At 31.1% G+C, this 271028-nt stretch overlaps 21 protein-coding genes, 2 long non-coding RNA genes and 1 pseudogene across 34 annotated transcripts; 13 read left to right on the top strand and 11 right to left on the bottom strand.

Moving 5' to 3' along the window:
- Positions 1-1183: 1183 nt before the first annotated feature.
- On the bottom strand, positions 1184-5589 carry LOC114414944 (nucleobase-ascorbate transporter 2). The gene is made up of 13 exons (XM_028379401.1): positions 5234-5589; positions 5037-5134; positions 4426-4602; positions 4057-4157; positions 3879-3954; positions 3730-3789; positions 3288-3472; positions 3076-3172; positions 2727-2872; positions 2558-2649; positions 2347-2424; positions 2100-2260; positions 1184-1706 (listed from the first exon to the last, which is right to left on the bottom strand). Exons 1-13 carry the CDS (start codon positions 5322-5324, stop codon positions 1494-1496), a joined length of 1575 nt encoding a protein of 524 aa, XP_028235202.1. The 5' UTR covers positions 5325-5589; the 3' UTR covers positions 1184-1493.
- A 5453-nt stretch (positions 5590-11042) lies between these two features.
- On the bottom strand, positions 11043-16523 carry LOC114414943. 3 transcript variants are annotated; one of them, XR_003667293.1, is made up of 8 exons: positions 15934-16523; positions 15787-15847; positions 13547-13782; positions 13022-13223; positions 12237-12368; positions 12034-12134; positions 11839-11961; positions 11043-11465 (listed from the first exon to the last, which is right to left on the bottom strand). XR_003667293.1 is itself a non-coding variant. In XM_028379399.1 (8 exons), exons 1-8 carry the CDS (start codon positions 16321-16323, stop codon positions 11399-11401), a joined length of 1308 nt encoding a protein of 435 aa, XP_028235200.1. In that variant the 5' UTR covers positions 16324-16523; the 3' UTR covers positions 11043-11398. The 3 variants fall into 3 exon arrangements, 2 of the variants coding, with proteins under 2 accessions (XP_028235200.1, XP_028235201.1); XM_028379399.1 differs by having other exon boundaries at positions 11839-11957; XM_028379400.1 differs by lacking the exon at positions 11839-11961.
- A 1204-nt stretch (positions 16524-17727) lies between these two features.
- Positions 17728-18742, bottom strand: LOC114414942. The gene has a single exon (XM_028379398.1). It carries the CDS (start codon positions 18608-18610, stop codon positions 18128-18130), a length of 483 nt encoding a protein of 160 aa, XP_028235199.1. The 5' UTR covers positions 18611-18742; the 3' UTR covers positions 17728-18127.
- Positions 18743-28271: 9529 nt separating this feature from the next.
- LOC114414939 (probable receptor-like protein kinase At1g80640) lies at positions 28272-43250 on the top strand. 3 transcript variants are annotated; one of them, XM_028379395.1, is made up of 11 exons: positions 28272-28611; positions 28743-28898; positions 29078-29328; positions 29453-29585; positions 29929-29992; positions 30072-30168; positions 30308-30410; positions 31144-31262; positions 31364-31453; positions 31791-31872; positions 43149-43231. In XM_028379395.1, exons 1-11 carry the CDS (start codon positions 28521-28523, stop codon positions 43199-43201), a joined length of 1239 nt encoding a protein of 412 aa, XP_028235196.1. In that variant the 5' UTR covers positions 28272-28520; the 3' UTR covers positions 43202-43231. The 3 variants fall into 3 exon arrangements, with proteins under 3 accessions (XP_028235196.1, XP_028235194.1, XP_028235193.1); XM_028379393.1 differs by having other exon boundaries at positions 28273-28611; positions 31791-31896; positions 43173-43250; XM_028379392.1 differs by lacking the exon at positions 43149-43231 and having other exon boundaries at positions 28274-28611; positions 31791-32299.
- LOC114414940 (60S ribosomal protein L39) lies at positions 41413-42093 on the bottom strand. The gene is made up of 3 exons (XM_028379396.1): positions 41949-42093; positions 41741-41844; positions 41413-41662 (listed from the first exon to the last, which is right to left on the bottom strand). The coding sequence occupies exons 1-3, from the start codon at positions 41949-41951 to the stop codon at positions 41614-41616; spliced, it is 156 nt and encodes a 51-aa protein (XP_028235197.1). The 5' UTR covers positions 41952-42093; the 3' UTR covers positions 41413-41613.
- Positions 43214-43915, bottom strand: LOC114414941 (60S ribosomal protein L39). Its single transcript, XM_028379397.1, has 3 exons — positions 43782-43915; positions 43574-43677; positions 43214-43495 (listed from the first exon to the last, which is right to left on the bottom strand). The coding sequence occupies exons 1-3, from the start codon at positions 43782-43784 to the stop codon at positions 43447-43449; spliced, it is 156 nt and encodes a 51-aa protein (XP_028235198.1). The 5' UTR covers positions 43785-43915; the 3' UTR covers positions 43214-43446.
- An 11653-nt stretch (positions 43916-55568) lies between these two features.
- LOC114414938 (protein PPLZ02-like) lies at positions 55569-56803 on the top strand. The gene is made up of 2 exons (XM_028379391.1): positions 55569-55783; positions 56072-56803. Exons 1-2 carry the CDS (start codon positions 55701-55703, stop codon positions 56571-56573), a joined length of 585 nt encoding a protein of 194 aa, XP_028235192.1. The 5' UTR covers positions 55569-55700; the 3' UTR covers positions 56574-56803.
- Positions 56804-71371: 14568 nt separating this feature from the next.
- Positions 71372-72976, top strand: LOC114414936. The gene has a single exon (XM_028379390.1). The coding sequence runs from the start codon at positions 71561-71563 to the stop codon at positions 72560-72562; it is 1002 nt and encodes a 333-aa protein (XP_028235191.1). The 5' UTR covers positions 71372-71560; the 3' UTR covers positions 72563-72976.
- Positions 72977-79888: 6912 nt separating this feature from the next.
- On the bottom strand, positions 79889-81935 carry LOC114414935 (deSI-like protein At4g17486). Its single transcript, XM_028379389.1, has 3 exons — positions 81643-81935; positions 81149-81436; positions 79889-80360 (listed from the first exon to the last, which is right to left on the bottom strand). Exons 1-3 carry the CDS (start codon positions 81779-81781, stop codon positions 80113-80115), a joined length of 675 nt encoding a protein of 224 aa, XP_028235190.1. The 5' UTR covers positions 81782-81935; the 3' UTR covers positions 79889-80112.
- A 12609-nt stretch (positions 81936-94544) lies between these two features.
- Positions 94545-95733, bottom strand: LOC114414934 (zinc finger protein 1-like). Its single transcript, XM_028379388.1, has one exon. The coding sequence runs from the start codon at positions 95694-95696 to the stop codon at positions 94764-94766; it is 933 nt and encodes a 310-aa protein (XP_028235189.1). The 5' UTR covers positions 95697-95733; the 3' UTR covers positions 94545-94763.
- A 17356-nt stretch (positions 95734-113089) lies between these two features.
- Positions 113090-118109, top strand: LOC114414933 (two-component response regulator ARR12-like). Its single transcript, XM_028379387.1, has 6 exons — positions 113090-113462; positions 113858-114010; positions 114666-115064; positions 115385-115461; positions 115549-116760; positions 117480-118109. Exons 1-6 carry the CDS (start codon positions 113333-113335, stop codon positions 117597-117599), a joined length of 2091 nt encoding a protein of 696 aa, XP_028235188.1. The 5' UTR covers positions 113090-113332; the 3' UTR covers positions 117600-118109.
- Positions 118110-120523: 2414 nt separating this feature from the next.
- On the bottom strand, positions 120524-138357 carry LOC114414932 (CHD3-type chromatin-remodeling factor PICKLE-like). 2 transcript variants are annotated; one of them, XM_028379385.1, is made up of 32 exons: positions 138252-138357; positions 138080-138153; positions 136793-136962; positions 134556-134693; positions 134278-134432; positions 133881-134042; positions 133005-133252; positions 132793-132888; positions 132092-132228; positions 131805-132017; positions 131561-131668; positions 130986-131036; positions 130775-130874; positions 129872-130014; positions 129637-129740; positions 129242-129380; positions 128961-129130; positions 128521-128587; positions 128315-128437; positions 127731-127840; positions 127570-127651; positions 126328-126516; positions 125746-125896; positions 125545-125653; positions 125378-125452; positions 124689-124750; positions 124500-124576; positions 123603-123733; positions 122943-123315; positions 121925-122057; positions 121422-121492; positions 120524-121290 (listed from the first exon to the last, which is right to left on the bottom strand). In XM_028379385.1, the coding sequence occupies exons 3-32, from the start codon at positions 136937-136939 to the stop codon at positions 120829-120831; spliced, it is 4326 nt and encodes a 1441-aa protein (XP_028235186.1). In that variant the 5' UTR covers positions 136940-136962; positions 138080-138153; positions 138252-138357; the 3' UTR covers positions 120524-120828. The 2 variants fall into 2 exon arrangements, with proteins under 2 accessions (XP_028235186.1, XP_028235187.1); XM_028379386.1 differs by having other exon boundaries at positions 125545-125650.
- A 2657-nt stretch (positions 138358-141014) lies between these two features.
- Positions 141015-142703, bottom strand: LOC114414931 (probable CCR4-associated factor 1 homolog 7). Its single transcript, XM_028379384.1, has 3 exons — positions 142463-142703; positions 142275-142337; positions 141015-142175 (listed from the first exon to the last, which is right to left on the bottom strand). The coding sequence occupies exon 3, from the start codon at positions 142118-142120 to the stop codon at positions 141299-141301; it is 822 nt and encodes a 273-aa protein (XP_028235185.1). The 5' UTR covers positions 142121-142175; positions 142275-142337; positions 142463-142703; the 3' UTR covers positions 141015-141298.
- Positions 142704-150387: 7684 nt separating this feature from the next.
- LOC114414930 lies at positions 150388-153776 on the top strand (annotated as a pseudogene).
- A 3894-nt stretch (positions 153777-157670) lies between these two features.
- LOC114414929 (U-box domain-containing protein 4-like) lies at positions 157671-159646 on the top strand. Its single transcript, XM_028379382.1, has 2 exons — positions 157671-158499; positions 158593-159646. The coding sequence occupies exons 1-2, from the start codon at positions 157982-157984 to the stop codon at positions 159512-159514; spliced, it is 1440 nt and encodes a 479-aa protein (XP_028235183.1). The 5' UTR covers positions 157671-157981; the 3' UTR covers positions 159515-159646.
- A 4857-nt stretch (positions 159647-164503) lies between these two features.
- LOC114414928 (stromal cell-derived factor 2-like protein) lies at positions 164504-168621 on the bottom strand. The gene is made up of 6 exons (XM_028379381.1): positions 168237-168621; positions 167988-168134; positions 167158-167298; positions 165429-165478; positions 165212-165341; positions 164504-164829 (listed from the first exon to the last, which is right to left on the bottom strand). Exons 1-6 carry the CDS (start codon positions 168339-168341, stop codon positions 164746-164748), a joined length of 657 nt encoding a protein of 218 aa, XP_028235182.1. The 5' UTR covers positions 168342-168621; the 3' UTR covers positions 164504-164745.
- A 2985-nt stretch (positions 168622-171606) lies between these two features.
- Positions 171607-180003, top strand: LOC114414927 (muscle M-line assembly protein unc-89-like). Of its 3 annotated transcripts, none has more exons than XM_028379379.1 (14): positions 171607-171956; positions 173510-173713; positions 173826-174007; positions 174780-174906; positions 175016-175213; positions 175311-175358; positions 175445-176356; positions 176438-176545; positions 176716-176789; positions 177317-177368; positions 177817-177903; positions 177984-178027; positions 178887-178961; positions 179039-180003. In XM_028379379.1, the coding sequence occupies exons 1-14, from the start codon at positions 171855-171857 to the stop codon at positions 179574-179576; spliced, it is 2751 nt and encodes a 916-aa protein (XP_028235180.1). In that variant the 5' UTR covers positions 171607-171854; the 3' UTR covers positions 179577-180003. The 3 variants fall into 3 exon arrangements, with proteins under 3 accessions (XP_028235180.1, XP_028235179.1, XP_028235181.1); XM_028379378.1 differs by having other exon boundaries at positions 179036-180003; XM_028379380.1 differs by lacking the exon at positions 171607-171956 and adding an exon at positions 172194-172893 and having other exon boundaries at positions 179036-180003.
- Positions 180004-181944: 1941 nt separating this feature from the next.
- Positions 181945-189509, top strand: LOC114414926 (nucleolar and coiled-body phosphoprotein 1-like). Of its 2 annotated transcripts, none has more exons than XM_028379376.1 (14): positions 181945-182329; positions 183010-183213; positions 183326-183591; positions 183922-184048; positions 184168-184365; positions 184464-184511; positions 184615-185523; positions 185660-185767; positions 185940-186013; positions 186563-186614; positions 187491-187577; positions 187652-187695; positions 188450-188524; positions 188599-189509. In XM_028379376.1, exons 1-14 carry the CDS (start codon positions 182219-182221, stop codon positions 189041-189043), a joined length of 2748 nt encoding a protein of 915 aa, XP_028235177.1. In that variant the 5' UTR covers positions 181945-182218; the 3' UTR covers positions 189044-189509. The 2 variants fall into 2 exon arrangements, with proteins under 2 accessions (XP_028235177.1, XP_028235178.1); XM_028379377.1 differs by having other exon boundaries at positions 181948-182329; positions 183410-183591.
- Positions 189510-192856: 3347 nt separating this feature from the next.
- On the top strand, positions 192857-200417 carry LOC114414925 (nucleolar protein dao-5-like). Of its 2 annotated transcripts, none has more exons than XM_028379373.1 (15): positions 192857-193197; positions 194067-194270; positions 194382-194563; positions 194886-195012; positions 195132-195329; positions 195429-195476; positions 195583-196467; positions 196597-196704; positions 196833-196906; positions 197463-197514; positions 198383-198472; positions 198546-198589; positions 199002-199076; positions 199249-199323; positions 199398-200417. In XM_028379373.1, exons 1-15 carry the CDS (start codon positions 193087-193089, stop codon positions 199894-199896), a joined length of 2772 nt encoding a protein of 923 aa, XP_028235174.1. In that variant the 5' UTR covers positions 192857-193086; the 3' UTR covers positions 199897-200417. The 2 variants fall into 2 exon arrangements, with proteins under 2 accessions (XP_028235174.1, XP_028235175.1); XM_028379374.1 differs by having other exon boundaries at positions 192858-193197; positions 194867-195012.
- A 2642-nt stretch (positions 200418-203059) lies between these two features.
- On the top strand, positions 203060-204079 carry LOC114414924. Its single transcript, XR_003667292.1, has 2 exons — positions 203060-203295; positions 203379-204079. It is a non-coding gene; the product is annotated as an uncharacterized LOC114414924 (long non-coding RNA).
- A 14568-nt stretch (positions 204080-218647) lies between these two features.
- Positions 218648-225188, top strand: LOC114414923. 3 transcript variants are annotated; one of them, XR_003667291.1, is made up of 2 exons: positions 218648-219362; positions 222690-225188. It is a non-coding gene; the product is annotated as an uncharacterized LOC114414923 (long non-coding RNA). The 3 variants fall into 3 exon arrangements; XR_003667289.1 differs by lacking the exon at positions 218648-219362 and adding an exon at positions 219544-220177 and having other exon boundaries at positions 222641-225188; XR_003667290.1 differs by lacking the exon at positions 218648-219362 and adding an exon at positions 219545-220177.
- Positions 225189-226182: 994 nt separating this feature from the next.
- LOC114414921 (transcription initiation factor TFIID subunit 5-like) lies at positions 226183-233507 on the bottom strand. Its single transcript, XM_028379372.1, has 19 exons — positions 233251-233507; positions 233095-233176; positions 232838-232916; positions 232635-232732; positions 232501-232557; positions 231095-231182; positions 230900-231009; positions 230667-230774; positions 230303-230454; positions 229920-230030; positions 229767-229836; positions 229608-229647; positions 228980-229129; positions 228823-228899; positions 227957-228073; positions 227259-227524; positions 227070-227165; positions 226659-226731; positions 226183-226544 (listed from the first exon to the last, which is right to left on the bottom strand). The coding sequence occupies exons 1-19, from the start codon at positions 233412-233414 to the stop codon at positions 226491-226493; spliced, it is 1992 nt and encodes a 663-aa protein (XP_028235173.1). The 5' UTR covers positions 233415-233507; the 3' UTR covers positions 226183-226490.
- Positions 233508-245006: 11499 nt separating this feature from the next.
- On the top strand, positions 245007-246945 carry LOC114414920 (CBL-interacting serine/threonine-protein kinase 25-like). The gene has a single exon (XM_028379371.1). The coding sequence runs from the start codon at positions 245351-245353 to the stop codon at positions 246710-246712; it is 1362 nt and encodes a 453-aa protein (XP_028235172.1). The 5' UTR covers positions 245007-245350; the 3' UTR covers positions 246713-246945.
- A 16136-nt stretch (positions 246946-263081) lies between these two features.
- On the top strand, positions 263082-264890 carry LOC114414919 (probable WRKY transcription factor 40). The gene is made up of 4 exons (XM_028379370.1): positions 263082-263281; positions 263438-263764; positions 264097-264213; positions 264407-264890. Exons 1-4 carry the CDS (start codon positions 263204-263206, stop codon positions 264767-264769), a joined length of 885 nt encoding a protein of 294 aa, XP_028235171.1. The 5' UTR covers positions 263082-263203; the 3' UTR covers positions 264770-264890.
- The last annotated feature ends 6138 nt before the right edge of the window (positions 264891-271028 follow it).

The raw sequence follows: 271028 nt of genomic DNA, 5'->3' as shown, positions 1-271028 counted from the left end.
CAATAAGAAAAACTAAGAATCAAAGAAATGGGAAAAAATATTCATATTCATTTGAATGAAAAATAAATTATATAAAAATATTTATGTGTTTTATTTGAAAAATTAAACTTAACCTCTAAAATAAAACTTTACTTTATATTATTAAGAATTTTATTATTATTTATTTTGTTATAAAAATATTTGTTTAATTTTTGAAACAAATAAATACGGGGAAGGATTTATTGGTTTCCATTAATTTAAGCATGGTGTGTGTCCATTTCCACCTTGTTTACAGTGACTAACAAAAGTCTTTTCAAAAGAATTTAATTTGTGCCTATTGTTATTATAAAACTTTCAGGGTATGAAAATTAAACAATTGATATATTCAGTGATATGATGTAATAAGGAAAATTTTAAACAAAATTTGAGATGTGTTAAATAAGGGGGCCTATCCAGAATAGTTTTTTTGTTGTAAGTTTCAAAAAATTGTCAAAATTCTTCCACTTTAGAAGAGAGAGCCCTTGTGTTAATGGTTGCATTAGAGGAATTTGAACCAAGGAATAGTGATAGTAATGTAGTTATCAACCTATCTTAGAATGTGAATAGTTCATCAAAACATTAGAGGACTCAGTAATGCCTAAAATATTTTACTGTTTCGGAAGAAATTTCTAGTAATTTAATACTACCAAAAAAAATTGTAGTGGTCTTAATAGTATTACACATCAAACCTCTAAAAACTTGTATATTTGATCTTCTCACTCACTTTTTTTTTAATTTATCATTTTTTATGTTTGTCTCTGTATTGAATTTTAATAATTTTTAAAGAGATATTGTGAGGAGTTGTTATGCCTTGTTTGGCAGCATAGAAATAAGATGAAGAGAGTAAAAATGAAAAGAATGAAAATAATGTTAATTGGTTGGTTGAATGAAAATAGGATAAAAGTTAGAATACACTAGCACTTTTTTATTTTATTTCTTACTTATTTTCATTCTTTTTATTTCTTTAATTATTTCATTTATATTTCTCTTTTACCAAGCACATTTATAATATTTACTTTATTTCTAACATTTTTGTTCACTTTTTTTAAAATTTTCATTCACTCTATTTCTTTCTTTACCCAGCATACTCTAATGAATTTTTTTTATTAGAACGATACCCTTCCCCCCTAACACGCTTTAAATCAGCACAACGCTGGAATTTACATTTTATGTAACATAAAGTTATATCATAAACTGTATATAATCTCGAGAGTTTTGGAATGTTTGAGAAGTACATAATTTTTCCTTTGAATTTTTAATTTTCTTGACTTTGAATACTTACTAATAATTTTGGGGAGTAAGAGAGAGAGAGAGACGAAGAGGTCGTGTGAAGCATATGATCAATTTCTTCATTAAAAAATCACCAATATGATATCACTGCTTCACTCTCACAGCAACTAAATATATAACCTCTTTATCAGGAAAATGATGTTTTTCCTCTAACATCTTTTCTTGATGGTATAACTAACTGTTATTTATCGTGGAGGGAAAAACCGGTTGAGGTTGAAAGGAAGTGTATAGAACTCTTCATTTCGGCTATCTCCATTGAATGTTCTAAACTTGGCCCACCATGGCATTCCCCTATCTTTGGCGCTATCCTTGTAATCAAGAGTATTGTCCAAGAATACAGCAACAATCAATGCAACAGTTGGAGATGAGAAGAATATAGTATTAAGGAAATCATCGAACTGAAAAAGAAAAAAAAAGAGAAAATTAGTATTAACATTTTCTTTATTAAAACATCAAGAAACCATCGCAATTAGAAGCAGAAGATGCATGATTGTTCTGCCACTTAATAAGGATTTTTTTATGACACAAGCCATTTCGTTAGTGACATGATGGAGAATTCACAAAGATAAATAACAGTTCTTATAATAACTATCTGCCTTACTAGTACAAACCAAGTATATGGAATTTTGACATAGTGCATGTTTGGATAACCATTATATCCCTTCTAAAAGTAGGTTCAGAACAAAAGATACAAAGATTATCATTTTCTAAAAGTACTTTCAGAGTGATTACCTAAACATGCACGTAGTAAGATTTTCACAAGTTTTGTATTGATGAAACAATAAACTCACCCATCCAGCCCTTGTATGAGTAGGACCATGAAGGGCCTTTGAAGTGTACTCTCTGAAATACTCAGGAACAGAAAAACCTAAGAAAAGGGCTACACCAAGAATAAAGAGGTTCCTCATTGAGTTCATGTTAGTGAACTGCAAGAATGATAGCCCCACAGAAGCTGCAAATAGAGAAAATTGTCATAAAAAAGATAGAGGAAGCAAAGACATGCTTAAACTAAACCATAGGTGAAATGGTGATACTCACCCACAAGGCCAAACAGAACACAGTATACAGCTGCAAAAATGGGGAATGGTATTGATGCAAATAAAGCTCCAAATTTTCCTGAACAAGAAATATCAAATATGTGAATATCATAAAACCAGCAAAAATGGGGAATGTGCATTGTAAGTGAAAGCTACTAAAAAAAGGACGATAATATAGTTAGGACTAATATACTCCAAAGTTTGGCACTCACCTAACATTGAGAAGAATATCATAAAACCAGCTGAAATTTGAATTACCCTTCGACTCCCAACACGAGTGCTTCCTAGGAGCCCCACATTCTCTCTGTAATGGATAATCCTATGAGAATCAATTTGTGTCCACAAAAGTGAAAACCATGAACAATGAAGAGTAGCACTTACACAGAAACTGTTGAACCAGTCAGTGTTCCAAAAAGGCCATTCAGCAAGATTCCAACTCCTTGCCAACCAATACCACGGCTCAGAACATGAGCTGGAGGTGGTGTTGCACTTGCAAGTCGTGATGCAGCTTTGTATGCCCCAGTTGACTGCCACAATTTTTTTAATATAACTAGTCAACACTACATTTGAATTTCTATTAGGACCGTACGACAAATATTGGAATCATAAAATTTTATGTCTCACTTCTTATTTAATAAGTTTCACTCACGTGTAGTTTTCAATAAATTTTAACCAATAGTAAAGAAGTGAAGTGAGTTACTAAGACTCCTTTAGTAAATATGTAAAATACCTCAATTAAGGAGACTAAAACAGCAGCCATCATTCCAAAAGCATGACCAGCATCAAATGTAGGAGCACCCCACTCAAGAGGGTATGGAATCTTTATCCTGTAGGCAACATGTAGAAGAGTCATTGGCAACAGCTCAAAAGTGCTTGCTTCCTGGCACCTGAATTATGATTATAACATTTAACTATTTTAACAGATGCTTTTTCTGTACCAACCATGGAGCAGAAGAAATGAGGTTGGCCCTGTCTGTTCTGCAATTATGTTGGGTTAAATCAGGACGGTGTTTGTATGCTCCACTTGCTGTTAAGAGATGTGCATATGCCCATATCACTGTGGTTGATATTAGTAGAGCAAATCTCTCTAGTATTGGTAGTTGTCTTGTATGAAAATTTTTCAAGTACTGCAAACAGCAATAATCGTAGCATAGTTACTATATTTTCAATAGATAATAAATAGTAAATATTGGACATTCACAATGGATACCCTTCTTTGGCCCTCACCAAATAATTATCATATACATTTCAAAGTCATATCCCTCAAGAATGTTTATGTAAAAGCACTGCATTGGATTAAAAGTGAAGCATAAAAATTTCACTTTAGATAGTTGAAATATTCACTCCCTTTTGCTTGTCACATAAATGTGAATTTGATTAGTACCTGAGAGAAGACTACAAACAGAATTAACATGGGAATTCCAATTTCAACGCAATGCCCAACCTGAAAAAAAAAAGAAGAAAAGTAATGTTAGTCAGTATGAGCCAAAAAGAGATGAATTTGTATTATTGACCCGTGGGTTATTGTTATACCACAGGGAATCCTCGGTCAAATAATCCAAATCCAACTAATGCAATTACTGGGACCATTCCAAGTGGACTGAAAAACCTGATAAAAAAAAGTAAGAATACAGTAAGTATTTGATGTATAGATTAAGCTTAATTCTTTAATTGGAAGAATAACTATGCACTTCAGTTAGAAAGAGCTCACCTAGAACAAATGGCCCATAACTGACTAAAGCCCAAAATGATTTGTATGCTTGATGCTACTATCATTGCCCCTTGTACTGCTCTCATGGTGTTAAGAAATCTCTGGAGATAAATACAAGCCATTAGTTTAATCTATTGAAAATAAATTTAAATGCTTAAACCCACACATTCTATTAAATAGATTAAATTATTTTCCGCTTAATAAATGTCACGTTGCCTTAGATTTTGTCTAGAAGGATTAGACGTAATCTTACATTAGAATTAAAAATTTCATAGCGGTTGTATTGTCCACAACTAATAGAATCATCAACTTATTATAATTGAAATGTGGCAACCAAATAATATAGTAGTATTAGAGAAATGTACTAACCAAATGTGGGTCCTCTATCCTTGTCAATGAGGAATCATGAATTATCGATATAATGGGGACCATAAATGCATAAGACCCTCCTATCACTGTTGGTAACCGGGTTCCAAAGAGTGTCTGCAGAAGTGTATTAATTCCTTCAACAAAAAGCAGCGTCTGCACCACCCTCACTTTATCATCCTGAATCATCGTATCAATATTTGAAATATCAATATCAATTTTCTACATAATAGGACAATGCAAAGTAAAACTAAAGACCATGAGGAAATTTCACTTTCAGAATCAACAATTTTTCTTCTCTGTGGGACCCACACGGCTCATTTCAGCATATGATATGTCAAAACAAAAAACAATGTAAAGGCAAAACAAAAAGTTCCTCCAATCCACCTCAGTAGAGAGATTTGGCAATATCAAAGAATTTCATTTCATGTTACATAATAATATAAAAAAACTAACAAAGAAGAAGCAAGGCAAAAGGAGTTGAAGGAAGAAGTATTGGATTCGAATCCCCAACTAACATTTTTAATCCAAACTAACATTTACCAATAAAAGAAATAATAATATAAAAAAATGAAGCAAAGCAAAAGGAGTTGAAGTTGGAGGGAATGACTTACATCACTTCCACCCATCAAAGGCACAAGAAATGAAGGAATCATGACTGCAGTTCCTAAGGCCAAAATGTAATGCTGGAAACCAAGAACTATTGTCTCCACTGTTAAACGGTTCAAAAACACTCATTAAAACCAAAATGTGCACAAAAAAGTTCAATCTTTTAATGAAGCTGAAAATGCAGTTGAGGAAGTGAGCATACCCCAGGAAGGGTTTGAGTCGATACAGTACTCTAAGCCTTGAAGTTGGTCCATTGGTGGGTGGCTTATCTCCTCTGGCTTTGGAGCTGCCATGATTCCTTTGCAACTCTACTTTTACCTCGAAATCTTAATATCCTTATGAAGGACGAACTTGAGAGAGTGAGAGAAAAAAAGGTAGATAGAAAGCTAGAATCTTTGGTCTAGTAGAGTGTGAGAAAACTGAGAGAGGGAAAGTTAGTCAATGTATGAAGTTGAAAAGGAGAAAGGAAAAGACCAATAGAATGATGGAAGCAAGAGAGAGAGAGAGTATTATTTTTTGTAGAGAAAGTATGTGAGAATGCACAGTTGAAGAGAAATGGTGTGAGAACAGAACAGTGCAACAAAACAACTGAGGAAGAGAAATTGCACTGTATAATGTGGGATTTGGCTTTTCTTCTATCTCTTTTGTCTCTTTTGATGTTGTGCTTGTGTTGTTTCATTTTTAAAATTAAATATCATAATTAAATATTAACATATATTATTATTTTAATGGAACAATAAAAAGACAGCCTAAACAATGACAGCAGAAAAACTAATTTCGTGTGTAGTTGAACACACAACCTCAATCTTTCTCTCTCTTTTTTTTTTTTTCTCTCTTTGCTTTTTATTTATTTAAACATTATAAATATTAAAGGTGCCGTTAAGTTTTCCATATCCCCAAAATGGTCCTTGAGGAACTTCAAAAGTTCTGAATTAACATGTTACCGTTGCCTTTCAGTTCTTAGTAAACTTTTACAATTCAGTTTTTGCCGAACTAAGTTTGCAAGTGCATCATGATCCTGAGATTATTAATTAAAAATTAAGAAGGGTAAAAAGGGTAGGGCTAAAATTAATGTGAGGGATGAGAGGCAGTTATCTGACTGCTGCTTAAATATTATTCCAAGATGTTACTAAGATATTCACACATATCTTAATGCACACAGGAAAAAAAATGTCTTAAGAAAATGTACACAAAATTTAATATTGTGAACTGAAAATTCAATTTGAGAGGATTCATTTTCACTAAAACACAGCTCTCTAATATTCTTTTAAATAATGTATATTTTTTATTATGAGTTGAAATTATTCAACATTATAAAATTACGAGTCTCACTCATTATTTAATGAATTTCACTTGTAATTTTTATTTTTCAATAAATTTTAACTAATATTCTCTCTAAACTTAAGTTGTTTTAAAAAAAATCAAAACTTTGGTTGTTTTATAATTTCAAGATATAATTGTGCAAGAAATTATTTTTGTATAAGTAATATAGTAATTTTTTTAGAGATTTAAAGGAAACATAATTTAATAATGAAATAATGAAGGGAAAAAAAGCTTTTAATAAACTTTTGTTAGAGTAGAGAATATTCAAAGCACTTTTTTTTCCTAACGAAATTGAGTCTAAGTTTATGTCACTTTAACGGGATATAGAGCAAGTTTTGATTAAAAAATTCAGCAAGAGATACTACCTCTCTACAATTATAATGCATTTCCATCCCACATGATGAAAGGGGTCTGAAAAAGGTATGGTAAGCTATCTTTATGAACTAAAAGAAATGAAGAAAAGAAGCAAAATAATGCTCCTAAGTTATCTCTTAAGGCACAATTCCTATGTATATCCTATTAACAACCAAAATCATTAGTTGGTCATAAAAAGAGGAGCCTTAATGCTAGCCTTTTGACGAAAAACAAAACTATAGTATATAATAGGATTTATGATTACTTGAAGAGGCTTTTTTCTTTTCCTTTTATGTGACTTTCTTTTTTTTTTTTTCATTCAATGGGCCTGCTTGCATGGGAAAAAAGAGGAAGGGAATGATGATTTTGAGGAGTTGATGTGGATACTGACCAAAGGTGGTTGAGCCTTGATAGGCAAATGGAAAGGAAGCACAAGCTTGTCAGATAATGTCATAAGAGATTGAAGATGAAGAATAGAAGATGTTGTTGATACGTAGGAACAAATGGGAGAGGATCTTGCATTGAAGATATTGATGGGGTCTTCGGTTCGGTTTTTAATTATTTTGTTGGTCGTGCAATGGCCAATATACGGTAAAAGTAAAAAATGATTTTTGACTTTGAGTTCCCCACAAAAGCTGGAAAAAGGGACAACGCAGAACTTGTTCCATGTAGTGTCTCACTGACTCTCACATTCGGATTGAACTTCTTTCGAGTACTGGAATTTTTTTAGGTGAGTCTCACACATTTATTGTGTATTTTTCTCTCCTACTAGAAAAATTCAGTAACTGAAGACAATCTGAACCCCCCACATTCTCTCCACCCTGAATCGGGAAGCTAATAACAGATGAGATGAGGTAATTCTAATGGCCCTTCACCAAAACAAAGAACAAAAGGTTTTTTCTGGTAACCGATTAACCAATCTCGTGGTTATATACGAGCAGGACGGCACAAGGATGATTGGTGAGTGATGCTCAAATCAAATTTTAATTTTTTTTTATTTTAAATAAAATAGTTATATGTTGAGTTTATTTTATTAATATATTTTATTTTTTTTTATAAAAACTAATAACAAATATATTAAAAGTTGTTAGTACAAGTGCGAGTCTCTTACATCTTAACTAAGGTCACGGATTTGATCTCTAGCTTATTTATTGAGTTGCAGCTGAAATTATACTACTTCATAATATAACATATAGGGATGAGTAAACGGGCTTAGGTCGGTCCATGGATTGACCCGTGGAGCCTGCAGTTCGCGCGGGTTACTAATCAATTTTTTTAAACAGTCTATGGTTATGTCATACTTTTGGGCCCGTCCCGTTTAACCCACGAACTATGCGGGTTTAGCCCGCGGGTTGCCCGCAGCTCGCATTAGGTTTACTTGGTGTGATCCTGATCCAATTATATTAGGTTTGATTTTTTCTTTTTCACTTTAAACTTTTCTTTTAAAATAACAGATAAATAAATATATTAGATAAGAGAAAGATATAAAGATAAAAATAAAATATTCAAATTAAAAGACGATAAAGATAAAAAAGCACAAGATAAGAAAAATAAAAGATTAAGATAAAAAAAAAGATAAGTGATAACTTGTTAAAAATCTTGTTTTTTGATATTTTCTCGATCTTTTTTTCTTTTAATCTAACATTTTTATATCTGAAAGTCATAAATAATAAAAATATCAATTCTTATCATTTAAGTCAAAAATAATTGTTAAATAAATATTTTTAAAGATATTTTAATATATTTTTATTATAAAACATAACTCATATCAGATTTAACAGTTATAACAAGCTAAGAACATTTTTTCTCCTCACGCGTGCTTAACAAATATCGAACTAGGCTTATTGTTGACAACGTACAAGCCTTGATATATACTAAAAATTGGTTACTAGTATTTGATATGCAGGGTAAATAATATGTAATAATTATTGTCTTTTAATCACTTAACTTGACTTTATTCTAATATTTATTATTATTTCGAGTTTTAGGAAAAGAAGATGAAGATATGGAGATGGAGAAGACTCAAGCTACTTCAAATATGAAATCATTTGTTGTTGGAGATGTTTAAATTTCATATTTTAGATTTATTGTTTGGATTTTCTTTTGTTAAGACATTATTTATTTTATTGATATAATTGACTAATTATTGAGATTTTATTTATCTTTGTATTGAACTTAATTTGATTGTATTATATTTTTATTAAAATTAAAATTCTTTTAAAACTAGGCCCGCGGATCGGCCCGTTTGACCCGCGGGGTCTGTGGGGTGGGGACGGATCAATTTATTTGGTCCGTGTAAGAAGCGGGACAGATTGGCCCGATCCGCTACCAATGTAGGCTTATGCGGGCGGGCCTTACATGGAACGAACCGGCCCACTTACCCACCCCTAATAACATACGAAACCAATGAGAGAAAATTAGTTGATTGTTAAATAAGAAGTTCAAACAACTTTTTAGTTAGATAAAAAAAAACTAGTAAATATTTTTTTGTTGGTAGACCTAAAATTTAAGTTTTAATTGTTTTATTCTTACATCTGTTTTGAAGAATTTGTTAAAGATTTGTAAAATATTGTGGATAATATTATGTGGATAATACATGAAAGTAAAATGTTTTTATTTTTAATTTTAAAGTATATTTTTGTGATGTGTGTATATAAATTATTACCACTGAAGTAGTAATTTTTTTATGTTTGAATGATAAAATGAAAAGATAAGAAAAATACAGTAATCTACATCTTACTAAAGCAAAAAATTTATATAGATCAACATAATAGGATTAACATGCATATTAATCCAAATTAGAATTTTAAGTAATATTGATCAAAGTAACTTATAAGTTAACCAAATGAGTTTATAAGCTCTTAAATGTTTTTACCGAACATACATAGGAGGATGATTGTGGGGAAAATATTACCATGTAAAAGTAAACCATTCTAAAAGAGCTCATTTCAATGATGAGCAAGTTGTATTTTTTAATTGTTTTTTGTTACATTTTTTAATTGGTTTGAGATTTAAAAAAAAACAAATTTATTTGTAATTAAGTCAAATATCTGAATTCTCTAGGGATAAAAAAAGATAACAAATAAGGGATTTTTCCGTAAAATAATAAATACTCAATTTTATGGGTTCACTGCCTTTAGTGAAAGATGCTGCATTTGCATATTTCCGACTCTTTTACAAGCTAAGAGAGTTTTACTAGAACCTAGGTGGAAAGTCGAAATGAACTCTCCACCTTGCACATCAAAATTCTGAGTGACAATGGAAAAATGAACTAGACCATACAATGCCATTAAGAGCATTACATATTATGTTTATTAAAACGATAAGATAAAGGAGCAAAGACAAATATGTGCACGGTTTCCTCTTCAGCTTTATCAAAGGAATATATATATGGGAAATGTTAGCAAAATATGTTTTATATTCTTTATAATTGATTAAAATTTGTTAAAAACTAAAAATTTTGATGGATCATATTTTTTATTTAATGAATATATTTTTTAATTTTAAATAAAATTTAACTAATGATAAAATACTAGTATATGTTAGAAAAAAAAATGTATTAAAAGATAGTGGTACTATATGGCTGGACCGCAGAAACCCAGTGCCACTTTTTCAACTGGATGGTGTCCTGCTAACACTCCAAGTCTTTTTGTCTTGCTAATCCTCGTTTTTTGTAAAATGTTTTTTTTTTCTTTTCCAAATTTTGCCATAATTTCGTGCTGAACTACGGCAACCACTGATTCTCTCGGAGAACTACTGTCGTAATTTTTATTGAAATTGAACGGGGCCCAATGCCATTAATTTGTTTTTTCTATGCGTTCGATTCTTGTTTTTGAAAAGCACAACTAGCATTGATAATTTCTTTTCCTGAAGTAGCACTATCTATATATATGGGAAGATAACAATCAGAATCTCTTAAAAATGGTGAGACTTGAAAAGAGTATCACTGCTCCAAGCTTCAGCTATAATTATTTCTTAAAACTATTTAAGTGTAGTGGGTAATCAGAGGCCTAGACGCATGCGCTATTGTTGCACATTCTCATTCACATCCTTTAAGGGACGCCAACTACTTCAAATTATTTTCTCAAAGTTTACTTTTAGTGTAATTTTTTTATTTTTATAAACGGTTGAAGAACCAACTGTGAAGGATATTGGATATTTGCAATATTTTTTAAGAAAATAAACTATATATAGAAGAGCCCCCATCTTTCCAGAGAGAAATACTCATCAGAGGAAGTACGTCTGGGTAGTAACTTTACTCGGGCATAAGATACGCGGGTCCAATACTGAAAATCTTCACACAAGGATGAAGGATCCATACTGCTACCGCAAGGTTGGAAATAATGACAATAATGAAGGTAATAGACTAATAAAATATGCAAGCACTAAAGCAGTAAAGCTTATCCCACAGGATGAGGTCGCTGCATAATAAAATATGCAAGCAATAATCAAATAAAAATTAGGCATTAGCAACGAACCGATCAATCAACCATATCATGGGACACAAGTACTGGAATTGGAAGAATTATTCCAGCTAAGGGCACGGTTGGAGCAGGAAATTTCTTTTCAAGTTCGAGATATACAGTGTCTGCGATCATTGCCAAAGTTATTTAACAGACAAAATGTTTCAGAGAAATCTCTGCCACAGCTTATCCGCAATGTTCGATACTACAGCCCCACACTGAATGGCTCACGACCTTCTCTCTAACCTCCTTTCAGTGGATCTTTTCTCCTCAGCCTCCCGTCGTTTTTGTTGCCTGTTCAACAAAATGAGATTATTGTATCAAACATAACTATATCAGCTAATTGCCAATTGTCAGAACTGGATATTCCATCCATTTGACTGTCAATTTCATGAAATAACATCAAACACGTTTCTTAAGTATAGATGACTGACTATTCAAAATCAATATTTAAATTTGGAAATCTCTGCAAGTAATATGTTAATTTAGATTCTAGTTTTTTCAGTAGATTTGATAAGTTCAAATTGGAAAAATGCAAACACCTAAAAAATGTCTACACAATAAAACGTGTCAACCCAAAATCAAATCTTAGAAATTGAAAGCATAACCAGAATCAAAAGATAGAAGTAGAATGCATATGAAAGTTCATGGTTGTTTATCAACTTACGCAAATTGCATATATCCACCGCCGGCATTAGCAGCAGATAAAATGGCTGCATGAACCCCAATAGTAGATACAGAATCCTGCCCCGCAGAGGGCAGAGGATTTTTTTTATCACCATCCACCTATCTTTCACAAAAATTTCTTAAGCACAATGAAGAATGTCCCTAAAGTTGCTATTGCATTTGTTTAGATGAATACCTTATCCCATTTTGATTTTTTATTCTGTCTACCATCCCGATTAATAGAATCGGCTGTAGGAGGCACCAAAGGCAAACCACTTGCAGTCACAGCAGAAGCACCTACAGCAAAAAATCAATACAAAACACCACAAGAATAAAGACTTAGGTGGTTTCTGAGAAACAGCTTCACAACTGCATAAATAAATTAGGAGGTTTCTGAACCTGCAATGGGCATGCTAATCCTAGAAGCGCTAGCTACAATTCCCGGTTGTGCACCCCCCGAAATAAATTCAACCTTCTGTGCTTTCTTCTTTTCTTGCTCTTTCCTCTCACTTTCGCGCCTCATATCAGCTTCTGTTTTGTTTTAGTTAAGACACGTGGGCAAAAAGGAGTATATAAAGGAAAAAACAATAATAGCTGCAACATCACTAACATTGAGTAATCTGTAAATAGTTTTGAGACAGGGAAAGTACTACAAACAACTAAAATTATAAATGGATGCCATGAATGATGCTAAATCTTGACATACCAAAAATAGTTGCTTAAACTTAGGAAGTATTTAGTTTACTTGGTAAAGACCAACAAAATTTGACTATAAAAGGGGGCAGGAAAAAAAACCAAAATCAGAGGCATATTTAAAGTAGTGCGACAAAAGAAATCGTGATTTCTCTGATTTATCTAATAAGTTAGCCATGAATGTCAGCCAAAATGATAAGTTACCTTTGAAACAGGGAAAACACATTCTACAAATAAAAATTAAAAATAATTATAACATTGAAATCCAAAAAATATAGGAGGTCCGCAATATACTTGAAATTAACAGTTGGTTTACAGGAACAAACAGCCAACAATCACCTAATTCTCAGAAGAAGAAAATGTAGATAAATATGTATTATGTACAGAAACCACAGTAGATTCGATGATATATTTAACAAAACAAATGTCAAAAAGGAGCAAAGTACACAAATACAGCAACCAACAACAAAAAAGACAGAGAAGTTATCTACCTATTTCATCATAGAAATCACTTGGATCATATCCATGAGGGTCAAATACATCTTTACTGAAGCAAGACCCTATTTGATCAATATCCTGGTACCTCACTGCATGCAGTAAGAAGTCAGGGTTTCGATAGTCCTTCCTGTTGCGAACTTCTGCATTAAAACTTTTTCCAGCCTTCTTATACTCCAGGAATTTGTTTATTTTTCTCTGCCATGACATAAAATTAAGGTAAAGACAATGATGTCAAGGGAATGTAATGTCTAAATACTAAACCATCAAATAGAAAGCTAACAATTGGAAACATCCTACATCCTACCCATTACCAAGAACATAAAGACGAATCAATGGCTCTAGGAACCATATTGAATTGGATATGAATCTTATGATTCTTGTGATTCTAATATGATGGCCGCACAAAAAACAGAGGAAAGGACCAAAGCAAACCAGCCTAAGCAATGCAAGCTACTTTATAATATATTAAAATGGTATTCAACAATTGATAGTAATTGAACCATTTTAACGGAACTTACTTGTAACTCCTCAGAGCATTTAGTTTTTGATGGGGGAGGGAGAAATTTATCCAATGGATCTACATATTTTTGCTCATCTTGATCTGCTTCTCCAAATTCAGCATCATCTGATCTGATCATAGCATCTTTGTTCATGGTATCAGATTTCAATGGCTCAGAGAACTGGGGAGTGTTAGCTTGATTGCTAGGTGTCAAAACTTGGACTGTTCCCAATGGTGATCTGTCTTGCAAATCACCTGCAATAACATATTCCATAAGGTACTAAGACAGAAAAGAAATGCCTCTACAGCGATAGTAATGTAACCGAATAAATTGAATAAGGCAATAGCATATTCTGAAAATTGAATACAAGCATGCTATTATTCCCTTTAGTATTTACATACCCATTCATAAGCATAACAAGTAGTGAAACAGAACCATCAATGCACTCTTTCTGCTCAACCTCATTCACAAAAACCCAAGTAAGGACACAGTATATGGAGTACTTCAAAAGAAGAAAAAATTAAAATAACCCAAACCTTAATATGATCATAAGTGGCAAGGCAGAAAAAAAATTGCAAATATACACAAGTGTGCGTTATAAATCCCGGATAGTAGTGCATAGCAGCCAGCCCCAAAGATGCTATAGAAGGATAGCAGATAGTGGAATAGCCACTATTCAGAAATTTTAAATGTAGTTTATATCAATTTTATCAAATCAAGATTCAAATCATGAATGGCTGAGCTAATTTTTGAATCGCAAATAATAATTTGTATTGAATCATATGATTCACAGACAATGAAAAATTATTCAAATATATTATATAGATGGTATATAGTGTTCAATGTAAAAAATTTAAAGTAGAAATAGATAAAATAACTTAACTAGAAGTCTTATAAAACATAATTATTAGTTGTATATAAGTTTGTGAAGCCTTTATTTTAGAAGAATGGAAACAAAACATTTAAATAGCTAAATAGAATACATTCATTGAATGAGTGAGTGACAAATAAAGTAGTGGAATAATCAAATAGGATAAAAAATATTTCTTTGATTCCTTTTCATTTAACAACTTAAGATTATATGAATTTTCAATTTTTTTCACGAGAATTGATGAAAGAAAAGTTTATAAAAAATGTTAAATCGTGTGATCCGTATTGATGATACAAAATTGCACAAATTCATTCATGTATCGTAAAACAGTCATTAAGATTCATCTTATGATACAATTGGTAGGTAACTGAATTGTATCGAATTGTAAATTGCAAGATTCTGATAAATATGACTTATATAATTTATACTATATTCATATAATTAATAAAAATTATCCAAAAATGAGACAGAGAATGACAATATACAGAGAAAAAGAGGCCAGAGAAACCAGTCACCCGAGAAGAAAAAACACGGGCAGAGAAAGTGAGAAACCTGTTGTTAGAGAGACGGATCATGAGACATTGTACAGAAGTTAGGGTTCGGATGAGAGAAAGTAAGAAATCACAGCTTTTTGATTGATTTTATATATTGTTTTGGAATTTGAAATCCTAAAAATATTCCCCACCAAACAAGCCCTAACATTATTTTTTTGGAACACTTTTATGGAATCAAGAGATAGTGCTGTCATCCCGTTCATATTTCGCCGGCATGCTACGCCACTATAGTGACACTATAGCCCACTATTTGAAACCCTGACATGAATCAATTATATATATCATACAGAATTTCATAGAATTTATTTATAATAAATCAATTATAGAGCTATAACCATGATTACCCAGAAGCTTACGATTTAAGGTCACATTCAATATTATAACTTTATCAGCTAGACCAAGCCATCTATGACTAATAAGAACAATATAAAACTAATGTACTACCCTAGTGCCAGAAGGCTCCTTGCTTCACGAAGGTACAGGGAGGGTCATTATACGCATCCTTCCCCTTGTATATGCAAAGATGCTGTTTCCAGATTCGAAACCATGACCAACAGGTTGTGCCAGGACTCGCCCTTTTGATAAGAACAATATACTAGTGAATTTTTAAAGTCCCACAATTCCATTTGGAATAAGCAGCATGACAAAACCATGAAGCAAGGCAACATTGCTGAACACCAAAAAGACTAGCCAAGTGATCTCCCTATTATACCTTAATTATTAACACAAACAGGTGTGGGAAGCTTAAAAAAGGATGAAATCTAAGCAAATTGAACACTTCTTGGCAGTTTGCATATACAATAATCTCAACGCCAAACAAAAATTAAACTCACTATTGCTCACATGAAGCTGGTCCCCAATCATGACTCTACCGCTACCATATATCTCTCCCTCCTGCAATCAGAACCAGCAAACACCCATTATTTTACAATTCAAAATATCGATGAGTAGAAACCCTTCAATTTAAGGAGAAGGAGTACCTCAGGCTCAGGTGACATTGCCACTTCGTCATGCCCATAATCCACTATCGTAAGAGCCCCTTTCCGACCAATCCTCGGTTGCTCCAGCGGTGGAGAGATCAAATTGTTCGTCTGCGGTGTCGAAGTCCCAACCCTACTCTTCTCCGCCGGAATGAACCCCACATCCGCGCCGCCTTCGTTGCCGGAATCAACGGCGGCTGTTCTATTGGCGGAATCTTCCCCCGCCGAAAATTTCGCATCTCCGGCGACATCTTCTTCCATTCGCATCCCTGCATCAACTTCTTCTTCTTCGCCGTCGTCGTCTTCTGCGTCCTCCATTTCGTCGTCTTCCTCGTCGTTGTACATGGACAACAAGGCGATGCCCTCTGAGTGCTTCTTCTTGGACGCCATGGAAGCTAGCTAGGGTTTTTTTGGAGGGAAACACGAATAAATTATTTCGAAAAGGGGTGAATTCCGAAGAAGGAGAAGTGTCAATAAGCAACGAGTGGGGAAAAACTGTTGAAGGGTGTTTGCAGGATTGAAAACGGTGGAGAAGAAAGGTTGTGAACCGGAAATTTATAATCTCACTCACAGTGAAACGAACTGAAATATGAAACACCATTTTATTCAGGAAAAAAAAAAACACGTTCTTAAAAGAGATAAGAAGAGATTATTAAAAAAAAAAACTAATAAGAGAGAAAATTACTCCAAAATAAGTATTTCTAAGAAATATATATATTATATATAATAAAATTGTTAACTTGTATAATAATTATTTTTAAAATTGTATTTAAAATTATTTTTAATTGATTTGAGGTGAAATGTTTTTAGTAGTATGTAAAAACTAAAGTCTAATACATAATAAAATCATTTTTGCATAGAATGGCCGATTCTCTGAAAGAAAAAACAATTTTTAAATGTTTGGTTTAGAAGAGAGAAATGAAATAAATAAAAATTAAACAAAGATAATTTAAAAAAGAAAAAATAGTGATATGTATTGTTGTTTGATATAAAATAAATAGGTGAGAAATCAAATGAAAATAATATCGTAAAGTTATTTAGTACGAACAAAATAGGAATTATAATATTTTGATCCTACCAGCTGGTAACTTATTTGATTTATTTCCACTTAAAATCATATGCACACCAAATCTCGAGATAATATTTTTATTTTTGTCTATTAAATCGAACATAGCATTAGCATATCCCTTCCACTAGAACTACACGATGGATTGGCAAGAATACGATCAAAAGGTTTTGTGTGTGTTTGAACCCAAATGGACGTTCAAGGAAAAGTAGCAATATGTTGTTTCTCACAAAACAGTGCTTTAGAACGTATGCTAAACGGTAAAACAAACATAGTAATTTGTGGGATAAGGTGTTAGGACAAGAGAGTGACAAGATTTGATATAAAAAATATGGTTAAGATTGATTTTAAAGATGGAGATTGTTTGAAGTCAAAATGTCATATAAAGGAGAGCTTAGAGCATTCAACAGGAGTTATGGCTACCATGGAACATAATCATTACCTTAGCAAAATTCTTCTGGGATAAGCAACAACAAGCAAATAACCATATAAAAAAAAAAAAAAATGTCAAAGCTTACAAAACCTCCCCTCTAACTTCATAACAAGGCTTAGCAACATCCGAAACTTAAATGAAATTCGCTTTCCATTGTTCAACACCTGCTTAAAGAATGAACAAACTTATTGGAATCGAGTAGCGGCCAATCAATATCCACAATTTCATCTTCCTTTTTTCTACATTTGTTTGATACATTCCCATTAAAAAGACAGAATAACAAATAACAAATGAATAAAATCATAAACTACTTTCTTCCTTGTATTCCATATTCCATTAATTAAAAGATAAAGTCGTAAATACAAATGCTAATAAAAGACATAAAAATACATAGTTGAGAGAGGAGGAAAGTGCTTCTATATCCTAAATACTTACAAAGCATTAGACAGATATACAGAAGCCCATTCCATTAAAGTAATAATTAGCATCACAAAGTAAGGAATCTAAAAGTATGAACCCTAATTCCAACAGTAGCATGTATGTACGGCAATCTGAAGAAAGTGCTAAGCAATAAGAGATTTGCACTCCTGACTCGACCTTCCCGCTGAAAAAATAAGAGAAGATCAAGCACTACAGCACCCCAATCACCAACAACCTCCGTTCAAATCCTCGTTCATTCACAAACCGACACAGGTTTAGGGAAAATCAAGTCGCAGCATTTCCCGTAAGTCACTTGTGGCCTCACTCAGGGCCGCGAACTTCTTAGTGATGAAAGCCGGTAACGGAACGGAGCTAGGAGGTGGAGACATCACCAACATCGAATAGCCTGCATACAAACCCTCTACAGTTGAAGTTAAGCCCTTTTTTACAACGGTTTCCGTCTTCTTCTCGACGGATTCCGTCTGCGGCTGTGGATCCGGCGTCGTTTGGGACAGCAGTTCGCCGCGTTTGAGTATTTTGACCTGACCCATGACAAGCTGCTGCGGCGGCTTGTTGTTGACTTGGGATTTCGAGGATGTTGTGGGCCGAGCTGGGCCGGGAACGGGCCGCTTCTTACGGTTTCGGGAAGTCCGATGAGACTTGGGGTTCATGCTGGGAAAGTGAGGGATTATGGTCTGGTAATGAGTAGATGGTTTGTGTGGGAGAGAATCTTGAGGGTAAAGAACGGCAACGCCCATCTGTGGAAGAGAGAATTGAAGCACAGAAAGATAGAAGGAGGGTGAAGAGACAAGTTGAAGAAGAAGGTAGGGTAAGGGTATTTATTTATTTATGAGGAAAAAGTTGAACACAGATCTGTTCTTGTTTTTTGGGCAGAGTGAATTATTGGTGCTTCTCCTTCGATTGGGTCCCAAGTACACGTTACCTTCTTCCTTCACCCTAGTCAAGTCAAATAATAATTCAAACTAAATAGAATCACAAAATATTTTAATCTTTAGATAAAAATAAATGATTTTCTATTCAAACTGTTGTCTTGCTTGTGGAACTTGCTTTGATTATCTTAGGGGCATACTTATTTCATAATATGTAATGATAAATCCTTTTTTTATTATTTTTTATGTGACGGCCATTTTTATTAGACATTTTAATTAATTTTTCAAAACAATCGTTCCTTCTTCTTTTTTATCTTAAAGCACGGGTATGTGCATTCAAGCGATATTGAACGACTATTTTATTCATCTTATTAAAGATTATAATAGGAATTAAGTATTAAATACTTAGTTTTATTTAATAAACTTTCTTCCTATTACCTAGTTTGTTTTAAAGATGTCGTTGAATAAAAAAATGTATTTTAACGTGTTACTGTCTTTGTTGTGGATATTCTGAACCTTGGAGGATAAACTTTAATTTTTCTGGGAAAAAGAAAATAATTATATTTGAATATTATACATTGTTTACTTCATTATAAAATATTTATTTCTTAAATTTAATTAGTATTTTTTAATATGTAATAATTAGTTATATATTCTCATCTTCTCACCTAATCAAATAGTTTTTTATTTATATTTTTTTCTTTTTTCTTTTTTGAGTGGGAATTTTCCTTACAATTATTGAGAACATAAAGGTTTGTTATTATCTGGTGTCCATTTTTATCCCCAATAATTATAATTTTTTAAATTTTCAGTTTTTTTTTATAAAAAAAACTTTGTAGAGTATACTAACAATTCTGAGATTTTGTGGAATTAAATAAACACTATGTTTTTTTACTCCTACAGTCAGCCCTCTTAAATTTTTGAAAAATATAATTTGACAACTCAGTAGACATTACACCAATCCTCTTGATTGTTTTAAAAGTATTATACCGAAATATCGATTGTAAATGTTTAAAAATAATATGGGATAGTATGTAATTTCACAAAACTTTAAGAGAGATTAGTTTAATATATATTCATGAATGTAACTTTCTAAGATATAAAAGATATCCGAGAAACATTTTAACTTTCTAACAAACATTAAAAAAATATTCTTACTTTTATATTCTCAATAATCTAAAAACATTTCATAAAACAAATATCTCCTTATATTTAAATTTCAAACTATTATTTTGCCTATTGATCTACTGTGAAAAAGAATAATGATGTACTATATGGCCCAATCCTGTTAGTAGGTTGCTTATAAGCCCGATAACAATTTAACTTTGACAAACAAATATGAGATTTGAACTTAATTTTAAAATAGTTCACATATTATTTACACTTATATTTATTTAAACAACTAAAAATTTGTTTTTCCTTTTGTCTATTGACATTGAAAAAAAATGATGTAGCGGGGAAGTGTCCGTGTAAAATTGTACTTAAACAAAACTTAACGTGTAGCATTAATGCCACGATGATCTTTAAACTTGTAATTATGTGTAAGATTTTTTATTAATAAGAATGAAAGATGTGACAAAAAAAAATTATAACAGTTACACCCCTCCTTTAATAATGAGGTGATTTGTGAAAAATATTTTTTGAAATTTTTATTAACCACAAATCTTTAAAAATAATGGCTGATGGTGGCCATTTGACTATGGGCCCAAGGCCGAAATGCCATGAAGATTTTCGTTTTTTCCTCAAAGCCAGGCCTTATGGTACGGGCCCATCTATGAAAAGCCGTACATTGGTGTTTGGTCCGAATGAGGCCTTAAAATATTATGATCCTGTTGGGCTGTTACCCCTTTCATATACATTTATAATCAACATAAATCCAAATATATAAATATTTATCTAAAATTATGATATTTTACCCGGGTTCTAAACGATCTAACGTGAATTCAAACACATCAATAATATCTCTTTAGAGTTACTTAAATACTCACATCAAACTTTTGTTTATTGTGTGTTTGGAAACACGTTAGGAATCAATAGACTGTATATTTCTAAAACAACTAATAATTTTTTTTTGTTAAATTTAACGTGATTTTGCACTGAACATGAATGAAAATTAATACTGAAACAACAAATAGTCATTTTTCATACTCACGTGTTGTTGTTGATGCAATGATGGAAACCTAAGTTGGTCTAGCTCCTGTGATTTTTGAATCTGTTTCACTGGGTCTGATCAAAGTATGTCGAATGGAGCAGATTGTTATTATTTTTGGGATTAGCAACATCATTCGAGACATCAAGCTGCTATATATCTTCATATTTCAGATTTATCCAATTACTGAAAACTCGAATTAAAGGAGAAACTTCGATTGTGATTAAGAGCTTCCATATTGAAAATTTGTCCAATTGTAGAATTGTCTATTTTCTTTATGCATTTATTTAGATATACTCAACTAAAGTAGTTGAATGAATGATATATATATATGTAAAAGCTTTAAGTACTAGGTCATATTTTTTTTTCAACATTAATAAAAATTGGCATGTCTTTTATCCCTCACAAAACACTCATATGGATTTTTCTTTTCAGCACGTTGTTGAAATTACTCAAGTTTATGACGTTAATCAGATGATATCACCTATAATCTAGTGTAATTTTTCTATAAAAAAATGTTGAAAAACACACAAAAAAAAAATACTAATGCACAAAACTGTGTCAGCGATTGATGTTGACTGTTGCAGATACAAAATAATTTGTTTGGTTTGTTAATACTGCATCTATCATTGCGTGTTTTGTTTGGACGAATAAGAAAGAGATTGAATTCAATGGCTTGTTCTAGTTGAGTGTAGCTAGCAACGGGTCGAACTTTAAATGAATGGGGTTAGGATCATTTAAAGCATGACAATCTGGGTATGTGTTGCATTGCATGATTGAATCCGCAACAATACATGTATAATTAACTGTAATACATCGTTTCTTGTCACTTGAATAAAACTCGATTGATTGCTTTAATGCTTAATCTCTTTGATTTTAATTCCTGTGAAAAAGACAAGCAAGGCGTCTTAATCTCCCGAAAATTAAGCAACTGATGAAGCAAACATCGATCAAGTCCTCTTAGACTCATCACACACACACACTACGGGTTCCTCATATATATTTAATGCCTCAGGACAATAGCTCTTGTATAAGTGTATAGTATTACATAAGAAATAGATATGTAACTTATTTAAGAATTATATTTTCATTCAATTTTGATGTTATTATTTATTATTGACAAAATATCGTCATCACAGATTAAATATTATATGTATTGCTGTTTTTTTTTTTATTAATATACTAACTTTTAATTTTAACTAATATTTTAGCTTGTGCATTTGACACACTAGATATTTTTCTCATATAATTATAATTATATATAGTTCATAAGAAAAGATATTTCTAGAACTTTATATTATAGTATTGTTAAATTTTATAATAAATAAATATGTTTGAACATGTAAATTATATTTTTAAATCTGTGAAAAATAATTTAAATTGTAATATAACGTTTTTAAATTATTGTACGGAAACAAATCCTTTTATAATTTCAATTCTAGTTAGTGTTTCTTATCTTGTTGAAAAATAAAATCTGAGTATTATCATATGCTTAGTACATATTAGTATGAAAGTAACACGAAATAATATATATTTTACCATACAACTATATAATTATTTTTTGAAATTTTTTTGGTCCCTCTCAGTTATGGATCCTGAACCGTGCGTCCTAGACTAAGACAAGGCTGGCCCCAACTAAAAAATAAAAAATAAAAAACATTTGCTTTCTACCGTGTTGAATTTATATAATATTAAACACCAAAAAATGAAGAAAGCATTAAAATGAGAGGAAGCTAACAACAACTATTGCGTATGTTCGTAAATAAGTGTCAGGAACTTGTAAGCTACCAACAACTATTACTTATTCAATAAAATTATTTTTGCTGGGAAAAAATGTTCATAAATAGGTTACGTTATTAAGAGGAAGAAAAATTATATTCCGTGTGAAAATAATTATCGGTGGGGTTTTATAGTCGGTGCTGTACTTAAAAGTATTTCTCTCCAATATGTCATTGTTAATGAGAAAATATTGCAAGAATAGAACAAATGAGATAGATATAACAATTTGTTTAAAGTACAAAATTTATTCATCTACGTGTACTCACCTACCACCATTGCATTAATATATTTGTAACTTACCCACCAAGCCACCAACCATTACATTAAAATGGTACAAATACTATTTGATATAAATACTAATTTTGTCTCTTATTCATTCTATTGTATAAAAGGAAGAAATAATATTTATTACTTTTTTCTCACCTTTTAACAATTTAACCAAACTCAATTAAAACAATTAAGTTCAAAACGTGACTTTTACATACCAAACATTCAAGAAAAAGAAAAAATACAAGTAGGAAAAGTGCATTTGAGAGGAAGTGAATATTTAAGATTTAGAATTAGTTTTTTCACTTTTTATTTTTAGTAATATTAAAAATTAAACAATTTAATTTAAATGTACTGACGTAATAAAGATTTTTAAAAACTGTTTTGCGGTTAGAATTGTCATATATTATAAGAATGATACTTTTTATAATTTTTGTAACATAAGATAATTTCTAATTATTTACCTGATGCAACTGTGTGAGTGGTCAAGAATGAGTAACATTTGATCTAATTTAAGATAGATATTTTAATTAATTTTTAATTTTTTATACTAGATGAAAAATCATTTGATTATTTTGTAAATAATTTTTTAATAATTTCTAACGTCTTTTAAAAACGTTACTTAAAAGTAGTTTTTTTTAAATACTAACTTTTAATTTTTAGGTTTTTATATTTTTTTCTTTTTATCCTTGATATATTTATCAAATTTTTTATTTATATTTTTAAATAAATCATGATTTTATTATCTTTTAATTATTTTATACTTTTCTGTTATTTTAAAAGTTAATTTTATCAAATAATAATTATTTAATAAGTTAATTTTTCTATTAATTTTCTGCACCATAACTTTAATCTAATAAAACATGATTGGGTTGAGTTTGTTGTTTCCATTCCAACCTTAATATTAGGTTAGGTTGGTAGAATAAATAATAATATATTTAGAAAATTATAAAACAACAAATCACTTGTCCCCAAAATCAGAAAACAACGAATTAATTAAAATGTAAATTCATCTATCCAATCCAATACTATTACAAGAGAAATATATGTCTGAAAGGCATAATATACATCTCAAACAATACTAACAATTATTTTATTATTAACATAACATGTAGGTCATATTAGGTTGGATTAAGCCAGTTGGGAACTCATTAACTCGATACCCAACGTAAATTTAGTCGAGTTAATCAGAATAAACAAACCGTTACAATTGTTACAAGTTTTTTATTTTTGATACATACAATTGTTACAAGTTTGCTACAGCGTTTCAATTGTTTTCATTTCTAACAGTTCTTACAAAAAATCTTTAACACATACTTAATTTTGATTTGAATTTTGAGGCATTTTTTGAAATATTTTATTTGAAAAATAATTTTTTAAAGATTTAAGTTTTATATTTTGTTTGTGTGAAGATTTTTATGATATGAAGTTATTAAAATTCACTAAGATTATAATTTTAAAGTAATTATTATAAAATTTAATAATTTTATCATAGCAGTTTTTTTACCAGATAAAACCTTTTACACTACTGGTAAATTCTAATTAAATTATTTTTTAATCTAATAAAATGCGTTTTTCTATTTTTTATTGAAAACGTAAGTTAAAATGTAGATGAACCAAACAAGACCCTAGATTGTGATTTTTTGTCAACATTCGATATGTATGATTTATTCGATTATGACATAGTTAGCTACGGGGCACTTTCTATCACTATGCCAAGTTGAAAATCACGTTCATTGCAGAATAATTCACTTTATTTTGAATTGGGGGCTTGCATAATTTTTTTTTAGGGACGGGAAATTAATTTCTACACTTTTTAATAATAATACAATTTCTAATATAAATTTAATAAATAAGATTTATTTAAGCACAACTTTTAATTTTATTTAGCTAATAAAACAAAAAATTCTAAAACAAATGAGTCCCAAAGTAAATTGATTAACGTGCTTCGTTAACAAAGTTCAAACCCATCCTCTACCTTTTGCAGTTCGTTTTTTTTTCAACGAATAAGAATAGGGCACTGGAAATACCCAAGTAAAGATACAAAGAAAGAATGTATATACAATACTTTTTTTCGTAATTAACTTTACATTGAGATCAAATCTAATAATTTCAGTCAAAAAAATAAAATAAAATAATTCTCTTACCTGAACACGAATGCATTTGTTATAAGAAAATCATTTCATTTTTATTTTCGTTCAATTCATATTAAAAGTGAGATTCCGACTAAACAAAATATAGAATTTAATAATTAAGGATATATAACTCGATTGATTGAACAAAATATTTTGAGTTGTTGAGTAAATTTTCTTATATATTTTTTCAATTTTTAAGAATAAAAAATATTAAAAAAAGGAGAGGAAACTTGAAGTAAAGTTTTCGGATGATTAGATGGTAAAATCAAATTGATTTTTTTAATAATTTGTTTTTGGTGAATATCAGATTCCAATTGAACCCCTCATAATGAATTTATTATTTGAGTTTAATTAGTAACAAATCTGTATAAACATTAACAACCTAACATTCAACCAGTACTCCAGTAGGTGTATATATCCTTGATATGAGCGACTTGAAGATGTTAGGTGTAGCACCATTTTAAAATTAATTATAGCATTTTCTAAAAAAAGCAAAAGAGATATAAATGTTCAGCATAAAATGAATGCATGTATAAGAATTAAGAAACACGACCTCCTTGAAAAAAAAAAGAAGAAAACATATAATTTATTTACTCTGTGACTCTCTGTATATGTATATGTAAACAAGGGAGTAAGATTAGCTTCATAGCTTCTTTTTTAAAAATAAAATAAAAATAGATTCATCGTACACTCCCTTTGCTACTTTGATTTATCGATGTCTTTTATGATTTTTGGGATATATTTATTTTTTCCATTAACTTAACCATTTAAGTATAATTTAATGTCATGTATATATAATTATATATATAATTATAAATACAGGTTATTAGATTATATTTAAATGGCTAAAATTAGTTCAAATACATATAATTTTAAATAATCATATAATTACTAATTAAGTTTTAATTTTAACCATTAATATATAACTATATTTTTTTTAACAGAGAAAAATAGGAAAGATATGCTTTCGGGTATACGACTATGCGTTCAAAATAAGCGTTAAGGTTAATTATATTTTTTTCCCTAAACTATTTGCAAAATTTCCCTTTAGTCTCTAAACAAAATTTTAAACTATTTTGATACTTATATTTTTCACTCATTAAAATTTTTTGGTGCGACTAACAACATTGATGATTAGCTTGTGACTCGTCACATAAAAATTAGATAAGAGTAATCATACATTGTTTTTTATAAACTGTGTTTTTAAACTTTCATATATTTAAATTAATTAATGATATCATACTAGTTGATGAGAACTTAAAAACATAATTTAAAAAAAATACATATAATTATTTTATCAATTTTTTTATGATGTAATAAATGACTTGATTGTTAATGTGATTATTAAGTCATTGATTAACATTGTCACTCAATAATAAGACTAAAATTTTTAATAGAGGAAAAATATAGAAAAAAAATTAAAATTTCTGTTTAAAGACTAAACTTAAAATTTGACAAAAAAATCTAAGAATTAAAAATATAATTAACCATAAGCGTTATGTCACGTCCAAAAAGAAATTTCGCCGAGTCTTTATATGTGAAAACAAATATATAGGTTGAATTTTATAATAAATTACAATTTTAAATTATTTTGAATATCTTAAAAAAAACATACACATTATCATAGTATATACAAAATGGGGGTCGATAATAGCCATATATCATTTTACTATTTTTCTAATTAGCAATGACCTAATGTGGCATTTTGCTTAAGACTTGTGGTTCCTTTAAATTAGAAAAAATGGTGGACGCATGTGATTTCTTGCTCGTCAATGGTAAACGATTAAAATTTGGTTAAATTACATAATATATGATGTTAAATAAACATGTATAGTTGTATGCACAATTGACCAATACAAAAGTTGAACAGAAAAGCACAATGTGAACTCTGGAGTATGGATTATTTACGAGAATGGGTGGTATAAACAGTTCGTCGGGGTTTCTCTCCACCACCACCCACTCTTTCTATTTCTTTAATACAGAGAACAAGAATTCCTCGCAATTGACTTTCATATATAAGTGAATGCTATTTCTGGCAACATTATTTGAAACTTTTTTACTAAGCAAATTTCGTATACAAGTCACATTATATAAAACATGAATCCAGTTTATCTAGTCAACAAATTAAAAAGGCACCAATGAAAAATAAAGAAAAAGTTATGCTATAGCAGTAACTTAGCGTTTCCCTACACTAGCTACTACAAAGTAAAACAATTATCTTGTGTGACATGTTAATTCACTAAACATTGAGATCCAGATAAGTTTGAAATAGCTTTCATGTTTTTTTCTTAAAAAAATTATTTGATCGTACAAACCCTTAAACTAAAAGTTAAAATAATTTTAGTTGTTAATGAAAAAATCAATAGTTAATATATGTAGTACATTACTACATTAGTTACTTTTTTCACTTTTTCTTCGTAAAAAGGAAAATAAAAATAAAAAGACATGCATGCAATGATGATTATTAGAAGGCCACGAAGACAATGTCCAAACGGTGACATGTTCAAAATAATCATTTACTCTGTCATTTTATTTAAGAAGGTGCAGCTGTTTGCAGTTTCTTGATCAGCATTTTGGAACCGCCAAACACTTCCAGTCTCTGACTCTTTTCCTTCTACCTTCGCTGATCGACCACTGGCGGTGCATCAACCTTATAATAAGAAACCAAAAACACAATTGACAAAAAAATAAAATAGAAAACGAAGAAGAAGAAGATGTTGGTTCATGTTTGCAGTTGACAAGAACAAGTGCACATGTTTGTCGTGTGATTGCCGCTTCACCTCAACATTCAATTTCCTCTCCCCATTCTTCCTTCTTTTTTCCTCTGCACAGACAGCGATATAATAATGTCACATTATCAAATATTACCGAACACATACATTAATTTGATAGAGTTAACATATCTTAAACAATGGTATAAGGCTGTGATACGTTTAGATACAAAGGAACAATCTATTTAGTATAATTTGTGTTTGATTATTTTTTTTGTATAAAATCTATTTAGTTTAAGATTCATAATATATGATCCAACATTTTTTTAATAAGAGTTATTTTAATTTAATCAAAGACTGTTAGAATTTATATTCTCATAAAAAGAGTATTATTACTCATAATAATTTTATTTGGCTGACGCAGAATTATCTTTGGTAGATTTGGTCTGTTTATAAAGATAAGTCTCAAATTAAAAAAAAAATCAAGAAAGAAAAGAGAGAGACACTGAGACAAAGAGAGGTCTCAAAAGAAGATTCAAAAGGTAACAAAAAAAGAGCATGCTTTTTGAAAAACCAAAAAGCAGTTGAAACCTTGGAGATCCAGAACAAAACAGAACACCCAATTAACATTAACTTCCAAAGCCTTAACAATTCACAACACACACACACTCTCGAGTCTCTCCCTGTCTGCTTTTGGCTCCACATATCTCCATCTCCATGTTTTCTTACAGCAAACAATGAAAATGAAGCTTCTCCTCATGCTTCTTCTTGTTTTTCTTCTTCTTCACCAACCCATTTGGGCTGCAGACCCTCCTGCTTTCTCTCCAGGTACTCATTTCATTCAACTCTCTCTCTTTCTCTCATCATTTGGATCCTTAATCTTTGTTAAATTATTGGTTTTTAGCTATGAATATGATTCTTTTCCTTTCTGGATTCTCACAACTAAACTACTGAAGCAGGGGAGGAACAGCATCACATGAATAAGAAAGTGGTAATAGCCATCGTCGTAGCCACCACTGCACTTGCTGCACTCATTTTCACTTTCTTATGCTTCTGGATTTATCATCATACCAAGTATCCAACAAAATCCAAATCCAAAAATGTTCAAAGTCCAGGTATGTATTTATTTATTTATTTATTTATATTTTCCAATGTTCCATTTATCATATTCCTGTTTTTTTTTTTTTTTTTTTTTTCTTTTTCAAGAAGCAGCTGGCTTCGATATCAAATTCATTCTAGATTCTTGAATTTGATTATTATTTTTTTCCTTGTTTCGCTTTTTTTGAATGCGAAGATGCAGAGAAGGGGATCACCTTAGCACCGTTTTTGAATAAATTCAGTTCCATCAAGATTGTTGGCATGAACGGGTCTGTTCCAATAATTGACTATAAGCAAATAGAAAAAACGACAAACAATTTTCAAGAAAGTAACATCTTGGGTGAGGGAGGCTTTGGACGTGTTTACAGGGCTCGTTTGGATCATAACTTTGATGTTGCAGTCAAGAAACTACACTGTGAGACTCAACATGCTGAGAGAGAATTCGAGGTAATAATGATCACATATTACTTATTCATTTGTCGGTTCTCTGTTTTCACTCTCTCTCTCTCTCTCGCTATCTCTGTGTCTCTCCCCTTTCTATCTTGTATTGAATGGTGTGATGAATTTGCAGAACGAGGTGAATTTGTTAAGCAAAATTCAGCATCCGAATATAATTTCTTTACTGGGTTGTAGCATTGATGGTTACTCGAGGTTCATTGTCTATGAGCTGATGCAAAATGGATCACTGGAAACCCAGTTACATGGTAAAATATTGCATTTCATGCTTTATCTTTATTTGCGTAGTAGAGACACTTTAGGACCTGATTTTGTAACCAAAATCTATTAAATTTTGAAAATCGTTTCTAAAATATTTAAAAAAAAAAACAAAAATCAGAAAAGGCTATGAGATGTTTTCTTTTTTTCTTCTGAGGATTCAAAGGATAGTATTTAGAAAACACAAACGTGTTCCTGAAGCAAACACTTCCAAATGTGTTCAAAAGACAAACAAAATTTAGAAAACAGAAATGTAACAGTAAACAAACAAAGCCTTATTTTCAATTACCAAATTCTTATAGTGTCATTCCTTTCCAAAATCTTATGCTGAAGGACCTTCTCATGGCTCGGCATTGACTTGGCACATGAGGATGAAGATTGCTCTTGACACAGCAAGGTGAGTTTCCTTAACAATTTTTTTAAAATCTTTCTGATGTGTTTTATTGCAATTATATTAACATACTTCTGATGACCAGAGGATTAGAATATCTGCATGAGCACTGTCACCCTGCAGTGATCCATAGAGACATGAAATCTTCTAATATTCTCTTAGATGCAAACTTCAATGCCAAAGTAAGAAAATCGTGCTAGATTTTTTGCTATAAAAATTTATCTCCCTTTTCCATCACCAATTATTTTCATCTTTTTAATGTATTCACCTAAGTTTCTTATGTATTGGCATGCACGTACTTATTGGTGGTGGTGGATTCAGCTGTCTGATTTTGGTCTTGCCTTAACTGATGGGTCTCAAAGCAAGAAGAACATTAAACTATCGGGTACCTTAGGATACGTAGCACCGGAGTATCTTCTAGATGGTAAGGCCAACTAAACTTGTTATCATTATACGGCATATGCCAGATTGTTTAATCTATTGTTATATATTTAATGTATTGTTAAGCCTTTAGCAAACCAGATTCAAGAAATTGATTCTTTTAGTCCTCCTTGATTTCAATGACGTCACTAGTTTAGGGTGGGTTTGAAACATATAACCTGTATATCTTGTTTTCATATTGGACATATAATCATATACCTGCCCTGTTGACATGCCACTTTTATACATTATTAAAATTGACTATGTGATAAAAATTGAATACATCTAATAACAATTTTTGTAGTTACAATGTCAAGCTTTTATTTTCCAACCAATGTACTACACTTTATCTTGTCAAGCGTATGTCTCTCACTTTAGGGGTGGAATTTGATTCTTGTCTGAAAAATGTGAAACATTAGAAGGTTTTAGTTTTACTCAAGGGGGAACACCTATAAGCTTTCTATTATTCATTTTAAAATTTGAGATGATTTCCTAATGGCTCTAATATGTTTTTAACTGTTGAGAGGGATTTCATTTCAATTGAAGTGGATATTACTATTTCTTTAGATATAAATGATATGGGGTCACTTTTCCAATGATTTCTTAATATTATCATGGAGAAATTATGGCTTGGATTCATACGAAAGCAAGGTTCATGTACCTACGTGAAACTCATCCATACCAAAAACTTCTAGAATTAATTATTGAGGAAGTTGCAATTCAATTATTTTTTACAGGTAAATTAAGTGATAAAAGTGATGTGTATGCTTTTGGGGTTGTGCTATTGGAGCTCCTACTAGGAAGGAAGCCAGTGGAAAAACTGGCACCAGCTCAATGCCAATCTATTGTCACATGGGTATGGACTACTTTTAATTTCATGAAGTCAAAAATTCAATTGGGTTGCACCCATATAAGTATGGAAAATAACATAAGGTACATAACTATTTATGATTGCAGGCCATGCCACAGCTCACGGACAGATCCAAGCTTCCAAACATTGTGGATCCAGTGATTAAGAATACAATGGATCCCAAACACTTGTACCAGGTTTGTGAGCTGGAAGTCAAAACTCAAGACACATTCTCCACTTTTATTATTTTATATTATATTATCAATGATGTTGCTAGTATTAAGTACTCTCCCTAAACTAAACAAATTCACCTTAACATCGTAAATCAATTGACGTGGAGTTATTCTAATTTAATTAGAAGTCTCAGATTCAAATAATAAATATGTAGTTGTGTTAAATATTTGAATGATAAATTTTGTAGTTCATAATATTCTTACTTAATTCGAACATGATTATTTTTAATAAAAAAAAATACATGTTTTTTAGACCAAAAAAATGCAGGATCTCTTAAATGGGTTTTTTTGTACTTTTTAGGTTGCTGCTGTGGCTGTGCTGTGCGTGCAACCAGAACCTAGTTACCGTCCACTGATAACAGATGTTCTTCATTCACTCATCCCTCTTGTTCCGATTGAGCTTGGAGGAACACTAAGAGTTTCACAAGTAAAGTGATACACGCTAAACTGTGTTAAACAAGGATATGATTTGAGATTATGATGCTCTGCCAAAACAGATTGGTTTTGCCAAATACTCGAAATTGCAAATAGACCCACGTCAAACGTACTACAAGGAGATTCATTCGGGAAGGATGTTTAGCTTAAATAGAGGAGAAGAGCATTAGATTGTTAATAACAAATGTAAAGAAGAAATTAGTTTCGCTTTGGTGGGGGGGGGGAAATTGCCTAGAGTATTGAATTTGTATAAAATTGGATCTGATTGTCTTCCATTCCATACTTTGGGTGTATGAAATTCAGTACATAAAGCAAAATATTACTACTAAACTCTTAATCATTAATCATAATATCATATAGGTTAAATTGTAATTTTATTCCTTCAATAATGTTAAAACTGTAATTCTGATCTTTTTATTCTTAAATTAAGATATTTAATTTTCTTATTTTTTATACTAAGTAATTTTGATCTTTCAATATATTAATTATCTAAAATCACCGTTTATTTTGATATAAGATATTGGTATTGATGTACAGTTTATATAGGCTATTGAGTGTTAATGTGAGAAAGATTAAATAAAGTAAAAAATAAAATTTTTTATTGTCTTTCATTCCACACTTCGAATATATGAAATTGAGTACATAGAATAAAAATAATATTACTAAACTCTCAATTATTAATCATAATATATAAAGGTTAAATTGTAATTTTGATCTTTTTATAATTGTAAAATGATAAATTTGGTCTTTTCATTTTTAAATTAAGATAATTAGTCCTCTTATTTTTCATAATAAGCAATTTTGATATGATATATTGGTATTGATGTAAAACTTATGTAAGCTATTGAGTGCTAATGTGAGAGATTAAATAAAGTAAAAAATAAAAAAGTATATTAATAATAACAATTGAACTCATAACTTTTACATTAAAATTATTTTCTATGTATCATTAATCAAGTGTTATTATTTTTTTCTTCAAATTATTAAAATTTATAAATTAAAAAATATTTAACATATACATTTTTTTAATATCACTTTATATGTTTTTATTTTGAATAATGTACATATTCTAATTTTTTATTTTACTAATTTATAATGAAATTTCATAAATTAATATATAAATTATTTACATACTTTTATAAAATTAATTTTAATGCACAAATTATTTACATAAAATTAAAAATATTTATATATATTAAATATTTTTTAATTAAATTTTAATCATTTCAAAAAAAATAATAACTTTCAACTAATAATACAAAAAATAATGTTAACATAATTAATTAAACAAAACAAATATCTCAGTGTTTTATTGTTTTCTCTACGAATTAAAGCTTACAAGTTCAATTTTTATTAAGACACATTTTATTTTTCATTTTTTTTATTTTTTTCACATGAGCATCATGTTAATCCTTTATATAAGTTTGTTTGATTTTAAATAATCAACTAATAGAATGATCGAAATTGCTTATTATATAAAATAGAAAGGCTAAATATTTTGATTTTAAATAAAACACAAAAATCATAAATTTAAAATTATAAAAAATTAAAATTACAATTAAACCTATCGTATAATACAGTTACACATACAAAATATTGTGATGAGAAAGAAATCAGAAGTCGAAAAATTATGGTTCGGCTCATTCTGTGCTTTTTTCCGAAGCCCAAGTTTATGCTCACGATAGACAAATTAGGAAACTTGATTTGAGTTCTAACTTGATAAATAGTTCAAAGATCTGGTCTAGAGACCCATTCTGTTAGAACACATTAATTATAATCCATGTGATTTTAAGTGGGGTTAACAAATATTGGTTTATGTACTCATGGATAGGTCCAGATTTTGCCACACCTTGTGATAAAACTTGATTTCTTGTTTTAACATGTTATATTTATCCTTTATTATAAGATTTTTTATAAAATTTGTTTGTCTCTTGTTATAAGATCTTTTACTAATTTTTATATGTATTTATTTATTTTTTTATATTTTAATTTAATTATTCTCTCTTCAAACATCAATAAAAAAACAAATAAATAAATAGAGAAAAAAAGTAATTTTAAAATCACAGCATTAATAATTAACAAATTTAATACAATATATATATTATGATCTTATAATTAAAGAGAGAGAAAGTAATATTTTATTTTGCCTCTCAAAAAATATTGGGGTTGACAAATAGTGTTATGAAACCTGGTTTGGTTCGGTCAGTCGGATCAGTCCAACCGAAACCTGATGATCTAACCGGGCTGGATTCACGATTGGATCGGCCCCACAATTGATTCACGATGACCTGATCAACTCGATTGGTTAGGTCACCGGATTTCAGTTGGATCGATCCGACCCAATCGATTTTATAAAAAAAAATTTGACTACCTCTACAACACCGTTTTGATATCTCATTATTATCAACAATTGTTATTTTAAATTTTAGAATATGAATAAACTTTTTTAATCAAATAATGTTAATTATATATTTATATATAATAAATACATATATATAAATTTTAATTTTTAATATATACCAAATTAAATTGACCCAATTACTGTTCCACTAATTGAACTAGTAACCCACTAACTTATTACCTCAACTAAATTAATGACCAAACCAAAATTTATTACATTATTAACAAATAAGACATCTGGTACACAGTATGAAACTAGTTTCGCTTTGGTGGGGGGAAATTGCCTAGAGTATTGAATTTGTATAAAATTGGATCTGATTGTCTCCCATTCCATACTTTGGGTGTATGAAATTCAGTAGATAAAGCAAAATATTACTACTAAACTCTTAATCATTAATCATAATATCATGTAGGTTAAATTGTAATTTTATTCCTTCAATAATGTTAAAATTATAATTCTAATCTTTTTATTCTTAAATCAAGATATTTAATTTTCTTATTTTTTATACTAAATAATTTTGGTCTTTTAATATATTAATCATCTAAAATCAACGTTGATTTTGATATGAGATATTGATATTGATGTGGAATTTATATAGGCTATTGAGTGTTAATGTGAGAAAGATTAAATAAAGTAAAAAATAAAAAAATTTATTGTCTTTCATTCTACACTTCGAGTATATGAAATTGAGTACATAGAATAAAAATAATATTACTAAACTCTTAATTATTAATCATAATATCATAAAGGTTAAATTGTAATTTTGATCTTTTTATAATTTTAAAATGGTAAATTTGGTCTTTTCATTTTTAAATCAAGATAATTAGCCCTCTTATTTTTCATAATAAACAATTTTGATATGATATATTAATATTGATGTGAAACTTATATAAGCTATTGAGTGCTAATGTGAGAGATTAAATAAAGTAAAAAATAAAAAAGTATATTAATAATAACAATTGAACTCGTAACTTTTACATTAAAATTATTTTCTATGTATCATTAATTAAGTGTTATTATTTTTTTCTTCAAATTATTAAAATTTATAAATTAAAAAATATTTAACATATACATTTTTTTAATATCACTTTATATGTTTTTATTTTGAATAATGTACATATTCTAATTTTTTATTTTACTAATTTATAATTAAATTTCATAAATTAATATATAAATTATTTACATAATTTTATAAAATTAATTTTAATGCACAAATTATTTACAAAATTAAAAATATTTATATATATTAAATATTTTTTAATTAAATTTTAATCATTTGAAAAAAAATAATAACTTTCAACTAATAATACAAAAAATAATGTTAACATAATTAATTAAACAAAACAAATATCTTAGTATTTTATTGTTTTGTCTACAAATTAAAGCTTACAAGTTCAATTTTTATTAAGACATATTTTATTTTTCATTTTTTTTCACATGAGCATCATGTTAATCCTTTATATAAGTCTGTTTGACTTTAAATAATCAATTAATAGAATGATCGAAATTGCTTATTATATAAAATAGAAAGGCTAAATATTTTGATTTTAAATAAAACACAAAAATTATAAAAAATTAAAATTACAATTAAACCTATCGTATAATACAGTTACACATACAAAATATTGTGATGAGAAAGAAATCAGAAGTCGAAAAATTATGGTTCGGCTCATTCTGTGCTTTTTTCCGAAGCCCAAGTTTATGCTCACGATAGACAAATTAGGAAACTTGATTGGAGTTCTAACATGATAAATAGTCCAAAGATCTGGTTGAGAGACCCATTCTGTTAGAACACATTAATTATAATCCATGTGATTTTAAGTGGGGTTAACAAATATTGGTTTATGTACTCATGGATAGGTCCAGATTTTGCCACACCTTGTGATAAAACTTGATTTCTTGTTTTAACATGTTATATTTATCCTTTATTATAAGATTTTTTATAAAATTTGTTTGTCTCTTGTTATAAGATCTTTTACTAATTTTTATATGTATTTATTTATTTTTTTATATTTTAATTTAATTATTCTCTCTTCAAACATCAATGAAAAACAAATAAATAAATAGAGAAAAAAAGTAATTTTAAAATCACAGCATTAATAATTAACAAATTTAATACAATATATATATTATGATCTTATAATTAAAGAGAGAGAAAGTAATATTTTATTTTGCTACTCAAAAAATATTGGGATTGACAAATAGTGTTATGAAATATGGTTTGGTTCGATTAGTCGGATTAGTCCAACCGGGATTTGATGACCTAACCGGGGTGGATTCACGATTAGATCGACCCCACAATTGATTCACGATAACCTGATCAATTCGATTGGTTAGGTCATCGGATTTCAGTTGGATCGATCCGACCCAGCCGATTTTATAAAAAAAAAATTGATTACCTCTACAACACCGTTTTGATATCTTATTATTATCAACAATTGTTATTTTGAATTTTAGAGTATGAATAAACTTTTTAAATCAAATTAAATCCAAATTAAACTGACCCAATTACTGATCCACTAGTTGAACTAGGGACCCACTAACTTATTACCTCAACTAAATTAATGACCAAACCAAAATTTATTACATTATTAACAAATAAGACATCTGGTACACATTATGAAACTCTAACTACAAAATACAGAATGATGCCACCTCTACGCACCATTCATTTACCTGAGTTTTTTTAGTTTTAGTTTTTAATTTTTTTTTCTGGTAGATGTATGTACAATTTTTTTTTCATTTTTTTTATCCTGGTATATATTGCCCAAATCAAAATGAATAATCCTAGATAACGTGATTCTTTAATCCACGAGTAAAATTTCTGCATCTTAACATCTTAATGGTTAAACATGATACATGAGTAAGTTATTATAATTTTTTTGTTATTTGTCTTTAATTTTTACATATAGTTTTTGTCTTTACAAAAATCTATGAAATATTTGAAAATTGATTACTTAAAAAAACATTTTAAAATAATTCCAAATACATTTAATATCCTGTATTTGAATTTTCTAATCATCTTATGGAAGGTATTAACTAAAATTCCAATATTTCATAGAAAAATTTATCAAAATAAATTTATTGAATTAAGTGATTAATTGAAAAATAATTAAATCAAATTATTCATCTAAACATTCCTAAACTGTCAAAACTTTATTTTTGTTTATATAGAATAGTATTATTTATACTTAATAAATATTGTTTTTTAATGCAATCAATGTTATTATTAAAAATTCACTGATGCATTTAATGTTATTGTTAATTATTTGTAATGACAAATTATTATTATTATTATTTAATAAATGTTGAATATTTTTTTTGAAAATTGTTATTTATACAATAATTTATACTATAAATCATACAATAAAAAGAGAAAGAGTGAGAGGAGAGACAAGTCTAAGATGAATCAATGATGTGAAAGAGAGAAAAGGAAAAAAAAATATTATATTAATTGTTATATAAACAACAAAACTCTTCTTCTTTCCTTTTTATTTATTGCATAGCACAATCTAAATGAGGTCATTAGTTAACATATATTTGTAGGCGTGTAATTTTTTTTTATATTACACGTTTATAATTATAGTATTGATGAAAATATACTTGAAACAAAATTATGAATTAGAATTTGACATATATAAAGTCTCATTATTATGTTCACATAAACGATTTATTTAATAGGAGAATTTATATTAAATTTTTATGATATGTAAAATTCTCTTGAATGGTCAATAACCACACATCACAAGCAATATTAATCTTTAACCTAGTGAATTAGAAGACAACCATAATTTTTTACCAAACATAAAAAAGATATACATTTAATTGAACTTTTGGCTGCATGTATGATTTTGATATTTTATGTTTCATTTGTAATAATTAGATCATTTGTAACATAATTGTGTAAGTTTAACTCCATTAGTCATTGGATAAATATTTAACAAATTTCCCGTCATTATTTTATAAGGAAAAATGTTTTATTTATTTAAGATTCCAAAGTCTAAAATAATATTTATTACAATTTTCTCTATTAAACCCATCAAGAGTCTGAAATAATATTTCAAATTCAAATAATGATTTCATTTTTAATTATTTGACAAAATGTATTCCAATTAAATTACACTTGAATTAGTATAGGATGCACCTTAATTATATTTTGTGTGCTTTACGCGCTTACCAAGTATAACACAGTGGTTTGCTACTAATTCATGGTCGTGAATTCATATCTTTCTCACCCTCAATATTCTAGCATTTCATTTTCTCCCCTTCTCTGCTAACAAATGATGCCCTTCATTACTAAGGAAGAATTCTACCAATTTTACAAAAAAGACCGTGAAGTTTTCTCATGCTTGGTCATCAAATTGGCTCGTAACCCAGCCCAATCTCTTCTAGTCATGGCCTTGTGGCTTAGGCTAGAAAACACAGGATTCCCTAATGTTATTTCCAAATTGGCCAGTCTTTTAGACACACTATTCAACGCTCAAGCCAACGAAGCTGAGACTTGCTTGAAGTGGTTGGAGTTAGAAAATGCTCCTGTTCCAAATAGTGGTAGTTTGTCGCTAACCTCAACCTTAATTCATGGAGAAACCTCTCTTCAACTCTTCAGTCAGAAAAGGTTCACTGCCATAACTGGTATTAAGAGTATTCTTAACAAAATATGTGCTCGAATTTTCACTGATATTTTACAAAATATTTTGTGTAGCACTGGCACAGTACTACCTAATACTTATAGACCTTCGATTGTCCCTGGTTTTCCTCATCCACTATTTGGTCCCTTCACTATACCACCAATAAATTTTGTGGAACTAGATTTGTCTGACCCAAAAATATGGGAAAATAAAGGACCATGTGATGATGTCACAGATGACGACAAAACTATGTTTGTAACATTTTCTAGAGGAATTCCTGTTACAGAAGAGGAGGTGAGACATTTATTTACAAACTATTTTGGAGATTGTATCAAGGTTTTAAACATGGGGAATGCAGACACAAGTGACCAAGTTTTGTTTGCCACAATGGTTCTGAAAAATGTGGAAACAGTTGATAGAATTCTGAATGCAAAACATATTGCAAAGTTTCAGATCAATGGAAAACACATCTGGACTCGCAAGTATGAGCAATGAGACTAAAATTAAAGTTACCCACAACTAGAGGCAAAGCACATATTTTCCTTGTTAATTTTTTGCTCGGTTTAGTAAAACACTACAAGGGGAAAGACATTGTGTAAAAGGTGTGGCTCAATACACAAAGTTTTGTACTAAATAAATTCCTCTATGCTATTATATAATGTTTTAATTTTTGTTACACCTTATCTTTAAGTGATGGAGCCACACATGCAAACATACTGAGCTTTTATATGTTGCTTCAATGAATTTTTTAATTTATTTCTAGGTTGATATTAGAAGTTGAACTAAATCATATTGTCCATAATTAGCATTTGACTATATTCGGGATATATAATTATAATTTAAAAATCTTTCACAAATTAATATTTTAATGTATTATCTTGTACAAAATTTACTGCATAATTATTAGACATATAATGTTCCACAAGATAATTACAAGACATACAATGTTTCATAGGATAAATAAGACTTACGATCATAGGAAATTATGATCTCTATTCTGAAAGCCCCTACCACTGATGCAATCTTTATATCCAGACTTGGTTGAGAGAAGCTGCATAGAACAGCCAATCCAGACAAGCAATTGGGAATGAAGATGCAAGCCTATTTCCGTATTACTGATTTTGTGTAATGATCGTATGCAATGCTATGACACTGAACAAATTCTCAAGCAAGTTCAACAACTACAATCTGAGCATAGCGCCCCATTCAACCACAAATGGAAGTTCCAAATGATACCCCCAAGCGGTATTTGTCAACAGTCATGGAGGAGAAAGAAAATATAGGGATAAACAAATTGCAATTTACAAGAACAGGATTTGGATTGGTGTCAAGGAAGAGACCGTTATCTTAATTTCAAAAGAGTAGCACCCTAACAATACCACGGAAAAGGAAAACATGGGGTTAAACGAACTAATATTACAAAGACCCTAACATACAATAGATTTGAATTGGGGTCAGGAAGAGCATCCCGTACTGATTTCAACAGAGGGTAATAAATTGGCAGAGGAAAATACCACGTGAAACATTTAACCAACTAGTCATGAATGAACATGTAATTTGAGCACCTACTTGAGACAAATTAATCAAAATCTGATCCATAATATATTTTAATTAAATTTCTGACATGCATGATACATAGCAAAAACAGAAAGTAGAATTTGGAAATTCCAGTTCTAGTAACTTTGTATACCACATAATACTAACACATGCCAATCAAAACAGCAATAATCTAGTGGAAGATAAAATATGCACAAAATATCACCAAATCAAGTCTAAACCACAATCCATGATAAAACAAGTTGAGAGGAAGAAGAAGACACAAACTAGTTGTGCTCAAGATTTATGAATTTGGAATTGAGACAAAACCCCAAACACATTTGTTAGTTGACATTTTACAATGTCTACATTACCGATAAACCAACTTCGCCTCCAACCCATAAACCATTCACATAAAGTCTATATCAATTCATCAAATTCTAATACGTAAAAAAAGAAGAATAAAACCTAAAACAAAAAAAGAGTGACAGATCCTAGAAAAAGGGTACAAGAACAGAAGACCACATTTTCAGTAAAGACAGAACACAAACTATATTGAAATATGAAAGCATAACAATTCACAAACCAAACTATCTCATCTCATAGAGAAACAAATATTACTTGCATCATGCAAGTTGTAATTGAGATCTTACAAATCACGATGTCAAAAATGATGAAGAATCAATACATCGTAGCCTACCCATTGAAGTCAGTTTTGTGAGATGTTTAGATTTTGTCAAAAGCATGTTTCTGCGTAAAAATTTGCCAGAAAACTCAATTTTGTAGAAGCGCAGAACTTAACAAGTTTAACCCAATCTTAAGTTTGAAAACTTAAATCCAAACAGGCACTAAGTCTCGTATCTATCATATGATAAGCGCAAAAAACATAGGAATAGCTAAAGAATATTCAACGCGACAAAAACTAAACCAAACGCAAAGAATTCCAAAATACTTTTAAAAAAAGGTGACCAACACCACCATTAGTCTGAACTACAATAAGTTCCTTACACAATATAGTCTTGGAACAAAATGCAAAATATTAAAAACTCCAAAGCATTGTTTTTGGCTCAAGAAAATAAAACACTAATTAATTGGATAAACAGAACCGAGGCAAAGCAAGCACCTCAGAATCCAAGCTTGGTGCGACGCCAGTGACGGCGCTTCGCGTTGTACCTGAAAGGAAAACGGAACCGTCAGCGAGAAAAGCGAAACGTAACGGAACCATTAAAAGGCAAGAGGTAGGTTAAGTACCTGATGGTGTTGTCGGTCCTCATGCGGATCCAGTAGGGGATAGGCCTGTTCTGCCTCATCTTCTTCGCCAACTTCTTCTTGATTCTGAATGTCTTGTGCGACGGCTGCAAAAAAAATGTCACAAATCGAATGCCAAAAGCGTAACAGGACCGTTATCGCTGCAATTACAAATTGAAAGTTAGGGATTGAGATTTGGATCGACGAGTACCATTTTCGCTTTTTCTTCGGGGGCTCGACTGCACACCGGTGAGCGAAAACCCTAATAACCAAACCCTACGGAGGTGCACTAACTCTCCTTCTTTTATACCTAAATAGTGGGTTTTATTGTTATTATGTTTTTTTTTTATTGTAAATTAAAAATAAAGTAACAGAAAATGAATTTTGCTTGGCAATTGGGTCGGGCTCACAAGATTCACTTAATGGGCTATGGGTTTGATCTTACGAATATTCATCTATAAAATAAAATTAAAAAATTGTTTTTTTGTAAAAAAAAATGCAATCAACTTTTATATACTATGAAAACGTGTTTTAAAAAAAATTAAATTACTTAAAGAGTTGTAAAATACTAAAATCTAATAAATTGACCTTTAATAATAGTATTTTTATCATTGTTTTATCATTATTATTGTAATATATCAAAAAAATTATTTATTACTTTATCTAAATGCTTAAGTTAAATAACATCCATTCAATTTAATTATCTGAATTATATCTAAACAAAAGAAGTTGTGAATGCGGAAAAAATACCATACAAGTAACTAAAAAACTTAGAGTGATAAATCAGATTAATTTTGAGATAAAAATTGTATCAATGTGTCATAAAAAAGAAGTTAATATCGATGTAAGTCTATAAAAATCTTTCTCTCTTAACTCATCGAGACACTTTTAAGTAAGGATAAAATTATGACAAGTCATCTACCAATAAAGTGGAGAATACCTTGATGAGGTGACTTAATAATGTCTTGGGATTTGAGATCAAAATATTAACACTAGAAGAGAGCTTTGGCCACTCCCACCGTTAGCTTATAAACATCATTCTTCCTTGATTCACCAAGGTACAAAATCCTTACGGGCCATCAAGCATATAATACCTTAGACGAGATGACCTTAATGACAAAAAAAAATAAAAGAGAAAAAGGGAATGGAATTGCAATTCTTTTTCATTTTGGTAAAGGAACGAGATTGGCTGAGTCGTACGGGTATCCCCGTCCCCATCCCGTATTTGAAGGGCGAATTTTGTAGTTCATAATATTCTTGCTTGATTCGAACATGATTATTTTCAATAAAAAAAATACATGTAGTTTAGACCCAAAAAAATAAAGGATCTCTTAAATGGGTTTTTTTTTGTACTTTTCAGGTTGCTGCTGTGGCTCTGCTGTGCGTGCAACCAGAACCTAGTTACTCATCCCTCTTGTTCCGATTGAGCTTGGAGGAACACTAAGAGTTTCACAAGTAAAGTGATACACGCTAAACTGTGTTAAACAAGGATATAATTTGAGATTATGATGCTCTGCCAAAACAGATTGGTTTTGCCAAATACTCGAAATTGCAAATAGACCCACGTCAAACGTACTACAATAAATTCCTTACACAATATAGTCTTGGAATAAAATGCAAAATATTAAAAACTCCAAAGCATTGTTTTTGGCTCAAGAAAATAAAACACTAATTAATTGGATAAACTGAATCGAGGCAAAGCAAGCACCTCAGAATCCAAGCTTGGTGCGACGCCAGTGACGGCGCTTCGCGTTGTACCTGAAAGGAAAACAGAAACGTCAGCGAGAAAAGCGAAACGTAACGGAACCATTAAAAGGCAAGAAGTAAGTTAAGTACCTGATGGTGTTGTCGGTCCTCATGCGGATCCAGTAGGGGATGGGCCTGTTCTGCCTCATCTTCTTCGCCAACTTCTTCTTGATTCTGAATGTCTTGTGCGACGGCTGCAAAAAAAATGTCACAAATCGAATGCCAAAAGCTTAACAGGTTCGTTATCGCTGCAATTACAAATTGAAAGTTAGGGATTGAGATTTGGATCGACGAGTACCATTTTCGCTTTTTCTTCGGGAGGCTCGACTGCACACGGGTGAGCGAAAACCCTAATAACCAAACCCTACGGAGGTGCACTAACTCTCCTTCTTTTAGTGGGTTTTATTGTTGTTATGTTTTTTTATTGTAAATTAAAAGTAAAGTAACAGAAAATGAATTTTGCTTGGCAATTGGGTCGGGCTCAAGAGATTCACTTAATGGGCTACGGGTTTGATCTTACGAATATCCATCTATAAAATAAAATTAAAAATCTTGTACACATGCTTAATTTTGATTTGAATTTTGAGACATTTTTTGAAATACTTTATCTGAAAAATAATTTTTTAAAGATTTTAGTTTTATATTATGTTTGTGTGAAGATTTTTATGATATGAAGTTATTAAAATTCACTTTGATTAGAATTTGAAAGTAATTATTATAAAATTTAATACTTTTATCATATATAGCAGTTTTTTATTAGATAAAATCTTTTACACTACTGGTAAATTCTAATTAAATTATTTTTCAATCTAATAAAATGCGTTTTTCTATTTTTTTTATTGAAAACGTAAGTTAAAATGTAGATGAACCAAACAAGACCCTAGATTGTGATTTTTTGTCAACATTCGATATGTATGATTTATTTGATTATGATATATTTAGAGTGTCTTTGGTTTACATTTTCATATTCTGTTTTCATTTTCAAAAGATTAGAATTCTGAAAATATATTTGGTTTTATTTTTTGTTTTCTGTTTTTAGGAAATAAAAACACTGAAAATTTATGATATATTGACCCCTTATCTTTTTAATATTTTTAAATTTGCTTAAGATTACATTTCATTTCATTGCTTGTCATTACATTTTCATTGTTTCATTCCATTCTATTCCTTTTGAAAAATAAAACAGAAAATAGTCAAACCAAACGCCTCTTTAACCACCGGACATGTTCTATCACTATGCCAAGTTAAAAATCAAGTTCATTGCAGAATAATGATATTTCACTTTATTTTGAATTGGGGGCATGCATAATTTTTTTAGGGACGAGAAATTAATTTCTACACTTTTTAATAACAATACAATTTCTAATATAAATTTAATAAATAAGATTTATTTAAGCACAACTTTTAATTATATTTAGCTAATCAAACAAAAAATTATAAAACAAATGAGTCCCAAAGTAATTTGATTAACAAGCTTCGTTAACCAAGTTCAAACCCATCCTCTACCTAACATGTGAAGAGTTTTATTTTTTTAGTCAATACTCCATCCCAGAGTCCCCGTGTTTTTTTATTGTAAATTAAAAATAAAGTAACAGAAAAAATAAAGTAACATATATAAATTATAAATAAAAAATGATAGGTTTAATAAGTATTTACATATGTAAAAAAATATCAAATTTATTTAATTATCAATTGTTATAAAAAAATATCTAAATACATCATTCAATTAAATATTATATTTATTTAATTTTTAATTATTATAATAAATATTTAAATACATCATTCAATTAAATATTAAATTTTTAATCATCAAATTTTGTAAATAAATTAAATGAATAAAAAATTTCTAAAAAAAAATTTTAAAAAAAATTAAAACATATGGATTCATAAATAAATTTTAAATCTTAAATTTTGATTTCAATATTTTTTATAAATACCAAATTTAATATATTTTTAAATTGATTTCAATCATTATCTTAAACTAGCAATTTTATCATATTTTCAATTTTGGTTTCAATATTTTTTATAACTACAAAATCAAATATATTTTTAAACTTGATTTCAATTATTATCTTAAACTAACACTCCTATCATGTTTTAAATTTTAAATTTTGTTTCAATATTTTTTATAACTACAAAATCAAATATATTTTTAAATTTAATTTCAATCATTACCTTACGCTAATAATCTTATCATATTTTAAATTTCGGTTTCCATATTTCTTATAACTAACAAATTTAATATATTTTTAAATTTGATTTCAATCATTATCTTAAACTAACAATCTTATCATATTTTTAATTTTTAATTTTGGTTTCTATATTTTTTATAACTACAAATTCAAATATATATTTAAATTTAATTTCAATCATTACCTTAAACTAACAATCTTATCATATTTTAAAGTTTGATTTCCATATTTCTTATAACTAAAAAATTTATTTAGTATATTTTTAAATTTGATTTCAATCATTATCTTAAGCTAACAATCGCATCATATTCTAAATTTTGGTTTCAATATCTTTTATAACTACTAAATTAAATATATTTTTTAATTTGATTTCAATCACTATCTTAAACTAAAAATCTTATCCTATTTTAAATCTTAAATTTTAGTTTCATAACTTTTATAATTAACAGATTTCTTGTACAATTAAAAATCATGTTTCAATATTTTTAAAACAAATTTTAATTATTAAAAAAATTTGTTTGAATATTTGTTGTGACTAAAAAATTTAAATTATTTTTAACTGAGATTTCTATATTTTCATAAGTAACAAATTCAATATCTTTTAAATATATTTTCATAATATAATAATATTGAAAATTAATTGTTTCACCAATCTAATCTTAATTTTAGGAATGTAATCTAATCTTAGTGATAACTAATATGTTTTTTGTAAATAAAATCAATACTTAACATATAAATCAGAAAAAATTATAAAATTTCACTATCATTACAAAACAACATTACACTACAAAACAATTTAAATCATAATTGACAAAACAAAAATTTCGAAAAACCAAATTTGGAAGAAAAAAATTATTCAACAAAAAAAAAAAAACAAAAAACATACGGATCAACAATCCGTCTGGGTCATACGGACTGTCGATCCATATGATCCGTGTGGGATTTTTCTAGAAAAGTATCATTTTTTTTGTTGGAGACGAAGAATAAAAATCACAGTAGCACGAGAAGCAGAGAAAGAAGAAGAACCACAAGGAACAACAATGAACACGAACGGTGACAGGAAGAAGAAGCGCCGTAGGAAGAGGAGGACGAACAACAAGCGGAAGAAGAAGGCCGTAGGAAGAGGAAGAAGAAGATGAATGGACCAGCGGTGACCCTAGGAATAGGAATATAAAGAAAAAGGTCGTATGAATAGGAAGAAGAAGGATGTGCGCGCGGTGGCCGTAGGTACATGAATAGGAGGAAGAAAAAGGCCAGACAACACTGTAGCTTTATTTATGTTATTAGGGTGAAGGGCATTTTTGCCATTTCACCCTACATGCTGGGTGCCCCAGCAAAAATGTTGGGTGTACCAAGTAACTCCCTTCACTTAATGGGCCATGGGTTTGATCTTACAAATATTCATCTATAAAATAAAATTTAAAAAGTGTTTTATGTAAAAAAATGCAAACAACTTTTATATACTTTAAAAACGTGTTTTAGAAATAAATTTTAAATTACTTAAAGAGTTGTAAAATATTAAAATCTAATGAATTGACCTTTAATAATAGTATTTTTTATCATTGTTTTATTATTATTATTGTAATATATCAAAAAAATCATTTATTACTTTATCTAAATGCTTAAGTTAAATAACATCCATTCAATTTAATTATCTGAATTATATCTAAACGAAAGAAGTTGTGAATGCGTAAAAAATAACATATAAGTAACTAAAAAAATTAGAGTGACGAATCAAATTAATTTTGAGATAAAAATTGTATCAATGTGTCATAAAATAAGAGTTAATGTCAATGTGAGCCTATAAAAAAAAAAAATTCTCTTAACTCACCGAGACACTTTTAACTAAAGATAAAATTGAGACAAGTCATCTACCAATAAAGTGGATAATACCTAGATGAGGTGACTCTAATAATGTATTGGGATTTGAGATCAAAATATTAACACTAGAAGGAAGCTTAGGCCACTCCCAGGGTTAGCTTATAAACATCATTTTTCCTTTCTTTTTTCATTTTGGTAAAGGAACAAAAAAAATGGATTGGCCGTGAGTAGGCATGAGAATGGGACGGAGCAAGGACACGTATTGTCTCCCCAATCCCTGATCGTGATTTCCCATCATATTTTCACGTTTCTGATATTCCACGAGTTAAAAATTATTATCTCATCCCGTATCCGATTTAAATTAGAAAAAAATTATAAAAATATGATTTTAGAAAAAATAATTTGATTGCTAAACATTTAATTTTAACTACTTATGTATCAATAAATTTATTATAGCGCATGTGTTTACTAAAATCGTTAAGAAAAAAATATTAAATTATGTAAAAATTCTAAAATAAAATTAACTAGTAATAAATAAAATTAAGACTAATACATTTGTATAGCATCATTCCATTATTTTTTAAGGTAAATAAAATACACCAAATATGAAAATAACATAATTCAAATTCATAAACATTAATCCAATGTTTATTAGTTCAAATTACACCAAATTAGAAATAACTAAAAAATGAAAACAATGTCCATCATCACAATAATCACCAATTTAATCAAGGATGTCATCAACATTTCTTTCTCAATTTAATATTTATAAAATCAAACATCATATTTTATATTTTAGATGTACAGATACAAATCACGAGTGTGCACAATCCATCTGTTTTTCATTTTGGTAAAGGAACAAAAAAAAATTGGATTGGCTGAGTCGTGGGAAGGATTTAGAGGTAACAAAAACCATCTTGTTCCAACTCCAAATAATAAATTTGTACAAGACGGCCTCCTAAAGAAACCCAACCTGCTTTGTCAAAGATCCATTCAGCATGAATTAAAAAAAAAAAATGGATTCATTTGGTACCAAGTTCGAGTTGCCTTGGGCATCAAAGTGAAAACATGCTTCCAGACCCAAAACAAACCATATTTGGATTGGATTTGCACCAGGTATAACAATTCTTATTCCCCATTATATAAATAATTGGATTTTTCTTCATGTGCACTAAAAAAATCAAAAACACCATTAGCTATAGCCTATACTTAAGGCCATAACGGATTATTAAATGGTTTTGAACGTGTAATTTTCATATTATTAATACGATACTCTAACCAACTAAACTAATACGTAAATTATATTATAAAATAATTAATATCGTTATATATAACACTAAAATTTCTAATATATATTTAATATACATAAATTTACATGATAAATTTTATAACAATTAATTTTGATCTAATGATGTATTTTTTTACATATATAAATTTTAAATAAATATATACAACATTAATTATTTTATAATATAATTGACCTATCATTTTAGTTGGTTAGAATATCGTGTTAATAACACAAAAGTCATAAATTTGAGACCTATATGGATCATTAATTTTAATTTATTTCATAAATATTTTTAACAATACCTATGGCTGCAGGGAAAAAACACCTAAATAATTTAGCGGTGGCCTTTTTTGTGTTTGTGAAAAATTAAAAGCTTCACAGGAATCAAGGCCTTAGGGGTTTTGAAAATAATCATTGTTACGTATGTCTCTTTAAGGTGATTTTGTATACTAATTATGTAGTTAAGTTAAATATGTAGTTAAGTTAAGTTAAATATTTGAGAAAAAAATTTGGTCACCCATAATTGGTTTGGTTCAAACAGTGTCATCTCCAGTAAAAACTACTTGTGTGGTATACAATTTTTTATTTCTATTAGGTGGATGTTACCCTATTAAGAAAAAAAGTATATATTACCGAGAGTGCCAAAAACATTTTTAGTTATTAAAAAGTAGTTTATGGATCGGATTCAAAACAAGGCAACAGTGATTGCCCCACGGCTCACCTTTTTGCCCAATAGGCTCTACCCAATGAAATGCAGCCCATTGCTCCCATTGCTTTTTAATTAAGCATTGGACTTTAAAATTCAACGGTCATCGATTTGAACAAACATTTTGGTTATACGGGTTGGTCTGCTCATTTTCAGCCAGCTAAATTTGGGATCTAGTGCACAAAGTTAAATCAAATTCAAATAAAAAAAATTAGAAACCTATCCATTTATCTGATATTTAATAGTTTTTGTAAATTAATATAAAATTATGAAAACAATAAGATTTAATAAATTATCTAAATTAATAAAAAAATTAAAAATATCATAACATTAATGTAGAGTTATACTAATTTTATAGATAATTAAATCTTTCTTCTCAATCATTTTTTTAATCTATAAAACTGAAATTTAAAACCTTGTTTAAGGCACCCAAATTTAATCGCTTAGACTATATTTTTTATATTTCTCTTCATCTATTATTTTTAATATCTTTAATTCTAACTTGAATTTCCATACTTTTTAAAAATAAAGTATTAACAATTAAAAATAACACTGACTTTCCCATGGATTAGTCTTTGGAGTAAAGTCTCATCTCCCACATAAAAACTAACCCATTTAAGAATTGACCTCCATGGAGATTTTTACTGTATTAACTTTGACCGGATGATAATTTTTTATTTATTTTTATCTTTGATAGCTTAACTTACTTATTAATATTTAGTTTTATACCTTAAGTTGGCTTATAGATGATCTTTTATGAAAACACCAACTGTGAAAACTTAAGTTCAAGAAGAGAGTCTAACAAAAAAAACTAGAGAATTAGGTAGGAGAATATCATTTCTTAAGTATCACATGGAACTTCTTATTCTATTGTGAGACTTTTAATAAAAATTAGTTTGTTAAATATATCCTATTATTTTTAGTGATTACTTTTTTGCTTTCGATTAAAAAATACTCCAAACTCTCTCTATATATATTCAGCACAATTACTCTAGCATCCAACTAGAAACCTTGCCAATTTCTCTTCTTGGTTGTCATTCAATTCCAAGAATCATTAACCACACCCAATTGACTAGCAATTAAGCCTGGCATGGCGGGAAAGACTAGTCCTCACACGCACATCAAGTCACATGGCAATAGGAAAATTCATACAGAACTTCCTACTTAGTCTTAGGATTTCCTCAATTATCGCTACTACTCCTAATTTCGAAAATTGCCGGTTTTATATAAAGCCATTTTATTAGAAGCTGTCTAATGATAGGTAAGTTGAACCTGTCTCTCATGGTTTCTGTTACCTAAATCTACTTAGGATATCTGAATAGACCATATCCAAGAGCAATTCAAAGCCTTGTTGATTAATTTCCTTTTTACGTGCCAAAAAAGTAGCTGCTTAACCTTGTAATTATCTGTTAACTAAAGCCCTTTTGATGCGTAGAAGGTGTTAGAAACAGAATAGTAAATACGCATTATTTAATGCACAACTCAACACAATGGCTTGGTTGTGGTTTGTTTGCCCCAATGTTTTGGCTTTACCAGTTTTGTACAGTACCCCAAGCATGTGCTTCATTTTGACTAACTTCTGTGGGGACAAAAACTACATCTCTGGCGCATTTAAGTGTCTTGCCATAGGGTGGATAAAGAACTACATGCCACACGATAAAACAAGTTAATACCATAGAAACAAAATGTCAAAAACGGGTTTATCAAATCTATTTGCAATGGATCATAAATTCTCTCATGTTAGTTTTTATTATGTCACGAGAATAGAAGACAGAAAAAAAATGTGATTATAGTAAGACACTAAACTTTTTTTTACGTAAGTTCCATTAATTTTTTGATGTATTTGGTTTTTCACAAGACATTGTCACGATACTTGCTAATATTTGAAAGAATTCCAAATCCAGAGACAAAAATAAAAGAGAATTCAGGCTTGTCGTTTTCTAAACTCGAAGTTGTTTCATCTAAGACCATAATAGAGAAAGAGATTCGGAACAAATTTTGTATGATACATGCATATTGGAGCTGTTGAAATTTTAATAAGATTAGCTAGGATTCATTGATAAAATGTTTGGTAGAATAAGCACTCTATTATATGAGCAAATACACATTAGTGGTGGAGGAAAAATAGGAGCATGCACATGGAAATTGCATATGCCTTTTTCGTGTATAGTTCAGAAATTGAAAAGAAGTAAAAGAAGGGAAGGTTAAGGCAAAGTAGCGCGCATAGAATGCGGGAGGGTGGGGAATGGGTCACATCATATCTCTTAATTCACACACCCTCACGGCTCATACAATTTTGTTAATTTGTTTGTTTGCTTCCTTAGCAATGAAACCGCGTCAAGACTCAATGTTGAGAAACATTTATGCTTATCCACGGCAACTTGAACTCATGGAAAATGCACTTTGCAAACTTCATCTCCAGTTGTTTATTTCAATAAATGGAAATCTGTTTTAGTGGATAAAATAGTTGTCAATCTCGTCTACATTATATGTGTAACTAAAAGGAATGGAAACTTGATATTGCTTTGGGTACAAGAAAATAATTTCGTCTACCAGAAGGTAGGTTCACTGGTCAGCAAATTGCACTCACAGTTAATGATAAAAAGACGTATTTCAATAAATATCTTATTCAATAAGTTCTAATTAATTGATTAAGAATATGAAACAAAATAATAATAATAATAATAATAGCTTGTTCATAAACTTGGTTGTAAATAAAGTTTATCAAAAAGGTTAAAAGAGACAATTTAGTTTATTCATTAATCTTCAGTTCGAAAATAGTTTAAAAAATATTATAATAAATATGTAATTTAGTCCCTAAAAGTATTCACTCGACCTACTTTAATTTTTGAAAAAATTAATAAAAAATTCCAAAAATTACAAAGGTGAGTCCGTGAGTCATTTTAGTTCTTCTATTCATTGAATGTAAGAATTAAAATATTCAAGATTTATAATATAACGATTAAATGATTATTTTTTGTTAGGGTTCACAATGTGTCCTATATTTCCATAAAAGTTAATAAAATTGAAAAGGATGGGATTCATATTTTATGGGAATGCAGATTTGAATTCTATTGTTAACGTGAAAACTTGATGAATAATTAACATGATGAATAATTTGTAAGTACTATCATAAATTTTTTGATGTGCAAACTTTGTTAGTGAATAATAAATTTTTTAGAATTCAACTCATTTAATAATTTTTATTTCAACCACAAAACAAAACAAAAAATAAAAATAAAAAATGCCGCTTGTCAACCCGTTTTTTGTAAGAAAACTTAACAGTGTTGCACCATGCCCAAAAGGGATTTACTGAATTGCTGTGTGCTCCCAATAAAAGACAAAAGCTTCATCTGTAGAGATGACAAAAACTTCAATTTATTACTAGTTTGATGAGGAAATTCCCATGTTCTGAACTTATCCTCAAGCCACAGCTGACCCTGGGTTTTTTATAGTTAAAATTCAATGGATTGTGTATATGTTGGCATGTGAAGCATTGTGGGTTTGTGAGGAGAAAAAGAGTTCATAGATGACACGGGCATGATGGGTGTCAGAAACTTATTAAGTTGAAGGCAACAAACCATGGGAGGTTTAGATTATTTGCTCAAACAACCACCGAGAAAAATACTTGGAATACAAATTAATTAATTAGACAAATATTGCTTTTGCTCTCATCACCCATGTTATGTTTTGGGACCCATTTCACGCGCATGTATGGGGTCGGTCAAAGCCAGTTTATATATATATATATATTTCACTTTCTTGACCTTTTGTGCAAATCAATTCGACCATAGCTGTAAACCAAAAAATAATGCTCTCCTTCAAGAACAACAAAAATAAAAATAAGGAAAAGATAGAGACATGGATATATAGGGATATATTTATAAAGCTCCTAATCTTTCAATCTTGACATACGTGCCATTTGTTCTTTTGTCTCCCTTCTATTCTTTTTTTTTCCTTGTCACTGACTGCTATTGTTTTTCTTTTCCTTTGGTTTAGAAAGAAACAAAAAGCAAAATTGTACCCAACAAAAATCTAGAAAGTAGAAACAGTTTTTATTACCTTTCATTCCTTAGCTTTGTAAGGCAACATAAAACTGAGCTAAAAAGATTCCTCAACACAAGTTATTCTTCATGAAGAAAATAACAGAACAACATTGATCGTCATCTTAATTGTTGTTACACGTGGCACAAAGACTGGAGAACATCATCCTCTGCATTATAGACCCCACTATTGTTTTTTTATTTAAATAATATAAGAATATGTTTTGCCGTTAGTAGTTTAGCACATGGAACTGATCACAGACGCGATAGGAATGACCAAAATTACCACTTTAAAGTACATTGAACCACATGTAAAAAACAAAAAAGGGGATGTTCCCTTTATCTCATGAGACATAAATAAGCAAGCATAGTCACCAATCACTAGTGACTGTTTTTTTTTTCAGCCGAAAGGACAGAGAAGTGCTTGCTTAATTTGCCATGCAATTTTATTTTCTCTTTGAATGACTTTTGATATTTGATGCTTGATTATTGTTCATAAGCCCAATATTTATGGATTTAGTTTAAATACACTATTGTTGACTTTTGTACTTATTTTAAAAGTTATACCATGTAAATTTCTAGTTGATTGATTGTTACACAAATTTATGGAAGTTAAACTCACTCTATATCGTATGGTTTTTAAATTTATTTAGCTTACCATGTAGTATGGTCATGGTGAATGAAACTCTGGCACGTGGGTAAACAGTGGTTACGAGAAAAACATAGGTCGTTACTAACCAAAATCGTGAAATACTACTTCTCATGTCCTAACTCATACCAGGCTCCATATGCTTTGTTTCCCTTTCAAGCACCCTAAACACTAAATGAATAAAACTCTCAACTTCAATTGTTGATCAACCATATATTGTACTTCTACAATATGCATGAAGGCGAAGAAAAGTTCCATGACATAACATAACACCACTAGTTACATGTTTGAGAATCCATTATAAGATTAAGTTTGAGGCAAAAATAATTTTATTAACAAATTCTTAATTTGCGTTCATTTTATTTTATCCGTCGGATTTACATAGAACCACACGTCATAATATTTCTAACTACAAATCAAACACATAATAGTAAACTTTAATTGTTTTGTTGAGTGAAAAGCTAAATTGTCCCAATTACGGATACTTTGTTTCTGTGACTAGTGCATTTCATTTAATGCCTCCATCCCTCAACAGAAATTAAAGAAGAGGATGGTTTTATTTTGCTGATCTCATATGTTAGCGGCTTGATCATACTAATAGTGAATGAGATTTGATCAAATGATTTGATATGTTAGGGTAATTATGATTGTCCAAGAATTTACCGTAAACCGATGTACCCAACTTGGAATTGACCCGATTATAAAATATACAAAGACACTATCATATCATATTGAACAAGGAACGGAAAATGCAGTGGTAAACAGTGTTTATCCATGTTTGTTCTGTAGCACTACCGATCGCAACAGCAAATAATTGCAACACATGATCAATTGATCATTATCTTGGTCGGCAAATGATGAAGACCAAAGTCTAAAATTTGATATTATCTGATAAAAAAAAAGAGGCTCCAATTAACTTTGAAAAAAAATTACATGAAGGCAATTGGTGCTTTTATATATATTTTAGAATGATATGTTCAAAGATCTAGTGGTTCAGATTTCACACAAGAGGGAACTACAAAACTAGTCATTATCAACAAATTTCTCCCTACGGATCAGTTTTCACATGAGCAGAATCTGCTAACCGTTATCTTGAATATTAGATTTTTCTGGCATCAAATAGGATTGCAAAGCATAACATTAACAAATATATAATTCTGCACCCAATGGACATATATTTTGAGACAATAGTACACATCATAGACTGAACGACATGTGAATCGTTTTATGAAACACTAATTCAATAATCATTACCTGCAAACTGCAATACAGCCAAGTTATAGCTAATAGGTAAAGAAAAAGAAAGCAAAACCTCAAAATCCCCCTTGTGGGACCCACACTTTGCTTAAATTGTTGCAAATTGTTTAGAAAAAGTGCCACACATAGAACTAGTCCAACTACAAAAACCCACCCCCTCCTCCCTCCTCTCCTCCCCCATTTGGTACCACAACAACTCTCTATCACTCACAACACTTTCACAAACACTTTCTGAAAAACAATTCGTTTCTTTTCCCTACCATGGCCAGATCACAACAGCGATACCGAGGCGTCCGACAAAGGCATTGGGGCTCTTGGGTCTCCGAAATTCGACACCCCATATTGTAAGTGCCCCTTTTGGTTTCACTTCCATGCACATTTCACTTATCTTTAGACTAAAATAAACATCAGCAACAAATGTTGGTCAAGCAAAAAAAATAAGTCTCATACAATATGGCAAACCAATGTATCAAGTATCAACATCTGTTAAATAAAAAATGTTCACATTTAATGTCTTGACAGTATCTCAAACCAATATTTGAATCTCTGTTAAAAGAGGTGTCTGCATTTAGTAGTATCTGACAGTGTCTTGAAATATTATTAATTCAAACTTAATTTCTTCTCATGTGCAGGAAAACTAGGATATGGCTAGGGACTTTTGAAACTGCTGAGGATGCAGCTAGAGCCTATGATGAAGCAGCAAGGCTAATGTGTGGCACAAGGGCAAGAACAAACTTCCCTTACAACCCCAATGCGTCTCAGTCTTCATCTTCCAAGCTTCTCTCAGCAACTTTAACTGCAAAACTGCATAGGTGCTACATGGCTTCTTTGCAAATGACAAGGCCATCATCACAGCCAGAGACTCAGAGAGTGGTGGCTTCACCAAATGTCATCACCTCCTCGGCAAGCAACTTCTCCATGAAGAGTAACGAAACTGAGACAATGTTGTTGCCACAGAAGAGACAAGAGGAGGAGCAAGAAGGAGAGGGGAATTGGGTTTTCAAGAAGGTTAAGGTGGAAAATGCTCAACAGTTCAAGCCTCTTGAAGAGGACCACATCGAGCAAATGATAGAGGAGTTGCTGCATTACGGGTCCATTGAACTATGCTCTGTGATTCCACCACAGGCTCTTTGATTCACAATAATAAACTTGAGCATTGAGCAAGCATTTTTATTGTTAGTTCACATTCTTATTCAGCTAATTTAACTAATTCCCTTCGACAATTTCAGTCTCTATTATTATTAAGTGCTTTAGGTGCTAGATTAGACTAGAATAGTATCTTCTAAGTGACTCATTGGTGATTGGACAATGTTTTATGTACAGCCAGCCAGTGATGTTGAAATTGTGCATTTGTTTTGTTCTCATTTCTCGATTTGCATTTCTAGTTGCGGAATCAGTCTCTTGTCTGAAGTGTAAGAGGGTTTGTCAAAAGGGCACTGCTTTTTAGACAACTGGCTAGAATAACAAGTAAGAACAACCCTTTTATTTCAAACATTGTAGAGTTTTATGCACTGACATAGCTCTTAATTCTGACGCAACTTTTTGAAAAAATTAAATGGCTCTTTGAATTTAATTAAATAAAACTAACTAACTTGTCCTTCATTGCTTTAGCAATAAAAATAGCAGATATTGCCTTCTGGATTCCCTTTCATCATATCTTTCGTGTTTCCGAAGTCCATGCTTGGAAACCAATCACCCAGCAATTTTTATTTTTTACCCTATGCAGAATGTACAGAAAAAGAAATAAAAATTACTCTTTGACTATTGAAGTAACTGCCGGCCGTGGAGATTTTTTTTTTTTTTTTTTTTATCAGAAAACCACAAATGTATTTCAATCTATTAGATTATAGATTAATTTTAGTGACAATCGAATGTGTCTGTCATCAACCCTTTGAATTTAGTGCATATGCTCTTATTAGGGGAAATTCTAACCTATTCTACATGCTAATCAGCCCAGTGATATGACATGAAAAACAAATTAAATTTAGTTTAATTTTTATTTTATATCGTCAAAATTATAATTGATATAATTTTAAAGATAATTAGTGTAAAGGGTAACAAATTGATTATATTTTTTTATGATTAGATAATAGTATAAAAATATTTACATCATTGCATAGCCTATATTACCAGTTAAATTAGTTAAAGAAATTTTTCAACAACAAATAAAGCTAAGTTAAACAAATAGTTAAGAATATTAGTTTCTTTTATAACATAATAGGTAGGATAAATTTATGTGCAAAACTTCATGTGATTGAACGTGTTTAAATGAATAATTTAATTAAGTATTTATTAAATAAAAATAATTTATAAATTTAACTGTAAATTTTATTAGAATAACTTTATTTTATAGTTTTTCAATCAAAATTATTAAAATAAATTAAAGAAAAACGTATAAAAAGTCATAAACTACATTTGTAAATTCTAATGATTTTTTTTCACAAACATTTTGACTTATTTCTTTTAGTTTTTAATGGTTCATTGCTAAGTCGTTTCGCTGTTTACGTTGACGTTATGGAATTAAAAATTGACTAAATCAGCTTAATAATTTATTAAAAATGTATGCACTTCTACCCTCAAGGGTAGGATAGTTCCACTCCTTTGTTAGCTTTAGTTGACCATTTTGAAAGGTAACATCACATAAGTTTTTTTATTAAAGAGTAAAAGCTATTTTTAATTATTTTTGAATTTATGAAGTACTTAGTGAATTTACATATAGTTTAAATTTATTATTTCATTTACCTTTTTTCACGGTTTAAATATTTTAAATCTCTTTTTCCTTCTCTCCAAATTTCTCCAATAATATTGGAGAGAGAAAAAATAGAATGAAGAAAATTTTTACTCTCTATTCTCCTATTTTCCCATTCTAAGAATTGAATCAAACAATAAAATTTATAAAAATTCCTTTCTTTCTTTTCTTTTTATTTCCCTCCATCAAAACATTATGTAACACTATTAAAAAACATGTTTTCTACATCGGTTATTTATGATTTTCAATATCGATTTTTGAACCGATGTTAAAAGTATCGACGTTGATAGTATTATCGTTAATATCGATTTTTTAAAAATCGATGTTAACGTAAAATTACCAACATCAGTTATATAAATAACTGATGTTGCTAATATGAATTACACCCAAAAAATATATATTAATGTTGAAAGTTAACATCGGTTTTTTTTAACGAATGTGTTAATGTTAACAATTAACATCAATTTTTTTAAAAAATCGATGTTAACAAATGTGTTACTGTTCACAGTTAACATCAATTTTTTCATTAAAATCGATGTTAACTACGTTAACATCGATTTTCTTTAATTATAATTATGTGTGTGCAAAGGTAAGAGAGGAAGTAGGTATCAAGGTCTTAGTTCTGCTTACATTTGTCCATTTCCTTCGAATTTTACAAGTTATTATCTACATCATACCTATATTCATTAAACGGCTAATTATCATTTTATGTTATGGAAAATTATCATTCCTACCCTTGTATGTTATGCAATATTATGTACTAAATATAATCAATCTTCTATCACTAGAGGAATATATTTTTTTTATCCATCTTTGTGTACAAACTCCATTTGTTTATTCATATTCCGACAAATTACTGATAAATGCGGTCAAATACCGTCTCAATTACGATCATAAACAGTTAAAAAAATATTGATAATACAACCCAGATCACGGTTGCGGACAAACAACATAGTTTTGACTTGCTGCGGGAAATATACGATCACTGTTGCAGTGCAGGATGGAATTTGGAAGAAAAAGAAAGTAGAACATCTTTTTATTACTTTGTTGCTTTTAGTGAGCATGGACACTGAATAAGATTTAGTGGATGTTCTAATGATTTATAAAGGGCCCATTTGTATCTCAAAGTAGCTTTCAAGATTATTTTTGCAGCTCCTCTAATCTTACCTCCCCGGCTCATCCATCTTTTCTTATTTACCCTCCCCACTATCAAACCTCAATATTTTCAGAAATTTATAGCATCTGCATGAAAATTTTGGTGGTCACTTCAGAATCCAAAATATCAATAATTATTTATTTCAATTTATCACTGCCACACATCAATTGATATTTAGATACTGAATATGCCGAGTTTAATATTGAAATTTAAATGTAAAAGCAGAGTTTTTTTTTTTTTTTTTCCTGAGAAAAAGTGTTTGCATCAAGAAGTAGAAGAATAAAAAGTTATTTTTCTCTTTTTCCTTTTGGATACAGACTTAAAAGTATTAAGAGAATTAAATAAGAAACCAGAGTTCCAGTAGCTGTTGCTGTTACTGTGTTTCTTCAGTTAAAGGAATTCAGTAATCAGTATCTTAACAAGAATCTTGGAAATTGATTAAACACAGACATGAAAACGATAGTGGTATCAAAGTCACTGAATCAATTTAGTAATCCTGAAAGGGAGACATTGTCAATAGTTTGTACAATTGGTGGGGATTTTACATTTACGTATTTCAATTGGGAATACGTCGTTTTCATGCCACACCTCCTGAAAAATTAATCAGCTTTTAGCTGTGAGAAATTTGTTAGATACCCTGATCATCTTTGATAACCTCATGTTATCTAAAGCTTCCATTAGCTTTGGATCTTATTTCGTTCAGTTGAACACAATTATTAGACAATTCTAGAGCTGTCACAACTGCAATTGTAATCTCTGCAATAATTATGCTTTAGTGTCACTGCTCACAAAGCTGCTTTGTGATGCAGAGCAACCAACAAACAACAGCAAAATTATAAGGGGATTATGATTATACTTCTATCCAAAATTGACTAATCGTTGGCCACTTGGATGATTATCATTATCTCTAAATTTTCTTTTTTTCTCACCACGTTTTATTTTTTAATTGGTAACGGTAGGATTTTTTCCCAACATATAAAAATGGATAAAATTACACAATCAGGTTGGTAGACAGAGATAGAGATTACAAAACTATGATGGACAGTTTATATGCTTTTTTATTTTCACGCTTTCAATATTTTAATTAAGAGCATTGCTATGTAGTGTTTTCCTTTAATTAAAGGGTTTTTTCATTTTATGGGTATACACAGAAGTATCTGATTTTTTAACAAAGGAATGAAAAATAAAAGAAAATTATTAAATTTATGGTTGTGCTATGCATCATTATTCATTACAATATTGGGGGGAGGGGGGTAAATGAAAATGTCCATGGCTATGGATATGTATTCAAATATAACAGTTAGAAATATATTCTGTTTCTTGCTATTAATTTAAATTTAAGATTTATTTCATAGTATTCCTAGATTCAGGCCTCACAGGGTTGAAGATCAATACGCGATTAATATGTGGGGGGTTTGTGAGTTTTGGTGTCCCATATCTATCATTGAAATTTCATGATTGTTCACCTGTTTTGGTATTGATTTTGTTCCCCACAACCTTCAAATAATAAAGTTGTTTAGTCTCATTATTTTGTTTTACTTTTGAATCAGTAAAGTTGGTTAAATCATGCGGTATCTTAGTGAGTTTTCCATCATTAACAGTTTGAATCTTGTGACATGGAGAAGCACTTTAAGGTTTCATGTGAGCCTCCACTCCACATCCAACCCCAACAACTACTAAACTGAGGTCAAATTTATTCTCCGTCAGATGAAAATAGGAAAGAACGAAATGGTAAAATGCTTTGCCTTTATGGAATATATATGTTATCTTTGATTAGCTTAGTTAATTACTGATGCATGAGTTGATATGCTTGAATTGGACGCATTGTGGCACTTTGACTTGTCATCATTACTGCTATTTTGTGTTTTTTATATTTTAGTAATTGAATTGCATGCATTTTTTATGTCAGATACAGTTGATGACGATCTTTGTATAGAATATAGATATAGATTAGTTATAAAGAGTGTCTGATTTCATTAATATATAGAATTCACCACCATGTTGGTCAGGTATTTTGGCATGAAACTCATGGGAAGAAGACTGGACATCAATACAAAGAGTCTCTGATTCAATCTTGAAGTTTGAGGGAATTATGGGTGTCTGTCCACATGAAGCATACTCATTATGAACAAAAAATTATGGTATTTCGCTTTTAGCTCATTCCCTGTAGCTTCCACTTGACAATGCTAATACTATCTCCAATTCTAACCGATTAATGCACATTTTGAAAGTTAAAGCTAGTGGGACCTAATCAGTTTTTTGTTTTTGGTGGTGCAAACCTAGTTAAATTTTTATTCTAGATTCATAGTTAATAACATCAAAATTAATACAGTATCTCTTGAGGATTCCATAGAGTTGATGGTACAAAATTTCATTAGAAGGCATTCCATAGAGTTGGAAATAATGTGCGTGATAAAAGAAAGGTAGGTGAAGGAGTCAAAGGTGAGATCTTCCTAAGGAAAAAAGCAGTCAAAATCAATCATGCTGCACCTAATCATGGTGCATATGTAGAATCTGTGGTGGAAATGCTGTGTGAGATCAGATAATCATGCATGACCTTGTACCCCCCCCTCCCCCCTTAAAACCCTTCCCAAAATTTACAAGATTATTTTGATTTTATAAGAGGTCTATTAATATCTATTTTCTAGGTACCTTGGATCAAGTGAGTCATGCATAAATCCAAAAGGGATAAATGTTTTGTCGGAAGGGAAAGAAAAAAAGGAAAAGGTTGGTTGCCTAGTTTGCTGAAAAGCCAAAATACTTTCAACAAGTAGTTTTGGAGAATGCATGACAAGCTTTAATTCACTTAGTTGAGTGGCAGATGATATTTTAGTTTTTGCAGCACACAAGGACAAGCCACAAATCATGATCAACTTCATTGTATACAATATCACTTTTGGTTGGTTTTAGGTTTAATAATACAAGACAGTATGTCAAAAAATTCCGATACTTGTCCTTCTCCTTCCCTTCACGAGGTCAAGAGCATGTGAAGTGCACACCTTGATCCACATGGTCCTTAAACCACCCTCTGAGCAAACAGACAAGGTCATTTGGGTCCACTTCATATGCATTGATTTTCTTTAAAAAAATTGTTAACTAGAACGAAAAAGATGTTTTATAAAGAGTATTAAACTCCTAGTGAATATTTACTATTTGCAAGCATGTTTCCTTAAAAAATTGGACTTTCTTCTCTTTTTACTTCTATAAATTTCAAATGCCACTCTGGCTAAATGCAATTGATCACATCAAAGTTTCTAATTCCTCTGTTCTTACCTGCTTGCTGCTGCTTATGCTTCCCAAGGAAAAAACAATCTGGCTTTCTGCTTCCTAGTCACTCTAAGACCTTATTTCAAATACAACTCTGGATAAATGCTATTCATCTCATTATACTTAATATAATTGGGTTCACGGCGAAATTTTGTCAAAGAAAGTAAATTACAAGAAATGTAAGAGAATTTAAATTGTAATGATAGAAATAGTAAAGTAGAAGACGCACTTGATGAACACCTTGAAATCCTTCACAGAGCAAGTATAAGGGAGAGTCTTAATATAACATAAAAAAAAGTATATATAAGCATGCCTGGTAACTTAAGTTTTATTGTTGTTACCTATGTACCAAAAAATTATTGTTAGCTGATTGACAGAATGACCAGTGTTTTATATACCTCATTTATTCATTACTAATTAAACTTAAACCACCTCAATCACGATGCAAAAGTTTCTTCACTTAAAAATTAAATGTTGTTGTAATCGCTTTAAACAATTTCTCATTTTCTAATTGAAACCATCCAATAATCAATTTTCAATGGATTGTCATTTTTAAGTCTTCATGTTAGCGTAGTGTTCCTTATCTCATCGTAATGTACTTCTCAAAATTACTTCGTTGAAATCATCTCATGCTCTAATTAAAAATAATTTTTGAATATTGTTTTTTTTATGCACCTGACAAACACTAGTCCTTTATATTTATCTCTTTTTTATCGCATCTTATTATCTATAATATCTATAGATAATAAGATGCGATAAAATAATAGCTTAAAACCTAATCCGACTTTGGAGCCAGCCCGTGTAAAATAATAGCTTAAATTGCGTGGGGTATATGTTGAAACATGAAGATCATTTTAAAAATAATTATTGGAGTATTATTTAGTGGTTTATAAATTAGTCTTCGAGTAAAATGTATAGGTAGTTATGATTAATAAGCGTAATTACTCATTATGTAATGTGTAAAATCATAATTACTCATGTGTGCCTATGGAATACCTGAATATAAAACGTTTGAAATAAATAAAATGATAAACACGTGTTATCCAATGATTTACGTGCGAAGAAAAAATACAATGAACATGTTAGGAAACCATACGTGCATGTAACTATCATTAGCATTTAGTATTTTAGTATTTACTCATCTCCGATGGTTTCGTCGTAATAGACTTCCCATACAATACGCACAAGAGATTTGTACTTTCAAGACCCAAAGCAGTGCACTCAACGTTGGGCCATTATATCGAATGAGCAAACATAAAGCCCACTCACTTACAGGCCTGAACTCGGGGAAAATCTATTACTTATTAAACCGGTAGTATTATTTAGCACACTCTCGACTGTTGCTTCCTCCACTTTTTATTATATTTCCATTTTGAAATAAACTTTTTATAATCCAATGGGAAGTACAGAAGGTTTTACCCCACACTCTTTTAAGAAAAATACACATGACCAACAAAATTAGACCATTTCTCTTCATTACTTAAAATTTATTAAAAATTATAAAATTAAAAAAAAAAGTTATCAAATAAGACATAAGATCAACAAAAATTGGAATTTTTTTAATTAATATGGGTGTGTGTTAAAAAAATGCTTAAATCTTTACCTCTTATGATTTGATCATGTGATTAAGATTCATGTCTCTTACTCGTTCAAAATAAAATTCATCACACTTAATCTTAACCTTAACCTTTTTATGATTTTATCATATAATTTTATAACTATACAATAATTATTTATACTTTTAAATATGAAATAAACATTTAAACAGACTAGTGAAGCAAACCTAACTTATATAAAATCAACTCCAAGCCTAAAAAATAAAATTGTGACGGATAACATGCCTAATCTAGTTCATTTTCATCTTTCATGAGAGAAATTTTCAATAGATAAAATAGGTAAGGAATTGATTTTTTATTTTATTTTCCTAAAGTCCAAAACTATATCGAATAATGATGCTAATTGCAAATACCAAATTCAGGGATTATTGAAAGCTAAATAATATCGTTTGACACGTATACTTGCCACACGTGAAATATTCTATATTAGATATAATTAATTGACTTAAACTTATGTCAAAGACTAAATTAATTAATAAGTATATGAATCATTATAGATTAAATTTATTTTTTCACATTGTCTAAGACTAATTTAAAATAGTGACGGAAACGCTGGCTCATTTTTTTAAAAAAAATAATTAAATTGATGTTTTACTTTTGGTTTTCTTAATTAAACAAAAAAAAAAAGTTAGTCAAATACCAAGAAGGACCTTGGTTTTTCGAAACAGAGAAATAGTTTTGTGTCCTTATATGCATGAGGTATCCGTGCTATTATTGAATTGAATCTTTAGCTAACTTCATCTGAATTAGGGCCGCTTATAGACCCACATGGACAATTCACACGCGTGGTCAATTAATCAGGTCAAACAAAATACTCCGCTCAATATACAGTTTCTTTAATTCTATTTTATAACAATAGAAATCATTCACGCGTTTACTTTGACTGTTGGTCTTCTTTGTATACTTCCTCTTTTTTCTTATTATTTATCTTTTAAGGTAGTATATTCTTTTTTTTTTTAAAATGAATAACATGAATTATAATTATAAAAAACTTTTTTTTTAAAAAAAATAGCATGTAGTTATTAATTCATTTAAGTATTTAGGCAAAATATTAATAAATGAGCGTAGTGTTGAAAAAAATTAATACTTTCTTAAAGATGAACATTATTTAGATATATAATATGGTGGATTCTACGGTATATGAGAATCGAAAGAAAAAAAAAATTGAAGACTTGTATCAAGGATTTTAGATGTTTAATCGACAAGAATATGTAAAACTTTTCAATTTTGAAGGCCATAATATATCAATAAACGTTCAATTGAATATTAATATCATTTGCATCTATACTTATGCTTGAATTAAGACTTGGCAATTTATTTACAGAAATTCGTAGCTGGTTACACACCATCTAAATGTAGGCTTGTGTTTATACGTGGTTTCGATAAATTATTTTTTATTCTAAGTATTTTAATGGTGATACATAAGTTTAGATAGAAGATTTTGAAGTTTACATTCAACTCAAACAACGTTTTGTAAGTGAAGATGATTAGGGTTAAAAGATTAGAGTTCAGACTTCAGAGTGATTTAGTGATGAAAGATGTTACAATTTAGACTATTAAACTTATGTTTAATTAGATTTGTTAATTTAAATAGTTGTAATTAACATTCTTAAAAAAGTGGTTTGATTAATCAAGGATTAATTTAAAAAACAAAAGTTTTTTTTGACTAATGAGAAGACAAATAACATAACAATTTTTTTGGTTAAAAAACCCACATCATCAAAACTCCCATAATTTTTGGAGGTAACATAAAAACTCTCTAATTTGTATGATTTTTTTAGGAGCTCTAATTTATATGATCATTTTAGATTAGTGTATTAATTAACTTCCTAATCTTTTCTTTTCATTCCATGCTCATCCACCATCTCTCTTACTTCTTCACACCACATAAGCCAAATCACGATCAGTTGTCACCGCCTCCATTGTTCACCGTGCATGTCTAATGGCCATTGCATGTTATCCAACAGTTACTTCAATTCGTTCATTTCTCACAACATGCTACAACCTAGTGTAGTGATTTGTGATTGGATATTTGACAATGTAATACGAGTTGTGACAAAAAAAATTCGGAGTTTTAAAAGTAGCTACAGGATCATGTTGTCATCATCTCACGGTCCAAATTTTCTATAGTTATATTCTATTTCACTATTTAATTATAAAAATTATTTTTCAGCGTTAAATTCATAAAATTAACATGTCATTTATTTCCATCTCACTCACTCCTAACTACCTATGAAAAGCATTTTGTCTGATTTTAAAACTAAAATTAATATTATTTTGTATACGAATATATAAGTATCTTCATATTTTGACAATCTCGTGCGGTACGGTGGTGATTTGATCTGAAAAGGTGCGTGGCAATTCACACTTCCACGTGACTAGTCGTGGTTTGTTTCATTACTGTTTTATGGAAGCTCAATTCCTTCCATTCATATCGTGAGGTTGAAAGGAAGCATGACTTCTGTGCTGGATATTAATTAACGGTGCTGCAAGGTGAACAACCATTTTGAGTTTTTTTTTCTTTTAATTTTCTGTTTTTGCGAAAAATGAAGGAATCAATAGTTTTACATTTGTATTTCGATATGTTATGGATTGATTTTCAATTCTGGGCGATTTAGTTTAATTTAGGTTACTTTAAAGCATTTCATAACACACACAAGGTTTTACATAAATTTGCCATATTCTTTGATTAGTAGAACTTAATTATTGGTTAAATCAGTAACTAGATATTTTACACTAATAACATATATATATTTTTTTAAAATGTACACTAGCTAATAACATAGTTATTATCAATATATGCATGTGTTCTCAAATATTGGCCTACGGATAATGGAAAATATAGAGAATTATATTTGTGAAAATGGCTTTAACTGGAAAACCAGTCTTGTTCAAAGTACAATATTAAACCCATCATCTGAATTACAATCATAGACTCGGAGCTTATCCTTTTTCCCCTTCCCAACAAAAAAAAAAAAAAATAGTACTGAAGGACTGTTAGATAAGTATACATACGACCAAATCAACAACTGTAACGGGGCTATAGATGTGCTCTCCCAGCATGAGAATCCAGTGTGACCCGCATATCGAAATCAACAAATAACCGTGTCCACAGTTTGTTTGATTAATTTCTCTAATTTGCAAAGAATTAAAAAAAAAAAAAAAGTGCCCACTAGGCCAGTGTGTGTATATAGTATGTATTTTCACATATTATCATGCACTAACAAAATGTAGAAGGGGGTGGTGGAACATCTTCCAATTAGAATGACCCACGCTAGTGACAAAATATTCTTCATTCGATCGCTATATCATGTTAAGGCTGTCTTCTTAGCCAGCTGGTTCATCTCTTCAGAACAACCGTTAGGTTTAACTGCAAACCACGGCTTCTATCATTACTAATCTATTGCTCCCTTCATGCTAGACAAAATTAATGAGGTTGGCTATCCATCCTTGTTTATGAAACTTACAGGAAACCACAAAGAGACTTCCATTTTTTTTTTCCATACTAGTTGTTGCCACTTAGAGGAGTTAACTAATATATGTGGAGAGTTAATTTATCTATATGTAGTAATCGAACATAAATATTAAAGATTTACCATAATTTATGCTATTCAACCTGATTTAGATTTTCTTAGTGAGAGTTAATTTATTCTTAATTTTGATTCTTTAATGTAGTTACATTCATGTCATGAATTTTCTTCTTATTTTTAATATATGAATGACACCTACATATGTTAATGGAGTATATATTAACCTTCAAGGGAACCAGTTCGTCTTGTCCAAATAATGGGTCAACGAGTAAAATTATGAAGCTACTAATTATCTCTGAGTAGTTGTACGTGCGTAAGTACCAGGTCTTGAGTCCCTAACCAAATTCAAATGCAATTTGCAACATTTACATTCGACGCTAATGCCATTATGTGGTATTCGTATGTTTGGGAGCAATGGAGTGCGATGGCTAGTAATTGGTAGATTGAAGGAAGAAATTTTAATTAAAGGTGCATGAAGGATGAAATAGGGAGATTCCAGTTTCATAGCTTTACATTATAAATTATTCAAGTTAAGTACCGATGGATTTTTTTGGTTTATGCAAGTATAGCTTCAAAACTCAAGATCACTAGTTTAGATAAAAAAATTCTTGCACCAGTTAATTCATTTATGTATTTGGTGATGATGAAATTTTCTTTTCACTCGAGTTTTGTCGGCCAAATTCAAAGATTAGTCCAAATTTATGGGGAAACATAAGATGGGTTGAGTGATCAGGAGAAAAGGAAAAATATGAATGAAGTCGCTGGTACATGTTAAATTTGGTTGTCCTCATGGATGAGATCATTGTACATGTTGAATGCATCTCCCATTATATGTTTTCTTTTGGAGTTTCCAATTTTTTCAAAATATTTATTATTTTATAAAAATCAATAAAATATAGTAATTATTTTTTTTGCAATAATATTATCATCACTTGTTAGTATTTGACTTAAGTATTTTAATAAATTCACAATTTCATCATAATAATTTGCTTAATTAATGCTCTTTATTTTATATTATTTATCTTTTAAGATAATGTACACTTATAAAAATCAATAATTACACAAATTATTGTAACAATAATCATTTTTAACAAAACGACATTTATTAAAAGCATGAAAATTTAATTATTAATCTATTAAAATATTAATGTTTAGACAATTTAGTACTAAATAAAGATATTGTTAAAAAAATAATGAATATTTTAAAAAATATTTCAAATCAAATTAAAAGTGCCAAAAAAATAATAACATTATAACATGAGAATCTTTAAAAAAAAAACATTATAACATGAGAAGGAAGATCTATATATTGTTATGGATTGTCATTGTTTCTGGTAGCTCTTGGCTCTTGCTAACCAATACCAGATTATAATCATTTTTCTAATAGGTTATAATGTTCCATATTTATGACATACCGATGTTGAGTTGAACCTATCGATTTGAAAATTGAAAGTAGTACCATTCACGTACACCTGTTTTGTTTCGCCACTGATTAAGGATCGTGGGTCACGTCTAATTTTGGTCTCCCCAATTTATGTAGATGAGTCTTTGTTTGTTTCTATCTTGCTGTAGAGTCACATTGAGTACACCCGTGAGAAACCAGGGTATGGCTCATATTTGTTAATTAAACAACATCTAATTCCAATCAATCACGGTCTTCTGTCGTTTCTCATCGCCAATGTATAATTTTTAATCCTGTAGCTAAAGCTTATCAGTCTTGGGCTTCCACCTGTGCCACTCTTCACATTAAAGGGAATTTGACTTTTTGAATAAATATGCATTGTCTTAGACGTTTCATAATTTGTTGATATAGTTTATTATGCTAACTCATTTAAAAGATATTAAAAAATTATATAAACTAAAACATCAATTATTGATTTTAGTTTATATAACGATTAGGATGATAATAATAATGGTAGGAACCAACAAAAAAGATAAAATAATTATTAAATAAGAAATAAAAATGAATATATTTTACTGTTTGGGTATTTTGTATCTAGAATGAGCATGATCCAATAAAAAAAAAAAAAAAAAGTGAGCATGACTTCGATCCGATGAACTTGATTTGTCTTAAGGTTGATTTAATTTGGATGACTTAGGTTTTGACTTTTGAAATAAGATTTGATGTATTTTTTAAACACCATTTTGGGTTATACTCTGGGTCGGACCAACCTGATTTAGTGTCCTATATTTTTTTAAAAAGGTATAACTTTTTAGATAATTGTGTATTAATAATATTTTATTTAATAAATAAATTTTATTTAATATGATATTATATTTATAATGATACCATTTATTTTAAAATACATATTATAAAATATACCTTAATCTAAGTTTATATTTCTTTTATTGTAAGATTTAATTGTATATAGTGTTAATATTAATATATTATGTTAAAACATTATATTGAACTAAATTTGTCCCACATTTTTTGGTTCTTAATCAAATTCGATTCAAATAAATGACCTAGTAAAAAAATTTCAGGCTAAGTAGGAATAATGAGAAATCTATCATAACCCGTTCCTCACTCACACCTATTTGGTACTTAAAGAGGAAAAAAAAGAAAATGGTTTGATGGTTTATTATGTAAAAAAAAAAAATTTCCTGCCCATCTTCACTTGATTTATGTTATCCAATGATGTTTTTTTAAATCGAATATGGAACAGTTATATATGTTGTCTGCTATCATATTTTTTAGTAAATAAACTGAATCCTTATAATTTACTCTAGGTTTTTCATTTTAAAATTAAAGTCTTGAATATGTAATTGTATCACATACTTAATAAAAATTGAAATTGAAGTTTAAATTTAAAATTATTAGTTAAACTCAAAATATTTTTATGCTAATTAATTCATGGGTTTGAAGTTTATTTTACCGTGTCTATGCACCTGTAATAAAAAAAAATAATAGACTTGTATTTAATTAAGGGATTTTCTATTACGTGTCCATGAACACATGGTAAGAAGTAAAAAAATAAAATACTACTGTATTTTTTATTAAAAAACTATTTATTACATCTTAAACAGTACAAAAGTTATTCAATACTAGTACTTAATAGCTTATGACTAACCTTGCAATTATCAGCCAATTCAACTATTAGGTTAATTTTTCCAACCAATTAATTATTCTAACTCCTAAGCACAGCCTCGCGCAATATAAAATATCCATCGGCAGGTAGCGTGACTCTCATCTCATATATTTTTTGTCATTTTGTTGAAGGATTTTCTAATTTCCATCGTTAAACAATAATCAATTAATTCATCTATCCCTCACCAGCCAGCCAGGGCCGACAACACGAGATTTGCTTTTGTTTTTTTTTCTTTTCTTTTTTTTCAAAGAAGTTAATAAAGTGTGAGTGATCAATTTCTATTGACCCAAACCCCCAGATTATACATGTAAATCATGATGTGAGATTATTTCAGTTTAATAAAAGGTTTTAAATTTAAGTCATAATAAGTAGATATATTAAAAGAAAAATTTTATCATTCACAATAATTACAGTGTTTTGGTTGTAAAAAAAAAATAAAAAAATCCAAATGATGGTTTTTACAAAAGGCCGTAATAGAGGAGAAGAAGAAGTTCCTTCCTAGGGTTAAAGGCTTTAAAGCTCTCCCTTTTAATAGCAGTAGTACATGCAAAAATGCAACTAGCCCCAAAGATGACGAGTGACAGAGTCTGGGTCTTCCTTTCCTAGTTCCCTTCCCCCTTCCATAAAAGCACCCCCGTCCCCCAAACCTCAAAAACCCACGACACCATAATTAACAAAGTGAACATTAGAACATACAAACAAATTCGAATTACAATGATGTCCTCATCCCCGTTCCCTTCCTGCTTCCGCCCCTCCCCCACCACCGAATCCCACCCTCCTCCTCCCCCTCCGCCGCCTCACTCCACAATCTCCAACCTCACAATCTACCACACCGACACAGGTCCGGTGTCCCTAACATGGTCACGCTCCATTGTAGGACGCTCCCTCCACATTCAGCTCCACCAAAACCAAAACCCCTTAGATTCCCCACCCTACCCTAACCCCACCACCCTCTCCTTCCACCACCACATAAGACCCTTCCTCTTCTGGAAAAAACACGGTTCCAAAAAACTCGCCCCCGACACTTTCCTCTTCTGGAACCTCTCCAGAGCCAAATTCGGCGCCGCCCCAGAACCCCTCTCGGGCTTCTACGTCGCCCTCGTCGTCCACAACCACATGACCCTCCTCATCGGCGATTCCACCAAAGACGCGTTTTCCAAGTCCAAGGCCCGCCACCCTAACACGCCACAACTCCTCCTCCTCAAAAAAGAACACGTCTTCGCCGACAGGCTGTACACCACGCGCGCCACGTTCGGAGGCAAAGCGCGTGAGATTCAGATCGATTGCGGCTACCACGACCACTCCAGGCTCTGCTTCAGCGTGGACGGAGAGAAGGTGCTGCAGATTAAGCGGCTGAAGTGGAAGTTCAGAGGGAACGAGCGGGTCCAGGTTGACGGCGTGCACGTGCAAATCTCGTGGGATCTTTATAACTGGCTGTTTGATAAGAACAACAACAGCGCCGCCGACGCGCACGCCATTTTCATGTTTAAGTTCGAGGAGGACGAGGTTGAGGCGGTCGGGGATAGGAACAACGTTGTCGGACTGTGGAATTTGGGGGTTTCGGAATGGGGCAAGACTTGGTCCTCTTCTTCGCTCTCGTCTTCCGGTGGGTCTTTCGGTGGAAGCTCTTCGGTTTTGGAATGGTCCAGTGTGGAGGAGAATGAGTTGGTCGTTCCCGTTGGTTTCTCTTTGCTCGTTTACGCTTGGAAACGCTGAAGGGGTACTATTGGAATTTTGAATTGGTGTTTTCTTATGTTAAATGCTGCACTGCTAACTGATTAGAATTTAGGATACATGTGTGTGATATTTTCCCCCACTAACCCATTTGTTTCGTGGACATACATAATTAGAGGTTGCATAAGTCGAATTAGAATGTATAAGCATAAGCATGTGAGAATCTATTAGCGGATTCGAACTTGATAATTGATGTTTTACAGATTCTTCTTTTGGAAGTAGATGGGGCTCTGTTGTGATTCTTTTTTTTTTTTTTTCTCTTTGCACTCGGTATCTTGCTACCATGCAATGTAAATTCTTTTTTGTAACTCATTGTTTGCAGCCGAGAATCAAATTGATTCGGGCGTGATGAAACGAATTTGTTGTTAGTTTGATGTTAATTCGTGACTTTCTCAAGTCGAAAAAGTTCAGCTGTATTCTGTTCTCTTAGTTTTTTTCATCAGTTTACCACATGTGACTAATTGTGAAAAATGTTAACATTATACGAGGAAATTTGTCTCATTAAACAAAATTAACATTGTTTTAAGGATCTATTTGGTCACCTAGAAACATTTTACGGAATTAAAGTAAAACTTTTTTAAAATTAAGAGAACAAATATTTTAATTTATAAGCAAACAACAATTTGCTTATGATTGATTAATGGTAGTTATGCCATCTGGGTGTGCTGAGCAGTTGAGTTTTAATTGGAATAGTAGTGGTGGTGTGCATTCCAAGTGTTAGAGCAAATGACATGTGAGGGTAGGACCGGTTCTTTTCTTCATTTTAGTCAGATGCATTGGCAAATATGGCAGGTAAGCTAATTGGTTGTAGGTGGTGTGGTGATAGTAGTAGCCCTTGTGTGACAGAAAGAAACAGTCAAGTTGGTTGACCTAGTCCACCAAGAATGAATTTATTCAATAGGTTAACATTAGTTGACAACTCAACCTAACCCAACCAATACAATACTGTTTTCTTTCAACTTTTCTGACCAAAGACCCTGTAGATGGGAAACTGTGGAAGGAGAATCAGTTGGACAGTTGCATCGCCTAACGGGCGTGGACCACTTTAGATAATGATTCTTGTTCTGTTAGTCTTTTAACACGAAAATAAAAAACAAATGCCTATCTGCCAGCGATTTTGTTGAGACTGGCTCAAACCTTTATTTTTTTACTTGGTCAATATTTATCAGTTTATATGAATTTCATTTGGTTACGTGGTCTATTATTTACAGATGATTAACGTTTGTAATTGGATAATCAAATCAGGATGTCCACGAATCTCTTCTGTCCATGGAACCTACACCTCGATATTCTTATCAGCGGAATTTTGTTCAACTTTACACCCGGTATCTGCTCCTACTTCAAATTTTGTTATTTTAGTGATCATTGATTTATAAATTAAATTTACAAATTTTAATTATTTAGTAAATTACAAATATTTGAATTGACAATTTTTTTTTACAACATATCTAATAATAGACAACAAATGTGCATAATACAAATCGTATTGATATTGATGGCTCATTTTATCATTCAAATGTTTGCCAACAATGTTGCTATCCAAATAAAGTACTTTTGTTAACGTCCAGAGAGACTGAATTGATGCATATGCAAGTGCAATGTCTTCCCGTATATCAAATCTTGCGGATTTACGATATTTTGATCATTTTCCCTTCATGCATTATCTAATTCTGTATTGAAACATTTTCTTAGAAAAATAATAATAACTTCAATAGAAACATTTTATATATTTTTTCAAAACATTTTAATAAGAATTCATAGAGCAAGTTAGAAGGTAAAACTACTGTTAAATATTACTAATAAATTTTATGAAATATTTAACTTTGATGCTCACCACAAAAGATTTACATTTGTATTAATGTGCGGCTAAATGAATATGAATTTCTTTTTTGTGTACTGGAGATATTCTCTAGCTGATATTTTAACACATTATTAATGTTACTAAAATCATTAAAAAGATGCATTATTATAATATTAAGTTTCTACTCTATTTATTAATCGTGAGATACATAGGTCAAGGAAATATTTTTTTTATTAACAACTATTTCTTATACATAAAAAAATATAATACTTGTACTTTAATTTAATGGTTACATTCTTGGTTGGAGAATTAAACATTAATAATAAAATTAGTTCTAAAAGATAAAATGCCAATCACGCATTAATTCGTTAACTATTAAAGTTATATTTGCGGTTGCTAAACATGTATTTTTAATTTATCTGACTTAAAAAAAAAAAACATGTATTTTATAATTAAATTAGTCCATGTATTTCACCAATCAAATTAGTTCATAAGATTTGTGATATGGAAATTAATCTGATTAAAATAAATTATATTTAAGAACCTTAAGCCCAATTTAACTTCATCATTTGAAAACTAATATGACCAATCCTATATCATTCCCTATATCTTTTCAAGACTATGTAATTTGACTATTTAGTCTTACAAAACACATTTATATGAAAATTAAATTCTTATATGTAATGAATTTGTTATGAAAAAAAAAAAGTTCACACCTTGAGCTGCATATGCCTTGAAAATAAATAAGTAAATGTGGTTGAAAAAAATAGATAAAAGTTTAAGAAGTTCTGCATGGCAAAGAGTTAACCATGGTTTTCTAAAATAGTGTTAAATGTGCGTCATTATTATTAGTTACAACTATGTTTATGTTTAGATTGTGTAAAGAGATAGGAAAAAATAGGTGAAGTTGTTTATCAAGAATCTATGACTTCATTCACATCAGGTTTGTCTTATATAAGATCTCACCTAGTCTAACTTATTTTTTTAAGAGTCAAATTTAAGCTTTTTAAAAAGTATATTTAAATAAAAAGTTTGAGTTTGAATTACAAAGTTAGATAATCCGGACATGTAGAGAAATATCTTCTTGTAGAGTGTTAAATGTTCATGCATGACATGGTTATTCGATAACTCACATGTACTCCTAGGCTACTTTATCAAGATTTGAATACTACCCCATGCATATAAGAATAAAAGAAGAAAAGCCATTACATTGCATGTGCATATCATTATTAGTGTTTCTGGCTAATGTGATTTTAGTGATTTGAATGCCATAAGTGTATTGTATTGTACCTGTATGAAATATGAATGATTTCATCCAAGACAGTTGGATTTGTTGGATATATGTGAAAATTACTATTGTGACTTGTAAAGCAATTAATATGATATCAAGATTAAGGGCATGAGAAGGGTTATCATTAGGATAGCGCTATGTGAGTCCTAATCATGATAAGTGTAAATGAAAAGATATTCTCACCCTATGTTACAGACGAATATGATTTTAATAAGAGAAATAAAATGATGTTATTAGTATCCTAAACTACTAATAACCTTAGACTTGATCTCGGTAGATAATTCTTATAAGTATCAAAGAAAATTTCTTATATAAAATGTGTTTTTGTTTTCTCATACGCATGTAACAAATTCAAATTCTCGCTCTTTGAAAGCGTGGAAATTCTTATAGTCGCTTTGATTCTTATATATGTATCATACATCATTTTCATTTTCTTACATATGTGTACCATACTTTTATATCAAAATAATCAATATATTTCTTCTTGTTTAATTAAAAGATACTTTTACGTTCACTAATTTATATAATTAATACTGTTTTATTTTCAATTATCGTTAAGCATAATAGAGTATTTAATTACAAATTTCCATCAAAACTATCTCCCATAAATAATTTTTTAGGTTTTTCAAAATTAAAATTTCAAATATTTCACTTATATCTATAATTACTTGTGCAATACAAGAGATAATTGCAAGTTTTTATACATAAATAAATAGTTAGGTTTAAAAACAGCACAGAATATTTGGAAATATGCATCTACTTAGCTCATTAGTTAACACATTGTACCCTCACGATATTGTCATTGAATTAAAAAACGAAATAATAGAGTTTTATTAAAATCTGAAATTGTTTAAAGAATTTCCTTTACGCGTTAAAAACTTTGAAACGTCAACTTGTTAATTTGTGGAAGCCAGTTAAAGAGTAACAAACAGCCTTTATTTTGTTCTTTGCATTTCAAATATTTGGATACTTTTCACTTGGGCTAGAGTTTAGAAGGTATGAAATAAGCATTGCACCTACATATTATAAAGTCAAAGTAGGAGTCATTTTTCATTTCAGATTTCAACTTTCATGCGTTTATAGCCCAAAGGACGATGCTTTCAGTTGCAAACTTGCAATCTTGTTTCCGTAGCAATGACTCAATATCTGAATATTATTACACCAAAAAACAGTTAATCTCGTTTGCTAATTATATAAAGCCGACTATTATGACTTCTCTTTTACCATTTGTTTGGATTATTTTCATAGCTACTCGCACCACAAAGAGAATTCTCAACAAATAAAAAGTGAAATGTTTCAAATATAAAAGGATAATAATTTAATGATATTAATATATTTTTCTATTCAAAATATTTGATTAATTAATATCCCTAAGACACTGATTTAAAAATCTAAAATATATATGCGTACTAATTTTAATTGTTGGCAAATGTGATTAATATGTGGTCCTCGAGTACGACTTATATCGACCAGCATTATTGTTGATGCAACATTTACGTTAAAAAAATCTTTACAGTTTACACCCTGGCAGGACTTTTGCACAACATTGCTAGATTATTCGTTACGCTATGAGCAACGGGCAAAGTGAATATTATATTGTGTTTAATGCATTTGATGATCAGATAGAGTAATAATGCAGATGATAATATTCTACTTCTATCCTAGTTGATCTAATTTTTTTTTCCAACGAAAGTATTTTCTTAGTCGACAACTAGATGTTTTTTTAAAATGTAGAAATTATTGAAATGATCTTTAACTTTCTCAACAAAGTCTTTTCTGCATATAATTAGTAATTGAACTTCAATCAACATACATGGAAGACTCAGTTATCAGTTTATTGTATAAAAATTTGTTAAGTATGGTATAGTATAGTGGGTTTGCTTGAATCCCAACTTACTCAATATTAGGATATTTGCTTCGATGTTTTTGTTGGGAATAAAATATTCCTTTCTCATTTTAATGTCTTCCTTCCCCTTCTTAGACTCTTTAATAGACTTTTTTTAATACTAATAATGCCATAAAGATAATAATTTGAAAATAAAATAAAAAATTTGTATTTGAAAAGTATTTATTACATTAAAAATATAAAAGCTATCTAATGTCTTTTTGTTAAAGGTGGAAGATTTAATAAGACGTATAAAATGTCTTTTAATTAATATTCTTAAATCTTAAAGTATCCTTAAGCAGGATCTTCCAATACTATAAAAAGTTTTTTTTAAGGATACTATAAAATGTTATGAAGTTCAAATCTTACTTTCAAATTTCAATACCTAGTTTGGTTGTGCATTAAGTTATCGTAGCACATATTTCGATGTAAAAAAATAAGATTAATTTAGACATATATTTCTATGGGGTTTAGCGAATGCAATTTCTTTCAGCTTTTCTCAATCTTTGTTTGCAACGAAATAATAATAAACCATATTTATTGTAAATAAAAATCTTATTTGTTTTATTTTATGAAATATACTTTATAAAATATTGAATCTATTTAGTATTTGCATTTATTATGCAGTATTTTTCAAGATATAATTAACTTTAGTTTGACTTGTTTTACACTTATCCGACACGTATTCCTTTTAAATTTATGAAATGATGCTTTGATTTTAATATTGTGATTTGTAAATGTCAACAAGTACAGCACGGAAATGAACAAAGTTTCAATATTACGTTGTTTGAGTAGAAGATAGTAATAGATGTTAATTTAAGGAGTAATAGATGAGATCGTACCGGTAAAGAATTCATATTTATTTGTGTATGAAAGTGAAAAAATTAAATATAGATTTTATAATTATATATGGATAATTAAGATTTGATATAAAAAAATTATATGATTTTTTAAGTGATAATATAATATTAAATTTTTTTAATTATACGATTTAAATTTAATTATCTCGCTTTCATATAAATTATTTTTCTCTTATACAATATATCATCTATATATATAAAAGTGTGTTGGTATTATTTCAAAATTGGTATTATTTCAAAATTTTAGGAGGAAAAAGTGTAATATATAACTCAAGTGAGACTCTCTCAACATAGTTATAAAATAAAGTGAACTTTTTTTATGATGAAAAATGAGTTAGATTGTAAGAATTTATTTAGTGGTTATAAATATACTTACAGGTTACTTACTAAGAAGATTCTCATAAGTCACATCCATAAGAAGATCTAAACTTATATTATTGTGAGATATGAGTGTAATTCTTACCGGTTTGATGAAGCTTTCTTAATTTTAAAGTGAATTTTTTTAGCCACAGGGTAAACCTCAACAAAAACCCTTGCAGACGCTTAATGTACAAGTGATGAAAATGTTTTTCGGCCACAGGGTAAGAAACTGGACCCTGTGCATTCAAAAACGTACCATACACGCCCTTCCTAAATAAATGAATTAAAATTTTGTTTAAAAAGTCAATGTTGGGGTTATTAGGAATTTAGGATAGCACGGATCCCAACATGCTTCATGAGGATCACATCCCGCTCGCCACTCTACTAGGCTATCTATACAATTTAAATTGTTTTTCTTTTGGCCTAATATCATAACAGTGATTCCTTTTGTACCTTTTTTTTTTTTTTTTGTCTCAATACACATTTCCTTTTTTATACATTCTGAATACAAAGGATTTATGAAAACTAATTTTTAAAACAGAAAAAAAAGGTCGGTAGTGTATTTAGAAAATATAAAGTGCAAAAAGAAACCTCCTGTCGGATCCTAAAATTAAAACATCACAAGCCCATGAATACACAAAGCCCAAATTCTCAAGCCCATATGTGAGGTGACCATATGGACTGTGTTTCTAAACACGATCCTAGCGTATCCATACATCGGCACATCATTTTTTGCGAAATATTTTGATCTGAGAAGTTTATTCGTGTCCTTATAAAATTCAGGGACTATGTTATACGATATTAAAATTTGAGAACTAAAAATAAGATTGAATGAAAATATGTGAATTAAAAATATATTTTACCATAGATTTGCCATGTAGGATTGAATTGGGAGCCCTAAACAAACTCAGGAATATGAGTTCTAACAGCCCTCAACTCAGTATCACTCATTTTTGGACTTTAGGGTATGTTTGGTATAAAGGATAAAAATAATTTTTTTAAAAAATTAAAGGAAAATATAAAAGGTATGAGTCTAACAAAATAAAATACAAAATTTATCTCTAATATTTTTTTGTCTCCTTTCTCCCAAACACCCCATTAAATTTTCAAATACACGGCTAAATGCTACATCGACTATTGTAACATTAATCAAGATTCAAGAATACATAGTCCAAAAAATGTAGAAACAAAGGAACTTCCCATTTACTAAAGAAAGCATTTTACAACGAACAGAGACAAAACAAAGCAACCATTTTTCTTCCTTTTGCTTATCTTGGGTTGCTTACATAATTCTAAACCCCTATATTTCAGAACCTGAGTTTCTGTCAAAGCTTTTTACTTCACTGTTAAGGTTGAAGCTGAAGCAGCATTAATCAAAGATGAAGATGGAGGATGGCAATGCCTTTGGCTACTACTACTTTTAATTGCTGAACGTTGCGACGATGAAGGATTGGAGGAACCCTCGTACCTGCAGGACTGGCTTCTTATTTTCCTCTTTTCACCTTCTTGAACCCTGTCTGATGCAGCTTGTGAAACCTTTGTGTCATTTAGGCCAGGTGGGAGAACACAGTTGCACAGAAGACCTTCATGTAAAGGGACACAACTTAAAGAGTTAGGAGGAATATTTAATAGTTAATTTGGACTGGGAGGGCCCAAAAATCTTGTTTGCAAGGTGCACCATAGGAAGTTAGGAACATCAGTTTACATAACAGGTACATATTAAATGTGGAAAGAAAATTGTTGCCTAATCAAAATTTAAATATATCAGTAGATGCTTCAAGAGCATTCCTCTTGTCACTTTGTGCAAAGGGTATATCAGTAGATGAAAACCTCTATTACACAAACCACCAAGGTGAAACTCCATTTATAATTAGAAAACAACGCTAAAAGCACATATAGAACTGCATAAGAAGTTTTGTCCTTAAAAAAATATCATTACAAGCTTTTATTATTATATCAACAAAGTCAAAAAAGAAAAAAGAAAAAAGAAAAACATGTAAAGTCTAATTAAACAAGTTTTCGAAGTGAAACTTCAATTCTAAATGAAAAACATCATAAGCACGTATAGAACGGCGTCTAAGTTTTGTCTTTTTGTCCTTAAGAAAATATAATTACAAGCTTTATTAAATCTAACAAAGTTGAAAATTAAAAAAAAAAAATGTGAAGCCTAATTAATTTAGAACCTAGCAAGCAACAGGTATCAGAAGAAACAGATAATTCCAAACACAGCATTCAACAAAATGATAGCCACAAAATTGATAACCATTGGAGTTTCCAGTGGTGACAGGCGAAAAACCAACGAAAACAAACTATAAAAGACAAAAAAAAGTTAATTAACGACGAGAATACTATGATCCATCTATTCCCTTACCAAGTCGAGCAAGCCGGTTGACCCAACGAGGGATTGACTTTCCGGTCAATTTGAGACAAACATCGTTACAGAAATGGTTGCAATTCTTGGAAATGAGATGATAGGTGTTGCCGGAGTAATCCTGAGCCAGCTTCTCCATGAATGCTCGAACATCCTTCGGACCCAGATCTGTTGTTCCGATGAAAATTGACTTTCTGAAAGTGAACCCAGGGCAGTGTTTGGGTTGGACTTCGAAAATCCCCGTTGTGTCGTGCTCGTGCGCACCAAAACCATATTCCAATCCATGAACTACAGAAAAAATAAATAAATAAATTATCAACAGGAAAAGGAAATTGGGTTAAATAAAGTGAGAAGATTTGGAGATATAAGATAGGTCCAAATGGTTAAGGGAGAAGGAAAAGAAAGAAAGATGTGGATTGGAATCTTCCGTTAACAAAAACTAAAAACTAATATTTGCGGATAAAAAAGAAGTGTTGGGGTTGGTTGGTTAGTACCTTGAACCCCAGAATGGTAGACTCCAAGGCCAAGCCAATAGGCATAGCCGTTGATTGGGGTGAGATCATAGACGTTGAGGTGAACGGGAACTGTGCCAGGCTTGTTCTTGCGTGGCCCTGACACAAGCTTGCGCAGCATTATGGTGGAGGAAATAGAATTACAAGATTGAGAAGGAGAAGGTGCAAGTTGCAAGTTGCAAGTAGAAAGAAAAAAGAGTGGTCCTTTTTAGTTTGGAAGAAAAGAAGAAGAATCTCTATGGCTGTGGGTGCAGCCTTGGCATCTATCGGCGGCCGAAAGTTCTTTTGTTTCACCCACCTTTCACTTTTTTATTTATTATAATTATTCTCATTCTAATTATCATTCTCTCTTTTTTATTTTTTTAACGTATAAATATGTCTAAATACTACTGCTACCACCTTAGCTCAGTTCTTATTTATAAATCCTAATTATTTACTTTATTAATATTAACAAAAGTAATTAATTTAATTTAATAGTAATAAATTTATATATTTTAAAAATACAATTATCAGTTTATTATTAATTTTTTTATCTTTTAAATACATGTTAATATAATCTCTCTTTTATTTAATTAGGATTTTTTTGTCTAAAAATAATTAATGGATTAAATCTAATGATTAATGCACAACCAAGTTTTTTATACACCCAAAAATAATTTTCATTTCTTTTCATATCAAATTATATTACTTATAAAGCTTATATTTTTTTCAGCTCTATCTGTCTCTTACTCTGTATTCATTAACATATTAGATATTCATGTATACTTTTTCTATATAAAATAAAAAAAAAAGTTTAAAAAGAATATTTTTATTAGAATGAATAAGGAAATGGTAAATGAAAAAATTGTTTATGAACTAACGATAAAATAGAAAAACTAATAGTAGTATATTATAAATTTAAATTTTACTTGTTTGAATTAAAAAAAAAAACGTATCTTTTGATTTTCTGAATGATTAAAAAATCATTCTTTTTTGTTTTCTCTAATGTAAATATTTTGAACAGTCTTAACGCTACTCTGTTGGCTCCCTGAAATCTGAACGAGGCGGTCAAAGCGCATGGTTATGGAAGTCAGAATAGAAACATGAGCAAAATTTGTAAGGCTGTTCCCTTGTTGTTCTACAACTGGTTTTGGAGACAGTTAAAAATCATTATCCAAGTCATCTCTGTTCCCTATGAATTCCTCAATATCTTCTTTATTCTCTTTTTTATAATCCCTATGAGGTATTGTAACTTTAACAACTTTTCTTTACTCCTTTCGTGTACCTCGGAAGGACCAAATTGCATATTTCAATGTTAAATATAATTTATTCTATTTTTTTAAAATAAAACTTTATCAGTACTGATTAATATAAAAGTGTATTTAAAAAGGAAAATGTTTTTGCTATTAAAGCTAATTAGTGTTCTTATCACGCTGATTTGTTAAAAAAAATTTAAAAAAATTACTTAGTGTGAAAATTATAAAAAAAATGTGTATACAAGATTATAAAGAGTGTAATGTTTTACCTTTCAATAAAAATATTTTTATTTTAAATTTCTTAACTACTACCCTCTGAAACATGATAAAGAGAAATAAAAAAAATTAGATTATAAGTGGAAATTATTTATTTACAAAATCAATAAATTTTTCATTTTTAATATTTTTTATTAATTATGTTATTGATAAAAAATATTTTTATTGAAAAACGTGATTAATTATCTTTATGTTTTGCTTGATTTAGATGACAAAAATAAATGAAATAATTTAAAAGATTAGAAATTAAGTATATATGAATAAAGTTATATGTTGTTTGTTTGTTTTAAGAAAAATGAATGAAAAATAGAGTAGAAATAATATTATAAAAATAATTGGTAAGAATGAAATATGAAGAAGAAAATTAAATAAACACACAAAAATCAATTATGATGCACAAATAATCAATTAAGTCGGTTCTGATGAGCATAAAAAATCAATCATGATACACAAATAATTAGTTAAGTTGGTAAAAAAATTGACTACTTAGGTGAAATAATTGATTTCTATTATTCAAAATAATTTTTGTGAGGACAGAAAATTTCTCTGTTGGCCCCTTGAGTTTCAAAGTTAACTCTCTCATAGGACACAACTTTCATATACCAAACCTACGCAACTCAATTTTGTTAAATTTGTTCTCTCTCATTTCTGTCGTCACTTTCAAACATAATGTTAATAGAATTTTTATTTTAATCATTTTTTATCTATAAAATTGAAACTCAAAATCTTATTTAAAGAGGTTGAATTTTATTTCACTCATATCAACTTCTTGTTATTTTTTGCACCTTTAATATGATAACAAAAAAAAACATTATCAATTTAAGAAAAATGTTAGCAATCCACCATTTTAAATACGCTTATAATAATTAATTCATACCATCCTAACATATATTTACAATTCATAGATATATTTAAATCGATTTTAATTAATTAATAGGATAAAAAGTATGCTAATAATGTTTTAAAACAAAACTCAATTTAATATTAGATTAAATGTATTTTATTTATTTTTAAAATTTTTTAACTTTTATTTAGAGTCTAATTTATTTATTTTTTAAATTTTTATAACTTTTCAACGTTAACACAGATATTTATGAATATCCTAAGTATCTGCAAATATCTATTAAATTCTGTAAGTACCTTCATATTGAATACTAGTGCAGGTATAAATTAAATAGGTGAAGGATAACTACGACCAGTGCATGTGCTACTGCCATAGTTGCTAAGTTAATGATTGTGGCAGACTATAATGACTTGTGATAATGGAGCAAGAGACATTGGTAGTGGTGGAATTATCATGTGTAGGACATGTCTGGATTCGGGAGCCCACTCATAGTAAATTGATAATGAATTGAAATTAAAAATAGGATAAATAATGAAAATTATTTCTGAAAGTGAGTGTTGACAAATTAATTTCTAAAAAATAAAAAAAATTGAAGTCTAATTTATGAATAAATTTATTTTTAAAATATGTAATAAATTAGTTTCATAAATAATTTAATAATAAATTATTTTTTAAATTTTATAATTTAATATCAAATCAATACTAAAAATATATTATTTATTATTAAATTGGTCTATAAATATTATAATTTAATAATAAAAATGTCTCAAATAATTAATTTATCACATTTTTTCATATTTATAATTAAATTTATATTTTTTATTTTTCAGAAATTTATTTATTATTACATCATATTTTTTGTCACGAATTTGACTATTTATCCATAAAATATAATATCTAATAATATTAATATTTTTTACTATAATTTTATTATTTTTTTATTTAGTATTTCTTTTTACTATTAAAATAATTTTTTAAATCTAATAAATTTATTATATAATATATGTTTGAGTTATTGTGTTAAAAGTACTTTTTAATTAAATTTACTATATTACCAATCAACTATAATTATTTTAGGCCGGCTTGACTATTAAAATGTTTGTTATAAAAGTACATAAGTTTACTGTATAATATTTTTATCAACTTAGTATACGCAATTTATACAAAATACATTTATGTTTGAGTTTTACCATTCGTATAAAAAACATTCGATCACTCGAATTTATCAACATTTCGTGATTTCAGTTTTTTTAATTTAATTATTTCCTCTTTAAAATGGGGTCTGTGACACCTTACAATATAATGGTTGAATTAAACTGATATACAGTTTCAAGAGTAGCTTAAAAAATATATCACGTGTTTGTTAAAGCTTTATTACCCGAGGTTTGATTCTTAGTTATATCACGAAGTTCTTTATTGAAAGATCTAAAACACATTCTTATGTTCTTTATTTCTCCCCTAAAAAAATGTTCTTTATTCCTCAAAGTGATTTTTTTTATTTCCAGCTAAAGAATCCCATTCTGCATGAGAAAAAAAAATGTATCAGTAGTTTAATGATATGCGATAAAAAAAAAAATTACTAACGAATTTTTAAAATATTCCTCTAAAAATATATATTTTTTTATCAGTAGAAAAAGAAAAAATAAAACTACACCCTAAGAAAAAAAGCCCTCAGGATATCTGCAAGAACTAAATAACTAAAGATAAGATGGACAAAGTGTAACATCCCAATTTTTCGTAAATAAATTTAAAAAGCTTTTTAGTAATAAATAAATAAATAAATAAATATAGAGCAAATAATAGGCTGAGAATACCCTAGGTATAAATAGTTATGTTAAGTCAGCTGCCTCCTTTTGGCCTCATTTTCGTTTTTCCCCTTCTCCTCTCAAAACCCTTTCTTTTTCCCGCAGCCCACCAAACCAGTCTCAGAAAAATGACGATCTCAAACCCGTTCACCGTTGGATCGTCGTGAAATTTGAGTATCATGTTCGCAACACAATTCCGAGCATTCTCACCGTGAATTTTGATATCGTGTCTGAACTGAGAGAAAAACCCTTCGCATTGTAGCCTTTTTCTTTCCCGCAGAAACCCAGAGCTGTCTTGGTAAAACTACGATCCCGGTTTCGTTAACCGTTGGATTATTGTGAAATTTGGATATGTTGTTCGAAATTCAATTCCGCACGCTTCCACCGTTGGGATTTGCGAGATAATATTAGTGGAGGGAGAAAAAGGAATCGTATGAAGACAGTACAAGTGGAGGTTTCAATCTCTTCTCCGTCTCTCTGACGTTTGGGAATTCTATCGGAGCAGTCGGATGAATAATTGAAAGAATTTTCGGGAACCGCTAGAGATGTTGCTATCGTTGGCTGAAGACACGTGAGCCCGCTTAGAGGTAAGAGATGAGTTATTCACAGTTGGGGATTAGTGAGAACATGTGTAGGGATCCTTAGAGGATTAAATTGGGATTTTATTTTGGGATGTTTGTTAAATTGCAATTTTTCCTTTATAATTATAAATAAAATATTGATGTCCTGATGAAAATTGCTTGATAAATTGTGCTCTTGATATTTGTATATTTGGACCTATGATTTGGATATAATTGTGTAATATTATTTGAGGGGTTTTAGTCCTCATGTTGTGATAGTCTTTTATATAAATTGTTATATTGAGGATATGAAATGATAATTCAAATTGTGAGTATGTGATAAATTGTAGAATAACATGTTGCTTTGAGATTATAATATTGTTATTGAGATTGAGTATAAGTGTAAAGTTGAACATGTGTTAATTTGTGAGATACGTGTAAACATGTGATGGTGGATTGTGACACTATGAGATGTGAAATTGTGAATGAGTTCTAGTTGTGGATAAGTGTGTAGTTAACACTTGATGTGAAATTACTTGTGTTGTAAGCTATGAATTGTACAATACCCGACCAGCGTTATCTTGAGAAAAGCGTTGATGCGCAGTGTTAAAGAGAAAATGTAGGTTTCCTATTTAGGAACCAGTGTTAAATCGTAGCGCAATTGTGTTGAACGTGTTTAAAACGCGAGTGTAAGGTCGTGGGTATTGTATAATTCATGAGCAGTGTCTGCATGTAAAAAAAAAAATATTTTAGGGGTTGGACCTGAATCAGGAGGGAGAGCCCCTACGGACTCTTCGGAGTGTAGGCCTTGGGGGTCACCGGGTTTGAGTGCTCCTTTAAGCCTATGCTGATCTCATATGGTTGGAGCATTCTCGCAAAACATCGTGACCCTGACTGGTCTCCCTATGATCTTACTTAGTGAGAGTGACCTGACAAACCCATTGTGTGGTGTGTCTTGTTATGTACTCCTAAGCGCCCCAGGGTGGTTTTTCACTGACATGGTACCACATTGCATATAGAATTGAGTCTTAGCATAACTATTGCATATGCTTGCTAATTGATGTGTTATTATATCTTGATCGAAGTGTGAGATTCTTGTGTAATGTGATTGATAATTGAAAAGTGAATTTTGAATGACGAAGTGGTGAAGTTACGTGAGCTATGTTTAAGTAAGTGGTATCTCATTTATATAATATGTATATTTAATTGTCTTGTTTCTCTATTAGGTAGGAATGTGATAACTCACTCCCTGTGTGTTGTTGTGTTTGGATCCTGTGATGATCTTGAACTTGTGTTCGGGGGAGCAGATGAATAGGTGGATGACTATGAAGAACCTCATGCTAGAGGACACGGGAACACCACGCTCTGATAGGATGTGACATTAGAATATAGGTTCTATATTAATTGTATGAGACTTATATGACTTCTTTGAGTCGAGATGACTTTATTATTTATTTGGACAAGTTCGAATATGATGTAGAAGAAAGTGAATGTGAGCCTTTTACCAATTTGAAAAGCTTGTATTTAAAAATGTTTTAAAAATACTTTTAATTAATATTTGAATTTTTATTCCTTTATTAATATATATGTGAGGGGTAGAGGGTGTTATACAAAGACTCCCAAATAAAAGGAACCTCAATTGATGACGAAATCATGTTAACCAAATAGTCCACACACACTGTTTTCCCTCCCTATAGGCATACTCAAAGGAGAGATTTCAAGTTCCCATGTTCCGTCTTTGAAGCATCAAATGTGATTAATGATAGCAGCTGAGAGATGCAAGCCTATATGATCTTGATCAACAATAATGGAAACACTTTTAACTATTTTATTGGTAATTGAGTAAGAATAAGGTAGGGGAAAACCAGTACAAAAAAAAAAAGGTAATGGAAGAACATAATTAAATGTAACCCAAAATAAAAAGCGATAACGTTGATTCTAATAAACAAAGAATGTTATTTAGAATCCACCATAAAGTTGGTATGAGTTAGGGCACATCAATGGAATAAACTAGTTTAGATTACTTGATTAGAGTAGTTGTCATCAAGTATCAAGCATTAGTCACAAGATCTAAAAAAAAGGTATTGGTCACAAGTTGTTATGTATTGCTTAAGTTTACCTAGCGAGAATTGTTGTATAAGTAGTAGAATAATAGCATTGTAATTTTGTAATTAAAAATAGATAAGAAGTTTTCCTCTTGCCGAAAAAGAGACGATATACTTTTTTTTGGTCAGTCTGAAATAAAAAAGGAATACTTAAAGACAAATTTTTGTTTCTTACTTGAAATAGAAAACGGATCAAGAATCATCAGTGGCCGGATTGGGCTACAAAGTCCATTAATTACCCAAACTTGTAATTTGGAATTGGTGGGCTACGAGATACTCCAGTTCGGCTAGTGAAACAAGCACAATGTACATCCAGTTGCTAGTTTTCTATATTTTTATTATTAAAATTTCAAAATACGAGTTTTTTTACCATTAGATAATTTTTATTCAAAATGTATTATGAAAATTTTAAAGTACAGTTAAAGTGCATTTCTAGGGAATCCATTAATTGCATTCGTAAATGGAAAGATTTTTTACCTATCCCGACTTTTTTTTTTCTTTTGACGTTCATTTGGTAAATTTCTGGGGAAATTCATAATTACTGGTTAGTGTTTGTTTTCTTTTTTTATCTTTTTCTTTTGGGTGAGTAGTGAAAATGGAAAGACATGATATTACTTATGAGTTACGGACAATTCGGGTGATTCAGAAATTAGAAAACAGAAAAAAGCCCCTCTTCCCACGAAGCTTCTCTTAACTTTATTCATCATTTAGTACCAAAGGAATCGATGCTTTCTTTCTTTTTCTGTCATATTTTAGCTTTTTTCTTTTTTTCCTTGGAGAAAAGAAGTTATAAGCTTTTACTGAAATAACTTTGTAAACTGGGAAGTCGTGATGGGTGGAAAAGGATGCTTATATATATATATATAACCTTTGTCAATTGTGCTCTGAAGAGTTCTTTAGTCCTCTATTAATTACTAGTTACCATAAGGCTTAGCAATTTATAAAATAAAATTGCTAAATAGTATAGGAAATGGTTTTAAAGAAATACAAGACAGAAAATGGAGGATTTTAATTTTGGTGTACAATGGCATCAATAAGGTTTGAACTATCTCAATCTCCTACCACTAAAATCTTGGTTGGTTAGAAAATGGATGACTCTGACATGTTTGTGTCAAATTCTTCTACCCTTTTATTTATGTTTTAACCAATAAAAATAAAATAACATCAACTAGCATATTTACTTTCAAGAAAATAAATTCAAGTTGTGAATGAAAAAATATATTTGAGAGAAGGAAATTTCACTAAAAATGATTAGCTAAATTTTTGAATAAAAATTATTCATTAACAAAATCGATAGATATTCTATGTTAAAATAATAATTAAAAAAAAAAACAATTCTTGTACCAAATAGCATTCCTCTTTATATAGAATGAGTATAGTCCCATAGGGAAATACTTTACGAATTCGTAGTTCTACGAAAAAATTTAGGACGATTTCTTTCAAAACTTTTAATTTTATATTTATAATTTAAATTAAACCAACTAGATTTGAATATTGACTTTCGTATACATTCGTGCGACGTGATTTTCACACTAAATAGCATTGCCCTAGTCCCATGTTACTGAACAGTTTTTGCATTAATAAGGTTTGGCCTAATTCGGCTCACCACACCAAAACCATGTATAAGCATTTGTCGAGCTTAAGGAATGGATCAGTCCTAAATATCTCGAACTATTTGGCTACAGATTTTGCATGGGTTGGAATTCCCCTAGTGTTCTCCCTAGCTTGCTGTGTATTTGTTCCTTCTTTGGGCCCCCCCATCTCCAATGTACTCCAAAAAAGGTCACGATCTTGTAGTTTTGGTCATACATATGAAGAACTCAAAACTTTACCCCCTAGACACAAGCAAACTCACATGTATTGTTTGTGATTATATGCAGCTTTGGTACCTGTCTCGTGTGAAAAAAATTGGTTTGGATTAAACTGGATTGTAATTAAACTTAAATCATATTGTTTTTTTAACTGATTTAAAAAAAATGAATGTACTATTTTATAAAATCAATTCGATTAAACCAAATTATTTTTTACAAAACTAGTTCGATTGATTTTCACTTCAATATTTTATTATTTTAAGAAAATAGTTTAAAAATCAATTTGATTCTTAAAATCAGTTTAAATCCAATTTGATTCTTAAAATCAGTTTAAAATTGGTTAAAAATTAATTGGTTTTCAAATCAGTTTAACTATTTAAATATAAAAATTGAACTGATTAAAATAATTTAAAATCAATTCAATTGAATTTTTTCACTCCCCAATTTCTCACTTGCTTGCGTCCAGCGAAGTATCCTTGTCACTTAACAACACCCTTTTCATCTCTTCATTCAATAACATTGACAGACTATGCAGTTAGAAATGGACTTGGGCTGTCTAGTATCTCTTTGGTATAAAGATCATTTCATATTTTCAAATAAAGATTTTTCATATATATGTTTAGAAATTAAATTTTAATTAGAAAATAATCAATTGGCGAAGATAATTTAGAGATGGAGAAATGCAAAATATATTGGTAGTAAGATTCCATATAGTTTTGGTAATTTTTATTTGAATGTATGATTGTTTGTGCTTAGAAGTACTTTTCCGCTAACTTCAAATTGCACATATCCATCTCTGATTGATTTGAATTATCATTATTTGGTGCTTTCTTCATTTCCTGGCAGGGCTCTAAATGGGACACCTGGCCTGATGAGCCTAAGCGAGAAAACATGTTTGGCTAGAAATTTAACTTCTGCATTTACATTATTGCATTATCTATTTCTCATTCTATCTTGAAAAGTTCATTTTAAAATATAAATTTACATTTCAGAATGAACATTTTAAAATACAATGTGAGATGAAGGATGCAATAATGGAAGTGCAAGATACAATAGCCGTTTGGTTAGGTCAAATTGATCCATTTTTTTTACATTAATTTTATATATTCAAAAAATATAAAAAGGTAGGCCTAATAAGCAAATAGGTTCAATAATTTTCAAGTCTGCATTTTGCTAGTTTGTCTTAGTTGAGTGATCCATTGGGCTAGGCCGAGTTTCTTTCGGCCTGCAAGGTAAAAAATCCAGCCTAGGCCAATTTGTTGGGTCATTGGGTTAACCCGTCAATCGTAATCATCTTTGACTGCTCTATGTAATTTTAAATATTTTTTCATTTATTTAAATATTCATTAATATATGAGATAATTTGATAATGTTGACTAAAATTAACTTAGATTTGTTTAAAAAATATTAGTAAAAATAATTTAGAGAAGCAAAATAATAGATAATATTTGAAATTCAAAATTAGAAAGTCCTTAATTGTATCCTAGCTGTATAAAAATAGTAAAATAATTATAGTTTAAAATGACACATGATATTATATTTGTTTGTAAATTAAAGTCCATCTTATTTCTTTTTTATATAGACTACAAATATATATATATATATATTTACAGGAAGTAACCTTGCTACAAATATAAGACTAAGCCTTAATTTAAAATATGCAAATATTAATTTTACCTAAAATAAAATCTTGTGTGTTTTTATTTAAAAGCTTGTTTTTAGAATAATTAGTTTCACTAAACAATTTCAACTTTTAGGACACCTCTTCTTTATAGCGACACAATCCTTAGGACGGTGATTTTTCAAACAACAAAGATATTAGTTTATCCTTCTCTGAGTGTGTTCACGTTAGAAGAGAGACCAATCATTTAGCTTATCTTTTGGCCAAATTTGCTTTAGATTCCAGTTCAATAGAAGATGTCCATTAGTTTGTTGAATAATTAAATCATTTTACCTATAAGAAAAACTTCAACTTTCAAAAAAAGAAGTCACATGTTAATGTATATGTGAAATTCTGATGCAACATTACTCAAGTTGCAAGCACAACACATACTATTATTTACACGTGCTTAATTGATAACTTCGCAATCTTTATCTTCTCCAAAATAGGGTAAAATTTGTTTTTTTTTTTCATGTACTTTCAACAAAATTTGGTTTTAATCTTTGTATCTTTATATAATCCATTTTGGTCTTCAAACTTTGAAAAAGTATATTTAATCCCTATAATTGATCATTTATTTTCTTTCTTTCTTTCTCTGAAGAGCCAAGTGCGAAGAGGCAAATAATCAAATTTCTTTCTAAGTTTAAACAAATAAACTTCTTAATTTGCTCATTAGACTATCTTTTTGTTCTTCACGTTTTATACATTTGCTGTATTATTTTATTTTATTTTTGCTAAATTGAATTTGTCGTGCTTTTAAAATAGTGAAGTCTGGAAACCTCCATTCACTTTGAAAATCATTTTAGCGAAAAAGAAAATATTACGATGCTTAACCTATCTTATCATGGTATCACCTTATCTATTGTTGGCAGATATATGTTTGCTTGTAAAAGGGTAAAAGATCAAAATGATAGATTTTCATGTCCTTAGAGCAACTGATAAATCAAGCCAAAAAACATTGTTGTAGATCTGGCGGGGTCCATGATAAAAATAAAATAAAATAGCGGAACACTAGGATAATAAGTTTTTCTTTTGAACAATTTTAGGAATGTACCAGTGCATTGCATGATATATGTTTTTAAGAAAATGAAAGAGAGATAGAGAAGAAAAAAAAGTGAAATGGAAAAGAAAAAAACACTAAAATACTGTCCAACTCACACGTAGGGACGGTTAAGAAATTTTTATAATACTGTTGATTGACTACGATTTTAACTTTGATTTGCTTGCAGTTGCATTTGTGATCGGAATAGGACAATAGACTTCTATGATGAGCACTACAAATAAAAATAATAAGTTTTTAATATATTAAATATTGTACTATTTTTGTTTTGTTTTTCCTTAACAACTCGTTTTTGTTTTGGTGAAACCTTAACAACTCGTTTAAGTTAACAAAGAAAAGAAGTACTTGAAGAGGTTATGCAATGGGTTGCACTGTTACTACGTTGACTTATTATTAGACTATGAATTAAATATGAATACATGCGAATCTTTGCAAGATTTCAGACCACTTGATGATTGTGACCTTGTAGATGCACCAGCAAATAGGACAAATGCCTTCCTATACTAAAACCTAGTTAATATAACAAGTCTAATTTCATGTTCCATGTGTGGACAAACAACCGGTCAATGTTCATAAATCATAATCACTTAATCAGATTATACACGTTTGTAATGTTATCTAAGTTCAAAATAATATCCTGATTTCTAATCATGCGTATGAAAAAAAAATTGTTAGAAGAGATAAGATTTGATCTCTAAGTCTCAAAGGTTAGTAATATGACTTCCAGCAAAAAAAAAACTCATTTATTTAAAAAAATGCTTGTTAATTTAATATTTTTGGTAATAATTTCTTAATGTATTACTCTATTCGGTACATCACAAGTCATATCACTAGTCACACACTTAAAAAAATTTGACATTATATTTTAATCCAAAATCTTAAAGTTCAGATTACAAATTTTTTCCTCACTTATAGTCACAAACAGATTTACATATTTGGTATGCAATTTTACCTCACGCTTTAACCCAACAAGTAGCACTACCTAACCATTAATTGTTTTATGAATACAAGAATTATGAATGTGCCGTCGGTTGTTGTTTTACATCCGAACGATGGAAACAATTTAGAGAGAGTCTGTTTATAAAGTGGCCAACCGAGGCACACGTTTCTAAGAAAAATAAATGGCTGCCTTTTATAATGGTACAAATCTCAATTTATAACAAGGCTCGAGGTCAGTAGTTTGAATAGGACTAAGTTGGTGTAAATTCTAGTATCTTTTTTTGATTCCTTCAGATAAATAAAAAATTATAGTTGGCTCACATTAAAAAAAGCTAAGCCTTGATCTAACCAGATATCTGTTATTTGGCATGTAGAAGACATTTTAATGGGTAACCAACCGTTAACGAGGTTGGAATTGAATTTATGGTCGCATTAGTTTAAACATTTGATTTCAATTCGCAGGTTCTTTTAGCAGAGTTAATTTGATTTTTAAGTTGAAACCAATTGCGGCAGATTCTAGTCCAGATTTGAAACGAAACTAGTTATGGAAGCTAAACCTCTCTTTAAATTCACCTATGTACAGATTAGAAAACAAAAAATAAATCTCCCACAAAGAAAAAAGGACTTAACAAACTACTGACCAATACAGGAATTGAATAATTCAGAATTCATGAACAGATAATTGAAGAACTTTGGTCCTCTCATAAACAAATTTACACAACACATTATTATTACAAGCTGTGAAGCAATAAATTTAGTAAAATGTTAACTATACTAAGTACTAAACTTCAACACAATCCCATGATGCTTACAGCTTTAGGGACAAATCAAGGTGTTTCATTTCCTCTTGATTAGTCTTAAAACGAGTAACTCCACTAATCATATTATATCCACTGATTTCTTCAATGGTCGCTGAATTAATCATGGTCGTTTTCACCGCATCGAATTTTCCAACATTACCTCGTGATGTTTTGTGACAACTTTCCATCGTTAGCTTCCCTATTCTAGGTTGTTGATCAATAAGGGGTCTTGACCATCCATGATGTCCAAAAGTGGTTCCAAACCCATTGAATGAAATATGAGAAGAATTTGAAGAAGGCTTGTGAATGATGGAGTGAGCCTTAATTCCAAGTGGTTTATTATTACTACAACCACCATGGAGAGGGAGAGAAGCCATAGTGGCATAGTGGTGAAGGTGATTATGGAGGAAGGGAATTCCGAAAGCTGTTGTTGCTGAGGCCATCATGCCACGTGATCCTGATCTATGATGACCTCTCTTTGTAATTGACCTCTCTCTCCTGTGGGCGTTTTGGTGTCCCCCAAGAGCTTGTGAACTGTAGAACTTTCTCTGACAGTAGTTGCAAGAGAACACTCGTGGCTCTGAGCCATGTTGGTTTTCTGAGGAAGTGCTTGGCAAATCTGTGTCCAAACACGTGATCAGATTCAGCACTGGACTGCACCCAACAGCAGAATCATCACCAAAGGCATTTAGATCCAATAAAGTATCTGTTTTTGCCTCTTCTTGTTCCTTAACAGATAGTTGTTTCTTCTCTTGTGGATTCTGCAATGGTGTGCTTGGACTTGGAGGAGTCTTTTCAGCGGAGAGGTTATTATCATAGAAGGGAGACTCGTGGCTCAGTGTTTCCATTGCAGAGTACTCTCCTCGTGCCCTTGTAATCGGTAGATTCATGAAACCTACCTTTAAATGGAAAGAAAAAGTAGTATACTGGAGGAGACACATGCTTTATTCTTATTATTTATTACTTACTATCATAGGTTTAGTACAAAGAACTAATTTCTTATGAAGTCACCATACACTTATATTTAGTGGTTAATTCTATTTTTAGTTCCCCTATTTTTTTTTTAAGTTCTAATCATGACTGACTTAATACATTATACTGGTTATAAAAAAATTGAAAAACTTAGATGTTTAACTATTATGGATTAGTCTAGAAACTTTATTCAAAAAATAAAGTAGTATAGTTGTAGTTGTAAAGGAGGATATATGGATGGATTTACATTTTACACAGTACTTTTGACTTTTATTGAAGATCAAGTGACACTGTCACCCATGTGGCTGGCTGTATGGATTGAGACTCGTGCAATTGTGTGTTTGCATTGTACTTTTTACATAGTGACCTACATATGAACAAGCATTTGGATTGTACTTTTTACATACTGGCCTACATATGAACAAGCTTTTGGTTTGGCTTGGCTTGGGAAAGAAACTATTGGTGAAGGATTATTATTTCTGCATGAGGTGGATGGTTTTGAGCCTCTCCCTTATCAACATCTTCATAAGTTAATGTGATGTTCAAAAATGAAGAGACGAAGAAGAATATGTATATTAACTAAAATTAAGACCAGCTAGAGTTCTGGAAGAAAATTACACAAATTCAAATTTTGAGAACAAGAAAGTATGAGAGAGAGAATAGAATCGAGATAATTCTCACAACTTGCATAAAAAACAATACTATCAATTAGTCTTTATATACTAGCTCAATTGCGTACGTAGTCCCTCAACTTGGTGCTAGTCATGCGATTCCTCATTCCTTTCCTTTGCCCCATCATTTCTGGACCAATGCTAACAACATTATTCCCTTTTTCTCCATGTGGGTCCCCTTTAGCTGACTTGGTCGAGAACATGCCTTCCCTATTTTCCTTCATTGCAATACCATCCCCATTTATGACAACCATGTCCTCAAGGTTGAAGTTAAGAAAGTTGTCTAACATCTCATTAAAATCCTCCCATGTGGCTTCAGCTGGAGTTGTGTTGTCCTATTGCACAAGCACCTGTGGTATAAAATTTGAGCCTTTCTTGATGGACCTAGTTTGCAAAATGGCAATTGGGGAAATTATTGGACCTGTATCGGTTGTGGTTAGAGGTAAAGGCATGTACTGTTCTTGTGGAATTCCTTTGAAAGACTTCAACTGAGTGATGTGAAAAACTGGATGTATTTTGGCTACATTAGGTAGTTGTAACTTGTAAGCCACGCTACCTATTTTGGCCACAACAGGAAATGGCCCAAAATATCTCATTCCCGACTTTTGATTTCTTCTCAAAGTGACAGAGTGTTGCCTATATGGTTGGAGCTTCACTAGAACTAAATCTCCCATTGCGAAGGACACATCAGTTCTCTTCTTGTCAACTTGGTTCTTCATGTATACTTGAGCTCTTTCCAAATGTTGTTTCAATTGTTGTAAAATGTTATCCCTGTTGATCAATTGTTCCTGTAGAGTAACAGGGTCTGATGCCTGTGGATTGTATCGAGTCAAAGCAGGTGGATCTCTCCCATATAATGCTTTAAATGGTGTCATACCAATGCTGGTGTGAAATGATCTGTTGTACCAGAACTCTGCCCAATTTAAAGCCTTGTACCAAGCTTTTGGATTATGAAAAGTGAAACACCTGAGAAACATCTCCAAGCACTTGTTCACTACTTCTGATTAGCCATTGGATTGAGGATGGTAGGCTAAGGACATGGCCAATGTGGTACCTTGCAATTGAAATAAGTTCCTCCAGAAATTGCTAGTAAAAACCTTATCCCTTTCAGACACTATTGACTTAGGCATGCCATGTAATTTAACCACATGAGTCATGAATAACTCAACTACAGACCTGCTCGTGTAATCCCCTTTGAGTGCTATGAAATGACCATATTTTGATAAACGATCTACTACTACTAGAATAGTATTGAAGCCATACGAATTTGGTAGGCCAGTGATAAAATCCATTGCTATATCCTCCCATACAAGAGATGGTATAGGCAGTGGTTGCAGCAGTCTAGTAGGTTTGGTATGTAACGGTTTTGCCTGTTGACAAATTGCACAAGATTGAACAAATTGTTGCACATCATGCTTCAGATCTGGCTAATGAAACTGTTGTGTCACCCTTGCCAAAGTTCTTGTTAACCCGGAATGTCCCCCAATTGGTGAGCTATGAAATTCCTATAAGAGTTATTGTATCAGGTCCACATCCTTAGGAACACCAATTTTGTTTTTCCAATATAATAATTCACCTTTCACTGAGTAATAGGGATGCAATAAGGGTTGCTCCACACATTGGTGCATAATAACTTGTAACTTGGGATCTCTCTGTAGTGCTTCTTTCAATTTTCTGACAATGGAATGCTCAGGCTCAGACCATGATAATGACATTACTCTAGAGAGGGCATCAACTGCCAAATTGTCTTTTCTGGCTTATACTTTATTGTGAAATCATATCCCAAAAATCTATGTAGCCATTCTTGTTGATCTGGGGTTTGCAAACTTTGATCCATTAAGTTTCTCAAACTTTTCTGATCAGTTCTGATAATAAATCTATGGCCCAGTAAATATGTGTCTGAACTTAGAAATTGCTTCTGCCATGGCCAACATCTCTCTAAAATAAGCAGACTTCTTTTAAGTGTGTGGTGCAAGTTTTTTGGAGAAACAGGTAATTGGGTGACCATTTTGATGTAACACTGCACCTATACCAATCCCTGATGCATTCGTTTCTAAGATAAAGGGCTGTTGGAAATTAGGTAACCCCAGGACAAGTGTTGTCATCATAGCTTATTTGAGTCTAAGGAATGCTGTTTCAGTTTCCTCAGTCCATAAATAACCATCTTTCTTGAATAATAGAGTCAAAGGGGCTGCAATTTTGGCATATGCTTTGATGAAACACCTATAGTATCCTATAAGACCTAGAAATCCTCTTAATTGTGTCACATTTGTGGGTGGTGGCCACTCACAGATTGCTTGAACCTTACTACTATCCATAGATACTCCTTGTCCGAAAACTATGTGTCCCAAGTATTCAATTTCCAATACTCTAAATGAACACTTGGACAACTTCACAAACAATACATGTTGTTGAAGGACTCATAGCACATTTTCCAAATGTGTCAAATGTTCCGGCCAAGTAAAGCTGTATGTAAGGATATCATCAAAGAAAACTAGCACATATTTTCTCAAGGCATCATGAGAAATTTGATTCATTAAATTCTGAAAAGTTGTTGGGGCATTGGTTAATCCAAAGGGCATGACTAACCATTCTTAGTGTCCATGATGTGTCCTAAAAGCTGTTTTGTGCCGCTCTTCAGGTTGTACCAAAATCTGATGGTAACCTGATCATAAGTCCAGTTTTGAAAAAAAAATTGCACCGAATAACTCATCTAGTAATTCATCAACAATTGGCATAGGAAAACTATCCTTTATTGTCACAACATTTAAGGCCCTATAATCAGTACAAAACCTCCAATTACCATCTTTCTTTTTCATCAGTACAATGGGTGAAGAAAAAGGACTAGTACTAGGTTGTATAATACCTTGGTCTAGCATTTCATGCACCATCTTTTCAATTTGTTCTTTCTGGCTATGAGGATATCTGTACGATTTGACTTTGGCTGGCTGCGTACCCTCCAAAAGTGGAATAACATGATTCTAACTTCTAAGAGGTGGTAATGATGTTGGAGTTTGGAACACTGAACTGTAAGTGTGCAGCAACAGGGCAATCTTTGAGGCTATATGTTATGGTAAATCTTTCAAAACATCATCCTTAGTGTGGAACTGAAATAGTTGAACGGTAAATGAATCAGCAATAGCATTAGTATTTTGCATCCTTCTATAATGATTGAATTGAGCCAGTTTAGGTGGTGTGCCTTTTTCTCCTTGTAATGTCACAAATTTTCCTTTGTAGAAAAATTTTAGTGTCGAAGCTGCATAGTCTGCCACATGTGGGCCTAAAGTAGCCAACCATGAAGATCCCAAAATAATGTCAGCTCCTGCCACAGGCAATAAGAATACAGGTACTATCAACTCATGTCCTTGTAATATGATGGACAAATTAGGGACCACTCCCTCAGCGGTCATAGATTGACCATTTCCCACCAAAACTTTAAAACAAGGACCTGGTTCCACTGGGAGTTTAAGAAATTCAGCAATTCGGGGTTGTAAAAAATTATTTGAACTTCCTCCATCAACTAAGACTTGTACACGGATTTGCCCAATTTGGCCTGTGAATCGCAAAATACCTATGCTATCGGTCCCTTTCATTGCATTCAAAGAAAGATGGTGGTCATTTGTGGCTAGGTCAGGTTCAGTGTAGGTCATATCTAGTTGGGTTTTTTCTGGTTCAGGTTAGGTATCCTCTTCAAGGTCATCAAATTGTAGCATCATCATTTAACGGTTGGGACATTTATGGGTTAGAGAAAATTGGTCATCACACCAATAACATAAACCTTTTTCTCTTCTCAGTTGCATTTCAGCTGGGGAAATTCTTTTGATGTTTGGGTTTCATTGAGCAGGGTTGATGGGTCGTGTTGGTGGGGTTTGGAGTATAGGAGTAGGATTGGTTTTGTGGTTATTTTCTAGCTTATTTGAATTGAAGGGTGCTCTGTGGTTGTAATAATTGGATGAGGTGAATTTTTGTGGTGTAATGGTGGATGTATATTTTTCTTCATAAACTTTAGCAAGGGACACAACTTTAACAATAGAAATAGGTGAGTGAATCATCACCTCTCGTCTGATCTCAGGAATTAAATCACTAATGAAATAGTCTATCAATGCATCATTATTCAAGCCATAAACTCTGTTAGCTAATGAGGTAAATTGCAGATAATAATCAGCTACAGTACCAGTCTGACTTAATTTGAATAATGTAGCTCTTGGACACTCATAAATGGAAGGTCCAAAATCCAGTTCTAAGGCGCGAGTGAACTCGACCCAAGAGTGAAATGGGTGAGAGCGCTGCATCATCTGGAACCAAGGGACTACTTCCTTGTCCAAGTGCACAGAAGCAATGGTTAATTGATCCAGGTCTAGTGTACATAATAATCAAAAAATTGTTTCGCACGAAATATCCATTCCAAGACATTTTTGTCATCGAAACGAGGGAATTCGAGTTTAATGTTCCTCACTCGAAATGATTGTTTGCTTAAGTTACTATCATCGTGGGAAGATTTCTTAGGGCTTTGGTTCAGAAGCAGATCAAACGCATTGTGGATTTGAGTAAATTTGTTGTCTGTCTCTGTCTGCATCGCTTCCATTCGTGCAAATCGAGATGCGTTCGCGACTTCCATTTTGTCAATCTGCTCATGGAAATCATTGTACATCTTCTGGATAGTGTCAACATTGCGCTTGACATCGACAGTGAGCTCCTTCATCCGGGTATTCTCTGCCATGGCAAGATGAAAGCACCAAATGTAATGTGCAAAAATGAAGAGACGGAGAAGAGTACGTATATTGACTGAAATTAAGACTCACTTCCAGCTAGAGTTCTGAAAGGAAATTACACAGATGCAAATTCTGGGACCAAGAAAGTATGAGGGAGAGAATAGAATCGAGATAACTCTCACAACTTGCATAAAAAAAACAATACTATCAATTATTCTTTATATACTAGCTCAATTGCGTACGCAGTCCCTCAGCTTGGTGCTAGTCATGCGATTCCTCATTCCTTTCCTTTGTCCCATCATTTTCGAACCAATGCTAACAACATTATTCACTTTTTCTCCATGTGGGTCCCCTTTAGCTGACTTACCCAGAACGTGTCTTCCTTATTTTCCTTCATTGCATTTAACTCCCTCATCTATGTCATATGCTCGTGTATTGTTGTGCAAACTAGGAGGATAAACGAAAAAGAGAAGAGATTTTCATCAATGAAACATCGAACAAATTATATAAGTGAACTTGTTACTTAATTTCAATCCAAAATCTTAGGAAATTATATTTGTTGATATTTTTCACTTATATGATACTCCATCTATTTTTTTTTATTAATATGCAACTTTATACTTTGTACTCCAACACTCGTGTAGACACATATTTTGGGATTATAGCTGATCTTGGAGACCAACATTAAGGTACCGTTTGGAGTTGGCATTTGGGTGCAACAAGGAGCATGCAGAAGAAGATTGTTACGTGATTCATTCAATCACACGCGGGTTCAAAAGAAAAGTAAAGTTAATAATGTCATATAGGACACAAAGCCAAACATTGTCATGGAGACCAAAGTCATCACCAAACAAACTTCCCTTCGTACTTGAAAGTCTATCAATCAGGGCACCGTGACCCCATTTGTTGTTACACCGTCCCTTTGCGTCTCTGATTTGGAGAATTTTTTTCCCCCACTTTGGCCTTTTGTGCTCCGTCTGCATCTCTAGTTTCTGGTTAAAACTTGAAAGGCACAGCTTGATACCATGGACCACTTTATGTATAGCGTATGCGTATTTGTTTAAAATTTGAAACGGCATTTCACACTTTTACAAGATCACAAAATCAAAGCTAAATTTCTAGTGCGGCGAGTGAACTCTTTCTTGTTTAAGGAGTCATATAATTCGGCTTGTAATGCAAATAAGATAAATGTGAGATTCAAACAAGAACTCGTCATTAGTCATTGTTAATTTAGATACATATTCTAACCATGTTTAATGGTTTAAATTAAATTAATTGCATTCAACTTTAAAGATGTGATCTTTTCAAGCTCTCAGGTCTTTCAATGAAGTTGATTATGCAATTAGTACGTACCATGTTTTTTATTTTATTTTATCTAAAACATACTTGAACAATGATAGTGTAAAAATTAGTAGAAAACAATATTTTACCCTTTCACAAAAATAGAATATACTGTTCTGCAAAGCAATGTTTCACACTTTCCCTATTCTGGTTTACTTTCAAACATACTATATCTTGACCCGCTGGTAATAAAAAATTTGGAGAAGAGGAAAAATAGATACAAGGGAAGAAAAATCCTGAGGCATATGCATGCCAGAAGGGACAAATGGTCGACTATTGAAAGGGAAAGTTGATGTGGAGTCCCTCTGATGCATTTGAATTTTGATATATAGTGGTATTTGTTTCAAGTTTTACTGTTATTAACTAACTAACAATTTAAGCGGATTAAATGTCCAAAATAATGTTATTTTGGGTTAGCTATATATAACTCTGGCTTTTGCATATGTAACTATTAGTAATCATTTTTACCACGATCACAAGTCATTTTTTGACAACTGATTATCAAAGTGCTAATAACCCACCTGAAAGGATAATGAGTGAGTTTGGGAATATAAAGTAATCATTCATTCTCATTGGACAAACAACTTCTACCAGTCTATGATTCCATTTTAGTATCGTTAGTTGTCTAATAAATGCATGGAACCAAATCTCTTTTGGAGATTTCTCTGTCTGTCATCCAAACTATTCCACATCCAAAAGCCTCCCAAAAGAGAGAATAACACATCAATGTTCCGATCCATCCCCATATCAAAGTACTCGAAAGATGACAACTTTAATGCTAGCTAGCTACTTGCTTTCCTCTCTTCTCTTCTTAGTCTCCCACACACTCAAATCAAATAATCGATGACGCTTAAAGTGCTTTCTCTCTCGACACAAACACACTTAGATGATGACAAAATGTCACGACAAATCAAAACATGGCGTGGCCTTCATTCATGGTCAAGTACTCGAGTTATAGTAAATCCTATGATCGATCGATCGTGTTCACAATTTTCGCCAATAATAAGATCTCGTCCTTTCTTTCTTTTAATATGCGCCTCTTTTATTTTTACCTAATTTATTCTCTCTCTCTCTCTACATCTTCTCGTCCCCAGGTCCCCATTCACACACGTCCAAAAGTCATTCTTCAAGAGCCCTGTTTGTTCTATGCATGTAGTTGAGCTATTTATGATCGTATGATTTTGACTATGTGGATGGATTTTATTGAAGCAAGTTGATAAACAGATTTTGAAAAAGTTGAATTGCCTGCGGACAAAGGCAAACAGAAAGTTAGTGGCTTACAAGACAGTCACAAGACTAAAGGTATGACAAATTATTACATGATCAAGATCACCATGATTTCAATTAATCTCAATATGACATATAATTGAATGCTATTTATTTTCTTGGAAATTAAAAAATTCAATTACATGTCAACCGGAAAAGGTCGATCAAGACTATGAACTTGTGATGATCTGATAATTTCTTTTATTAAATGGCTTGATTCCTTTGCTCTTTTAAATAAATAAAGAAACTATCAAAAGTTTCTCTTTCAAATAATTATATTTTTATTCATTATCATTTTTTCATGTGTTATTATTAAAGTTTCTTTTTTGAACAAAATGTGTTACTATTAATTGAAAACAAGATAACAAAATAACAGATAGAATGGAAGCATAATGAAATTCTCGAGGAAGTACTTGCTTAACTTTGACATGTGAACAAAACGGAATTCAATTCTTTTTAATGGAAATAAAATATGTTATTTTTTTAATCACATGTTTTGTTCCAATTTATTTCTTAAAAAGCATCAAATATAAAATTCAAGTAACGTTATGTTTCATTTCATTTTAGCCTTTCTATTAAAAATCATCTTAGAATTTATTTAGTGAGAAATAACAAATTTTCATCATGGAAGCCTTTTTTTTTCAATGCTCGTATATTTTCCAATGTTTAATCTAATTTTTAATGTGTTTACCTGGGCATCCACTTGAAGTATGCATACTGAAAATTCAAGTTGGAGTAAGGAAGTCAAAGCTCGAATAAACACATTCGGTGCAACTTCTTTTTAGAATGTTTTTGGGCTTTGCTACAACGCACTTAATTGATTCATTTGCTTCAGCACATCCACCTATTGAGCACATAGATTTAATTAGCCATATTTACTATTGGGCTTCTCAATATTAAGCATGGGCCTAAACAGTTTTTGTGCTCCAAGAAATTGAGCAGCTGAACAAGTTTAATTAGGATATATTATTCTAAAAAAGTTTGAAAGGGACTAACTTGTCAATAAGTATTAAGAGTTTAGTTTTAATATCTTGTAAATATTTTTATACTACAAATCAATCAATTACAAATTATTATAAATAAGACTAATGTCACGTTTAGATTAAGTTTCACACTTATTTTGCTTTAATATATTAAGTTTTAAACGATTAATTTTGATATTTTATGTTCTTAAAAGTTTATTTTTATATTTTTTCCATTTTCCATAACAAAAGATAGCACTCTTGTCAATTTTTAAATTTTAAAATAATTGTAAAATAGTAAAGGTTTAAAATCGTTATTATCTTTATTTTATTTTAAAAAATAAATCACTAAAAAAATTTTAACGATGACCCTCGTAGTTCAAAACCCAGATCTTCAACAACTTTCCACAAACACAACAAATTATCAATCAAACTAGATCTAGAGAATCAAAAGAATCATTACAACCCCAAATCTACCAAAATCCCCAAAGCCCATCAAGGGAAAAACTAGATTTTGAGAACACCGCAACAGAAAAATTCAATCTTTGAGATAAACAAAGAATAGGAAAAGGCAAAGGGGTTAGAGAGATCCAATGATGGCCATGAAGGGGCGGTGGCGACGGAGGAACTTCCATTAGTGCTGGCCATAAAGCTCGTCGTCGCACAACATCGACATCGACATCGACATCGACATCGTCATCGCACCACTGTCCTCGTGGATTCGAGAAGTCGCGACGGTTCACCAAATCAAGGCTAAGTGTATGTAGAGTGGTAGAAGCCGCAAATGAGTTTGTGTTGTAGACGGAGTCCGCCGCATCAGCACCATGTCGCAGAAGAATGTGAGCAACACTTTTGCGGAGGTTTCCACAGTCCACAACAATGTTCAATGTTGGTGCTTCGAGCTTCTAGGCTCTTATGGAAGTGTTTCAAATGAAGGAATTGGGGTTGGGAAAGTGACGAAATATATGCAATAGAGATTGGCAAGAGAGAAGTAATTAACATTGAAGAATTCCGGTATAGAGAAAGAGAGCTTTGTGGGTCGATGGTGTCAATTGTGCCAAAAGTTTCTAGTGTGCTTTATTTTTTTAAAAAATAAAATAAAGATACTGATAATTTATGCAAAAAAAAAAGTATAAAACTACCAAAATTAAACATTTAAAACTTACAAAATTGAAACAAATATGAAATTTGATGAATCAAAAGAGACATTAATGCTTATAAATATGATTTAATCTTGACGACCACTCCATTGAAATCCAATCCCAGTTTATTTGAAATTATCTCATTTCTAGAAAGCCGTAATTATCATTTGATTGATTTATATTATAAAAAATATTTACAATATATATAGACCAAATGCCAGTCAGTAGTCACCTAGTTATTCTCCCAAGAGTTTTCCTCTTTTCTGGACCCATATTACAAGTGAAATGAGATTTGCAATCTAAAAAGTAAAAACTGTCTATATTTATAACCCCTGAGAAAAAATTGGACCAAATCCGTAGAGCAACATTTCAAGACAAGAGGAGGCATGAAGATTACTCCCGCATGTTATTGCATAATAGACTGACACAGCTGAAGGATCCAGACTCATACTTTGCTACATTTACCCTAGTGTGAATCGTGGTCAAAATTATCATACAAAGTAAAAGCCAATACCGAAGGAGTGGGTTGTATGGCCAAAGATGTTTTAAAATATAGTTGTCACTTGTTAGTATCATTGAGCGATCAATTCACATGGAGTTATTACAACTTAATTAGTCTTTTTGAGTTCAAATCTCAAATCTCAAATATCCGTTAGTTAAATATTTTGAAAGAAAATTTTACCATTTATAATAATTTTATTTAGTTGGAACAAGATTATTTCTAATGCAAGATACTTCTGATTTTTTTTTAAAAGAAAAAAGTTGTGAGCTGCATTGCATCACATTTAGACCAGAATTTAATCGCTGTTGAAGTAGCCGCTAGTAGTGGAAAACGAAGCTTAGCTTTGCAATGCTTGTCATCGACTATATTGATCCATTTGGGATCTTTTTTATTTAAATAAATAAATTAAAAATTGCAAGGGGATAGTATTGTTGTGGCTTTTTTCTTAGATATTATAGCTATAAGCAAGCTAGCTATCCATGTTGTTATGGTTTCATGATCCAAGATGATATCATTTTAACACGTATATACGTGTATTGTTCCACACAGGAGACAGACTTATTAACTAAACCCGAGCACGCATAAACATTAATTTAATTAAGCAAGTTAGTGTTACAAAAATAAATGAATAAAAAAATTGACATTGCCAAGAGGAAGACATGTGTATTTAAAAAGCAAAGAATCTAAAGATTTTGTGCCAAGAATGAATCTTAAAGATTTAGATATTATATAAACTAGAGGCTATCATGCATTGTTAAAACCCTTTTGAATATTAGTGGACAGCCAGTTATGCTTCTTTGGACTCATAAATTAATTCCTATTGGTCATGTTCGGATGCATAAAATGCGTGAAGATCTTTTAACATGTGATTTAAGGAGCCAACTAAAATGAAGTTACTTTCTATTCAATTTTTCTATTTTTTTTATCAGTATTTGTTGTCGTGGACTCTTCAACATGTTTTGCCAGCAAGTTCCGAAAGCTCAACTCTCTCTCTCTCTCTTATATATATAAATTTCGAGATAAGTGAAAGTTTTATATAATGTCTTGCTATAATGAATTCTCCTTTTTTGCCAGCAACCTTTTGTTTTTGGCAGGCAGTTCAACACTTTGCTAGCCTATCTATGTACATAGTTCGCTGATTATTATATATTCACTCATCTGATGTATGATTTTGATCAGAATAAAGTTACTTTTACTTTTAAAAAAATTATAATAAAAAAGGGGTATGATAAGATATACTAGTATAATACATATATAGGTATAAAAAAAGGATAAGAAAAGACGACATTGGACAAACTGAGTGAGAAAAACATTACCCTTTGGTGGGCTAAGGTTATGATTAATTAAGAGTTTGTAGTGGAAAGTGTAATTAAAGCTTAAGGCCAAATTTGGTTTCGATTACTTGCTAAGATTATCCTCATCTTCATTGATCTGATGTGCTACTTTTAATGTTACTTTTTGTGTGTCTATTGGTGCAAGGATTAAATATACAAGTAGTAATGGTTTTGTTAATTTGTAGTTGGGTTAATCTCCTCCAATGAAAAAAAAAGGGGGCAGCAGTATGATTGAAAGTCTTACATGATCGTAAATAAAAGGAAACATCAATATCGGCTAATTATATAACTTCTTCAATCTATTTGTAAACCATTATTGTATGATTTGTTTTATGGTAGATTTTTTAGTCTCAAAAATACATTAGAGAAAAAAATAATTTTATGTTTATTATAACATATAAAATAATTAAACTTGATTTTACTTTTTACTTGCACAATCAATAATCTTTAACTTCAACCAATATTTAATCCCGAGAGTGGATAATATTTATTTCTATGGAACATAAATATTTTTTGCAAGTAAAAAAGCACATATATTCCCTTCCTATCCACTATCACACTCTCCTATTAATAATTTTTTAATTTACATTTTTATGTTTTTTTCATTTTCAAAATTTTCGTTCACATGTCAATTTTTATATACCACTAATTTCATAAATTTTACCTACAGTAATTTATTGGTAACGTTAGAACATGAGATATATAATATTTTATGTATAATTTATTTGTCATTTGTTGATCTTATAATAAAAAAATTTATTTTATGAAAAAATAACATATGTAACATAATAAGGATATTTTAGTAATTATAATATATTTCAAAGAAAAAATAATTCAACTAAACATGTCTTAATTATTTTTAGAAATTTAAAAAATATTCTCAATTAATTTTATATTTAATCAATCATTTTTTTTATTAAATATCCAAAAATAGCATTTTCATAATTTATTCTTATAAATAATATTTTTAAGACTAAAAAATTATCCATAAAACAAACACAGTCATATACTATATGCCCAAGTTTTTTGTGCACACTAAGGGGCAAAGGTAAAACAATCAACAGTGGAGTGAGCAATATCAAGAGATGATTAGTTAACTAAGAAATAGTGTTGTTTGCATTAGGCTATCATTGTTGATGATGGAGTATCTATCTTTCTCCACCAATACCCTCACTTTATAAGTGATTGTCTATGTGTCTCTTTCAGTCATAGTTACGTCCGTGCTGGCTTTTACAATGTACTCGCACAAAAGTGTTGTGTTTTGCTCGTGAATATATAAACTATTGAATTATACACGAAAAATCCTTTGAAGTTATAACTCCAACCATAAGGAAAGTTTAAGTTTGATTGCATAATTCGTTCTTTATTTTTTATGATTTTGTAAATTTTGTCACTTAATTTTTTGGTAATATTTCACTTAATTATTTTATCTCTATATCATATCATCATTCTAAATTTTGTATATTTTATTCTCATGTTAGTTAGCTAATATTAATATAAATTATTGATTGTTGATGTGACAAGTTGATCATTGATATGTAATAATAACATAACATTACGCAAGACTTTTGGCATGACACTTAATATAGGAAGAAAATTAAAATATATTTTTTTACATATTTTGCCTAACCTTTTTCGTATATTTTGCTTCCTAACTTTAAAATTGTCGTGAATTTAATAGCTTAAATTGCAATTAATTATTTTGTATTAATTAGAACAACATAATGAGAACTTACAAAATGAATAGATTATCAAACAATAAAATTAGAAGAAGAAAAAATCCAAAAATAGAAAAATTGTAATACTAGTAAAATGCATAAAATGAGAACAAATAACAAACGGAAAAAATAACTCAAATAGTGTATAAAATCTCGTTATATTTATGAATAAAAATAATCTATTTAACATAATTTGTATTATATAGAAAATCCTTTGAGTCAACAACAATTTCTAACCAAAAAATACACAAACCATCTGCTCACATGTATAAGCATTTTTAGTATCACTCCAATCTTATTTTTCAATGTCTTATTTTCCATGCAATATAGCATTTTTCTCTATCATACAAGTCACAGAGCTTGATCGATTGCCCCTCACGCCATCTATTTTTAGCCGATTGCATCTCTACAGCAAAAAGCGTACATGTAACACTCTCTAGTCTCTACTAACGGATGAAAACAACACAGGCTTAGTTCCATTCTTTACTTTCAACTTTTTATTTTTATTTTTTTTATAAATTTTACCTCCAACAAAATAATTTAACATATTTTAATTAAACTTTTTGAAAATACTTGTAAATTTTATCGTGTAGTTCTGACCTAATTGTAATTCTGATACCCTTTGTTTACCTATTCATAAAATTTACTCCACTTTTAAATTTTTTGATGAATTTTACCTCTAGCTTTTTTACTCTTTGATGAATTTTACCTCCAACTTTTATGTTATGTCAACATGTCACACAAGTTCAATGACAAAAGCTAAAATTTGTAAGTTTTATTTTAAAAATTAGGATAAAATAAGATTGATTAATTTGTTGGAATTAAAACTTGCTAAAAAAAGTAAAAAAAATACAATTAAACGATAAATTAATGTGCTTGGACTTTAAAGAAAAACAATAAGGTGAAAATAATTTTTAAAAAAGGTAAATTCCACTGTATTATTTATCATCTATTTTCGTTAATTTCTTCATTTCTCTTCTTGATATTTTTCTATTTTTATATCATATTTTTTTATCAATAAGAATAAAATAAATAATACAGAATTTATAATAATCTTTACATCATATTCAATCAATTAAGTTAGATTTTCTTTATTATTTCTATAACATGTGTGAGTTATTATAAATTCTTATTATTTGAGTTCAATTCTTAAAAATTGAAAGGAAAAAAACAATAATTAATTTTCCTAAATTTTTTAAAATTCAAATAACTTTTTTTAGCAAATTTTAATTTTTAAATTTCAACTAATTTTTCGTCATTTAATTCAAATGGTTTTGAAAGACAAATTTGATTCTTGCATTAAAAACTAGCGACTTTGACCAAAATGCAGATCATGTACAAGGAAATCTCGAGGAGGAAATTACGGACAACTTTCAAAGAGAAAAATTGTCGTCTTGACTCTGATTGTTCTCTCGTTATGAACAGAATTCTAATATGTGTATGATTAATGTAAAGAAAAGAAAAGTGACATGAACAGAATTATAATGTTTCTATATAATTAATAGAAAGAAGAGGAAAGTAAATCTGTAGATGCATTAACGTCAAGTAATCCTTCTTTCTTTGTTTTATTTTGTTGCGGGGAGAGGGGTATTCAAAACAGTTTTAAATGCAATAGTTCACTGTTAAGTGCATATTTGCTTATCCGTTGAAATTTTGACTGCATTAATTAATGTCTTTGCCTCTAAACTGCGTAAGGGTATAAGATTTAAATCTATAATCTTATATGAATTACTTAATTGTATTCCTATTAACTCACTTTTAATGGCTAAAACCGTGTAAGGGTATGTTTAAATTTTAGGTGGAAGTATTTTAAAAATATATTTGAGAGTAAACTTTTTTCTAAAAACTTAATCTTAGATAAGTAAATCATAGAATACTTTTGCAAACATAAATTTACAAATTTTAATACAAACATGCACCAAGGGAGGTAACCAATTGATTCAATTATTGTAAATTATGTTCTCAACCTTTATTTCAAAAAACTATAGTAAAATTGGACCCTTAAATGACTATTAGTGGATGATACTTGATTTTAAATTAAAAACTTAATCAGAAATCAATAAGCCAACTTAATTATATTAATACTAAAAATGAATTATTTATTAATTTCTGTTAATTTTTTACGATTTATGAAAATATTATTGAAAAAAAATTAACAGTCAATTATTCTCATTTGAATTCAAATTTTAAAACTATTCTTAATTTTATAGTAATATATTATAAAAAATTAAAAACTATAACAAATTAATAATATTTATACCGAAAAAGCCAAAATGTCTCGATCAATTAAAGACAATTTCTATCCGAGCACCGGCCAATGTCCATTGAATGAGAAATATTCTGATAGGATTCGTTTTTTTTTTTTGAGCGCGTGATGACAACGCGCATGTTTTTCTCACAAATCTTGAGATTTGGCTTCACTATAAGATTTTGATTAAGACTAGTGCTATAAATATATTTGGGGGAAAATGGCACTGACCTTCTCTTAGTTATTTTTAAATGGCACTTTTATTTCTTCTGATTTTTTAAAAATGCTCACGTGCTTTGAGATGGTATTGAATTTTTTTAAAATTATGCTTGATAAAATTGATTGAAAGTTAAAAAATTAGTTAATGAGTCATAAGCGTTTGATAAAATTATTGGTTAAAGTAGTTAAAAAAATATAAAATTACATAAAAGATAAAAAAAAATAAAAGTTTACCTTAAATAGAAAATTTAATAAATGTTCAACAACAAAAAAAAATAACTATAAAAAGTTAAAAGTTAAAAACTAAAAATTAATATTTTAAAAATCACTACTTCAAATAACATATAAAAAACATTAAAAATTACTTAAAAAATTATTTATCAAGCGATTAAACATATTTTTCAACTAATAAAATAAATTAAAATATCTTATCAAATATCATGTTATTAAAATTAAGGTCTATTTGGTGAGGGATAATATTAGGATCCTCTTAATGATTGAGAAATTGTGTAACTTGTACAAAAGTTTTACTTTTGTTATTGTAGAGAAAAAAAACTCTTCAAAATTTCGATATTTCTTTAACATTATACATGATTCAAGTATTAAATTAAAAGAAGTAAAAATATACAACATACAAATATTACAATTTTTTCATAAATTACAGGGTAAAATTAAGGGAGTCTAATTCTGTAAATGATTGTAAATCTTTAAATATTATTTTTTTGACAACTACACATAAAAAAGTTGTAGGATAAATGGTTATGAAACAAATTTTACAGGTGCCATATGTTATTTTATATAAGATATATGAGCATTACTTAATTAAATAAATAAGGGAAATGAATATTTAATAAAAAATAACATTTTAAATTTAAGCATTTTTTTATATTTAGTCTTAATTTATTTGAAAAACTAAATTGTTGTGTTTAATCTAAATATTGTGGGTTTGCGATAAAATTAGATATAGAATAATCTTAAAAATTAGAAACAAAAAATTAGTAAAAATTAGCCAAAAAATTACAAGACACGACACTAAGATTTGAAGGCAAAAACTTTGAGAATTTTGTAGTTTGAATAAACTTTGATGTTTTGGTAAATGAGTTTCGAGTAAAAGACAATTTAATTAATTCAATTTGCATGAACACACCCACTTCACTTCCCACCGCACCCCACCATAATGGATTAGGAACAGGAACCCACAATAATAGCTCTCTCAGTCCATATACAGTCACAGATTCCATCACTTTCGCGTTCTATTGTTGCACGCTGACACACACATAAGCACAAAAAGACACCAACTTTTTCGCTCCTTCCTTGCATTTATTCATTCACATTCTCCTCAAAACTTACTATTATTTCCTCACAAAATAAACAAAAAAAAAATCTTTCCTTATTGTTTTCCGTGTTTCCTTTGTTTCATAGCTTCTGGGTTTTGGTTTTCAGACCCACAATACAAAGTTCACAAGTGTGTGTAAAGATTGAAGAAGAAAATGACCGTAGAGAAGAAAATGAATGATTCCGGCGACGAGTTTCCCGTCGGAATGCGTGTTCTCGCCGTCGACGATGATCCCACTTGCTTATTGGTTCTGGAAACTCTCCTCCGAAGATGTCAATATCATGGTTTGCATCTTCTACTCTTGATTTTGCTTTATTGTTATGATTTGGGGTTTTGGTTTGTGCTTTCTTCTTTCTTTTAGATTTTGGTGCTCTGTTTCAAATTCTTTTGTTCCTAATGTTTTAACATGGATATACTTTTATTGATGAAGCTGAGCAAAAAAAAAAAACTTTTATTAATGAAATTCTTTGTAGGGAAGTTTCTGTTATAGGTTGCATATTGTTTTTTTAATGTCTGTTATGAGTTGGATTTCAACGCAGGATCTGAATATTTATTTGCGACAATTTTTTTTTTCTTTTTATGAACATTTTGCAATTGTTTTATGTTGTGGATGTGTATTGTGCCAATTTGCTCTTTCAGAATGATATTTATGTTAGTTATTGTGGATGTGGGGTTGCAGCAACCACGACTAATCAAGCAATAAAGGCGTTGGCGCTGTTGAGAGAACACAAAGACAAGTTTGACCTGGTAATTAGTGATGTGCACATGCCAGACATGGATGGATTTAAGCTGCTTGAGCTAGTGGGACTTGAGATGGATCTTCCTGTCATAAGTAAGTCTGGATCTTGTATGGATATATGCGACCTTCGGTAGTTCATCTTTACCTTTTCTTCATTTTGACTCTCATTAATGATTAATGATATAATTATCGATTATTGACTCTCAAGTTAAGGAATTTAGATATCAAATAATGAGTTTTCAAATGTTCTTTTCTTAAATGTTCAAGTGTAGTATGTTTATGTATTCCTTCTAGACTCATATAAGTAAAAATAACTACTTTCTCACTGATTTAGAAAGTTAGTTGAAATCATTTAATTTTACTAATCTCAAGTAACAAATAAGGTTTTTCCTAAAATGTCCCTCATTGAAACTTGATATCATGCATAAAATAGAGTCCTAGAAAATAGAGTTGCAGTTAAATGAAGGGTGTTTTAGGAATGATATCATTAAATAGGGGTGAAATTAGTTAGATTTGCTTGTATTTGAGTCCAAGATACAAAACAACTTTTTTGCTTATATATGAGTCCAGAGGGAGTATAACAATAGTCCACTCCTACAATTGAATTTGTTTAAGTTTCATAATTGGTTTTGATAAATATGAAAATGTGATACGCAAATAAACTTATTTGCGAAGGCTGGTTTGAGTTATTTATGTGTTTCAATGATTGTTTGGTGAACCTTTGATGTTATAAAATGTTTGATTTCAGTGTTATCTGCAAATGGTGATACGAAGCTGGTGATGAAGGGGATTTCTCATGGGGCCTGTGATTATCTGCTGAAACCTGTAAGAATGGAGGAGCTCAAGAACATTTGGCAGCATGTAATCAGGAGGAAGAAGTTTGACTCAAAGGAGAAGAACAAAACCCGCAACATAGACAAACCTACTTCAAACAGTAGCAATGGACTAGGGTCATCAGGAACAGGAAATTCTGATCACAATGAGAAGCTGACTAAGAAAAGGAAGGATCAAGATGAAGACGAAGATGAGGAGCAGGAGAATGATCATGACAATGACGACCCATCAGCCCAGAAGAAGCCTCGGGTTGTTTGGTCTGTGGAGCTGCACCGCAAATTTGTTGCTGCCGTTAATCAGCTAGGCATTGACAGTATGTTCTTCACTCTTCTACAGTATAAAACAATTGTTATAACTTTTATCAATTTCTTCACGAGCTTATTCAAATTGTTGTTCTTATTTTTTATAATCAAGATTTTTTAATATCTGGTTAGATGTTAGCATTATCAATCAATGTTCAGAACATACATATATTCAGAATTATTATGATGACTTTCTCAATTACTATTCCTTATTTTAAGCGACACTTTGGATAAATGTAATGTCACAATTATTCCAATTTTATGCCATGCCACGTAATTTTCCTTTACTGATATGACTTTGAGCTTCATGATATTGTTCTTTTGCTGGCAGAGGCTGTACCTAAAAAAATTCTCGATTTGATGAATGTTGAAAAGCTTACAAGGGAGAATGTGGCAAGCCATCTTCAGGCATTTTTCTAGTCTTTTATGCTTTAATTTAATGTAACTTATACCTTTTCATTCACGGAGTGTTTCTGCTTTATGAATTGGCTGCAGAAGTATAGGCTTTATCTGAAAAGAATTAGCTGTGTGGCTAACCAACAAGCCAATATGGTGGTGGCCTTAGGGGGTGCCGATCCATCCTATTTGAGAATGAATTCTGTGAGCGGGGTTGGACATATACAATCAATAAGTGGTTCTGGACAGCTTCATAACAATGCTTTCAGATCCTTTCCACCTAGTGGGATAATTAATAGATTGAATACTCCTGCTGGTTTAAATGTGCATGGATTTCCTTCTGGAGTACTTCAATTGAGTCAATCACAAAATTTAAAAAACACAAATGATAATCTTAAGTTCCTGTCAGCCATTGTTCCTGCTAATCAGAATGGTGTTCATGGAATGACAGTATCTGTAGGGCTTGATCAACTGCAAAACAATAAGGGTGTTATGTCTGTTCAAAACCTGACTACTGTTTTTGATGCCAAAACAACTTTTCCCATCTCGAATAAACTCCCAGATCCAAGACCAAAAATAACCAACTCTGGCTCTCACACTCCAGATGTGAGTTTCTCAAACAATGCCTTGATGTTGGAACCACGCCCTCAAGGCACACAAGGGAGTGTAAGAATTGAAACTTTATCTTCTTCAGTAGCCTCTCAACATTCAGAATTTTCTTTGTCTTTGCTGGATCAAGGTAGATATAGTGATAATTGGGCAAGTACTGTGCAGCCATCTGTGATCCAGACAAACTCTTACCCTCCAAGTGAATGTTTTGGACAGACTAATATACCTCCTACAGATAACATGGCTTCTGTACCCTTGCAAGGTGGGAATCTAAGTGGTGCGTCCATCACTTCACTGTCCAGGCAATCCCATGATTCAATGACAGATATGCACTCTGAAGGAGTGACTTTTACCAACAGACCTGGGCATATAAGCAGTAATGTGCCATATCAAGGGTGGCATGACAATAATCAGGATGCTACTCACCATTCAAATATTTTGTCAATAAACTCACTGACTCCAGTCAATGGTGCTGCTGTTCCAGCTGGCCATGCAGCAATGAACTCAGCCTTACACAGAAACTTGGACTTTAATTATTGTGATCCCTTACAAATGAAGCATGAGGGGTTTGTGGAGTTAGCTGACGAGGCCTTATCGAAACAACATCAGGGGAATATCATGAACCTACCGAAATCTCAACAAAGTCATTTCTCTAATAATCTTGGTTCACTGGAAGACTTGGTCAGTTCAATGATGAAACAGGTAATAACATTTATTCAATATACTGAGGGTTTTCCCATATATGTTTCTGTATGACTTCTTTTTAACATATTGGCTTCAGTAAGCACTCACATGCTTAATGGCTTTAAAGTTTAAACCATTTAAAATTTTGATACAATCACCTGGTGATCTATCTGTTTTGTTGCTTTCATTTAGATACAATCACTGCATATGTGAATCTTTTGAATTAGGCTGATACCATCCCCACCAATCATAATTTTCACTCCCTGGCCTCGCTGTATGTCATTCTCCTTTTATTAGATAGTAGAAGTACAATCAGTGGCTTTTGAGAGTGATATACGTATGTAAGCGTTGTTATATTTGTCCTGTACACCACAAAAGACTTGAATTGTTACATTCTAAGCGTTGATATTTGAAGATTTAAATTGGTGAAATTCTGTTTCCTTGCGTGCTAAAATTTATGTGCATATATTTCATTAATGTCCATTGTGGTAGATCTGCCAAATAACAACAGCAACTTCCACCATCCTTTTGAACTTTCATATTGGCTAAAAACATCTTATTTGTCTATCTTGGATTGGTAAAATAACTTGTCTATAGAATATATAGCTTGTTATTTTAGCATTTGACTTATGGTCTAGTATTATAGTGTGTTTATTGATCGTTTGGGCATTTCATCTTGCACCTTTTATAAATATTTTCTTCCCATGCTCATCCAGTACCATGTTCATCCCATGCAGGAAAATGATAAGATGAAATTATTGGATGGAAACCTCATTTGCAATAATTACTCTGGTGGGTTATCTCGATGTGATAGCAGGTTTAGCAGCACATTCCAGAATATCATGCATCCTCGCTGATGAATTTTTTTTGTAGTTTTCATCGTGTTTTAAGGGCTTTAGCTTTTGTCTTCTCGTAGTTACTATAGGATTTAGCTTCTCCAGATTACTTTGTTCTCTAGGTTTGGTCCTCTAAGGGCTTTCTATTTTTTAAACAAATGCATTGTTGTCCTTGCCTTGAGTCCAGCAATGCAATATGGAGTGTTATTGATCACTTTGTTTAATCTCCTTAGATATGTTGGCCTTCAAATTGGACATAGATCTTCTGTCACAGCCACACTTGCAGCGAGGAGAGAGACACAAGGTCCTGGTGGAGCCCATCACACAAATGGGATCCACTTGAACCCTGTGTCTTTTTCATGCCTTGATGCTTGGTGTAGGTGTGGCAGCTTGAGAGAGATCAGGGATTGCAAATTTAAATGTTAGGGATCCATAAACAAGATTATAGTGATTAAGTTGAATGACAATAAACACGAATTCCCCCTTTTATGCTTGGAAATGTTGTCTATTAAAATTACACATTCAATATTATTTATTGACGTAGCAGTTTGTATGGCATGCAAGATAACAAACTTCTTTAGTATTTGATTCGTTTCAAGTAAGATGATTTTAGAAATTAAAATGTATAAATAAGCTTATAATTGTGATTTGTGAAGTTAACTACAGGGAATTATTAATTATTAATCAATAACTACATACTTTAATATTTAAAATAAACTGTTAGCGATAAAGGAATTATTTTTTTTTCTAGATAAAGGAAAACAGAAATTGGCACTTGACAGCATAAGACCCGCCTCAATGTAATGTTCAGATATGACATTTTTTTTTTAAAATCAATATTTACCTAGAAAAGTTAAGAGAATGATAAAAGGATAAAATCACTTATGCTCGTGATTTCTATTTTATGCCAATTGTCACGTCAATGCCGCTGCTATCAGAATACTTCATAAGGCATGGCTTGAGGAATTGGACTATTGGAGTGACCACAAAGGTTGTGAATGTCAGTTTATAAATTGTGTTACATTTTAATAAAATTAATTTTGAAAATTAATAATGATTTCGGAAGGTGAAATTAATTTATATAAGTGAAAAATTAAAAATAATAAAAATGTTTTTGTTTTAATGAAATAAAAAAAAACGCTTCTTTGACGTGTTAAATAATTTACTTAATATTGTAGGAAAAAACAAATACATTATATTACTATTAGAATGAAATGGCCATTTTCTCCCACAACTGAAATTCTAAAGCCACCCTAGCAAATGTACTTAAGAATCTATAGGCTCGCTTTCGTAATATCACACATATTACGTTTAATTTTATCCTTACTTTCTCGTGAAGACCTCTTTATCTGGTTTCTTTCAAATGTGTATATCCTTATGATCTCCACAAAGACAGTGAAATAAACAAGGAGACATTAAAATAACTTACCGATATCCTTAGACAAACCACAACCTAATGCAGCAAAAGGGACGAATATAAGAATTTCTCATAAATAAACCAACGGCTAGAATTAGCAACTACTTTGAATTCCTCCTTTACAAATAAAATAACCTTTCATCTTTATTTTGTTTTGAATCAAACAATTATCCATGCAATTCACTAAAAAAAAAAATCATCCGTGCAAGATACACAAGTATTTAAGCCAAGGATTAATGATATGCACATTTTATGTTACTTACGAGAAGATCAAGCACTAAAGGTTAGTCTGTTATTTGTCTTCCACATAATCTCAAATAAAAGGCCGAGCAGGAAAGCAGACAGATAGGAAGCAGGAAAGCTGAGGAAAAATGAAGATTTGTGTGGTGATAAGATTAGTCAGCATTCCATTGATAAAGATATATGACTAGTCAGCAGTAGAAATAAGTTTAGCATTTTGGTTTGAGAATAGTGTCTGATTGATGTGAAATGGAAACTAAATTTAAATTAAAAAAAAAATAAGTGACCGAAAAAAAAAACAAATTGAGAAAGGAATTATAGAATTTAACAGTTCTACAGACAACCACTTTAGTTGGTTATTACTTACAAGATTTGCAACCAGTAAAATAGTTCCCTTTTCCCATCTAGGAAGCAAATTTTTGTGTAGGACATAATTTAGGCCACACACTTTCGATTCTGATGGACTCAGACACAGAAGACCCTCTTGGAGGCCCGCCTCAACTGTCTCTCTCTCTCTCCCCACTTGATAATAGAAAACCAGAAAGGGAGAACATAATGTGTGCTGAAGTAGGAAGGGCTGTGGTGAAAATGGCGAAGGAAAGGCAGGATTGTGGTAGAGAGGATATATAGGATCATTTGGTTGGTCAAACCTTTATATCTTGTACCTAATTGAGCCACCTTAGCGTTCTTCATATCGCAGATTGACTTCATCCAAACTTATATAATACAAATCAACTTGGGTTTGATTTCAAAACATTCTTTTCAGCAGCTATACATAAAAGGAGATAAAATCCCAATAGGAATTTTCAACTGTGCAGCTTATTGAAGCAAAATAATCTTCTCACACTATCACATTATTCAGTTTGAAGAAGGCTGGAACGGGAAAATTTAACTTGAATGTCAATTTTATTTTTGTCTTGCAATGATAATATCGTCCAAAATGTGCAATCCTTTTGCGTCACTTTGTTGCTATATGGAAGGACAAAGCAAACATAAATTATAAAGGCTAAGAAACAGAAGACTGAATTTTGTAACTGGAGGCACACTCATTACAAACATGATACTGCTATTTATATAGAGCTAAAGCATAACAGTGCTCTTAAAAACAAAACAGAAAATATCCCAGTAACATACATCTCTTGGAAGACTTGCTCTGCTAACCATTTATTCAGCAACTAAAACACTATGGCATTTTCCAACACGCTTAATTCTATTCTGTTAATATTCTTCCTTGCTGAAATTTCGTTATCAGATAAAAATGTCAACGGATAATCAAAACAAGTTAAAATGGTTTACGGAATTTCCTCAGTTCTCTGCTCACTCATATAATGAAGGGTGACATGCCGTGTAGTATAGTATACAATTGGTCATACTCTTCAATTCCTTGAAAAATAAATTCGTCTAATACAACACATGAAAATGAACAATTTCTAATCGAGTTAGTTGCACGGGACTGAATAACTACTACCGCATATGCTGTAGTGCCTTTTTTGTTTTGTTTTTAATTCACTTCACTTGTAATGTGCTAAAAATGCTGATTGAGACTACTATGATTACACGGTACGACAAATATCTGTCTAATAAACATTGACTTTAACCTTCCAATACAGCGTCAGATTTCTCCGGGTTTTCATTCAACTCAGCATCATTCATAGTTTCATCCATTTCTGTTTTACTTTCCTCTTTATCCGGAAGAGTCGGTGTTTCATTCTTCTCTTCTAACAGGCTTGAACAGCTTTCTTTTATAGATTCAGATTCTATTTTCATATCTTTATTCTCATTGTCTTCTGAATCTTTAGGCTTGCAGTCTTGAGAGATTGGCGGTGATTTGGAGCCCAAATTTTCACCATGTGACATAGTCTCTGATTTGTTATCTGAATTCGATATTGGCATTTCTGCAATAGGTTGTTCTTGTGTGGGTGTTAGAATTTTGTTAATGTCTTCGCAAAGAGTTTCTAGTGGAGGGAAATTCTTCACTACATTGAGCTCTGCCGGTTCTCTTGCCAAAGAAGTTTGAACTAAATCCATGGAGTCTTCCTCCACTGCCTTGCACATCTGCCAACACAAGAAAGATTGTTGATACAGATACTCAGCAGGATACTAATTATTCCACAACCTCTTTTATTGAATGAAATGAATCTGTCATAAAGCGCAAGGTCATGAAAAGAGAACAATAGCACTTTTACCTCGTTGTAAAGGCGAACTAACTCCAATCGAGTGGGATCACTATCACATTCAGCTGAAATTTCTTCTGAAGCTGCATAAAATGGCAGCACTATAAGTCTCCTGGTCTTTTATTCCCCCCTTTTCAGTTGGGTATGCAGATAGCTACCATCGACGGTAGGAAAGCATCAAGGGGAAAAAAAGGAAAGGAAAGGAAAGGGGGAAGGCCACAATATACAAAATAACATAAAACGACCACATTGATAAAATATCTGGAGATTCTTGCATACTCTGAGGGTATTCCAGTCCAGATTGTTTTTACGTTGTTAGGAACCAAGCCCATATAGTCCCAACAAATGTTAATCGGACAGCAGAGATTCAATTTCTGTGCCACCGTCTTATTCTAATTTTCTACGTGAAATACTCTGGAGTATGCAAGATTTCCTCCATTATCTGATGCAAACTAGGTAACTGTTGTTGTCTGATCTAGACACAAAGCATACAATGAACAAGAACAGAATCATACCTATTGTTTGTACTTGCGGAAGTTGATCAATCATTTGGGTGTCAGTGTCCCCTAATTTATCACCTGGAAAATTAGTAGCCTTGGCTTCACTTTTAAGTTCTTCATTTGTTACTTCATTTGCTTTTGGATCACCCTGCAAATACAGTTCATGAGAAAGAAATGTCAGCAAACCTTTTCAGAGACCAATCATGAATTCTGTATTGTTGTATGATAAACCATTGCTAAAATCTATACATTTTTTGGTATAGACCAAAGGTATCCGTCATTGGAGGTACTCTTGTTCGACCAAGGTAGAACCACTATGTGTGACAAAGCTCTCCCTTTGAATATTTAACGCAAATGCATACCCAAGACTCGAACTCGAGACCTCTGGTTAAGCCAGCTCAAATCTATAATCTAAATGATAACTATGATTAAGGATGTGAATGCAAAATACTTATGGATGACAACAATTGAAAACCTAAGTAAAACATGAAGTTCCAGCAACAAGATAGTGAAAAATGATATAACATGATGGGAAGAAAGTAAAAAGGTGATAAATACTTCAGCAGTAAGTATACAAGTAAACATAGAATATCAACAACTTTTTAGCCTTAAAGATAACCATAGAGAACCAATGTACCCAATTGTGGCCTTCCATTATATGTGATTAATAAAAAATAAATAAAAAGAGTACATAGACAAGCATCACTAACAGTCACATCAGTAAAGTAGTGTATACCCAACTTTTTCAGCCATAACGAGCAGTAATGCCAGGAAAATAAGTTCTTAGGTATCTAAAGTTGGGTACGTACAAGGAGGGCACTTTTCCCCTGCTCTTGTGTTTTCTAATAAGTTATTTTGTCATCTTCCATAACCACCAGAAAGAAGGAAAAAAAAACTGCCTGGAGAAATAATTTTGATTAAAAAAACAATGCATCTAGGATCAATTTTTTATCATCTAATTTTTTGAACTTGAATCCTGTCATTCCACAGAGAAGGAAATTATTTAAAAGATTTTATGTGCTATGACACTTACAAAGTATTCTTTCTGGTACTCAGCATTGAGCCCTTTTTCCAAGAGAAGAACTCTTTTTTTTATAAACTCAACCTGTCTTCTCTGCATGTCTCTAAAATGATATAATATGGACGAGTCTTGATATAACTGTGCTTGGTTCCTAGCATCACCAGAACCTTGTGCACCATCAGCTGCAATATCACTCCCACCATTTTCCTTGGATTGATTGTTGGAAACTTCTGCATTTGTCAAATTTGCTCCATTTTGTGCCTGAGAACTAACTTGTCCTGGAACTGGTAAGTTTATAAAGGAAAGATTCAACTCCTGGCATATGACCTCCTGAATCTTCAGATCCTTATCATCAACAATAGCTTGCCACCTTCCATACCCATGCCTTGTATAGAAAGAATTATGTTTAAGGGATACATCAACAAAAAGAATCCACAAAAATTACAACTAGAAAACTACCAACACCCAAAACTAACTATTAAAATCACGTAAATATAGCTAACATGCAAAAATACAAAGTTGATATTATAATAATAATAGACTTTTTGTTTATGGTATTTAAGTCTACATTTGTTTGTAATCAAACCATATTTAATGGCTAATATCATGCAGTTAGAAGATAGTATTTGTTGCGATGTTCAAGAAAACACCAAGCTTTAATAAAATACATACTTCAAAACTGCACGTAGCAAAACATAATCATGCTCCTCCTTCCATATCTTTGCACCCTTCAAACCTGGATACCGTAATAATATGTCATCTGAAAACAATGGAGTTTGAGGATGTTGTGACACAAACTTCACCTGTCATTCCACATCCCAAGAATAAGAAGGCACATTCATCAGCTAGAGGGCATTTAATTTCAAAAACATGCATTCAACTTAAGCCCCTCCCACACGCCCAAAAAAAAAAAAAAACTGAACCCTGAAAGAGAGATGGGTTTTTATACTATCAGACATCAACAAACAACAAAGTGTCAAATTATTATAGAAACTAAGCTTTTCACCAAATGAAAGCCTTTAACCATTTCTACATAGGTGAATCACATGGTTCATTGATACGGTAAAATTTTTAGTCAGTTGAACTGAATAGAATCATAAATATAGAAGCATAAAGTTTCATTTTCATTATATATAATTACCGGAACACTTTAAACAAGGGTGTTGGAAAATAATAGAGGAGATTATACTGGCAGCATTTAATAGTTGGGAATGCATCAAGATGCTATCACAATTTTTATAACAATAGTAGTAGAACTCATGAAAAACTTCACATGAGATGATACGACAAGCATATTTAAAAAAAGTTACCAAAAACAAATCTGGGTTAAAATATGAGTGTGGAGCAACTAACCACTCAAACGGTTAATTATTTAACCATTCTTTGCAATTGCACATTGCAAACCATTGGAGTGGTAAATTGTCCCTAAACTGGAAATATTTTTTTACCAAGAATTCCTTTCTAAATCTTTTACCAGCCCTCTTATATTGCAGCAAGACTGGGAAAGTAGGTAGATATAATACACTAATGATGAGCAGTTAAAATACAGAAAGTTCATTTAAAACTTACCTTGTCCCTTATCAAGAGCAGGACTGCAATCCTAACAAGTACATCTTGGATTCGGAGTCCTTCTTTTGGAACACCATCTACAGGCAAATTATAAGCACAAAGGAAAAATTAGGAAACTAAGATATAGAAAAGAAAAAGGGAGGGGAAGGAATGAGGGAAGATATACTGATAGCATTTAAGATCCATCACCTGTGAATGTAGCGGAATCAGTTATATCTTCAGCAATATGAGACAAGAAAAGGGTTCCATAGCTGTAACCAAAAATATATAAACATCATATTCACTCACAGAATGACTTTAGGTATGATAAATCAGAAGGTAGGAAATAAAATTATTAAACAATGCTAAAAATCTATATCATACTAATACCTTATTTTAACAATTATTAAAATAGTATAATTGAAAATGGAAAGGGCACAAAGAAAGAAAAGAAAAATAAGAATTAAAAAGCTCACAGCAAACACTAAAAGGAAGAAAAACACATTGCTCATTTGCAAAGGTCGTTGATCCATGAGGGGTATATCATGAAGGATTTACCCAAAGTAATAATAATACCATTTTTTTGCAGCTTTTAACCATCTTTATATATTTTTCATAGGGCCAAAACTTTTTGAAGCAACAAACTGCAACAAAAAGAGAAAGAAAAGGAAAAGAGAAAACAATTCAACATCCCCACACAGTGTCCCCAGACGAAGAGACTAGTTATCTTGTACAATAGTTATATAATTTGTGTTCAAATGGCACAGCAGGGGAGCTGTCATCAAATACCCCCCCCCCCCTTTTCTAGTAAAAAAGAAAGTTAAGATAAATTTCCAGCCAAAAAATTGTATAAAACATCCTAAATATGGTAACAGATTAAAGAAAAATCATATCAATACTCTTTGATTTCTTCATAAGTCTTCTGTTTCATGCGGGAAGTAAACTCCTTCCAATCAAAATCACCAACCCCAAACCTGTAATAAATAGAGTGAGATAAACTACATATATGGCCATGTAAAACCCTTCTTCAATTCAATACATAAAGAGTACATGTAGAGAAAGTAACCTCATCAAAATTTGCACAAATGCAGCCCTCTGATTTTGATTAAAACCAAGGACTCTGAATGCTTTTCCTTCACCTTCCATCAGAGGAAGTGGCTCTGTGCTATCTGCTGCTAATAAAATTAAATGAATATTAACATCACAATGAGATAATCTAGGTCCATCATATCATTAAAAACTCAAATTAACTAACACTGATACATACTACGTGCTTTTTTTTTATAAGGCCTTCTAGCAGTTGTAATTCCAGTGGAATTTGAATCACCATCAGTAAGCTCTGCTTCATAATTGTCATCTTCACCATCAGAGCTTACATCTTCCAGACCAGCAAGGTCATCCTCCTCAACGGAAACCATCTGGGAAATCAAGGATAAATTAACCACTCAAGTTGTAGCCTCCCAACCCCAGATACACAAAAACAGACTTTCAAGTTTCAAAATCCTAGATGTCAACATACAAAAACAACAACTAAAGCCTTATCCCACTTGGTGAAGTCGGCTACTTGGATCACACAACGGCCAACGCCATCGGGCACAAAATCCTAGATATCAATATCTAGTTCTAAAAATCATTAGCATGTCATAATATTGAGAGGAAAACAAAAAGGAACAAATTTCATAAGAATGTACCAAGGTAAAAAGCAACATTAGAGAGCAAACAGAATATGCATTGACACAGTTGAATGTAACTTCATAATAACTCTATAAATGAACAGCAAGAAACAATAATCTTTCTGCAAATTAATAGAATTATAGAAGACAATAGCATGAGTATTAGAATCACATACCGACTTCCGGTTTCGCTTCCCCTTGCCCAAGGCATTAAACTCCTCAACTTTATGCTCTTGATACTTGTCTCTTAACAACTCCTCCCAGAAATGTGTCCTTTCTGAACTGTTAAGTGTCTCCATTGCTCTTTTTTGTGCTGCCTCCTCTGCTGCAGCCTCGGCCTCATCAACATACTCAAAATTTGCAACCTACGTCATAAAATCCACTCAATCAATCAAAAGCATAGCAACCAAAAAAAACCCTGAATGTAAAAAATGATGGTAAATAAATTCAGTGCAGTTATTCGTTGTAATAAAGGCAAAATTGATTGATGTAGCAGGAAAAGGTAATGGAGGCAGAGTACTCCTTCAAAGAAAGAAGTATCACTTTGAAGAACCTTTATTCTAAGAAACAATTAGAAATGATAGTCCTTCCGAATTTAGCCACTCTTAGTGTCATAAGATTCACCATAAAAAGTATACGAGTTAGTTCATTTTTGCAATTATATATTGTTAATACCAATTATTTAAAATTTCGTTTTAATATTCAACAATTTTCAGTTTAGCAAGTTTAAGGAGCTCTAAGCTAAGAGAAAATTCATTTCACAAATATAGCTACAAAAGGAAGAAAAGCAAAGAAATTAATAGTATTCAAAATGATTTTACTTAATTTTTTTCCAAAAAAAAACTATTTCAGTGCAGAGAAGCGCATGATAAAAGCTGCAAAAGCAGAACAATGTATGTACTTCAGGAATAGGATGTGATTAAGAGAGAATATCCACAATGGCTGCAAATTCTGAAGGCAAGCTAGATATATAAACAGTAAATTTAAAATAATCATGACCAATGGATTGCCATAGAATGCTTTCAAAACAAATATATTTGTTCGAAAAGTTTTAAATAGGGACATTTATTACATGTAAATATGGAAAAATAGGTTGCTATAAATTAGGGATTCAGATTGATTCTTTGTATCCATGAGACTCTTACCCTATTATGTGATTATAAATAAAGAACATATGTGTGAGTATAATATAATCTACAGTAAACACATAGGTCAATCCAGTTCTTCTTGCCAAATCCAATTTACTTTTGATTGATTTATGTATCTCTGTCCATATACATTTTTTACTATAAAATGATAAATGGCAGTAGAAATCAAGGGCATCTCTCAATTCACTACAAAATAAAGTAAATAAATCGAAGTTGAATAAACATTTAGAGAAGAAAAATGTATATGCAAGATAATATTGCACAGTCAACCTTAAAGGCCTTCAGAAATCCATCTTCATCTTCATCATCCAAAGTGGCCTCTTCATCTCCAACTTGATCACGATCCAGCAATCTGTTATAAAAAAATATACAATAAATAAATTTCTGAAGTATATTCCTATTTATATGTTTGAAGAAAAATGCTTGTTTACCTATCAATAGCAGCAGCATCATAATGAATTTGGCGGGATTTGCCGGCTTCATCATTCTCATCTGCAAATAACTCCTTTGAGCCATATCTTATGATGTCATCCAACTCTTCCTACGCACAATCGATAGTCAAAAGCTACCATCAAATCTTTTAACAACTGTGTTCAACTGGATATAGATCAAATGTTCAATTTGTTAACTCCTAATGCACATTAGACTTTTAATATTTTAAGACAATATCAATCTCTTGAACAAAATGGCATATGCATCCCAAACTCTATATTCACAAAACAAATACAGGTTTGCAACTTGTACAATTCCTGATATTTTCAAGAATCTGCCCATGCCTTTTTTTTGGGGAGTTCAGTAAATAGTTACTATACTACAGGAATTAACTTTGTTGGGTATGCCTACTTTGTTAATGTACCTTTATCACTTCTTTTATCATCTTTTTCAGGAATATATGCCTTATCCCTCACTTTTAGTTCTTTTCCAATCGTAATTAATGTTGCCTTAACAACGAAACTACTAACTATCATCAGCTTCTACAACATAAGCTTTTACTTGCGAAAAAGTAATTATTTACCTGGTTGATATTTTGAGCCTTTAGCCTCCCTACAACTAGGTGTTCTAAAACCATTTTCTTCTTAGTCATCTGCATCATCCTTTCTTCAATAGTTCCTCGTGTTATAAGCCTATAAATTAACACCTACAATAACAAAACCATTATAACATTTAAAATCAATAATATTAATCAGCGCTACAATTACATGACAATGAAAATTTTCAAACCTTGTTAGTTTGTCCAAGTCGATGAGCTCTAGCCATTGCTTGTAAATCAGCATGAGGATTCCAATCACTACAGAATAGTGATTTGATCAATGAGTTAAAAGAAATATAGGATAAAATTATACAAAAAAAAGATTAATCTTTCAGCATCATATGGATTGTCCGCAACAAAAAAAAGGAATATGATGAGGATCCCCCATTGTTTAACTTCAGCACAGATGTCAATGAGTATACTTCCTCACACTATTGCATATGACTGAATGAGTATAACATTTTATCCAAGCATTCTGCATGTGCTCATAGTCATCAATCCAAGTAGAAAATGCCAATTTAAGTTCTTCTTTATTATATTTAACTGACAGTAAAACTTGTTTCAGGGTATATATTTTCATCACATTATTATTCTAGAAGAAAAAGAAAATCAGAGGAATTTAAAGGTTCACCTATCATATATAATAACTGTGTCAGCAGTTGCAAGGTTTATCCCCAGCCCCCCAGCTCTAGTAGAAAGAAGAAAGCAAAATCTTGAAGAATTTTTGGCGTTGAATCGATCTATCCGAACTTGTCTTTCAGCTCCACCAACCTTGCCATCAATCCTTTCATACTGCCAATTCTAGTTTTTTTTTAAAAAAAAAAAAAGAAACGAAAAGCAAGGTGAATATTATACTGAAGCAATCAACTTCAGAAACCATTGTGTCGATAACAAAGAATAACCTCACAATACCTTGTACGCACAGTAATCTTCAAGCAAGTCCAGCATGTGCTGAAATTGGGAATATATGAGGACTCTATGTCCTTGCTCTCTAAGCTTCACCATCATCTTGTCCAGCAATTGCAACTTCCCCGATGATTCCAGCAGCTGTCTGCCAAATGGAAAAATGGAGTAAATCAATAACAACATTGATTAAATCCAAGTATAGTACAAATTATACCAAAATAATGCCTTCCAACATGATACCCAAATATTTCATTTTAGTTACAAGTTACATCTAAAAAAAGCTAACAATTTTCAATAGTAAAAAAACAGAAACAAGATTTAGCACCAAATAAACAGAATCCAGCATTTCTAGCAAAAAACCATAAATAATGCCACTCTAAAATAATGACACAAGAGCTTACTTGAATGCTTCTTTTGCGTCATCAATATCTGGTTCAACTCCTTCTAACATGTAAGGATGACAACAGAGCTTACGCAGTTCCATAACAACATTGATAAGAGAAATCTGATTCAAATGAAAAAATATATAAATATAAAACATGATGACATCAATACTGTTAAGATGTTTCGGCTCTTATGAACCTAAGATTAAGAATAATAAACCAAAAAGTCAGTTCATTAAAGCATCAATCTTACCTGTGCACCACCGCGACGAGTTAATATCTGATAATTGCGAGTCAAAATTGCCTTATAATATTCTTTCTGTTTGCTGCTCAATTCAATACGTAGAATAAGCTCCTTTTTAGGAGGTAGCTCCTTCATGACATCTTTCTTCACTCCTGCAGAGACATTAAAAATTTGAATCCACAACTGAGCATTCAGCAATACACATTTCTATAAACAAATTACCACCTACTTAGTTTATTTATAATCGGAACAACAAAACCATTTAATAACCAGGCCTCTGAGAGCTCTCTTGCAATTTCAATTAATGCAAAAATTAAAATTTAAAACCACCAAATCATGCACTTAAATTTAGAGGCCTAGTATTACATTAAACCAAACAATCTTAATATCCTTCAGCAATTAAATACTAATGGACCAATTCCAATATTTATCATTCAAACAACCACCAATCACTTTTCTTCCAGTTGAGATATAGATAAACATCCTATGCGCAATTATGCATAACAAGATCAACAACTTCCATTTCACTCCAGAATGATTGCAGAGACCAGAACTTCTACAAGAACAACTTAAGAGTACACAGATTGAGAAAGGAGGATCAACATTTTAAAAATTGACCTAGCACAAAAGAACAGCACATCAGAAACAGTCTAGTCACTTGCTTAATATTGACTGAGAAGCTTGATGCAATATATGCTCCTAAAGTGAATATTAAACAAAATTCTTGGATATGTTCTTTATAAGAAAGACTTCTTGACGTCCAAAGATCTGGTAAATTTGACAAATTGCAATGAAGTATCACAAAATCTGATTTTTACCACCAGCAGCAAGAATACCAAGTTGTTCATTGTTCAAGCTAAAAACATATACAGGCAACACAAAATTAGCATAAGAAATAATTAAGATACATACTTCGCAGGAGATGTGGGGCCAACATTTTATGAAGCCTTGAAATCTGTTCCTCTTGATTGATATCCTTAAACTCTTCCTGAAACTCCTCTAAACTTCCAAACTACCAGTATTAAAAAAAAACTCCATAAGATACTCTTGAGTCTTGACCTTCATCAGCAAATTCAATAACTTTAAAATATGGCTTATCTTATAGAACATTCCTCATACTAACCTTCCCAGCATCAAGGAAGTGCATAAGCATAAAAAGTTCATCCAAGTTGTTCTGAAATGATCAGAAAAACTGACATTAGTACTTTTCAACTTCCAATAGATGCAACCACAATTCAAATCAATAATGTATGTGCATTAGAAGGTGCAAAGTGTACCAGAAAAGTTTCCATATGAAACTAAAATGATAATACTACAATACATTACATATGAAAAAATACTATATATTATAACTATTGGCAAATACACACACATATACTGGAGCGAAAATTTCCCAGTTAAGGCAACAAAACTATATGCTTAGCATTGATGGTACAATCAAGGTAACAAAAAATCTCATGTTGGATATATTAGAAAACCTAAATACATGTTTTTTTAGGGAAATATATGTGCAATTCAACAATCCTCTAACAATTTTACAACCCAAGGAAAATGGAAATATTAGACAATAACCACCACACAATTTTCCAAACAAAATCCAGCCAGCAAGTGCACGAAACAAAAACATGATTCAATTAATCAATAAAAAAAATTAGGGCATAATCCAACAATAAACCACTATGACAATTTGAAGTGAACCTGAAGAGGAGTTCCTGTCAAGAGAACACGATGTCTGCTAGAATATTGCTTCAATGAAGAAAATAATTTTGAATCCTTATTTTTGAGACGGTGACCTTCATCAACTATCTACATACACGTACATACAGATGTCAGGCTAACAGCGTTACAAAGAAACCAGAAATGAGAATAGCATGTAATAGAGGCAACTGGCACACTAATATATTATCATGCTTTGCTAATATAATGGTAAGTAGAATCATACCATGCACTCCCATTTTATAGGTTTTAGTGATGCTGTGTCAAAGTTGATCATTTCATATGATGTCAAAAGAACATCAAACTTAATCCTGTCTTGCTTGCTTTCACTAATTAAATGACCAGATTTCTTTTTCTTGATCTTCTTCTGTTTCTTTGGAAAGTAAAATTCATACTCTCTTATAACACTACGAGCTTGGGCAGATCCAACATACATTAGCTGTAGAAAAAAAAACATATAATTAAAAGAGTAACTACCTAAGACATATTACAGAGAAATTTCTGTCTGCATACCACATTCATATGAGGTGCCCATGTGGCGAATTCACGTTCCCAGTTTCGCAAAGTTGAAAGTGGAGCAACCACCAGATGTGGAGAGACACCCTCTTTAAAAAGTGATGCTAAGAAAGCAATACTTTGTATGGTTTTTCCTGCAAGTGAAAAACTCAGCCATCATGGTACAATAATATACTTCTCCAGAAATTCCAAATCAAGGGCAGAGGGAGGGAAGACAAATAGTAAAAGAAGGGTATAAATCCTATTGGGAAAAACCCAAGTCTCACATTGGCTAGAGATAAGGCCAAGATAGAGTATATAAGTGGGGGGCAACCCTCACCCTATGAGCAAGCTTTTGGGGTTGAGTTAGACCCAAACCCACATTCTAAGAAATCCAATGGGACTTCTTCAGCTCACAAGGATCAAAGTGCTTTAATTGAAAGGTTTGGTTAAGTACCACTATAAACCCTCATTGTTACAAACCCAAAGCAAAGAATGAAATGACAGAACACTTATTAACATTTAACAAGAACAAGAAAAAATCTGTTCTCCAAGGATTTCCCCTTCTACAACCGAGCCACTGCTCTATTCTCTCGAATGCTTTTTTTATCTCAATGCCCCCCTCTCAACTGGAGTAGAGCTCCATCCCCCTGAACTTTTAATAATAAGAGTGGGAATAGATAGATAAAGAAAAAGAGAGAGAACCAGAGACTACATACCAAGTCCCATTTCATCAGCAAGTATAACATGAGTCTGCTTGGACCAAGAGAATCGTAAGAAGTTCAAGCCTTCAAGCTGATATGGATGTAATGTACCTTCAATAACGTAAAAATGAAATCAAGTAATCTAGATCACCCAAAATTCAAAATCTAAAAAAAATAAACATAAAACATAATATTTCCAGAAGAATAAATAAGTTACAATAACATACCACCTGAAAGAAACTCAGGGCTTTGTTCATAATGTTGAAATTCTTTCTGCTGTTTCTTCAATTCAGCATCATCCTTAACACTGTTTTTTTGTTTACCAGAGGAAAACTTGCTGGATCTAGACCGCAATCTATTGAATCTTTCGATTTCTGGCTGAAATGCAGAAATATCTGACTCAAACTCCCAATAGCATTCATCATATGGAAGCTCCTTCCACTTCACAAGATATTCCCTCTCATCATCATCACCCCTGTACCATTTAAACATGTTCGATAAAAAATGTGCACTTGTCAAAAAATTTAGAGGGAAAAATAGGAAAAAGATAAAGCTAACTGTTAAGCCACTAGGTTGCACATAGCACTGTCACCATTTTCTCATAATCCATTACTACAAAAAAATTACTGGAGAAAAAGAGGAGGTGGAAAAATACAATCAGAAATTGAAGATATCCTCCAAAACATATACCAAACTTCAGTAGATGGCAATTTCATGTGAGAGTGAGAAGAATACATATTGACCATTAGATCTTACTGCAAAAGGTTAAGATTAAAACAACCAAGTCATGTAAGTTTTTTAAAGTCACATGACCTTTTTAATTGGTCACAATACACACACACACAGGGTGTATCAAGTGAGAGGAGTGTTTAAAAAAAGAGGGTGAGAGGAGTAAATTTGAACCATACATAGATTGTTAGAAATAGAAGTTATTTAATAATCACATGACCATTTAAATTTCTTTCTCTCACCCTCAACCATATATATATAATGCGCACACCAAAAGTCAAGAATGATAGTTTGAATCCGACCTAACACAAGTTACACAACACACCAGCATTACTAGAATTCCTGTTAATCTTTCTAATTGTCACCCAAAATACCTGCATGCAAGTATTCGATCAACTGTAGTCCATTCGGGTCGAATGGCAACAAAGTCTTCATCAGAAGTATTGACAGATGCCATTTTTTGATGAAAGTTATTCACCTTGGTCTTTAGACGAGGATGAGTCTTAAATGCTTTCAGAAACTCTTTCTCCGGCACCCTAAAGAAAAGAAAGAATATGTAGCAGGTAAATAGAACATAGCAAAAATAACAAAATGATTGAAAGAAAATAAAAATATATAATACTAATACTGAAAATAAAAAATAGGGAGTGAATGCATAAATAGATAGAGCAAAAGAGAGGAATGGAAAGTACACATAATAAACATCCAGAAGGTTTACTAGACAGTATGGAAAGGTGCAACATGATAAAAGATAAGTTCCTACAAATTTACCACGTGCAATGCAAATAGGATAGGCCCTTCCACTTAACGAGGTATTGTTTGACAAAAATTTGCTTTGACCCTAATTTTGTGGCATCATTGTCAGCAGCAGTAGTAGGCCGCATCTCACAATCTAATATCTTATCAATATCATTAAGTGGGCTAACCTGCAAAATATATATATATATTATATATATATATACACACATATATACACATATATAAGTATTGGCTATCACTAAACCAGAAATCTATTACAAGTATTGCTGGTACAAAATATGAACACTCACACATTCAGGGCACCTCCAATTGTCTGGAAGGGGACCTTTAAGGGGTGGAAGTAAACACTTAGGATGGTAAGCATATGTGCACGTTCCACAGCTCACAAGATTTTCATTTTCTCCACAGGCTTGACATAAATTCTCTTTCTATTGAGAAGGATGGAAAAATCAAAACAAGGAAAGGGGGTTTAGTGTAAAGCAATTACACCAAATCTATAAAGAAGCCAATTATACCAAAAATATTACATATACATCATTTACAGATTACAGATAAAATGCAAACTAGCTTCAACTGTTATTACTAACAAGAATAATAGAACCCTTAATGCATACATAAGTAACATAACATAAAACCTTTATTTTTTATCATTGAATGAAGGAAGAAAATTTTGTTAGAGAGTAGAAAGAGAAAACTACAAGATAACAACCTCATCAGAGAAACAAATGAATAAAAAAATCAAGGGAAAAAAAAAGAAAAACATGTTATGTAAATATAAATATAAATAAGAAAAAATGGTTAGATAGTTAGTCAACGACCTTAGATTAGATTTCATAGTTGTTGGGTAGCTGCCTATAAATAAAGTAGGGTAGTTGTATTTTAGACAAACTGAAACGATAATCAAAAAGTGCAGTGAACAGTTTCTCTGATCTCTCTCTCTCTCTATTCTCCTTTCTTTCTCGTTCCTTCTCTGTCTTTCTGTTTCCTTCTCTTTTCCACCTAAATTCCATATGGGTAATAGGGATCCTGTTTTTATAGTAAATTTTCAAATGAGTTTTTGATTACTTTGGGGATTGAACCGAAATTCTCTTCCTCTTACCATCCCATTTGAAATTCATGACCCTTGAGGTAAAGGGTCCTCTTTTGGGAGGGGAATTGTCATGTAAATATAAATAGGAAAAGACTGTTAATTAGTCAGCTACTGTTAGATGGGATTTCATAGTTGTTGGGTAGCTTCCAAAGTGCCTTATAAATAAAGTAGGGCTGTTGTATTTTAGACAGACAGAAATGATAATCAAGAAGTGCAGTGCACAGATTCTCTGGTCTCTTATTCTATTCTCTCTCCATCGTCTGTTCTGTTATTCTTCTATCTTCCCCTCTTTCTTTCTCTTTCCTTCTCTGTCTTTCTGTTTCTTTCTCTTTCCTGCCTAAATTCTATATTAGTACCAAGTAAGCAAGGGCTGCAAATCTATTTTAATATCCGACAAAGAAACTCCTTAATTCTAAAATAGCCATAATCAAAACATTACAAAGAAGCTAAGAAGACAACTAAATTTTATTTCTTCGAATGGGTTAAATGAATCTATGTAGCAAAATAAGTTGTATCCAGTGTAATGAACAGCACGTCTTGTTAGGAAGTCCCACATCACCTGCCTCAGTTCTTGGGATACAGCTTATATATCTGCTGGACAACTTCACTTAGTGCCAATTGATTTTAAGTTGAAATCTAACACGTCTAACACAGGAAAGAAGCTAGAAGGGACCGACACCTTATTTCTGCAATTATATATCTATATCTATATCTATACCACCAAGCGCATGGATCAATTGATGTGGGGTTGTTCCAACTTAACCAGATGTCTCAAGATTAAGTTTTGGGTATATATAACTGTGTTAAGTGAGAGTTTTGACATCCATAATGGTTCTACCCAACTCGGCCAAGATTGTCTCTCGTGGAGGATACCTATGGTCTAAACAAAAAAAAATACACACACATATATAGTCCCCCATATACTGCAACGCCGTTGCTAACAGTGATTTTTACTACGAAATATGAAAATATGAATTTTTCTACCTCAAGACTATTTCACTGCTTTCTCTTTTCCTAGTATTAATGCCCTACTTTGAAGAAGTGTGTGCTTACTGACACCTCTACCTCAAGACTATGAAGCTCCCTAGCGCCTTAAGGGTGCTTTCCCTTCACTACCTTGGCCATATCAAAGTTCTTGTATCTGTATTAGAATGTTCGAGGGGAAAATATACCCCTCCACACTTGTCACCAATCAAAAGTTAGTCAGAGATGTCTACATTCTTAAAAAATTTAAAACTTACCAAATATCAACATCTAAAATTAGACTGGAAATTCCAATACATGGGAACAGCACAAACAAGTATGAGTTTCTTTTGTTGCAGAAAATATCACCTATCAGTCACCATCTAAAGCACTGAGCTGTCCAGTGAACACTATACGAAAATAAGTATAACAAGCCCAAATGAAAATCATTAAAGCAAAAAGGAAGTAGCATACCGCATCACTTCTCTCTATCCTCTCTATCTTTTCCTGAGTTGTCCCTGAGTTTCTTGGCAATAGATCAGCATCGTCATCTGAATCATCAAGATTATAAATAGGCCTGCGATCTGATCTTACACGAAGCCTCTCCACCAAGCTACTCATGTTCTGCTAAAATGATAGAAATCCTGAAGGAAACAAGAAGAAGAAAGGATTATGTGTTGATTCTATCAACCAAACCTTCTATAGAATGACAATTTTCGTAATGAACAAAGAATCTTCCAAGGGGGGGAAATCACAGCAGACTAGGTTAACATTTGCCCACGAAATAACTTTATAATCAGAAACAAAGGGATCAAAATCCCAGAAGCCCCAAGTCCAAGGATAAAATTATTATCCTTTGATATCTTTTCTTACAAAAAGAATGCTTTACCCACATAATGACGACAAAGCTGTTGCTTGGAAATATAAATAAACTAAATAAATGCATATGTTTTTAAATGCCTTAGATGCAGCTGTATGAAAGATATGCTGGGAATAAATTTTAAAAGGAATTACCCAATGCTTGCAGAAATAAACTTTTTAGTCCTTGGACATAAAATAAGTGGATTCGAATTGGTTTAATTTAGTAGAAACCTAGATCACTGATTTCTGTTTCCAGGAGATGTTTAATTATTTTGCATGAGTAGTACTCGAGAAAGCTCCAGAACCCCACCATAGGAGAGGAGATGACTTTAGGTTGGCTGTAAGTTTTAATAGTTGAAACATCAACTCAGTCAGAACTAAGAAGGCAGATTAGCCTGGTCTCCGTTGAATGCTTTTGGGCTAGGTCTCGTGAACAGTAGGTGAGACTTGGTTACAAGAACAGATACATATTAAGTAAAAAAAAAACTTTCATTGAAAGAAAAGAAATATATAAGCAAAATACCGAAAATCGTTCAAATCAAAAACTCCAAGGAACATTGCAAACTCAACAACTTAAACACAACTACAAAACTGAAAAAAAAAATAGAAAACATCATACAAAACAATGTGCGTATAATTCCGCACACAATTCGCCACTGAACCAACGAAGTAACACGAGAAGAACGAGAACCTATCGTTAATTCGAGGCGAAGAAGCAAGGCATCGCCTACATACAAAACACTTGCAATTTACGAAAGCAAAACAGAAACCCTAGATTGGTCAAAACCCCTCCACCATTGCCGGAATGGTTACGAGAGCGATTCGCGAGCTAATCGGCGATTTGAGGAGCTATGAGTGATCGAAGTGAAGTGTGAAACAGAAATTCGGAGTGAGATGTACCGTAGATTGCGGGATTTTCCGGCGATCTGGAAAAAGGGGAGTTTCGGAAATTCGCGGGAACCGAAACCTGAGAACTGAGGAAAAGAAAGAGAAGAGAAAAAAATGAAAGTGAATAAATAAAAAAGAGGCGGTGAGAGGAGAGAAAGAGGGATAGGCTATGCTATGGACTCACCACACCAGGACAGTGACGAGATTTAACAGCCGGACCGAACCTGTTTATATCGAAAATTTGGAATTTGGAATAACTAACACAAGCACTGAAATTTTAGTGGTGATTAACGTGATACGATTATTAAAAAAATTGGTAGACGAAAGCACACTTGCAATCTTTTTTCTAGAATAAAAATATAATAAAATTACTAAATTAGCCATTGATATTTAAAAATACAAAATTACAATCCTTGCAGCTAGGTTTTTTTTCACTTCTTGTCCTTGAAACATTTTTTTTACATGATATCAATACGAAATTATTTCTGTCAAAATCCATGATTAATAAAAACATGATATATTTTTTTCAATTTTTTTTGTAAATTATGTAATATGTAATATAAGTAAAATTAATTAAAATTTGATAATAGTATAAAAAAATTGTATACTTTTTTATAAAATTTAATTAAATTATGTGTATTTTTTGTGTGCATTGACTTCTAATCATATATTTAATATGCATGATAAATTTGTCAAATTTTATAATATTTATTTGAAAAGTTATATTTCAAATATTTTTATTAGTTAGTGTATAAATATCTTTATGATATAAGTGTATAAAAATTAAAATATGGAAGAAAAAAAAAGTTTATAAATATGTAAGTATTCAGTATTACATTCAGCAATATGTTATGCAGGAAGTTTATAATGATTCACAAGTAGACCAGTCTTTTTATGAATAAAATGGGAAAAAATAATCCTAGAAACAATTAAGGTCCACGAAAAAACATAGTTGAAGAAATATTTGTCAAGGTGCCAACACGATATTATATAAGAAGAAAGGAATAAAATAAAAAAATCATACTTTATCGCTGAAGTAGGTGACACAAATAGGCCAGTTAAACTAACATAGAACGAAAAATTAACCATGTCAAAGGCTTCAATGCATTTCCAAATTAAAATACAAGTTTAAGTGTACAAATCTAACATCATCATAGGACAAAAACAACGCATATCCCAAATGACACAATAATTTTAGAATAACTATTAATTTTTTATTAATATTAGAGGTACAAATCGGAATGGGTTAATGACGTTTAGAATTTATAAACCTAATACTCAAGCCAACTATAATAAGGTAAGTAAAAATGAACTCAAACCAATCATCTATCAATCATAGTGTATGTCAAAGAGAAACTTCATCTAACAGTAGATCTTGTTGAAGTTTAATCAGGACCCAAAAAAGATAATTAAACCAACACTTCTCCCTTTCGAGACTCAAGTCATGATTCAGTTCTATATTTAGGATTTATTGGCTATTGTTGCATCAAAGAAATGGTACTTATACTAGCTAAATGTTCAAAATGCCTTTTCACACAAAGAAATATTGCATTAGTACTTTTTAATAAGAAATATCTTTTAAATTACTGTTAGAGGGTTCCGGGCGTATTTTTGGAGAATGGACTCTAGTTGATTTTTTGTTCTCAATATATTTTTGAAAGAGTCCAAACGGTACCTCAAACATATACTGTATCTTTTTGTTTCAAACGTACTCCTGTGCGCTTTCTAAAGTATTCCAAAAATGTTATTTTTGAATTAGATGGGATTTTTTCTATTTCCAAAGATTTTTAATATTTAACTCTTTTAGAACAATTCAAAATATAGAAATAGGGATGGAAAGAAAGATTGTCGCATGCCATTTTTACAATTCAACTTTGACGGTCCACAATTAAGTGCCGGAAAAAAAAAATTAAATTATTTATTTAATCCTTATAGTTTCACGTTTTTTAATTTTTTATTTTGAAAGTGATTTTTTTAATTTCTATAATTTACTTATTTTAAAAGTAATTTTTTAATTCTTATAATTTTAAAAGTAATTTTTTAATTCTTATAATTTTAAAGTGATCTTTTTAATTTTTATGTTTTATATTTTAATTTCATTTTAATCATTATCATCAAAATATAAATAATATTATTAATTATATTAACAAATAATTGGTAACTAATTTATTATAAGATAATTTATAATAAAAAAAATTGATAATTTATAATTATTTTGTAACTAATTATTTTTATATATTTTTTAAGTAAAAATTAAAAAATAATTAAAATATAAATGATAAAGACTACGAATAATTGAAAGAGAATTAAAATACAAAGGACTAAAAAAAACAATTAAAAAATAAGATCGTAAGATTATTGGAACCAAATAACTAATTTTCCCAAAAGAAATAATAATTTCGTATATTGAATGAATAATTTCATTACCACATTATTATATTCAATTTGAAAACAAGCAAGAAACGTCAACTTCGATCCAAACCTGCCCGTGTCATCTCTTCATTGCGGTGAGACTGCTAAATTGCCAAAGCAGAATAGTAATCAATACCTCTCATAAGTGGAAAATGTGAAATCATCAGATGCACAGTAGCCATGTCTTCGAAAAGCGAGAGAAATCAAATAATGGAAGCACCAAGGCCATCCATCACATCTTGATGCTGTCTTCGAAAATTCAATTTATGAATCGCGTGCAATGCTTCGCCCACGTTTAGAGAAGAACTCAATTTACCCAACAAAGCCAATAAAACCTTGGCCTATTCTGAAAGAAGGACCTTTATGCATTGCACCCAGTCAATCAGAACAAACCATAATTCACAGACACAGAAACAAGACTTCTTATTCGAACTAAGAACTGGACTTAACATTTTCAGAGTTCAGAGAAACTGTGTTGGTAGTATTGGTTATAAGTTGAGCAACGATTACAAGAAACAAATATAGCTGCAGCAGCAAAGCAAACTAAAGGAATCATCATAAATTATTATTTGAAATTTGAAGACACTAAACTGAAGGTGATGATTTACAAAGAACTCAAGCTAACAAAACCAGCTACGGTTTCAAGTTACAGTTCAAGCAAGGATGATGATGATGATGAAAATGTTACAAGTAAACAACAACCATTCTTTTGGCAGAAGTGTACACAAAGTAAAAAGAGAGACTCACACTTAAGACGTACTCTACAACCAATTATATCCTTCTTCTTTCGTTTCTTTTCTTTTTCTTTTCATTTCAATTTCAATTAGTCTGTCCACTCTCAACACCTAAACCATACAAGACACCAGCATATTTCTCCGTGGAGCCACTGAAGAACGCATCCCTCAACTTTCTAAATGTACAAGAAGTGAGTAAACTATCAGACCCAGCCTGATGGCACACGCCAACCCTCTCAACCTCCAACAACTCCGCGAGCTTGTTCAACCCTCCGTGGAGGCTGTTGCAGAACTTCATCAGGTGCTTGATGTCATACACCATCGGAAAATACATCTTGATCAGATCGAAGAACCCGGCCTGCGTCTCCGGCAAGCTCCGGCATGTCAACAGCTTCAGGAGGTACCCGAAATCGTACCCGCTGTGGAAGGTAACCCAGTGCACGGCGTCGTTCAACACGATCCCGGAGGACATGAGGAGCTCCCCGAACCGGTTCACGTCGATCCCTTTCTCGCTGTTCTTCTTGAAGTCGATCCCGCACTGGCGCAGCAACTCGATCGAGTCGCTCGCGAAGATGTCTTCGCTGATGTTGAACTCGCGGAAGTTGAATTGCCAGATGCAGGTGCTCTCCGTGCCGCAGGTAGGGAGGTTACCGTTCTCGTCGGAGAAAGTGAGACCTAATTGGATCAGCTTCAACATGTCCACGTTGTCCTTCAAGGTTTGGTAGTTGTAGTCGTTGATGTTCTTGAAATTCCCCACCGGACGGAGAACCACGCCGGGGAACTCGGTATCCATCGCCACGTAGTTATACTCGTCCACGATTTCACGGATCAACGCGAACTCCTCCTCGAGGTTATCGTTCCAAACTTCCCTGATTTGAACCGAATCGCCTTTCGGTAAAATCGACATCTCAGACGAACAAATCCGAGCAGCAGAGTGAGAATCGCAATCAAACCCCCCAGATCTGTAACAACAACACGCGGAAACGGTTCAGATCTCAAAACCTCACAAATCCGGAACGAACGAGGAAACAAATCTAAACAAAATCAACGAGCCGCGATACCTGAAGAGGATTTGAGTGAGTGGAGCTTCGAATCGGAGGAGCGCGGTTGAGATTCAACTAGATCTGAAACAAACACAAGCGTATTAGATCCATCGAAGAAGAAGGAGTGATTCTGAGAAATTAGGAGTGAACTAGGGTTGAAGTAGGAACCCTAGAAATGGAAGTAGTAGAGGAGTGAGGAATCTAACCTTGCGATGGATGAAGAGAAAGTTGCGGTGAAGCGATATGGATGAAGGGATCGGAGATTTGAGCTCCGATGAGGGGAGAATAGGAGGTCAACGAAGGGTGGGAGCGAAGAAGGGGGAGGCGACAGGAAATTGGGGGCGAGGGGTTGAGACCTGATTTGTACTGGGGATGGGGCGTGGGGTCGTTTTGGTTAGCAACAACTACACGGGAGGTGTCGTTTACAACTGGGCTCTTGCAATTCGGGATGCGACAATGTGATATCAGTCGTTAACATCTGTCCAGACCCAAATCGCCGACCTTGTTTTTTTTATTACTTGTTATTATTATTAGTATATTTTTTATAATAATACTACTTGTTATTATTATTAGTATATTTTTTATAATAATACTACTTGTTATTATTATTATGTTTTCTGTAGACATGTAGAATTATTTCAATCATTTATCAAAAAAAATATGTTCATTTCATTTTAAATATATTCATTTATATAATAATCCTTGATTCAAATATATATAAATTTTCAAAAGTTTAAACAACACAAGATTTGTGCAGAAAATGGAAATTTTAATTAAAATTGAAATAGTTAAAGTTTGGAATTTGAGAAGAAAAAATAAAAAGTAAGAATTTAATATTTTTTAGTGAATATATAAAAATCCAAATAATGACAAGATCATGTATCGCAAAGAGAAATTAAATAAAACAAGTCTCTACATTTTAATATGAAAATTAAAAATTATAATATAGGTATTGATTTATTTTCACATTTTGGTTTCAGTAAATTTTTAGTTAAGAGAAAGTTGTCAGTCAAGCTATACTTGGCATAACATCTAGATATCCCTAGTATTGTTAGGAAAATATTATGAATGACAAATTAGTGATGGTAGTACTTGAAACTTATTAGAAGAGAATTGAATAATGTGATGAATAATTAAACAGATATTAATGGATGAATGGTTTCATGCAATGGGTTAAAAAAATATATTGTGCTTAAAAAATTAGTTCACAAAACTTGGATGTAATGATATAAAAGTGATATATAGAAAATAATTAGTTATATAGAAGGAGTAAAAAAATACAAATATTTTATACTGGTTTATCCTATTTATTGGATTATGTTAAGTTATCCTTCAAACCTTTAAGGGTTTCACTAATGATTTTTTTATTATAACCAAATTTTTCTTATGTCACTTTTATCTGCAACAAGTACTCTCTAGATCATTCCTCACGCTACACTTAACCTTTTCTGATATTAAGACTTAAGTATTCTTTGTCACTAAGTCAAACCTAACTTTCACAAATAATATATGTTTAATAGAAAATGTATTTTGATAAGAAACACTTTCTACAACATATCTTCAAAGAAGTACAATTTGTTAGTGTCGCTTGGTGCTTTGACTTTCAACGTACAAATTGAAAAAAAACATTAACAACATAAGACAAAAGGAATTAAGAATGTTAAGACAAGACAATTGAATTTTTTCTTTTTGTGTGCTATGATGCGATTTTCTTACTAAGCCTATGGATGTTACTTTATTGTGATTGTTTTCATTACTTGAGGATCTAATAACTATTCCATTGCTTTTGTACTATTAGCCAAGTGTTAAGACACTTGTCTTTTCAGGACTAGATGCTTAAGTAGTATTGACCAATGTGACTTGTATCTCATTGAGATATTTATGAACCTATAGCTTAAGCACGAAAGATTAATACATAAAATTTATACTTTGTCAACATTAAAACCTTAAAAATTTTATTATTTGATATAGTCCATTGTGATTTGGACACAGTCATACTTAACACATAAAGTGAGAGTGTGGAAGGATCATTGGTTGCATATAATAGTTTGAGGTCAAACTTTACCTGACCTTCTAGATATGAAAGTCCATGAACTTATAAATTCAAGGATAAAGAATTGATTTGAATTGAGTGTTAATTGAGGAATTGATGGAACCTGAAGATGTTGTGGTCATTTCATGTGTGCCTTGGCAAAGGAGCTCATAACAAGCAGGGTATGTATAGTGTTATTTAAATATGACTATAAATCATACATGGGTTCTTTTGTGATTTCATGTGCAAGAGGTTCACATTGCATGAAATTATAAATTACTAGAGTATGGAAGATCCACCTAGAGCAAATCCTTCTTTGTGAAAAGCATGTAGAGGTTGTTTGCCAAACTCGCATCATATCGTAGGAGAAATAATACAAAGGAATCACACCCAGATGTGATTACAATTGCTACAACAATACTAAGTGAATGATTTGTTTAAAAAAAAACACATATCTAATATTTGATATTATGAGTGAGATGAGGTTTTCATTATTTGAAAACCTCTTTCCTCCATAAAATTGTTTTTTTAAGGACGATAAATATTATTTTTCTCGTGACATATCAAAAGACTAGAGCTAATATGTATGTTTAGGTATGAGAAAGGTAATATCTATGTTGTAAAATTCACTTGAAGTGATCCATATCTATAGGCTCCTGGGAAAACACTTGTTTTGCTTTAAATAATTTGCAATGTTGTGATTGATAGAATTCACAAGTCTATTATGAATATGTTTGAATTTGGAGTGATTTTGGTTGATAGTAGGAAATTACTTTCTTTACACAATAACTTAAAACTTTAGTTTATTAGGAGACAAGTTAATACAATTGCTTATTTTCTAATGGGGGCGTTTACATCTTTATCTAATTTTTGTGTTTTTATCATGTTACAAGTTGTATTGAAGTTAATCTTGCAATGGAAATGGTTGTGCTAAGTACAGTTTTTTAAAAAAAAAAATTGAGAAAATAGAAAACAAAAAATGTAAAAAGTAAAAAAAAAAAAAATGTTGGAGTGACTGCACTACCCAACAGCTCACACATGCCAAGTTGCTGGACAGCTTTTAATAATATATAAATTATATTAATAGTTGATGTGTTGATAATATATATCAATTTAGTATAGTAATATAACCGTCTTTTAATAATTTAGCATTATATGTATATATAGTGAATGGAACTATTATTGGAATTAAAAGTTTTGGGAAAAGCTAATACTTCACTATCAGTCAACAAGGCATTAGAAGTAAACATAAAATAACATGGAATTGGACATGGAAAAAATTAAATTTAAACTCACTCTATATCTTTTTATAAAACAAATTCTCTCTAATCTGATTTATGATTATTATTAGTCTCGCTAGGCTAAACGTTTTTAACAAGAGAAGACATTTTGAAGAAATAATCTGACAGAAAGTAAGTAACAACTTAATAAATATTTTAGACTTAAATATATTTATATTCTCTCAATTTGACTTACTTATTTTTCAGTCCAAAAAAAAAACTACAAATAGGCTAAAGAGCTTACAATTGTCTTATTGTCTTTATTTTTAATGATTTTTTGGGCTTTGTTGAAAAAAATTATTATATTTTACACTTTTTAATATAAAATAGGTTTTTAAATATGCTAAACAAACTTATATAATGACTAACTCGAGTCTAAAAAATAAGCTCATGACCCGGAAGGTTTTGAATTGGCACCCCAATCCTATTTTGCCTGAAATTAAAGTGAAGATAGGTAATCTATTTTTTAAAACTATTGTCCTTAAAAAAAATATTAAAATTTCTTATTGAATTGGAATAAATTTGATAGTAAATTAGTATATTTTTGTGATCTTTTGTGTCAAATAAATGGATAATTTATTTTGAAATTGTTCATCCTACACTTTTTTCAAGAAATATATGCTTCAACAAGAATAATAGATTTGATACAATCAAAATCTCCAGTAAAATATCACTCATAGCCAAACCGGCGGATAAAATACATTAAATAATATATTTTAAGATTTTTGGTCATAGAAATATAAATAGGTCATGCCAAATTTAGTTAGAAGTTCATCTCAACTGATTCAACATATTTTTATTCTTATTTGAATTACACAATAAAAAAGGACATAATATACAAATTTATTTATTTATCATGTGTAAGAGAAACATATATATAGTTTTTAAACTACACATTTTTTTAAAAAAAATTGTCCATATTTAAAATATTTGTTTTTATTTATCTTCTATATATTTTACTCAAATTATTCCAGCCACCTGATGATTTTTTATTTATTTTTGTAATTTTTTATACCATGGCAGTCATCTCTTTAGAAAAAATAGTTTTCATATTTTAATTTGTAACTAATCATTTTTTTGGTTATAGACTAATAATTTTAGGGGGCGTTTATTACTTAATTTTTAAGTTTTCCATGTATTTGTTTTAGCTTTCTAAAATTCTAAAATAACGAAAGATAATTTTTTTATATAAATTATTATATATATTATTTATTTTCACAATAATAATTTTAAAAGTTATACCAATAATGAGTTATGATTGAATGATAAAATAAAATTATTTTATACCATCAATGAATAACTATTAAACTCATAACAAAAACTAAAAAAAAAACTGAAATCTTTGTTAAAATCAGAAATCATTTTGAATATTCTATAATAAATTTAACTTTTTTTAAAGAAAAAATTATTTTTATCACTGCAGAAAAACATAAATTAACTTTTTTCCAATCTCTGCAAAAACAGTTATTAAATTATTTGACGGATCATTTTTTTTACGCCGGATCACTTTTTTTACTCTGTAACGAAATCGCCCGTAATTGCTACAAATCACAATCAGCAGTATTTTTCTTGGTAATATATTTTTTAAAGTCGTGCCTTTTTTTATCCAATTCAAATAAATTATTTTAATAACCTTTTCGAATTATAACTGGCAAAAACAGTCAAACCTATAAATGTTTGGCAACTTTTTTTAGCTAAAAGTAATTTCAATTTTGAACACGCGTTAGTTTAATTAAAGTTATTTCATTTTAAACATGTGTTATTATAAATTACAATTAAAGCATAAATTACTTCGCCTAAACCCACTTAATTATCATTAATTTTACAAAACCAAAGTGATCCAAAATTGAATTTATAAACTCTCGCTCAAATACACGTTTCTGCCACTATTTGTGGTCGATTGTCCTTGGAAACCATAGCTTACTAATATCAGCAACAAGTGTAATAAAAATTTCCATTTTAATCGTCACATTCCTTGTTTTTTTTTCCTAGGTAAAGGATGACATTCATATTTATTAAATTAAAGACTAATTTTATTTATAATGTGTGATTATTACTGATTCAATTTTTTTTAAACACAATAAAAACTAAACATAATTTTTTTTACGTTATTTTTCATTCATGTAAATATAACAAATCTTTGAACACTTGGCAACCATTAGATTTGGGCACATTCCTTTAAACAATTGTATTTAGAATCTCTTAAGTCTTAATAATGTTATTTAGGGTCACAAGTTATCATGCCTCTAACTTCCATACATGGTCCAAAATGGTAGGCAATTCCAAACGATGTAACCGCGTCACCCATTTCACAAACCTGGTTACGAGCAAAACGACCTAGAAATCCTACCAGTACTTTTCTATAAATTTTTAATATAGTTCGTATCTACGTTAAGCATTTTTTTTTTACCAAAAAACTTATTAATTATGTTTAAAAAATCTACTAAATTAGAATAAGTTTTGTCACTTACTGAATTATCTTTTATAACAATAATAGCCAGTAATATGAAAATAATTTGTTTTTTCAGGTAGTTGGAAAATAGAAAAAGAAAAAATTTGTGTCATGATAAAAAGCTACAATTTTAAACATAAATTATAGTAAAACCTTTAATGCAACTTAATATCTAATTTATTTTTCTTAAGTTTATATATAATAACAAAATAAAATTGTCGGTGCTTCCAGCCTGGTGGTGGTCGCAAACAACATATGCTTTCACAGGCTCACAGCTCAGTTGGATAGACCACAAGTTTGTTAAGCTGAAGGTGGTAGGTAGCGTTCAATAGAGAAAAAGAAAACAAAATGAAATTAAGAAAAAAAAATTAAATTAAAGTAATGCATGGATACGTGAGATTCATATATAATTTCTAAAACTTTCTTCACATTTTTATTTCTTTCCTCGGCGGCCACCAAGACCTTACAGTTCGACTTTCAATGAAAACATAAATTTATAATATATTGGGCTGATTCGTTCAATTTTTTAATAAAAAAATATGATATGTTTCTCAAAACAAATAGAAAATTATTTTTTTAAAACAAAAAGCATTTAGACATACACAATATAAAAAATTATCCATTTTAATAAAATGTTTATAAAAAAATTAAATAAACTCACTCAAGATAGTCAGTAGTTAATTTAATCAAATTTTAGTTTAAAGAACTATTTCTCTTGATTTTAATATGTTAATAAATCATTATTTTGATCAAAACATTTTTCAGCATTTTAAATTTCAATTAATTATATTTTTTTTTCTTAGCTTCCGAACTGTATATTTCTTAACTTATTAACAAAAAATATATAAGGATATAACCTTTGTAACCATGTCAGCGACGTTGTAAACTTAAATTTAAATTTCTCAATTTGCTAAAATTTAAATTTGAAAAAAATATTTATAATTGTTTTTTTTATAAAATATTAAATAATTAATTATTGACTTTTCTAAAAAATCATAATGTAATAGAGATTAAAATAAATTTTTATTTTTCACTGAATTTTGATTAAAAAAATAACTTGCATATAATTTTACATTTTTAATTGCCTGGACAAAAATATGAGGAGGAAATAATTTGTTTAATTTCAGGGATAAGAATCTCATTAAACTTAATAAGTTTATAAATGATTCATAACTTTTATTTTATAAAACAAATTTTTTAAACCTTTAATTGAATATTTTTTGTTGAAGGGTCTGTCTAATATAATTTTGTAGCAATTACTTGAAATGAGCTATACCCAATATAGCTTCTTGTTGTTGTTATTACTTTTTGTACCTGATACACAATATTACTTTGTAGCAGTAGCTTATATTTTTTATGCTGGACTAAATATTCCCTTTGTTGTATGTGTTGTTTCTGTAATTGTACTGAAGGCATTTTCATTATTTTGCAGATTAGCTCAACGTATAGTGCGTGGTGATGTTCCAGAGCCATTGATGAATTGAAAGGTTGAGCTCCTATTGTTTTTTCTCTTGATTATAAATATGGGTTGGTTTTCTTGTTTGACGTAGTGTAAAGCCTCGATGCAGGCTGATTATGTAAAAGCTTCTGAAGAAGGTCTAATGAGCTGCTAACACCTTGTAGTGCCATAGTTTCCTGATGCCCTGAAACTGATTTTTCTTGCATTGTTATAAGGTCTATTTTGTTCCTCTAGCTTATGTATTTCAAGATTGAGCACAAAACTTAGATACTTCTAAATGTCTAGAAATCTCCCCCTTCGTCAAACACACACAAAGATAAAGATGTTCTTGTTATTCTAAAATACAAAGCATGTTTCTTTCTTACTGTTGAAATAATGAGATTTTGGGTACTGAGGGAGGAAATTGTGAGTACAGACTTTCAATATTATCTTAAGGATTGTGATGTGTTACAATGTGATGATGATATGACCACAAATCTAAAGTACGAACCCTTGTTTATAATAATCATAATCCTAACTAAATAGGGAATAAATTACGCGATAAGGAAATAGGGAAACTAATACTAAAGGATAAATGAGATATTCTAAGATATGATCAAAAGATACTATAGGATGTTTTCATATATTCTAATATTTGCGTTCAAAACAAAGACATTTTGGGTGATGTGAAAAATATCATCTGAGGATGTTGTTATTAGTTGTCTTACAAAAATATTAATTTTCCTATTTGAGACTCTGGAAGTCTCCTTGATCCTTCTCAAGCTTTATTTTTTTGTCTCTTTTAACAATTATGTCCTTATCAATGAACTTGGAATTGGTAAACCTTATGAAATGGGCCACATCATTGTTCCTATTTTCTTTTTAAATTTTCTCTGAAATGAAATATTGTAAAAAAGTGCAGCTTGGTGCTGTAAAGCTCTTGCCAGGCAATCCAGTGCTGTAATTTTTTATTATTTAAATTTGTATTAAAATTTGCTTTTGTTCTTGTTGGTCTATAGTTGATCTCCCTTGATATGGGTTCATTGCTTGCTGGGGCCAAGTATCGTGGAGATTTTGAAGAAAGGTTGAAAGCTGTCCTGAAGGAAGTTACAGCATCAAGTGGGCAAATAATATTGTTTATTGATGAAATTCATACCGTTGTAGGTGCAGGTTGGTACTTTACTCTTGTTGCTCAAGCCTTACAAGTTATAATAATATCAACATTAAGAATATTGTGTACTTTTTATTTGTTAGAGACTTAATATTATCATCTGTATGCCTTCACCTAATTACTTAAATGTTTAGGATAGTTCGTTCATGACATGGTATCATAGCTTCTTTAACTTAGTGCTCCAAAGTTTGATCTTGGCTGGCCCCATTTTTCTAAAAAATTGTTGATTTTCATGACAAGATAGGTGGACTTGTGCCGACCTCCAATGCCGTCTCTCTCCCATCCCTAAAAATCAGGAATATTTGTTATCAGTTCTTGGTTATAATCAATTAACGATCAAAATAGTTGATTGCTACCGTCAAAGCAGCTTAATCTGAAAATTTCTACTTTTGGGTAGATTGGGAGGAGGGTGATTTGTTAATAGTAGAGACAGAGTTCCGATGGAAGAAAGCAATACACCATAAATATAATAATACTGTCTATAGCTGATCGTTGAATTGGTTGGACACCAATATTTATCCTTTAATCAAGTTTTTGCATGCCTTTGATTATATGCTTTCTTAACCAGATTTTAGTACATTCTGATTCATATATGGTCATCCACTGTGTTTTTGTTCAAGTTCTTCTATTCAACCAATTAGTAATATGACGTTTTTTGGTCATTGACTCCCTAACTAACAGGGGCTACAAGTGGTGCAATGGATGCTGGGAATTTGTTGAAGCCAATGCTTGGACGAGGTGAACTTCGATGTATTGGAGCAACTACATTGAATGAGTACAGAAAATATATTGAAAAGGATCCTGCACTTGAGCGTAGATTTCAACAAGTGTTTTGCAGTCAACCATCTGTCGAAGATACAATATCTATTCTCCGTGGGTTGCGTGAACGCTATGAGTTGCACCATGGAGTCAAAATATCAGATAGTGCACTTGTCTCTGCTGCAGTTCTCGCAGATCGATACATTACAGAACGCTTCTTACCTGACAAAGGCAAGATGTGACTCTAGCCCATATATTATTGGTTGATTCCTTTTAATAATTTATTTTAGGGTTTACTTCAATGCAAAATTTTCTTTTTGAAGAATGAAGTATTCTCATTCCCTCACTCTTAAAAGCCTTTAGATTGTTAATAGTTTGGAAAAAATTTTCTGTTTGATTTGTTTCCTCTGCTAAATTTATTTTTTTCCTTTTAGCCATTGATCTTGTTGATGAAGCTGCTGCAAAGCTGAAGATGGAGATTACCTCTAAGCCTACAGAATTGGATGAGATAGACAGGGCAATATTGAAATTGGAGATGGAAAAGCTCTCTTTGAAAAATGACACTGACAAGGCATCTAAAGAAAGATTAAGTAAGCTCGAAAATGATTTGAGTTTACTTAAACAGAAGCAAAAAGAATTGACAGAACTATGGGACAATGAAAAAGTTCTTACGACTCGGATAAGGTCAATCAAAGAAGAGGTAATGTTTAGTTTGTGTGTTGTCATGACCATAGTTCTTCTCCCCTTTCTCTCCCTCCCTCCCCCAAAGTCTGCGACTTAAATGTTATAAACACGTGTATAGATTGATAGAGTCAACCTAGAGATGGAAGCTGCTGAGCGTGATTATGACCTGAACCGTGCTGCCGAGCTTAAGTATGGAACTTTGATGTCCCTTCAGCGCCAATTAGAAGAAGCTGAAAAGAACCTAACCGACTTCCGAAAGTCCGGACAATCTTTACTTGGAGAAGAGGTCACTGACCTTGATATCACAGAGATTGTTAGCAAATGGACTGGTATACCATTATCAAACCTCCAACAAACAGAGAGAGAAAAGTTAGTCTTGCTGTGAAATCTGTGGCTGATGCAATTCGCCGTTCAAGGGCTGGATTGTCTGATCCAAATCGGCCAATTGCAAGCTTCATGTTCATGGGTCCGACTGGTGTTGGCAAAACTGAGCTTGCCAAGGCTTTGGCTGGTTACTTGTTTAACACTGAAAATGCTCTTGTTAGAATTGATATGAGTGAGTACATGGAGAAACATGCTGTTTCACGTCTAATTGGAGCCCCTCCCGGCTATGTTGGTTATGAAGAAGGCGGTCAGCTAACTGAAGTGGTCAGGAGAAGACCCTACTCTGTGGTACTATTTGATGAAATAGAGAAGGCACATCATGACGTCTTCAACATCTTGTTACAGTTGTTGGACGATGGAAGGATTACTGATTCTCAAGGAAGGACTATTAGCTTCACAAATTGTGTTGTGATTATGACTTCAAACATTGGTTCTCATTACATACTTGACACTCTTCGTAGTACACAAGATGATAAAACTGCAGTCTATGATCAGATGAAAAGACAAGTCGTTGAGTTGGCTAGGCAAACATTCCGCCCAGAGTTCATGAATCGCATTGATGAATATGTTGTTTTCCAGCCTCTGGATTCAGAACAGATCAGCAAAATAGTGGAGCTCCAGGTAATTGATGTGCTTTAATTTGATTCATTTTCTCGGTAAATAACTATTCTTTTTGTGATATTGAAGTTTCTTTTGATTGCTTATGACTTAATGCCAGTGTAATACTGTTTGTTTGACTCTATTCTAATATAATTGCTGGAGATGCATGCTAATACATTTTTTCTTACCTGATGTAGATGGAGCGAGTGAAAAACAGGCTTAAGCAGAAGAAAATTGATCTTCATTACACAGAAGAAGCTGTTAAACTACTTGGTGTACTGGGTTTTGATCCAAATTTTGGAGCTAGACCAGTTAAAAGAGTAATACAACAATTGGTCGAAAATGAAATTGCTATGGGAGTTCTCAGGGGATATTTCAAAGAAGAGGAGTCAATCATCGTTGATGCTGATGTGACTCTATCAGGCAAAGAACGTTCTCCTCTAAATAAACTGCTTATTAAGAAGTTGGACAGCTCTGTTGCGGATGCCATGGTTGTCAATGATTAATTTTGCCCACTGGAAAGCTTCACTTAGATAAAAGCAGAGTTAACACTTTTTTTTTTTTTTTGTAAAACTCCATAGGATACGACGTAGTACTTGTTTGTGTTTTTTATGTGTAACTTTGTCTTGAGGATATTCTGTGTTTCAAAATAATTGTTGATTCAGGTTTTACTCAAGATCTCATTTTTTTTAACAATGGCGACAACGAGGATTGAATCTAAGACTTTCATTTGCATACTTCTTGAACTCTCCTATTAAACTATTTCTAGTCTTAGTCGCTGATGACAAAGGTTATTAATGTCTTGAATTTAAAAAATGATAAATAATTATTTTTGTTTCTAAATATGTAAAATATTGATAAATTTGTTCAAAAAAATAAAAATTCAAATGTTAGTTTCTGAAAATAAAAAAAAATTTGAAAAATTTATTTATTAATTTTTGTATGTTATTGTTAACTAAAGAATTTATCTGACAATAAATTTATCAGCATTCTAAGCATTCTTGAGACCCTAACCTCACATAAATCCCGATGATGGACGTCCAACACATAAGATCTTTGTGAACCACCTCACAAAAGGATCGATACGCTTCTCAGGGAACCCCACATTTGGAATACACATCCAAAACCGAAGACTGTATGAGAGAAGCAACCTCGCTTCACAGCACCGAGGCTCCCACATGCAAGAAACCCACCCTCCCACGTTCTAGCATTGGGCATCGGAGCATCTTCACAATGCATGTGACGGAGACACCTCAAACCCTTCTGAGGCTCCCCATTGTGCACGTGCTCGATGATGAGTGCAGTCCAAGCAACCACGTCCCTTTCGGGAATTTCATTGAACACCTTGCGCGCAAGGTCCATTCGGCCACAGCGCAGGTAGAGTGATACAAATGAAGAAGAGGCTGAGGAGGAGGAATGGAAAAGGCCGGTTTTGGAAGTGAGGAAGTGGACGTGAGGTGGGCGGCGGCGGAGACGAGGATGGGGGAGACGTTTGAGGCGCGCATGTGGGAGAAGAGGGAAGAGGGATTTGAGAAAGAATTAAAGAGGAATGTGTCTTGGGAAGGAAAAGAGTGGAAAGAGAGATCAACTTTGAAGCAAAGAAGAGGATCGTGGAAGCGGCAGAGAGATTCCAGGGTTGTGCTTCCCCCGCCTTGTCTTGTCGTGTTTCATTCACCACGTAAGGCTCTCCCGCGTAATTTGTCCCTGCATCGTAAAACTTTTTTCTTATTTCGCTCATATTTATGTCTCCAATTCACTTACAATTATAGGAATGTCATACTTTTAAAAGAAAAATAAATAAATATTTTTCAAAACAAATTAATAACTTAAACGTTAAATGAAATCAGGATGGAGAGATTTGATGATTATAAATGAGAAGGGAAAAAAAAAACTTAAAAGGTCTAATTTGCACAATTGGAATTCAATGGATCCAAGATCACCCAATTTGAAAACGAAAAAAAAAATCTAAAAATGTTTTTACGGCAGGCAAGTCTGCTCTGTCTATTTCACTTGCCGCACCGATGTTAATGGTTCACTCATCTCTGTCTGATGTTGCTCAAGTTTGTTTGCCTGCTCTGTTGGTGGCTATTTTTTAATGAATATGTAGAAAACAAATGTGAAATGAGGTGACGGATTTAGAAAGAAAAATAACAATTATCACTGCATCAGGTGGCAGTGGAAATAATTTTTTCTTGTCCGAATTCATCTTGGGAAAAATCCAAAGGTAAGTAGACCCACCACATAAGACTTGTAATAAACTGAGGATTTTATAAAGATATGTTTTTTTAAATAAAGTATTAATTTATTAACATAATATAACACGTGTAAAACAGCACTTATATATATATATATATATATATATATATATATATATATATATATATATATTATTTTTTCTACAAATTCTCCAGCATATTAACATTGACGTGAATGAAATGAATTATGTTTAAGTTTTGTAGTTTTGGTGAAAATTGTCTCGTTAATTAGTGTTGGTATGTCATTGTACATAATGATTTAGCTGAAATCTTCACTTGTTGCTTTCGTAAACAGAGCTTTGACATTGTTCAAACTTACAGAAAGAATGGGGTTTTATTTTCGTAATCTATGTTAATTTTTAATAAATTTTTATTATGAAAATAATTAATATGAAACTCTAATTTTAATTAAAAAATAATGCAATATTCTACAAGAAACTACATCTAAAATTTATCTATTACTCACTTGTTCCTATAAATGGGCTTTTTTGGAGGGCGATTGTCATATTTCCGACTTTATTCCTAATTTTATTCAATTCTTTTTCCTTAGATATAATTATAAAAGCAAAAATTACCTCTAAAAAAAGCAAAAATTAAACAATAAAAAATGGATTATGGGATTGACCAATCATCGTGCGCCTAACCCACAATGTTATAGCAGATGGGGCGCAGTTATATTTTGGAGTGCATTGAACTTGGTGAAATTAAAATTACTTGATCATGAGTGGATTATTAGAACTTCCCAACTTATATATCAAAGGTGTTTTTGTATTCATGTTACCTTCTGTTGAATATAAATGCTATGTGATATAGAATTTACATTCAACCGTAATAGAAAGTAGGAAATTGACAAATCAAACACACATAATTAATATTTATCAGCAAATTTGTTAGTTTTTCTTCACATAAAATTGTATTATATATGTAATTGGTTAATCTATTCCAATACTTTCAATTCAATTAACTAATTTATAAGTTAATTTTTTCAAATATAATCTTTATACGCTAATGATAGGATAAAATTTATGTTGATGAAACGAACTAAGGTAAAAACTCTTGTCATAATAGATGAAGAAAAATAGTTGGTGCTAAAATTTTAGGTCTAAATGACACTTCTAAATATATATTATATTATTTTAACTTCACACATCCCTAGATACACCTAATTATTTGAGAATACATAAGGGTAATAAAATTATAGATTAAATTGAATATTAATAAATATCAAATAGTAATGCACAGACTTGTATTTTTGAATGTTGACACGTACCTTTCGATTTGGAGTGAGTGTAGTGTATAAGTTGAGACACGCCTAATGCATCCTTCAATCAAAAATGAATTCTGCATGCATATCCAGACACGACCCCACACGAACCTTTCCTTCATCCAAAACATTATTTTAGTGAGAACCACCATATTCCTACTCTTGCTACTGACGAGCTCTAACACTATGCTTAGTTAAAGGAAAATTTGACTTAGGTGAAAGGGAAAAAAATATAAAAAAAAATTAAATAGTACTGATTTGTTTTGTTAAACTATTTAGTAGGAGAGAACGTGAAAAGGAAAAATAAGGAAAAAAAAAATTGTCTTGTTATTGTTGCATAGAAAACAAAAGTAAAAAGAATGTATATATGTAAAATAATATAATGTCTTAAGTAATGAAATGTAATATAAATAAAGATTTTTTTTTATCTTTGTATGAAAAACAACTTTTCTCCCTCATTTTCCATCCAATGTGTGAGGTGGAATCCATATAATAATCTATAAAGTTCTTTTTCTTAATTGTATATAAACTTTCATATTTATCTATAAAATCACATTAATTTTACGATTTCAAGCAACAAAACTAACTTATATAATTAAAAATTTTAAAAATAAATCTTATAATTAATTACTTCACACTTTTATAGTTTATTGTTTATTTTTATTTCAATTTAATATTTTAAGAAAAATGGAGACAAAGAAAGTGAATAGCAACAGGCGCTATATGCAGCAACCACCGGTGCTACTATGTGGAGTGATGGGAGAGTTGCTCTCCAATGCTGCAAAGTTGCTTCAACAGTTGCTTACTATTGAAGATTTCTAATTCTAAGAGCAACTTTCGTTAAAGAAGCCCTAACTACATTTTGTTCCAAGAGAAAAGTGAAGATAATAAAACAAGAGTAAATGTATTGTAAGAAATTAAATTTACATACTATTGTTTTCGTGTATCAGAACTTAATTAGTAGGGTTGATAAGATAAAGGCAGCCATTTTCTTTTTCTTTTCTGTCTTTTTCAACTGCCAATAATTTTACTCAATAAAAGATGGATGAAAAATAGTAGAAAAGACAAAACGCAAAGAAGCAGAAGAAGAAGAGAAGTATAAGGAGTATGGGTCTCCGATTTTGTAGTTTCTTTGTCTGAAATGATTCTAAGTTTCCTTATCATTCCATGAATGCGAAAATGAAATGAAGTTTACCACTCGTTTCGTTTTTAAAACACAACAACGTTGAAAATCATTCTCTAACCGTCAGTAGTGTTTACTTAATTACTCAGAGCACTCTGAAAATAAATAAGAGAAAGAAAAATAACTTTCTTATATAAATTAGAAAAGAGACTCTTCACTTTTCTCTTTTTTTTTCTCTCTCTGTCTCTGCGGTGTTCTTCTCTGCAATGTAGGTCGCCGGAGAATGGCAAAGTGTCATAAGAACAACGTCGGATCCATCGCTCTCGACCACCGCCACTCCACCAAAAATGCCACCACCGGCGGCCACTTCCGCGTGCTCCGCCGCTTGATCTTCGACGCCGTCAGCTGCGGCGGCACCTCCCGCTACCGGTATCGCCAGCGCGGCGGCGCCGACAACGATGACGGCGACTTCAACTCGGCGGCGAGCCACACAGAGAAGGAGGAGAGGTCCGAGAAGCTATCGGATCTGCTGAACGCAGCGGAGAGCAAAACAGCGACGGAAGAGGCATTGGCGGAGCTGAAGCAAGTGGTGAAGGAGCTGCGCGAAGAAGACTTCACGAAGCGGCGAATCGCCGCTGCGAGAGTGAGGTCACTCGCGAAGGAAGATTCGGAAGCCAGAGCGAATCTCGCAGTGCTCGGAGCAATTCCTCCTCTCGTCGGAATGCTCGATGATTCAGAAGACGCTCATTCTCAAATCGCATCGCTCTACGCTTTGCTCAATCTCGGAATCGGCAACGATGCGTGCGTTATTTTGCTCTGTTTTCTGACCTAAACATTTTTTCTTTTAAATTTTACTCTGAAATTTGATTTTAATTTTTAATTCAATTACTGCAGAAATAAAGCGGCTATAGTGAAAATTGGCGCGGTACACAAGATGCTGAAGCTAATTGAATCGAGCGGTTCAGATTCGTCGGTGTCTGAAGCGATCGTTGCAAATTTCCTTGGCTTAAGCGCTTTGGATTCGAACAAACCGATAATTGGATCCTCCGGTGCAATACCGTTCCTAGTTAGAACCCTAAAGAATTTAAACGAAAGTAAAATCGAGTCCAAATCACAAATGAAGCAAGATGCTATGCGAGCTTTGTACAATCTCTCGATCTGTCAGAGCAACGTTTCAGTAGTTTTGGAAACCGATTTGGTTTTGTTTTTAGTGTCCACAATAGGAGACATGGAAGTGAGTGAGAGGAGTCTCGCGATTCTAAGCAATTTAGTGTCGACTCCGGAGGGTAGAAAAGCGATTAGCAGCGTTAGCGACGCGATTCCGATTCTTGTGGACGCGTTGAGTTGGACGGACTCGCCGGAGTGCCAGGAGAAGGCGTCGTACGTTTTGATGATCATGGCGCACAAAGCGTACGGTGACAGGCGGGTGATGATAGAGGCAGGGGTAGTTTCGTCGCTGCTTGAATTAACACTTGTGGGAACCACACTGGCTCAGAAGAGAGCCTCCAGAATATTAGAGTGTTTGAGGGTAGACAAAGGGAAACAAGTTTCTGGAAGCTACGGTGGAAACTTTAACTTGGGTGTGTCTGCTCCTATTTGTGGATCTTCTTCATCGAATGGAGGGAAAGGGTGTTTGGTTGTGGATGATGGGATGATGAGTGAGGAAAAGAAAACGGTGAAGCAGTTAGTGCAACAGAGTTTGCAGAGCAATATGATGAAGATTGTCAAGAGGGCTAACTTGCGTCAGGATTTTCTTCCATCTGGGAATTTTGCTTCACTCACTTCCACTTCCACTTCCAAGAGCCTCCCATTTTGAAGAACAATAATAATAAAATGAACCGTTTCACATTGTATTTTCGTGGAGTTTTTTTATCTTCTGTAGCTATATATTTCTATAGTAGACTATATAAGTTTTTTCTAGTTTAATTGTCTCACTTTAGGTTCTATTGTTTCTTTGGCGTGAGCTATTTATTTCAGCATATGATGAGTACTCCATCCAATTCCATCGAACGTAAAAATTGAAAATGAGACATTAATCAATAATCACCACCATGGCAATCACATTGTAGATGGGTTGTGTTGTGTGTGGTTCGTTTTGTAGTGTAGTTTGGTGATGCTTCTCTATCAGTGGCATGAGAAGAAAAAATGGAAAATCTTAGGGTGGTTTTACCTTTTACGAATGCTACTGCTCTAGGTGCCATCCCTACATTTCAAAGAGTCGCTTTCAAATCATGACACACTTTTGTCTTCCAGTTGGCACCCGCTATGTTGTTTTATTATTTCTATTTGTAGTTAATAAATTGGATAGGGGTGTCGGTCATTTTCATCTACCATGGATACATAACAAGGACTTTTCACAGCCAATTTCTATTTGAGAATCTTTCCTCCGTTTGTTTGCGGATTTCATGTGTTGTAGAGTTTTCGGGAATCTTTTAATTTGTTATTTTTTTATAGGGAAAATGATTTGAATCCATCATATTTCTTTCATCTCTTTTTCTCTTAATTTTATAACTCCTATAAATAGCATTTGTTAGTATGCATTTGCACTGAGATTGTTGACTGTTAAAGCCATAAGTTTTGTCAGATAAAAAATTCATTAATGACTGAGAATTCTTTTAATGCCACATGACCTGGTTCACTGAATTGGTTTTCTTTTAACAGGCCTCAAATCTAAATGTTACTAGTAAATTGAATCTGTTTGAATGTTGAATGGAAGATGACCTGTAACCTGTTGCATTTTCTCCGCACTACGTACGGGTTACATACTTGCATTGCATTAACATGATGCTCGTTGTGGGGTCTACAATAATATGTAATGTTATCTTCTGCTTCTGCTGAGTGCGCATTTCAGTGAAAATATTTCAATGTCAATGTAATTTGTTTGGATATAAAAATCAATTAAGTTACGCTTCCGATCGCAAATAGGGTCCATTATCATTGACTTTCTTGAAAATTTAGCCTGACTCTGAACCCTAGGTTCCAAAAGATCCCCTCTATTATTTGAGCTACAGTGTTTTCTAGTTGGATTGCAAGAAAGTCGAGAGTTTTGCATCCCACGCAATGATGTGACCACGAATTTCTACTGATAAGTAATGGCTAGTAAATGAGTACAAGAGTACCCTCAAATGTTTTAGATAAACTAATTGCATATCAATTTATGTTTTAACTCAACTTCAAAAATTAGGAAATAAACGTTTGTGAGTATAGTTTGTTAGTGGCCCGACAAGGGATGGTTTGATAGGTTGATCAATAATTAATAGAACAAATTATAGCATTACATGGTTGAATTTTAACTGAAATGATTTTGGTTAAATTTAATTTTGATCAAAATTGATTTTGAAGTAAAATAATTTATGATTAAGTTTTTATGGTTAAATACAAGTTGATAATGAAAATCAATATAAAAAATTCATTCAACACAAAATTATTTAGAATTATTTTACCTCAATAATAATTTTGAACACAGACAATTCAGCAATATCTGAAGATTGATACTTCAACATGATTCAAAATGAATCTAAAATTTGCATTATCAATGCAAGTTTTTCTGTACAACAATCATGGACAAGAGAGGTCAAGTTTCCGTGTGCTTCGTACACCTGCTTTATTGCTTGTAGTAAGTAGTAAAACCGACGATTAACTAAAGCCTTTTCTTATTTCTCCTTTTATATCCTTCCACCTCATTTTCTGTTTATTTCTCTTTTTTATAATACCTCATTTAATCTTTTTATAAAACCTTTTCTCTTTCTACCTCCTTAATTACACCCTATTTATGTTTATGCAATATGAATATGCACAGGTAAATTGTTTAACTTTGTTTTTATATTGAATATAAGTGTACTGAAAAATGTTAGCAACACACTATTTTTAACATATTTATTATTATTATTTGAAACTTATTAAAAATCATAATTTTCTTTAGGTTTTATTTTTTATTTAATGACTTTTTGTTCTAATTTTATAATTTTCAATAAATTTTAATCAATAATAAAAGAATGTGTAATAGGAAAAGTGTGTTAGAGTCTTGTTGAATGTGTTGCTAGCACTCCACGTAGCGTAGTTATTCACACTACTCACTTTAGAACAACATGCACTTACGCTTGTGTAATGTTCATCTCTGTAACCCATTATTCTTCATAACGTTCTAGCAGCAGGTATATATAAAGCTAAAATCCAACTACCATCAATTGAATGGGTAATAGCTTTGCTTCGAATTCATTCCACCCAACCAACGTGGTGGGGAAGCGTATACGTACGTACTTATATCTGCATTCAAAGAAGTAACAAATTGGTTACTTATCACATATAATATAGATATTTCAGTTACACCAAAGAAAACCTTTAGTGGGGTTAGCTAGGTTTGCCAATTGTATCAGACAAGGCTGGTGTGATTTCAATTTTTTGGGTTAATTTTTTCAATTAGTGTTTGTTGAATTTTTTCTCTTAACTCATAGACTACATGATATCTTTAACCCACTGTGTCAGAAATTATTAATTTTTTATGTATACTAAAAATTAAACACAAATTCTTTTATTAAATAAATCATTTTTCTATATGTACATGAATATAAAGAAATTTTGTATCCCTTCATTAATCCTTTAGATTGATCGGTATTTGTTGAATACAACTAAAATACCAATTTTGTGCACACAGTTTCGTCAATTTTCGTATTTTCACGTTTGTTTTTCTTACACTCACTTTTACATATCCATTTCCCTCACACATCACTCATTATATATATTATTTTTTCTTATGTTTCTATCTATCTCATTCTTAAAGGATCGTATATACACTCCAAAGGAGTATCAATTATCAAACAATCTTTTTTCCTAATAGGTTTCCTCATTTATCATGAAAAACGTAGTGCTTTGGGCTTCCAACGACCGTGCAAACCAGAGTAAAATTAAAACAACACCTTCACATTGCAATAACGTATTTTAATTACATCGGACCATAGAATTATTATAAGCGCTATTACTATCCTTATGACAATTGGTCTAGGTAGTATAACTTATTTTAATGAAAAAATAATTTAGAACAGTTAGAAGTGATTATAAATTTTTATATTAAAACATGTGTCATGATTGAAAATAATTTGATTTTATGTTTTTTCCCAAACAAACACTGGCAATCGTATGCTTTGATTTGGAGAGTCCCAATTACTGCAATCATGTTAAAACACACTGTCATTATTTCCATTGAATGTGGGACTGCTTTATGGATTGAAAAGCAATAACAAGATGTTGCAAAAGTGTTACCAAATGAGTGTTGCAGTGGTACTTCCTACATGGTACGTGACCACACAATGCATCAGTATACCATAATGCACAAGTTCTGTAGTGGAAGTTCTTCTCTTTTCTTTCATTTCTTTTATAGTGGAAGTGGATAACGATGATTGTACACTTCTATGAGCTGTGCTGTGTTCACCTTTGTACGGGGAAAATGATAGGAGAAAGAATGAGAGATCAATACAATGAAAACAAATAAGAGGAAGAAAAAAAAAAGTTGAAAAGAAATTGTAAGAAAATAAAATATGTATTATTAAAATTACGTCTAGAAGATATAAGTTGAGTTTGATGCTTACAAGAAAAGAGAAAAAGGATTATGAGTTTGATTCGCTTACTAATAAAAATTTAACAAATTAATATTTATCGATAAAAATTATTGTCCAGACAAAAATATCATGTGAAACATTGTTACACATTAATTTTATTGTTTATTAATTGAAAGAGAGACATTTCGTATCTCTGTCTTTATTAATAAAAACAATGAACAAAATAGTGGTAACATTTTTTTTAAAAAAAAAAAGTGGCAACAGTTATATTTTGAAAACTTAAAAAAGAAAAAATATATTTATATATTAAAGAGTAATTTAAAAATAAAAAATGTATACAAAGAAATTATTATCTTTATTAATAATTATAAATACACGTGTAGTGTAGTGGTCATTTTTATTTTTTTGGTGAAGAAGTGTAGTGGTCATTTTTATTTTTTTGGTGAAGAAGTGTAGTGGTCGTTGATTGATGTAGAGGTAGCACAAAAACGGTCTTTATACGACATTGACTCGTTGCATGGATCCAAAACATCTACGGTTCATTTTCATGAAACAGTATACAATTCCAATCCTAAAAAATATTTCATTTTATAATTTATATAACCAAAAAATGAAAATATAATTTGATGAATGTGCATCGTACGTAAGTTTCAAAATTGCATCTATCGCAATCATAAATTTATTTTCTAATAATCATTTTAATTTTTGTTCTCAGTTTAGTTTTAGCATTCACTTTACATTTTTATTTTATTATATCACGCATCATATTTTCTTTACATTTATTGCAAAATGCAAACACCAAACATTTCGGGTTATTCAATTTCTGTATACGTGTGTCAATGCCAGTTTGGCATAGATATATTCACGCATGGTTCATTTTGAAAATTTCAACATGCCTTCAACCAAGCAGGACAATGATTTCAACCAAAAGTCCTAAATCTTAAAGTAGTCGAAGTTATAGACGGGTTAAAAAAAAAAAAGACGAGTTAGGAAAATATTAGCATGAAAAATAATTTGAAATTTTAAAATTAAATACAAAATATAAAACAAAATAAAACACATTTAGACAAAAACTCAATTTTCACCTAAAAAGAATTTTCCTCGCTTGACAATGAACATGAACTATGAACGTAAAGGACCAGAAAGTGATTTCCTATCCTTTCGTATTATCATTATCAAAAAGAGAAACACATCCATTAAGGTTCATTTTTATCCGTATAATAATTCAATTGAAAAATAGACTCATTTCGTTTCGTAGTCCAATTAGAGGAATTAGCAATTAGCATATTGCGTCACAAAAACAAAAGAAACCACACCAAGTATTTTCTGCGGGGAAAAAGGGGCCATGCACTTACTACATAACAAAGTGTAACTATGACAAAATATTACTACCGTTATCTAACCCTAAAATAGTCCCGTATATTTATCCTTTAATAGAAAAATCTGCATCTGTGCCACTCCCACCACCCATGGTTTACAATAACTAATTAACTCATTTGCTTTCCGTAACGGGAAGGTAGACACCTTCGGCTGCCAACCAGACATTGTCAGCACGCTTTTCACGAACACCACAAACCTGGTAAGATATCATAAATGACAAAAATGTTAATTAATATACATCCGACAATTTAGTAGGATCACTATGAAAATTGATCACATATACCATGACCACCATTATCATTTTACTTTCTAATCCAAAGCTAACTTGACAAAAAAATTATAGCTAAGTGCCTAAGTCATCTACAGAATACTTTTTACTGATTTTGTTGATGCACTCTATACCCAAGCAACTAACGTTAAAATATAATGAGATTTGAATTTGATTATGAAATGGAAAACATGTAGGGGTTTGGAAAAGAAATGCAGTAAGCATAGAAAATATTATTCACACATCTGTAGCCTATAAAATGTTTTTAAAGGGAGAATAGAGTATTTTCATATTCCAGGCAATTTCTCACCTCCTGCTGTCCCCCAGCAATACGACTGTATTTCTTATCATGACTATGTAGATAGCCTCCAGTGTCAATATGCTGAAGGCGAATTTTCTGATCCTGCTTCCAAGTCTTTCCACTTCCTTCTATTATAAGCCTAAAAGACAATGAAACAAATATAAAGCACCATCCAGAATATTTAGATCTAAATATCCATTGAGAACAGACAAGAAAACAGCCTCACTTCCAATAGTCCCCGGTGTCAGATTCGGATTCTCCTCCAAAACAACTTACCTGTTTTCAATTCAAAAATTGTCAGATATCCAATAGTCAGACAGAGTTTAAAACAAGTTATATTTGTCAATCAAAATCTTAACTTTAATCAGAAGCTAATTTGAATGCGAAGTCAAGAGAATAATAAAAGAGAGATCTATATTTGCTGAGAGTCCCTCTGTTCCTCTCTATTTATGTTCTGATAGTTCAAGAATTTTAGCAGAGCCAAATTTTCATGCATCAGTCAGTAGGAAGGGAGACAGATATAGTGAGATAGCTTATTGCATGAGTGTTTACTTATTGTACCACAACAAAGTCTTATCCCACTAGATAGTGTCAGTTACATAGATGGATAAATCAATTGACAGCATTGGGATAAATAATATTGATTTTCAATACAAAAATGAAAATATGGAGAGGATTTTTAAGAAATATGGTTATTAGGTTATATGATATATCATTAGAATGGTGCTACATACAAGGCATCAAATTAGCAAGAGTAGAAGAAATGATAAATTGATTATGGGGAAAAAGCTACACAAAACTGAGTATTTTCATTGTCTAAGGTAATGGGCATATACAATGCAAAACACAGAAGAGAATGTCTTTCACAATAAATGGGTCTAACATAAGTTCCTTAAGAGAGGACATACGTTCAAATCATTATTTAACCAGATTATAGGCATGTTATTCATGCATGGGAAATGAAGTAGCACAGTGAAAAGAACATGTCTAAGAAAAGAATGTACAGCATATGAGAATGCTCAAATATCAAAGATGTGCAGTAAAATAGAAGGGAATGGGTTCACTCAAAGCTCAGGGAAATAACATTATATTAAAGATGAAAAGGACTCCACTAGAAATAGAATGATATATACCACTCACAAGATAATAGTGATGACAGGACTAAAAGGCAAATAATTATGGGGAAATTCAATCCAAATATTCCAGTTTGATTTAGTGAAGAGATTATTAATAGATTAAAATTTCATTTAAAGATAGTGATTGATTAGGCAAGAAAGGCATTGACGGTGTGCATTAAGAATAAATATGTAATATAAAAAAATCCTTAAACATCTTCCTAAGTATGATAATATCATTCACCATTTATTTTAAAATATCACATACTCTCCCAAAGGGAAATAATAAAAAGAAAGGACCCTCAATTTGGTCCTTGAAGGTTATATGCCTCACCACAGTAGTCCTTTTAAAAAAATATGGTTCTGAACAATTTTAAATGGGAAGCGTGATCTGCACAAAGTCTCGGAGCAACTAAAGTGGTGACAAAAAAAAAGAGGGGCTAGTGCGGTACTGCTTGCTGTGGCCTTTAGGATAGATGAGGGACTTAATCCGTTGCAACTTGAAGCAAAGATGAAACAGTATTTGGAGAAAAATTCCAATCTAAGATCTAGACAGTAGGAAAAAAAAAAACAGACACAGAACAGCAGAAGCAGGTGCCACATGGAATATTGTATCAATTACATCCGAAGTGCAGAGTCCTTGTAATCAAGCATCAATCAATACATAGAAAAGGCGGAAACTGTACTGTAAACATTTCAACATTAGCTTATTCACAATCATACATAGAAAAGCGGCAGATATGCCACACACATTACAAATGAGACCCGCATTAGAGAAATCATCAACAGATCCTAAAGTATTTATAGTTTACAAACAAAACAACTAAAACAAGCACTCACCTCAAGATTGCCTGATATCGGGGATGCATGCAAGTGGCTGTGCAGCCACTTCCTTGTCCTCATGTGCTGCAATCTAATGATTGTGCCACTTTTAATGGGGTCACCTTGTTTAGCAGAAGTTCCTGGCTCAGGTCTTACAATCTACAAAACAATGCACGTATCTAAGGTCAAGACAAAAACCAAATGCGGCAGAGCAAAATTTATAAGGGGGTGTTTGGTTTGGTTATTTTCTGTTTTCATTTTCACTGAAAACAGAAAACGGTGATGAAAATGTATTTGGTTAGATTTCTAAAAACATTTTCAGTGAAAATGAAAACAGGAAATAATCAGAAAATGAAAAAAATAAATTCTCGTTTTTTAGTGTTTTCAGTTGAGAACAGAAACTTCATTTCAGGTAAAAGGAAATTGGGGTGGCAATGAATGTAATTTTAAGCAAATCTAAAAATACAAAAAGACAAGAAGTCAATATATCATAAATTTTCAGTATTTTTATTTCATGAAAACAGAAAACAAGAAGTCAAATCAAACATGTTTTCAAAATTGAAAATGAAAACAGAAAATGAAAATGCAAACCAAACACACCCTAAAAATTTAATAAGAACACGATGATTTACAGAGTTATCTAATCATAAATTGTCATATATAATTGAACATTTTGTTGATTGTTTTAATAATTACTTAAAAAGTCAATTTCTAATTAGTTGATAGTGTAAAATTCTTTAAGCCGTAAACATAGATAATGCTGCAAACTTGGCTCTCACGTCCTTGGATTTTTTTCATTCACAGAAAACAATTCAAATAAGAAAAAACAATATGAATAATGAAAATACCCAATAACTATTGGAATCGTCAACACTGGGGAAACCAGTAACCGATTGTTGTCCACTGCCAGAACCGTAGGGCACGTCATGAGAATGCAACCGAAATTTGGTCTTCTCGTGCATAAGCTTCAGAACCGTGCCGTAAGTAACCTGCACCTGCACAATTAAAGATATCAAGCAGTGAGAAAAAAAAACTAAGATCCCTAACCCTAGAAAGGGAAACGGTAAGAGAAAAGAGAGAGAGATTGAGAGAGAGACCTCGACGCCTTCGGAGGAAGCGGCGGATGCGGTGGAAGAAGGAGCGATGTCAGAGTCGAAAGTGATGAAGAGGAAGAGAGCGAGGGCGAAGAATCCGAGAGCCATGAGGAAGAGCAATGCGATGAACCAGTTCTGCTGCCAGATCGGAAAATTGGATTCCGATGGGATCCGAGGTTCGCGGTAAACGATCCGGGTCGACCCGGAAGTTTGTTGAGAAAACGAAGACGAAGAAGAAGATTTTCTTCGAGAGAGGTTCTGCGAGGCCGAGGAAGCCACGGTTCGAAGCGGGTTAGGGTTAGTAGCCAGATCGGAAGAGATAGATAGAGCGCATTCAGAAAATGGCCCTTTCTGCACCACCAGCACCCAAGGACACACGCCAGTTTACTTTGTTCTTCTACCTTGAAGACACGTTACGTGACATATTTTTACCCAATGGAGATCGCACACGTGGCGGTTTTCATGACGTGGATGCTCATTAGTGGTCAAAGTTATCTATATGCTCATTAATCGGTCCAGTGTTTATTATGTTTCCGCCGTTTCACACTTTCACGTTTAGACCTCACGTGGGTTACTTTCTTTCGCCCATATTTTTACATATACGACCTTCTTGTGCATTTTCTTTTGGGTATATTTTTCTCAAAAATATCTTTTGTTAAATTTTAAATAGTATTTCAGCATGTATATTACATAGAAAATATTTAATTGATACAACTAAAATTTATAATAAATTAATTATCAAAACTGCAACCAATTATTATCCATACAAGCAAGAGATGTCACCACAGTAGTATCATTGCTAAATGATTAAGGAAAGTTTTACATGTTCAAATGGTCATAATACTATTTGTAACGTGTGCATCTAAGTAAGTGTCGCCCACACGATCTATCGAGAAAAACATGTCCTAAAATGATTTGTGGAATCTGTACTCAACATTAAACTCCCTATGTCGTTGAGCTTTTTCATAAATCAATTTATCTAAACGAACAATATTTTTTTGTTTAATTATTTTGTGGGATCCCGTACTTTTATTAAATTTTTGAATTAGTTCCTAAACTTTATTTTCTTTACACTGGGTCTCCATTTTACTTCCAGAAAAATGCTATATATACATTTTCTAATAATTTTTTTATTAGTTGGAATTTATTAAAAATTTCAAAATCAAAAGAGAAAAATATTAAATAAGACAGAGGAATTGAACCACAGCCTTTTTGGTTTTTTTTATAATAAATTATAAGCAATAAAAAAATGTTTGTCTAAAATTGTGTCTAAGAAAGTAATGTTTATAGCTTTATCCTCTAAGGAAAAAAAATGTATATTTATCCTTATACTATAAATTATAATATTCAATTTAGAGAATACAATTTTTAATATGTTTCTAATTTTTTGGAGGTGCATTTTACACACTTTTTTAGCTAAAAAAAACTCTTTCAGTTATCTCAACTTATCATCTTTGTATTTTTATTTATAGTTTTGATTTTCTCAACTCTCTATTTGTTTTAATTTTTAAAAAACTTTATATTGCAGTTTAAAATAATTATTATAAATCTAAAAAATATATAATTTGTATTATGAATTTTAATTACAATACAAACTATAAATTTTAAAATATTTATTTATTACAGCTATAATATTACAACATCAACTATAATATAAATGTGTGTTATTAATTTAATAAAATAAATTTTACGGTAAATAGTCATTTTTATTTCTTAGAGTGTGAGATAGTAACAAATTTATATATGAAATATCAAAGAATAAAATTTAGTTCACGAAAATGTAAAAAAGAATAATAAATCTATCCCACCGTTAATAGTAAGTGGTGTAACAACAGCCCGCCTCTGTACATAAAACAATCCAAACACAATTGTCGTTATCTACATTGTCTCTTCCTTTTATAAACATAACAAAGTCTACAAACAATCAAAATCCAAGGAACATAAATTTGAGACTCAAAATTGAAACCCTAAAACAAAGGACAACAGATGCGAGACCCAAAATCCAAACAACAAAAATTGAAAACCAAAATTCGAGATCCAAGTAGTTGGAGTGAAGGATAAAGACGACATAGAGGGTGTAAACGAATTGTGCCCGCAGACCACAAGAGAGATGCAATTACCACCACTTTTAGACCTTCTATCCTCTAGTGCTTGAATCTTGAATTTTGTTTTTGTATGCACTTGTGCTTATAGAAATTGGTAGGGGGTTCAATTTTGTAGTGGTGTTGTTAGAGGTTGAGAGGATTTCAATTTACCACCACTGATGATTGTTGAGAGTGAGGGTGACAAACTGAGAATAACCATGGTTGTGTTTACAATGGCGACTTGGGACTTCTATTTTGTTTATATATATATATATATATATATATATATATATATATATATATATATATTTATTTGTTCACACATCTCTCAAATTATTTTTTTATTATTTAAATGGATTGAGTTGGTGGTGGTGTCATCGTCGGAGGGTGGTTGTCATGGAGTGTTAATGACGCCAATGTGTTTTTTTGGTTTGAGAAAGAGAGGTTGCTATTTTTAGATTTGAGAAAAGGAGGGTGGAGGCTCCGATCCGCATGGACACACATTAGAATTTTCTAAAATATAATGTTCGATAATAAAGTCAAGTGAACAAACATTTTTGTGACATTTTTATTTTGATTTGTCATATAGGCAGATTTATTATCGTTAATGGAAAAACATATTTATTATATTTTTACACGTTTAGAACTAAATTTTAACTTTTTATCATTAAGGGATAAAATTGTCAATACCTACACTCTTAGAAATCAAAATCAGTATTTCCCCTAAAATTTATATTACCAAGAAAACTGAAAAAGATTGGCAACGTCAGACGGATTCCATTTCCATATCAACTCAAATTCACGAGCCCGCAAAATCCGATAGAACGAGCGCTAGATTCTCATTTAAAAATCAAAACATCCAAATTAAATTTCAACATACAAAGAAAATATAGTCCACATTTTTTTTTCAAATATTATTATTTTTTATAAATATTTTTATTAATTTTTAATAGTTAAATGTTTATAAATTATCAACTAGTAAATGATAAATAATTATATTAAATATTACTTTTAAAGCATTTATTATATTCAATGATCTATAATTAAATAATGATATAACATTTTTAATTTTTAATTATAAACATTTTATTTAACTAATAAAATAAAGTAAAAAAATATCATACAAATTATATATTTTATTTTTCTGCAAGTATTTTTAATTACACAGTATACTCACATACACACACATTAAATACACTGTTTTTGCTACATACATATTTTTCGACACATATGCACACTTTTTTTTTTTCACACACAAAAATTACTTTCTATTCCGTTACCATGAATTGATTCAGATCTCCCGTAAAACAAAAATTACTTTCTCTTGTTTAGATTTTTTTTGTGTTACCCGGTCTCTCTGTCCTGTTTTTTCATAGAAAAGGGGAAAAAGGGAGAATTTTTTATAGAAAAAAACCCTAATCTTCCCGTTGCTTCTCAAATCGATTCAATTGGGGCGTTTTCAGGGCATCAATGGAGTGAAACAGGAGAGAGAGAGTCCGTGTTAGATCAGAAAGAAGAGACAGAGACGGCGCCACCAATGGCGGGAGCAGATAAAGAATTGGAAGAGCAACTTCTTGAAGCCGGTAACAAGCTTGTAGATCCTCCTTCGTCGGTGGAGGACCTCCTCGCACTCCTAGAAGTAATAATAACGCCTTCTCCCCCTTCTTTCTTCTCTTCAAATATTATTATTTTAACCACTTACTTTCTCGTGATTCTTTTTTAGATTTGTTTTGGGGGTGACTTTTCATTTGTTACGTGTTGAGGCATGTTGGTGTTTAATCTGTTTTATATAAATCAATGGAGTGGAACCTAGCAATCGAAATTGTAAACACGCTACTGAAATTGTTTGGCTGTAACCTTTTTTGTGAGATTTTGGTATAGAACATGTAATGTTTGATTGCAAATTGTTATTTCTATTACCTCAATCGATAAAGGTTATACCGTACGTGCTAAGTTATTAGAGACATCCTATGTTACGGGGTTCTAATTGGTATGTGATTGCTAATATTATTAATATGCTGGAATTGATTATAATTAACGTCAATCTTCCTAGTTGTTTGGTCAGGGTTGTGTGAAATAGATGATGTAAGTGAAGAAAATTGAATTAGGTCCTGAAATAGGCTTTATTAGAATTATTGATTGTTGATTATTGGTTTGATGGTGAGTGTAGTAAGTAAGCAAGGGGTTTGGGGTGGTGCCAAGTGCTTAAGCTAGGTCTGGGGATGTTGGGCTTGGTTCCAGTGGTTATAGCAGAGGCGTTTACTCTGGCTTTCACTGTATAAAGGTTGACCTCCCACACATTATCAGAGCACCACCATAATCTTCTGGCTTTACACCAAATCCAGCAAGACTCACCCAACATCTTTTGCTAATTTGCTGTTAAATATCTCGGGCTTTTTTGGTTTGGTGCAGTTATTTGGGAAGTTTGTGATGATGGGTGTGAAAGCTATCTATGATGAGTTTGGGGATTTTATGTGGAGCTAGGGGGTGTCAGCTTGGGCTATAACAATATCAGAAGATTAAGAGGATGGGTTGGGTTTCAACAACACAACAACAACAAAGCCTTATCTCACTAGGTAGGGTTGGCTACGTGGATCACACGACACCATTCTGCTTGGTTAAAGATAAAAGTTTCGCAAATACTATTCTCCTCGAGATCCATCTTGACTGATTCCTACAATGTCCTTTTTGGTCTCCCTTTCCTCTTCTCCCCAGTGCCTTTCAGGACATTCTTTGTACATCTCCAATTCACCTTAATCTGCTTTTTGTTGTCTTTTCTTCAATTGGTGCTGCACCAATCACTTCTTGTATACAGTAATCATTTTATATCTTGTCTTTTATTGTATGGCCACACATCCATCTTAACATTATCCTTTTTCACAATATCAGCATTGTTTAACTTTCTGACTGGCTTTCACCTAAGTGCTCTTTAGCTTCGCAGGTGATGGAGAATGCTCTGTTTTAAATAATGTCTCTTAATTTGGGCAATTGTAAGAAAGGTTGATTTTATAGTTTTACTATCTAAAAAATTCATCAAAAGTTTGAACTTTGAAGTGAGGTGAAGCTGAAAAATTTCTTTCTGATAAAAGATACGCAAGTCTAAACATAGTCCTAACTAAAATGGTTGGTCAAAGCATGAAACACATTTTTGTGATTTTAATTTTACATATTATTTTTTCCTTTTCACTACAGCAAGTTGAGAGTTGCCTATCAAGGGTTGAACAGTCCCCGACCGACTCTATGCAAAATGCACTCTCTCCATCATTGAAAGCATTGATTGCAGACAAACTTTTAAGGCACTCAGATGATGATGTCAAAATTGCAGTTGCATCTTGCATCAGTGAAATAACAAGAATCACTGCACCTGAAGCTCCTTATGATGATGATCAAATGAAGGTGTGTACAATTTTTTCTACTACAATATATGAATGGGCTTGATGGTTTATCATGCTCTGTATGAAAGACATCAGTAAATCAACTGAATTTTACCAATTACATTTTCATGCAGGAGGTATTTCAATTAATAGTGTCATCATTTGAAAATCTACATGATAAGTTAAGCCGATCATATTCAAAGATGATCTCAATTCTTGACACTGTTGCTAAAGTCAGATCATGTGTGGTAATGCTGGACCTTGAATGTGATGCGCTGATTTTGGAGATGTTTCAGCATTTCTTGAAAGCTATAAGGTAAGACTATTGTACCTATTTTGGACAAGTTCAGCATCATTGTGGCTTTAAATACTTTGTTGTCTATAATTCTACTTCAAACATGATTTGATTATTCTGATCTTTTACTACGTAGTCTGTGTGGACTATCTTAATGTGTGTGTTTTTTTTTTCCTGCTTAATACCTTGTAAACATGTAATAACTTGTGTGATTACTGATCACTTCCTTCCATATATTTTTACACTCTGATGAACGAACACTTTAAATTTGACTATGTATCCATATCATACCTGTAGGGGATACTGATACATGTATAGTATGGTTCCCCCATATTTGAGCTTAAGTGCCTTTATCTTTAACCCTCTTGTGTACATTTTTTCTTTGTATAATGAAGGAATCAATTTCATGACTTGAATCAAGCATTTTTATTTAAATTCGACTAAAATTATGCTTCTTCAGTAACTTCTGGAAGGGATTAAAGACCAACAAAACTATTATGATGATAGCAATTAGCATATCAACCTAAGTATCAACTATATATCAAGAAAGTTGAAGATATCAAGAAATATCAAATTAATAAAACATAAGCAATATATAAATATAAATATATTTTACTTATTATATATTGCCATATCTGTATCCTGATAAAATGTTGTATTTGTGTATTGAAACCATTACTTGTACCTGTGCAACATAATTGTTACATGTATGCAAATGCATTATTTTAAGACAGCTGAAAACATTTGATGTGTGGGGGGCATGGTTCTAACTTGGTCCATTTGAAAATTTCAGGGAACATCATCCAGAAAATGTTTTTTCATCCATGGAAACAATTATGACCCTTGTTCTTGAGGAAAGTGAAGATATATCCTTAGACCTGCTGTCTCCACTCCTGGGAAGCATTAAGAAAGACAATGAGGTTGTAGTTTGACAGTTACAATCTAGTAGATTGTGATTTTAAACTTGAACCTTGTTTTTGTTGTTCAAATTTTATCATTGTTTTGATGTTGATAATTATTGTGATCTAGGAAGTTTTTCCAATAGCCCAGAAATTGGGGGAGAGGGTCCTTGAAAGCTGTGCAACCAAGCTGAAACCCTACTTGGTTCAAGCAGTGAAATCCTTGGGTATATCTGTGGATGATTATAGTGCAGTACTTGCTTCAATATGCCAAGATGTATCTGATGACCTGGAGAAAAATGATACATGTGTTACTAGTGAGCATGTGGTAAGTTTTCTGTTGGTATTTTGTCAATTAATGTTTGAAACATTTCATGATGAGAAAATTCATGGAATTTTCTTTTGGTCATTTTGACTTCTTTCAGGAAGATAAGAGTGAGTCAGCGAAACAATCACTGGAGGAGTCAACACATGTATACCACACTTCTATTTTCCTGCTATTTATGTGTCTTTTGGTTCTAAATTTTTGTAATTGAATACTGGAATATGTTGATTGTAGTTTGATCAGGTGGTTAAAAAGGATTCAAGGGAAGTTACATCCTCTCAGCAAGAAAATCCTGATGATGTGAATAAATCTCCAAAGTCAGTCATGAGCAATGTTGTTGCATGTGTTGAAGATAATGCTTTAGCTCATTCCGAGTCCATTAAAAAACAAGAGGATGCTGATTGTTCTAATCACTCTGAAGGTTTGAATACTTCTGGTAATGAGGTGAATAATGATTTGGACATTGAAAAAGTTGACAATAGTAAACAAAAAACAGAAAAAGCTACCAAGAAACCACGAAAGAAATCAAGCTCTTCAATTAAATTGACAAAACCTTCCAAGGGTCAAGTTGCTGCTAATGAGAAGGAAACTGAGAAAATGCTCGACTGTGAAAGCAACAGCAAGATAGTTCACAGTTCCCCTCCCGAGGACCATTCTGTTGAAGCTGCAGGACCTTCAGAGAATGACAAAGGGATTGATGCTAAGATTTCGTCGCCAATGGCATGCAATGATGATTCCGAAGTTGTTGCTTCTCCACCAAGTGAGAGCCTCTGTGATGAAAATCATTCTAAGAAACTTGGACGAACAAAAAAGAAAGATGGCCCTGTAAAAGAAGGGACTGCAGAGGATGTTTCAAAGGTGACAGCTAGTGATTCAGAAGCCAAACCTGCCAGGCGGTCAGTGAAAAAGGCACTTGGTCAGAAGGCTGATGTGAAAAAAACTAGTGTCGTAGTTTCAGTAAAAAAAGGAAGTTGGGCTGCAAATGATGCAGATGCAAAAAAGCACTCAGCCAAGAAATTTGATGAAAACAAAAAGGGTAGTGGTGGATCCTCTTCAAGGCAGATGGAGGACAAGAAAAAGGGAGGTCGGGGGAAAGCTAACTCTGAAGCAGATGTTGCAAAATCATCTGCTATTGATGTGGACAAGGTATCTTTTTGAGCTTTATACAGTGCTTGATTCTTTGCTACTGCTTACTAGCATTAAAGGAGTCACTGTTTATTATTTTAGGAAATGGTTTCTTCTCCAACGTCTGGTACAAAATCAACTAAAGATGGAAAGTCAGAGGAGACTCCCAAGACAAATCTGAAAAGGGAACGCACTCCAGGAAAAGAAAATGTATGTATCCTGTTCACTCTGAATTTTTAAATTATAATATTCAAACTTGCCAGATATAATTGTTAGGGATCTTTTCCTTTAGGAAAATTCTTTCTGTAGCTATGTCTTGCTAATCCAGCATTTTCATTTTCTTCTCACATTGATTGCTGATTATCCGGCTGCTGTATCAGGAGTCTGGTGTGAAGGAATATGGTGAAAACCTTGTCGGTTTACGGGTCAAAGTTTGGTGGCCTAAGGATCGTGAGTAAGTACTTAACATATTTTCACTTTTTACATGTCCTCACTTGAAATTTGGTTAACTTGGGGGCTAAAGAAATGATTTGTGCTGTTTTGCATTTACTTTCCAATTTTAATCTTTAGTTTTTTTAAAATTTGGTTGTGTGAGCTGTGGAGCACGTGTTTTTAGACTTCTTAATCTGGACTAAATTTTGCTTTGTGTACATTGATAATTGCATTATTTGTATTACAGGCACAATTACTGCATGTATCTTTGTGTAAACCTTTTCCTTGATGTTATCGTGGTCTTGATGATTTAATTTATTTTGACAGTTTATATGTTAAACTGTCCCTTGTCATAATTACACAAATTACTTCTCATAAATTATAATTGGTATCTTTTGTAAAATTTAGTGTCAGAATTGAGAAAGCTTTGACAGTTTGAGAACTAGGGTATACCATCATGCAAATTCTATTTATGATCAGTTTACCTGTCCATTTTGATGTAATAGAAATATTTACTACATATTTTCACTGACACATAATCTGTTACAGGTTTTACATAGGTGTTATTGATTCTTTTGATTCTGCCAGAAAGAAGCACAAGGTGATTTGACTGTTTATTTGAGATATCTTTGTACCCTTCCCATCACTACTGCATGAAGCTTTGTATTCTTTTTGTTTTCTTTTCTGCTCTCCCATTTTAGTGTTTTTAATTATTTGTTGGAAAGTCAAGATGGCTTAATATCTTAGCCATACATTTGGATTCCGGGGGGGGGGGGGGGTGGATGTTACATTTAGGTGTTGGTTCAAATTGCAAAAGAAAAAAATGCTGATACTGCTGTTATTGGAGTTAAGAGAGTTTTGTTAATGTAGTTAGTAGTAATTGGAAAGGTTTTTCTGGGAAGTAAAACAAAAATAATGAAACCAAAAATCATTTTAGTGATTTTCTCATAAGCTAGAAAGAGTAGCATGTGAAAAAAAACTATATAATAAAAGCACATTTTTCAAAGCTTATCCAAATGCACCCTATTTTATCTTGTTTTTTGTTTTAGGTTTTGTATGATGATGGTGATGAAGAAACATTAAATCTTGTGAAGGAAAAATGGAAGGTCATTGAAGCTGACTCAGATGCAGATGAGGTTGGTATCTGCCTTGTACTTTTCACAACAATTTTTCTCTCTGTCTAAATTAATGGCAACTATTTCTATGGATTCTACAGGAAGAACGAAGTGATTGTGCAGATCTTGATGTTTCCACTGATATGTATGTACTGCATATTGTTAATGTCAATTTTTGTAGTTACATTTGGTTGTATTATCCTATATTTTTCATGTATGTTTTTATGTTGTGTGTGTATTGAGATGTTGCCCTTTGCACAATTTGTGTATGTGTGACTGTGTTCTTGGCTTAGATGGTGCTGTTGTCTGTGCTTGCCACTAATTTGTTGGATACATGTTTGAAAGAAAGCTACCATGATATATATGACCCCAGAACCTGAACCTACTCTTTTTGCAAATGTGTATTTTGTCAATGATGATTTGCCTGTGCCCTTAATTTTGAGCTTTTGATATGATTTGTCCTATGGCATAGTTCTTAACTAGTCCCCCCCCCTCTCTGCTCAGTCCAGGGTAGTTGTTGCTGTGTTGTGCATTTGATGTTCCAATTATGTCTGTGGTCTTTAATTATTGAAGCTGTTGGATATCCAGAGCACGTAAGGGTTGTGAATTTTCAGGTGGATTTAATACATGGTGTTGAGTGCTAAAAAAATATTTTTAAAAAAACTGTTAATATCCTTTAATTTAAAGGAAACTTCTTTGACACTGATATACTCATCTGTTAACTGATATATAAAGATGGAACAGTGCCAAATTATAGGACATGGCTATTTGTATCCCTCGTGAAGCTATTGGGCTATTTGCTGCATTGGTTTGATTCTTTATCAATTAAGAATGTGTTAGTAGATTGCTTAATGTTTTCCATTTGTTTTGAAGGATCCAAATGGACAAGTCTTGTTTATTGCTGTATTTTGTGATTCTCTTTGATGCTGTGGCTTACATGGTGCTTTCCAGCTGTTTCTTTATTTGGTCTTATGTACATTGCATCGTTCTCTGATCCTATTCAGGCCACTGAAGAAGAAAGGGAAAACAAGTGCTGGTGAATCAACCAAGCAAGGAAAGATGGATGTTTCTTCCAAAAGGTTGGTGAATATCAATTAAGCTATTTAAGTGCCACGTCTTGTTTGATATCTAATTTTTTTACTTCAATTTGTAGCAGTGGAGCAGCAGCATCCAATAGATCAAAGGGTGCATCCACAAAGTCTAGCCAGAAGTCCAAGGATGGCAACAAATCCAAAGATTCCAAGGCTAATAGCAAATCTGAGGATGGAGTTAATAGAAAATCTAAGGACAGCACTCCTAAAAATGGTAGCAGTAAATCTATTGTTGCTGCTAAAAAAATGAGTAATAAATCCAAAAATACTGATACTTCCAAGACAAGTGAATCAAAGGATGATGGCAGTATCAAACAAAAACCTTCTGCCAAGTTTAAGCATGAAACTCCAAAAAGTGGAAAATCCAAGCAAGAAACCCCAAAGGCTGCCATTTCCAAAGGAAAACCTGTCAAAAGTGGTGGAAAGACTGATGTTAATGGTACCAGCAAAGCAAGATCTGGTTTATTGAAGAGAAAAGATTCCGAGAATGAGAACTCTGATGTTTCAGCTGGAGAGAGAGAAGATGCCAAGGGCAAGAGTGCAAATTCATCAAAGGCAAAAGGAAGTGAGCTGAAGAGTGGAAAGAAGCGTCGGAAAACCTAGAAGTGGGTATTTGTCCCCCCTGTTTATTCCTTAACTGGGTGCTTCTCTTCTGCTCATCAGTTTACTCTTCTTCAGAGCATTTAATTTTTTCTTCCTATGGCTAATGAATTTAAGCTGTGTATGAGGTAGCTGTTCATCGTTTTGTGGTAATTATCCAGTTGGTAATAGCATTGTTATCTTTAGTTATTGGTTAGGCCAGTTTAGTTGTAGTATCGGTTAGTATCTTTAGTTATTCTAGACTAGATGTATGTTATTTAAAGGCAACACTGGATATTATTTGGCTAGCAACCTTCATTTAAAGAATGCTTGCTACTTACAACTTACCCAATTAACGTTTTTGCATTGCTCAGTGCTGAGCTGTGGTTGATTTATTGAGACAATACGTACACTAAGCGGAACGTAATCTTTATATGGTTTATTTGGTTTCGATTTGCATGTTTGAGTGCTATATAAAAAATGATTGATTGTTTTAACTCATTATCGATTGCCTCATGTAAAAGTAACAAATGATTTGTTACAATAATCGGTTCACATAAAAAAATCAATTATCTTTATTTTTTTAACTTAATCACACCGTCAATTTGTTTATTCCAACATTCACAAACATCCGGCGTTGGATAAGAATATCTCTGCCAAACTATACTGGAAAATTGTACTGTACTGAAGAATTATAATATCCGTTGAGACGTATGTGGCCAAAGTTTTTGATATTTCTACGATATCGCATTGGTAGAAAATGATTGTTTTCAATTATTGATATTTCACATTGATTCCAATTTCCACCTTACCTCCACCAGGTCTCATGCCAGGCCACTACTGTGAGTACTGTCTACTGACTAGTGGCATGAGCTCGGTAGTGATTTTCACCTTGTTCATAATTTGTTGGTTGTTAGAAGTTAGAACCCCAAATCTTTAGCTGCCTTTGTTTGATAGTTATTTTCAAAATATGATGCAATCTTTGCTTTTATTTTTTCTCCATCTTATTGGTGATTATTGTTTATTAGTCTCTTCTTATTGGTCAAACGTTCCTGCAAAGTGGAGTTTTATGTCGTGTAGCTTTACAAGAGGCCAAAATCCAGTTGAATTTATGGGTCATAAAACAGTGACTTTGCTTTTGTCCTCTTGCTGAAGGCATAAGTATTGATTACCAGTGATCAGCACTTGGAATTTTATACATTTTGAATTGATTTGCTAACTCCACTTTTTCTTTTTTAGCTGCATATTCTCTTTCTGATAGAGATTAATTCATGCATCAGAAAGAGGCGGCACTGTGTCAGAATGAAAAATGTCTAAGAACTCACTCTTGTCGATTGAAAGTTATTAAGAATGATATATTTAATGTTACTTTCTTTTAATGTGTGAATTTTAAACCAGAGAGTGTATTTTAAGGAGTGTTAAAATTGTGTCCATTTTTTTTTCTTAATTGAAAATGTGTTTTTAATACTCCTCTTGTTAGAATATCAGTTTTTTTTTTTTTTTGAATGTCAGAATATTAGTCTAATGTAACTTATATCATAAATAGTTTTAGTGTGAATTTTATCAATCTAACTGTTAAAATATATTAATATATTTACCTTGATCCTCGTTGTCCCAAATTAAGTTGAAACAGTATAAGCAAAATATAACCCACATTTAATTATTTTTTAGTATCTACATTTTATTTTTCTTGTGAGTTTAATGTTTATAAATTGTAAATGTAAAATTTTTAAATTATTAACTAACTAGAAATTATTTGAAACATGACTTTTAAAGTATTTATTATAAAAATTAATAAATTTATTATATACAATTATTTATGATAAATAATAAAGTAAAAAAATTCTATTAGGAATAAATATAATCAAATTTTTATTAATTATAACACAAATTAATTTATTCCTTTGCAACATGTCATTTTTTAAGTACACACATACATACCGATATACACTTTTTTTTATACATAAACTTATTTTTAATGGCACACATACATTTTAAGAATAAGTTCATTTTACTCGGATCAATAAATAAAGATGAGGTTTTAAAAATATTTATTATAAAAAACAATAAATTTATAATATACAATTATGCATAATCTATAATAATGTAACTGGGTAAAAGGAATATAATTTTTTTATCATCAATATCTTCTTTTTTTTAAAATTATTATCAATATCTTTAATTAATGAATGTACTGTCTTCTTTTTACTATGTACTTTTTAATTTTTAATTACACATATATACACTTTTTCAGATATATTTGTTTTTCTTTTTTGCTTCAAGACATATTTGTTTTATTAATTCTACATATACATTGAGTATATCCCTCTGATACAAGGATCTATTTTCCTCCTTGAACATATCTTACTTTCTCTTTTTTGCGTCATTTTTAAAAAGTAATTTGGGTATGAAAATGTTAGTCTAGTAGTATTCATTCATTTCTACTCTTTTTCACAGGAACGAACACATGCTTAGTTTTTGTCTGTGACTCACTCACTCAACTCTGTTGTTCATTAGTGCTGCAAAAGGGGAGGAAAAAACAAATAGAGAAAAACCCTAATCTTCTGGTTCCTCTCAAATTGGTTGAATTGGAGCACTTTTATGGCCTCAACGGAGTGATGCAGAGTAGAGTGGTGTGAGTCTGTTGTAGAAGAGCAAGACAACCGATGGCAATGGCGTCTACCGATACAGAGTTGGAAGAACAACTCCTGGAAGCCGGTAACAAGCTCCTCCTAGATCCTCTCTCCTCGGTGGAGGACCTCCTCCCACTCCTCGACGTAATAACGCCCTTTCCCTTCAATTTTTGATTTTTCTGTAGTGTGTAGTGGAGCTAGAAGTTGCTCCTGTGTAAAAAAAAAGTACATGCAATATTTGTTTTCAAATTGTTATTCTTCTAGCTCAATTGATGGGATAGGTGTTATAACTGGTTGTCTTTTTCTAACTGAATTTGTTTTAATGTATACATATTTTATGCTAATTACTAAATATTGTATATCATTGCCGATCTCACATCAATCTCGGGTAGTGGGGTGTTGGATTTGAGATTTTGTTACATCTTCTTTACATACTTTAATTGCCCTCTCTGTTTTGTTGTTGTATTGTGTTGCTGTTTTGTTGGGTCATTTAGCATATATTTATAAACTACAGTTGTGTGCATAACTACTAAGTTGTGTGAAAGACCAGCGTTGTTTCACTTCCTGTCAGGCTTTCACGTAGGCACTCTTTAGCTTCACAGGTGATGGAGAGTTTTTATGATTTAAATAATGTCTCTGAATTCCGGCAACTGTTTATCTAAAAAATTTAAAATACAAGTTTGAACTTTGAAGTGAGGTGAAGCTGAAAAGTTCCTCTCTGATAAAAGTTATGCAAGTCTAAACATAGTCCCAAGTAAATGGATGGTCAAAGTATTAAACACACTTTTTGTGATTTACATACTATTTTTTCCTTTGCACTGCAGCAAGTAGAGAGTTGCCTATCAAGGGTTGAACAGTCACCTAATGACTCTATGCGAAATGCACTCTCTCCATCATTGAAAGCATTGATTACAGACAAACTTTTAAGGCACTCAGATGACGATGTCAAAATTGCAGTTGCCTCTTGCGTCAGTGAAATAACAAGAATCACTGCACCTGAAGCTCCTTATGATGATGATCAAATGAAGGTGTCCACGATTTTTTTCTACTACAGTATATGAATGGACTTAACTATTATCATACCCTTTATGAAAGACATCAGTAAATCAATTGAATTTTACAGATGACATTTTCTTGCAGGTGGTCTTTCTATTAATAGTATCTTCGTTTGAAAATCTACATGATAAGTTAAGCCAATCATATACAGATGACATTTTCTTGCAGGTGGTCTTTCAATTAATAGTATCTTCATTTGAAAATCTACATGATAAGTTAAGCCAATCATATGCAAAGAGGACCTCAATTCTTGAAACTGTTGCGAAAGTCAGATCATGTGTGGTAATGCTGGACCTTGAATGTGATGCCCTGATTTTGGAGATGTTTCAGCATTTCTTTAAAGCTATAAGGTAAGACTATAGTAAAGTTCCGCATCATCATGGCTTCAAATACTTTGTCGTCTATAATACTACCTCCAACATGATTTGATTACTTTGATCTTTTACTGCATTATCTGTGTGAACTATGTTAAATGTGTTTCTATTTTTTCGTGCTTAATACCTTTTAAGCATGTACTAATACTGTTGTATTTGTGTATCGTATTGAACCCAAGACTCACACTTTTACCTGTGCAACATGGTTGTTACATATATACCAATGCATTTTTTTTAGACAGTTGGAAATGCTTAATGTGGGGGGTGGGGGGCATGGTTCTAACCAGCTCCATTATAAAATTTCAGGGAACATCATCCAGAAAATGTTTTTTCATCCATGGAAACAATTATGACCCTTGTTCTAGAGGAAAGTGAAGATATATCCTTAGACCTGCTGTCTCCACTCCTGGCCAGCATTAAGAAAGACAATGAGGTTGTAGTTTGACAGTTACAATTTCATTGTCTCTAGTAGATTGCGATTTTAAACTTGAACCTTGTTTTTGTTGTCCAAATTTTGTCATTGTTTTGATGTTGATAATTATTGTGATCTAGGAAGTTTTTCCAATAGTCCAGAAGTTGGGGGAGAGGGTCATTGAATGCTGTGCAACCAAACTTAAACCCTACTTGGTTCAAGCAGTGAAATCCTTGGCTATATCTGTGGATGATTATAGTGCAGTACTTGCTTCAATATGCCAAGATACGTCTGATGACTTGGAGAAAAATGATACATGTGTTACTAGTGAGCTTGTGGTCAGTTTTCTGCTGGTCTTTTGTCAATTAATGTTTGAAACAATTGATGATGAGAAAGTTCATGAAATTTTCTTTGTTGTTTTTTTGACTTCTTTCAGGAAGATAAGAGTGATTCAGCAAAACAGTCACCAGAGGAGTCAACACATGTATGCCCCCACTTTAATGCATCTGTTTTTTCTGTGTCTTGTGGTTCTAGATTTTTATCTTCCAGGATTGAACACTGGAACATGTTGATTATGGTTCGATCAGGTGGTTGAAAAGGATTCAAGGGAAGTTGCGCCCTCTCAACCAGAAAATACTGGTGTGAGTATATCTCCAAAGTTGGTAATGAGCAATGGTGTTGCATGTGTTGGAGAAGATAATGCTTTAGCTGATTCCAAGTCCATTAAAAAACAAGAGGACGCTGATTTTTCTAATCACTCTGAAGGTTTGAATATATCTGGTGAGGAGGTGCATAATAATTTGGACACTGAAAAAGTTGACAATAGTAAACAAAAGCCAAAACAAGCTACCAAGAGACGACGAAAGAAATCAAGCTCTTCAACTAAATCAGCAAAACCTTCCAAGGGTCATGTTGCTGCTAACGAAAGGGAAACTGAGAAAATGCTTGACCATGAAAGCAACAACAAGAAAGTTCCCAGTCCCCCTCACGAGGATCATTCTGTTGAAGCAGCAGGACCTCCAGAGAATGACAATGAAATCGATGCTAAGATTTCATCACCAAAGGCTTGCAACGGTGAATCTGAAGTTGTTGCTTCTCCACCAAGGGAGAGCCTCTATGATGAAAATCTTTCAAGGAAACATGGACGAACAAAAAAGAAAGATGGACCTATAAAAGAAGGGGCTGCTGAGGATGCTTCAAAGGTGTCCGGAGGAGCTAGTGATTCAGATGCCAAACCTGTCAGGCAGTCAGTGAAAAAGGCACTTGGTCTGAAGTCTGATGTGAAAAAAGCTAGTGTGGTGGATTCTGTTAAAAAAGGAAGTGGGGCAGTTAATGATGCAGATGCTAAAAAGCACTCAGCCAAGAAATTAGATGAAAACAAAAAGGGTAGTGGTGGATCCTCTTCAAGGCAGATGGAGGACAAGAAAAAGGGAAGGCGGGGGAAAGCTAACTCTGAAACAGATGTAGCAAAGTCATCTGCTATGGAGTTGGACAAGGTATCTTTTTGTGCTTTATACAGTGCTTGCTTCTTTGCTACTGTTTATCAACATTATTGCTACATGATTAATGATTTTATGCTGGTCTGTTATTTTTAAAAGTAAAGTATTAAAGGAATCATTGTTAAATATTTAGGAAATGGTTTCTTCTCCGAGGTCTGGTACAAAGTCAACTAAAAATGAAAATTCAGAGGATACTCCCAAGACAAATGTGAAAAGGAAACGCAGTTCAGGAAAAGAAAATGCACGTATCCTGTTCTCTCTGAATTTTTAAATTATATTATTGAAACTTCCAAGATATATTCGTTAGGTAACTTTTCCTTTAGTGAAAATCCTCTATGTAGATATGTCTTTCTAATTCCAAAATTTTCTATGTCTTCTCCCGTTGATTACTAATTATCTTGTTGCTATATCAGGAGTCTAGTACAAAGGAATATGGTCAAAACCTTGTTGGTTTACAAGTCAAAGTTTGGTGGCCTGATGATCATGAGTAAGTACTTAGCATGTCTTCAATTTTTACATGCTGTAACTGGAATTTTGGTTAACAATCGGCCTGGAATTGCTTTGTGCTGTTTGGCATTTACTTTTAAATTGTAATCTCTAGGTTTTGAACATATGGTTGTCTGTGCATTGGAACACATGTGTTTAGACCTCTTAATGTGGACTAATGTTGTGTTCATGATATTTGCATTATGTGTATTACAGTTACGATTACTACATGTATCTGATTTATGTGTATTACAGTTATAATTACTACATGTATCTTTGTGTATCTTATTGGTTTATATGTTTTTTTCTGCATTTATTTCAACATTGTTTATGATAAACTGTGCCTTATCATAATTTCACAAATTACTTCTCATAAATTGTAATAGGTACCTTCTGTAAAATTTAGTGTTGGAAAGCTTTGATGTGAAATAGCTGGAATTAAACTAGGGTATATCATCATGCACATTCTATTTTTGATCAGTTTGCCTGTTCATTTTGATGTAATAGAAATATTTACTATATATTTTCACTGACACATAATCTGTTACAGGTTTTACAAAGGTGTTATTGTATCTTTTGATTCTGCCAAAAAGAAGCACAAGGTAATTTGACAGTGTATTAAGTCCTTTCTCTACCCTTCCCATCACTGACTAAAAGCTTTGCATTCTTTTATTCTTTAGCATTGTTGTTCCTTCTTAAGCATCTTTAACTATTTGTTGGAATGTCTGGATGGCATAATATCTTAGGCATACATTTGGATTTTGGGAATGTTGGGGAGGGAGGCAGGGGTACATTTAGGTATTGTTTCAACTTGCAAAAAAATATAACATACTGGTACTACTGTTATGGCCCATTTGTTTGAGCCTTTTTTTAAGGAAAAGAAGAAGAACAAAATTTTTAAATTGAGGAAAAAAAATAAACACTGGACATTGTATCTCTATCCCCATATAAAACACCCTTTCAAGTCTTAATTAATTAATGGGAATTAAGAAAGTTTGTTAATGTGGTTAGTAACATTAAATTTGTTAATCATTTATATTAGTTTCCAAAATTACCCTTCAGATTATTTGGACTGTTTATCTAACTCTTTGCACCTAGTTACCTTTCACCTGATTAATTATTTTGTGTTGATCATCTTGAATTCTCACAAGAATGATAATGAGTTTATCTTATGAATTTAAAATATTTGTTTATTGACCACAAAATTTGTAAAGTTATTAAGAATATTTTGGTAAAAAAAAATAATTAATGCAAAAAACAATTTGAATAGGGTCTTATGTAAAGGGACAAACGCTTTTTTTGGAAAAGAGTCTCATATATAGGTGGGGAGGTTGTAATTGGAAAAGTTTTTCTTGAAAATAAAAGTAAAACACAAACAATGACAAAGAAAGTCATTTTAGTGCTTTTCTCATGAGCTAGGAAGATTAGCATGTGAGAAAAAACCTATTTTATCTTTTGACACCTGTTCTCTATTTTAGGTCTTGTATGATGATGGTGATGAAGAAACATTAAATCTTGTGAAGGAGAAATGGAAGGTCATTGAAGCTGACTCAGATGCAGATAAGGTTGGTCTGTGCCTTGTACTTTTTAACACCAAATTTTCTCTGTCTAAATTAATGGCAACTATTTCTATGGACAGGAGGAACGAAGTGATCACACAGATCTTGATGCTTCCACTGATATGTATGTACTGCATATTGTTAATGTCATTTTTTATAGTTACATCTTTTGTTGTATTATCCGATATTTTTCATGCATGTTTTTATGGGGTGTGTGTATATTTGATGTTGCCCTTTTGCACAAAGTTTGTTTGTTTGTGTTCTCGGCTTGGTTGGGGCTGTTGTCACATCTCTGTGCTTGTCACTATTTGTTGGATACATGTTTGAAAGAAAGCTACCATGATATATATGACCCCAAAACCTGAACCTACTCTTTTTGCGAATGTGTATTTTGTCAATGATGATTTGCCTGTGCTCTTAATTTGGAGCTTTTGATATGATTTGTCCTATAGCATATTTCTGAATTTCCCCCTCTTTCGGGTAGGTCCAGTGTTGTTGCTTTATTGTATTATTGATGTTCCAATTATGCCTGTGGCCTTTAATTATTGAAGCTACTGGAAATCTAGAGCATGTAAGGGTTGTGGATTTTCAGTTGAATTTAATAAATTGTGTTGAGTGCTATAAGAAATATTGTAAAAAAATAAACAGCTAGTGTTCTTTAATTTAATGGAAACTTTTTTGGCACTGATATATATATATAGAGAGAGAGAGATTATTTAATGTTTTCCCTTTGTTTTGAAGGATTCAAATGGACATGTCACATGTGTTTATTGCTGTATTTTGTGATTCTCTTTGATGCTGTGACATACATGGTGTGGTTTCCAGTTGTCTCTTTATTTGGTCTTGTTTACATTGCATTGTTCTCTGATGCTATTCAGGCCACCGAAGAAGAAAGGGAAAAGAAGTGCTGGTGAGTCAACCAAACAAGGAAAGATGGATGCTTCTTCCAGAAGGTTTGTAAATATCAATTATTCTATTTCAGCTTCACCTCTTGTTTGATATCTAAATTTTTTGCTTCAATTTGTAGCGGTGGAGCAGCAACATCCAGTAGATCAAAGGGTGCATCCACGAAGTCTAGCCAGAAGTCCGAAGATGGCAACAAATCCATAGATTCCAAGACTATTAGCAAACCTGAGGATGAAGTTGGTAGAAAATCTAAGGCCAGCGCTCCTAAAAGTGGTAGCAATAAATCTATTGTCACCGATAAAAAAATGAGTAATAAATCCAAAAACATTGATACTTCCAAGACAAGTGAATCAAAGGATGATGACACTAGCACGCCAAAACCCTCTGCGAAGTCTAAGCAAGAAACTCCAAAAAGTGGAAAATCCAAGCAAGAAACCCTGAAGACTCTCATTTCGAAAAGAAAACCTTTCAAAAGTGGTGGAAAGACTGATGTTAATGGTGCGGGCAAGGTGAAATTTGGTTTATTGAAGAGAAAATATTCCGAGAATGAGAACTCTGATGTTTGAGCAGGAGAGGTAGAAAATGCCAAGGGCAAGACTTCCAAGTTCATCAAAGGCACAAGTGAGCTCAAGAGTGGAAAGAAGCGTTGGAGAAGCTAAAAGTATATATTTTTTCTCGCTGTTTATTTCTTAGCTGGGTGCTTGCTTTGTGCTTTTCGGTGTACTATTCCCCATGGCTTTTAATTGTTTCTTCCTATGGCTAGGGTGATCAAATTAATTTAAGCCATGTCAGGTAGCTCTGTATCGTTTTGTGGTAATTATCTCGTTGTTGCTAGCAATCTTTTCTCTCGTTATTAGTTAGGTTAGTCGTAGTATGGGTTAGTATCTTTGGTTACTTTTCCATTGTTTCTAGACTAGAGGAATGTTATTTGAAGGCTAGCAACTTTCATTTATAGAATGCTTTGGCACTCCCCGATGTTTGATAATATATAAATTTACATTCATTCACATAATCACATTGCCCTTGTTTCAATGGTATTTTAAATTTCTATATATTTCAGCATCATAAGTATTGGTGAATATATTTAGGATGGTGAATTTTATTAAGATATTAAAGGATTTTGTTTTTATAAAAAATGTCTGGTATTCAATGAAAATTTTTATTTTTTTAACAACAATCAAGATTTTTAAATAAAATAAATATTGTAATACTCAATCAGGATTATCAGTATTTTTTAGGATGATAATAAAATACAGTGATATTTAATTGATATTTTTTTATAACTTTTTTAAAAAGTCTTTTGACATTAAAATATATACAATTTTGATGGATTGTATAAGTTTTTAGTAGTATGTATAAATACTGGTGTGTACTTGGCTGATGCTCGGGAAAGTATTAAATAAGCCACGCATAGTTATAATATATTTTAAAAAATGTTAAAAGTTCTTTCACCAAAAAATCTTATATTTTGTAATATACTTTATAAAATTTATTTTAATTTAATTTCTTTTAAAAATCTCTATCTACAATGTACTATACAAAAAAAATATATTATATAAGTTACTATGTTATTTTACATTAAAGTATATGTTTTGATTTAGAAAAAGAAGAAGAAGAAATTGTGTAATATTTGAACTACTACAATGTACAGGGGTTTTATATGTCGAGAATAGTGTTTGTTGTCTTAAAACCAATTTATATTTAAAGTTAAAAGCAATTACATTGTTTAAAATGTATAAATTATTATTAACACTAATATTGAAGTATGAAATGTGAAAATAAAATCGTATATTTAATAATGTCAATAATTTGTTAAATAAGCGAATATTGTTTTTAGATATATGTATATATAATAATATTTTTACTATTTTTTTAATCCTTAAAATTTTAAAAAAATTTGTTTTTAGGAGTATAGCTCCTTTTATTTATTTTTAGTCCCTTAACTTTTTTATACTTACTTCTAATCTGTTAACTTTTGTTTATGTAATTAGTTTTAGTCTCTTAAAAAATATTAAAGTAAGAACGAAAAAAAATTAAAGAACTGAAAATATAATTAAAAAATTTAAGAATTAAAAACATAAATTTTAAAAAATTAAAGACCAAAAAGATATTAAACTTTGTAATAATTGAAAAAGTTGACAACACTTGTCATCCAATTTAGTTAGTTTAACCAAATATGATTAAAAGTTTATTTTCTATAATTAGCTAAACGATCTTGATTTGAACGTTTTGTTAATGATTTTCCTTTTGAATCTTATTTTTCTGTACATGGATTAAGTTATTGAATTCATGTTTAATGTTTTTTCATTGTTGACACTTATTAAGAAACTGATCCATAATCTAAATCTTGTAATTGAAAAATTAAGCTTTTGACTATTCTAATTTAATAACCGCACGATTCTTGAGCCTAAAAATAGGGATAGATTATATGCATGTGTAAATTTTCTACACCTAGGTTTTGTTCAACTCGACTTGATATATTTTTTTTCCTAGTTTAAATTCGGCTTGATTTAAGTTTTCAATAGATTGTTAACTCGAATCATATAAACTAGGAATAAAAAAATTTAAATCCTATATATTTTAAAATTTCAATTTATTAATAGATTTGGAATAAAATGATTGTTTAATTTCTTTAAAAAAAAGTAAAACTGAACTTATTATACTAATTTTGTAGGTCCATAAAATATGATAAAAAAATATAATAACAATCAAAGTTTTGCATAAATAAAAATTACCCATATAAAATAATAAAAAACATAAACGAATTTAATTTTTAACTCAAATTTAACTCATTTGATCTATAAATTAAATTTAATAAGTTAATTATCAAATTAAGTTTTTAATTATTTTTGAGTTGGTTTAGTTGATTATGGTCCGCTAGTGCTCATGAAATTAACTCCTAATTGAAAAGTCATTGATATTCTATTTGTAGCATAAGGAAAGTCATTCGCCAATGCCATAAATGTATTTAGAGAACCTGTGTAGCAAGATAAAGCTTTGTTGTACGGAGCCAAGAAGACAAAATTGTCCGTTCCATGGAAAACAAAGAAATGAAAATAAAATAAATTGAGATGAAAGTTTTAAATTAAATAATAGTGTAAGGTCTTGTTGTATTTATATGAATGAGAATTATTTATTTTATTTAACTTGAGAATATGTATTTGAATTTTATTATTTATAATTTTTTTTTGTATTAACTACAGTCATAGTCATATGTCCCTAGCAATATTTGACCTAAGATAAAAAAAATATAATATAAAAATATGAGTCTCATCTAATTTTACTAATTATTTCTTTTCATATCTACTCTCTTTCTGCACAAAACTAACACACCCTAAAAATTCTAACAAATCTATAACAATCATCAGTTTTTGACTCACTTTTAAAATTTCAAAATCCTAACTTAACCGAGATTATTTGTTTTGCCCGGAGGCTGGAGAAATATTCAAACCAACAACTTATTATTTTTCAAACATAGTGATAGTGATAAGTTGTACCTGTATATAACACTTGTGTATCTATTGATCCTATCAATAATAAATTGCAACTAACCAAGTCAAAGCATATTTCTTTCATCATTAAACATCTACCTTTATAAAACATAGTAAAAAAGTAAAAAAAAAAAAAAACAGGGAAATTAAAAAAAGAAACAAACAAGGAAGATGATATTTGCCAGAATATAATTAAGAAACGTGGTTTATCTTTAAGTCAATAAAGATAATCTTTTTTTATTTTATATAATTAAGAATAATCTCTCAATCATTATTATTATACATGAGGGCTCAAAGGGTCTTCTTCCAGATAAGGTATATATATATATATATAATAATAACTTTTTTTTTCTTGATGCTATTATCTAAATTTCACATGTAAACAAAAAAATATCATTTTTTAAGAAAAATTATTAATAAAGAATAGTTGAAAATTAATTTAATGTCAAATATCAGAGATAATTACTTATACATTATGTAAAGTATTAAATATAACTTTTTTTAATTTTTTTTGTAAGATCATCATAACCATTCTATCTTATTCCAGTATAATTTAATAAATGATACAAGTGGTTTAAGTAAAAAAAGATAATAACTTTTTGTTTTTTAATGTAATGATGATATACTTATATAAATTTTTAATAATTTAATTCTTCTATTGGTTTTAATGTAAAACGATAATGTGATTTTATTATATTTTGATATTTAAAATATTTATATATAAACTTTGAATTTTAAATAAAAGATACCATATTTAAATATTATTTACTACAATAACACCCAGCATATCATTAAAAATTATTTCGTGTGAATAAGAAAGTTTTATTATTATTATTATTGTTATTATTTGAATAGGAAAGTTATACTTATGAGCCCTTTCTTGAATGGAACTAAGAGAGAACATTATCAGATTTACGAGACAATTTTGTTCCTCTCGAAAACCAACCTTCATTTCCCCTTTTTAGTTTTCTCTGTGTCACTCTGTTTTTCATTATTATCGCAGGAAAAGAAAAGGAAAAAAAAAACCCTAATCTCTGGAATAGCGTTGGATTGGAGCGTTTTGAGGGCATCAAATCAATAGAGTGAAGCAGATCAAGAGGAAGAGGAGGGCACAACCAATGACAATGGGGTCCACCGATAAAGAATTGGAAGAGCAGCTTCTCGACGCCGGTAACAAGCTCCTCCTAGATCCTCCCTCCTCAGCGGAGGAGCTCCTCCCACTCCTCGACGTAATGACGCCTTTTCTCCCTTTTTCTTCTTCCCTTCAAATGTCTGTTTTCCATTCCTTTAATCTGTGATTTATTAATCAATCAGTGGAGTGGAGCCTGGAAATTGCAAACTTGCTCCTGAAATTATCTGGAATTGTTTTTTTTTTTTTTTTATTTCAAATGGTTCTTCTACTACCTCAATTGGTTTGGCTGTGATGGGATAAGTGTTATAGCGTATGTGTTAAGTTGTAATAGACATCCTAAGATAATATAATCATATCATTACTGCACGCCTTACATATATGGGGTTCTGATTGGTGATTGGTAATATTAATATGCTGGAATTCTTTGGTTAGGGATGTATAGACGATGTAAGTGAAGAAAGTTGAATTAGGTCCTATTTATTCAGTCTTTATTTTTTTTTATCAATTGTTGGTTTGCCGGTGAGTGTAGTAAGCTAAGGGTTGGAGTGGTGCCAAGTGCCAACAGTGATGCGTCTGACGGATGTTGGGCTTGGTTCCAGTGGTGTTGCTGTGGTTATGACAGAGGTTACACCAGCTTCACCGTAGTAATGTTTGTCCTCCCCCTCACATTACTAAAGTACCCCATAATCTGCTGCCTCTAGACCAAATCCAGCAAGACTCATCCTCCATCTTTCTGTTAATTTGCTGTTGAATATCTTGGCTTTTTTTTTGGATTGGTTCTGTTTATCTAAAAAATTTAAAGTACAGCTTGAGTTTGAACTTTGAAGTGAGGTGAAGGTGAAGCTGAAAAATTCCTCTCTGATAAAATATATGCAAGTCGAAAAACATAGTCCTAACTAAATGGTTGGTCAAAGTATTAAACACAATTTTGTGATTTTACGTATTATTTTCTCCTTTACACTGCAGCAAGTAGAGTGTTGCCTATCGAGGGTTGAGCAGTCCCCTATTGACTCTATGCAAAATGCACTCTCTCCATCATTGAAAGCATTGATTGCGGACAAACTTTTAAGCCACTCAGATGATGATGTCAAAGTTGCAGTTGCCTCTTGCATCAGTGAAATAACAAGAATCACTGCACCTGAAGCTCCTTATGATGATGCTCAAATGAAGGTGTGCACAATTTTTTCTACTACAATATATGAATGAACTTGACTATTATCATACTCTTAATGAAAGACATCAGTAAATCAATTGAATTTTACCGATGACATTTTCTTGCAGGATGTCTTTCAATTAATTGTATCTTCATTTGAAAATCTACATGATAAGTTAAGCCAATCATATGCAAAGAGGACCTCAATTCTTGAAACTGTTGCGAAAGTTAGATCATGTGTGGTAATGCTGGACCTTGAATGTGATACCCTGATTTTGGAGATGTTTCAGCATTTCTTTAAAAATATAAGGTAAGACTATAGTAAAGTTCAGCATCATCATGGCTTCAAATATTTTGTCGTCTATAATTCTACCTCAAACATGATTTGATTACTTTGATCTTTTACTACATTGTCTGTGCGAACTAGTTAAACGTGTTTTTATTTTTTCGTGCTTAGTAACTTTTAAACATGTACTGATATTGTTGTATTTGTGTATTGTATTGAACCCAATACTCATACCTTTACCTGTGCAACATGGTTTTTACATATATACCAATGCATTATTTTGGACAGTTGGAATTGCTTACTGTGTGGGGGCATGGTTCTAACCAGCTCCATTATAAAATTTCAGGGAACATCATCCAGAAAATGTTTTTTCATCCATGGAAACAATTATGACCCTTGTTCTAGAGGAAAGTGAAGATATATCCTTAGACCTGCTGTCTCCACTCCTGACCAGCATTAAGAAAGACAATAAGGTTGTTGTTTGACAGTTACAATTTCATTGTCTCTAGTAGATTGCGAATTTAAACTTGAACCTTGTTTTTGTTGTCCAAATTTTATCATTGTTTTGATGTTGATAATTATTGTGATCTAGGAAGTTTTTCCAATAGCCCAGAAATTGGGGGAGAGGGTCATTGAAAGCTGTGCAACCAAGCTTAAACCCTACTTGGTTCAAGCAGTGAAATCCTTGGGTATATCTGTGGATGATTATAGTTCAGTACTTGCTTCAATATGCCAAGATACATCTGATGACTTGGAGAAAAATGATACATGTGTTACTAGTGAGCATGTGGTAAGTTTTCTGTTGGTCTTTTGTCAATTAATGTCTGAAACATTTCATGATGAGAAAGTTCATGAAATTTTCTTTTTGTCATTTTTTGACTTCTTTCAGGAAGATAAGAGTGATTCAGCAAAACAATCACTAGAGGAGTCAACACATGTATGCCCCCACTTTAATGCACCTGTTTTTTTTTTCTATTTTTATGGTTCTACATTTTTATCTTCTGGTATTGAACACTGGAACATGTTGATTGTGGTTTGATCAGGTGGTTAACAAGGATTCAAGTGAAGTTACACCCTCTCAACCAGAAAATACTGATGTAAAGATATCTCCAAAGTTGGTCATGAGCAATGGTGTTGTAGAAGATAATGTTTTAGCTGACTCCAAGTCCATTAAAAAACAAGAGGATGCTGATTGTTCTAGTCACTCTGAAGGTTTGAATTTATCTGGTCATGAGGTGCATAATGATCTGGACACTGAAAAAGTTGACACTAGTAAACAAAAGCCAGAGCAAGCTACCAAGAGGCAGCGAAAGAAATCAAGCTCTTCAACTAAATCAGCAAAACCTTCCAAAGGTCAAGTTGCTGCTAACGAGAAGGAAACTGAGAAAATGCTTGACTTTGAAAGCAACAGCAAGAAAGTTCCCAGTTCCTCTCACGAGGACCATTCAGCTGAAGCAGCAGGACCTCCAGAGAATGACAATGGCATTGATGCTAAGATTTCATCACCAAAGGCATGCAATGATGAATCTGAAGTTGTTGCTTCTCCACCAAGTGAGAGCTTCTCTGATGAAAATCATTCGAAGAAAATTGGGCGAACAAAAAAGAAAGATGGGGATGCTGAGGGTGTTTCAAAGGTGTCTGAAGGAGCTAGTGATTCAGAAGCCAAACCTGTCAGGCGATCCGTGAAAAGGGCACTTGGTCAGAAGTCTGATGCGAAAAAAACTAATGTGGTGGATTCAGTAAAAAAAGGAAGTGGGACAGCAAATGATGCAGATGCTAAAAAGCACCCAGCCAAGAAATTAGATGAAAACAAAAAGGATCGTGATGGATCATCTTCAAGACAAATGGAGGACAAGAAAAAGGGCAGGTGGGGGAAGGCTAACTCTGAAGCAAATGTAGTAAAGTCATCTGCTATGGATGTGGACAAGGTATCTTTGTGTGCTTTATACAGTGCTTGCTTCTTTGGTACTGTTAATCAACGTTATTGCTGCATGATTTTATGCTGCTTTGTTATTTTTACAAGTAAAGCATTAAAGGAATTTTTGTTAATTATTTAGGAAATGGTTTCTTCTCTGAGGTCTGGTACAAAGTCAACTAAAAATGAAAATTCAGAGGAGACTCCCAAGACAAATGTGAAAAGGAAACGCAGTTCAGGAAAAGAAAATGTATGTATCCTGTTCACTCTGAATTTTTCCTTCAGTGAAAATCCGTTATGTAGATATGTCTTCCTAATTCCCAAATTTCAGTGTCTTCTTGTGTTTATTGCTAATTAATTATCTTGCTGCTGTATCAGGAATCTAATGCGAAGGAATATGGTCAAAACCTTGTTGGTTTACGGGTCAAAGTTTGGTGGCCTGATGATCGTGAGTAAGTACTTAGCATGTCTTCAATTTTTACATGCCGTCACTGGAAATTTTGGTTAACAATGGGCCAGGAAGTGATTTGTGCTGTTTGGCTTTTACTTTTAAATTTTAATATATGGTTTTTGAATATATGGTTGTCTGTGCATTGGAACGCATGTTTTTAGGCCTCTTAATGTAGACTAATGCTGTGTTCATGATATTTGCATTATGTATATTACATTTACAATTACTACATGTATCTTTGTGTAAACCTTTCTGTTGAAGTTGTTGTGGTCTTCATGGTTTAAGTTCAAGATTTCCCTTATTGGCTTATATGTTCTTTTCTTAATTTATTTCAACACTTTTTATGTTAAAGTGTGCCTTATAATAATTACAAAATTACTTCTTATAAATTGTAATAGGTACCTTATGTAAATTTTAGTGTGGGAAAGGTTTGATGTGAAATAGCTGGAGAGAATATGTTTGAATTAAACTAGGGTATATCATTATGCACATTCTATTTTTGATCAGTTCATTTTGATGTAATAGAAGTAATTACACTGACAAATAATCTGTTACAGGTTTTACAGAGGTGTTGTTGATTCCTTTGATTCTGCCAAAAAGAAGCACAAGGTGATTTGACAGTTTATTAAGTCATGTCTCTACCCTTCCTATCGCTGACAAAAAGCTATGTATTCTTTTTGTTCTTCTGTGTTGCTCTGCCCATTTAAGCAGTTTTTAATTATTTGTCAGAATGTCTAGATGGCATAATATCTTAGGCATACATTTGAATTTGAGGGGTGGGGGGGGGGGGGGGGGGGGTTACATTTAGGTAAAAAAAAAATGCTGATACTGCTGTTATGGACTTATGGCCCATTTGTTTGAGCCTTTTTTAGGAAAGGAAGAAAAATGAATTTTTAAATTGAAAAAAAAAATTCAAACCCTTGACATTCTACCTCTATCCCTATACATAAGAACTTTTAACTAATTGAAGGGATTTAAAAAAGTTAGTTAATGTAGTTTAGTAGCATTAAATATGCTAATATTATTTTCCAAAATTACCCTTCAGGTTATTGGGACTCGTTATCTCACTCTTTCCACCTAATTAATTAATGTGTGCTGGTTATCTTCAATTCTCACAAGAGAAAGAATGAGTTTATCTTATTAATTTACAGTATTTATTTATTGACTAAAAAAATATTGATGTAGTTAAGAGTATTTTGGTAAAAAAAATAATTAATCCGAGAACCAATTTGAAGAGGGTCTTATGTAAAGGGACAAGAAAATTTCTTAAAAGAATTTTATATATTGGAACACAGGTGGTAATTGGAAAGGTTTTCCTGAAAAAAAAAAGTAAATTACATACAATGAAAAATAAAGTCATATTAGTGCTTTTCTTATGAGCTAGAAAGAGTAGCATGTGAAGAAAAAAAAGCCCTTTTTTCAAAATTTCTTCAAATGCACCCTAATTTATCTTCTGACACCTGTTCTCTATTTTTAGGTCTTGTACGATGATGGTGATGAAGAAACATTAAATCTTGTGAAGGAGAAATGGAAGGTCATTGGAGCTGATGACTCAGATGCAGATGAGGTTGGTCTATGCCCTGTACTTTTTACACCAAATTTTCGGTGTCTACATTAATGGCAAATATTTCTGTGGACAGGAAGAACGAAGTGATCGTGCAAGTCTTGATGCTTCCACTGATATGTATGTGCTGCCTATTGATAATTTCATTTTTTGTAGATACATCTTTTGTCTGTATTATCCGATATTTTTCATGCATGTTTTTATGGAGTGTGCATGTATTGTGATGTTTCACTTTGGCAGAAATTTTGTGTATCTGTTCTTGGCTTAGTTGGTGTATTGGTGTTGTTGTCTTTGCTTCTTACTGATTTGTTGTATATTTGATGTTCCTATATGTTAGTGCCCTTTAATTATTGAAGCTGCTGGAAATCCAGAAAATGTAAGGGTTGTGAATTTTCAGTTGAACCTAATAAATTGTGTTGATTGCTTGAAGAATTATTATTTTTTAAATAGGCTTTAATTTAACTGAAACTTTTTTGGCAATGATACATACTCATCTGTTAACTGATATAGATGGAAAAGTGCTAAATTGTAGGACATGGCTATTTGTATCCCTCGTGAAGAAATTGGGCGATGTGCTGCATTGGTTTGATCTTTATCAATTACGAATGTTAGTAGATTGCTTAATGTTTTCCCTTCGTTTTTAAGGATTCAAATGGACGTGTCTTGTTTATTGCTGTATTTTGTGATTCTCTTTGATGGTGTGGCTTACATGGTTTGCTTTCCAGCTGTTTCTTTATTTGATCTTATTTTCATTGGCATCGTTCTTTGATCCTATTCAGGCCACCAAAGAAGAAAGGGAAAACAAGTGCTGTTGAGTCAACCAAGCAAGGAAAGATGGATGCTTCTTCCAGAAGGTTTGTGAATATCAATTAATCTATTTCAGTGCCATGTCTTGTTTGATATCTAAATTTTTTGCTTCAATTTGTAGCGGTGGAGCATCAGCATCCAATAGATCAAAGGGTGCATCCACGAAGTCTGGCCTGAAGTCCAAAGATGGCAACAAATCCAAAGATTCCAAGACTATTAGCAAACCTGAGGATGCAGTTAGTAGAAAATCTAAGGCCAGCATTCCTAAGAGTGGTAGCAGTAAATCTATTGTTACTGCTAAAAAAATTGGTAATAAATCCAAAAATACTGATAATTCAATTGAATCAAAGGATGATGACACTAGCACGCCCAAACCCTCTGCGAAGTCTAAGCAAGAAACTCCAAAAAGTGGAAAGTCTAAGCAAGAAACTCCAAAAAGTGGAAAGTTTAAGCAAGAAACTCCAAAAAGTGGAAAGTCCAAGCAAGAAACCCTGAAGACTGCCCTTTCGAAAGTAAAACCTCTCAAAAGTGGTGGAAAGACTGATGTTAATGGTAAGAACAAGGTGAAATCTGGTTCATCAAAGAGAAAATATTCTGAGAATGAGTACTCAGATGTTTGAGCAGGAGAGGTAGAAGATGCCAAGGACAAGACTTCATGTTCATCAAAGTCACAAGGAAGTGGGTATTTATTCTCGCTGTTTATTTCTTGACTGGGTGCCTGTCTTGTGCTTACAGCATTTAATTTTTTCTTCCTTTGGCCAGAGTGATCAAATGAATTTAGGCCGTGTATCAAGGAGCTGTGTCGTTTGTGGTAATCATCTTCTTGTTGCTAGCATTATTTTCTCCAGTTATTAGTTAGGCTAGTTTAGTTGTAGTATGGGTTAGTATCTCTAGTTACTTTTCCATCTTTTCTAGTAGACTAGATGAATGCTATTTTAAGGTAACACCTGAAAATATTTTGCTAGCATTCTTAATTTAACGAATGCTTTGGCACTCCCTGATGCTGACAGGTTGACTAATGACTACTTACTAGTTACTATCCACCCAATTAACGTTTTTAGATTGCTTAGTGCTTAGATGTGGTTGTTGTTTTGTTTTGAAACCTTTAGTTTGTTCAAATATTCCATAATTCACATTGATCCATTCGTTTTCCGAATGAAGTACGCAAACTTCGCTCCATTCATTGACATGTTTTTTTAATTTTTGGACCTTGATTTCAACCCCACCTCAACCAGGCACCAGGTCTCATGCCAGAGAGCTCAATAACTCAGTGAGGCTTACTTAAAAAAGAAAGTATGCAAAATAAGGGAAATGCCTTTGTCTTTACCCTGTATTTGGATGAAGAATTTTAAAATAATAGTATTTTAAATGCCAAGTAATTCAATTGAGAGTAATTAAATTTCAGTCAATTATAATATAATTTGTTTGGATAATAAAATTTTACAAATATATTCATTTAAATTCAAAACGAATTTTGTTCTGTGATTTTCTTCTCTCTGCTTACTTTCTCTCTCAGCCCACATAGCAACATCAATCTCAGTATTACAACAGCAACAGTCTCATGGTGAAACTTGTGTCCTTGAAAATCTTCAAATGGAAGGGGATGATATTGCAGATGAAGATGAAACGTGTTTTGTAAGATGAACATAGAGAGTGAGGGGTTTTTAAAATCTCACCTATTTTGGTGGAATTTTAAATTCCTAATTTAAACGAAGGATCAAAATCTTGAATAATTTTTCAAATTCTCATATTAAACATCCAAATGGAGCAATGTAGTCAATAACAATTCAAATACCCTAAAAAAATACATTATCCTCTTTAAATGCTTCAGTCAAATGCAGGGTTAGCGTTTTTCACGTATGTTGATTTTATTTTTTTGCGGGGTGGGGGGTTAGGGTGAATGTGGTACACTCTCAACTATTTATTTAAGAAATACACTTTTATTTTTTATTGTCTACGATATGCTCCTGATATGAATTGTAATTCTTATGGGCCTAAGTCGAATTTAGGCTTTTTAAGGGTTTGAGAATCTGATTTATGTTGGGCCACCGGAACATATTTCATTAGCACATGGAGGAAAGCGTGACATTCTTTTCAGTTTTCATCATATTCGTAGATGAGTGTTATGCAGAAGATTTTTGTTAGGAAAGGTAAAATTTATTTCGGTGACTGGGAGATATCTTTCGTGGAAACGGAAAAAAGTATATATATATACTTTTTTTGGAAACAAATGTCTTTAACGATTTCATCCTGCTTTTGTTAAGCACCAGATATCAAAAATCGGTTTCATGAAATTAAATATGTTGTGGCACGAAACATATGAAACTTCATTTTTAATTTTTAATGATCTTTCAAAACCCCCTTTAAAAAGAAAAGGTTTGTCCTGTCTTCTTTTGCGAATCGTCGATTTTAAAATTACACCTCCACATACTGCGTTCAAATAACCCCTTTCTTGTTACAGACAATAGCTGCTGCTGGTTTTGCCTTTTCTTAGTTTAGTTGTTAGAACTCCAAACCATTAGCTGCCTTTGATCGTTGAATTTTACAAATATAATAATGTAGCAGGTTTTATTTTTTCTCCATCTTATTCGTGATTACATTTATTAGTCTTTTTTTTTTTTTTTTTGTCAAACCTTACTGCAAAGTGAAATTACATGTCGTGTACCTATACAAGAGGCCAAAACCCAATCGAATATATGGGTCATGCTAAAGTGACTTTGCTTTTGTCCTCTTGCTAAAGGCACATATATTGATTATCACTGATCACCACTCAGAATTTTATACTTTTTGAATTGATTTGCAAACTCCACTTTTTCTTTTCTAGCTGCATATTCTCTTTTGATAGAGATTAATTCATGCATCAGAAAGACGGCACTTTGGCAAAATATATATATGTGTATAAGAAAATTAATCCTAAATTCAAATGGAAGGCTGAAATGCCCAATAATGTATTATTATCACTTTTGTAGGGTTGCTGCGCTACCGTAGTTGTCGTCGGTGGTTGTAACCACAGAAGAGTGTTTTTAACATGAGTGAGAATAGTGAATTTTAACCCTAAAATAAAAGTTAAATTATTTCACAGATTGCTCGATATTTTTATAATTAGGTTCTTGATTTTTTTAATTAAATCCTTGAATTTATATACATATTTTTTATTTGTTCATGTTATCTAACTGTCAATATGAAAAATTAACTGTTCAAAATTGTTGTGGGGTGTAATTTGAACAGGCTTGTAAAAGAATATTTAGGTTAAGTGAACATGCAAAAACGAAAATACTGGATGAAGAATATGGTTAAAAATATTAGGTTTAGAATCTGTATAACTGAAAATTAGGCATGGCATAATGACCAGTTGGAGGCGGGTTTGAAAAAGGTCGGATGGATTTGGGTTTGAGTTTATAAAAGGTGGAAAAAATAAATAAAATCTAACTCCATTCTCATTCATTTTTATTGAGTTGGGGGAAACTCACCAAAAATTCATCTAATTTTAATTCAAATAATATTTATAAAAATTAATAAAGAATCAATAATGTAAAAATATTTAAGAATTAAATTATATTTTTATGCATAGTTTCTAACTTCGTAATTTAATTAATATTATTTATTTAACTACTGAAATAATTATTCTATATTTTAATGATTATAAAAATAAAATATGAAAATAATTACATAATTAATAGTTGAATATAAGTATATAACATATATGATAATAGAATTATATAGAAATGTGTAATTGTATTATGAATAATTATAAATATGTACATAACATAGCGAGCATGAGGGTAGGATTTTCATTAGGTTTTTCAAAGTTAGAGAAAATCGGAATTCAAACTAAGTTAAAGTGGAATGAGATTGAAGGGATTTTCATTAGGGGCGAATAAACTACAGGTGAGTTTTGAATTCAGTTGGCGAATTTTGCGGGCATTTTGGTTTGTGCTGTGCGTTTTGTAACTTCACATACGCGGCACCTCCAGATCAACCTCGAACTCGTGCTCGTGCCTCTGATTCGAACCTCGCGGGTATAAACCCTTCTTTTTGTTCTGTGATTGACTTTTTCTTTGTGAATCTGGTGTAAAGGCCTCCAATTGCCTTTGTCGTGCAGCTGTAGTAGGTGTTGGAACAACTTAGTGGCCAAACCCCAGTGTTTTCCAAAGGTTAGTTTTGGATAACTTTCTAAATGGCTAGTTCAGTGATGCTGGTAATGGGCATAGATCTCAAATCGGTGTTCATTGGAACTTTTTGTTGATCATTTTTGTGATTCTCTCATTTTCTCAAAATATAGATTGTTGGTGAAGTGATTTTGAAGAACCCCCAAGGTTTAGGGTAGTTTATTTTAAGGTTTTTAAGGGAAAGTTGGTTTTGTTTTTTTAAATTGCATTGTCAAGACTCAAAGGTCTAATAATAGGGTGGAAAATGGTAGTTTGAGTTTTGAAATTTTTGTTAATCATAATGATTTAGTGTGGACCTGTTCTGTGGTTATAATCAGAGTAGTGGTGGGCTTAATGAAAGTGCATTTAAATGTCAAATTTTCTTCAGAAACTCGATTCAGAGGTTCATGGAAGACCTGAAAATGAGGATTCTGATGTATCTTGATTGTATGGTTGATTTCCTGCTTAATTTAATTTAAACCTTGTATGCAAGTCCAGAAGATGGAAAGCATAGTCTATTGCTCACTGACTGTGCGAGAGAGAGAGAGATGATGTGCACTAATTGACATCTGAATTTTGACACTATATAGTAGATAGGCTACAATAATCATCTCTTCCAAGAGAAATATTGGAAAAAGCTGTTACTGATTATGACTATTTTACATTATCTTTGAAATTTATGTTAAGATTATTTCTATTCTCATTTTTAATGTATTTTTTGTTAATTAAAAAATCTTATATTTTAGCCTAAAAATAAAAGAAAAAATTGCTCTAATTTGACATTTTTATAAAAAAAATCAAAAAAATAATTTAAACTTATGGATCGTTCCATTTATCTGTGAGCTTTACAGGTCAAATACAGACTTTAAAAAATTCATTTATTCCACGGATTAAATTTATTTGACTCATGTAAAATACGGACTGGACCTTAAACAAACCAGATTAAATTTATATCCACTCCATGCAAGCCTACAAAGGTAACAATACTAAATTTAGGGATTATTTATGTTCTTGTGGTTAATTTTCCATAACAAAAGTTAGATGAAAAGACCCAATTAAAAAAATGCATGTTCAAAGATCTAATTAAAAAAAATTAAGAATTTAATTAAAAATTATCAAATAATTCATGGGTATATGAATCCTGCCTAGGTTAGCTTTGTTATTCTTAGCCGGTCCCAAGCCCGGATAAAAGGAGAGGATTGTGTTAGGCTTTCGACAGCCAACGTAAAACTTTGTCGAATCTCTACGACATGGATCAATTACGTAATAATGTAAATGCTAGGTCGTTGCCCGGAAGCAACGTGCTGTATGGCTCGAGTACAGTGTCAAAAGAGTAAGGGCCGCTGCATCGCCGCCCGGATGTAGTGAAAAGTAAGCAAGGGTTCCCACATTTTCGTGAACGGGTGTGGGTAAAGAAGCTAGTTCATGACAGAAGGATTCGCTTTGATACATGGAATATAGGCACACTTACTGGAAAATCTATGGAAATAGTGGATGTTATGGTGAGGAGGAAGATCAATTTTATGTGCCTACAAGAAACTAAGTAGACAGGTGAAAAAGCGAAAGAATTAGACAACTCGGGATTTAAGCTGTGGTATACGGGAAAAATCAGATCAAGAAATGGGGTAGGGATTATTGTGGACAAGGAGTGGAAGAAGGATGTCGTGGATGTAAGAAGAGTAGGAGATCGTATCATAGCCTTAAAATTGGTAGTGAGACAGGACACATTTAATGTTATTAGTGGGTACGCACCTCAGGTTGGGTTAGCAGAACACTTTAAGGTAAAATTTTGGGAGGATCTAGAAGGGGTACTTCAGGATATACCCCAAGGAGAGAAAGTTTTCCTAGGAGGGGATCTCAATGGACATGTAGGTAGCGTGGGTAGAGGTTTTGAGGGGGTGCATGGAGGTTTTGGCCTAGGGGAGATGAATGGGGAGGGTAAATCCATCTTGGAGTTTTCGGAGGCTTTGGATCTTTCTATAGCCAATACATGGTTTAAGAAAAGAGAGAAACATCTTATCACTTACAAAAGTGGAGGGACATGTTCTCAGATAGATTTTTTCCTTATCAGGAAGTCTGATAGGAAGTATTGCTTGAACTGTAAAGTTATCCCGGGAGAGAGCTTGACTACCCAACATAGAGTTTTGGTTATGGATGTAAGAATTAGAGATAGGGCAAAGGGAAGACGTCCTATGGTAGCACCAAGGATCAAATGGTGGCACTTGAAGAGTGAGAAACAAGAAATCTTTCAACAAAAGATATGGGAGGGATGGTGTGGACAATCACAAGGAAGTGCAAATGATATGTGGAACAAGATGTCCCAAGAGATTATTAATGTGGCTAAAGAGACGTTGGGTGAATCTAGAGGTTTTGGACCTAGGGGTAAAGAATCGTGGTGGTGGAATGAAAGCGTTCAGAGCAAAGTTAGCGTAAAAAAAGGAGTGTTTCAAGGAGTGGTCTAGGTGTAGAAATTCTGAAACTTGGGATAAGTATAAGATAGCTAGAAATGAAACCAAAAAGGCGGTGAGTGAGGCAAGAGCCCAAGCTTTTGACGGACTATACCAAGCTCTAGGCACCAGGGACGGAGAAAGATCTATATATAGGCTTGCTAAGGGTAGAGAGAGGAAGACTAGAGATTTGGATCAAGTAAAGTGTGTTAAGGATGAAGAAGGCAAAGTCTTAGTGCATGAAAAAGATATCAAGGAAAGGTGGAAGACGTATTTCCACAACTTATTTAATGATGGATATGGATATGACTCTAGCAGTCTGGACACAAGAGAAGAGGACCGGAACTATAAGTACTATCGTCGGATTCAGAAACAGGAAGTAAAGGAAGCGTTGAAAAGAATGAGTAACGGTAAGGCGGTGGGGCCAGACAACATATCTATTGAAGTGTGGAAAACTCTTGGAGATAGAGGTCTTGAGTGGCTCACCAAACTCTTTAATGAAATTATGAGGTCAAAACGCATGCCGGAGGAATGGAGGAGAAGCACGTTAGTGCCAATCTATAAGAACAAGGGGGATATACAAAATTGTGCAAATTATAGGGGAATCAAGCTCATGAGTCATACCATGAAATTATGGGAAAGAGTGATCGAACGGAGATTAAGAAAGGAGACTCAAGTTACTGAGAATCAATTTGGTTTCATGCCGGGAAGGTCGACCATGGAAGCGATTTATTTATTACGGCGGGTGATGGAGCAATATCGCATGGACCAACAAGACTTGCACTTGATTTTTATTGACTTGGAGAAAGCGTATGATAGAGTGCCTAGAGAGATTTTGTGGAAAGCTCTAGAGAAGAAAGGGGTTAGGGTTGCATATATTCGAGCTATCCAAGATATGTATGATAGGGTATCGACTAGTGTTAGGACACAGGGTGGAGAGTCAGACGATTTTCCCATCACAATTGGTTTGCATCAAGGGTCAACCCTTAGCCCCTACCTTTTTACCTTAATTCTGGATGTCCTCACGGAACAAATCCAAGAGATAGCGCCGAGATACATGTTTTTTGCAGATGACATAGTCCTCCTTGGAGAGTCGAGGGAGGAGTTGAATGAGAGGTTGGAAACTTGGAGACGAGTTCTAGAAACACATGGTTTTCGCCTAAGCAGAAGCAAATCGGAGTATATGGAATGTAAGTTCAACAAAAGAAGGAGGGTTTCTAACTCAGAGGTGAAAATAGGAGACCATATTATCCCTCAAGTCACACGGTTTAAATATCTTGGGTCTGTAATACAGGATGATGGAGAAATTGAAGGGGATGTGAATCATCGCATTCAAGCAGGATGGATGAAATGGAGAAAAGCATCGGGGGTGTTATGTGATGCAAAGGTACCGATCAAGCTAAAGGAAAAGTTTATCGGACTGCGGTAAGACCGGCGATTTTGTACGGAACAGAATGTTGGGCGGTCAAGAGCCAACATGAAAATAAAGTAGGTGTAGCGGAGATGAGGATGTTGCGGTGGATGTGTGGTAAGACTCGACAGGATAAAATTAGAAACGAAGCTATTAGAGAGAGGGTTGGAGTAGCGCCTATTGTAGAGAAGATGGTGGAAAATAGACTTAGGTGGTTTGGGCATGTAGAGAGAAGACCGGTAGACTCTGTAGTGAGGAGAGTAGACCAGATGGAGAGAAGGCAAACAATTCGAGGCAGAGGAAGACCTAAAAAGACTATAAGAGAGGTTATCAAAAAGGATCTCGAACTTAATGATTTGGATAGAAGTATGGTACTTGATAGAACATTATGGCGGAAGTTGATCCATGTAGCCGACCCCACCTAGTGGGATAAGGCGTTGTTGTTGTTGTAATTCATGGGTATATGAGTAATTTAATCTAAAATAAAATAATAAAGATGAATATTGAATCACAGTTTTTTTTCTTGTAAGTTCTATTAAAAAAAATTATACTCATAATGTTTTAAAATTAATATTTATAACAATTTACTTCTAAATTGTAAATTAGAAAACACAATAGATAGTGAGACTCTCAATTAGAAGTGATTAATATTTTCTCTCTTATTTCAGTTGAAAGTGCATTTCACACACTACCGTTACAACTAGCAAAAAAGATTATCTCAACAACTTCAAACTACTTTCATTTTGTATATATTTAATTTTATTAATTACTTATCTCTTTTTAATCTATCCTCTTTTATCTCCATCACTCATTCGTTTTATTAATTGCTTAACCCTTTTTATCTCCTCGCTAAATTGAATTTCAATATTTTTTTAAAAAGAAATGATCAGTGATAAAAATAACATTTATATCATAATTTAAATTATCTATATTAAATTTAAAATATAATTTGTATATTTTAAGATATTTATTTATTATAAGTTTTAATTAAACATATAAATTTATATTAAATTTTTTAAGTTATATAAAAATAAACATATCTTCTATCATGCATAAATTTAATTATAAAACCGTTTTTGTGTACACCCAAAAGTCTCATGTAGGAATTTCCTTTTAGGAATTTTCATAGAGCAAGAAGATGCATACTCAAAAAAAAAAGTGCAACTCATCAATAAAGAACAAGATATTGTCCTTTTAATTTTAACTTCATTTATAATTAATGATACTATTTTTCGTTCACTTATATGCACCGTTGTAACAACTCATATTTTCAACTTAACTTGAATAGTGAGTCACTGGTCAAGTGAAAGAAAGATAAATATAAGTCTTATATAAGTATTTTTTTTTAAATCCAAAAATGTTCCTTGCATTGAACGGGGAAATCATCCTCTCCGGAATTTTATCTACGATGTTTCCAACCCAAAACTGAGAGCATCATCATAGAGAAAACAAAACAGTAAAACACCACACACTTATGTCAGGGATAAACATTGAATATTCGGTCACAAAGAGCATAAAACTTCAGTTACATGTTATGCTTACATAATTAAATATCTAAATTATTCTTTTTACGACAGACATATTATTGTTTAATTATACAAAAGTCTTACTTTGATTTGTGAGATTACAATGATATGTCTTTAAATATTAAATAAATTTCTTCAAATATTAAATAAATTAGTATGTGAAAAAATCAACATCACTCTCTTTTTTCAATAGAGGAATTTAGGATTATTCAAATTCTTCGCAAGTCATCTTTTTCTATGGTAAACGGATATACGACTTTATTCATTAATTTGACTTTCCAGAAGAAAAAAAATGATATTAATTGTCTATTGTCCAGATGCGTTCACCACCTTTCATTGTGGTGGTATTAGTTAATTATCTCTTATTTTTTTATGGTGTTTTTCAATTAAGGAGGAAATCTTAAAAAATCTCCCTTTCCTCGCTCGCTTAATTGGTGTGCACTACTATACTTTTTTAACACCTTGAGAATAGTTTTCAACAGGGGAGTTCCTGAGTTATTCGTAAACTTGAATGATTTAAATCAATTTAAATATTTTGGATGGGATAATATTTGTATTTGGTTTAGATTCGAATGGATTTAATCAAATTTATTAAGTTTTAAATTAAGTCCCGAGTTTTATTATCTAAACCTATGATCTATTCATTTGGTATGTTAACCCATTAATTTATATTAATTATTATTATTATATATTTTTAAATTAAAAAGTCAATTATTAATTTAATTAAAAGTGAGTGAGACCGTGTACACTTTCCTTTTTTCTTTCCTTGTTGAGTTCTCTAATCATAATTTCACTCTCACAAAAATTAGAGTTCAAATTATTCTAGATTTAATTGATATTTCAACTGCACTAGTCATTTGATTATTTGATAATATTAAAATTTTCAAACTACAATGCAATAGTTTTAATTTTTGAATTTTTAGGTTTTGTGATTCTCGAGTTTATTTATTATATTTCAATTTTTAAATCATGTGTAATATAATATGTTAGCCTATGTAATGATAACAACAATAATATGATTCTTTCATTGATCTTTTTTTTCATTATTTGACTACACACAATAATTACAAATAATGTATTCAGTATTTTATTTAATAAGAATTTTAAATTATAAATAATATTTTGATTTGTTGATTCAATTCAACTCAAACCATTTACAAACAAATTAATTTGGATTGGGTTTTATTTTATTTTATTTAAAAAAATCAATCAAAATCAATCCATTTAAATTTGATTAGAATAAGTAACAAGTTTCGTCAATCCCCAGTCAAACCAACCCGCGTGCACTCTTAGTTTTTAATTAACATCATTTTAGTATATATCCAATTTGTGTGGGATTCTGGAAGTAAACGCATGTTCTGTTTTGTTTCAGCTGGCTTGTAGCTTGCGTTGTATTATATGTTCTCTATACTTTAGTACTTCTTGTGCTAAGTATAGAATGCTTTTAAGGCTTAAAGAGGGTGACAATGAATATCAATTTAAGGTAGGCTTATTTGGTTAGTGATTAAATGAAAGAAGGCCTAAATCATCTCAACCAATGCATGTGCAACAAGGAATGACAAAAGAGAGAAGGCAAAATCTAGAATAATCTAGCACAAGGGTGAAATCACACATGAAAGAGCATGAATGGAATAGTACAATCCATCTACAAAGTCCCAAAAACTCACAAAGCATAATTTTATCACACATCATCCACCTCAAATTTTTCTCCAAGCCTACTTATCACTTCCACAATTACAACTATGATTCACACCAAACATGAAATCTTTCAACTAAAAATGGTACATCTCTCACAATGTATACGTTAGAAATCCAATAAATAAAAAACATGAAAAAGAGCATAAATTTAACAAAAACATTAAAAAACAACAACTTCAAAAATATTTATTATTTTTTTTATTTTCTGTATGTAAAAACAGTAAAACAACAAAACTAAATAAATACAGTAAGACAGAAAACAAAAAATAACATCAAAAACAAAACAATGTACAGATACAGATAAAAAAAAAACAGACATAAAAGAATACAATAAAGTTTTGCTTATAACAAAATAACATCATTTTAATTTTTTGGTCATCATTTTAGACCAGTTATTTTTTTTCTAATATACTAACACCTTGGTATTCCTTTCACAGTTTCTCGATGCTGCTTCTTAGATTCATTAGGAATTTTGTCACAACTACAATATAACTAATATTTGGGCTTATACACACCATTACATACATAAGGCTATCCACAACAAATGAATAAGACACTTTGCTCATTTTTTCTTTATTTTCCTCATTCATTTTGAATATCGAGACTTACTATTGTTTATATATCTTTTGCACTTATTCATTTATTTATTTTTATTATTTATATTTTTAAAAACTGAAAAAAAATATATAAGATTTTTTGGACCTGATAAACTTGACCCTATTTGTCATTAATCGGATTAGTTCGATTTGAGTTTCACAATAAAAATATATAAACCCCGTCTAATTCAAAATGAAATACTTTGATCGTTTTAGGTGATGGGTTTAGCCAAATTTTACCAAATTCTACCCATGTACAATATTCTACATGAAATCATATATAATTTTCTTTTCCTTTCCTTCTCTTGAATTAAACTAGTTAAAGGTTTATTTGAATAAATAACTTGGTTAAGTGTTTATTGAACAAACTAATCGATGAGTTTTGAAACGTAAGTGATTTATTACCCCTGTATCCATTTTCATTTTTTAATGCTATTGCATATTTTTTCTTTCAGCTTTGTCAAGACAGGATTTTTTTAGGTGAAGTCGGATATCTTTATATGAGAGTGAGAGCTAAGTATTAATTTTGTGACGTACTAAGATTTAGGATCCTATCGATAAAATGAAGAGAAATGGAAAAATATAAATTGAAATTATAAAAAATTAAATTAAAACAGAGTGTAAAAATGTAAGTTACACTTTAATTTATTATTCATTTTTTCTCATTTTCATCATCTTTCCCTTTCAAAGGAATGAGACTAAATATCACTTTGGTCCACTATGCTTTAATTTTTTTTATTTTGTTATATTAAATTTTAAAAGTTTTATTTTAATGTTTATGTTTTTTAAAGTTTCAATTTAGTATTTTTTTTCTGTTTTCCATTAAAAATATTAGTTGTCATACATTGTCAATCAATTAAAAATATTATATATATATATATATATATATATATATATATATATATATATAATTTAAAATAATTATTATAAAAATTAGTAATATTATATAATTTATGATTATACTGTAGTAACATAAAAAAAACTTTATATACTACCAATGTATTTAAATTGAATATTTATTATAGTAATTATTTAAAAAATCACATTAATTTACAATACGAAATATAATATGAAACCAAGTTTTCTCAACCCACATGGGCTTGCAAGTTGTAAGTCTCCACCCCACCTGTCTGTGATTCCACAACAACGGATCCCTCGTAGTGTACGGATGTAAACTGATCGCAATTATGTTTTCATTCCCACTTGCCTTTGAGTCTTTTGCAAACTTCAACCACAAATAATACTGTCTCACCCATTTTTTAATACTACATTTTCTTCATTATTAATATGATCTGCTTAAAAAAAATAATTTGTCTGCTTCATATATTTTATATGTGATGATATTGTCTTTTATCCTATTTTTTCAAATATTACTAATTTTTATATTGCTATTATTGATGAACACAACTACTGTAGGCATGGTCATGTAAAATATTGTATAATTATATTTAAGAAACATTTTATTTATCATCTTACTACATTTTTGTATGCTTGTAATCTCACCTTGTCTTAAGCATAATTATGCAAAACATTGTGACAATTTAATGATTTAATTTCCCTACTAAACCATGTATATACATACATTTTAATAAATTAAATATTATTTTGTGTAATAATGGTTTTATTTATCGCGGAAATAAGTATACACAATATTTTTTAAATTAAATAAATTATATTATCTTTAGTTTAGATAATTTGCATGTATACTGATGTGATTTAAAATGTTGGATTGCAAATATAAATTGTTTTAATATTTTTTTTACGCATATGATTGTAAAAATGTATATCAGTCTAACATTAAAAAAATTTAATCTCCTTTGGGGGGCCATCTAGCACTCATAAAATATAAAGTGACACTTAAAGAATTTTTATTTTTTAATAAATTTTATCCTAATAATAAAGAGTATTTAGAAGAATGTGTTCCTGTCATTATTTTTAGTTGGAAGTCTTAAGCAATTGGTGAATAAAAAAACAATTTAGGTACGTGATACTCCTTTATTCCATTTAAATTGCTAGATTTTTTTTAGAATTTTTATCTTTGTTTATCTGTTGTTTACAAAATTTAAGTTCACAAAAATTATTCTCTTCTCAATTAATTTTATTCTTACTTGTTTTTATCTTTAATTAATTTATATATATATATATATATATATATATATATATATATATATATATATATATATATATATATATATATTGTGGAGTGGAAGGAGAAAAAAATGAAAGGAATCTTTACAACTATTTTATTATAATAAAAGACTATTGTATTTTGTTTCTTCTAAACAACAACCTTAAAAACAAGCAAAAAACATATGTAATATCTTATTAATAATTTATAATAAATTAAAGAGAAAGAAGATTATACACGTAAAATATTTTACATTGTCATCTAATCATAACCCTGTGTGCATGATAAGATTGTTTACTTTTATGTTAATTACTTTTAAAGTCATATCAACGATGATTTATAATTGAATGACAATATAAAATTATTTTTCAACATTAGTGTATGATTAAACTCTTAATTAAACTTTAATTTTCACAATGTCTTTTAAGATCCATATCACTTAATTAATGTCAAGCATAAAAAAAACTTAACTTCAAAAATGTGTTTTTATATATTTTTAATCTATTTAACTTGAGGTTTATATAAGCTTATAAGGTTAGTATGCTAAGAAGTTTTTTTTTTACTCCAAACATCTCATCTCATAATATGTTGTAACACCCCAACGAATTATACCGAAAAAAAAGGAATCTAGAAGCTACGCAAGTATGATATAGTATCGTTGATAATGACTTAAAGAAATTATTTAATATTACTTATACCAATAAGATCTATCTATTTTTTTGATAATTTATTATTTTAAAAAATTACATTTAAGTATATCTAGCTAGGAGTAGTTATAGGACATGTGACCTTCTCATTTTTTTAAAGCATGTGAGTGAGAATAAAGTACATTAAAAATTCTTATATTAGTCTGTAGGAATAGTCATTAATTCAAAAAAGAGCTACATACGAAGAATTCTGATCCATGGAGAGTTATAACTAACAAAAAATTTAGTAAAATGTCATAATGTAAAGTGTCGTAGTAAGTGAGGTGCTGAGACATCGACAATCAAGAGTATTACATATATAATTAATAATAAGTGAATGGATATAAGATGAATTAAGAATAATGATACACAAACACCTATTTATTTTAAATACTTTTTCAACATTTTTATTTTTCTTTGTCTCTTTTTTATTTTTATCACATCATAAATCTTATTATATTTATATTTTCTTTTCCTTTTTTCTCCTTCTCTAGATGTCAAATAACATATTGGATGTTCATGTAACATTTTTCCATGCACTAAAATAAAATAAAAAAAACATGCCTACAAGTAAAGATCTAGACACCCTAGCTAACGTATGGGCAAAATGTATTTTTCTTAAAAAAACACATTTAAGATCTAAGTGTAAAAAGACCAATATTTGTCTAAAAAAAATATCGCTTCAAATCTTTCCCAATTTTTTCATAACTAAAATTTAACATTTTAATCATAAACTAATTTTTATGTGGGAAAATGATCATTTTACCCTTAGTTGACTTAATTATCCAAACAATCAATCACCAAAATTAGTTTAATTTGACTCTTTTTGTTCACATGATTTAATAAAAAAAATAATTCTTAAAATTCTTCTCTAATTTTAGATAGTGTTTGATTAATTTACATTTGAGTGTATCTTAGATGAATTTTTTTTAAAATGGGGTGAATCTGACGTCTCTACACTCTTTTTTTTTATCTTAATTCAGTTTCACATATCTTTTATTTCTTTAAACCAAATCCACCATTAGGGAGAATTTATGAACAAAGACTTCAGAAGAGAAAAAAAAAAAAAAAAAGAAGCATAAGGATGATAGGGTTTGTTGGGCCATTGGGGGTAGTTGATAGGGTTTGGATTAAAAAAAAAAAGACGAAAAACATAAAGATAACGACTAAAGAAAGAGAGGGTACAAAGTACGAAGGAACGGTCCCTGCCTCTGCCTGTGTCTGTTACGGTCTACGGCTAACAAATAATTAATAATAAATGGACGGCACCTCAATTTTACTCCAAAGGCCAACCATTCCTTTTTGGGTGCATCGTACGGTTTCCATGCCTATGTCACGTACACATCTCACCAAATTACCACAAAACCTTACTATTTTTTATTTATTTTTTACTTAAATGCACCTCTTCTCTTCATGCCTCACATTACTCTCAATATAATCAACTGCAAAATTTATTTATTCATCAATTTTTAGTTATTATTTCTATTCTTATAACTAAAAAATTCAACAATAAAAATACTAATACTATTGTTACTTGCACCGAATTATTATAAAATTTCTTATAATTAATTATTTGGAGAGTTATAAAAAGAATGAGAAAAACACAAAACAGCATGAGATACAGGAAAATAAAACCGAATTATAAACCGTGTTCTAAAAATTACAAGTATAGATAACACAATTATGATAAATACCTAGTATCATCGAATACAAGGACGGATATACAATGTAGTGGGGGAAATTATCCCATAAAGTATTTTTTTTAATTGAATATACTAAATAAATATTTTTTGTCCACATAAAAAAATAGATATTTACTCCTGTAAGATATTTTTTTTTAAAAGAATGAAAATGAAAAGTTATAAAAACAAAACTAGAAAATAATTTGGTACTAATTTAACCACTTTATCATTTCAATTTTTACTGATTAATTTCTCTCATATCCTTTTAATGGAGTTTAAGTTATTTTTTCATCTAATAAAATATTATATTATTTCTCAAAAAAAATTATGGATTTGTGAAGAACATGTGAACCAATTCACACAATATTGTTTCAATTTAATTTTAAGTTTGGAATTCGAATCAAACATGTAATTACATTAAATATTTTTAAAAAATATTAATAAAATATGTATGTACTCTATAAAAAAATAATAATAAATATTTTTTTGAGAAAAATAATAAAATACTTAGTTACTCCAAAAATAATTTATAAATGTAATCTCTTCTAATTTGAGATAAACTATATGCAATTTTTTGATAAATAGTTTTGGTAGTAACGTAGTCAATTAATATGAAATGATAGTTTGCGAATATTAATATTTTTAAACCTAAAAAACTATATATTCAGATTCGGTACTTTATTTTATTTTATTTTTTTGTATATGCAGAATCTACTAGACGCACGTCAATTTTTTTATTATGATTACTTAATTAAAAATCGCCAGCTTGTTGTCTATAATATATAAATTGACTGCCATTTTAGTCAATGATTAAAAGCTCGTCGATTATTATATACTAAATCATGGCGTTCCGAAACCTCAAGAGGCAGAAGCTTCAACTCTTTTCCAGACTTTAATCTTCAAATTAAATTGTCATAACTGAGCTTGATTGCAAATTACGGCTACAGTTCAGGGAATTTATGAGTTTTAACAGTTAATGTTTGAAATTATGTATATATGTCACCTCTTTTGTGGTGACTATTGAAAAAAGAATGGCAACAAAAGTAGAAAATATTGTAACAAGAAACTTTCACATCCTCCTATAAATAGTAGTAAAAAAAAATCCTTATATATATATATATATATATATATATATATATATATATATATATATATTATCTGCTTTATAAGGTTTCCACTTTTTTTATTTTCCCTCACATTCACTCTCCTAGCATCCATGTTCTATATCATTATGTGCTTTTAAATTTTAATATGAATTAGTTGAGTGATTTAATATCAGAAATTAATTTTAAATATATATATATATATATATATATATATATATATATATTATCTTACTCTTTTCTCTTTTAATATATAATTTTCAACATCTTTAATTGGTTCTAATTTGAATATGATTTTTTAAAAAAATGATCAATAATTAAAATAAAAATATATCACAACATAAATTATTTATCATAAATATAAAATATATTTTTCATGTTAAGAATATAAATACAATTTAAATATTTATTTAATATAAATTATATAAAATAAACGCGTTTTTCATGTATAATGCACAGGCTAACATACTAATTGATTGAAAATTGTAAAGGTATATACTATCTCCGACTAAGTGAGAAGGGATCATGTATGATTGAAGAAAGAAAAGTCTACAACCGGTAGAAAAATAAAGTTTTAAGGTTTTGAGTGAAATCATTTTATGAGTGTGATATTTGTATTTTTTATTAAAAAGTTACTTAAAATTCATCAAAATTTACCATAAAAAATAATTCATCAAAATTAATTTGTATATTTTTTAATATTAGATGAAATGTCACATGAATTTTTTCATTGAAAAAAATATTTTAAAATTTCATAAAATCCTTATCCAATATACTCCCTCAACATTCGACCATATCTTAAAGAAAATTATTTTGTAAAAAATTTATGAAAACAAGATAAACATTTTTTATAATGATATAAAATTATTTTAAACTATTAATATTACTTTTTTTATAGTGATATTGATATTTCTTTTAAAAAATATTAAAATTTAATTTAAAGATAAACAATTAAAATGATAGATTAAAAAAATGATTAACATATAGGATTAGAACAAGACATATAAAAAACGATTTAAATAATCTTTTGGTCTTATAAAATAACGAGCTTTTATTTTTTTGTTTTTTCTGGTGTATAAATAGGAGCTTTTTATTTTAGTACTTTAACAAAATTTGTTTTAATTTTAATTATTGTGTTCAAGTAAAAACATTAAATGATAATATGATAATTGACAATACATTAACTTGCTACCTCACTCCTAAAGGAGGTTAACAAAACACAATTCAAAATCATGTTCCTATGGAATATGATTTTTATCTTGACCAACTGAATCAATTTTTGTTAACTTAAAAAGTTTTCATGTATTGTTCTAATCTTATAATAATATGTTAATAATTTATTTTTCTTTTAATCAATCATTTTCATATTTATATTTAAATTAAATTTTAATATTTTTTTACAAATAACTCTATACAAAAATATAAATTATTTATCAATTTTTTAAAATATAATCTATATATTTAAAATATTTATTTATTATTTATCCTTCATCAACTAGTATAAAATGATTGACTATTTTAAATGTATGAGAATTTAAAAACATAATTTATAATTTTTTTCTTTTTCTAATTCAGTCTCCTTTATAAGACTTTAAATTACCTTATTTTTTTGTTTTTTTTTATTATTTTAAGACTATATTTCTTCTTAATTACAAAGATTATTCTTCTTACCAGAAATTTTAGACACGTTAAATCTTAGGGATATACTAACATATCTTTAAACTGATTGAATATTAATTATAAGTTATTCATCAACAAAATTCTCTTATCAAGTGCAAAATTCAAACTCATATTTTTGTAAGATTTATAAGACTCATAATGTGTTTAGAGAAATACTTATCATTATTAGTGAACCAATATAGGAGAGGGAAATTTTGCCCTAATAATTAATAGGGGTTAGATTTGCTGGTAAAAAGATAAGATTTGTTGGTAAAGGGGAACTGCAAAAGCGTTGCGAGTAGAAGCAAGATGAGATGAAATGAGTAAAAGGGATAAAGGATTCAGAAGAAGAATAAGGCGAGGTGATGTTTGGGAAACGTTACAGTAGGTGTGGCCGCAGTGATTCCTAATCGTTATTTGTCTCCCTCAAATGTCGCAGGCCCAAAGTCCAATCAGCCCAATTTCCGATACATCATTACCATAACCAACATTTGGTACCCCTCACTCATCAAACGGCAGGGAACGCCCCTTTCTTAATCCGACGCTCATCATTCCATCATATCCTCTTTCTCTTTCTCTCCGCCCACACCATTGCACACACCCTCTCTCTCTTTATCATGTCGTTCGTGGTCACTTTTGTCTTCTCCTTAAACGTCACATTCACGTTCACCCTTCAGAGTAAATGTTATTGCTAGCTCATCACCATTAATAAATAATTTTGCTTTGCTTGACTTCATAGTCATATAAGATAGATAGATTTAGTAGGAAAAAAAAAAAAAAAAACCAACCCCAAAGGTAAAAAAGTGTTTTCAAGAGTGTGACTTGTGACATTTAAGGGTCTGTGTGTCGGAGGAGAAAAGCTGCTATCCATCATCTTCATTTCCCAAAGGGTGCAAGTGCAACTATTACAAACTTCAGTCTTCAGACTCTGAGCCTGAGGTGTGTGTATGTGTGTGGGTGAGGGTTGGGATCTCATACGTGTCATTGCTACATGTTGCATGAGTAAGGGCTTTTTCATCACTCAACTCAGACAGATAGATAGAGAGAATACCAAAGTCCAAAAACAAGTTCATCTTCTTTCTTTTTCCTCGTATCTCTTGATTTCTTATTATTCTTTTAACAAGTATTATATATATATATATATATATATATATATATATATATATATATATATATATATATATATATATATTAGTTAACAGAATTACAAATATTTTTTTATTGAAAATTATGGTAGGTCTGTGTTGATATCATTTTTTTCTCTCCAGTTTTTAATCACAAAAATTGATACGTTACGATCCTTCTTTTTTTTCCTTTTCTTTTGAGATGTTCTTCTTTGGTGTCAAACCCTAATTTTTGTTTTCTAGTAATTTATATGAAATTGTTGATGAATAAGATGTGCATCATAGAGTCCATCGTTTTTCCTGTAATGGGTATCTCTCTATTCCTCCAGATCTGATTCAATTCCGAATTTTCCCCCCTTTTTTATTTTTCCAAATCCACTTTTCTTTTTGTGAGGCTTTCCAAATTTGGGCAGTATTTGTATTTACCCTTCCACTGAGTTTTTCTTTCTTGGGACATAGAAATTGACAGAAGAGAGTGAGCACACAGAGGCACTTGGTATAGTATATATACTATTGCTTTTGCGTGCTCACTTCTCTTTCTGTCAACTTCCAGTGCTGGAAAACTCCTTACAATTCTGGCTCTGCTTTGTTCCAAATTCCAAATCCAAACAAACCCCAACCCCACCCCACACACACTCTCGATCTTTCTCCACACTCTGATGAACTGAAGAACATCAATGGCTTCTTCAGCAGGTTAATTATATCAAACAGTGAAAAAGCAGTGTCATTTTTTGGTTTCTATGTTTTCTTTTTCCTATTTTTATGTTTCGGTTTGATGATCTATTCTCTGATTGATTGATTGGTTTTTATTATATTATATTTTACTAGTCATTAGTCATTTTTTAATTTAATATTATCTATAATTGAACGGAAAGCGTGACTTTCTATAGCGTGTGACAGAACAAACCCCCTCATTAATAGTGCAGATTAATTTAGGAGCAATTTTTTTAATGTGTACACTATAGAAAGCATAGCATGGGACCATTCACGTTATATAGTATGGTCCTCACAATTTTTTTGCTCTCTCTGTCTAACATTATCTTCCTGATTTCATGTTCATCATTCCCTATATTTTATAATTTTTGCACATGCCAACGAGGTTTATTTACATAGTAAGAGGTACTGTTTCATGTTGAATAGTATGTGTGCCCACCCCAGGTTAAGCTAGATTCTTGTTTTTTTGGATATCTGGAATTTTGGATGGGTGTGTTATCAACCGGTTTTGCTTGGTTTATCTGATAAACCCTATAATCTTAACTGTACTGCACGTTGTTTGTCTGAGCTATTACAAAGAAGTTTGAGAGTTTGAGGATAGTATAGCATCATTTTGATTCCTTCGAATCCTAATATTTTGATTCTCCTAGCTAAATCTTCATTATTTCGGAGGAGGAGATTATCTTATTAATTTTTTTCTTTTGAATTATGTGTTGCATTTTAATATTGGAAATAAAGATTTTTGGTTGAGGTAATGCTTGATATTCTGCAGAAGATGCAGCATAATTTTTCCTTGAGTTGAATACAGATATAAGCTTAGGCTTTGACCGTTCTTAATTACTTCTTTGTGGATAACCAGCTTTCCGAAATCATGAATGTGTAGATGTTGTTACTGTTTCTACTTTTTTTTTTTTGGTGATTTCTCCCTCTCCCTTTCTATTAGAAATAGCTGTTTCTAGCTGCTATATTGATATCATATATTGGATGGGGACTAACATGCTTGATAATGTGATTCTTGTAGGCAGCATCAATTTGTTATTGAAAAGGTTAATTTCCAATCAAACATAGTATTTTCCTTTTCCTTTTTGGCAAACATAGGCTTTTTTGCCACTTAAAACAAATCAACACCCTATTCCTGCCGTGCCTAACTACTGGAAATTCACTTCTCATACTCCTGTTACTACTTCATAAAATCGAACAATATAAATTAACTATATATTAAAAAACAGTATAAATTAACTATATATAAAAAAAACAGTATAAATTAACTGCTCTTAGCATATATAGTAATCAACTACCACCACTACAGTAGCTTCTTATGGCAATGGTCGTCCTTCTTACAGTTCTGAAGGTTAACAATTTCAATTATTTTTCCCTTTTTATTTGACTTTTATTGGTTAGTGGAGATTACTGAATCCATTATTTCCTCAATAAGTTTTGTTAAGGTTTTCAAAACAAAAATTTAAAGCTATTTCACTTTTGTATTACTATTATTATTACTATTACTATTAATAATAATAAGTTTGAAGCCGCCTTCTTTAATGCCACAAAGATTTGTAACTCTTAATTTCAAATAGGGATTGGAAGTTTCTAATTTCTATATTTATTTAATAGCTTAAGAATTTATTTTTCTGGAGTTTTATCCCTAAAATATACAAACCTATCCTTTTCACATTTATTTGTGTTTTCCGTTGATGGAGACAATATATACACTCCCATCGGCCAAAAGACAATAAGGATTGGTGGATGTATTAGAATGAGTACGTGGCGGATATGCTTGCAATTTTATTTTGTTTTTTCCTGGAGTTCTTTAGGTTCAATTGTATTTATATTCTATATATATATATATATATATATATATATATATATATATATATATATATATGCTCCATAAGTTTCATGTGGCTACAATTTAAGCCCCCTTGAACCATCAGCCACGAAATGCAGTTTTTCTTTTGTGTTTTTTTTTGTGCGATTAGCTGATATGGTTTTCACATGTATAAGTGATGAATAAGATTTACGTATCCGTTGTATTTGCAAATGATTTTGGGTTGTCAAATTGAATCATATCGGAGATATTTATAAGTTCAGGCCTTTAAGACAAATATACTTCATAGTATTTTTTTCAAGACCCATATCCACTGTACTTGTTTATAAATGAGTGGTCAATGGATTTCCCTTTTGTACTCTTACTTTTTGTCTTTCAATTTGGTTTGTAATTCTGAAGAGAAAAAAAGTAAATCCTATATAAATCAATATATGGTGATGATTATCTTAATTAAGCATTTGTTCAGTTCTTATTTGTACAACAATCAGAACCATAATCAGATGCCGTATGGATTATTGATTTATATAGGATTGGTTTGATACATATTTTCCCCTTCATAATGATTCATTGAAAAACATTTCATTCATATATAGAAGATTCTATTGTTATTGTAGGTTACAGGTTGCTACTCAGCATCTAATGATTTTTTTCATGGTATTACAGTACACACTGTAATTGTTCCCTACCTATAGGTCAGAAAATCAAAGTTTTACTGCCACCCAGCAGACTCATAGCAACCCTTTTAGATTTGAGTATACACTCCATTTTTTGGGTGTATGAATGGAAAGAGAGGACAAAGAAGAAAAACATGATGTGATGGGATATAAAGAGAAAGATAGGAAGAAAATGAGGTGAAAATGAAATGAAAGAGAACGCGAGCAAATGTTAAGTATTTTCCTTCAGATTCTATTACTTGTGTCCCAAGTGAAAATTGATTCAAACGTTTTGTTTCCATGGCTTGCATTTTGTATAAATAACAGAAAATTTATACTAAAGAACTTAAGATTGCAAATATGAATGCTTTCATTCTTGTATATTTTTAGCATTCTATGTGGAAGTGTGTATATTCAACAAAGAAGTTAATCAAGAGGCTAGCTATTTGATTTGAGAAAACATTTTTTATTTGCACTTCAAATTACAAAAACAATGCTAGGTCCCTTGTTTTCACTTTTTTTCTATACAAACTTTTGAAAATAGAAAATAAAGTGACATTTTTGTAATTAAAAATAAAAAATGTTTTCAAACCAATATTTTAGTTAATTGGATTCATTTTCATTTCAGAACCGACTTAAGAAGTTATAAGTAGTGTTTTGATTTTCCAAAGAGCTTCACTTGAAATTGTGTTATTTTTTATTTTCATTCTGTTTCATGGTTTATAGGTCAAAGTGATTGTTTAAATTATGCGTCCACTTATTATGTACCTGCTTTCTCTATTTGTGCAAAATCTTATATAATCTTAGCAGCTCATATTGAATATTTCATCGTTTTGTACAACTTCTTTTGATAAGAAATTCAAATAATGATTGATAAGGCTATAGTTTTAAATTTGATTGTCCAATTTTTTCTTTCTAAAAATATTTAGGCCAATGATTTAGCCTCATAACTTTATCTTTTTTTTTAAAAAAAAAAATCTAGTGCACCAAAGTTACAAAACTTTATAGTGAAACTTTAATTTACAATTAAGGATGTACTTGTATTTTTTTTAATTAATGTTTTGTGACCAACCATTTTCAAGTGACATTTTGGAGCTCAGTAATTAAGGATCAAATGGAAGCTGGCATTGAGACAATAGCTTAATTCATGGTGACATAACAAAATCTGACAAAGTGTGGTCAAAGTTGTCAGAAAAGCCAGTAATTATGAAAAATATTTTTGTCAAGTTTTGGCTAATTGATACTTTTTTTTTCTCACAAGTCAAGTATTATCATTTCAAAATTGATATCTCTTCCATGCACAATTTTTATTCTTGCTTGTCTTCTCCCGTCTTCATTGCTGTCCTCAGTAGGTATTTGCATTGAACTTACCAATTATTAATAATATTAATTCATTTATTATTAGGAGTTTATTATAGTCTGTTAAGTTGTAAAGGTAAATAGGATCAAATTTAATAACCTAACTCATTTGGGTGTTTCTAGTATTTTTTTTTTTCTGCACAAGTTATCAACTTTTGAAAACTTGAACTTTTGGACTTACACTGATTTCTAGTTACTTTTGACTGACATTTAATTTTGTGTCTGCTAGTAATTTTCTATTTACATGCAGATATAGGATGAAGAGTTGGATTCATCCTAATCACTAAACATACATGGATTGAGAAGATGTCATTTTATATTTGTGGTGAATAATTTTGTGTTCATGCCTGTGTCACTAGTTGATCAATTAGTTCCTGAAGAGAAAGCTAGCAAAATCCACCCTTGGATTGTAGTGGGGTAGCTGACAAAATATCGGGATGATTGGAATTTGAAAATGCTAAAGGAATAAAAGTCGAAAGTACTTGTGCTGACCTTACTTTAGGTTTGTGGGAACATTTCACCCTTGAAGAAAAATTTGATATCATGTTTATCATTATGTGAATAACCCTTACATTGTACTTTATTTATTTGCCTTGTGGTATGCGATGTGTTGTTTCGAAATAATTTGTAAAGATTTATTTCTTACTGTTTTTGTTTGTGAAGTATTTTTCAGTCTTTATGTTTTCAGCTTAGAATGAAGTATCTGCACAGATGCTGAAGACAATAATGAGTTGATTATAAGGGAATTTTATCTCAAACCTCTCTCACTTTTGAAGTGCCAAGACGAAGCATATCTAAAGACTAAATTATGGTTTATGATATGAGGATTGTGTGGCTGTAATTGCTGCTCTCTTCAAATATCAGTAACTGTGCAGGTCGTTGAAACTTGCAAGTTGAGCAGGGAATGTGGTATCCATGTCATCATTATCATTAGGAGATATTTTTGGAACAACTGCTTTGAATTTATCATCATTTTTAAACTACTACTCAGTCTGTAAATGTTAGCCCAGTTTTAGGCACGAGGCGCAAATTAACCAGTTGGAACCAAAAAAATATGCTTTTACTATTAGAATTTTGTGTTCAGATTCTGAAAGTAAAATTTCCTTGTGTTTTTCTTTTTATATAAGATTATTGGTATTCAAAGTTCAAACACTGTTAACATTCGATTAATTACTTCTGTCCAAAGAAATCGATTAATAACTGACTAGACAATACTAGTTTAGATTATACGACAATTAAAACCTTTTGTACAATTTTTTCATGCAGAACATGAGATCTCTAATTAAACTAAAAATAGTTTCCATCAGTTAATCTGAGGTGGTTAAAATAGCCTTTAAATATTTTATGCGCCACTTATCCATAAAAGTTCTCTTCTGAGTTCTTATCCTTGTTCAGGAAACAACATATGTTAAGTGATAGGACTCTTTATCCATCAGTTGATATTTTTAAGAATGATTTCAATTTGAGAAATAATACTTGTATAAAAAAGTGTATAACCAAGAGAGAAAGAGACAAAAAGGATAATAATTTGAATTATAATAATGTAATAAATGATAGAAAGAAATAAAACAATAAATAATGTATAAATTATTATATGAATTGTTGTCTATTTTTTGATAATGTATATTCAGTCTGCAACTCCATTTCAAATCAGATATTAAATCCTAGAACTTAGTCAAGAAACTCAAATACAAAACCACTAATGTCCACTTATAAATCAGAAGTTAAGTTTTTCACATTGACACATTATTCTGATTTCGTGTGGTTCTCGTGAATATATGCAATTTTCATAAAGAGAAACGCTACTGAGAATCTGAATCATTTTTCTTGTCAAGGCTGCTACAATTGTCACCCTCTCGTACTGTTCGTGTACGCAACAAAAAGTTTAGTACTTTTACTATTATACATTGAACATTGATTCACAGAAAGGGGGGAAATCATGGCAAAATTTACAGAGAAAAAAAATAAAAAGGTCGGTATAGTAAATAAACTTTTTATACACCTTCCTTTAAGCTTACTGTAATCATTTTTATAAAATTTTACCTAAATTGTCTATTACATTACTTTTAGAAAAGCATCTATAATAACTTTCGAATTTAAAGGCTATGCAGTGACAATCACTTAATTTATCCTTAAACAATAAATTTGATAAATTAATTTTTTGGATTCTCGTGAAAATATGAAAGGATCACTAGTCATTACAAAAGTGGAAATGCATCTATGAAAAAGAGAATATGGTATCAATAAGTTTAAGATTAATTATAAAAAAATATACAGATTAGTGACAAATTTAACATCACTAGATTAACTACACTTCTTAATTCTTGTGCAGATGCCCTACATATAGGACCCAGAGGGAGTACATAACTATGATGCGCGATGCTTTTTAGGCGAGAAATTCAGCATCAACCACTTTGATCTGATCTTATCTATTAGTAGACATACTCATATATTAGCCACTTTTTGATAGAGCACCAGCCGCAAAAAGAAGATTCCTTCGAGAAAACTGTTTCCAAGAACAGAAAACAAGCATCAAATCATATGATTGAATCTTTACCAAAATTATATCAACAGTTCAACACCATACATGACCATTTAATAAAGCGTTATGAGACCTTACCCGCAATGAGTAAACTGGAGTAGATTTGGTTGGTAGAGTTTTCAGCGATCTAAGTCTGTTAGCACTCCCACCTCTAATGTAAAAAAAAGTAATCAGTGGACTTACCAAAAGAATAAAATTCTTTAGATGGCATTTAGTACAAGTACTATTTTAACATTCCCGAAAAATATTTGGGAATAAAAGATCCTTGAAAACGTTAGTTTATGAACAAGTGAGAATAAAAGTTTCACGCGGTAATTGAGTGTCAAGTTAGAACTTTTCCATGATAATTGATGGTAAATATATTATTCCTATAAAAGTTAAAAAATAACACAGTTTATAAAATTTCCCAAGAAAGTGGTTTGGATAGAAATGAAAGATTTCCCATTGCAGAACAATTCAAAACAATTATGCCATAATAGACGAACTTACTTTTCTTCAGCCCTAGAAACCTTGGTGCTCGTATTTACATCCCACAATTTTACAGTGCAATCAGCAGATCCAGATGCTATCACAGAACCTTCAGAACTGATACATCCAACAATTATTAACAAGATTTAAGTATTGTGACCAAATTAATCTCCTTCCTAATTATGATAAAGTAGTGCAGCAGGGGATCACCTGAAAGCGAGGGACCAGACACATGATGTGTGCCCAATCAAAGGTGTGAGACAGCGGCCACTAGAGAGGTCCCACATCATGATTGTGCCATCTTCATCGCCAGATGCCATATAGCGACCATCAGGAGACATTGCCAAAGACAAAATCATACCCCTGTGGCCAACGAAAACCCGGACACACTCACCACTCTGCACATCCCATAGTCGAACTGTTTTATCACTGGAACCAGTTGCAATGTAGTTGCAGTTGGCATGCCATTGCACACACTAAAAAAGATCACAAAACAGGTAAGGAGTGTTGTCTAATACATAATGATTAGCTTCTAGGACTTTGAGAGATGAACTTTGATTTACAACCTCATTTCACAATTTATTTTAGTATAGCACCTTTTTTACCTTAAAGATTAGGTGGCAAAATATAGGTTCCAGTGACAAATATTTTTAATACCAAACCCAATTCAATAACTCTACTATTATAGGACTTTATAAGAGACAGATGAAAGAAACATTTTCCCCCTTCAAAACACACATCATAAAACCCTGCTTAATCATAAATCACTGGTATATGAATCTGAAGCAATCAATACGTCAATACGTAATTATAAAATTAAATGAGCTAGTGGCAAATATAGACCCCAAAAAAGAACAAAATGTGGCGAAAATTAGAAGCAACAGAGAATATTGAATGTAATAACTTACATCAACATCAGACAAGTGCCCTGCCATTATTCTTAAGGGCTGTATCCTGTCCATGGACCAAATCCTAGCAGTTCTGTCATGTGACGAGCTGGCAAAATAATGCCCCACAGGACTAAACTGCATCCATAAAAAGAAATAAATAACATAACATGCAAATAATGATGTCCGGCGGGAGGAAAAAAAGAGTAATAAAATATCTTTACACCAAGAAATCAAGATTTTGCAAGCTGCAGCAATTGATTTGAGAATACAAAGCAAAGCATTGATTCTTCAACAAATCCATCAATGCACAAATGTCATATATATAAAACCTTCATATTGTACCTAACTAGATCAAAGGTGTCTATTTTCTAGAATAGCATGCAGATTACTGAACATCTTACCAGCAAAAACTACAAAGTAAATTACATACTGTATAGAGGCAACAAGGAGTAATTATATTGTATCATTTAATTATACCATAATAAAAATACAAGGAAAAGAAAGTAAGAAACCGAGTGGGCTTTATAAAGGCTTTCCCTCACAGATATGCTAAGAGATAGGGTGGCCTTGCTACATTGATGTCATTTGTTAGGGGGTATCTCTTTGTATCCTTCATTTTTGTCTTATCTTATTTCTTTTACACCAAATAAAGTGGACCACATCAATAACACATTTGGAGCATATAGAGAAAATACTGTGGTCTAACGTGCATATACAAGCACACAAAATATTTGTTTAAGCAATTAAAAAAATAGAGACTGGTATGTTTTATTGTTTAAAACACATGCTATATTTTATTGTTTAAATTTTTTATTTGTGTAACAACTGACATGTTGTTCTACATCCACTATCAGAACAGAATAGTCCAGAAGAAAATGTTTTACCTGAACATCCCAGACAGGGTAATTGTGACCCTTATAACAAACAAGATTGGCATTAAGTTTTGTGCTCCATAATCGAACTGCATAACCATTTAAGATTACTACCGAAAGTTATGAAACAAATTGGGAAAGAACATCAAATGAGATCAAGTAAGCATACTTGTCGAGTCTGCTGAGGATGAAAGGATAAAATCTCCGACAGGACTAAAAGAGGCTGCATAAACAGGGCCTGAATGACCTTGAAACAATGTATACTGTCTTTTCCCACCACCTTGCCCAAATATTTGTTCATTCTCACCCTGCGAAAGAGCTAATGATAGCAAAATTGATAACTAGACGTTTATAGCAAGCAAAACCAATTGCTCATGTTCAAATAAGCTGACTTCCAACCAAGCTTGCTTTATTTGTTCAACTCAACTCAAGTTTATTTTAGGGGCCCAGGAGTTTTACAATTTTAGCAATTAGGGGAGGAGGGGAGGGGGGATCTGATCCATTCCCAATCATTTTGAAATAGAATACCTCTAACCTCTCTTTATACATGAGGCAGGCAGCGAAAAGTTTCATATGTAAAACTATACCACTAAATGTCTTGCTTATATTAAAATATAAGTTGTTTTCCTTAGTGCATTGATTAAACTATATTAGATTATTGAAGCATGTTACAGGTTAAAAAGTATATTTTCTCAGAACCATTATACTTGTTTATAACCATATTCACATTTGTCAAGCAATGAAAGCAACAGTAATAGCTTGGTCTAAACAAAAGAAATTTACAAATACAAACTTACAACTGGTCTGTTGTTGTCCAAGCTTTGCCATATCCCAAACCTGTGTATACAATTCAGAAATTACAAGAAATTCAATCACCAGGTATGTCAAAACTCCATAGAAAGAGGGTTTTCTATTGGAGGGGTGGATGGAAGGGGACATATAGAGAAGAAAATAACCTTCAGTGATGAGTCAGAAAATCCTCCAGCAATCAATGATCCATCATGGGATATTGATGAACAGCTTAAACTGAGATGATATGCAAAAAAATAAGTATTAAGCAACAGAAACCCAAACTACATAGATAATTATAAATGTGTCTTGGACATTACCCATTATGTGTATTGATAAATGTGTAAAAGCTAACTGATGGCAATGCAACACTGCTAAGCTGTACACGGTTCCTTAAATCCTCAAGGACGGACTGTTCCGCCTCAGCTGGGCTGCAATAGTGCAACATTATGAAATTAAATGAAATGAAGTTACAATTAAAAATTCACTAGATATTTTAACATCAATTATTACATTGCTGACATAGTGACATCATATGATAATGAAACATACAGAAGTTTGCCATTAACTATTTTAGTATTTGACATGCAATTTCAACTGAAAGGAAAAAGAACATAATGCCGTGATTGCTTTCAGCTTTGATCCACATCCTACTTCTAGTTTCAAAAGCATGCTAAATGAAGATATGGAATCGAGAGAATACATTACGGGCAAGGGGAGTTCTGGCTTAACTCGAGGAGCTGAAGGTATGGTGTTAGCTTCAGGTTTTGCACTTTTTCCAGTTGCACTTCCACCTTTGTCCTTTTTTACTTTTTTGACTGAAGCACCTTGCTTTCCTCCTTCAATGGATCTTTTCTAAAAGATAAATATTTGAAAACTAAAGTGAAAAAACACTCAAATATGGGATGAATAATAGAACTGAAGCAAATGAAACATCTTAAATTAAAATTCATGCACATACTTTGTTAGAATGGCCTACATCCTAGAAATAAAAGGCACTGTATTTCCTCATATAAGAATTAATGAATTTGAATAATTGTCAGAGGTGAATTTCAGAACAGATATACCTTAGTCTCGTCATTCTCCCCCTCTTTTGCTTCCCCTTCACCCTTTTCAGAGTCTGAAAGCAAGGCCCCGGCCTTCTCCAGCCGTTCTTCAAGAGAGTCTTCAAGCAACTGCGGGAGAAACATAATGAGATTTAAATCAGATAATTAGGGTTGTATTAACAGAAACAACATCAGCAAAATTATTTGTAACTTTATCAAATTTAGTACATAACTACATATGATAATAGACTCACCCCCCAATGAATTTCTTTTTGATTTATCTGGTTTGCTGCTTCCTGGCTGCTTCCAGTAAGGGTAACAGCTTCCGGATCATCGGAAATTAAGCTAGGTTGACCAGGGGTTACTATATTACAACAAAAAACAATGAAGTGCATGCAATAACAAGGAAGTTCAAATGAGAAGATGAAACCTATAATGAATAAAAGTACCTTGAAAGTTAATATGCTCATTGATAATACCAAGTATAGTGGTGGATTGCGTACTGTGTAGATGTTGCAACAAAAGCTCATAGGAATACTGGCAAAAGTCAAAACATCAACTGTTATCAGTTTTCCCCATATATTTAGCTGTATTTTAATGGGAAAACGTAAAGATCGCCATAATGAAAATTAAGAAACGAGTAATGTAGACAGAGTAGACAATGATGGCCCATTTTTTTTAAAAAGGACCAAAAAGGTTGTCCTTTTGAACAGAATTCCAGGGAAATATTGCGGATATATGAATTTCATATATTGATAAAATAAAATATAAGCTAATCTTGAGTCTTAACACCTGCATGTTACTTCCATTAAGCCCTCAGATGAGCCAAATTCTCGAAGATAAAATAAAGGTGATCAACAGCAATGGCATAACCATAAATGCCCACAGTAAATGCTGGGTAGCCAATTAGTCAAAGATTAGGATGGAAAGTATAATACATCCCAAATTTTCCCTCTCAATCAATAAGTTAGATCTGATGCCAAAGCTCCACACCTGAACATGTGAATACACTATACTGAGATGATGAATATTTGTCACCACTCATAAATGTGGTGCTACCTAAATCACAATCCCCACAGTATGCACTATGCAGTACAGATACAGGTGCGTCGCTTTTTGTAAGATTTACAATTGAGAGGGTTAGGAAAAGATAGTGTGCTATTTCGTATACTGGAATGGTCTTATTTTACTATGATTATATCCTTACTAGGTACATGAAAAATAATATAATTCTTCTTTCTAAATAAGAGAAAAAATCTTAGTCATATCTATGTACATTTGAGGGCAGGGGGGCACCAGGGCATGCCCCTGTATCCTCTCTTTGGCTCTTTCAGATTCACTGCTCTCAGTGTTTCAGTGTGTGAATGTACCATGGTTGCATTCATGCAAATATAAGATGTGTTTCAAGGAAGGTGGAGGAAATTTAGTCACATTAACTTCAATGCATAATATTAATGCAATGAAGTGCCACATCACAAGCAGGCATGATCCAGAATATAAAATCAACAAATTGGAATAACTAACACTAAAGCTGTAGACCTACAACAACTTAAACCAAAATGAAAACAAAATTGCTATAACTGATCTGCATTTAAATTATAGGCATCACCCAACTTAATATTATAACCTGAAAACCCCAAGGCACAAAAGCTTCACAGATATCGGTCCAAATAAATTCACATACGGTCACAGTTGAGCACATAAGAGAAGACACAGAAGGGGCACTAGATTTCGGGTTGTTGCTGAAACTAGTTGACTAAGATGTCATCTTTTAATATTTGCAAAGTAAAAATAGCAAAACAAAAAGTTATGGCGGCATATCCGTTAAAACAATCCAGGAGAATCAAGGCATTACCTCACATATCTTTATGTTGAATTTGCTCTTTCTAAGCGAGTGAGCAAATTCCATTTCCTGCACGAGAAAGTACATTATTGTAGGAATGTTTTTACACTAATTCTTAATGATCCCAACGTCCTCAAGAAACCAACCTCGAGATGATTAGGAGAGAGAACTCCTTCCAACTTCTGAAGGTCACGCAAGTGCATCATTTCATGGTCTTCGCGGAAAGTATTGAAGAAGTTCCGAGCTGGAAAACACCAACCACAATCACATAAAATAAGAACCAAAAAAAAAAAACACTAGTTACATTGCACTAGTGTCCCGCATTTGTGACTCATCCAAATCAAATTACCTTCTTGAACATGTCCTTTGGCGACAAGATCCATGAAGCAGTGGATAAACACCGGATAAAGCACGCGAAGCAACTCGTGCTGCAAGGAATAGGGAAGTAGCGTAACAAAATGCGGAATACTTTTTTTATTTTTTATTGGCAAAGATTAGTTTGTTAGTCTTGTTAGAAATGTGAGTTGGGGGATTGGAAGTTGGAACCCACGATCTCTCCCCTCCCCTGAATGCGAAAACAGAACGAATTTCACGTTAGTACGTTACCTTGTACAAATCGAGTGAAGAATAAGTCCATGTTCTCAGTCTGCTATAGCCGTCGTGGAACCTAGCAGGACCGGTCTCCAATCTGCAAAAGCAACATAATAGGGTTTATGAGAGTGGTGGTGAAGAAATGACACGTCAGCAGAGGTGGAGAAATACTGAGAGAAGGCGAGGAGGTGGTTGGCAATGTCGGGTTCCAGAACGGAATTGGAAGTGTTGGACTTGTTGTGTTGGAATTCTTCCTGGAAAATCTTCTCGGTTTGCGTGAAGCCTTTCTTCTTAAGGAACGCCGTAACGTATCCAACTATTTTCTCGTCCTCCATCTTTGATCTCAGAAGTAAATCCCTTTCTCTTTCGCTGCCTCGCAGCTGCACTTTCTACAAATTTGATTCTTCATTGGGGCTATTTCTGGAATCAGATCTCTTATATGGCACTTTACCCTTTCATTCTTCATTATTCGGGCTTTCAAAGGAACCCATTTCTATTTGCACTCTCCTTTTTTCACTCATTCCGCATTTTTTATATTTTGGGAAATAATTTAAAAGATTTTTTTCTTTCAAAAATGTATTTGTAAATATTTTGATATTTCGTTTCGAAAATTCATTAAATATATTTTCAAAAGAGAATTTCAAAAGGATTAAAACTATAACATATTTTTAAAATTTAATATATTACAGAAATTAATTTCTGAAAATAAGAATTTCAACATGCTTTGTAGAAAGCATGGCATCCTACAAGCCACATTACAGGCAATGGCTGCACGTAAGTGAATGGTGAACAAGATTTTCAAGCACCGGTGCCCAAACTCCAAAGTCACATCCCATTTGAAGTGTTGTAGCAGTGTGTTAAGGTTTAACAGGGGGTGTAACTCTCTAGTGCTTTAATTTTTTTCCCCTACAAATAAAATAAAAAAGTGAGTTAAAGTTTTCTGAAAACTGATTTTCAAAAGCCTTTAAACAACATTCTCAAAACTAATTTTTAATAAATCTATAGGATGTGGGAAAATGTGAAGGAAGAGAAAGTGTGCAAATGAGAGTGTGATGAAAATGAAGAGAAAGAAAGACAGTAATGTAAGTTAGAGGTGAGATTGACGTTGACAGGGAAGCAGAGAGTGCAGGCTGCATAGCCCACGGGAAAGGGAGAGGCAACTTGAGTGCAAGGGGTATTTTAGAAATATTAAAAAACATTAACGGGTGTATTAAGCAACAACAAATTACAGATAACATTGCCTTTCTTTATTTTTTAGAACATTGCGAAATACTGGACTGGGCTGGACTCTGGAGGGCTATCATTTGGGCTTAAACTTGTCTTTTTGTTTTCTTGGCTGAATTCTTTTGAGCTTAAACTCATTATTGGGTTAAACTTAGTTTTCATTTTTTAATGAAACCTAATTGTCATTTTTGATAATTTTAAAACCTCCAATGAAAGATACTGTGGTTTAGACCCAAAACAATTAGTAATGATTTTAACTACTTAAGATTAGAAAATCAAGTTACACATACCAAACTTTACCCATAATTCCCTCAAAAAAAAAAAAACTTTACCACGTAACTGTTCCATTATTATTTAACGATAATAGTTAGTGTGAATGACTACAAATAATGATGAAAAATCTTGTGCGAAGTAAAACTAGTCAAACTTATATGGAAAGAATAAAAAAAAAATTAAATACATATTTTACTCATATTAAAATTATTCCTATTCCTATTCCTATTCAAATTGGGGGATTATATTTATCTAATGCACTTGATTAAAAAAATAATTAACATTTTCGCAATGAATTAATAATATAATTGAAAAACTAATAAAAGATGAAGAAAAACTAATAATATAAAAAGTATCATATAATAATATAATTGAAAAACTCAATTGCTTTTCAAGAACCCATTTTCGGAATGAATTAATATTTTCTTTATGCATGTTTATCAAAAAGAATTATTTTCTTTATACAATAAAGAAATGAGTTTTAAACCTAAAATCTCATTCAAACAACCTAAATCATTGTAACCAAAAAAAAAAAACCTAAACCCTTGACTCAAAGTGGTTGGCGGTAGATCACTGTTAAAGCTCGCAGTGGAACAAAGTTTTTTTATTTTTCAGCACCGAAGTTTCTGAAAGGGAATTATCATGGGCAGGGGTGGTGTATCGACATCAGATACTGTAATGTTTTTGATAGCTGAAGTGTGTTATTAAATTTCAGACTAATAATTAATTATATAAGTAGTTGAAAGGATGGAATTTTATGAAAATACATCCGTATTTCTGTAAAAGCCAAAGATTGTGGTAAAAAAAATGATATTCATGCACAAGTGTACCAACAAATTCTATAGACGTGTCCATCTTAAAAGAAAGCGAAAGTCTTTATTCTATTTTTTTTAGCAAAAGTCCAAATCAGATTTATTTTATATTTTAATTATTATATGCAGGACAATTTGAATTGAATGTTATGGGAATGAAAATGGTAGATGACAAGTGTCCAAAGGTTACAGTTATAGCTTGCATTATGGGCATAATGCATTATTGCGAGGTTGATAGCAATTCCGTGTTCTCATCGCAGCTCTCTCACTGCAACGATTCGATGGCGACTTTGGAATTCACTCGAAGTGGACTAACACAACGCAAATGGGATATACTAATGATTTTCTCCACTTAGTGTACGTCTGCTTCATGTTATTTTTAAAGAAAAAAATAACAACAGCTCTTTGTCAAATATATAATCATTTACTTTATTTAAGTTTCGAGAAAGGTCTTAAAAGAGTAACTATTTATATAAATTTAAACATTGTCTTTTTTTTTTTTTACAAAATTTAAACATTAGCAAACATGTACTAGGGTTTTGTTTTTTAAATATTGTGACTTTGTTATTTTTTTTCAAAAGAAACACTGATATTGATATCAAAAATTTATTAATTATGTTGATAATTAGTTTTTACTAAGAAATCTGATCATTTTTAATGAAATTTTTTCTCTTAAGTTTTAATAATACTTTTTTTATCTAAAAGATTTAAATTAAAATCATACTTAAGAGAATCCAATTCTGTATCACATAGATCAATAACTTGTTAGTTGTAACATTATTTTATGATAATTATTTAGAAAAAAAAATTTAAGATATGCTTTCTAATTGGTATATAATATAAGAAAAATGAGAAAGTGATAAAATTAAGCTCTTCGGTTTAATATTGGTGAATACGTAATCTTTGATATCAATCAAATAATTCTTCAAATTAAAAATATGCCAGATATGTACTCAAACAGTATTGTAACAGAAAAGTTTCATTAGTCATTTAACCTTTATAAAAAAAAACTGTTTATTTTAATTTTTATATTTCAAAATTTCATTTTAACTTTTATACATGTTGTTTGTAATCTCTTTTATTTTTCCCCAAGGATTAAAATTATATGTATAGAAATTAAAAAATATATTAAAATTGTACTTAAATATAATTTTGATTCTTCAAATTTGGATTGATTTTTTATTCATATTTCATTTAATTAATAATAAAAAGTGTCTGATGAAATATAAAATTGTACTCTCTATAATTGAGGTTTTCAGTGCAGGAGATCCAATCCCCTTGATTTCACCTCAATTCACTCCAAAATGAAATTCATGAATAGTTTTATTTTCATTTACAAAGTCAGGAGCACAATACCTACTAGCAGCTGCCATGTTAGGCTAATGCAACTGCCGACCACGCACTATTATCAGCAAAGCACCATGCCCCATACATCAGCAATTTTTTGTATTTTGGGCTTGCAAATAGGTTTAGCTCCCATAAACCGAAGACACACACACATATATAATTTTTTTCATAGGAATCGAATACATGTTGGTATTAGAATTTATAATAATTGATATATCTTAATATTAAATTTTATAGTGCTGTGAGGGCTGGCGGCACTCACCGGACAGAAGCAGAATATGGCTCTGATACCATATTAAATTTTATAGTGCAGCAAAGACATCTGAACGGTTCATAAGGGAGTGGTCTACCCAGCTATATAAGCACTTATTATGTTCATAAATTATCCGATGTGGGACTATTTTTAACACTTAATCAAACAATTCAATTAAACTCTTCAATAAATATATATATATATATATATATATATATATATATATATATATATATTTATATATATATATATATAACTGTATTATTAGAAGATGTAGTTGCATTTGATTTCATCTATAAATAATCTACAATAACATATAATGGAGATATTCCCTTTTAATATCATATTTACTTAGACACTTTCTTAATAATACAATAGAGATATGTAAACTATCCTTTTTTGTAATTTATTTTTGGAAATTTAGCCTTCCAGGCCGAAGTATCACACTTGACACTCCCCTGTTTATGTTAGAAACTGCTCCCACTCATGACTTATATATAGCAGTTTTTACTGCTCTCCCTTATTCTTTTTCCTATCTTTTTCATTTTGTGCCTTCAAATCATGTTTATCAGCCCGTGATGTTTATATAGTTTAAAAACTAGTTCATTAATTTGAAGGTGTAATGATCATTGAAGTATAAGTGTATAACATTTTCCAAGAAACTCTTTTAATACACTGACACACAATAAAAAACTAAATCCATCACAAAATGATTAAGTGACCTAATTATATATATATCCACCGATTTCGCTAGCCTTACTACTATAATTGATTAATACTTAATGTTAATCTAACGATAAATAAGACCCAAAATAAAATTTAAGGAAAAAATTTAAATGTCAAGAGTTATATTTGAGGTCTTTTATTAATATGTGTGACAATTTTTTCAATTTATAGAGTTTTTTTTTTTCATTTTTTTCACAATCTGACACTTGTTAGGCAGTTGTTTTGGTTTTGGATTGGTGTGCATTGCTCCCTTTGTTAGCTGGATTGGTGCCTCTATATCAGACTTTTTTCCTGCTCACTGTTAGCATCTCTTATGCTAAAGTGCAGCTTATTTAAATTGACTTTCATTTTGCTTTTCAGCAAGAAAGAAAAAAAATGAAAGGTTAGTATGTTTTAATAACATACAATAATAATATTATTTCACTCATTACATGCATATTGAAGTGAAACATTTGACAAATAATAATTTTATTTAATAAAATTCAACAAAAATTAATATAATTATTTTAGAAGGAAATGTAAGATTAACTTAATGGTAAAAAAAATGAGAAAGATAATGGGTTTAAATTCTCGTGCTAATAAAAACTAACAAATTAATAATATTTGTTGCTAAAAAAAATAAGACTATTAAAAAATGTACAACATGAATCTTTAAAAAAAAACACACACACATTCACGGAATAATATATTCAACTACCTTGGGCATAATGATGAAGAAAAAAATCGTATCCACGAATATCCGATGATAAAATCCGTCATGAATAAAAGATGGATATTTTAAATAAATATATTTTACTCACAGGTAAGAGTATTTTTTATCCGCTCATAAATGGGTAGGATGTGTATATCACAATGTTGATGTTACAAAAATATCCTCATTTATTTTGATGTTCTTTGTTTTAGGAAACAAGTGGCATTAGTGAAATTATTGATTAGGAAATCATTAACAATAAAAGATTTATGCAATTTAGACGGGTAGAGTTTATTGAATTATGCATTTTCAATTTATTTGGACTTATGTTTTTCTTTAAACCTATGCTTTTGAGATATTATAGTTTTATTTATACTTTGAAATTTATGTTTATTTATACTTAAAAGATACTTATTTGATGTGTTAACTATGTTGTATTATTTCATTTTTATTGTTAGTTTATTCACTAATTTTAATTGATGTTGAAAATCACTTTTTTATAAAAAAAATATTTATTGTTTTTAAATTTGGAATATCCATAGATATCTACAAATATAAAAAAAAAATCCACAAATATTTTCTAAACAGATACCCGGCCAATAATGAAGAAACAAGAGACAGATTTTGTTCCATGGACAAATATGTAGATAAGTACCATTCTAATTCCTACTTGGGTCAAGTGTCAAGTGTGATCCAAAGACACTTGTCACTCGAGGAGTGATGAGTAAGGACAGAAACAGTTATGGTGGTTAGTCCCGCGGTTCAAGTGAGTGGCCAGTGGCTGCATCCAACATGAAAAGGACCGGACCGGTTCTGTTTAATTGTCGTGGTGTGTGTAGGTCACAACTAGTGAGGGTTTTCAGGCCGTGTAGTCTTCTCTCACTAATTAATTTGACATGAAAATTGAAACAATATATCATTAAACTTTTTTCTTCCTATCCTCTTCTATGACTATTTTTCGTGAAATATGATAATGTATTTATATTGATAGTAGTATTATTTAGTTTTGTATACGCAATTTCCAATTATTTTAACATGACACAAGTTCTTTTAAAATTGCTTGATAATTAGATATCATTATCCCAAATGTGACGACTATATATAGTGGTGGAACTTACAAAAATGATTAAAATAATAAAAAAGTAATAATATATAAATTTAAAGTAATAATTTTAATAATATCATTTTTATAACTTATGAGTGATTTTAAGCATGTAATTATAATGTTTTGAAGGGTTTTATTCTTTTTTATATATATATTTGTCAAAATTGTAAATTTAGTCTCCATATTTGTCTTAGAATTCGATTTGGGTTCTATTGTAATTTAATTCACGAATTTAATCCTTCAATTTTTTTAATCCCGTTATTCACGTGTCATGTGTCACATATCACGCGTTTATTAGACATTAATTTCGTGCACCTAATTAACGTCAACCTCCAATAAAATTATGACACATGATGATCAATATTCAATAAAAGCATGACACATGCCGGTCAAGGTAAGTAATTAATCGTCAATATTCAATTTCAGGATTGAAAACTAAAATAATGGGAATTCATAAATTAAATTATAAGGGGACCAAAATCAAATTTTGAGACAAATAGGAGGACCAAATTGATAATTTTACCTATATTTTTTTACACCCTATATGTTACTCGATCAACAAAAATTTTAAAAAAATTATGCATAATTTTTGTGTCTTTTGTGTTCATGGTTTAATATTAATGGTTCGTACCTACACGGATTTTGGTGTATATAAGAAGATTATTTTATTTTTTACACAAAAAAGAAGATTATTTATGTGATGAGAAGTTGAGTTATTATTGAGTAAGTAGATAATTAAGTTTGTTAACATTAGACTAACATTTATAACATGTTTAGATATCTTTAAAATTATGACGGTTACCTTAAAATCACGATGTTTCATTATGATTTCTTTCAAATAATTATATGTTTCTTGACTTTCTTTATCTTGATTTTATAATTGATTTTAGTCACGTCATCGTTACCATAAACATGTTATTATTTTATTTTATTATATTCTTTTTTATTAGACCACATGTATTTTTTTAAGTGAAACAAATCTACTTGAATTTTATATGATAATTAGAAATAATAATTTTTTCTCAAAATATTTAACACAACTATGTATTCAAATTTAAACTTCATATTACCGATTAAGTTGAAAGCTTAAAACAATCCGGTATCAATTTATCTGTGCATTTGATGACACATTTTTTTATTACATTAACATGTATAAACTTAATTGGGCAAAAAACAAAAATATAATATTTTCATGGGTTATTCCATACAATTACTGTTATCAGTGATAAATGTTTCGATTTTAGTAGTAAATTAATAAAATGTCAACACCTAAAAACTGAAAGCAACGAGAGAGATTTCCTCGAGGGTGAACCTTTGTTTATAATTTGTATAAAAAGCATTTTTTTAAGGCTCAAAGGTATGTTTGTATAACAATCCAATACATGTGACGAGGTTTCATTTAGGTTTAATTATACATTTTGTTACTCATCTTTCCATGTGTTTGTGAATTTTGTCACTAAACTATAAAATTTATACATTTAATCACTTATAAGTTTCAAATTTTTCCACACTTTCTTACTCATTTTTATAAAGTGTGCATTTTAAACCCTATATTATAATTAAACATGTTTGTTTTGAAAATTAGAAAATTAGATGATAGAATGTGCAGAGTTTTGAAAGTTGGGAGATAAATGTACAAAAAACAATTTTGGTAACAAAATGATTGAATTTTCAAAAACTAAGTAACAAAATATGTAAATTTTATAATTTGATGGTAAAATTCATAAAAATATGAAAGATGAATAATTAAAAGTACAATTAAATCTTTTAGTTTTTAAGAATTGATTATCACCATGGTAGTTTTTTTTTTTTAATCACGTCACCATGATAAATTTTAAGTTTGAATCAACGAGTTATAAAAAATATGGTTATTGTAATTCATCACCTAAAAGTACAAGTAGACGAATAAATATACAATTTGTACTTCTAACAATTTATAAATTGGTTTACTTTTTTTTAATCTTTCATTGTACAATTTATAAATTGATTTACTTTTTTTTAATCTTTCATTGTACAATTTGTACTTCCAACAATAATTGATTCTTTATTTTAACTTACATTGCTATAAATTTGCCCTTAAAATACTAATAATTGACTATCACATGGGTAACAACAATTTGAAATTATTATGTTTTTTTTCTTGAGAAATTTTCAACAGGAGATAATTTTATTTGAGTTAAATAGAATTATTATAAATGAATTTTTTCTTTCATATATTTAATGATTTATTTCGATACAAGAAATTGAGACTATTAGTTATGTTAAAATAAAATAAATTTATACTAATTGATTCAGGCGTTAGATGGTTGAAATTATTATGTTTGTGTTTTTGTTTTTTATTTATATATCATTCTAAAATTTTAAAATAATAATAATATATAAGTATCAATATATTATTATTATTATTATTATTATGTCCCCTCAAGGGAAATCATTCGAGTATAATCCAGCTAACCTTCCAAGTGTAGTATTTGACACCGTTAGTTGATTCTAGTAATAATGAATGAAATCTCACGTGTATGGATTTACACACACCAGCAGGTAAAATTAAGCAGCAGAAATGTGTTTGTGTTATGTTTTAAAAATATTTTTATCTTCAATTATTATAATATTTTATTTTAATTTTAAACCACAGTTACGTATTTCAAAAAAAAATTATATCAAACTATACATGTATAAATAACTTTCAAATATAGATACCTACGGAGTGTTTTTTATGTAATAATAATAATAATAATAATAATAATATCTGAGTTCTAGTTAAAACTGATTTCGCATTATTAATAATATTCTGTTTGCCTTAAAGAAAAACATAATTGAGCTCTGGTCTAAGATGATGGACTATCGATCGACCGACCAATCGTTGTGTAGCCACCGGGGAACCCACAAAGCTTCATATTAATAACAATAATAATAAATTGTTACAATATCACATAATTTTCATGATCGATCGATATATATATATATATATATATATATATATATATATATATATATATATATATATATATATATATATATTATAGAATAGCATAAATAAAAAGAATAACGTAGATACAATATTATAAATTAAAGTTAGAATTTGGGTATTTTGTATAAAGTTTGAATTTACATATAAAACTTTAATATATAAATTCGTAGATAAAGAATAGGAAGGAATCTTTTCTATCTAGCAGATACAAAATTATAAAATATTTAATTATAACGATATTAAAAATTAAAGTTAGAATTTTTTTTATATGAAGCTTGAATTTACATCTCAACTTTAAATATAATTTGTTTAGATAAAAATTGAGGAAGGAATCTTATCTATAGTGATAAAGTGTCTTATAATATCGTGCTTCACAAAATTGTTTACTTGAGAAAATAATTTTATACTCTTCAAATAATAATGGTAATCCTCCATTTAGACACTAAGTAAAATCTCAATCCATCATAAACTCACTTATATAATGAAAAAATGTTTTATAAAATAATATTTAAAGAAATAAAGAAAAAATCAATTAAATAACAAGATTGTATCATAATATATAAAGATTTATATGAATACTACATTAATAACCTTAAATGCTACATTATTATGTTTCCTGTTGAGTCTAATTTACTTATATAATAATACATCATAATTATAATCACGGAACTATTATTGTGTTTATAAAAATCAGTACTTAATAATTTTGTTGTTTTATTTCTCAATTTGGCTTTTTTATTTCCTAATTCAATGGTATCGTTAATTGCTTCAAGACAATTTACTGTATGAATCTGAAAGTTATATAATTATTTGTTAAAAAAATATTGTAAAACTAATAGTAACTTTTTAATTAGGGAATAGTTACATTTTGAGCTAATGCTACGTTTTATAATTTTGTAAAATTATTGTATAATATAAATTATATTTTTTTGAAAGAAATATACTATAAAATAAATTTACTCATATGTATAAATGGATTTTGAAAATGATTAAGTGTGTTGATTAATTAGTACTATATGAGATTATTTTAAGTTAATCAATAATCTTAAATTTAAACACAGAGTATGTAGTTGCGGTTGTAGTCTTTAAACAAAAAAAAAAAAAAAAGAGAGAGAAGAAATTGAAAATATTTATACAGCTAAAAAGTTCTTCCAACCTATTCCTTTCATTGATTTTGATATACTATTTTCCTTTTTATAGGCTTTCATTATATGTTTTGAAGGCTTTCTCCCCTTTAAATTATGTTAAAAAAAAACTAAATAAATTAACTCAAGCACGTAATTGATGCGTCAAACCTGGAGGCTACATTAAAACGATCGATAAAGAGGACTAAACCAAAAATGCAAAAAGATCTTTGCAATAAATTTCACTCCTAATATGAATTGGCACAGTTGCCATTACGTTTGTTCTTGATCTATCACGAAGAATCAAATTACTCAAGCCCAACAACGATCTACAAGTCTACTATTAATTTCTTAACATATAATTTATTGGTAGGCTTTATTTTTGAATATATATTTATCAGACGAGAAACGAGGAAAGAGTCAACAAATTTCCCAAAAAATCTCATTTAATATTAAAGGAGTAATTCAAATGCCACAAAATTATACAAAAAAACAACAACTTATTTACACATTGTTTATTTCAACCTTAAGTTGTTTTATGAGAACCGCAACAATTGCACCTAACTTTTATGAGATTCACAATAATTGATTCAATTCGTAATTAACTTAACTACGAAAAATCTCGAAGAGCTCATAAAATAGTCTATTGCTCTATAAATTTTTAAAAATAAGAATTACAAAAAACTAAGGAGAGATTTTTTGTTTTTTTTTTTTTCTGAAGAGAATTTTTTGTTAGAAAACATATATTGTTTTAATTATTTTTTAAGTTATTATAAGTAAGGGTAGTAAACTTTTTTTTAGGAAGGGTAACATGCCTTTCAGAAAAAAAGGAAGGGTAATATGCATTATATAACAGATAGCTGGATTTTTTTTCTTATTTTAAGAATTTGATCAAAGTTTTAACTCTTTTATCACCGTATTAAATTCATGACTTAACAGTAAAAAATGTAATCCAGGAGAAGTGGTGTAGTGAAGAAAGAATCTAAATAATTTCCATAAAATTTTAGATTCAGATCTCAATCCAATTGATAAAAACACACAAAACACGTACCCTAGCAACTGGCACAATTTGCAAATAACCAATCAAAATCGAAAATTGATACTCTGTCATGACTTTATCATGCCAAACCTTCGATAAGTTTTGATAATGTGAAATATTTTTATTAATTATAAAGTTAAAATTCAATAAAATAAACGATAACATGATGACACTTGCAACTTCCTATCAAATTTAATCTCCTTTCAGTGTTAGCATAAAGCTATTGCTTTATTTCCTTTTTCTGTTTTCTGGCAAACATTCAAAAGCAATACTTAACTTAACCCCAATAATGCAACGTGACCCATTTTGAGATGGGTCAGGAGAGCCATATATTATCTATCAGATCCTATGGGTAAGCCGCACGAAAAGTAAATACCGGTTGCTCCAATGGTTTGCCTCCAACTTGCGTTTTATTTTTTGTCTTCCACACACACACCCCACTGACCACACTCTTATAAGTGCTTCCGTCGTCCAAACACTTTTTTAAAAACTTTTCTCAATATCTCAAAAATCAGTATATTCTCCCTTGTTCAATCAATTACTCTTCTTCCTTCCCTTCCTTCCTTCCTTAAACCCAATCGAAGAAAAATAAAATGTTGTTCCACAATCCACCACATACCGACTGAAAAAAAAAAAACTCAGTTTGTGGGTTTATTATACTTTGATTGATTAATTAATTATTAGTTATTAGTTAGTTGGTTAATCAATGGAAGAGTGTCACACGGTGTTCGGAAAGTACGAGATGGGGAGGCTTCTCGGCAAGGGGACGTTTGCCAAAGTGTATTACGGGAAGCAAATAAGCACGGGCGAGAACGTGGCAATCAAAGTGATCAACAAAGAGCAAGTGAGAAAAGAAGGAATGATGGAACAGATCAAACGTGAAATCTCCGTGATGCGTTTGGTGCGACACCCAAACGTGGTGGAAATCAAGGAAGTGATGGCCACAAAGACAAAAATCTTCTTCGTCATGGAATACGTGCGTGGCGGGGAACTCTTCGCCAAAATCTCCAAAGGCAAACTCAAAGAAGATCTCGCCCGCAAGTATTTTCAGCAGTTAATCAGTGCCGTTGATTACTGCCACAGCAGAGGAGTATCCCACCGTGATCTCAAACCAGAGAATCTTCTCCTCGACGAAGACGAAAACCTTAAAATCTCCGATTTCGGTCTCTCTGCGCTGCCGGAACAGCTTCGTTACGATGGGCTCCTCCACACACAGTGCGGCACCCCTGCCTACGTGGCACCCGAAGTGTTAAGAAAAAAAGGCTACGATGGTTCCAAAGCTGATATCTGGTCATGCGGCGTCGTTTTGTACGTTCTTCTCGCTGGCTTTCTTCCTTTCCAACACGAGAATCTCATGACGATGTATAACAAAGTTCTCAGAGCCGAGTTTGAGTTTCCACCGTGGTTTTCGCCTGATTCGAAGAGGCTAATCTCCAAGATTCTAGTGGCGGATCCCTCGAAGAGGACCGCGATTTCCGCCATAGCTCGCGTGTCGTGGTTCCGGAAGGGCTTTTCTTCGCTTTCCGCGCCGGACTTGTGTCAGTTGGAGAAACAAGAAGATGCCGTTACGGTTACGGTTACGGAGGAAGAGAATAATTCCAAGGTCCCCAAGTTCTTCAACGCGTTCGAGTTTATTTCTTCGATGTCTTCCGGGTTTGATCTCTCGGGGCTGTTTGAGAGTAAGCGGAAGACAGCGACGGTGTTCACGTCGAAGTGTTCGGCGGCGGCGATTGTGGCGAAGATTGCGGCGGCGGCGCGGGGGCTGAGTTTCCGCGTGGCGGAGGTTAAGGACTTCAAGATCCGGCTGCAGGGCGCGGCGGAGGGGAGGAAAGGGAGGCTGGCGGTCACGGCTGAGGTGTTCGAGGTGGCGCCGGAGGTCGCCGTTGTTGAGTTTTCGAAGTCCGCCGGCGACACGTTGGAATACGCGAAGTTCTGTGAGGAGGACGTGAGGCCCGCGCTGAAGGACATTGTTTGGACGTGGCAAGGGGATGCCACGTGTGCTGCTAACGTTCCCGCCTGTCACGGTGAGGAGTGTCATAAGCAGGTTGTTGTTGTTAGTACTATATAAATTAATTAATTATAATTAGCGTGACAGTCCACGGAGAGGGTTCTAGAAACGGTAATGTTCTAACGACTTTTCTTTCTTTTGCTTTGGGTTTGTCGCTTTCGTCTTTATTCCCTGCCTGATTTTTTGGAAAGATAGGGTTTTGCACCTTTTGAAGGTGAGGCTGTACATAAACTGCAATTAAATATATTGTGCTGCTGCTACATTCGGAATGGAACTTATTTCTGTGTCCAAAATTACTTTGGTATAAAATTGTGAATGCAAATATTATTTTAAAGAGTTATGTATGATGGTGAACTCAATCAATATAAAAATATTATTGGTTGGCATTTTTAAATAAGTTAATTATAATGACATCAGTAACACTGTTTATGATAAGTTAGAAAACATCTATGAAGTAACAGTAGTGACTACTTCTGAAAATTAACTTGACTCTGATTTAAGAATAATTTACAAATTTATCTTACCTTTATTCTATAATGTTACATGAGTTTAATTTCGACAATATGAGTGTGATTTTAAAAAGTTTAGCTGAAGGCTACGAGTCAAGTGTGCTTTGATGTTTGAAGTTTGCACTTGTGTATTTCAAAGACATGTTCTTATGGTGACAGCATGTCTTGACCCTTTTCTCTTTAATTTGCCTATTGTCGGGTCTCATTTCTCATGTCCCACGGACATTGTTTCAAATTGCAGGTGAAAGAGCACGAGAGAGGAGTAATATTTGTATTAAGATTAATGAATGTCTACAACAAGGAGTATATATTATTGTAGTGTAATTCAAATTAGGCATTTTACTTGTTTTAGTTAACTAATGTGTGGTTAATAATTGAAGTTAGCTACATAAATACCCATGTAAACCACGGTTAATAATAATGAGAGAGAAATCCAATTTCTGTTAACTGCTCTCTTCCTTCTCTCCTGTTCTATCATCAAGATTCATCATCAAAGTTAAAACAGAATTCCAACAGTTGGTATCAGAGCTTCTACGATCCACGACGGAACACGGTAGTGAACGATGGCAATGCAGAAAAGCAATGACCAGATTCCGGCGAAATTGCCGATCTTCGACGGCAACAACTATGAGAGGTGGACGGCGCAAATGAAGGTGGTGTTCAGGTATCAAGGTGTTCTTGATATCATAAGCACCGGTGTTACACCTTTGGCGGAGAATCCCACAGAAGCATTAAGGGCAACGCATCGCGAACAATTGAAGAAGGATGACAAGGCAATCTTCTTGATTCATCAATGTGTGGACGCGAACGTTCTTGAGAAGATCATAGAGTATGAGACTGCTAAAGAAGCGTGGGATGTGCTGGCCACCACATACGCCGGAGATAAGCAAACAAAAAAGGTGAAATTGATGGCAATGAGGCGTCAATTGGGGCTATTGCAAATGGAATCCAATGAATCAGTGGCCAATTTTGTAAATAGGTTAGTAGTTCTAACTAATCAAATGAGGAGCTGTGGAGAAATTGTGTCTGAATCCATGAAAGTTGAAAAGGTTCTCACTGGATTAACCCCAAATTTTGATGTAGTCGTTTCTGCAATAAAGCAAGCTAAAGACTTAGACACGTTGAAACTAGAACAACTGCTAGGTGCTTTAGAAGCTCATGAATTAAAACTAAAGAACAGGGAGAGTATAAAGAAAGATGATAAAGAACATGAGAAAGCCTTGTTTGCACAATCTCAAAAGAAAGGTGGTGGAAGTGAATCTTGGAAGAATAAGAGAGGAAAAGGAAAGTGGAAGAACAATAAGCAAGATGGCAACAATCCTAAGGGAGAGAATCAGAAGAAAGAAGGTGACAGCAATGGAAAGGGAAAGAAGAAATCTAAAGAAGACATTCAGTGTTACAATTGCCAAAGATATGGTCATTATGCAGATGAATGTAATAATCCTAAAGTGCCTAGAAAGAGAAATGAAGAAGCTCAATTTGCGCAAGACTCTGATAATCAGGAAACTGTGATGCTGATGGCTATTATTAACAGTGAAACAGGCTGTGAAGAATGGTGGTATTTGGATACTGGATGCTCGAATCACATGACAGGACATAAGGATTGGTTCTGTGAGCTTGATGAAACAGTGAGAAGAAGCATCAAGTTTGGAGATGGAAGAACAGTAATGGCCAAAGGAATTGGAAGAGTAAGCACAAGAAGAGTAGATGGAAGTAAGGTGGTGATTAGTGATGTACTGTATGTTCCTAATATGGAAAGCAACTTGCTTAGCTTGGGGCAATTGATGGAGAAGGGCCTCTCAATGCATATGCAAGGTGAGCATATGGAAGTTGCTGATACAAATGGCAAATGTGTCTTGAAAGTACCTGTATCAAAGAACAGGACCTTCAAGGTTGGTGTGAGCTCATTTGAGCAGAAATGCCTAGCTGCTCAAGTCAATGAAAATGTGTGGAAATGGCATAAGAGATTGGGACACTTGAACTTCAACAGCATGAGGAAGCTGCAGATGAAGGGCATGGTAGCTGGTTTGCCAGAAATTGAAGCTCCAAAGGGTGTATGTGGTAAATGCTGTGAAGGGAAACAGCCCAGGAAATCCTACAAGGCTACAGTGCCAACAAGAGCCAAGACAAAGCTTGAAGTTGTTCATTCAGATGTGTGTGGACCATTTGAAGCTAAGTCTCATGGAGGTAACTTGTATTTTGTCTCCTTCATAGACGATTTTACTAAGAAAATGTGGATTTACCTGCTGCAAAAGAAAAGTGAAGTCTTTACAACATTTAAATCATTTAAGACACTTGTTGAAAAACAAGCTGGAAACTCAATCAAGTTACTAAGAACTGATGGTGGGGGGGAGTTTACATCAACTGAATTTGAGAATTACTGCAAGGAAGAAGGTTTAATTCATGAAGTCATGGCACCTTACACCCCTCAACATAATGGGACTGCAGAGAGGAGAAACAGGACTGTACTAAATATGGTAAGATGTATGCTGAAGGAGAAACATTTACCAAAGGAGTTCTGGGCAGAAGCAGTGCTCACTGCAACTCATATTCTGAATAGAAGCCCCACGAAGAGGCTTGAGGAATTAACACCTGAGGAAGCATGGAGTGGTGTCAAGCCTAGTGTTAAGCATTTCAAAGTCTTCGGCTCACTGTGCTATAGGCATGTGCCTGAGCAAAATAGAAGGAAGTTGGATTCAAGAGCTCAAGCTATGATACTTGTAGGATATCATAGTACTGGAGCATATAAACTGTTTGACCCCTTGAACAGAAGAATTGTGATAAGCAATGATGTTACAGTGGATGAAGCTAACGAGTGGGACTGGAATAACAGTGTTGCAATACAAACTAGTGATACAGTGGAAGTTGAACTTGATGATAGTCAAATAGAAGAAGAGGATATGCAAGCTAATAATGAGCCACAGGAGATTGTTGAAGGCAACATAGCTGCACCCTTAAGAAGATCTTTAAGACAAACAACAATGCCAGCTAGATATCAGGACTATGATGTATTTCCTGACAGTGCAATTAATATTGATGGTGATCTGCAAAATCTAGTGTTATTAGCAGAAGCTGAACCTGTATCTCTTGAGGAAGCACTGGCTCACCCTCACTGGAAGGATGCTATGGATGAGGAATTGAGATCAATTCACAAGAACAAGACCTGGGAAATGGTAAATTTGCCAAGAAATAAGAAGGCTATAGAAGTGAAGTGGGTGTTCAAGACAAAGATTAAACCATCTGGTGAGATTGCAAAATACAAGGCAAGGCTAGTAGCAAAAGGATTTCTACAGAAACCTGGCCTCGATTTCAATGAAGTTTATGCACCTGTAGCCAGAATAGAAACTGTAAGAATGATAGTTGCTATTGCTAGCAGAAAGAAATGGACATTGAGCCAGCTAGATGTAAAATCTGCTTTCCTCAATGGTCCATTAGAAGAAGAAGTATACACCAAGCAACCACCTGGCTTTGTCAAGAAGGGCATGGAAGACAAGGTGATGAAGCTGAACAAAGCCTTATATGGCTTGAAACAGGCTCCACGAGCCTGGAACAGAAGGATTGATGGTTTCCTACAGAAGCTACAGTTTGTAAAATGTACTACAGAACATGGTGTATACATCAAACACTGTGGTACAGCTGGTGTGATAATACTTTGCCTATATGTAGATGATCTTCTGGTTACTGGTGATTGTGAACAAGAGATCAAAAGTTTTAAAATGAAGATGATGGAAGAGTTTGAGATGTCTGATATTGGCAGGCTTGGTTACTTCCTAGGTATGGAATTTGTGACATTTGAGATAGGCATATTTCTTCATCAAAAGAAATATGCAACAGACCTATTAAAGAGATTTAATATGCTTAATTGCAACCCTGCTGCCACCCCTTGTGAACCAGGGATTAAACTGACTGCTGGTACAGATACAGAGTTTGTTGACTCCACTTTATACAGACAACTCATTGGCTCTCTAAGGTATCTCTGCAACTCCAGACCAGACATTACCTTCAGTGTTGGTCTGGTAAGTAGATTTATGGAGAAACCTTGCAAAGATCACTTGCTGGCAGCAAAGAGAGTCCTCAGATATGTGAAAGGTACACTGGAATGTGGCATATTATTTCCTACTGCAACAGAAAACTCTGAAATTGAAGTCACTGGTTACACAGATGCAGATTGGAGTGGAGACATTGTGGATAGAAAGAGCACTTCAGGGTATATTTTCATGCTTGGTGATGCTCCCATATCTTGGTGTTCTAAGAAGCAAGATGTGGTAGCATTGTCTAGTTGTGAAGCTGAGTATATCTCAGCTGCATTTGGTGCTAGTCAGGCTCTCTGGTTAAGCATGCTGCTCAAAGAATTGAATGTCAAGTGCTGTGAAATAATGAAGCTAAGAGTTGATAATAGATCTGCTATTGACTTGGCTAAACATCCAATAGCTCATGGACGTAGCAAGCACATAGAAGTCAAATATCACTTCCTTCGTGATCAAGTCAATAAAGGCAACTTAGCACTGGAATATTGCAGAAGTGAAGATCAGTTTGCTGATATATTAACCAAAGCAGTGAAGCTTAGAAGACTTGAAGAGATGAAGAACAAGACAGGAATGCTCATGTTAAGTAATTTGAATTAGGTGGTGTATTGTAGTGTAATTCAAATTAGGCATTTTACTTGTTTTAGTTAACTAATGTGTGGTTAATAATTGAAGTTAGCTACATAAATACCCATGTAAACCACGGTTAATAATAATGAGAGAGAAATCCAATTTCTGTTAACTGCTCTCTTCCTTCTCTCCTGTTCTATCATCAAGATTCATCATCAAAGTTAAAACAGAATTCCAACATATATAATAGCAAATTGACCATTTACGTGTTATATATACAAGACAAGTAATATAAATTTAAACCAACAAATGATCATGACCAGGTCAATACTCGAATATGACAGATGGGAACACTAATTCATATGGCGAAACGGAAAATCAGCAAGGTGGAAGGCATTTTCAAATGACAAAAATACAGCTCGAAGCATCCAACACAAATAGATATTAATAAATTGATACCAATAAAGCACGCCAAATTCTGGCTGAATTGAGAGAGATGACCAAGAAAGGCAAAATTGTTTGAGACAGTTACCATTTTCAAAATATGTTTGTCTTTTATGAATGTGGTTGCCCGCCCCAAAGGACCATCCCACTTTTAAGCCCCTCCAAGGAATGATCAAAATTTCTAACTAATTTGTCTATCTGAGTCTCTTTGAGGTAGGTTTGTTTTTCCTGAGAGTGGGGTGAGTGCGCCAACCAACCTCAATTATTTCATTCAATATTATAATCACTTTGTTTCACATAATTATTTGATTTTTAAAATACTTCTTTTTCTTCTCTTTAGAACTATTTTCCTGGTTCCTAATACTATTATTTCTATTGTTGACTAGGTTGTTTAAAGTTTAAACACCCATAAAAATGAGTTGTAATACGAATATGAAGGTTAAACAAAACGGTCCATAAGGAATGGGAAAGTCTTTGAATTAATAAGTCACTACAGATATCCATCGATGCAAGCAAATGTGAAATATCTATACTCTATACTCTATAGTGTAAATTTCAATAGGAAGTTGGAACACGCCACACGAGAATAACCTACTCTAACATTTGGAAACAAGACATCCCGCACGGAACAAACTCCGACCCCACGCAATTTCTTCCTTTTCAGCAGCAAATAGAAGTAGAACAGCAACACCTCACTTTTTTTATTTTTTTTATATTAGTTTATTACTATTAGTATATTATATGGTAAGCTATTATCTACAGCATTGACTCCATTATTAAAGGGATCAGAAGACGAGAGGACCTTTTGTTTTTTGCTATAATGAAATTGTTGATTATGAAAGTGATCAATGTTCCTTGCTTTCTTTCTTACTAGCAAGAGCGTTTCTGCCTTCTAGTGTGTGCCACTATTTCTTCTGTTCCATTTCTATTTTATTTTGTTTTGTTTTGTTTTATCTGTCATGTTAAATGCATACCGGGTTCAGGGGATTGGTCTCCAACTATTCCATTATATAAGTGGTTCTATATATGGTATTCATTCATTGCATTTCTCTCTCACAAGCTATGTTTGTGTCTGTATGTCAAACAAGAATCCTTTGACTTTATCTTCTACTTATAAGAAGATTCATGTTCATTAAAATATTTTAAACTTAAAATATATTGTTATAACAGTAGTTATACAATGAAAGTCGCATAAAACAATATTTAAGTTTTTTCGGATGACTACAACATTTTATGTTAGTAGTTTAGTGTTGATGCGACTATCTATCTGATAGAGATCGAACTACAACAAGACTACTGTAAAACTAGAGAAACTATCATTAAAGCTAAGAAGCTAAAATCATAAACTTTTATATTTTCCATCCATTGATTCCCTAAAAGAGAATACATTTATATAATTCTAATTGATGTCAATTAATGAATAACAATTATCCATGTATCACCATCATATTATTTGCCTCTTAAAAAAGCATCATATTATTTGAAGAGACATAAAATAAAAACTAGTATAATTTACAATATAAGTATACTATCCAATATAGTCTCTAAACCATTTTGGTTTCACAATTTTTTTGAGCTTTCCCAACTAAACATTACAGATGGGCACATCAGACCTTGTCCTCAAGGTCCTGAGAATACTTGTACAGCACATAGATTAAGCTATAGACCAAGGATGGAGATTAGTTGGTAAACAAAGGGTAAATATATTTACCAATAAAAGGCTATATATTCGTCACGGGCTGGTATTAGGCCTAAAATTAAAGGTCCATGAAGAGTTATGAAATTGCTATTCTCACCACCTTTTAATTTTTTTTATTCCAAAATACTATTTTGATGAAAATATGTTTTTGTTGTATAAAGTATACAATGGAGTTGTATTTTTGTTGCAAGGAAATATGATTTTGTTCTAGACTTTGTACAATATAATTGTATTTTCATTATGCATTTTTTCCACACCCTCTTATATAGTGAAAACATGTTTTCTTTTTGCTTTAATTATTTAATTATAATAATGTATATACATTCAACTCTAAATTAAATAAAATTTTTATTTCAGTTTTTCTCTTAGCAAACGATCTAAAAAATTATATCATTTTTTTCTTCACTTGTTCTTGTTTTTCTTTTTATATTTTCTTCCCTTGTTTAAACATAGGATTAATGTTTATTCATAAAAAAAGGAAAAACAAAACAGCTAAACACAAGTAAACTGGACACGCTCTTAATATATTAATAAGGCCAAATCCATTCGGTTTTTAATTTACAGAAAATGTAAATATGTACTGTAGTATTCCAAAACTCTTTGTAGCTCTTTGTTGCTTTATATATATTTCTTAGCGTGATTATGGGCCTTTGTGCTGTGGCCATAAAGTTAAACTTATGGGCTTTGAACATTAACTTTGTGTGCTAGGCTTTCTAACCCAGATGTTGTAATAAGAACGTGAAAAAGAACAAACCTTGAAGACATTCCTGTTTGTTTTTCCCAAGCAAGTGCTATTGTAGCAGTTATAATTCCTTAGTTTTATGTTGTGTTTGGTTTAAAGGAATAAAATATGTGTGAAAATGAATTAAGATAAAAAAGTAAAATATTTAAATTAAGGTAGAATATAAAGATGTAACATCAACTTTTAAATTTTTAAATCTTTTATATTTAAAGTTTTTTTTATTTTGTCCGTACAAATGAAAGACATCTATGATGATGCGTTAGGAATTTATAATACTATGAACATTTTTTTATGTAAGAGAATAATATATATGTATATTTCTTTTTTTTTCTTATCAGCAAATAAGGCCTTATAATATGTAACCGATATCAAAAAACAGCCACTGTCTGTAACAAAAAGACTACACAAATAGAGGTTACAACTTATCTATGAAAGGAATATTCAAAGATAATATATATATATTACACACTTTGGTAATGGTTATTCTTAAACAAAAATAATAAACTTTAATGAAAATTTGAAAAATGGGATAAAGTGTCAAATACTTAAATCTGCTAAGGAAAGAGATTGTATTTTTTTATATAAAAGGGAAGGACAATATAAAATTTTCATCTCCTGGAAGGGAAATGTAAATTAGTATTTAATCTAAATTAATAATAAGTAACTAAAAATCTCTAAAAAAATAATAGGAAAAAAATATCCCTACATTTATTTTTTCATGGGTGATTTAACAGTTTTGATTAGAGAAACTACATTAAAATAGATGTCAGCATTCCTTAACATAAATGCACGATCAAAAGAGACCATAAGCAACTTTCATTTTGGAATGAAAAACATGCAAAACGACAGTGATGTTGGTTGAATATTCAAGTTTTCCATGGTGCAAAGTGGGGGTGGAAAAAATGGAGCAAAAGGCAAGATGTGTGACGCAAGGAGGTGATTATGCGAATAAGGTCATGTATGAACGTCGTCACCCATTTTTTTTTATAAAAAAAATATATATGTATTATGCGTCAACAGACGCTAGTTTAACTGAAAATATAACATGCCTTTTATTCATTAAACAATTATTTGGGGTCAGTAGTTTAGTTGATGCTAAATAATTAATTGAATAAAGTGTATCAAGGTAATTCCTCATGCTACAAGATAAGTAAAAAATAGAAAGTGTCACTCTTACCTTTCTATATGGTAAAAATCACTTATTTTAATAAATATTTTCTTGATCGGTAATTAGTTTTTATTTTTAACCCAGTGAAAAATTCCAACAAGTTAACTAGTATTTTAAACTCTTGTAAAAAAAATCCAGTATTTTAAACTCAACAATGAATAGGAAATATGTTTAATCATACGTTATGAAAAGTTAAAATAATAAGTATTTTTAATATATAAATTATATTAAAATTAAATTTATACTAAATTAACATTTTTTGAACATATTAATTATATTTTAAACTTATGATAAACAATTTATATTGTGATAAAAATAATTTTAGTTATTCATAATTTTTTTTAAAAAATTATTGGAATTCAGTTCAGAAATAAATAAAGGATAGATTAATTGAAAGAGATAAATGATTAAGAAAAATCAAACATACGGATGAAAATAAAGTGATTTGAGAAATAAATTTTATGGACTAGTCGTTAAATCAGATTAAGTTTGAAATAAAATTAAGAAATATATTTGAAAGGAATAAAAAGCAAAACAAAAAACTAATATCTATATATAATATTATGATAAAATATGTGACTAAATGAAATTGAGAATAAATCTTTAAAAAACTATTAAAAATAATTTCTAAAAGTGTTTTTATTCAAAGAAAAACTTCTAAAAAATACTCTAATTTATGGATGATGATTCGAATTTATAATATAAGAGTATATTAGCATTAGTGTGTTTGTTTAAGACTATTCCTACTATGCTAGCGTGTTATAACACATCTTCTAAAACATTTTATGCTTCCCGATTGTTTTTGTTGAAGTAAATTTGTGATCCCTTAATTTGTTCAAATATAGATCATTAAGATTATACAATACCAATTAACAAGCGTTTAGCTGATCATTATTTCTTTATTTTAATTCAACATATGATATTTAGTTAACAAGTATACTGTATGTAAGAAATATGTTTCACTCAAAATTCTAAAATAATATTAAAGTGCATCCTAACCATTGTTGCTTGACTATTATTAGCCACTCACCATGGATCATTATCATATATCAAATTACGTGGAAATGTTCACTCTTTTATAAACTTTACATTCAAAATGTTTAATCGTGTGAGAAAATCTAACATCACAATATGTTATCCCATCAATTAAAGTATATAAATATTCACCATATAAATCAATTTTATAAAGTTAAATTAAACACCGGCAACACAAAAAAAAAAAAAAACACACACACACACACAAACCTATATAATTAATTCCAAGACTAGAATTTAAATATGATACATCAGAGCTTTCCTGAATCTTTGTTGCGACAGAATTATGGTAGTCATAATTAGAAGGCCCTGTCCGTACTCAAACGAAAATTGAAGATGGTTTGTGAGTATGTGTAGTGTTGTGGATCCAACAACACAATACTCGGTATTGTCTTGTGCCATACACAGGCTAGGCTTTCGTTTTCCATTTTCAAAGGCGCAATTCATGGATGGATCCTTGCAATGGAAGTTCCATTATTAAATTCAATTTCGCGGAATTAGGGAATAGGGATGGTTACCTACAACAGGGGGACAAATTCCCATTGGTCTTTTTTCACACCCTTTTTTTTTTATATAATTAGTATTTTAGCATGTGCAGTTCGAATGATTAATGTTTATTTTTTATACAATTCAAATTTATAATAAATAAATATTTCTAAATAAATAAATTATATTACAATTAAATATTTTTAACATAATAAATTATAATTTATACTATCATTACTGTGATACAATATTATTTTTAATTATTAATATATTTTTTTCAAAAATCATTATATTTAATTTAAAAAATATGAAATATTAGATCGGCAGAAAAAAGTAGTTTTAAAAAATCAAATATACAAAATATAGAGTGATTTGGGATGGTTGATTTTTTTTTTTGGTCTGGCTCAGGCTGTTGAGTAAAAAAAATTAAAATTAAAATTAAGAAATATATTTAAAAGTGATAAAAATAAAAATAAGTTTTGAACGCATACAATTTAATTAGTTGTTGTAGAGAATGAAATTAATCCATAAATTCATTGAATTAAAAGTTGCTTGATAATTATATTACTTTATTTTGAAATATAATAATATGTTAGTTAGCATATAAGTTAAATTAGTTATTTTTCTTTAATTTATTATTTTGATTCCATTTGGTCATTTAATTTTTTTATTTAATTTGATACTCTAATTTTTAAAAAGGACTCAATTTGATATGTGAACTTTACTATTAACAATTTTGACAAAATGAATAGTAAGGGTCAAATTATTATTTTTTAAATTAAAAGATCAAAATAAACTAAAATAATAAATTATAAGATAAAAAATCTAATTTAACTTAAAATTTAAGTAAATGTATGTTGCTAGATAACATACCAACTAAAGTGAAATTTAATATACATGATAAAAATTATATAATAGTTTAACTAGTAAAATATATAATTAAGAGTTTAATGAATATGTAATTTTATATAATAATATTTTACATTGTAATTCAATTAGATATGAATATTAGTGTGACTTTTAATATAATTATTGAAGTCAACGAACTTAATTACCAAAATATCAAAAAGGGTAAAAAAAATTACACTGTTAGTGTATATTTTTTTAATAGTTAATTGCATATTTTACATAAATTATTAAGCAGTATAAATATAAAAAATTGATATTTAATGTCAATTTATCCTATCTCTCAAGATATATATTAAGTCAAGGTTTGTGAATGCAATGAATTAACTACTTCAAAACTTAAACTATTAGAAGGAGATTATGATTTTTTAAATAATCCCATTAATTAATACCGCACAACCAAACAAAACAAGGTACGCAGTTTCAACTTTCAGCATGTCTCTAGAGAAATACCTCAACAATGTACATGTGATGTTCCTGTTCACATTTACATTTAAAGGAAGAAGGCCTACAAGTTATTTCAACGCACGGATCATAATCATATATCCATGAACTAGTGGTTAAATATTAATAAAAGTTACCTTTAAAATGGAGAAAATTAAATATTTTATTTTAGAGACTGCTTTAAGTCCCATAAGAAAATGGCATAGAATATTAAATGAACAAAGGAAAATATTATCTTAATCATACTTTAACCAGGAAGAAAGACAGAAAAGAAAAATTGTAATATGTGACCTGTATTTACATGGGATATTGCTGAATTAAATAATAAGAAATATGATTAAAAATAAAAGACGATGACAGGGACGAAAACCTAAAAGCGTGTAGTGTGTGTGATAAACTTAGAAATGGAATAGTTCGCCAACTTAAGCCTTACGTGTTAATTAATGAGACGAAAAAATTGAGTTTTGGGGCATCCAATTGCCAATTTGTATGGAAGCAAGTTCTGAATTTTGATGTATGGATGTTCATTCATTCAAGTCAAGGTCAGTTTTTGGTCAAATTTCCCTTTAAAATAGAAAACAACAAGAGCAAGTTATTTTCCTTCAATTTGCGCGTATTTTCCTTCTTTTTCTTCACAGCCGACAGCTACACGCTACCATTTCTGCAAGTTTGTCATATTGAAATAGTTTTGGCCGACTTCATTTGATCGTTAGTGCCGTTTCGGTGAGTTGTAGCCTTGTAGCTTAGACCCGAATCAATTCAGCTTTCACATATTCATTCTGTGTTGCTCAACATTTTATTTTGAATCTTAGATGTTCTTATTTTTAAAATTACTTCAACTCAAATTAATTTTAGATTCATAACTAATTTTTCCAACATTAAATTAGGAACAAATTGCACCTACACTCCTTTTTTTTTTTTTTTGACATATTACACTGTTTAACCTCTCTTGATGTTTAAAAATATTACACTAAGTCACTAACATTTTCTTATATATTACACTGTCACTTATGAGAGGAATGGTTGTAACATTAAACAATAAAGACTATTGTATAATTTGAGGATGTTAATATAATTTGCTCTTAAACATATATAGCATGTTGGATTTTACGTTACATAGGAGGAAATTCACGTCAAAGGAAAAACTGTAAGCACTACCTTTTGATTTTTCAGAATTTTGATCCACGTTATGGATTCTAACAAGGAGTGACAATAAAATGAGGAAGAAATGGGGCGGGAATGGTTAGTGGCTACCCACCCCACGAATAAAACCCATGTCCCATTATCCAACCAGTACACTATTAGTGAGGGAGGATAAGTTTGGGGATTTTAGTTTAAAATTTAGAAGTGGTTCCTTCAATTTTTTTTTAATATCTCAAATAATTAAAAGTAACATCTTTTATTAACTTTAGTGTAATAAACATGTACTAAGTGTAGTGTTTTTACACTGTTAACTAATTAGAAATTATTTTTATTATGATTTTTAAGAAAGTTGTTATAACTTTGATGTGCTTTATATATCATTGTCTTTATTTAAGAAAATCATTATAAAAACTAATAAATTTAACAAATATAATGATTTATATAATTGAATAATAATGTTAAAATATTTTTACATCGAGAATGGATATTCTATTTATAATCTCTTTAACTGTTATGAAGTATTTTTGAAACGAACATATATAAACAATAAAAATTAAATAATAAATAAATGCAAATATCTAGTTTTTCAAAATACGATATATTTAAATATTTATATTCAAATAGATATAATAGAAATGACCAATTAGTAAGAGTAATAGTTGAAAAGAAAAGGAATAACTTGGCACTTGGGTTCGCAATAACGAAGAAAGTGTTTAAAGGGACGGTCAACAAGGAAGAAGACCTAGAAAGTACTCTATATTTGTGTTTGTGCTTTCATTTGCATTAAGAAATTAATAGTATGAGCTGAGTTAGAAAAGCTGACACGGAAACACAACCACTCATCAATATGCAAGCATCCAAGTCAATGGGATAATATTGCAGTCAATGAGAGAGAACGTCCAAATCCTAAAATATCAATCAAGTATCAACTTGCCTTTTCTTAATTCATAACAAAGTTTGAGATTGACCACTCGATGAAATTCTTGTTCATTCACTTCTTCAAGAAAAGATTTCTCCTTTTTTTCCTTTGAGGACGTTGATATTTACATCAAAAGTATTTCATCCACTTATTAGACACACAATAATTATATTGTTTTTTAAATATTTAAATATACTAGTATTTATTATATATTGTTTTTAAGACTTTAATTACAAATTATTGATCCAGTCGATATTCGATAATAGATATAGCCAACACTGTTTTAATTTTTAAAAGGGAAAAAAAATGAGTTATACAATTTATCTATATTGATATAAAATCTCTCCAGCCATTCTCACTTGTCACCATTTTATTTTTTTACCTTTTTTTTTAACTTTAGTCTCTCTCCCTTGTTATTCTCTCCATATTTCACTGTGCATAATACGGTCTCTCTCTAGTATTATAAATTTCTCTAATTATTTTGCATAACATTATTTTATTTTATTTCTTTATTACATTATTCACTCTCTTTGTCTGTTGTGTAGTAGAATAATATTTCAAGATATGAAAATTCATTTAAGAAATTAAATTATCCAGATATCGTAATGAATTTTTCTTTCACGTGTATAAATCTAAAAGAAATTTTTAATCACATGCTTAAAAAAATACTTATTTATTAATCATGTCACAACATATCAATACATCAATTATCTTATTTCACATCCTTTTTTTTTATTTTTATTTCCTATTTTTCTCTTTGTTATATATATGATTTTTTTGTATAAATTTATATACAAGTATAATTTATATTAATAAAAAATATGAAGTATAATTTATCAAAAATGATTATTAAGTTAAAAAATAATGTTAAGAAAGAAAATAAACTCTTAATTTTCCAAATCCATTTCTCCCTTACACTCCAATATTCACACCCGCAATTCATTTTTCTTCTCTTATATTTCTCATTTCCCTCTAGAGGAGATATTTATCAAGAGGCTTGGAAGAAATCAAACAAACATTTACATGCCATAAGGCATATCCATTATATATATTATTCAACACGTTTAATTTTACCTAAGGTCAGATATGTCTTCAAATGGAGAATATATAATTGTTGGAAGTGTTCGAATCTTATTTCTGATATAACATTTGATTAAAAGAAGGGAGGTAGCTTGATGATTAATATTGAGAATATAAAATTAATTAAAAGATATGTGAGAAGAATAAAGAATCGAAAGATATATTAGTCTATTCAATATTTATAAAAAGAAGGGCTACTTATTATAATTACGGAAGGATGTGATTTGAAAGGAAAATGAATTTGAATAATGAAATTGACAATGTAATATTATTACTCGGTTAGGAACATTCGTATAATTCTATTACACCAACTTTATTGCACATATAACTCTCCATTTTTATGGAAAAATATATGTTCTTACCTATTTTCTATATTTTCAATAGAATAATTTTTCTAACATCTTCTCATTTGGATAACTTTTTATCTTATCATGAGTCTTTCTTTCCTATGTTTATAACTACTTCTTTATTGTTTTTTATTTATATATATATGAATTATGATGTTACTATAAATTTATGACTGTAGTCATAAATGTTGGTAATTCATATGTTGTTTGCACTAACATAAGAAAAATGTTTACATTTGTAAAGGTTAACTTTTATGATTATGTTACTTGATCTGTAATTACAATGAAGTTTATTGTTATTATAAGTACCCAACAAATATGCAATTTTATCAAATTAAAAATCTAAAACAATTGTTAGTTTGAATATAAAAAATCTTTAAATTATTTTGATTTAATGTCATTAGTTCTTACTATAAAACTCTTATTTATTGATTTATAGTGTCGTCAAACTTAATACTAAAATTCTCGATCAACAATAATATAGTGTGGGAGAATAATTATTTTAGAAAGGAAATTGTTGATATACATTTCATTTCTGGATATATTATAGAAGGGAGAAAAGAAGAGAAATAAAAAAAATAAAAAAAAGTTGACGTGTAATAACTAATAAACATGTTATATCGTATCTATTAAAAAATACTTTCAATGTGAAAAACTTGTACTGTAAGTATGAGTGTATATATTAATTATTTATTCTTAAAAAAAAAAGAAAAAGAATACAATTAAGAAGTTTTCCACTTGAATACGCGTTCGTGGCTTTTAATGCTTAGACATAAAATAAAATAAAAAAACTGCAGACGACATGGAAAAGACGAAACTGTAAGAGACCGTTTTCTCGGCCTCATCTTCCTCCTACTTTCCTCGCAACAAATAATAATTATAGACTCCACTTTCTCCCTCTCTATATATTTCACCTGCTACCTTCCATATCTCATTCGCTTAAATTAATCTTCGTTTTGGCCTCAACCAACAATAATTCTAGTTTCTCTCATTCCTTCTGTCCCTTAATTGCGAAGCAAATCTTTCTTCTTCCCATGGAAATGGAACCGACGTGCGTCGACACTTCCCTCAACCTTAACGTTATTCCTTCCCCACACATCGACCACCTCGCGGTTAGTACTATATATATACATATATATATTCAACTCCAAACCATTGTATATATAATATATTAATGAACCTTAATTCTTTTCATCTCTTATCTCACTAAATATGGCTAAAAGGCATGAATATAACTTAATTTGAATGAAAAAAAAATTTGTGATCAGGGAGAAGTTTTGTTTGAAGAGTTGCGGCGTCTAAGCAGTGAGAACAAGAGGCTAACTGAGACGCTGAACCACTTGTGCGAGAGCTATGTTGCCTTGCAGAAACATTTGAGTGAATTCAGCCAACTTAGGAACGCAAATTTTGATAAAGAAGGAACTTGTGCAGTTCCGTCGCTAAAGAGAAAGCCCGAGAGTGAGAATTGTGTGAATCTGTTTGGTACTGAGTGCAACACCATCACAGAGGAAGAAACATTCAAAAGGCCCAAGCATAGCACCGAGCCAAAGGTTTCCAAAGTTCTTACACGGACAGATGCATCTGATACTGGCTTAGTAAGTTCGATCTTCAATGTCAAGTTCATCATATATACTATTGGTTTTTTAAGATCCATTTGCTTAATACTGTTATTGTTTTAGTAATTAATTATATATATGTTAGTATGAGTTATGTTAATTACTTGATTAGATCCTCGCTAGGATATTAATTTTATATACGCCATCAAGAATTTTGATGTGTAAAATAATTAACTCAGTCCCGTTGCTTAATCAATAGCATATGTGTGCTTCATTAATTATATAGCTTTTTAGACTAGCTACTTTGAGTAAGTATTTTGAGGTTCTAAGTACTAACCGAGAATCTTTAATTTGATTTTTGTGTGTTGAAGTATGTGAGGGACGGATATCAGTGGAGAAAATACGGTCAGAAAGTCACTAGAGATAACCCTTCTCCTAGGGCTTACTTCAAGTGTTCATATGCCCCTAGCTGTCCAGTAAAAAAGAAGGTAAATTTAATTAGTAGTAATTAACTAATACTGTAGTACCATCTCTTCAATGTGAATAAAATCAATTTAATTAACTATGTTGACTCTTGATAAAGATTTATATATGCATCAAGGCTCAAGACCGCCAAGTTAACTTTAATTGATTTCTATTTTGTAAATAATCAAGACCATATATATTTTAATTAATGATTAGGTGCAAAGAAGTGTAGAAGATCCAAGTGTGTTGGTAACAACTTACGAAGGGGAGCACAACCATGGGCAACAACATCAAACTGCAGAAATATCAATTAATTCATCAAGCAAAAGTGAAACACCTAGGCCTGCAGTTTCACCCTCAGCCATGAATATTCGGAGTAGTGCAGCAGCAGGTCCAATTGTAACACTTGACTTGGTCAAGTCAAAAGTTGTTGACATTAATGCGCAAAAGTCATCTCTCCAGCAGTTTTTAGTTCACCAAATGGCTACTTCTTTGACAAGAGATCCTAATTTCACAGCCGCACTTGCTTCTGCCATCTCTGGAAGAATTCTAGATGATACTTCTGTGGGAAAACGTTGAATTATTAAGAGATATATATGTATTAATTTCACTGATGAACATATATGAATTTTGTCACTTTTCTTCGTTTTAATATTTAATAACAGCTAGTCACGAGGAGTAGTATTCTATGCAGCATCTATATTTATCTTATACAAGTAAATTTTATAAAAACAATAGTACATATTTACACTATTAATTCTTACAATACTTCCTATAGAAGTAACAATTAACTGAGATAAATATTACTTATTATATTTCATTTTAGAAACAAATTAAGTAGTAGTATATTATATATGCAAAATATTATAAAAAAATTATTGTAAAAATAATATATATCCTATGCAAAAATGGGTGAATTGGGATAAAAAAGATGAGAGATGTGAAGAAAAGAGATAAAATAGAAAGAAATCACTAGTGTAAAATATGCAACTTAGTATCACGTTACTTTTTTGTAGAGCAAATAGTTTAATACACTAATAATGTAATGTAAAGAATTTTTGTATTATTGAATAGAAAATTATTATGAATAATTATAATAAGTTTCTAAACAATCATATATAATAATTATCTTATAAGTTATATATATATAACATAATTAATTTCTAATTTTTTTACAGAAACATAACAATGTTAAAGAGGAGACGGTTAGATATTTTGGGGTCGTTAATTGAAAGAAAGCAGGTCGCATGTAGCTCTTTAAGTAACTTATTTTATTGTATTTTACAAAGTAAATTTGCTCATGATTTTACAAAACTCAAAAGTCCTTTTTACCTACCATAATCCGCTTTTTGATGTTTTTTTTTATAGTTGTTTTTGGCTTTATATATGGATTAAGTCACAACTCAGTTTTAATTTATACGTAAAAAATTAATGAATTATTTTTTAAAATTTTACCCGTCCTCCAAAAATGACACTTAGTTATGTAATTAACACTTCCGATGTCGCATAACTATGAAAATAATATAATTAAGAGCCAGCCCCCAAAACTCTTCCAAAACATAATTCTGAAAAGACAACCACTTGAAATGTTGAACCTAACCAAAAGTAGAACAAAAACTCCTTGAAATGTGTTGAACTTGATAGAACTGTGACTCAAGCAAACATATATCAGTCCTATACTCCATATTTGAACTTTTTTCTATAAGTGTTTATGAAAAAAATTATCCAAACAAGACCTATTTAAACTTTGTTCGCTTTGCTTTAATCCTTAACCATGTTAATCTGTATTTTTACCTTCTCCATCATTGCTGAAATCCAACGTTTTGGTTGCGTGATCTCCATATGTAGTCTAAATCATCAAATACCAAAACATTTCTTTATACTCCTTATTGTGCAGGCAATCCCAAAAACTGAAGAAAGTGATATTTGCAATTATTATGAAACGTGGAAGTGATTCCACCCACCTCAAATATTCCATCCAAACTCGAGAAGTTTTAAAACACAGGAAATGAAGATATGAAAATCCAATTAATAAGTTACAGAAAAATGATAAGAAATTGCTATCTTAATTTATTTAAAACGAGTGAGATATAATGATTCTTGCACATTGTTTTGATTGGTGTTAAAATAGAGGCAAAGTAAACACAGAAGAGGGAGATTCTTTGTTAAACTGTTTTTTAAAAAATCCACCCCATCAAGTGAGAAAAATGGGGCCGGGGAGGGAGAGGGAGATAAGAGTTCTTATCCATTTTTTTTGTTTGTTTTAGCTTTCATAAGAACTAAATAAATCTTTATAAAATATAACAAGATTAAAAAATTAATTTTACGATATAAAAAATAGAGTAAAAAGTCTAATACTTTTGGATTAAATACAACTTTTTAATTGGTATTAAAAAATTATATAATTTTTTAAAATATTTTGTTTTGATTATTTTTATCATTTTCCATCTAAACAAAATATAATATTGATTTTCAAATGGTGTCAACACATAACTGCTTAAATAGTAAAAATATATCTTTAGAAAAATGATTAGTGGTCACTTCTACTCTAAATGATACCCACGAGAGAAATTAAGAAAAGAGAAAAAAGAAATATATATATATATATATATATGATAAGAGAAAGGTAGAGAAAAATAAATATAATTAAGAGAGTGTTTAAAGTGATGGTGTCATCCAGTCGATACACATATCTTTAATGAATTTATTTTCTTTACAAGCCAAAAAAAAAATATTAACAAGAGGAATATATTACTATCTATATATACAATACTTAGGACAAAAGCTTGACTAAATTTTAACCTAACATTGCTTTAATTAACTATACAATCATTAAGACCAATACTTTCAACAAATTTATTAAGAAACTACGTACATTAGTAAGACGTTCTGTTCTCTGTATGCTCTTTAATCTTATGCATATTCTTTTCTCATCAAGTGAAACTCTCATTCAAACCCCACAATCCAATCACGTACATGAATTCCTAACACAATTCACTTTAATTATGGGACCAGTATGTCTGTTCATGAGTGTGGCATGTTTACTACTGGCACTAGCTAGCTTGTATTCAAAGATTAATTATCTTATATAGGCCTTAACAAAATATGCCGGCACACGTAAGATTAATTATGTTATCGAAACACTGTCATCATGATTCATGTGTGCGTGTATTTTTACTTCAATTACAGTTTGAAGGTATTGGTTTATTGTATATATCTTGCCTCGTGATTCTAATCTAAATTGCAAATTTTGACTCAAAAAAAGTATGGCAGATTTTTCTTAATTAGCTGAAAAGCGATAATCGTTAGTAAGTTACTACAAAATTCATGTGTAGCACTACCAGTAGATAGACAGGAGTAATAAATTTGTTGCTAAAATTGTATATAAATACCGATAAATTTGGTTTCTAATATTATAAAAAGGTAAAATTTTTAGGTTTAAATTGAGATCACCAGACAATCCGACTCTTGACATTATAAAATCAATAATTTTAATCAGATTTTGAATTTGACAATCATTATTAATTTGACAATCGTAAGTTGATTAAAGTTAGGAATTAAATTAATTGGTATACTCAACAAACAAAGTCAATAATTACATTAATTAATGTTCATCAAATTGGAAAACCAAAATGACTGACAGATTAAAGTCAAGGATTAAATTAGCATACCCTTAATTTTAGAAACTAAAATGACTAATAATTATACAAAGACTAAAACTCTTTTTTCAAAATCAAGGATTACAATGACTTATCAATGGGATTTCAAACCTCTTTTGATGGTTTATTCAATAGTTTGCCTTGGGGTTGGAACTCTGATCTTCACGTAAAATAACAACAATAATCGACAAAAAAAAAAAAAAAAGAGTTTATGTATATTTTAAGTACTTGGAATCTCTCTTTATTTTCTTTGTAAAGAATTATCTTAATCTTTTAGCTACTTTAAAATAAATTAAGTATTTTATTCTATCTAGTGTACAACAAGTCAATATATATTTTTTCTATCTTTTTTGGCCCACTTTTGTTTTGTTTTTTGGTCTTACTATTTACTAAAGGAGTGGTCTGAGACCAAGTAAAAAGCGTGTGAAATGCAATATCATATCGCACAAATGGAACTTTTGCACCAGTTTCTGCAAATGCCCGCAGCTGACCAGTAGTGACAGGCTGGGACCATTAAACAGTTAATTAAAGTTCAAATCAAAGGCATAAATGAATTAGCAGCTTAATTTGACGTACGTTACAAGGTGTATATGTTTTCTTCTGAATTTTGTTTTATTAATATTACGGAGTTACTTCCTTTCTTTGCTATTTATGGTTGTAAGAGCATATTCTATATATGATTTTATATAGGAAAGTGCTGGCCGGTTGGTCAATATTGTATATACGTGAGTTTATGCCTATCATTTTGAGAATGACTTTGGTTCATATCTCCTCCTAAGTCCTAATATACCATAAAAGATTCCAACTTTTTTCGGTATATATAATCAATTGTGATTGTGATGATAGGAAGTATAGCTAGTGCCCAGTGGTTGTATCAACAATATTCCAATATCAACGTACGTACGCTCACATGCAAGACTAGTCAAATTTAACTTCATGTCTAGTGTAGATGTGTTCACTTTGAGCTTCTAGATTCACCCATTGACCCAACCCTAGTTTCTTAGTTGGGACTGGATTTATTGTAATCACTTTTTTTTTCATATACTCCGAACATTTCCAACTCGAATAAATTGCACTTACGTTCTATAAGATTTTATGAAATTTCACAAATTTCTTTACTCTTTTTTAATGTTTATATCAATTTTTCTTACATGGAGACACAATATAATGTTTTTCAAATAATTAAGAAGGATTAATATATATATATATATATATATATATATATATATATATATATATATAAAAGAATGTATTGTAATATTTTTTAAACTATTAAAAAAAGTGTAGATATAAAAAAATATGAAGAATTTGTGTAATCTCAAAAAAGCTAAGGCGTAATTTACTCTTAAAATTATTAGAGGATAATTGGATGACTCAAATTTTAAATTTGTATTTTAAGTTAGATTATATAACATTCAAATAAAAAATTTATTACACAAGATAACAAATTTATCATACATTATCGTCATAAAGTTGTAAATTAATTTATTATATTATCAATCAAACAAATTAAACTTTAAAGAAGTTGATATTGTTTACATAATAAAATAAAAATGGAATTATAATAAAAAATATATTTAAATATGTAATTCATCGTATTTTTTTTTTCAAAAATTTCTTCGGCTGCTTTTTTTTTCTAATCCATTTTCTAATTTTTAATTTGGTTTTCCTTCACTTTCTTTTTTCCTTTTAATTTTTAATTTTACTAATATTTCTCGCACCGTGGCACGGGTCTTTGTAATAAAGTATATATATATTATTAAAATAAAAAATATATGATAGAAGATACCAAACTTAATATACATGATAATCTTTAAGTAGAAAAAGTTTTAATTTTTTTTTTGTTATTATAAATGAAATATAATTAAATTATTAAAGAAGTTAATATTTTATAAATAAATATAAAAAATAAATTAAAATTCTTAATTCAACGTAAATTTTATTTATTTAAATTTTATTTTGAAAATTAAAAAAATATTTCTATAAAATAAATTTTAAAAAATATATATTAAGATTTCTTGAAATATAAATTAAAAAATTATTAAAAATGTATATGTATGACATTTTTAATAGTGTCAATTTTATTTTTTTAAAAAGCTAAAATTTTATATATTTATTATACTATTTAGGACACTGGATAATTTAAATATTTTTTTAAAAAAATTGAGAATAAATTTAAAATTATAAATTATTTTTGTTTATGAATTTATTCATATAGTATTTTAAACTTATGTTTATTTCCACAAATAAACACAAACAACATTTTTATAAATTATAAAGCTAAAAAATATGACCTTTGCAACTAGCCTGTCAGTTTCTCCTTAAAAGGACATGAACAACTCAAAAATGTTTGGTTAAAACAAACACTACTTAAGTTTTTCATTTAATTGTTTAAAATAAAATGGATTAAAACTGAAAATGATGAAACACATTTTGTTTCATTCTGTTTAATGATCTGTTTTTATTATTTTTCTCCAATTTTTTATGCTTGAAAAAAATAGCCATTTTTTAATGTCGTTTTAAAAAAATATTAGAATTAGGGATGTGCTTAGTCTCTGTCCGACTCAAAATTTTGATAAAACGGTGTTTTATTTAAATCCAAATTACTTACTTGACCCAATTAAGAGAGAGAGGGCAGTTGGACTGGAGCGGAGAGAATCCACGTCCAATCAAATTAGAAAGCATGTTTTTGTGCTTGCATTTTCAATACGACTAAAAGGAAAATATTCTCAAGCTAGGAGACAATTTTGACCCACCTTATTTTAATAAATAATTACTGCATGTGCAATGATTCAAACTCATTTGTTTGTCATTTAATTTAATCGATTGGGCATATTTAATTATAGATTAAAATATATTATTCATCTCTCTAAAAATTTTAAAATTCAGTTTTAGTTTTTCTATTTTTTTTTTGTCTTTCTCTAATCTTGACATGTCTACTTAATTTTTAAAAATGTATTTTAAAAATTGAGAGACAAAAAATAAATAAAAAATTTCAAAAAGACTATAAGTGAACTTAAAAAAAATTTAGAGCAAAAAAAAAACGTATTTTATCCTTAATTATTTATAACATTTCGATGAAAACAAATCCTTTTCTTATATGCTTTGAGCCATGGGATCGGATTTTCTCAGCCAGAACAACCATGCTTTTGAGTGATAGCAGGGAGTTAACTTTCTTT

Source organism: Glycine soja, chromosome 6, assembly GCF_004193775.1.
Source record: "Glycine soja cultivar W05 chromosome 6, ASM419377v2, whole genome shotgun sequence".
Classification (NCBI taxonomy): domain Eukaryota; kingdom Viridiplantae; phylum Streptophyta; class Magnoliopsida; order Fabales; family Fabaceae; genus Glycine; species Glycine soja.
The sequence above is the reverse complement of the archived record's forward strand: the minus strand, read 5'-3'. Positions and strand labels throughout refer to the sequence as shown.

Bases quoted from the DNA above. Each gene is read 5' to 3' on its own strand.
- LOC114414944 (XM_028379401.1), bottom strand. From the start codon at position 5,324: ATGGCAGCTCCAAAGCCAGAGGAGATAAGCCACCCACCAATGGACCAA. The intron at 3,173-3,287 runs GTTGGTACAGAA...TGTTGCCTACAG, and splicing joins CTCATTTCTTCTGCTCCATG to GATAAAGATTCCATACCCTC. The intron at 2,650-2,726 runs GTAAGTGCTACT...TATCCATTACAG, and splicing joins ACTGGTTCAACAGTTTCTGT to AGAGAATGTGGGGCTCCTAG.
- LOC114414943 (XM_028379399.1), bottom strand. From the start codon at position 16,323: ATGGCGTCCAAGAAGAAGCACTCAGAGGGCATCGCCTTGTTGTCCATG. The intron at 13,783-15,786 runs GTGAGTTTAATT...ATGTTATTGCAG, and splicing joins CCAGCTTCATGTGAGCAATA to GTGATTTGCAAGACAGATCA. The intron at 12,369-13,021 runs GTAGATAACTTC...AAAACAAAACAG, and splicing joins TGATTTCTATGATGAAATAG to AAGCTGATATGAGGCGCGAA.
- LOC114414942 (XM_028379398.1), bottom strand. From the start codon at position 18,610: ATGGGCGTTGCCGTTCTTTACCCTCAAGATTCTCTCCCACACAAACCA.
- LOC114414939 (XM_028379393.1), top strand. From the start codon at position 28,521: ATGAAAATGAAGCTTCTCCTCATGCTTCTTCTTGTTTTTCTTCTTCTT. The intron at 28,899-29,077 runs GTATGTATTTAT...TTGAATGCGAAG, and splicing joins CAAAAATGTTCAAAGTCCAG to ATGCAGAGAAGGGGATCACC. The intron at 30,411-31,143 runs GTAAGGCCAACT...TATTTTTTACAG, and splicing joins ACCGGAGTATCTTCTAGATG to GTAAATTAAGTGATAAAAGT.
- LOC114414940 (XM_028379396.1), bottom strand. The intron at 41,663-41,740 runs GTACTTAACCTA...TTTTCCTTTCAG, and splicing joins AGGACCGACAACACCATCAG to GTACAACGCGAAGCGCCGTC.
- LOC114414941 (XM_028379397.1), bottom strand. The intron at 43,496-43,573 runs GTACTTAACTTA...TTTTCCTTTCAG, and splicing joins AGGACCGACAACACCATCAG to GTACAACGCGAAGCGCCGTC.
- LOC114414938 (XM_028379391.1), top strand. From the start codon at position 55,701: ATGGCCAGATCACAACAGCGATACCGAGGCGTCCGACAAAGGCATTGG. The intron at 55,784-56,071 runs GTAAGTGCCCCT...TCTCATGTGCAG, and splicing joins GAAATTCGACACCCCATATT to GAAAACTAGGATATGGCTAG.
- LOC114414936 (XM_028379390.1), top strand. From the start codon at position 71,561: ATGATGTCCTCATCCCCGTTCCCTTCCTGCTTCCGCCCCTCCCCCACC.
- LOC114414935 (XM_028379389.1), bottom strand. From the start codon at position 81,781: ATGCTGCGCAAGCTTGTGTCAGGGCCACGCAAGAACAAGCCTGGCACA. The intron at 81,437-81,642 runs GTACTAACCAAC...TTTTTTCTGTAG, and splicing joins CTACCATTCTGGGGTTCAAG to TTCATGGATTGGAATATGGT. The intron at 80,361-81,148 runs GTAAGGGAATAG...CTTTACATGAAG, and splicing joins CAACCGGCTTGCTCGACTTG to GTCTTCTGTGCAACTGTGTT.
- LOC114414934 (XM_028379388.1), bottom strand. From the start codon at position 95,696: ATGTGTCTCCTCCAGTATACTACTTTTTCTTTCCATTTAAAGGTAGGT.
- LOC114414933 (XM_028379387.1), top strand. From the start codon at position 113,333: ATGACCGTAGAGAAGAAAATGAATGATTCCGGCGACGAGTTTCCCGTC. The intron at 115,065-115,384 runs GTATGTTCTTCA...TTTTGCTGGCAG, and splicing joins TAATCAGCTAGGCATTGACA to AGGCTGTACCTAAAAAAATT. The intron at 116,761-117,479 runs GTAATAACATTT...CATCCCATGCAG, and splicing joins TCAGTTCAATGATGAAACAG to GAAAATGATAAGATGAAATT.
- LOC114414932 (XM_028379385.1), bottom strand. From the start codon at position 136,939: ATGAGTAGCTTGGTGGAGAGGCTTCGTGTAAGATCAGATCGCAGGCCT. The intron at 131,037-131,560 runs GTTCACTTCAAA...TGATCATTTCAG, and splicing joins TGACAGGAACTCCTCTTCAG to AACAACTTGGATGAACTTTT. The intron at 127,841-128,314 runs GTAAATAATTAC...GATTGTGCGTAG, and splicing joins AGGCTCAAAATATCAACCAG to GAAGAGTTGGATGACATCAT.
- LOC114414931 (XM_028379384.1), bottom strand. From the start codon at position 142,120: ATGTCGATTTTACCGAAAGGCGATTCGGTTCAAATCAGGGAAGTTTGG.
- LOC114414929 (XM_028379382.1), top strand. From the start codon at position 157,982: ATGGCAAAGTGTCATAAGAACAACGTCGGATCCATCGCTCTCGACCAC. The intron at 158,500-158,592 runs GTGCGTTATTTT...CAATTACTGCAG, and splicing joins CTCGGAATCGGCAACGATGC to AAATAAAGCGGCTATAGTGA.
- LOC114414928 (XM_028379381.1), bottom strand. From the start codon at position 168,341: ATGGCTCTCGGATTCTTCGCCCTCGCTCTCTTCCTCTTCATCACTTTC. The intron at 165,342-165,428 runs GTGAGGCTGTTT...ATTGTCTTTTAG, and splicing joins GACACCGGGGACTATTGGAA to GCTTATAATAGAAGGAAGTG. The intron at 164,830-165,211 runs GTGAGAAATTGC...ATATCTTACCAG, and splicing joins TTGCTGGGGGACAGCAGGAG to GTTTGTGGTGTTCGTGAAAA.
- LOC114414927 (XM_028379378.1), top strand. From the start codon at position 171,855: ATGGCGGGAGCAGATAAAGAATTGGAAGAGCAACTTCTTGAAGCCGGT. The intron at 173,714-173,825 runs GTGTGTACAATT...ATTTTCATGCAG, and splicing joins ATGATGATGATCAAATGAAG to GAGGTATTTCAATTAATAGT. The intron at 176,790-177,316 runs GTAAGTACTTAA...AATCTGTTACAG, and splicing joins TGGTGGCCTAAGGATCGTGA to GTTTTACATAGGTGTTATTG.
- LOC114414926 (XM_028379376.1), top strand. From the start codon at position 182,219: ATGGCAATGGCGTCTACCGATACAGAGTTGGAAGAACAACTCCTGGAA. The intron at 182,330-183,009 runs GTAATAACGCCC...TTTGCACTGCAG, and splicing joins ACCTCCTCCCACTCCTCGAC to CAAGTAGAGAGTTGCCTATC. The intron at 185,524-185,659 runs GTATCTTTTTGT...TTAAATATTTAG, and splicing joins CTGCTATGGAGTTGGACAAG to GAAATGGTTTCTTCTCCGAG.
- LOC114414925 (XM_028379373.1), top strand. From the start codon at position 193,087: ATGACAATGGGGTCCACCGATAAAGAATTGGAAGAGCAGCTTCTCGAC. The intron at 194,564-194,885 runs GTAAGACTATAG...ATAAAATTTCAG, and splicing joins CATTTCTTTAAAAATATAAG to GGAACATCATCCAGAAAATG. The intron at 195,013-195,131 runs GTTGTTGTTTGA...ATTGTGATCTAG, and splicing joins GCATTAAGAAAGACAATAAG to GAAGTTTTTCCAATAGCCCA.
- LOC114414921 (XM_028379372.1), bottom strand. From the start codon at position 233,414: ATGGAGGACGAGAAAATAGTTGGATACGTTACGGCGTTCCTTAAGAAG. The intron at 230,031-230,302 runs GTATTCTCTCGA...GCACTATTGCAG, and splicing joins GAACTCCCCTTGCCCGTAAT to CCCAGCTGAGGCGGAACAGT. The intron at 228,074-228,822 runs GTAAAACATTTT...TTATGGATGCAG, and splicing joins ACCCTGTCTGGGATGTTCAG to TTTAGTCCTGTGGGGCATTA.
- LOC114414920 (XM_028379371.1), top strand. From the start codon at position 245,351: ATGGAAGAGTGTCACACGGTGTTCGGAAAGTACGAGATGGGGAGGCTT.
- LOC114414919 (XM_028379370.1), top strand. From the start codon at position 263,204: ATGGAAATGGAACCGACGTGCGTCGACACTTCCCTCAACCTTAACGTT. The intron at 263,282-263,437 runs GTTAGTACTATA...ATTTGTGATCAG, and splicing joins CACACATCGACCACCTCGCG to GGAGAAGTTTTGTTTGAAGA. The intron at 264,214-264,406 runs GTAAATTTAATT...ATTAATGATTAG, and splicing joins GCTGTCCAGTAAAAAAGAAG to GTGCAAAGAAGTGTAGAAGA.